General features: G+C 45.0%; 4 protein-coding genes and 3 long non-coding RNA genes across 16 annotated transcripts; 3 read left to right on the forward strand and 4 right to left on the reverse strand.

Annotated features, from left to right (window-relative positions):
* Positions 1-9,923: 9,923 nt before the first annotated feature.
* LOC128785654 (uncharacterized) lies at positions 9,924-18,265 on the reverse strand. Of its 2 annotated transcripts, none has more exons than XM_053938408.1 (8): positions 18,085-18,265; positions 16,314-16,425; positions 15,542-15,686; positions 14,746-14,859; positions 13,946-14,090; positions 13,387-13,535; positions 12,763-12,902; positions 9,924-11,432 (listed from the first exon to the last, which is right to left on the reverse strand). In XM_053938408.1, the coding sequence occupies exons 2-8, from the start codon at positions 16,417-16,419 to the stop codon at positions 11,311-11,313; spliced, it is 921 nt and encodes a 306-aa protein (XP_053794383.1). In that variant the 5' UTR covers positions 16,420-16,425; positions 18,085-18,265; the 3' UTR covers positions 9,924-11,310. The 2 variants fall into 2 exon arrangements, with proteins under 2 accessions (XP_053794383.1, XP_053794384.1); XM_053938409.1 differs by lacking the exon at positions 18,085-18,265 and adding an exon at positions 17,138-17,221.
* Positions 18,266-44,959: 26,694 nt separating this feature from the next.
* On the forward strand, positions 44,960-55,269 carry LGALSL (galectin like). The gene is made up of 5 exons (XM_053939061.1): positions 44,960-45,757; positions 45,895-45,966; positions 46,154-46,242; positions 46,698-46,875; positions 49,605-55,269. Exons 1-5 carry the CDS (start codon positions 45,725-45,727, stop codon positions 49,746-49,748), a joined length of 516 nt encoding a protein of 171 aa, XP_053795036.1. The 5' UTR covers positions 44,960-45,724; the 3' UTR covers positions 49,749-55,269.
* A 15,524-nt stretch (positions 55,270-70,793) lies between these two features.
* On the reverse strand, positions 70,794-76,220 carry LOC128785846 (uncharacterized). 2 transcript variants are annotated; one of them, XR_008430056.1, is made up of 5 exons: positions 76,087-76,220; positions 75,556-75,644; positions 73,914-73,992; positions 72,453-72,537; positions 70,794-71,094 (listed from the first exon to the last, which is right to left on the reverse strand). It is a non-coding gene; the product is annotated as an uncharacterized LOC128785846 (long non-coding RNA). The 2 variants fall into 2 exon arrangements; XR_008430055.1 differs by having other exon boundaries at positions 73,914-75,276.
* An 81-nt stretch (positions 76,221-76,301) lies between these two features.
* On the forward strand, positions 76,302-118,832 carry AFTPH (aftiphilin). Of its 3 annotated transcripts, XM_053938228.1 has the most exons (10): positions 76,302-76,496; positions 85,424-87,209; positions 96,817-96,968; positions 97,473-97,599; positions 97,912-97,968; positions 99,547-99,669; positions 106,087-106,147; positions 107,794-107,877; positions 111,755-111,878; positions 117,611-118,832. In XM_053938228.1, exons 2-10 carry the CDS (start codon positions 85,434-85,436, stop codon positions 117,753-117,755), a joined length of 2,649 nt encoding a protein of 882 aa, XP_053794203.1. In that variant the 5' UTR covers positions 76,302-76,496; positions 85,424-85,433; the 3' UTR covers positions 117,756-118,832. The 3 variants fall into 3 exon arrangements, with proteins under 3 accessions (XP_053794203.1, XP_053794204.1, XP_053794205.1); XM_053938229.1 differs by lacking the exon at positions 107,794-107,877; XM_053938230.1 differs by lacking the exons at positions 107,794-107,877; positions 111,755-111,878; positions 117,611-118,832 and adding an exon at positions 107,706-107,785.
* Positions 117,209-120,623, reverse strand: LOC128785541 (uncharacterized). 2 transcript variants are annotated; one of them, XR_008429908.1, is made up of 5 exons: positions 120,355-120,623; positions 120,164-120,223; positions 118,884-119,116; positions 117,495-117,615; positions 117,209-117,346 (listed from the first exon to the last, which is right to left on the reverse strand). It is a non-coding gene; the product is annotated as an uncharacterized LOC128785541 (long non-coding RNA). The 2 variants fall into 2 exon arrangements; XR_008429907.1 differs by lacking the exon at positions 120,164-120,223.
* A 150-nt stretch (positions 120,624-120,773) lies between these two features.
* Positions 120,774-122,824, forward strand: LOC128786401 (uncharacterized). Its single transcript, XR_008430273.1, has 2 exons — positions 120,774-121,086; positions 122,681-122,824. It is a non-coding gene; the product is annotated as an uncharacterized LOC128786401 (long non-coding RNA).
* Positions 122,825-140,693: 17,869 nt separating this feature from the next.
* On the reverse strand, positions 140,694-216,131 carry SERTAD2 (SERTA domain containing 2). Of its 5 annotated transcripts, XM_053938680.1 has the most exons (4): positions 215,779-216,131; positions 159,345-159,502; positions 142,089-142,452; positions 140,694-142,004 (listed from the first exon to the last, which is right to left on the reverse strand). In XM_053938680.1, the coding sequence occupies exons 3-4, from the start codon at positions 142,446-142,448 to the stop codon at positions 141,501-141,503; spliced, it is 864 nt and encodes a 287-aa protein (XP_053794655.1). In that variant the 5' UTR covers positions 142,449-142,452; positions 159,345-159,502; positions 215,779-216,131; the 3' UTR covers positions 140,694-141,500. The 5 variants fall into 5 exon arrangements, with proteins under 5 accessions (XP_053794655.1, XP_053794651.1, XP_053794652.1 ...); XM_053938676.1 differs by having other exon boundaries at positions 140,694-142,452; XM_053938677.1 differs by lacking the exon at positions 159,345-159,502 and having other exon boundaries at positions 140,694-142,452.
* Between the last annotated feature and the right edge of the window lie 33,217 nt (positions 216,132-249,348).

The raw sequence follows: 249,348 nt of genomic DNA on the forward strand, positions 1-249,348 counted from the left end.
AGAGCTTGCAGCAGGGGCTGCCACCAGCAGACACGTCCCACCAGGAAGATCCCAGACACCAGGATGAACTGCTCAGAGCAGAGCTGCTGTGAAGGAGCAGCCTTGGAGGAAGACCCAGCCAGCAACCCCTGGGGCAGCTCATCACGGGACAGGCTGCTCCTGGCTGGGGGTGTTGGCAGGGATTTGCTGTCACAGACTTGTCCTCGGACATCTGCGACTGCTCTGGCACCAAAAGGCGTTTTCACTTTCTAAAACACCTGCTTGACAGCCCTCTGAGATATTTTGTCATAAAGGGTGATTGTAAAGCTTGAAGTTTTCTTGATAATAACTTAATTACAGCCCAGACTGCCCAAAGCAATGAGGAACTTCAAACACAGCCAAAAAAAAAAAAAAAAAAAAAAAAAAAAAAAAAAAAAAAAAAAAAAGATGTTAGCCATGTTAGCTCATCCCTGAGGTTTTAATTAGAGCAGCTGCAGGGGCAGGCTGGCAGGTGGGCAGCATCTCACAGCCTTTGTGAGGGAGTCTTGGCTCTCCAGCTCTCAGGCCAAAGTCACAAACAGAAAGAGGTCACACAACAAAAAAGAGCATCAGGAAAGAGGTTTTGGGTGCTTTTAAGGTTTCCTAGCACAAAACAGGTCTAAACACATGGAGCTGTAGGGAACCTGAAATTCTCCCCAGGCTCTTTGACAAAGGGCTCTGCTCAGCTGTGGGAGCAGTGCCCAGCTCAGCTGTGCTCAGCTGCGAGCAAGGCTTCTGCTTTTACTCTGCATACAAATTCCAGCTGCCCTGTCCCCTCCAGAAGGGACAGGAGAAAGCTGGAAAAAGAAGCACCACAAGCAGTTGCACTCTCTTCTAATCTCCACTTTTTCTGCAGGTGAGACAAATATTCTCAGTGCAAACCCTGGGAGAAGACAAGCAGGATCCTGCTCAGTGCCTACCTAAGGGTGCAAGCACCTACATTTAAAGTCAGAAAGGGCTCTTGAAGGGAAAGCCATCTCTTACTAACTAAACATTCCCCACTGAAAGGGTGGTCAGACACCGGAACAGGCTGCTCAGGGATCTGGTAGAATCACTATCCTTGGAAGTGTTCAAAAAATGTGTTGCTGTGGCACTTGGGTGTCAGAACCCAGGACATCCCTCTGGCTGCCCTGGCTGTCTCCAGACCCTGGCAGGGGCTCAGAGACCTTGGCACGAAGTCAAAAACACCTGTGGCTTCGATTTTAGCCCGTGGGAAAAGCTGCCAACTCTGTATGAGGAATTACAAGCCACTAGGGTTTGAATAGTGTAATAGGTGAATTGACACAGGGTGAAAAAGTAGAACTTTGGGGCTTTTTAGAATGGGGTTCAAGGAGACAAGATGAAGGGATTTGGGCATATCCTGACCTTCTTCTCCTTCTTCTTGCCCTCCATATCTTGCTGCGATGGTGACACTTTTCTATTGGTTTGAGGTAGAGACACACTGCCCAACATAAATGACAGATATTGGCACGTTATTGTAAACACAGCACACGGAGTTTTTAGTATAAAATGTAAACACCACCCTAGAGAGCAGACAGAATGCCATGGACAGAGCTCAGCAGGTCAGAGAAAGAAAGTTATAGATAAGGGAAAATAAACAACCTTGATAAGCCCATCCTACACATTCAGACTTCTTTGGCTGCACAGGCTGGGAAGCAAAGACTTTTGCATTCTCGGGGTCACCTCATCACCTCGGACCCCGAGACCTGGGGACATGGTTTAGTGGTGGGCTTGGCACTGCTGGCTTGGCTGGACTCGGTGATCTCACAGATCTTTTCCCACTCAAACCATTCCGTGATTCGATGGTTCCAGGACGCAGCTGGTCCCAGCCCGGTCTCAGCTGGTCCCCAGGCTGGCTGATGGTCCCGCAGCTCGCCTTCACTAGATGGTGCTCTCCGCCCTCCCAAGAAATCCCTTTTACGGCCAGAGCTCGTTTCTCTCGTGCTGCATTTCCAGCTGCAGCCTCAGGTGGGAGGAGAAGGGATATTTTCCTGTCTGGGGGATGTTTTCCGCAGCGGCAAAGCAGGATGGGCAGTGGGCTTTGAAGAACCCCAGGCTGTGCTGAAATGCAGTGGGAAATGCATCGAGGAAGAGGAGGCTGAGCAGATGGAGCAAAAGGCACGATCACTCCCCCCCTGCCTGGAAGGTCCTTGTTTGCACTGATTTGCCCCCACAGAGGAATCACGTCCTGGCAGAGGATGTCCAAGCTTTCCCTGACCAGGACGTGGCTGAAGGAGGACACTTTTGCCCTCTCCAGCTTTGTGGGCACACACTTCCAAAAGCGTCCTGGGAGCTTCAGTGCCCGCGGCTCCTCCTTCACCCCTTGGAGAGCCAAGGGCCAGCCCGGCCAGCCCTGCCCTGCCACGGGCAAAGGCAGCCCGCGCTGCCAGATGAAATGCACCCTCTGTGGGGCTGCAGAGAGCTGCAGCTCTGCGTGGGCTGAGTGCCCCGGGAGCAGCAGACGCACTGCAGCACCCTCCTGGCATCCAGAGGGAGGGTGCCTCTTTAGGGCTCAGCAAACGAAGCTCTTAAGCGGCGCTTGTCAGCCAACAGATAAACACACTTGGAGTTCAAAGTGTGTTTATCAGCCTCTGATGGGGAATATGGCATGTGTTTATGTACAGCTTGGAAGTGGAGAGGCTTTCTAAGCCTGCAAGAGAGCCACCCAGGGACAGAGACGGGCTGCTTTGGCTGGAAAAAGGATTTTCAAGGTTTTCTTGCCTGAATACCCTGTATTTTCTTTGCAAAATGTGTGTGGGGGGGTCTCATCTTGAAGCCTCTGACCCATGAGTTAGCCAATGGGTTTTTGCATTTGTCGCTCTTTTTGAAGCTTGTTCAACCCCCCGTGGTGAAGACAGAAGCCACTGCCCAAGGACAAGCCTGTCCTGAAATCCAGTTTTTCGGGACAAAACCCCCAGAGAGGCTTGTACTCTGTGTCACGGACGCCTTCAGTGCACACAGCCTCTCCTTTGACAAGCTGTCAGGAGGTTTCAAGAGGATCTTCATTGCTTTACACGCCCTGGTTGGGAAAGCTTGAGTGAAGAGATTGGCTTTGCAGGAGTCAGAAGCCAGGCCTCTTCTCAGACGTGTTATTTTGTGCACTGCCACCCTCCCAAACTTCATTAGAATCATTTCAGTGCAACAAAATAATCAGGCCCAGCCTTAATGATGTCTCAAGCCAGACCACTGCTGCCCATGGGGGAATGAGGCTGTTTGCACAGGGTTTCAGGGAGATGTTTCTTCCAGAGCAGCAGGCCCCCAATATTTCCTGGGTTGGCCACATTCTCCATGTGCTCCCTTAAAGCTGTGGCACCGTCCAGGCCTCTTAAAAATTAATTTCCTGAAAAACAAACAAAGCTTGGGAACCACAATCAGGATTTCAGGCTGTGATGTCACTTAGCCTTGCCCAGCCACCAGGTTCAGCCCAGAGCAGGTCCTGGGATCTGTGCAGAGCATGGATAATATCTGCTGCTCACAACAGGAGATGACCCAGAAGGAGAAGACCCAGCACAGCTGTGATTTGTGATCCATCAGTGTTGAAAGACAGGAGATCATGGCTGAGGAAAAGAGCTGCCTTTCTATCAGAAGAGGGAAAAGGGACAAAAAGATTCTTGTTTCACCAGCTGAGTTGGAGTGATTTCCCTGACTATCTCCATCCCAACGCCGTGGAAGGCAGTGTGCTGGCAGCTGCTGCAGTCCTGCCTCACACCAAGTGCTTTTGCCTTTTGACAGACGTTTGGAGATCAAGGGGTTTCTAGAGGGGTGTGAGGAGATGAGTAATGAGGAAACAGCCTTTAGGAGGCTGCTGGGGCCTGTGAGGAAGCCCAACCCTTTGTGCCAAGCCTTGCAACTTTCAAGAGGCTCAAGCACTTCTGCATCTGGACAGCATCAGTGGAGGAGGGCGAGAAATGGAAGCTCCTTTTCCCCCATGGGCTTCTCTGAGTGACACATCAAAGGCAACGCCATGGGAAACCCCACAAGTGGGTCTCGTCCTACAGATGCTCTAGGGCCTTCCTAAAGTGGACTTTCCTTATGCCAGCCCCAAGTCCCAGCCTAGCTGTGAGCTGTTTTCCTGCCCCCAGGCACTGGATAGCCCCATGGGCTGGCTGAGGTGCTGAAGTTGTTGCCTGCCCATTCATAGCAGCACACCTGCAACCCCTGAGTGGGTGGGAGCAAAGCATTTTTAAACGTGCCACTGGAGCTTTTTGGTAGGGCTAAAGTTCATCTCTCAAGAGCTTGAGTTTCATGTAGCATGAGGGCTGGTGTAAGCCAGCCCCAGGACACCTCGTGCTGCTCACTTCCTCCCATTTAACAGAATGAAACATATAAGGGTTCATTAATATTGAAAAAAAACCCATCTCCCTGCACCCTCACGCCAGTGGAGATCATCTCAGCTGACTGCAGCAAGCTCTCTGCACCCACCAGTGGATGCCTACGTGCAGGCTGCCCTCAGTGTCCAGAGAGCACATTCAAACTTGGCCGGGTTTCAGCTCAGCCTTTGCGGAGTGGTGCTTCGGGCACGCACCCCAGGGCCTGGGCTGCAATTCCTGACTGCTTAAGGAGCACACATTTGTGACTCCTCGACATCTCTGCCTGCTTTATACCCTCGGGGGGAGCCCCAGGGACAGATTTTCAGGCAGAGAATGGGGTGGTGAGCAGGGCTGGCATCCCACACAGGGACATGGGCACAGCATCTGAGTGAGGTCACCAGGACAGCTCAGCAGCACAAGGGCAGTATCAAGGGCATTTTTGGGATGGCTTTTTGTTTTGTTTCAGCTTCTCCCTGCCCAGGCTGATAAGATGCAACTGATCCTGCACTCAAAAAACTGCTGCAGAGAGCAAAGAAATCCACAAGCAGCCGCGGCTGGCTCTGCAGGGTTTGGATTTGCTGCCTGACTTCAGCGTCCCCACTGCCACTGTAGCTCCAGCACTGGGGACACCTCAGTCTGGCAGCAGCTGTGTGACCAAATTTCCCAAAGGGCAGCAGGGATCCTCCCTGCCCTCAGCCTGGAATATGGGCAGGAGCCACACGTTCCCCTCCTCCACACGGTGCCAGTGCTGGAAGAAAAGGAAAAAGGATCAGATGCTGCAGAAGTCCTGACCCCATTCCTACCCTGCCTGCATATGTTTTGTGGTAATGCTGTGATAATTCTCAAATGCTTCCTTTACATTTTCCCAGCCATCACTGCCATCACCCCGTCTCCTTGTCTCCGCAGGAGTGTCCTCAAGGAGCACCTTTGCATTTGGCTGAACAAGATGTTCTTGTCTGAGGAACCACAACAGTGTTTTTCCTGGTTTTCCATCCATCCCATTAAACCAGCAGCTTTTCTTCCTACTGTTTTGAGTAGGATACATTCCTCTGGCCAGTCATTCCCTACCATCTTTTGGTCAGGTGAGCTCCAGGCAGATGGTGTTCCTGATGGAGGGATACATGAATGCAGTGTCCCAGAGCATCTCCTTGGGCGGTGTCTTCCCAAGGAGATGTCAGAAGCATCCAAACAGTGGTTTGCTGCGTCAGGGTAGGGATGTGCCTGGCATGACTGGTGTGTAGGGCCTGGCCTGGGTACCAAGGAGCCATCAGACAAAAATGCCTCAAGGAACACTTCCACCTGCTCCACGTGCAGCCCTAAGCCATGACTTTGCCCTTGCTGCTGGTGTCAGGCGCACAGTGGGTGTCTCCTCATGATTTCTGGTCTTCTCTAAGTGTATCTGTGATGAGCTTCTGTCTGATGGGACTTTTCTTACCAAATACATTGCCACTCCTGGAGGGAACTTTCTCATGCCAAGGGTAGTAGGATTGGGCAGAAACATATTTGCAGGGGGAAAGGCGCCCCATAAACAAGGGGAAACACAGTGGGTCTCCCAGGAGGCTGCATTTTTGGGCCAGACCACAGCCCAAAACAACAACAGCATGCAGGTGTTTTGTCCATGCCATTTTTAACGGGCTTAAGGTGAAGCATTAGGACAAGGAAACCCAGACTCTGGCTCCCTGGCTGGTCTGACACAGCTCTCAGATGTCTTTGCTCAATCCCTGTGCTCTTCTCTCAGCCCTGAGACCATTTCACAGCAAAATATTTCTCTATTCTGTTCCTGCAAAATAGGTGGCAAAATACCCATTGCCACCAGGGTAAGCAATGGCAACCACAGGCCCAAACACGATTTGTTTTTTTCCTCTCTTGGATAAAAATATGTCATGGACTACTTACTCAAGCTAAATACTTTTCAGTAATGCCCATTTTTTTAAGGTCATATTTTAACTAGAACAGTGTTGAGGCAACCCAAGCTACCAGCTAAAGTCACTGTCACTTCCAGCACTCCCTAATCGGTCCCACCATGAGCAGGCAGCAATCAATCTCTTCTTGATTGATTAAACATCACATTTTATCAGCTTCTTGGCCAAAGGCATTCAAGACCCTTGCTTCCCAAAGATTAGGGAGGAAAGAGCATCCTTGTGTGGCTATTCAAGGGCTTTGAGTCAACTTTTCCAGCAGGGAAGGCCCATGGTGCTATCCCACAGCCAATGCATGCTCTGAGCAGTGCCCCAGCTCTGCTGGGAGCAAGGGCAGGCTCTGGGGCTGCTCCAGCATTTTTTCCCACATGTTCAGCCCATGCATGAGTCCTGATCTCCCGACAGAGGCTGTCCCAGCAGATAAAATAAATATTTAGCTGGAGAACATCTAACAGTTTTCAAAGAGTCCGGGATGGCCCGGCGTGTTTAGACTGCGTGCATAGCAAAGGGCGCTGCTGTCTTTAATCATCCTCCTGTGTATTCCATGCTTTCATCTGGAGTTCTTCTCAGTCCTCCACAGAGAGGTTTGTCCTGTTCATCTCTGCATCACAGATAAGGAAATGGGGGTGCAGCCAGCGAGGGCTGGGCTTGGGGTGCTGGGGGTGCCACATTTGGAGCCACCCTTCCTTGTGTTCCCTCTCCGGGGCCAGAGCTCCTCCGACAAGATGACATGAGAAGTGTTTTCCTGTTTTCCTGTTGTTTTCCTGCTGCTGGTGCCACTTGTGCCCATGTCTCAGCAACAGTCCCTGTGTCCCATGTGCCCTGTGCCCCTGGATGCAGCCAGGAGATGGGTTACAAAGTGGCTCTGAATTGCAGGTGAAAAGCAATGCTGCTTTCTGTTCTGGTGCTTTGCATCGTGGAGTAACATCTCTTTTCTCTCAGCTTTATTTATTTATTACTCCATTTCACAGATGTTTTAATATAAAGTAATTAGGCCTGAGGGTAGCATTAAGCCAAGAACAAATTAGGCTGCAGCACAATGTCTCCCCTGCCTGGGTGCTCTGTTTTTTGGGAGCCCAGCAGGCGAGGCTCCTGCCTGGACTCTGCCTGAGCTCTGTGAGCAGGAGCATCACGAGGGGGTGCAGTGTTCTGGGATTTTGGGCAGGATGAGGTCCAGGGAGCCCTGCTTGGAGCAAGCTGCTGCTGCTGGGAGGTGTCAAAGGGAAACTGCCCCCGTCCCAGCCTCCCATCAGCTCTCACCATGGCTGAAGAAAAGCCAGCTGAGTCCTAAGGCAAGAAATGAAGCATGGTTTTCTCTGGAAGCTGTGTGGGCTTTAATGAGAGCCTGACTCAGGGTCTTATAACCTCTTTTTTTTAAAGGAATTCCTTTTGAATTAACACATTTGCTTTCTCAGTTCAAATACACATTTCCCTTGCCCCACAGCTTCTCCCATACAACATTCTTTTGAATCAGATTTTCACAGAAACTTTTACTGAAAACAACAGCCTAGCAGCCTCAGAAATATCCAGCCCAGCCAATACATCCCTATGGAAAAAACTGTGATAAACTGATGGGTCATTCCCAGATGGAGGCTGCCTGAGCAGGAGCTGGCCCCAGACTGGGGAAGGAGCATCCCCACACATCCCAAGACACAGTACTGAAGTTGTCTACCCAGTGGTGTTTTACAGATCACCCTGCTTTTCCCTTTTCCCCCATTTAGCTACAGAGGGAATCTCTGCAGAGGATGGGAAGTGTAAACCCAGATTTTGTATCAGAAAGCAAAGTAAACCTTCGTGTCCTGGGAACCTCATCACGCCTGGCTTTGCCAGCCCCATCCATCTTCCAGCCCTCGTGTCCAGGGGACTTGGGTCACATCCCAGGCTGGGCTACAAGGCACATGAACCTTTTCAGAACCACCTTTCCACAAACTAAACTAATTTTTCAGGCCTTGCCTTCTTAAGGCCACCAGCTTTCCAAGAAATTTTAAATCCTCTAAAATTCACCCAAATCCCATAATCCCTCATGGAAACAAAGGCTGGACTGATTATTTTTTGCTAAAAGGTTGGCAGGCTTCCAGCTTTCTGAAATGCAGCTCTGCCGAAAGCAAAATCTTCTGTGGGCAAAATCATGACTGGTGGTTTTGGAAAGACAAGTCAAAATAAGGCATTTCAGGAAAATCTAAAAAGCCTTTAAAAATAGTTTTGAAGCTATCTTTATCCCCAGGTTTGGAAGAGGAAGGGTCACACTTATTTTTTATCTGCTTTCCCCCCTGCCCACTGAAAGAGAAAGAGGCAGGTGGTTTATTTTTAGGCTCCTGTTCCTGCTGCAGATGCAAGAAAAGCCATTTTTCCCAAAGCTGGCTGGAGCTTTGTGTGCTGGGACAGCTGTGGGAACCTCTGTCTGCCCCAGCTATGAGAAAATAGGGCTTGGAGAGGGTTTTAAGGACCAGGAAATTATTTGTGGGTGGCCAAATGAGGGTTGGGGTAGCTCAGCATGATCATTGCAGGGCAGTCATCAGGGGCTTTCTCACAAGGAGGTCTGCAAAGATTAAATGGGTGCTGCTGCAGCACCTCACCAGAAAAGGGCCTTTGAGTCTCTCCTCACAGCTGGTTTTGGAGAGGTGAGAGCAGGAGGAAGAGCAGCACCCAGCCCTGTGCCACCACATCAAGGTGCCCATGGGGAAGGGGCTCACATTCCTGAGCTGCTCCTCAGCTCTGGGGAGCATGGGTGGGCAGGGAGGAATCTCACTCCCTGATGCCATTGCTCTTCCCAAACCCATAATAATCTCCTGGGAGTGCAAGGACCAGTGCTGCACAAAGCCCTCAAGATGTGGGTGCACAGTAGAGAGGCAGGAGGGTGTTGTAAGTTTTACTCCTTTCCTGCCATTTCCTGATCCATGATTTACCTCTGCTGCTGCCAGATGTGGAAATGTCTGGCTGCCAACACCCCAAGCTCTGTGCCCAAGGGCAGGGGCCAGGTAAGAGGGTGGCACTGGCAAGGTGAAGCACAGCATCATTGGGTACACCCCTGCAATGCCTTCTGTCCTCTCTCAGTTCCAGAACAGCTCTTTGCAATTCCCCAGGCTACCTTCTCCTTTACCACCCTAAACAACTTGTCCATCCCAAAGCAATCCCTTATTTTTTAGTGACCACCTTATCCAGCCCCTGACACATGGTGTCAGCAACCTCCCTTCCTGGAGAAACATTCCCTCTGCTTCCCAGCTTTAGTCTCCAGTGGGAGGACTTTGATTTTTGTGGCAGCTTTTGTGCCTCTGTAGAGGCCAGTGACAACAGGAGACCGTTCGCCCTCGCTTGTGCTTTCTGAGCCCTTCAGAGGTTTGTGAGACAGGGTTTTTTTCCCTTTGCAAAAGCCCTGTCAACTCTCCCCAGATAATTAATTGCATTCTTTGATATGGTTTCTGGTCATTTGGCCAGCACAGAAATGAGGTACAGACACCAAGAAACCTCCTGAAGGCATTTTTTAATGGCCTGTGGAAAAGCAGTGCAGCTGCCCTGGCTCAGGAGCTGTTTGCAGTGCTCTTGCTGGGGAGGCTGCAAAACCTTCCCATGCATGAACTGCTGCACAGCCTCACAGCAGCTTCTCACCTTGCCTGGACCCCTTAATCCCCATGCCAGTGGATTTAATACCCCTGTATTAAAGAAGGCAGCTTAGGGAGAGGCTGCTGGGAATTTATTAGCTGAGATCTTGGGAGGCAGAGCCTATAAAATAGAAACTTAATGAACAGTGTGCTGGTCAAAGGAGTTAAAATCATACCTAGCAATCTACATCCTCCAACTCTTCACCTCCAAGGCTGATCATCAGTGGAAGCAGCTACATCCATGAGATTCCAGCAAGGGACCAGAGTCACTCTGGAACCCTGGGCATGAGTGAGGCAGGACAGTTGCTTTAGATGATTTACAGAGTGAGTGGCAGAGTGGTAGAATTAGCTGATTTATTTGAAAATTAAAAAAAAAAAAAAACCACACCACACCAGAATGATGAGAGGGGTTGCATTACACTGCTTTTGGTTTTTGCTAAATGTAAACAACAGCACATGTTATTTTAGAATTTGGCTTTGTTAATAATACTGCAAGATGCACTGAAAGCACCTTCCTGGTGCAAAGACTTTCCAGATACCTGTGAGGCACCACCAGCTCTCGATTAGGCGCAGGAAGGAAAGGCAATGTTCCAAAAATTCAGTCAATCCAGTTTTAGGCTTCCTAATCCCAGCTCAGAAGTGGTGAAGCCACATGAGAAGGCACTGATCCAGGATGAACTCGCTCTACCGGTTCCATTTTTCTTTTTTTTTAACAGGCTTCCTTTGAAGCATCAGGCTTCAGCCCAGATCAGGGACCATCCAACCTCCTTCCAGAGTAGCCACAAACCCTCCCCCAGTGAGAGACAGCCCAAGCTGTGCACAGCTCAGGGAAAGGCAACACATTTGTGTCAGAAATCTTCAGTCACTCCCCCTGCCCCCTTGAATATCAAACAGCAGAGCTGACACTGCAAAGGCAGATATCAAATTGTAGTACCTGTTCTTGTCATGGTGAAGAGAAGCAGGAAAAGGAGCAGTGGCTGCCTGCAGGAGATCTGCTGACAGCACCAGGGCTTGAGGATGCTCAGCACCGATGGCCAAGGGAATGACAGCCCTCCCACTGCTCCCCTGGAACCCCAGGGACAGTTCACTTGGATCTGCACTTCAAAGAAAGGGAGCTACCAAGGAAAAGAACAGGAACAACTGTGTGTGCAAGCCTGCTGGGTGCCTGTTGGCAGCCCTCCTTGCACTGGCAGGAGAAGAGAGCCACAGCCCAGGCATCACAAAGGTGCACAGGGCTGCTCAGGACCTTTTCCTGAACTTTTCCAGGATAAAACCAAAGGAAGTCAAGACAGGGTTGTGAGTAGCTGATCTGAGAGAATGTGGGATTAAGACACATTTGCAGACACAAGACATCTGCATTTGGAATGAAGAATAAGAGAGGGAATGGATACAGGAAGGAAGGACCAGCACATGCCCAACTCTTTTTTCTCCTTTTCAGGTGTCAGCCACAAGGTGCCAGAGGTCTCAGGCCACTGTGCCTGATGGACCTCGGGGTTCTGATGCTTCCAGTGGTCTCTTCCAGTGTCTCCACGTGACCAGTCCCAGCCGAACAACAAAGATCAAGCACGTCAGTGCCAGCAGAACAACTGGGGAAAAAACACAGAGCCGTGTTAGAGCATAAAAAAAAGACAGTTCCTCTTGTCATACTTTAGCTCCCAGAACAGGGGTATTCAGGGAAAGAGAAAAAAACCACAGTCCACAGGATCTATTACCCCCAGAGTTGTATCTCTCAGAGTTTTACTGCTATACAATGAAACTTGCCCAATGCTTCCAGTTCAAGGAATGTCTAAAAAGGGGGAGGCTTCCTGGACACAGGAAGTTAAAACACATTACATTAACAAAATACTCCAAGAATAGTTGAACTATATAAAGAAACATGTACTAGTTTGGGAAAAGCACATTCTTGTCCTACCAGCCAAACAAGCTGAACCACTAAGAATGAAGTTTTGCTGGTAAGAAATTTGCTGGTAAGAAAGAAGTTTTGCTGGTACCTACTGCAGGAACAGAGCTGCCTGCCAGAGACCACACACACCTCCATGCTCCTGGTGGCCACAACCACCTGGAGATGAGCTTCCAGTGCCCCTGTGGCCGTGGCAGACAAGCTTTGCCAAGTCCTGCTGGCTGCTTTCAGACACGACCAGGCTCCAGCTGCACTTACAGCAAAGGGAATTGTACTGGAGCAGCTCCAGTGGTGATGCCAGTCCAGAATTTAGCTTGAGCCACTGGTTTGTGGCAGTGGGAAGGTTGAAGGGTGGGAACATGCTCCCTTCTGCTGACCCCGTGGTGGGAATAGGCATCTCAAACTGTTTCAGCAGGATTCAGAGTTCACACAGCTCAGTGCCTTTCATGCCAGCACAAAACTGCTCATAATGGTGCAGCTTCTGCCAGACTGTGATTGTACAGAATTTGGACAGCTTAAGCCCTTTTACCACGGATGACTACACTCAATTCTGCTACAGTGGCTGGCAGCAACCAGATAATCCCAGGAAAACTTGTTAAGGCTAGCCTGAGCTCTGCATAGGAGAGGAGCATCTGAAGCCCTCTCAGCAGTGCTCATGCACTGCTCCAATATGCCCAACAATACAGGGCAAATGGAAATCCACAGCCTTCATCCCAGCCCTGCTTCTCCTCTCCTGCCCTACATCAGATGGAGCTGCTGGAGGAGCCAAGTGGGTGCTGGAGGATTGCAGGACAAACACATTGCACTGGGAAGTGAACTTGAGACAACACAAGGTTTGGGTTCAGCCCCGAGGCTCACGGGCAATGATTTCTGCTCTGCTCTTTCCTTAGCAAAACAAATACCTTCAAATACGTCCCTAGTTCTGCTTTTCACAAATAGTGCTTTTCATGTGGCAAGTCAGAGGAAGGATGTGAAGTGTTTACAGGCCTTCTTCTACAGGAGCTGGAGAGATTCACCTATAAAAACGTCATTGGTCAGCGGGGATGAAAACGAGCCGTTCCCGCACGCGCTGCCTGTCAGAGCTGCTATGACCACTGGGTAGACTGTGAGGTTATAGCGGACATACTTGTCAAGATAGTAGTTTTCTAGATAAAACCTGTGAAGAAAAAGAGTGACCAAAGTAAGAATTTTCTCTGTATTTTGTTTTCCATTCCCTAAGAAAGGAATTAGACAGAGAATGGGGGGGTTTTGTGGGCTGGCTGGGACAAGAGACCAAAATGTTTCATTTACTAATATTCAAAACGTTCATAAATAATTTATTTAAGGTAACTTTAGGGAAGAATAAAGCCTTGTTTCATATGGTTTCTGTATCACACCTTCAGCTGTAAACCTAAGGCAGGTTGGGCTCATGCAAGTCACAAAAACATGTTCCTGGCCCATAATACTTATTGGCATTTCTGAGGTCAGGGGATAAAAGCTCTGCCCAGACTCCCAGCTCATCTGCCATGAATTATAACAGAGGCCTTTGTACTCGCTGTTGGGAGAGGCACAAGCGATGAGTGAATGGGAACAGCTGGCCACCACTGGTGACACGTGGAAGGAGCTTCTGAGGCTCAGTGGGGACCCTTGGGGTTGCTGACCATATCACCAGGCTGAGAGCCAGGATGCTCAGGGAAGCAGTGGTTGCTTTCTCATTGGGCACGTTCCACTTGTAGATCAGCACGACGGCGAAGTTGAGCAGCGTGGCGATGCTGGTCCACGTCACGTACAGTGCCAGCCCGTTCTGCACCTGCCCCGCAGCACAGCAAGAGGACAAGAGTGACACACTCTGCTTGTCTTTGGTGGCCCCTAGGCCCCGGTGCAGTTAAGCCAGACTTCTGGACCCAGCTGCAGGAAAAGTCCCTCAACACAGAGAAAAGGTGAAGCCTTGGAGCCCCGAGGGGCTCCAGAGATCCAGCCCAGCTTTGTGTTACACTGGTGTTCCAGGAAGGGCCAAGAACAGAGCCCACTCCCAGTTTGTGCCGAGAGACGTAGATGCCTTTCCAGAAGGGTTGCTAGGAACTTTTTTTGTGCAGGGCAGAAATCTTTCCTTAGCTGTGTTCTGCCACTGGATCTTTCACTCTTGATCCCTCCAGCACTGCCCAGAGGTTGTTTTTATTTACCATTTACCCACAGCCCAACTTCTCAAAAGCCACCTACCAGAATGCGGATGAGCCAGAGCTCGGCTTTGTGAGCCTTCACAAACCACGAGGAATGGATGCTCAAGGCTCGGTGGGAAACAAACAGGCAGGCACAGGTGGTAAGAGACAGGACTGCCAGGAACACCAGGGCTGGAAGGAGGTATCTAGGACAAAGAACATGTACACACACAATAGACATCACATTTTTCTCAGTGGTGTCACAATGCCCTAATTTGTAGCTTTAGCGTTTGGCCTTTACTGGCTCTACGTTGATCGGCCTTTAATAAAGGTAATCACTGCATAGCCCACATCTTGACATATTCCTGTTGCAGTTTTACTCTGTTAATCATGAAGTTGTTTTCCTGACTGCAAATGATTTCTTCACCTCTTGACAGTGGTGCTCTCATAAGCCCTTAATGTGACCATCATTATGGAAACAATCCAAGGCAAGGAGCTTAACTGCATTAATGAAGAGGGGCATGGCTCCTGGCTTACCTATGGAGGTAAAAATGTAGAACAACAGCTTTGAGGAGATCTTAAACTTCAAGGACCAATCTGTTTCATGGGCAAGATGACACCATAATGCAAAACCCCCAGATTTTTATGAAGGCTACATTTTGTCAAAGCCTGGCATAGAGTTTTACAGGTGTGGTTAAGTGTTCACACACAGAGGAAAAAAAAACATTAAAAAAACCAAACCAAACCAAACCAAACCAAAAAAAAAAAAAAAAAACAAAACCCAAAAAAACCCCAAAAACTAACTACTGGGGCAATCCCATCAAGAGTGTTAGAAAGTATTTGTAACAGAAGACAACTTACTCTCGGTCCCACAGAAAGAGCCATCCAACATTGAGGCCATTATTCAGACACCACGCCACATAAAAAGGTATTGGCAGCAAGTCTGGCTTTATGAAGACATATCCAAGTTCATTCCTGCCAGGAAAAAGTGGGTATGGAGAGAGGAGAACAATGCCTGCATTGACCAAACAAACCTTTCTGGCCTCATTTTCCTTGTATTAGGAGGGACTTTACATTGGAATTAAAGATTTTGGCTTAAATCAGACTATTTCTCCTCTGTGTCCTTCTCTGATACAATACAGAAAAACCTGTGGCCTTCCCTGTCAGGCAGTTATTGATCTCATAGCCCCAGGAAAATTTTCCAGTCCAGTTCAACAAACCAAGAGGCTCCCCAGTGCTGGTTGTTTGACCTCTAACAGAAAGTAAACTCAAAACATTAGCTCTGTAATCCATTAATTTTGCCCTTATTGATTCTCTGCCTCTAGCAGGGGGTAAGTGCAGGTACTGAGTAAATCTGTCCGATTCCCCGAATCTGGGAAACAAGGAACTGGAAATGAGGCCTCATAGAGAAGTTTACCCACTTTGATACCTGCCCACACTTCAGAGGAGTTAATTTACAGCTCCAAACTGCTTCCCAGATTTGGATGCTGGACATAAGAGATGCTCCAGCCACAGAGCTTCAACATGTCAGATCAAGACAGATGGCAATGGGCTTGCTAGAAACCCCTGAAAGGAAGGTAAGAGACTGAGCTGCTCCAAAAGGGAAGAGTCACTGTCCCTTCTCATTTATACTGTAAAGAATAAATAGGGGAAATACCTTCGACAGATCCCTGACAAGGCATAGAGAAGCCAGGCGAGCTGCCAGGCGTAGATGACATTCCAGATGAGGAAAGTCCAGCCAGCTGGTGTGAAATCCGTGCTGTACTTGGCTGAGATGTTTCCAGGGGTTGTCCTGAACAGACCTGTGGAATGTTGTTGCAGGCAGAAGTGTTATTGCATCCGGAGGATGGGGAAAGACTGCTGATTTTCCTCAACCTTCAACCTTCCTCCTTGCCTCAGTGGGTTCAAGGATGATGAGAGCACGCCCTTGTTGCAAACCAGCCACGTGCTGCAGTTGGTTTAGACATCCATTATGGGATCACTGTCCCTTATTTGGAGCACTGTGCACCTTCCCTCTTACACAGAACCAGGAAAAAGAGCTGTCTGTGTAATGCAGAGGATGGCATGATGGCAGCTCCTGGCAGATTCAGCCAGGCAGTGTTCAAATGCAGCACCACTGACGTCTGCAAACCCACAGCAGCATCCTCAAACTCTTCCAGCAGGGATACCAGGGTGTGCAAAGACTGCCTTCCAACAACCACTAGCTCCAGTGGGGACATTTACCTGGATTTCAAGGGACTGGGTAGGGTTCAGGCATTTGGCTGTAAACCTGGAGGATGCACCAGCTACTCCCACCTTTCACAGAACAAGGTGTGTTTGGAGAGTTGATGAGGCAGCAAACACATCTATCCCATCTAAGCCACCTTGTATCATTGCATGATGCCAAGCATGAAACCCACCTCTGAATGAAGAAAATCTGCTTGCATTACCTTTGAAAGTCCCAGTGGCATTTCCAGCATTCATTATCACCATGACTGTGAAAGTAGCCAGAGACAGAAACATCACCAAAATCTTCAACTTATGTAGAGCATCCATCTTGCTCTGAAACACATTAGAGATATTGTTGGCTTATCCTAAAGGAAGTCTGATTTCTTCCACATCCCAGAGACTGTTTTAGAAATAATGCTGTAAGTTGACAAATTTTAACTGCCAACTTTCATGTGTGGAGTTTTCATTAGAACTAAAAAGGCCTTTGCATGGGCTAGGAGCATCTTTCTTTGATGAGCTCCCATGAGGTTGCAGAATGGAAATGGGAAGCCTTGGGAGAGCCACCTGCTCTGCCACCCTCCATTGCAAGAGTCATAGCTTAGGTTTGCCTAAGGTTTTCACAAAGGCCTAAATAATTAGCCCACAAAATCAGCTTATCTGGCATCACTGTTGCAGTTTTACTGAAGCAAACAGGCTTATCAATTTTGCCCACTCTAGGAAGCAAATATGAAAATGTTGAAGCCTTCACTTTGCAGCCAAGTGCCTTTTAGTTCAACAAAACTTCTCAGAATTACCTCTCTAATCCTATAACTCTGACAAATTAACTTCCTTTCATGGTGGTATTACCTCTTCATCTACTGGCTGCAAATAAGCTTTAAATGCTTTAGCACGTCTCAAGAACTTTATAGACTATAAAATCCACATTCTACAATTTTTCAAAGTTAGTAAGTAGTGAATTGAGCTTTCCCAAGAGATTTCCACTAGTCCAGCATTTTTTCTATGCCAGAAATGTTCAGTGCCACCTCTAAGAGGAACACACACACACCCAGCTATAGGCAAGAGCTTTATTTCTCCTCACAGCTCAGCACTTGAGCTGCTCTCTCTCTACAGTGGCACTTCAATGCTTTCCAGGGCTGGCAGGAGTAACAACTGAGTTGTTTCACATTGCTCAGTCTTGAACAATAAATTCCAGTTCCCACTTCAGTGGATTGTTTCATAGTTCCAGCCTTTGTTCACAGAACGCGCTGCATCCAGACACGTCACAAGGAAGTGGGAAGGGAGGTTCTGTTTCCTGTGAATCTATACATGTTTTTTTCCTTTTCAGTTCTATCTTAACAGAAAAAAACCACCATTTTAAAAAATAAAAATTAAAATCCTATGTGGAAGAATGCAAGATATGAAATCCCAACTAGATTTATGTCAGTCAAATCGCAGAACAACGTGTTGTCTTCAACAGATACACTGGATTAGCAAATTCTGAGAAGAAAAATCCACTATTGTACTACTGTGTTGTACTGTTGCATGGTACTATTAGAGATATTATTTCTGGCTGAGGAAATAACTGACATGCAGATTTCTGAAGGCCATGAAAACATACAAGAAAAATATCACTGTACACTTGTCAATGATCAAGGAAATAATACAAGAACAGGACATTTGCCTGCTCCAAACCAGTACACGGGACTAGATGGTCCCGTGATCTCCCTGTCAGGCCAAAACTCTGACCTCCCCCAGTCCTGTAGTTGACTTCAGCATCACATTTCTTTTTCATTAGCATATTTGGAAGAGCCTTGATTGCACAGCTTCAGAGAAATCCATGTTTGCTTACAGAAGTCCAGGAGGAAAGCCTTATTAAACAGGTCAACAGTTGCACTAGTGTCTCTCACCTCCTGCCTCCCTCTAACTTACTGCTTGCAATAAACTTCGGCAACATTTCCTGCCTGCAGTCTCCAGTCACAAACACCCATGAGAAGAATCAGAAATATTACTCACAGGAATCCACACAGGCTTTATGGCAGCGTTTTACAGCTGTGGTTCAGCTATAAGCAGCGCTGGGGAGTCTCCGCCTCCTAACCTTAACTAAAGAGGTTTCACACAGCTCCCGGCAGATTAATAATCACTTATTATTATTAAAGGAAAAATAAAAACTCACAGAAGTCAGACATACTTTCTGTCTGTGTGCTGCTGCAGCCTCCAATTGGCTAAAGCCTCCCAAAAACAAGCACTTATGCAAGAGAAATGTGATTACTTAACCAAAGCCTTTTATAACAGCCAGACATTTCGTATAACATTGCATGTTCCCAACTTGTTGGCAGACAGAAGCTAATGAGTGCATGCTCTGGGCTCTTGCCTGCTTTGTCCTTCCCCATCCCTGCCAGGAGGAGGGAAACTGAGCAATTAATTCAAAATACTGCATCTCAAAATCTTAGAGCTCCTGAGCGGGAAATGCTGGCAGGGGATGCTGGAGAAACAGACTGGATTTGGGGTTTGGGCAAGAGGGAGATAAAAATGGTTTGAATTGGAAAGATCATGGGGCTCCAACAACCCTCCTGGTATGGGCAAGGACACCTCCCACTAGACCAGGTTACTCAAAGCCCCATCCGGTCTGGCCTTAAACATTTCCAGAGGTGAACACAGAGAACCACAGAAAAGTTTAGTTTGGAAAAGAACTCTAAGATCCAGTCTAACCATATACAACATAGATCCATAGTCTTGATCCTGTGAGCATCTTCAGATCTTCCTACAGCCCCAGATGGAGATTGGGTCACGAGTAAATTTTTGTCCTTTGATATAGAAAAGGTTCCTGCCCCCAGTGCAAGCCCACCCCACAGAAGCAGTGCAAGCCATGCAAGCTGATCAGTCTCCACCTGCACCTTCTGTCTGCTACAGAACCACAGTCTCATCACATCCAGTTCTTTCATTTTATATTTCTGCTTGTTTCCTCTTAAATTTTAATTTTACAGCCAATTTAAAATATTCTTCAGCATCAAAATGTTATTTACCTTGTGCAGCCACAGTGCTTACCAAGCAGACAGTCTGGCTGGGAACTGCCCCATGTCAAATATAAAGGCAGTGAATTAACTAGTACCTATCTTCACCCATTGGAAAGAACATCATGGGAGTGGGAATTAACCCAGCTGGAGATTCCTTGGCCACTGAGAGAGGGGAGGAAAGCCCATATGAACAGGGATTTGCCAGCTGTGGGAAGTGCAGGGCATCCAGCCAGCACTGTTGCTGTCTATTTATCAGTGTAGATGTGAGGTCCACCCTTTGAAGGCATTCTGAGGTCCACCCTTTGGAGGTATTCTGATGTGGAAACCAGTGGTTTAAGTATGATTATTTCTTATTAGCCAGATAACATGTTGTGCTCTACACATGGATCAAAAACAAGAGCTGCTTGTGCATAGTGTGTTCCTTGAAGAAGGAGCCATGAGCTCACAGCATGGTGGCATTGGCATTTTTCTCTCCCTTTTTCACTTTTTGAACCCCCCCAGATATGTACACGGTGATTCTGCCCATGTCCTAGAAACTGCCTTCAAGTCACAAGTTTGCAAGCCCTTGTTGCAGCAAGCACAGGCTGAAGTACAAGCAGAACCACTACAAACACTGTATGGCCTCTCCTCCTAGTAGATTAAAATCTACAATGCCCCTTTTCCCACTCTGGAGCATGTCTTATTTATGGCCCTCTTATACATATCTAGTGTGTATAGGCATGTCTGTGTCTTTACTCATCAGACAGCCCAAATGACCTCAGCATGACGTCAGACGTTACATTTTCTAACACCCAACAAATTCTTCACTGAATACAGGCCACTTTATCAAACATGTGCCCATTAGGCACAGCTGATCAGCCAGGTCCATGCTGACCTAAATCTAGGGAAAGTTCTGCATGCAGAAAACATTGGACAAGTGGAAGAACCAAAATACACTCACACACACACACACCTTGCTGTCCCATGTTCTTGCTGGTTTTTCCAGAATGCATCTTTTGTTGCAGTGAGACAAGTGGAAGCAATGCCACCACAGTGGTGGCCTTGTCTTCTGGCCACACCCTGTAGTCTAGGCAGAAATTTAAGGCCCACATTCTGGGTTTCAGAAGGTTTTGGGTTTTTTCAGAATAAATCACAACACAGGCCTTGGATAAAATATTCAAAATTATTTTATCATGCAGCTCTACAAAAATCCCCTCAGGTATGTTCATAAAATACAGAGCAATGTACTTAGTGCTTATAAAGTTATTAAAATTGAATGCCTCTTGCTTCACTAGGCCGCACAGATTCCCACTTTTGGGAATGCTCAGGACAGCTATAGCTTTAAGACATTAGAGTTAAACTCAAAGGAAGCTTTCATGGAAAGGCCTTACCTTTCTAAAGTGTATCTTCTCTGAGAGGACTTTTAGGCTTATTTCTTAGATGTGGGTTTGAATATCTTTGCTGGCCTGTTGAGGAAATAAAATTATATTGTCACAGGAGTGGCAAATGCAGTTATATTAATTTCAGACAAGAAATGGCTGCTAATGTTTGGATGCACAAAGAGAAGCATGATAAAATCCATATTTACAAGAGGATGTGTCTTGAAATCCAGATAATGCTGCTGAAAGAAATCACTGGAACCAATTCCCTGACACTCCATGACAGTGGTTGGCACATTTCAAGACAAGTTGCTTTGAATCAAATATAAGTTTGTATTCATCTGGCTCATGATAGAGAAAAACAGTTTCCAACTCACAGTTATTTTACCATCAGGGCAGTTTTCCATGGATAAACAGAGGAAAATACAGGCTCCTCCTGTATTACCAAAAATCTTTAAAGGATCTGTCTTTAGACTCTTTAGAGCCCTCATTTGTTTTAACAGAAGAATAAAATTAATAGGAAAAAAAGTTGCTTTTCAAGAAGGAGAGATCTACCGTGCCCCTCCCTCCCCATGGACACTCTCTGCAGCACCAGGAGGTGCTCCACCAGCAGCTCAGACACCAGCACACAGCAGAGCAGGACTGGGTGCACTGGGACCTCAGCTCCACTGTCACTCCCCCATGCACTGGAAAGCCATGTAAGCATTTACAAGGTGATGAGCTAGCATGAGCAGACTTTGTGCTGGAATTAATGCCCTGCTGACAAGGGGAAGATCCTATATTAAAAAAAAAAACCCTCGACATGAATCCTCCTGCTAGTAGCTGAAATAAAACATTATGAGCACAGACAGTTTGAGTCCCAGAACAGAAAGTGGAAGCCAATTGCTTTCTACCTAGAGATGCCCCTGTGGAGGCCCTGTCCTCAAAATAAACTCATTTTGCACTGTGCAGGAGCTGAGAAAAGTTCATCTGTGGGCAGCTCACCCACCTAATGGCACACACTGCCATCAGCAGGAAACTCCAGAAAGCAAAGCTCCAGAAACACCTCCCCAGCAAGGCAGGAGCTCAGATATAATGATCAGTCTGCCAGAGCCTTCTGTCCCCACCAGCAGCAACAATGGGTTTAAGTCCTAAAGACATTCTGCACGCTCAGTGCTCCAGTTTAATCCTTACAGCCACTTGCTTTAACTCCAGGGCTTTCCCAAAGTGCTGGGAAAACTGGCACCCACGAGGCAGTGGCCTCTTTGGAAAATCATTTTCAGGCCAAGTTCAGCAAGTGTTGACAACCAAATATACTAATCTTCTAACAACAGCTCAAGCATCCTAATCCTGCAGTGGGTTAATCTGGGTGCCCTCAATGCCAGGGATTTGCTTTTCCTTGCTGCTAGAAGGGATGGGATTTGGCTCTGCACATGAGGATGGGCACACAGAGAAGAGGATCTGTGTTAGCAATCCCCTTTGGGCATTTTAATAAGGAAAATCATCTGCTTTTTATTGTTGGAGAGCAGAACAGATCCACCCTTTGGCAGCAGGGAAATATCCCTACGTTTGAGGGAGCAAGACAAGTAAGGAACTCACTACCCTCATATTTTCAACTTGACTTTAAGCTGCCATGCTAAAAATCATTGACTGATCTCCAAATCTTTTCACTGAACTCTAGATTAAGGACATTATTGCAAACATTTAAGTAACTCAAACTAAGCCCTGCCAACTCTTGTGAGAGGAAGAGGGTAAAAAGACAATGTTTTTTCTCTAAACTGAACTTCTAAGAAGTAATAAAAAAAATTATCCCCAGATGTTCTCACTTACTGGTTAAGGACTGGTGAGTTTGCCTTCTTCAAAGGCAGCCCAAGAGTCTGCCTGCAGCAGTGTCCAATGTCTGGCAGACAGCATCCACAGCATCAGATCAGGAGCACAGCAGCAGGAAGGCACAAGGAACCAGAAACTCAGCTGCACCACCCACCCCTTCAAACAGGATGGCTGTGAAAAGATGAGGAAAACAGCAGAGCTGAGCAGCAATGAACGAAAACACAGTTACACGGCTGCATATCTTCAATTTATAAACTTCTTAATTGCATAAAGGTTATTTTATTGAATCCCATGGCATTACTGTTGCTCACAGGTCCTCCTCCACCACTGAAGGAATGACAAAACCAAGAGCACTCATTCAGCACCCTGTTTGCTCAGTGTCACTTCTCTAGCCTTACTGATTTTAAGAACACAGACATATTATTCTCCTGGATACCTCATCACTATCACCCAGGAATGCTTCACAAGCATTTAATTGCTTCTCTCCCCACAATTCCATGAGAAAAGCAAAAGCCAGCCCCTTGCTGTGACAGCAGTGGAGATGTCTCTAAGCCCTCACTGGGTACAGGTGGCTTTTTTGCAGAGCTCACACGGCCACCAGCATGGCCAGGAACAGAGACAGATAGGAAAGGAGGAAAGGCACCTGGGCCGTGGTCAGAGCACAAATTTTTCTTCTGTGGGAGCAGAGAGCTGCCTTCATTTATAGCTGCAGCATCCAGGTCAGCCAGAACCTCTCATGCAGAAAGCCTGCTTGAGAGGGAGCTCGGGTGGCCTGATTTTCTTAATGGTGCTTTTTTTTGTGGCACTTTATATGCTTCAGTGCAGTAGTGTCACCTATAATTGGCAGCATTCAATGCACCTCTCAAGCTGGGCATTTAGAAAATGAGAAACATTTGGATGGCAGCAGCTTTCCTACAAGAGGGCAGCATGAAGATTAAACAGACTTCCATTCACAGCAGCTGAGTGCCACACTTTAGTAGGAATACTCCTTTAACACAGAAACTTTGCAATCTTAATTATCTAGGTGTTTTTTAAAGGCAGTTGGGGTTTATTTAAAATGTATATGGATATATATCACCTCCTACATGAACTATTAGCAGAACTAGAACATTTAGTCTCCTTACTGTGGGAAATTTGTAGAACAAAACGCTTTGCAAGACCTTAGAGGTAGGGAAGGTGATTTTTGTATTAAAAAGATTCTAGTAAGTTGGTCCTACCCACTCCCACTCTCCCATCAACATACTCACATGCACAGGACTGTATGGATCAATCTGCCCAGGATCAGCCAAGTACAGCAGGAAGCACACTTAGGATAACACCACCACTCCACTGCATCTCTGGGATGGGCTCTTCATTTTTATATGCACCTTTTATACCCTTCAGCAGTGGATGTGATGATCCTGTGTCTCACCCTTCAAGAGTTTCAGGCAAAACTGAGTCTTTGGTTTCCCTTATCTGGGCATTTCACAGTTTCTCTGCTGTGGGTCATCATCTTGTCACCTTATCTCTAAGGCTCCAGTTTGGGTTTTGTCCTCTGGTTATTTATTTGCATGAAATAAAAATAAACCACATGGGGTTCTGCAGCAATTAATACACGCCACTCCTTTAACCCTTCATCTGCTGTTTTTCTGGTGTCTTCAGGCAGGCATTTCTTTTCACATCAGTATTGGTATTTCTGCTACGAAACCTCCACATCAAGCATGTCTTAACCGCGTGAGAACCTGGCACAATTTGGAAGCTGTTAACTTCCTGGGAACCAGGGCAGGGAACAACTTTGGCAACAAATTACATGGCTTCTGGCTGGCCATACAGAAATGCAGAGGTTGGAAATGTCTGTGTGTTGTGGCAAATTTTAGGCAGCAGTCCCTTTAAGTGATTCTCCTGTTTCTGTGTTACCACACAAGCTTCATTCACCCTCCTTCCCACATCCCTTATCCTTGCCTCTCCATCTGCTCATCTGTCTCATTCTCAGTATTCCATACATTTGCTCCCATCCCCTTTCTCTTAGAGGAAATGCCACTTCCAAAGGCTGGTTTCTGCCAATGTCTACCCTCTCCTCTCCCACAACGATGTGCAAAAGTATTTTCAGACCTATAACTGAACAGAATCATTTGGCTACTTCCTGAAGGCAAAAAAGCACACCCTTTACTCCATGTTCATCTTCCAGACAAATTTCCAGGCTGCCTTTCAGAACATGGAAGTGTTCAAATAATGAAAAAAATTATTTCAGACAGAAACTTAAGATAAAACATCAGTTCCCTTCTAAACTTAGTCAAAACCATTGAGACCTCTTGTACTGTAACTTTGCAGAAACAAACCAAGCCTGAGGCAAGAAAAAAAAACAATGGAAAATTGCAGCAACAAGGGAAAACTGCAGCCAAAGTGGGAATTCTGGTGAAGTCAGAAGAGAAAAAAGGGAGCTCTAGCAGCAAGAATAAGGAAGCCATAACTGCAAACAATGGTGTGATTTTTGTCTACAGTAAATGCACATGTTACTGAAGACATGCATGCACACCCATACATCCAGATCCTCACTTTGCAGCCTCCCCAAAGTCATGCAGTAGGTGCTTTTATTCCTTCAAGCAGGAGACCAGGTATTTCCATGGAAAGCCAGCTGAACACAAGGGCTTTACATCTCAAGAAGGTGACATGCAGTTTCTCACAGAAGCCTTTCTCAACACACAAAAGCTCCCAGGCCCTGCCACCCAGCACTGGAGGACTGCCTGCTCCTGCAGATGCAGGTGAGGACCTGCCCCCTGTGCAGCCCCAGTGCAGCTGGTGATTTGGGCTACCTGTGCTTTGGACCTGAGATTGCCTATCTTCTCTTTTGGCTTGTTCTTTGGAGGGACTGGAATCCTTTCCTCGGGCAATGTAGAATATTAGAATTGCTTAAGCTGGAAAAGACCTCTAAGATCATTGAGTCCAAATGTTAAGCCAGCACTAAACATGTTTCCAAGTGCCACATCTGTTAAATACATCTGGGCATGGTGACTCCACCACTTCTCTGGGCAGGCTATGCCAAGGCTGGGCAATGCTTTCAGTGAAGAAATGTTTCCTAATATCCAATCTAAACCTCAGAGCATCAGAAGCATCCAGAAAGGTCAGAGGCATGATCAGCCACCTCTTTAAAAAACGATTAGCAGCAGATTGATGAGGACTGAGCTCCCACAAGTGTCAGAAAAAGCCAGTAAGAGCCCAAACCCTGTGCACATTGGAGAGGTGCCTCTTAACATATTTTCCACATATTTCCAAACCTTATGTTGTCCTAGCCCAAACTCCCTTCAGAGTTACCATGGTGCTACTTTTTGCAATTCAATCATCAAAGCAGTGTCCGCCCTTCCTCCTTTTCCTCCTTCCCACTAATTAATTTTTAAGCAAAACTTATGGTGTTAGCAGTTTTGATCTGGTTATTCTGTTGAGGCTTGCCTACAGTCAGAATCCACAAAGCCTCAGTAGTGCCATCACTGTGAGCTTGCTGTCATGCCCGGGAAGCCAGCTGAACTATCAGCTCTCTGGATAATAGCACAACGGCCTTTTCTCCTGGATTACACCTTCCAAACGTGTGAAAGTGCCATCAGCAGAGGGCTTTGGCAGTCTCACAGACTAAGGCACCTCACTGGCACGTAGTAAAGTGGGCCATGCAAGACCCAGAAGACTGGCCAGTCAGTCCCTACCCTTCTCTCATCAGCTTTAGAAGCTCAGACAGAAGTTGAGGCATATCATGACTCATTTTGTTTGAAAGTTTGTAGAAGTGACGGAGTCCAGTCCTACAGATAAACAGAGGTTCGTTCTCATGAAGTGTATTTTTTTTTTTAAAGACACTGGTTATTACTGCAAAAGAGGTTATGTATAGGCTACATGATCTGGCTGTGTGCCATATGGCCCTGCAAAACTCCTGTGCTAAAACACCAGCAGACCTAAGACCCACTTAGAAAAACTTACCTGCTACAAACCAAGGAGAATCAGGGCTGGTGCCAGTTGCTTAAAGACTTGCTCTGACCACAGATACTTCCAGACAGAACTCACCAACAATGTGAGCAGCAGAACACAGGAATTTTGCTTTCAAAGATTAGGAGATACACACTGAAAAGAGCAAACCCAAACAACAAAGGTTTGGGGTTTTTCCTTTGGCTTCTTTCCACCAACATAAAACCCTCCACACCTTCCATGCAGGGTGGTTTTTCTTGAGTAGGTTTGAACCACAACAGCTCCAGTGTTACCCTTCCTAACATATCCATTCTTTGTGGCAAGTGTAGATCAAACCTACCTGTTACAGTAGTAAATCAGAGTATTAACAACAAGATCCATCATTCATTATGATGAAAGAACTATCGAGGCTGGATCCCATTTTATCAGTGGAGGCCATAAATCTCCTTATATTTAACTCCCATGAAAAGAGCACTTTCCCAGTCAGAGAAAGCTGCTGAGCCAGAGCTGTGCTCTCAAGGCACGTGAGTGTTCTGCAGGAGCACATCTGTCACTTGGCAGTGTTTACCCAAAAGGAGGGCCCTGGGTGATACGGCACAGAAGTGAAAGCTTTTTACTGCAACGTGCCTGTGGGAACCCAGGACATCCCTCTGGCTGCCCTGGCTGTCTCAGGACCCTGGCAGGGGGCTCGGAGTGATTTCAAAATCAAAAACACCTGTGACTTCGATTTTAGCCCATGGGAAAAGCTGCCAACTTTGTATGAGGAATTACAAGCCACTAGGGTTTGAGTAGTGTGGTAGTTGAATTAACACAGGGTGAAAAAGTAGAATTTTAGTGTTTTAAAATAAGGGGTTCAAGGGGACAAGATGGAAGGGTTTGGGCATGTCCTGACCTTCTTCTCCTTCTTCTTGCCCTCCATGTCTTGCTGTGACACTTTTCTATTGGTTTAAGGTAGAGACACACTGCCCAACATAAATGACAGATATTGGCACGTTATTGTAAACACAGCACACGGAGTTTTTAGTATAAAATGTAAACACCGCCCTAGAGAGCAGACAGAATGCCATGGCCGACCCGCTGGACAGAGCTCAGCAGGTCAGAGAAAGAAAGTTATAGATAAGGAAAAATAAACAACCTTGAGAAGCTGATCCTACACATTCAGACTTCTTTGGCTGCACAGGCTGGGAAGCAAAGACTTTTACAATCTTGGGGTCACCTCGATCACCAGACCCTGAGAGTACCATACAACAGAAAGTGAAAGTGTCTGAAAGAAGAGAATTTCAGCTTTACTGGGGGAAGAGGCATCATGATCACTTCATAGAACTCCAAATATTAAAAGCCATTATGCTGTACTCATACCCTAAGTAGACCATACTGAAGAAGCTCCACTTCCAAAGGCTGCTCCACATGCCAGATAAATCTTTAATACATCAACTTCTACATCCAACTTATAAGGAAATAAGTATGTAAAAACAAACAAAACCCCTCAAAGTCCCAGTAGGCTCCCCTACCTGACCATGAGCAGGAGGCTTTTCAGAGATGCCAGCAGGATCTCTGCAGGTATGGATGGTTTATTCAGACCATTGGATGCACAGCAGCAGAAGAGTCCTGTTCCATTACATTTCTGCCCTCCCAACCATCAGTGAGGATCAGATTTATGCCCAGAAGTTCACTGGTCTCTTAAAAAAAAAGCTGGGAAAAGAGCTCAGAGCATTCCAGAAGAATGAGTGCGAAGCCAAGGTCCCCCCAACTAGACTATCTAGGGATCTTTGAGTCTTGGATAAGGCTAGAGGTGGATTGTTCAAAACTACTCATTCATGGCAGTCACAGACAGCAGGATTTCACCATCATTCAACACAGGGATTTTCAGAGAAACCATTTTGCTCACAGCACTTACTAAAAGAAAACTTGTGAGACCACCCTGAGAACTATCTCTCTCTCTCTCTCTCTCTCTAGATATATATATATATATATATATATATATATATATATGTATATATGTATATCAGGGACCAGCATTGTCCCACAAAGGGGGACAAGGAGACCCAGCACAGGCTGTGCTCTCATACACAGCACAGTCCCTGAGCAGAGCTGGGTGCTGGTAGGAGCTTCCATCAACAGCCCCAGACACAGCAAAGGGGTGGCCCAAGTCCAGGGGTCACCTGGGGGTGCAGGCATTGAAAGGGGCTGGAGAGAAGCTACAAAACATCCCCTCAAGGGCTCATCCTGACAGCAAAAACAGAGACCAGCCCACCTAGGAGGCAGCCTAGGGCTGGGCTCAAATAAAGCTGCTGGGTAGAGGGTTGGGTGGAGGTCCCCACCGAGGCTGCTCAGAGCACTTGGGACCCTCTGGGTGCTTTGGGAGTGCATTGGGGCTTTTTCACTGGAACCTCAAAGCTGCAGCAGCTCAGAGCCAGGCAGCAGCAGGATGGTGTCTCCATGAGGAGAATGGCAGCTGGGAGGTTTATTCCCACTGCATGCAGCAGCAGCATGCAGAGCTCTGCCTGCTGTGTGAATGAGGGAGACTGACCACTACGGGCCTTTGTTCTTTGCTTTGGTCTGGCTGTCAGGACTGTCAGGGATTGTAAACATCAGCACTGCAGATTTTGGTGTTGGTGCCAAAAAGCAGAGCAGCCAGAAGCTGTGCCTCCTCTTCCTTTCCAATTTAAAGTGTTTCAGCTACAAACATGTTTTTTTGGTTTTTTTTAATCGCTTCCATATAAACTTCAATGGAAAAAGCAAAATCATGGACTTAAATGCTCCTTTTTAAGGGCCATCTAAACTGGTGCTTGATGGAAGACCTCATTTATCCCTCACTAGTCCTGAAGACTTTTTTCTCTCTTGTTTTACTTTTCTCCTTTTTTCTTTCCATTCTCATCCATTCTCACCCACATCCATTCTCATAGCTTCTTTTGGCATTGGCATCCCCTTTCCTGATCCCACATAATAAGTGCCCCCTGACATAATTGGACTTTTCACAGGGCCTAAGGGCAACCTCTCTCCAAGAAAACAAGAAGGACATTCACTGAAAAGGACTGAAAAGGTCAACTTTGTCTCTTTGCTTCCAGGCTTGGGATGTGACCACACAACTGTTCATCTCTAGGGTAGTTAACAGGAAAAATGCCAGCAGGTGGCATTCCACAATAGCTTCTGGAATCAGCAATGACAGCAAAACCTGAGCTGCACCCAGGGCTCCTCTTACAGCTGTTGACATCTGCAGGAGAGCTTCAGCAGCATCTCCTCCCACGGGCTGCTGCTCCTCTCTCCCTCTCTCCCTCCCTCCTCCTTGCCTTCAGTCTTCAGGTTGTTTCGCACAAATAAGCACTTGAATGACATCTGTTTTGAAATTTTTCCTTGGAAGAAAATATCTGGGTGATGGATCAGGCTGCCACCCAAACACTGACTCAGTCTCTACTTCTCTCTTCAAGCACTTGAGTACCTTTAAGTGCCATCTGACCTGAAAGCCCTGAATATGAAGTCACACTGGAGAACCTTCAATAGAAGATACATAAATGTACATGCATGCATTTGCATGTAGCATCCAGTGGTCACTTTGACTCAACCTAGTTAGGACAGCAAGTTTTCAAAGATTTCTTTGCTTGAGCTTAAGCTTTAGTGGGATAAAAATAACACTGTCCTGTAGGAAGCTGAGCAAATGCTAAATAGGTCTTCTGATTGTGGCTGGAAGTAAAAGCTATGATTCCCATTTACAGGTTTCCCTCTGCCATCAAAGTCACCCCTTGCCACAGTTGTAGCTACTTCGACTCTCAGCGAAAGCAGGTATTGCCCAGGCTGTGAGCAGCAAGACACCTGCTGGCTGTGCTAAAGCCTGTTATTTCAGCCTGGAGTAGAAATACCTTCTTGTCTTAAAAGCCTCACTGCTGGAACGTAATACGTAATGAGTAAAAGCCAGAAAAAACTTGTTCTGAGCATTTTAACTTGATTTGCCTCCTGGAGTTGGGTAAATGGCTGCAGACACACGGCAGTGTGCTCAGGAAGCCACAGGGAGTGGAACCTGAAAGCCCTAGCTTACATTTTGACCCAAACAGGAAAGTGATCTCAGTTGTGTAGCAATGAATTCTCCTCATTTGCTGAGACAACTTCTATCACAACCATAGAAAAAGAAAATCCTGACAACCCTAAGACAAGGTTTATCTGGTGGATAAACCTCCAGAGAGCCTGAGGAGATGCCATGAGCACCTTGACTTCCAGAGCTGTTACAACAGCTGGCAGTGCCTAAGGAAGACACAGCACCCAGGCTGTGCAGGCAGTGAGGAAAAACAGTTTGAATATTCCTGCCCCAGAGTCAGCAAGAGGGGTGAAAGAGAGATCCCTTCCTCTGCTTTGGCACTGTTTATTCAGAACAGAACACTTTAAAGCTATCCTTCTCCATCATCAGCCTTTTGGGAAAACAATGACTAAATGCTGGCTTTGAGGAATCAGTGCCTGGCTTATCTCATCTCTGCACCTCCTAGTACAGCCTCTTCTTCCAGGCATGTGGCTCAGTTTTCTGGAACAAGGAGCCTCCCAGGGCATGGCTCAGTGGCCACAGGTCCTGTCTGAGCCTGCATGAACATTCCTGCCACTGGAACAAAAGCGACAGAGGTTGGAAACCAAGAGCCCTCCGTGGATGGTGTAGGGTGTGTATCACTGTGGCTGCATCCCAAACCACTGACTTGGATAAAGCCAGGAGTCCCTGGGTAGCACAGCTGGAGTGGTGGAGCAGCAGAGAGCAGCCAGGTGGGCAATGCCTCAGCAGGTAACTCTTTCCCACAAGTAAACTTTGGGATTGTTGGGAGGACAACACTATGGCAATCAAACTGGTCTCAGACATACAACATGCAGGTCCCTCTCAGGCCAGGCTGTGTTCACCAAATGCCAGACCATAGGTGTATCCAGAGACACTTCAGCTGGGCTTGGGACTGTCTGTGGTCTTGGCTTTGACCCAGTGGTACTTTTCTCTTGCTTATCTCACTGTGGTGCCACCTGACAGAGGTGGCACTGGGATCCAGGTGCCAGAGGAAGTCAGGAAAACTGGTTTCTGTTCTCATCTCTGCTACTCATTTGCTGTATATCCAGGAGTAGTTAATTAAGCCTCATCTTTCCCCACTTTAGAACTGTGATAATTACATTTATCTCTCTTTGTGAAGAGCAAGGGCTTAGAGGCATTTGAATAAATGGCCTCAAAGAGCCAGGAGTTTTTATAGTTAGTTATAATAATCTGGGTCCTCCCTGATTTTTAAAAGCTCCCCTATTCCAGTGACTCTGCTTCATAGACAAGGCAGAAAAAACTGGAGTATAATTACAGAGTGACTTCATATTCTGCTGTGGGCTCCTTGTGTTTATTTGGCTGAACCCAGCTCACATCCAGCCTTCTTGTCACCTTGCACAGGTCCCAGGGGAGCTGTCAGTATTGCAATGATTTAACCATCACTGCAAAGTAAGTAGGACTTTTGTCATGCTGTGATGGTGATTAAAAAGCAGCATCATAGCTTTTAACTTCTGAAATAATAGTGGAAATTACTAAGCTACAGGAATTCTGGCATTGCATAAGTGACCTTTTTTCAGAACAAGGGAAAAAATAAGATCTTACTCTTCAAAGGTGTTTAGCAACTTGTTTTTTTCTTTAGGTGCCTAAATTTGAAATGAAATTGTGAGTTCTAATAAGCAAATAACTCAAGTATGGCTGATGTTTACAGTGAGGAGCCATTCCAGGTTTCATGAGAGACTTCATTTATGGTGCCAATGGGGAAATCCTACCCCTTATGCTCTGTATGATCTTGTTTTCCAGACTTGCAAGGTCCAGGCTTCATTTATTGCCTAAGAATACTCCTGAGGGCTTACGAAGTCTGAGGTAGAACTCACTCTTTTTGCTGCTAATAGATAGCAAAATGAGAGCAAGCTAAAACCTTTATATCAACTGCAATATTTAATGAATTAAACAACACTGAGGAACAATCCTGGGCACTGGGAGACAATCTGTGCTTTTTAATTCCTCAGAAAAATGCCTGGTTTGACCCAGGCCAAGCAGCAGCCTCCCAGATGGAGCCTGAAATTGCCACTCCTGCAGGAGTTAGCATGGGACACAGATCTTCCTTGCTGTTTGCATGTGCCTGCTCAGTGCAGGAAGCTCAGGAACTTTAAGGTGTGAACAAAAACCTATAGGATGAGCTCCACCAACCTCAAAAGCTCTGTCTTGCTTTTAGACATAAATAAAGGAGATACATAGCAGAAAGGGTTAATTGTGCAGGTCAGATGTGCTGCTCCAGAACTTGAAAGCTCCAGAAGAAGAGGGAAGTGTCTGCATTTGCAAATGTGTGTGAGTCTATGTGGGTGTGAGTGTAAACATGCACATTTAGAGGGAAAAATCTTTCAAGAAAATCACAGAATATCCACCACCTTTTTTTTACAAGGAAAGGAGATGCCAAGATCTTTGAATTAATTATTCTCTGTGAATCACTCTTGCAGTTAAAAGCCATACCAGCATTTCCAGAAAAACTTTCAGTTCGGTATATGTAAACAAATTTAAAGAAAACAAACAAACAGACAAGAAAATGTGAAGATAAAAGGCTTGAGATAATAAGATTAAAGATGTTAATTGGAGACTGTGGCTTCTACAGACTCTGACAGTGGTAGCTGAGTTCCTACAAAGGACTCCAGCTCTGCCCTGCCAGTCCCAGTCATTGTGAGCCTGTATCCCAGCAAAGCTCTCCCCAAACCCACCTCACTGCGTAGGCTTTGACTCAGAAGAGCACACAGGCACATGTTGAGGTGACAGGTTTAGAATTTTAGGTTTGTGCATGTATTTAAGATCTTCGGGTCTGTGTTTAAATTCATAATTACAGGCAGGTGTCTGCATAAGTGCTTTGAACTTGGGCAGGGATCCCCAAAGGACGCATGTCCCCCCAGCCTACTGCTCTCTGGCTCACTTCCTTCCTCACCAAGGATGCCAACATTTCTCACCCCTGCTTCAAACCAAGACCTCAGTGTCCTCTGCCTGCATATCATCCTTGCTCCCCACGTAGAGCCCATGATTTTAGAGTCTTGAACTAATAAGCTTTCCAAAAGAGATGAATAATCTAAAGAACAGGTGGGGGAAAAAAAACAGGGCAGAAATTTTATGATGTGTTTGTTTTACTTTACATGCTGGATTTACAGCTGATGAACTCACAGGGAGTCATCTATTGTTCTTACTTTGGCTGAATGGTTTTACTTGGAAAGGGAACCGATGAATTAAAGCATTTGACTTTAATTATCTCACAGTTTTAAGTGTTGTTAGAAAATGCCTATCAGCTTTAAGCCTCTATTTTCCAGGAAACCACTGGGTGAGTGTGTCTACAAGGAAAGCGCGCTCATGGGATAGGCAATGACCACATCAGGAGTTGGAAGGCATGTCAATATGATTCTTTCCCCTTCAAACACTGGTGTTTACATGCACCAAGCCATTGTAAGTGTATTGCTGCACTACTGCTGTTGTAATACTGTGTCTGCAAGAGATGGTGTCAGCCAGAACAACAGGCCAAGAAACACATGAAGTCTTTCCAATTAAGCTTTTTTACCTAACAAGTATTTATTCAGGTTTACTCCAAATGCTGAAAAAGGTAAAAGATTCCCTGAAAAAGGTTCACATCTCCTGATATGGCCAGAGCAGATGAGGGAGAAAGGAAAAGCCTGTGCAATAATAGAGATGGGCTAAATGCATTGTAACAAAAACATTTCAGCCTGAGAAGCTGCTACTGCAATCACGGGCTGCCAGCAGGGCAACGTGCCAAAACGCTTCTGAAATGCGACTGCGGTTGTAGAGAGCAACAAGAAAACGTCTCACATGCCAGTGCAAACCTCTGCTATCCCAACAGAAAGCACAGAGGAAATGGGAATGCAAGCAGAAGCCTGGTAGTCAGCTGCAAGACCAGCTCTCACTCTCTGACATACTTGTCACCCAGCGAGGTGCGAGACAGGAGGCGACAGAAGTGCGCTCACCCCCCTGCTCATAAGTAGCGACAAATCCTGTCTGTAGTTTCTGTAGTTCTTCTGAAACTGTTGCTCCAAAAGTGAAAATCTGGCCTGGTTATGTAAAGGCTTCTGCTGTGTCAGACCAGCTCTGCTACAGATGAAGCAGGACACGACTGTGCCTCCGGCCAGAATGCCAGGGGTTTAATTACTGCCTCTGCCGCCGACGTCCCCACCAACCTCACACCAGCCATGACGTCAGCTGCTGAAATCTGCTCCGAGTCTGTCAAATTCAGCTGGGTACGTGCTGTCTCCCACCCCTTCTCCTGCCTGGGTGGATGCTACATCTCCCTGGGCAGAGCTGCTCTCCCACGTGGTGTATATCTACAGTGCTAAGCAAAGAGGGAGAGCAACGGGCTGAAATAAAACCCCCACTGGAGAATACTAATTGCTTGGGTCTTCTTCCCTTGTTTGGTTTCATGTTTTTCCCTTGCAGGTTTTCCATGCTGCCTTAGCCTTGAAGAACTCCTCTGTAGCTGGCGCCCACACCAGCCAGCCATGCCTGAGAGGGAACCTTCTGAGGCAGAGCATTTCTGGCATATTTTCTGCTTGCCATCTGTCTGCAGGGAACCATCCTCAGGGCAGGAGCCTTCTGTGTCACAGGTGATATTCTGTTGGTCCCTATCAGATAATAAAGCTGTTATTAATTAAGACAGGCTGAGCAGGGACTGGTGCTGTATGTATACAGTGTGCACTGCACCCAGGTGAGTGGGAGGTAAGACTGGGAGTCTGGAGAGCTACTGAGAAACCTCAGGGGTCAAACACAGGATTTATCTAGGCTGATGCTGGATATTTACACTGCAAGTGGCAGTTCTGGGCTCCCTTAAAACCCTGTGGATAGAAATAGACAATTGTAGACCTCATGTTTCCACAGGAACCATGATGGCTCATTCCATCCTGAATTCCTGAGAGTCTCAGTTGAGAGTCAAGTTGATGGTGCTGAAGCTGGACACCTGAAGATGGTGAGATGAGTCTGACCCCAACACACTTGACTTCTCACAGTTGTCCTTGTTGATAAACTGAGAACATTTCTCAACTGGGTGGCCTGTGAGTGAAAAACAGTACCCAACTTATTTTTGCTTAGAGTTATAGTCAATGGCAGCACTGGTTTTCCAACATATGAACAAAACCCACGTTCTTGCTAATATAATTTTCACTGATTCCCAGAACCCAGCACACACATGCATTTTTATGCTAGAAAAAAACATATGTACCTTTGCTAAGAAAATACTCCAATATTTGAAGATCATAAAACTGTCATTAAAATTAACTTGTTTTTCCAAGTAAAGCTCTTCTGGAAAAAAAAAAAAGTTCTAAAGGAGATGTACTCTCAGCAAAAAGGAATAGATACATATCCCTGTCAGAACACATGGAGGAAACTAGAACTAATATCACACAGACACTTCCATGCTGTAAAAGTCTGCCAGGTTAGGGAGTGGATTTACAGAGCTGCTCTGGTGGAATGGAAGCTTCATACAGCACCACTGTTATTACATATTGATTCAGAGTGTCCTCAGGGTCTGTCCATTTAACTGGTGCATTACTTTCAGAACGGGTTTTGGTGTGTCCCATCATGCTGCATTCCTGCTTTTGGAAAGACATGATGGAATGACGGAATTGTTTTCCACAAGGACGCTGAAACCATGGCAGTTTCTGAAACAGGTGGCAGCAAACATGGGCACCTTAGGACCAGCCACCCTAACAGGACACCAACTTGATATATAGGTCACAGGTTCTGGGAAAATACGGCAACCTTGGCTTTGAAGGACAAATGGAAAGGTCAATTCTTCTGCAGATGGCTTGATCATTGAATGCCCTTGCCCTCCAGCTCCACTTGCTTAAAAGGCATAGCGCTTCTTTAGGGATAGGAGTGGCTGCTGACCTCGATATTTAATTAATAATTAAATGTGATCATTGTAAAAAGGCAAAACCATCACTTTTTGACACAGATTATTTTGGCAAGGGGGTTGTATGGGGACATTTGGGACATTCAGGCTGCCCTTGGAAAGCCCTCTGTAATCCTGGAAATCGCCCACCAAAGCTGAAACAGCAGAAGAAAGTCACAGAAAAGATGGGGAGATCGGGAAAAGGGAGTGATGTGGGGAAGTTGGAGGGTGCAGGGAGAGACTTAGAGTAGGAAACAGCTGGAAAATATGCTTTATTTATTCTGTGGACAAACAATGCAGCTCCTCCATCATTAACAATTAATCACCCTGGGTGCTCTGGCCCAAGACTGACAAAGGGTTTAGGTGTGGTGACAGAAACTCCTCCACCTCCCTCTGTGTGCTTGAATCCAGCAGGGAAATACCCAAACCCCAGCTACTCACCTACACATTCAATATGAGGTACCATAATTGCTGGGTAATTGCAATTAACACCTAAAGTGGCCTACACAAAACACTAAGAAAATGCACCTCCTGCCTCCTCCAGGTGGATTTTGAATCCCACTGGTACATGGGAACAAAGGAGGATTGTTCCTTGCTTTATCTCTCATGTTGTCATGCCCAGATTCGGTGCATCAACTAAGGGCACTGTGACACTCACCAAAGGCAAGGCAGACACAGAAATGTCACCTTCAGTCTGAGATCAATCCAGCACATCCTGTCAAAGCACCCACACTGGCTGGAGGGAAGGAAAGATGTCTTGGCTCGTCTTGGCATCAGACCACTGGGCAACCAATGAGGAATGTTGGGTTCATGACACAGAAGAGATGGAGGATCAAGACCACCTAGCCCAGTAAAAAGAATATTCTTCTGGTAAGGTGTGAAGAGGAGGGATCTTCAGGTATCCCTCCCTGACCACCATTTGTGTATGTTGTCCAAATAATTGTTTTTGAACAACAGCCAGTAAAGCCTAATTAGTCCAAGGAACATATTGATAATCAGCAAAAAGTCTTGATATTAAGGGAAGAAGATTACTAAAGCACCTGGGGATGTAAAACATCCAGTAGACAGCCAATGGACTAGAAGGTAATGGGTGAGGGCCTTACCCTCCAGATAAACCATCCTGCCAGGAGTAATCAGACACTCAGGGATCCCACCCAGTGCAGCACCCACTGGAAGTGTCACTCACAGCACCTGGAGGGAGAAAAAATTCTGTTCAGCAAACCAGCTTTCACTTGTAAACTCCCATTGATTTTGCTGCTTCCTACAATATGAGTAGAGTGGGACAATCTCCCAAATTGTGTCTATGTTTCAGAGGTAAATCCCTTTATGGAGAACACGCCAAGATCTTCAATTAACTTATGGCCATATCACAACGTGAAACTCACGCCACTCATCCAGCAGCTGTCATCTAGTCCTTACAGAGCACGATGCTCTCTTCTGAGCCATTAGAAGCATTTTAAAATACATGGGGGGTTCTTTAGAGCATGTGCCTTCAGTTTTTGGCCAGCAGACCTGTGGCACCCATGGCCTACCTTTAACAGGTCTGTTAAAGTTAAAAAAACCAACCTCTTATCAGCAGGCTTCAATTTACCATCAAGGAAGCTGAACAGCCCACCCAGTATTTCCAGAGTTTACAAATCAAGACAGCTTACAGCTCGCTTCGTTAGATCTTCCCATCAAAATTCCCATTGAACCTCTCCCTCTCTGGGTAACAAGATGAGAGAGGACCATGACCCAAGGGGGCATGGCTGCAGGCATGAAGAAGCCTTCTCACTCAAGTTATTCATCAAATGAATAACATGAATGAGTCTTACTGTGCTGTGAGCTTCTCAGCTCTCAAAGAAGTTGAAGCTACAGAGCTGAAAGTCCAATTTTGTCTCTCCCCTTGGGAAACATTCTCCCATAAGTGGTTACTGAACCAACATTGTGAACATCCTTACTGTGCCACTCTTTATCCAGTTCTAGAACTCTGTTACAGAATAGAAAATGTTGAATTTAAAATGTTAAAAGCCCCAGATCTGCAGCATTAAAGTACTGACTGACTGAGTAGTTCCATAGGATAAGGCAACCCCCAACTGCAATGCCAAGACAAACATGCTTGTGTGTACATGCAAGGATGAGTTCTTTGTGACTCCACTGCCTCAGTGATCACAGACAACAGGAAGGCTCAAAAATTCTCAAGTACCCCAAAGTTTTGGGAAAACAGACAACAAAGCTGAGAAGCCAGACTCCCCCAGTACCCTTGGTGAGAGAAAGACAAGTGGAGCCCCATTATTGTGACATCAAAGGCCAACAGCAGACAACCCTGAACTACTGGACTAGACACAAAACTGGAAGAAACCAGGCTTTGCTGGCTCTATGGCTTGTGGCATGATTTGGTGTTCTCCCTGCAGTGTCACTGTGCCTTCACTGCACTTGGGACTCAGCTGTCCTGATTAGGTGAAGACAGGTTTGTTCTCCTCTGCTCTCTCACCCCTGCCTGCAGTACAGGCTCAGGGGACTCTTGCCCTGCTTTGTCACTGACCTGCTAAGCCACTTTCTCTCTCAGCACCTCTGTTTCCTCATCTCTGAAATGAGGATTACGACCTCTATGAGACACTTTGATGTCCAGAGATGAAGTGTGCTGCGGCACATATGAGCATTCTCTCTATTTTAAATATACTGGGTAATATATTGCTGTGGGGCTTTTTTCTTTTGTTTATTCACTTTCATTATTAAAAATGGAAATCAATGAACCACCCTAAAATATGTATGTATATATATATATAAAGAGAAACATATTGGATCAGCTTTCTCTTTTGAAGATAATTATGGGAGAGAAAGCAATTTTGAAACAAAAGTGGCAAAGTGCAATGCTCAGAAACTGAGAGGCAGAATGTATTTGTCCACCCCACAGTTTACTGTTGCAATATTCCTCTTCTCTTCCATTTTCTCAGTCACGTAGAAAACATTCTTCCTAGATAAATTATTTAGCTCTGAACTGCTGCAATGCACAGCAGGATGCCTGTAAGAGCAAAGTGCTGCTCATGGAGGGTACCTCACATGACCCAGACAGGAAGAGGAATTCAGACTGCAACAAGTGCTGGGTGGGAATGCAGCACCTGAAACCCATGTGCACAGGCCTGGAAACCTGGCTGGATCAGCCACTCAGTGCAGGTCCCAGCTCTCCTCTTCCTCACAGGAATGGCCTTGTTCCCAGCCTGGGCAGATGTGCTGACTGAATGGGGTCTTCTGAAGGCATTGTTGGATGATAAAGAGAAGTTGTGAGTTTCAAACTGTACCTGCAGATGTTTGGGACTCAGTCAGATGCTGGCTCTGCTCCTACTGCACCAAAACCATCAAAGCACTTTGGACAAACCAGTGGTGTCCAGGAAATCCAGCAGGGACTGCACTGCTCACATATGATTAAGTGCAGAATTTGCTCTGCATATAACTAGGACTGCTGGGGCCACCAATTAAAACATAAAGATGAGATTCCCATGTTCCACATTTCATTTGCAGAAAGTACTTTAAAAGCAAGAATATTAAGGCAGGTTTTTTAAATTACAGGTGAAGAATATTCCCTGCAGAGGTTTTCATAATAGTGAACAGCTCCTACCCTGTCCTGCAGACAATGAAAAGCTACAGGAAGCCTCTTCTGGACTGAGCAGTGTTATGGTATGTTTGGATACCTCATCTTTGCAGTACAAGGTACTTCATAAATTCAACTATATTTTATGAGCTCATTAGGAAAGCAAACAGAAAGCCCTGGCAAATAAAGGCTCAATCCCCTTTAAACATAGGAATCTAACATGTCATTTCACTCATTCACCATTAATTCATTAGATTTCCAACACCCAGGCTCTCTAATCCACAACAACCCTTCCTGGCACAATGCCCTGTCTATGTCCCACCCCCACTCTGACCACGTGGCCCTGCTCTAAGGAGATCCCCTAAACTCACCAGGACATGGTCCTGGCCATCCTTCTCTAGGGAATACTCCTGGGGAAGATGTTGGACCAGAAGACCTCCACAGGTCCCTTAGCCTCTACACTTGGGTGGGATACGCTGCTTTGGTTTGTCTACTAAAGCACCTCAACCCAGACCAGCTGTTAGGAAGGATGCTGGGACAAGGAACAATCCCAAACTCAATCCTCCTTCAGGATTCATCCCCAGACAGCAGCTCTCCACTCCAGAAAATCCTGTGGCAACACATTCAGAAGAGGGAGAAGACCATTTTATTGTGGACATCAACTGGGGGGGGCAGGAGTCACAGTGCTTCAGCTGATGAACATAAATACGTACCTGGAGTAACAGAGTCACGTAACTCTGAGAAAACCAGAAGGCAGAAGGAGGCAGGATTTTGTTCCCTTTGGGAGAGCAGCCCCTCAGCAGAAAGAGCCACTGGTGAGTTGTCACCTGGCACCAGCAGACTGAGCACAGCAGAGCTGGGACTCTCTGTGCTCCCAGGCTCCCTGTCCTACATGACAGGTTTTCTCCCAGTACTGCCAGGGAGCACCCACCAGCGCTGCTGGTGGCCCCCCAGACCTCTCCATGTCCCTGACTGGCACCCTGGGACTCCCCTTCCCTCCCTCCCACACAAGCTCACTCCACTGGCTGCACATCCCTGTACCACAGCATAGCCAGAGGCAGCTGAAAGTTTCCCACTGTCATCTCTGCTGGCCTCCAGCAGTTTCTCCAGGCTCCCAGCACTGGCTGGACTCCACTGGGAAAGAGAGAAGTAGGAGAAGGTGTGCAGTGATGCCTCTGCTGCTTGGCTGGAGCACCAGCACTCAGTGACTGAGCCCAGAGCAGAGAGACTCTCAATGGCATGGAGGCAGCTCAGCTCCAGGTGGGTCACCCAGGCTCTTTTGGCTCCTTGTGGTGTCCTGTGCAGCAGGAATGGACGTGGAGTGAGCTGAGCTCCAAGCCATCTCTTCTCTCTTGTCAGGCAACTCCTGCTGCAGCCACAGGGACACCTCTCCCCAGCTGGGGAGCTGTGTTCCCCTACCCAGCTGTGCCTGGAGCATCCCCCAGCTTACCCCAATAGTGTGTCCACCCTCAGCCCTTTCTGCTGCAGAAACAGCCCCAGGCCCTGCTGACCCCAGAAGGAGAGCAGAGATGGGTCTTTGCACTCGTGGGGAAGGGCACAGTGGCAGAACAGAGGTGCTGTCCAAGCTCTGGCTCCCTCCTCTGCCCTCTGTGTGGCATGGGCACAGTTGGGAACCTCTCCTGCCTGCCTCTTAATGTGGGAACCGTGACTCACCTGAAATTGGCAATACAGGAGCCAGTGGGAAAGAAGCAGGTAACAAGTGTTGTGTCTTCATGGTGACCTCCCTGCTCTTCTTCCCCAGCCACAGCTGGTCCAGGGGACAGAGGGAGCTGTGGGTGCTGTTTGATATAAGGAGGGGCAAGCAAGTGAGCTGGAGGTGGCTTCCACTGTACCTGACATGTGTTTATGTACATGTCCTCAGATCCTGGGGCAAACTTCAGTAAACAGTCTTCAAGACTATCAGGTATTTCTGATACCAGATGTGCAGCAGTTCTGTGTGTGACCAACCAACTCAGCCACCAGGACCACCTCCTTAAACACCAGTTTACACAATCTATTACTGGGAGCCCCAGAAAACCAACTTCTCCAGGGGGTTCACACACAGCCAGAGCTCAAACCCTAAGGGCAAAACCCTTGACTGCAATAGTTCAGGGGGCAACAAGAAGCAGTGAAGCCACATGAAATAAACGTCAAGACAGGGGTTCTGCTCCTGGCCCTGGGTTTCCTCCTCCCTCCACAGGGATGTGACAGCACAAGGCTGTGAAAGTACACAGGCTGCTGAACACTCCCTCCACGCTGTCCCTACTGATAACTGTCACTTGTCTTTCCCACGGGTGAGCGTGGGAGGGCAGGCCCAGGGACATCTCCACCAGAACACAGCACCCCATGGTTTCACCCCGGTGCACAGTGCCAGAGGAACCTGTCCTCAGAACACTTTGAAGCCACGCAGCAAGAGGGAATGAACAACATCTCCTGCTCTGCTCTCCAGCCCCCTGCCCCTTCCAAACCCCTGTAATTGTCAGTACCAGCCTCTCCCAAGTCCTGCCTTGGACACCCCGCCCAGGGTAAATTTATGCCTGAAAAAAAACCTCTAACAGAGGATTTGCACTGGCAAAGCTACAAAGGTAAAAAAAAGCCCACTGTGCAATCAAAATAATTGTTTATCAGCACTGCCATTCAGGTGTAATCCTGAAAAGGAGCATTTCCTTTAACTGTTAAACACTTGGCTCCAACCACTGAATCACATTTATTCCCAGACATTCTCCTTTATTGTATTACTCAGCTTTTTCCGAGTCTTACAAAAACCAGGAGTGAGGTGCCTTGCCACCCAGAAACCAAAGGAAGCTTCCATGAAACCAGCAAACACCTCCCATCCTCTCAACATTGTCATTAAAAAAGCAAAACAAACCAGAGAGGTTCTACAAGTCAGCCTATAAAGCCAGGCATGAGGAGAGTAATGTCAGTGGAAATGGGGCAAGAAAGGCAGGGTAATTATACCACACCAAATTTGCAATCGTGCTGCATTCCTTGCCACTGAAGGCCAGCTAAGAATTAGATACACCTTTTTAAATCATCAAAGGGAGTGGCTGCAAGATACAAGGTGCTGGGATTAAGATGAAGTTCTGGGTTTGCCAGTTCTCAGCAATGGCTTTGGTGGCTGGGCTGGGCATGTCATTAACTGCTCCCAAATGGTGTTCACACCATGCCACTTCTTTTTAATCTTTATATGATTCTCTGCATTTCAAGAGTCCCAGGCTCCAACTGAGCAAAAGGCTGTACAAACCCAGAAATGGAAGACAATACCTGTCCACAAGGTTTTTTTGCACTTGATCAACCAGACAAGTTTGGTAGCTTGTACTTCAGCACCATTTCAGTGGTGCACAGATATTTATCATGTTGCTCCAGCTACTACCACAAGTTCTGCAAGCTCAGGCCCTCAAGTAGGATAACTCAAGAGCTTCCCTGTCAAGAAAGCTGTTAAAAATACTGAATGGGGGCTATTTTGTACACGATTTAACAAGCACTACATGGGTGACGGAACGGATTTGGCTCAGACCTCTCCTTTTTCAGAAGAACAAGTAGAGGAGCTTAGGTGCAGCACTCACCCTGCAGCTCTTTGCAGAGGGGGATCTCCTGGGAAGCTGGGTCCCAAGGAAGCCCCTCCATGGGTGAGAGGCATGGTGCTGCCCAGACATGGAATCCTGCTCCATGGACTGCTGGGCAGTGCAGGTAATCTTCTGCTGGAGAACACCTCCCTACAGGAGTGACCATCAAGCAGGCAGGACAGCGGCACACTGAGGCAGAGCTCCTCTCTGGCTGCCTCACACTGTTCATGGTACACAGAGGATTTCAGCATCCTCCTGGACTGTCACAGGCTAAGAGGATAACATGGCACAGAAACAGGCACAGGCCAGCAGAGCTTTAAAAACTTACGAATGTCCTTTTCCATCAAAATTTCATAGTGCGGGTTGTTCCAGTCAATCCATGGCCAACAAAACAAATGCTGCATTTGTGCTAGTTTTGGGAAAACAAGCCAAAAAGACAAGCACAAGGCAAAGCAGCTAGCCAAATGGACAAGTCTTGTTATTTAATTATTTTGAAATGAAAAAGTCCCTTTAAAACCAGCTACAAAATAGATACATAATGATGGCCTCTCCCTTCATAAAACATAGTGCTTTGGCACAAACAACTGGCTGGCCTGATTTTATGTCCAATGAATTTAATTTTATCCAACAAAGTGTCTCTCTGTACAGCAGAGAAGACAGGGTTCTGAAAAGAGCTCTTTGGACAATGTGTAACACCATACAACTAAATTAAAAATAAAGCTTAGGATGATTTCTGTTCTCTCTTAGGCCAACAGAAAAAGAAAACATAATGCAGTTGGCATCATGGTGAGGTGAGCAGCATACAGGAGATGAAACACATCAAGCTAATTCCAGTTCCACTTTGTGGTAAACTTGTGAATGCACTCACCTGACCACTGTAAAGCCAGCTGTTTCTGATGTGTGATGGGTTCATGTTACTGCACTATTTACAAATTCAGTTTCCAGGAAGATACTTTTCCATGTGGTGATGAGACATTCAGTATTTTGGCAAGAAGAAAACAGTCCAGTGGTTTTCCCATGCCAAGACCTGGGCCACAGGGATGCTCACTGCCTCTGTGCCCAGCTGTGCTGGTACACCCTGAAGAAGCCACGATTTCAGTACATGACTTCCAAATGTGAGCTTCTATGAGCCATCTCCAGTTGGGCATCCAGAGAGGAAAACATGCCCAAATTAGTGGGCACTACTGAAAAAATAGCCAGGCGTCTAAACACTTGCACAATCTGTTCTTACACTCAGTACCTCTTGATTTCTCAAATGGCATCACCTACTGATTGCAGGTGTTTCCCAACGGACACCATCATATTGAAACCCTAAATATTGCAGTGACTTTGCTTCCCCCACTCCACTTTACTCAATGTAATTAATCCTCACAGTGCCTCGGAGGAGGAAGGATGGGGACATTCACCAACCCAGCCCAGTGTGTAAGCAAGAGGCAGAAAAGCCAAGGCCCCTGTGTGAGCTCTTGCAGAGCACAGGCCAAATCCAGTTGCTGTGTCACGTTCCTAAAGGGATGCTCATGCCACCAAATCCCAGTGGAAGAAGCGACAAGAAAGCCTTCCTCAATTCCCAAGACCTTGAACTCATCAAAAAGACCATGACAGCACGTTCGGCGGGGTCGAGTCACCCCTGCTGTGGTACAGGCGAGGGATTCGTGGCGCGGCACGAGCAGGGCCGGTGGCCGCGGGCTGAGGTCGCCGAGCTCCCGCAGAGCGGGACACCCGCAGACACCGCCGCGTTGCATAACTACGGCCACTGCATGTCAATGGGAGCTCACGGGCACGGGCTTATGCAATTACCGCACCTCGCCGGAGGCTGCAGGCACGGCGGGCCCGGGGGAGCTGCGGCCGCGCTCGGCCCGGAGACTCCCCTCACGCTCGGAGCTCTGCCCACCGACCCCGCTCGGGGTCGCAGCCCCCCTGAGGGTCCTCGCCACGGGGCACGGAGGGGAGAGGGGGGGAGGTTCATTTCGGAGGGGCCGAGCAGTTTCCCCACCTCTGGAAGGAAGGGAGTCACCCAGGACGCCCGGCTCGGCACATTCGCTTCGCCGAGGCGTCCAAGCCCGGACATAAAGGTGATCCCTGACATGATGGGCGCGGGGCTGCTGCGGCCCCTCCCCAGGCACCCATCACCTGCAGGCGTCAGGTGAGGGGCCCGGCCCCGCCGCCGTCCCTCCAGCCCAGCGGGGCCGCGCTCTCCCCGCTCGCCGAGGGACGGCCCCGCCGCGGGGCTGCGGAGCGAGCGGCAGCAGCCCCCGCCCCGCCCTGCCCGGCTCCCCCTCGGGCCAAGGGCTGGGCTCCCCGCCGGGCGAGGCAGTGCCAGCCGGCCACCTCCCCTCTTCCTCTTCCTCCTCCTCCACCTCCTCGCCTTCATAGTTCTGCACCGGCTCCGCTCCGGCTCCGCCGCTACCCCTCCGCCGCCGGGGCTGCCACAGACCCCCCTCCCTCCCTCCATCCCTCCCTCCCTCCCTCTCCCCCGCCCTGTCCCCAGCGCCGCCGCCACCGCTTCCACAAGATGGCGGGGACCGTGGCCGAGCGGGACGCGCTGGTGAGTGCGGCTGTGGGCACCGGGACGGGCACCGGGACACCGGGACGGGCCTGGGGGCCGGGCAGGGCACCTGCGGAGCGGGGCGGGCTGGGGGGCTGCGCCTGGCCCTGCCTCAGCGCTCTCCTTTTCACCTGCAGAAAATAGAGGACGGGCATTTAAACAACTCGCTGGGATCTCCGGTGCAGGCTGATGTGTACTTCCCTCGCCTGGTAAATCACCTTTCTTTTTTTTTTTTTTTTCTTTTTTTTTTCTTTTTTTTTTTTTGGTGGGGGTGGTGGTGTATTTTATTTTGTTAACCCCTTTACTGTCCCCCGCCCCCGCTCAGCTCCGGCTGCACAAGGGCGGCCGCTGCTGATGCCGAGCTGACCCTCACCACCTTCCCCCTGTCCTTTCCAGATCGTCCCCTTCTGTGGGCACATCAAAGGAGGAATGAGGCCGGGAAAGAAGATCTTAGTTATGGGCATAGTGGACCTCAACCCCGAGAGGTAACACCTGGACAGGACTGCCCGTGCCGGGGGCGCCGGGCCCGGGGAGGGGGCGAAGTGGGGCGGCCACCCGCACGTACACACACACACATCCGCACGGATCCCTCCTTTCTGGAAAGGATTATTTTTATCATTTTAAATATAGCGTGCTGATTTCTCCTTTGACCCGTAGAGGGGGCATTTCTTCAAGGGATTCCGTTTTCACTTGGGAGTGAAGGAGCATATCAAGCATATGTATCTGCATATATGTACAGAAATATGCCCAACACCTTGCACACACACACATATGTATTCCATAACCATGTTGTTGTCCCTGTTGAGCTTTCAGAGAGCTCTGAACGAGCTGAGCTGTCTTCCAGCCTGTGCCACTATATGGCTTTAATAAGCTGAGAAATAAGACTGGCGGCGTTTGGGGCTTATTTGGCTGAATGAGAGCTCTTCTGTTTGTGTTGCAGCTTTGGCATCAGTCTGACTTGTGGGGAGTCAGAAGATCCTCCTGCGGATGTAGCCATAGAACTGAAAGCTGTGTTTACAGAGAGACAGTTTGTCAGAAACTCTTGTGTAGCTGGAGAATGGGGGGAAGAGCAGTCGTCTATTCCTTACTTTCCATTTATACCGGACCAGCCTTTTAGGGTGAGTACCAGGATGGCAGTGGCTTACACCATGTCTGATAAAGTGTCATTTGATACGAGTTGCAGCAGAACCTGACGTGCCTTTCGTGAAATCACAGTGCAGCCAGCACTGCTCCGGTGGAGACACCAGTTGCTGGTTTGTTTGTATCCATCGAGTTGCGTGGAGATCCCGCTGCTACGTGCAGCTGCAGGCAGTTCACTTGGGGCTGTGAACACCTCACCTGGGCGCTATGACAAGGTTGTAATATTGTGTGATGAAGCGCAACTTCCTGAGCTTAGTTTTATAACCATAAATTAAGAGTTACCTCTATGTTATTAGAGCATTACAAGTTATTACCGGAGAATGTTAATATTCAGTGGGGCTGCTGTATATATTGATGGTTTTTTTAATGGACATACTGTTTGCAATTTAGTGCAGCTAATAAGGATCACGTTCATCCTTTGTCCCCAGGGATGTTACGTTAAGGTTGACCGTAGCTCTTCGTGTTAGCAGATTAAACAGCTAAGCAATAGTGGTATTCTTTTCTGAACCCTGGGATTAAACCTTCCATCACATTTAAATCTGTAGTCACTTGAAAACAGTGTACATGGAAGTGCTGTGGTGCTGTGGATGGACTGGGTTGACCTAGAAGCAGAGTCCCATCTGTAGTGTTTATGGTTATGTGAAGATGTCTTTGCAAATCAGCACTAACAAAGTGTGCGGCTGCAGAGGGCTGCTTCCCTCTCACTACATTGAGGAAAAAAGGCTGCATGCCTTTTCCATGCAGCTGACCCAGAAAACCCCTCCTCCTCCCTGTCCCTCTTACAAAACCTCACTGGCCCCTCTGCTAAATGCCAGTGCTATGACCAGCTGCCAAACTCTCTTAATCCTTCTTGCCCCCAAGATAATCTTCCCCAACCCCAAAAGCTCACCATCTCCCCAGATGCTTGGTGTTAAGAGGGTGTTTATATGACTGGTTTTGCTGCAAATTGGTTGCGCTCTACTTGCTTCTACAAACTCACCCTCCCATCAGAACTGGCAACACCCTTTGGTGGTGTGGGAAATGCACTTGAAAAGGCTTGGAGGCTGGGTCCTGCTCCATCTGAAAGGGTTCCACTGCCTTCTGCACTGGGTGGTGACTGGGCCCTCAGACAAGCCAGACAAATTACCCAGAGCAAGTTTTGTGCATGTCCCACTAATGAGAGATGATGTTACAGGACAGCAATATTGCACATCTAGCATGGGAGACTGTAGAAGGGGAGTTACTTTGCCTTTTTTTTTCCTCCTTTTTTCCTAAATGCCCAAACAGAATTGAGGCTCCCAATCGACTTTGTACCTTTGATGGTCTCCATCTGAGTGAATAAATTAAGACTATTAAGTGTTCTTGCCAATTAGTTGTGATCCAGTCCAATTAGCACCACGGCGTGGCCGCGGGTGATGTGAAAAGCGGACCGGGAGCAGTGTTAACCATATCTTTTACATAACAAGGCCTCAGGCAGGCTCTGCTGCAGTGACACAGGAGCTCCATGGCAGCACAGCCGCTTCCTTGGTACCTGGTGCACTACCAGGGATCCAGGAGTTCCAGCTCTCCTGGACTGCCTGCTGCCACTTCTCCTGGTGCAACGTGCTCTAAGTCGCTTGGGCTTTGGCACAGTCAGTTTGTCACGGGCCCTGTTCCCATTTTTATACACTGTAATAGCAGCAGAGTGAAGTGTCTGGTAGCAGCACTTCACTCTGGACTTCCAGCTTCTGGAAATGACCCAGGATTTACATGTGGCTTCCCTGAAGATTTTCTCCTTAGTGTGTCTAGACCTGGAGGTCTCCAAGAGCCTGTATAAGTGCATGTTTTGTGCCCTCATGTCCCAACTTCTTGCTGGGGCAGTTCCAGCAAAGCTTAACAACAGGACACCCTCTCAAGCCACCCCAAACATCAGGAATCTCCCAACGTGTCCAAGCTTGTTCAGCTCCAGGCTTTGTTGCTTTTCCAGAGCATTTCTGCAGGTCTCTCAGGAAGAGGGATGAGCTGTGTCTTTCCCCAATTCTGTTTGTGCCTCCTGAGAACTGTCTAGCTGAACTCCCAGCAATACTGCACTGCATTTCCTTCACTGCAGCCCTAGGATGGAGTCTAGTCTGACAGGGACTGTCTGCAGCCACAGGAGTGAAGGGGTTTTAGTTCTGCAGCAGCTGTGTATGTGTGGGAGGGGAGAACAAACTTATATCCCCTTTCTGTGTTTACTCCCTTCCAGTAAATTTAAAGTAGTGTGGAAAGCATTGCAGAGGGAGCTGCCTCCTTATGCAGGAAAAGGAAAAAAAAACAAGAAACCACCACCAAAACCAACAACTTTGTAGTCTTTTCTGCCCGGTTCGAACTGAAACTGCCACACCAGGAACGCAAGGTTTGGGTTGGAGGTTAAATTTCCTCCCGCTGTGATTAGCAGTTTGAGTCTGTTTCTGGCATTATTCCAAGACACAAAACCTTCCAGTAGCCAGTGGACTGGGTTGCAACGTGCTTACTGCTAGGACAACGTGAGATTTGAGATTGGATTAATGTCCTCGTGCAGTAAGAGCAGATCCATCATAGTGTAACTGGTATCAAGGGGGCAAACTGGTCTCACCTTTGTCTCTTGCGTGGCACATAAGTAGCACAATGTGCAGCTGCACCAACGCTCTTTGAAGTGCTCTTTGTGTGCTGTGAAACAACTTCCCAGTTACACTGTGAACAACATGCTTCAACATTTTATCTTTTGCAGGTTGAGATACTTTGCGAGCATCCCCGTTTTAGAATATTTGTGGATGGACATCAGCTCTTTGATTTTTACCACCGTATTGAAACACTGTCAGCAATTGACACAATAAAGATAAATGGAGATCTTCAGCTTACAAAACTGGGCTGAGCTTGTTAGGACTGCAGATTCCAAACCAGCTCAGGTGCCATCGTCCGTTGGGAGCAGTGACAGCCGGCTCTGGATACAGCTATGGTAGGAAGGCTGCCCTGTTCCTTTTCCGCATGCAGTTCTTCACTCCTGTGCTGATGAACCGGGCTGTGTTTTATCCTAACGAAGAGCACTGTTGGTTTATAGACATTGAGCCGTTTTTCTTGGATCAAAATAGCCCACCTGTGCTGGATAATCAAATTGGAATGGATTCAGAAAGACTTGCAGTCCCGTTTCAAATCTCACAGAAAAGGCAATCTCTGAAATGCAGCGCTAAAACCGGTTACTGAACAGTAGTGACGACAAAAACAAGTTTTTCTTTTGCAAATATTGTTTCTGCACTGAAGTGGAGTAGTGTAGCACAACATAGGGCCATGTGCTGACGTCCTTACCCAGGGCCTGAGCCTGGTTCCATGGAAATCAATGGCAAAACTCCCACTCACTTTAATGGGGTACAATCAAACTGTCTAGTCCTTAGTCAAGCACAATTCCCACTGATTTCTATGGCATTTTTGCACAAACCTTGGGGCCTGCCCTTCTGCTGGTGTAAATCAGCATTACTTCCATAACTCATAATGGAATTTTGCTGATTGCCCTCAGCTGCTGGTTTGGCCCAAGGACTGTGCAAAAACTGACTGAGGGTGTGTGGACACAGCCTGTGTATTTTAGTCAGGGTATTTGCATAGAATGTAGATTGTTATGAGTTTTTGCACAACGTATTGTTAATACAATTTTTAAAACTTATCTGTAGTTTATTTATTTATACTCATTGTATGTATTATTAGTAAAAACGAACAATCTTAAGATTAAGAACAGCAAAGTGTAAACATTTTGAATGTACAAAATGTCTTAGGTTCTTCGGGTAAACTTTACATATCGTTCTTGAAAAACCGTGTTTCCTATCGCACATTTAGTTACATTTTAATGGAGCCCTCTAGGCCCTGGGAAAACGTGGGCATGGTAGTTGGTGGGGGGGAATTCTGCATATTCACTAGAATCTGTTTTTCAGGGCTTACTAACTTTGCTGCACAGGATGGGTTAGAGTTGAAGTCGATCCATTTAAAAACCTTAAACAGCAAATCTATGGGTTTTACTGTGCTTTCATAACCTGAGAAAAAGTTAAATTTGGCAATCTCTTCATTCAGAAAGAGAACCAGCCTCTTTCCAAGGGAGATGGGAGATTCTTTACACTTATTTGAGAACATATTTGGCCTTTGATATGACAATTAAAACTTGTCTAGACAGCCAAGTTATTAATGCTTGAAAATCAGCTACGGCACATGAATAATAACTTTTCAAGTAGCTTTTTAAATAGTAGGTATAGCTGTATAAACACAGTCATTGCGCTACAGTATAAATGAACACAGCCACTTTTCTTGACTTCTTTAGGACTAAATACACTTTTTTCCTTGGCTGCTCACAGTGGTCTTTCTGAGTAGTTGTAATCATGATATAAACATACATTTAGGCAATTTTGAGAACACATAATATAGGGACTAAAAAACAGACTACAAAAACATCCTCTGTAGCACAGTATTTAAGAAAAAAACAAAAAAAGTATCTCACACATGGAACTATGTTAAACCTGCAATAAAAGTGTGGTTTAAAGCAACCAGAACTGGAATATCCAAAGTTAAGGGTAGAATGCCAATGCAGAGCCTCATTTTGTGCTAATTTGGCCTGCAGTTAAGAAGCCTTAGACTTGCAAGCTGAAATTCCAACTGTGGCTCTAGTCCAAAGCCTGTTGAGGTCAATCAGAGTCCTCTGAGCATAGAAGCCTGATTCTTATTTCTTGCAAGTGCAAATCTGTTTGTAAAGAGAGGGGGTTGCTGCTGCTGCAGATGAATTAAGAATCAGGCTACCACCTGTAAAATACAAGTTAAAATTTTAATTTTTAGCCTTAACATTTTACGTTCCCTGACTTTTCTTTCTACTTCCAAAATAAAAGAGAACCTGTTGTTTTCCATATTAACTTTTTATCTGGTGTGTGGCTTTTAAGCTGTACATCAGATTCTATTTGTACTCCAGATTGAACTGAAATGTTCCTGTCTTGCTCTGTTTTTACTCTTTTACATGATACATAATGACTGTGTCATTTTCCATTGTATAAAGAATGCTGACAGTGTTTCGGTACAAAATATATTCTTAAAAATTATTATAATAAAAATCCAAGGGAAAGGTGCTTCTACATGAGGTATTTTGGATTTTTCTCCAGCTTGGAAATTCCCTATGGTTCCAAAGCTGATGCAGGCAGGGGATGAATTCTGTTTGGAGAGAAATTTAGCACCCTCTGTGCCTAGTGCTTTCTCCAGCTGGACATCCAAATCCAGGTTTGCTGGTGCAGGGCCAGTGGGAAGTGTAAGTAGCACCATGACCCTACAGTAGCACAAACCCAAAGGGAATCTCCCTGACAGCCCACCAGCAGAGATTCCCTCTCCATGCCTGTACTGTATCCTGGAAAAATCTTTTTGGCTGCCTTGGGTTTTCACAGCCCCCACGCGTTCTCTCTCCCGCGGGGGCCTGGCGCAGCACAGTGCCTACACCAGGGATGCCAAGGTGAGCTCAGTGCAGTGTCAGGGGCATCTCTGGTGGGATGTTCCTGCCTTGCTCCTGTTCCCACCCGCTGTGCTGGGCACTCCCATTTGTTCCTGCTCCAGGAGTTTCCTCTCTGGGGAAAATGCTCTTTTGACCGTGATTCTGGTTTTGCCTTTGCATAACTCCACCACATGGCCTGTTGTGGTTTCTGAGCCAAGCTTCAAGGCAAGAATGGCTGTGAATCCTCTTCTGATGGGTTATGGCTTGGCTGAGAACTCAAGAAGGGCAGAAAGTCACAGTTAAAGAAAGATTACACAACTGTCTGTTACCTGATTGGAAGCCTCTTTATTTTTCTTTTGCTCTTGGCACAACCAGGAGATAGCAGGCAAAAAAAGGATGATGTCTTTGTAACCAAGGGCTTTTCCACTCGTGCTTGACTTACACTGGCTGATCATGTTAAAATGCAACTGCAGAACACTTGCACATGCAGTGTAAGAGAAAACTGCGGCCTTAATTGTTCCTACTTAGTTGGACTTTGGGTCAAATCCAAATGTTTCAAATGAGAGACTGCACTGCAAAATTTATACCTGAATTTTTCACTCCTAACAATTTGGGGATTATTCATATCTTAGTTTTGGATGTAAGCCCTAATAGACATGAAATAAAGACTGTTTCCAAATTAGGCCAGGTTTATAAAATGCTTTTCAGTACAGAGAAATAGTCTGTGAGTCTCTTGGAAGCTGCAATTCTTCAGGACTTCAGGAGTGAATGAACCAGCCTTTGAAATCTTATGCTAAAATTTATTAACTGAATATGTCTGTGGTTTCCTCTGAATGAGGAAGTTGATTCCGCAATGAAAGAAGTCTTGAATGGGTAAAACCCATGTGGAGTGGAAACACTCAGCTTAGCATAGCTTTATTTTTCCAAAGAGGAAAAAGAAAAAAATCCAACTAACCAAAAAAAATCACAACCAAATTATTTAATTATGTTTGGGATTGGCTTTGATAAAGCTGATTTGATTTTTAAAAAAACAAAACTAGGTTATTGCCTGCTCAGAAAGAGCCTTGAAATACTTCAGTGTCATGTGAGGTAGTCTGTCTAAACATATTTCACACAAACGCTTTTTCACAGGCAACTTGTTAAAACTGTTACAAAATACCTTCTTTTTGTGTCACAATTAGAAATGTTTGCCCCACCTTGAAAGAACATTTTGTACTAAATATTCATATGTTGTCTATGAGAACTTGCACTAACATATTATATTGTCCCTCCCCTCCCTGGCTAGTTTGAGCAGAAACAGGCGTAATATTGCTGAACCGGTTGAATGTGACATGTGCTTGAGGCCTAGCATCTTTCTCAAGGGCTGTTTTTCTCAAACAGCCTGAAAAACAAAGGGAGAGCCTTAATCACCATTCTGCTGTGACAGCTTTCCACCCTTGTCACTCTCCTGTTGTGAGGCTGAGGGTGAAGCCCAGAGATTTCCCACTCAGGGAACAGCACTGAGATTTCTATCTTCGGCTTTGGAACTGTTCACTGTGGAGGAAACGAGGCCAGAGTGGCCACAGCGCTCATCAGCTTGGTAGTGAGGCTGGGGTAGCAGGATGTGCTGTAGTCCTAAGAGAGCAGGACTTCAGAGGGCATTAGTGGGCACTTCAGGGCCAGACAAGGGCACAGGCTATGGAGATGCAGGGCAGCTTCCCAGGGATGGGCTTTTCCCCACATTTTTAGCTGCCAACCTTCTGCAACTCCCTACCAGGACTTGTGGCAAAAAACCAACATTGCTTACAAGCTTGGACAGCGTGGACTGCTTCATGTTCCTACTCGCCTGATGTAAAAGAAGCTCCCAAATAAATAACAGGGGAATGTAGGAGTAGCCACACCACTAAGGTATTTTTTTCTCCACAGACATTCAAGCAAGATATCTGATGTGGGGCTCATTTGGCCTCCTATCCACAGGATAATGCTCCCCCCCAGAGAACTCCAGCACTGTTTTCTGCACTGAGGCTGCACAGAGACCTTTCCATGCAGAAAACTGCAGAACAACAATTCTGCTGAGCCAGTCAGCAACCTCCCAGCACCCCTGGAGTTGATGTGACAATGTAAGGAACAAGAGTCAGGGGCTGAAGGTGGCCTCAAATGCCTTCTGTGATAAGCTCAGAAGCAAGGAAGAAAAGCTTACACCAGTGCAGGAGCAGCAAGTGGCCTGGTGAGGGGTTTTGTAATCGTGGTATTGTTCTGGTTTTCTCACATGGATTAGAAAGCACATAGGTGAAAGTCACTTTGCAATGAATGGTGTGCAGGGTTAGAACCAAGGCCAACCCAAACAGGGAGAAAAAATAAATGAGCTGCAGACGCCCTATCTGGCTTTGATACACCCTCCCAGCTCCTCCCAGCAATCACTGCTGCAATGAACATAGACAATTACTACAACAAGGAGATTCAGCAGCATGTGCAACATCAAAATAATAAATTCCTATTTGCCACAGGTCCTCCCTAGCTCCTGTTGCTAGGCCTCTCCATCTGTCTGTCAACAAATAGCTAAGTCCTTCTGCTTTTAAAATCCATGTCAAAAATCCCTTTGACTTTCATGGAAATAGGTCCCCTAAGAAAAGAGTTATTTCTAGCTCTCACTCTCCAGTTATTTTCAGCTGGGGCATACTCTAAAACTGAGTTTATTTTTAAGCGTGAATAGAGGACTATTTCTGACTGCATTATACATTGGATAGAGTCAACAGGAAGCACAGCCTCTCTCTGCTGCAGGAACACTGGTTTCACAGTTTGCTGGTGAAATGTCTTGTATTCATTAGCTTCTGATTTTAAAAAGTGAGAGTGTGCACAAAACGCCCGGGCAATAACAGTAATATGTTTCATTCACCACAGATCTATTTTTATGTGTTGTGCTGGTTTCATAATGAACTTTTAATAACAATAAAACCTGAAATCTTCACTAGGTTGTTCTGTCTTTTATCTGAACTATCAATGCTCAGACAATGTTCTGGCTTTTTTATCTCCTGACTGTTTTTCTGACTCCTCCCCTTGTTAGACTGTAGTGTGGAACTTTAGAATGAGATGTGCAGCTTTGGTAGCAGCCTGTGCAAAACTGCTTTACAGTTTAAATGCCCCATGCAGAGCAATCAAATAACATCATTAGAGTGAAAAACAGCTTGCTGACTCTTGCAAGACTCCTGGTGAGATCACTGGGCAGTGTGAGCCTCAGAGCCAGAGGCACAGGTCACTGATCACTTCTGCACAGGGTGAAACAGCAGTGTAACTCACACGTGTGTTTCATCTCACTCTGGTGGGGCTGGATTCATGGGTGAGTGCTACAGGGTGAGTAAAACCACCAGATCAGCTCCAGAGGCACATTATTATGAGATCCAGTGTTTCACTTTTTGGCATCACCTTAAGTAATGTTCACATTGGCCCGACTGAGTGCAAGAGGAAACTTTTAGGTCTCAGCTTCTCTCAGTGAAAGTTATTGGAGAAACTCTGCGTGACCCAAGTGGGTAAAGGGTTATGCCCTACAGCCTCTTGTGGCTGTAAAACACAGGGGAGTTTTTCTGAGGGAAACCTCAAACTTCAAACAGTACTAAAGCAGCAGATGAACAGGATTTGAATACAGCTTGTTCTGTGGTTTTTCTCCCAATAAAATGACTGATTCGGATGCTGCACAGGAAGTTCATCCTAGCTCTAAGCCATAAGTATTAATCTGTGGCCATCCCTGCTCAAAGCCAGACAGAGGCTGGCCCTTTGCTTACTGCACACAAGCCTGAGAAGGAATATGTTGGCATCTGGAGATTCTGAGATAAAACACAGCATTTGGTAACCTCAATGCAAACAGAAATGGCTGTGAATAGTATAAAAGCATCATTTAGTCCCCACCAGACAGCAGAAGTGCAGCACCTGGAGAGGTGCCCGGAGGGATATACATTAAATTTCACCACTTGCACAGGCTAACTCCTTCAGAGGCTCTTGGAAGGCCCTGGTTTGACCTGTAATACTAAAGTGAACTACAGGCACGTTTTAGGGGAAGAGAGGACACCTGATGTGGCAAGAGCCATGTGTACTTCTGTTCAGATCAGTACTACAGACATCTCACAGCTGGGCCTTATTTTGGTGGAGTGTTGCTGAGCTTCAAGTGAAGCCAATTCATGTTGAGGGATTTACTCACAGGAATACCACCAATATGACTCTTTGCTAGCACTGCACTTGATTTTATTTTTAAATTATGACTTTCACCACTTTTCTAAGAATAGAGGCTGGCTCTGAAACATCACGTCGGCTCCAGCATTCTTCAGAAGTTACATATTTCTTATCCTGTTGAAGTTTTGAGGCTTCAGTTTCCTCACTGGTGCCTTGCTAGACCAGGGCTGTGATGCCAGGAGGGGTCATTCCGTGAAAGACCCCGAGAAGGAGGTGTCTTTTCAGCAGCTCTCTTCCCAGAAGGTAGGAGGAGATCTGCTGCTCTCTCTTAGGGGTAAGAAGCAACAGCAAACCAGAGCCATGCTGACTCCTGGTTGGCAGAGCAGGGCTTCCCTGTGACTCTGAAAGGCAGGAACAAAAGCCTGGTTAATCAGAAAAACTCCACTGAAGCTGAACAGTAGATCTAAGCAGCAGAGAAAAGCAGGATTTCAGGACTAAGCAATCTGATACTAACAGCAGAGCCACGGGCTGGAGCTGCTTCGATGGAGCAGAGAAGTAAAGCTCTGTTCTTGTGGAGCAGCCTCTTGCCAAGCATGGATGGAGATGCTGGAGGTTTCTGACAGTGCTCAGTGGCTCTGCCTTTGCCTGGCTCCAAAAACCCCTTTGATGGGCGAAAAGCCAGTGCTGACAGTGTTGTAATGTATGACCAGCTCCAGTAGCAGCTCCAGCACTGCATGCTCCAAGAGGCAGAGAGGATTCTTTCCTGGCTGCTCTCTAAGAAGTTTTCTGTTCAGTGGGAAAGATAAATTGCTGCCTAAGAGAGATCCAGACCACAGCTAAGGACAGACTATGGCTCTAGGTAGAAAAAAACACTCTCAGGGAAGTAACAGATCAACTACAACCTCTAGGGGAAAACCAAATATTTCAATTTAAAAGTAAAAAGCCTTCAGCAAGGATAGAGGGGTTCCTTTTACACCTCATTTTTTGAAGAAAGATACAATGAGCTACATTAAACAGGCTCTGGGGGGCAAAACTGGGAGCAGCTTTGGATTATTGTGTGAGTGCAGAACACAACTTCCACATGCATTCCCCTCTATTTCCATTGCCTTTTCTCAGGGATGGCCAGTCTGCTCCCTGTGGGAGAACCATGGCTGGAAGCCCCACTGCCAGAAGAACTCTTCTGTGGCTTCAGACCTTTATGTGTCTTCTAGCAGGCAGTAACCAAGGTGGATTTTATGTAGCACAGTTGTTCAGTGAGCTACACTTCATGTAGCTCACTGAACAACTTCAAAACACTGACAAAATCTAAAATCAGCATTAATTAATGAATGTCCCTTGCCATTTCTAGCATCATTGCTCTTATTCTATGGGCAGGGAGAGGGGAGAACGGAGATGCAGCAGCCATACTCAGCAGTCAGAGCTGCAATTTGGAATACACTGATTTCCACACAATGTCTCATCACTGTGACTTTTGGCTACAACACTGAAGTTCAGGCTCCCAAGCCCCCCCTCCTTTGCTCACCAGGCAGACATAATTTGGACAAAATATACAATGGTAAGGTTGAGTAAGGCTATACACTGAGTAGCTCCTCTGGAATCAGAGGCACTATTTGTAATGCAAAATCCTTCCAAAATACAGCTTTTTATAATAGTAAAATGAATGGCATCCTGTCAATTTTTTTCACAGCCTCCACTGACTCACAGTGCTTTCAACTGCCATTTAAATAATGCAGAAGAGAAGATAGAACAAGATCAGGGAGTTTGCTGCACCTTAAATTTAAAAGACGGTGTGCACACATGTTTCCCTAGACAAAATACAGCAATCACAACCTGAATGATGCAAAATCTCTCTCAGTTTTGGTGGAAGTACACTGATAGCAACAGAGTACCTGCTGGAGTAGGAGCTGGTTTAAGGTTCCCATAATAGACCTTATTACTTTGAGCTACTCCAAAGATGCTCTCAAACAAAATAACAGGATTTTATCTAGCAAAGGGAAACCCATGATTGTTTTAATGCATTTTAAAGATGAAGCTGTGATAATGCAGGCTAGAAGATGATGGTTTTAAGCGAAAGGGAAATTAGTTGTAATTATAAAGTCTTTCTGTATTGCCAGCTGTATTGATTTCCTTCTTCCTGTGTGTGACTGGCAACTGGGGAACATGATCCATTACCACATGCTTGTGTTGGAGAGCAGCAGAGATTGGTGTATTTTTAGAAACAAGATTCCCACAGTGTAATTGTAGCAACTGGATGATCATACACATGCATATTAAAATACAACAGATGAATTCCTGGACAGTAGCAACAAACATTTCACTGTTTGGGGTAGGAGGAAAGGGCGAGAATGCACAGCTCTGAAATTCAACAACTGCAAGCACAGGGGTTTTACCTCTGAGAGTGTCCTCTGAGGGAAGCTGTGAAAAGGCTGAATCTTTTCCCTTTCCTTCTAGGATGAAGAGATTTGAGATCAGAGGGCCTATATGTCTTCTGTGTTACCTGATCCCATCATACATGAAATTATCTCTGTACCAGTACAGAGAACTGATGGCCATCCCTAGGCATCTTTCAAGGGCTCAGTCCTGGGTCTCAGCTACCAATGGGCAGTGTTTGGGGTGCCCATGTTGCAGAGCCAAGCATGATGCAGAGGTCCCTGTCTCTCTAAACCTCATCAGGACTGCAGAAGTGCAAGGCTTTTTCCTGGGAAGAAAACTGTACAGATGTGGGCAGGCAGCTGGGAGGGCCAAGTTGACTGAGGAGGGCAAGGCTGGTTGAAAGGCAAGCAGGAGCTGCCTGTGCAGCTGCATCTGGCAGCAACTTCCAGATCTCATAAAGCATTTATATATCTCGTGTCAGAGAAGCTGTTCCAGACTCTCTGGGAATTGTATCAGCCAGGTTAACAGTCCTGCCATTGTGCTGGTTTAGACAGGACCTGTACAGGACCAGAAGAGGTCTGAAACTTTCCACTAAGAGCCAACACAAGCATCTGTAAGTAGAGCAGAATATGAGTTCACTTGTGGGAGAAATAACTGAAGCACACTTAAAGCATTCAGCAGTCACTCAGGCAGTGTCAGAATGCCAGAATCCCAGCAGATTGTTATTGTATCCAATATAAATAAACTGATGGTCACAGACCATCCCAGGAGCATGGTGACTACTACACTTGATAAAACTGGCACAGCAAATAGCTCCCGGGCTTTGGGTGTGTTAACTGGAATGTGTTTTGGAGGGCAGCACAAGGAATGCTGTGACAGACAGCTACAGCATAGCTGACCTCAGAAGCCCATTCAATAATCTTGAAATTTATATTTTTATCACTGCTGTTGCACCTCCAATTGGTGTTGGAGGCTATTTAATGCCTGACTCTTTGCAGGATCCTGTTACGTTTTGCAGGATCCTGTTACGTTCAGGAATGGCAACATACTACATGCAAAGAAAATCCCTGTCTGCCTTCAATGTACCACTCTTCTGTCTCATTATATGCCCTTTCATCCTCTAATAGGTGGATGAATAAAGAGAAGACCATAACCTAACTTAGTATCGCTTAGCTTTCTTTACACTTTCATCATGTTTATTATCACCTTTTTAAAAGTACACAGACCTTTTCAACTTAATGACCAAATAACAAACTGGAAACTTTTCTAGAAGAAGTCTTCAATCCACACTGTAAGAATTAACAGTCACCAGAGTCGAAGTAAATTGCAGGTGGTGGTGAATTGCCTAACATCCTGATGCAAAGGTAAGATAAAGGCCAAATCTGGGGGTGTGAGCAACACAAAATCCAAATGTACAGACTTTGCATATCCAGTTTTATCTTCATGTCAGAAAAGTCTCTAATTATGCTGAAATGTGTGCTTTCAAGCTTTCCTACGCCTGGCCTTAAGAAAACTCCCTCCACCCCAAACTGACTGCAGCCAATGACTCCTTCCATGTCTTTCTCTCCCCACAAGGGATTTTAGACAGTGAATCTACATGGCCATGTCACCAGACCAAACAGACCTCCACCTTCTCAGCCTGTTCCCACCTGCCTCTGGCCAGCCTCCAGATAATTTTTGTGTCTTCCTCTGTGTTAAAGCCATCTTCTTCTACCTGCAGTGCTGGGAGGGAGCAGCCAGACCTGGCCTTTCAGAGCATACTGCTCCAGAGAGAACACCTTGTTCTGGAGAGGGCATGGCAGGAAGAAATATCCTTCATAACATTCAGGGTGATGTGAGCCAGGTTTCAAACAGGAGGTCACAGCTTTCACTGCCAGAGACTGCCACCCATCTCGGGCATGGAGCAGCTCCATTTGCCATCTTCTAAGCTTCATTTAGACCTCTGAGAGATTCAGAGCAGGACAGAGCTGGTTACCTTCACAGGTGAAATGCCATATAGGGCCATGAAGCCACAGGCTGTGCTGGTTGGCTTGCAGGTCTAGATCAGCATGCCAACACCTCCACAGCAACGTGTAACCATAGACACAAATACAATTACAGACGCATTTCTTGGGAGAAGGTGGTAGAGTGACTCCAACATGTGTCAACAGCTTCCTGGGGAGAGGATTTAAAAGTGCTGTTTGGTGCAATAAAGACTGGTGCTTAATACACAATTTTCTGCAAAGATGCACTTTTAATTTTTTTTTTTTTTTTGCTTAGGTGAGCAGAGTGACTACATTAATGGGAAAACTGGAAGCCTTTTATGCCTTTCAAGCTTTTCAGTGGGTGAATAGTAGCTCAGACTGCAGGGGTATTTATGCCACCCTCTGCAGCATCTTATTTCAGCTATGGTAATTCAGTCTGATCTCTGTGGGTTCCCTATACAGGCAGTGGAAAGAGAGATGCTTCTCCAGAGGATGATTTAGCAGGGATGATTTTGATGTCCTGAATGGTTTTCCAGAGGCCATAGCTCTAGTGATTATAAAAGAACCTTGAAGACACTCACTTCCTACCAAACACCTAAATGTAGATGCCTGATCTCCTTTTCACACACATACACATCCTGTGTTTGAAGTTGAAAAAATAAATAAACCAGATATGGAAACAGTAGACCAGAGATAGGTGACTCCAGGTGTTTCCTTAAGTACCTATTAGGAAAGAAACTGCAACCCTAAGAAAGCAAAAATCAGCAAAAGCTTTCAGTGCTGAAGGCAGGGGGAAGGTTATGCATAAGCAACAAAATAAAGAAGACATTTGCAATTTTGCTTCCACAGAGGTTCACCTGTCCTGCCAGGCTTGGAAAAAGATCTGAATAAAAGGCTCTTGAAGAAGCCAAGGCACTTAGGGAGTGCCTGCACAACATTCCACAGGCAGTGCAAGCATCTTCTATACACAGGAGTAAGAAACAATCCACTCTATCAGCTAGAAATGCTTATGATGTGGGAAGGGCTCCGTAGACATGTGACCTTTATTTACTTTTAATTCTTTTCCATATTGCTGAGAGCAGAGTTTCTTGTTAGCAAGATGCAAAGGAATTATTGGTTACGGGAACTTTGGGTGGCTTAGAAGCATTGCCAGAAACAGGTGGCAATAGGAAAGCACTGTGTGTCTCCTCTTCCACTGAAAGTAAAGCTAGATAAAGCAGAACTGTGCTTCAAGAGAATAGATTTATCACTGTCCTTAGACTGAACAGGGTAATTTTTTTCATTGTCCTTTTTGAACTGTTCAGCACTGGCACATGTAGGAAGACACAGAACATTGCCTTCTTGGAATTCAAAACATGCAATAGCTCTAGGCTGAGGAGTTTATTTACAAACAGCACCAGAAATGACAAATGTCTCAGTATTGAGCCTTCATTCCTTGGTGGTCTCCTACACTTGAATGTAGAGAAAACAATGCTGGTATTCAACAGATATTGAGGAGGTTACAGCAGCAAACAAATCTGATCTGAGCTGCTCTGGGTTGCCAGTTTAGTGTGTAGCTAACCATTTTTTCATAGAACCATAGGATCGTAGATATGCTGAGTTGGAAGGGAGGCGTCAGGATCATTGAGTCCAGCTCCTGGCCCTGGACAGGTCACCCCAGGAGTCACATCCTGTGCTTGAGAGCATTGTACAAATACTTCCTGGACTCTGTCAGGCTTGGGGCTGTGAGCACTGCCCTGGGGAGCCTGTTCAGTGCCCAACCACTCTCTGGAACAAGAACCCTTTCCTGATATCCAACTTACACCTCTCCAAACCCAGCTTCATGCCATTTCCTCAAGTCCTGTCACTGGTCACAAGAGTGAAAAGACCAGTGCTTGCCCCTCCTCTACCCCTTGTGAAGATGTGGAAGACCCAGTGGGGTTTCCCCTCAGTCTCCTCCAGGCTGAACAGACCAAGTGACCTCAGCCATTCCTCATATGGCTTCAGGCCCTTCATCACCTTCATAGCCCTCCTTTGGACACACTGCAACAGATCAATGTCTCTTTTATATTGTGGTGCCCCAAACTGCTCACAGAGCTCGAGGTGAGGCCACACCAGTGCAGGGCAGAGCTGGACAATCCCCTCCCTTGGTTCCAAAAGGCTTGAATGCCAGGGATGGGTGAATGATCACTACCTGCACAAAGCCTGATTTCAGCCTGATGGGTGTTGCAGAGTGCTTTGCCAGAATATGCATATGTCAGAGATCAAGTGAGGAGCTCGGGGGGAGTGGGACAGAAAGCACTTGTTGGGCTCAGTCTCAGGTCACACCAATGTTGTGTGTGAGCGTGCTCACCCCCCCTGTAAGGCTGGAGCCTTTACAAAGGATGGGGAATGGGCAGAGTGCCTGCAAACAGAAAGGGACAGGCCTGTGGCTCTGCAGAGACAGCACCCTCCAGCTGTTTGTTTAGCTACAGTCAGAATGAATCCTATTTTGTGAACCTGCCAGCACACAGAAAAAAAACATGAGATTGAAACCCCTTGCTCAGCAGATGCAGGACACAGCCTTTTTACTTTCTAAGACAGTATTATTTTTATAGGCAGTCTTAGCTAGCCTCAGGAGTCCTGAGGTATTCTAACCCACTCTAAGCTCTTTGTCCACTTTGTCCACCTAAAGACTAAGCAAAGATTTGGGATGATGGACTCTCACCAGAGGGACAATGACATTTGTTAAACCTGAAGACTTCAAACATACAGCACTTTGGATTTTCAAACATTTTTTATTGCTATTCCCATTTACTGGGGTTCAGGATGGTGAGGTCTTTGCCGCATAGAGAATCAGTTTCTTGAATTTTTAAATTTTTTTAACCTATTTTATAGTCTCCATATCAGAATAATTTGTTTTAATACTCCCTAGTGAAATGAAGAGAAAACCCTCAGATTCCTAATCAGGTTAGGGCTATACTAAACCATGGGCAAAGATCTAGGCAAGGGTGATCCTACTCTGACAGAGTGATAGCCCTAAAGATGTAATTTAAAGATAAAGGAAGTCAAAGAATTGGAAGTCAAAGGACTTGGACACCGTCTTCTCTGTTTTAATTGCAGCTGGCTGCTCTGCAGTATCCTCTGGAAGAATCTTACAGGGGAGCAGCCCAGTAGTTGTAAAAGACCATGCATCAAAGCCTCAGAGAAAACAATCTTCATGCTGACAAACAATTTTAATCATCAAAAAAAACAGGCATCTCTTTTCTTTTTGTCCTTTGCAAGAAAATTGTAAATACATACAGGCAGTCACACACAGAGTTATTCCTGATCTTCAGAATTATTTTAGCACCAAAGAGTCCAAAGCCTATATGTGTGTTAGGTAGATACCAACACAGCTTGTTGCTCTCTATCAATAGAGCAACTTACCACCTACAAATCCCTTGGGAGAGCACTCTCATCTGGCAACCTATTTCTTGTTAAAAACAGTGATTCTGGTTTTTCAGCGCTGAGCAATACCAGTGCAATGGGAAGCACAATGAGCATCTTTGTGCACCAGTGAAAGTCCTGTGGTGGTCATGCTTGCTTCCTGGGAGGTGAGATGGTTAAATTCAGCATCAAGGCATTAGATCAGCCTAAAAGAATTCACAGGAATACAACTGGTACTCAATAGTGCACACAAATGCTGCATGTTTCCCACATGCTACTTGACACAACTGCAGAGATTATTTCCTGTTCTTCATGAAACTCACTCATTCACTATCATAATTTTTTGACTTCCAAGAGAAACTTGGAGACCCCTGCAGAGGCTCACCCAGGGCCAGCATTAGCCTGGGGTTCAATACAGCTCTGACCTACTCCTATCTGCTCCCTGTTCCCAGTTCTAGTGCAGAAAGAGAAGTGGCAAGATGCAGCTCGGGGTGTAACAGTCCACCCCATCCCACAGGGAACCTGTCACTTTTCACACATGAAGCTTTCCCATAGGCAAGAATGAGCTTTGAAAAGCTATAGAGAAGAGTTTACAATGCAGGGATGACTCCTTCCATACAACCAAGAGAGCAAAACACACCACAGACATTTAACTGCACCAGGCCCTGGGGCATGCTTGCAGCTGTGCGATGCAACCAGAACACTTTATAAGCAGAGCAATAACAAGGTAATAATTGTGAAAGGGGAAGAAACCTATCTGTTCCACTCTAAAAATGAATTACAGGCACCACAATAGTGTGCATATAACAGGATCTGACTCAGAAGAAACTGGTCTGGCTCTGTAAAAGCAAACCAGCTCCAAGGCAAAGCTGAGCATGCAGTGACTGTCAGGTTTTGTAGGGGTTATCACCCTGGTTTTCTTCTGTATAGATCAGGGTTGTAACTCTGTCTGCCTGCATCTGTCAGATCAAGAAAGGGGGACTCTCCAGAGAAGTGGCCTAGCTAGTGAGGCCACTCAAAACCAGAGATGTGTAACTAACTCAGGCCTCTCTGAAGGCATGGCCTGTAGGATAATTTAAGCATGTCTTGATAGCGTAGAACTACAGAGTGGAAAAATCTTCTGAGTGCAACCTGCTGTCGAGTTGCATCTGAAGACATTTATACAGAAAAAAGATCAAAGCCTCATGGCTCAGCAGCCACAAAGTGGATACACCAACCATCCCTGACGGGCTGGCCACAAGCAAGAGAAGAATAGGTTAGTTTGTGACAGCTACCCCAGCATGTCCAGTCTTCATCTTCCTCACCCCTGAAGCAACTCTGCAAAGGGCCATCTGATAGCAATTGGGTTCCATCAGCACAATTCAGACAAAATGTTCCTAGAAGGTACAAGAGGACATGTTGGGGGCAGTCATGTGCTAAAATGCTGACGTTGTTTTTGAACAAAAGCTGGTTCACATCCCACCACCTCTTTGAATAGGAGGAACAAGAATTTGACTGGTGGGAGATCTCTGCAGTGCTCCTGAAACTCCTTCCTGCTGCACATGAGGATATGCACCGGAGTCTTTGCTCCTCGAAAAACCCAGGCTTTGTACCAAGATTTAATTGCTGCTCAAAGATCTGTGAGTGATCATAAACAGCAGCATTACAGAGAGGCTGCCAAGGAGCCAGAGGCCTGATTCTGGGAGACAGCTGTGTGCCTAGAAAGGGTCGTGAGTCTTGGCCTCTCCACAGAGGAGAACTTGTCAGAAACTCCACCCAGTATGGAACAGTGGTACATAACCAGTATAAGAACAGTGAGTTACTAAGGATATGTTCTCTGCCCACGGGATGTCTTGCCAAAGAAGACAAGGCCATTTGCAGCAAAATATGGATAAATATGGATATAATATGGATTGTGGCCAAATTTGGAAATAATTATGTCTCCTTTGCTCCTGCAACATTCCACAACTGGGCAATTGGCCTAATGCCATTTCCATGCAAACCAATTGGAGGTTGCCATCAGTCATTCATTTGAATCCACTGAACTGCTGACCTACATCTGACCAAACAGACAGAAAAGACCCTGTGGCCTACATTATAAACAATTCGATAAATGCAGGGAAATTGAGACAAAATATTCTCCCTCAGAACATTGGCTTGGTGACCAGCTTGTGCTGGGAATCGAGGCTGCTTGCAAGAAGCACCAAATCCTATAAATTGATTTATTATGTGTATTACACTTTTTATCAGCTCAGTAGTTAAAAACTGAAAACTGTGAGCCCAATTCCCTGCTGATGCACATCCACTGAGTTCAGTAACTTTAGAGGTGGGCTGACTGCAGCTCACTGCTCCCTTGAAGTGCCACAGGCTGCCTTTAGATTGCATGTTTGGTGCAGAGTTGCAGAGAATGGTGAGGAGACACATCCTGGCAAGGGCTCCTGCAGACCACAGCAGTGACTCCACATAAGTGTGATGGGATCATATTTGCTTCCCAGGACCAAGAAGCTGACCCAAAGACGGCATCCTTTTCCCACTGCTGAAACCCAGTTAGCCATGGTTTAGAAAGAGGGGCCTCATGACCTTAAACAGATTGCTCAGGTACTTGGATTTACCTAATCTCATCTTTCCTAGCTCATTTCATGGAAACAGAGCTGGTTCAGCTGCTCTCCAGAGATCTCTGACTGATCCTGGATATAGAAGGGGTGGAGGTTGGACTTTTCATCTCCTCATCTGCCCCACTGTCTGTGCTTGTCTTTGCCACCCTGCTGTTTCCCTCCCTGTTCTCCACACTCCTCTCTGCCTGCTCCTTCCCCCACTCAGCCTGTTCTTGGTACAAATGTCAGGTGTTCACTCTCTCTTCTTTCTGCTTGTGAGACAACAATGGGATGACACAGAGACCGACAGATTCCTCCATCTGAAGGTCTCATCCTGACTGCTGGTGCAGACAAAGGTTGTTGCATGCAGGACTCTGGCAGCTGGGGCTGACATTCTGTTAGCATTCAAACACATTTTATCTACTTGGAGCATGGTATTTCCTCTCCTGACTCTGTCTTCTTGTTTATGACAACAGCCTCGTCAGGTAGTTTAGGGTCAGGTACAAGCAATCTCACACATTTCTCGTGTAAGAGCCTTCAAGGAATGTTCTTTTCTCTGAGATCTAGCCTTCTCATGTGCCTACATCCCAGATGCTTTGCATCTCAATGAATGCAGATCAAGAAAGCAAACCTATTACAGAAAAATATGACGGAGGATAAAATTGGAATGTATGGCTCTGAAACAAGGCATCAGATATGAGTCTGAAAGACAATGAGAAGGATTTTGACAAATACCTATGAAAGAAAGCACTTTCCTTGCATAGCAGTTGCATTTGAGACATAAGTTGTCATTAACCCAGAAAAACCTCTCCCATTTCCATTTTAAAACCTGGAACTGAATGATGCTATCACTTGTGTTTAATGGACATTTTGTCATTCACTGTAGAAATGAAAGAAATTACCTTTGCAAAAAAACCTCTCAAATTATTTTTATTTATAAGAATCACTGCCAGTCACACAACATTAGTTTATTAGGAAAACTTAATCAAAACATCTGAACCTGACACCTGAATATCAATGACTGTGTTGACAAACAGAAGTGAAATGAACTTGTGTGATTAAAACAGGATATTGCAGGTCTTCTTAAATATATGTAAAAAAACCCCAGTGGTAGAGGCAAGTTTCAGTGATCCTAAACCTCAAAAAACCCCAACTAAATAAAATATCCCCAAACTCCAAAATGCCTTAGAAATGAAAATGTCTTCAAATAGATGTTAATGGAGAATACAGGAATGTATACTACTACCCTGCACAGGTTGGTATGCAAGAGACTGCTGTCATAGTGCCTATTACACACATATTTATTACACACAAGAGTGAATAGTTTGTACTTTGGAATTTCCTATCAGCTGATCTTCAAGGGTGTTGGAGGCTCTTGAGTCCTGCCTCACAGAAAGGAACTGACGCACCAGGGAGGAGGATGACTTTGGCAATCAGCTCACCTTTGCCCAATAAATGAATGAGACCATTAAAACAGAATAATGGTCTTGACCACTTTTAAGCACTTTTCATCTTAAATGTAAAAAGCTCTCAAGCCATGCCTCTTAAAGGCAAGGGACTGTCATGAAATGAATAGTTTTGATTTCTTTTCTTATGGGCTTTCTGCATTTAGAGCCTGAACTAAAAAAAAAGAACCAAAAAAAACCAAAACAAAACCCAACAAGAGCCAAACCAAATCAATTAGTTGCACTGGAAAGCTTTGCTGTTGTGGGCACAAGAAATCTTGCTTTCCTGCTGACAGCTCAGGTACTCAATGCCATCTTCTAGGAGAAGGAAGTATTGTCAGACCTGGGTTTGGTTATGGACTCTGCTGACAAGCCTTGTCACCATTAATATGTATATACACTAAAATACACTTTGCACACCTTGCTGATGAGTTATGTATGCAAATATGTTGAGGCCAGCTACACACGTTGCATTACCACACTGAAGTCATTAACTTGTGCCACTTGGAGGATGTGGTCTAGGCCACAGCAGGAAAAATGGGGCTCTTTAGACATTCATGATCTGGTTAATCCACTGGGTAAGCCCTTACATGGCAAGAATGTGAGCCTTCATCTTCATTAGATGCTCCAAATCAGCTGCATATGTGGCCAAGACTCAGAAAGAACCTCTTTAAAAGAAACATACGACCAAACCAAATCAAACCAATGAGCCAATCCAAAACAAAGCGCACACACACACACACAAAAAAAAAAAGTACCACCCCACAAACTGCCCCACAAACAGCCCCCCCCAAAAACCCCAACTCTCCCCACAAACACTGTTGAGTGTCAACAACCGTATTCTTGCCCAATAAGCCTGAGCCAAACCCCAAAGAACTTACATTCAGATGTAGAAAACCTCTAAAATAACTGTTATTTCTGTTCTCTGTAACTACACTGGGCTCTTTGTAGTTAAGACATTCAGGTCTGTTTAAGGGCAATTCTGAAATTTTTAATGGTAATCACAAGAGAACAAGCTGCTGACATAGCAATGCCTTCTCACTTTTGTACTAGGACTCCAGCAAAGATATCCAGGGAGACTTGTGGAAAGTTACAACAAACTTGCACTCCACCAAACAGAATACTTATGTGCTGCATCTGAAACATATGTTACAGTGTTTTATGTTTTATGCCATTGCAACTAGAGCAGAATGGAGACAGACCCGTGCTTGGGGAGCTGGGAAAAGCTAAACCACCTTTGCTGGATCCCCAAAACCAGAGAAACCAGTGCCTGGTCATTCTGCACGCCCAGAGGTCAGTGCAAAAGGGAGCAGCAGTGAAGCAGAAGATGTGGAGAAGTTTGCAGACCCGGGTGGGCTCTTCACAAGGGGTCTCTGATGTGGCTGGGCGATGCCCTGGGGCCAAGAGAGGCACTCTTGGCTTCTTCAACTCTAACAGAGGAGAGAGCCCAGCACTGCCCTGGGGAGGAGCCAAGCAGTGCGCACTGATTCGGGGTGGAGCTGAAGGCACGAACCACACCCCAGAGAAACAAGTATCCACTGCTCTTTGATCTGTTTTACCACCTTTCCATGCCAAAGGACAGTGGGGTTCAGCGACAGGCTGCTTCAGCAACAGTTCATTCTCTGCTCAGCTGCAGCTTTGTTTAACTCAGCTAGCAGTGACTGCAGAATTTTTCTTTTATTGATTGATGCCCATTTAGAAGCCAGCAGAAAGCACATATTATTCATTCAACTAGCTTTCATAATGCTCAACTTATGAAACCACAGCCACAAAAAACTTTCATATAAAGCTTTTGAGGCTGATTGGTGAATTCAGTCAGAAAAGACCTTTGTGCTTGATAATGCAGTTGTAGGGGTTATTTCAGCTGTAAGGGCCTAAGATAAATGCAGTTTTACTGAATTGAAAACATTTCGGAGAAATGTGCCAATTCAGTTTCATGTCAGAAAGAGAAAAAGTCAAAACACTCTGTGAAGATGAATTACAATGATTTCACAGAATATTAGAAACATAGAATATGCTGAGTTGGAAGGGACACTTCAGGACCTTTGAGTTCCAGCTCCTGGTCCTGCACATGACATCCCAACAATCACACCATGTGCCTGAGAGTCTTGTTCAAATCTTTCTGCCAGGCTTGGTGCTGTGACCACTGCCCTGGGGAGCTGTTCCAGTGCCCAACCATCCTCTGGGTGAAGACCCTTTTCCTACTATCCAACCTAAACCTCCTCCAATTGAGCTTCAGGCCGTTTCCTCAACGCCTGTCACTGGTCCCCAGCAGAGATTTGTGCTGCCCCTCTGCTGCCCCCAGTGAGGATGTAGAAGACCCCACTGAGGTTTCCCCTCAGTTTCCTCTTGTCCAGGCTGAACAGAGCAAGTGCCCTCAGCCACTCCTCACACAGCTTCCCCTCCAGACCTTTCACCTCCTCGTGGCCTCCCTTGGACACTCTCTAATACCTTCATGGCTTTTTTATGTTGTGGTGTCCAAAGCTGCCCCCAGCACTGGAGGTGAGGCTGCCCCAGTGCAGAGCAGAGCAGGACAATCCCCTCCCTTGCCCAGCTGGGGATGCTGTCCCTGATGCCCCCCAGGACACGGGTGGCCCTCCTGGCTGCCAGGGCACTGCTGGCTCATGTTCAACTTGCCATGGACCAGGATCCCCAGGTCCCTTTCCATGGCACTGCTCTCCAGCCTCTCATTCCCCAGTCTCTACATCCAGGGCTGCACCATCCCAGGTGCAGAATTTGCCACTTGCCCTTGTTGAACTTCACATGGTTGGTGACTGCCCAGCTCTCTGATTCATCAAGGTCTCTCTGCAGGGCCTCTCTGGCCTCGAGGGAGTGAACAGCTCATCCCAATTTAGTGACATCAGCAAACTTGGTATTCCTTTGAGTCCTGCAACCAAGGTGTTAAAAAAGATGTTGAGGGGCACTTGGCCAAGGATGGAGACAATAGCAGAAATAAAAGCATAAGGCACTAATAAAATTAAACTACTTGGGAGGTTAAAAGACCATTTAAAATTAATTCTATGGATAATATAAAATCTTTAAATGTCTGATTTGATTGTGAATTTTAAATAAATAAATAAAAAGGAAAACCAAGGATGATAATTTCTCAGGACACTGACTATCTAGTTTCTGATCAGCAGCATTGCCAGACTCAGCAGAGAGGGAAACACACTGCCTGAATTTTGGAGACTTATCTAGCCTTTGATTATAGCAAATTTCTTCCTCACTCAGTGAAGAAGCCAAAAAAGTTTGCACTGGCAGGAGCCATGCTGCACTGTATGTATTTTTGAAATTAAAAAGAAGAAAAGAACCGCACTACCCACTACAACATCTTCCAGATTTTCTGCATCACACTACACAATATATGGTGCAGCTTATATAAAACTAAAATTTACACTCAGGAGCAAGGTTGTAGCCTTCAAAATGAGAAATAAAACCTAAATTTCTTCTCTATAAATACTACATACTCAATTTTTTTGACAATTATGAATGATTAATTTTATGAAGGACATGGATGTAGACTATAGCAGGTTCTTCCCACCATCCTCAATTCCCAAGCCAGGAGGAGAGTCTGAGCTTCTAGACCACGCAGGGTTTTGGGAGAACCCTTCTGAATCACCCTGACACACCAGAGTACCCTTTTCCATCTGAGACTTCTGGGAAGGCTGCGCCCTCTCCTGACAGTTCAGGACTCGGTAGCACTGACTGAAAAAGCCACTTTGCTGCAGCCAACAAGCCCAGGCTCAGCCTCAGACCCACCAAGACCACACCAGCTCGACTTAAAACCTCTATTGCACGGTGCAGAAGGGCTTCACGTTGAGATGGATATATCAAAATTATAAGTTTTTTCACCATGCTTTAAGAAAGCAAACGGCTTGAAAGTAGATGCTTTAAAAACACCTCACCATTTATTTGAAAATGGATAGAACACCGTGCTAGAATCATCTCCAAATAAGATACAGTGTTTACAATCCATGCAATTCTGTAAAGGAAACTTTCATATGTTAAAAATATAACCTTGAAATCACTGTTGTAACCCATTAATTCCATTTCACAGAGCTAATACATGATATGGCTAATGCTATTATAAAGAGTCAGTCTGCCTTCACAAGCAAATGTAATCTCCTTCAGCCAGCAAAGCTTATGCAGGAACAACTTGAAGAAATCCCACACATCTTGTCAATCACTCACACTATGCCTAAGTGAATATTAACTTCATTTTTTTTGTGTGTGTGACATGCTTACCTCTCATCTGATCTTGCATTCAAGTTAAGTGAATTTTATGGACTCACAACTGCATACTGATTAGTGCTTCTGGTCCTGGAAACTTCTGAATGCCACCAAGAAAGAGAAGGAAATTTTCACCACATCAGACTGGCAGGGACTATTTGGAGGAAATTTTTGCCTTTTTTTATAGCTTAGGATATGAGTCACTTCTTCAAAGCATCTGAGATTTTACTTAACAAATTTCCTTCTAATCTAGACCCTGATTACTGACACCATTTATCTCCCTGGATTTTCTTCTGAGATACATGCTTCTTCTGCAACTGTGGGCTTTTGCATAAGAAGGGCTTTACTATTTTGTTTTTCGTTAGGGTGCCAGTGTTGCAAAATGTGCAACATGTAAAATTTTCTTAAGAAAGGATGTTCTTTAATGTTTGGTCTTTATATATTTTCAAGCCAAATCAGCAAGAAGGGAGATTTAAACAGAGAGCAGCTAACAAGCTCTAAGTGACATAGTGGTGTTAGAAAAATAAATTAATTGTGGGTAGAATTGCCTTCTTAAGGCTTGGGGCTGGACTTGCTTCAATGATCTCAGACCCAGGGGGAGGTTAACCAGGCTTGGGGACAAGGATGTACCACTGAGAGGGGACACAAAGAATGCAGAATTTATGGGCCCCAAGGACATTTAGCAGAGCTCCCAAGATAAGGAAGAAACCAATAAAGACAGCTCAGCGACTGTGCTGAATCAGCTGTGCCTGGGTAGGAGGTAATTCCAGCAGGGACCGATCACAGCCACCAGCTGAGAGCCCACCTCAGAGCAGGAGAAAGCCTGAGCATGCGGACTAGTCAGCATGAGGAGAGAGAGAGTCATTAAACAGTAGAGGAGACAATACCAATTAGTAAGAGAACTGTGTAACTTGTAGCCAACGAACAATAATTCCTTTGTTTGCTAAAATGTATAAATAGCAAAAAGTTTTTATAGTTGGTGTGCTTGATTTGTGGAATACCACAGAGGACTCAGGCTTGTGCAACTCAAAGATAAATAACCAATGTCCCTCTGGAGTGTGTAATTATTGGCTTGTTGTACTGGGTAAAAAATCTGATTTTTTTTTTTTTTTTTTGGACAACACTGGGGCTTATGTCGCTGTCTGGAGAATTTACAGGCAGCACTGTTTATTTCATGTATCATTCAAATGATTGGTAAGGCAGACGTAAAAGAGAAGGTAATTATTATTTTACCTTCTCCAATTGTATTATTTACAACAGGACTGTTTACAGTCATAGCCCATGACCACCAATTAAACACATCTGGAATGGAAAATGACTCTTCACGAAGCAGCACCACACAGTAAGGGACACCTCGGGCCCCTGGAAGTTAAAGGCTACTGCCAGATATGGAGGGGGGGGGAGAAGATCTTTTAAAATTTTAATCACATTGTTGTACACTGGGTGAAGGTCAAAGAGCACTGAGCGCTAAATTACCCTATTTCCTGTTCCCTCCGGCTTCTCCTTCTGTCCTGCCGGGTCAGCACAAGCTTCACTCTGCGCTTCTGACACTAAGCTGAAAAAAGAGAACAGCCACCAGGAGGCGAAGTAATAGAGCCTCATTAAAAGTCACACAGACTCATTAATAGTCATCCACGATTATCTTCAGCTATTGTAGCAGGATTCAGAACGTCAGAGAAACGCTGCATTAACAATATAATTCCCCCCTGCTTCACAAAAGCCTTCTGTTGCTGATTAAATTAGCAGATTAATTATAATTACCCTTAAACGCGTTCGAGGTATTTTCATTCCACGAACCTCTCTGAAACGTGAAACGTTCTATGTTTTAAGCCTTTCCCAGCCAAACCACTGCGTGTTTAAACGCGGTGTGTGTTATATGTGTGTATGATAATTCGTGCAAAGAAAATTGTTGTATATTTTATAGTTATGTACTGTTAAGATATACTCTTGTAAAAAGTTTTAAACGCACAAGTCAGTGACGGGGATTGCAACACAGTGTCGAAACCACCTGGACAAGGGAGGGAGAGCCTCAGTTACAATCGAATGAACGTGGCCAGCCTGGAGAATGATCGCCATTCAAGGTGATCCGAGGAAATCCCAGACGATGAATACGCGATAAATATCTGAGACTGAGACAGCCGGAGCCATCGGGGAGATACATCTCAATGCCGGATTCCGGGAACGCGGTCATGGGTGCTCATCACTCTCCGGACATGTTTTGTTCAGCTTGCCACAGAGAAAGAACTTCACACGAATATGTGCAGTCCGAAAAGGAACAAAAGGGACTCTGCCTCGGGCAAGAAAAACCGCATAAAAATCGCTCGGACAGGACAGTCGGTGTGAAACACAGGGGACCCTGTGCTGTAGTGGTCAGCGCCGATACCCGGGCTCGGCACTGACCCTTTTTGATTGGATAGCGGCTTCTCGTTGTTATTCTCTAAATTTATATTTGGACCATTTAATAAATTTTCTTTAATTAACAAATTGGAGCATTCATTTATAACAGTGTTGTGTGTACCTAGAGCCTCTGGAGGAACACAGGCTCTGGGGTGACCTTAGCGCTCCTAGACGAGGCTGTGGCCAGGTGGGGTCGGCCTCTCCTCCCAGGCCACCAGCGACAGGACAAGAGGCCACAGTCCTAAGCAAGAGCAGGCTTAGGTTGGACATTGGGAAGAATTTCTTCACAGAAAAGGTGATTAAGGCTCGGAATGGGCCGCCCGGGGAGGTGGTGGAGTCACGGTCCCTGGAGGTGCTCAAGGGAAGGATGGAGGCCGCGGTCTGGCTGGCACCGCGGGGCTGGGCCCGGTGACCTCGGAGGTCTTTCCCAACCGAATCCTTTCTGTGAAAAATGCACATTTTATGATTGGCTTTTCGCAATAGTTACAATGAATATTGTATGTGTACTGTTGGAAAGTTATGCTGTATTAATTCTCTCAAGTAGTGTGTTGAATGTATTTTTAGGTTATAACACAATGTTAAAATAGAAACTATACTATGTAGGATACTTTTTAACTAGCTCAAGAAAGAGATGGGATAATCAATGAATTCTTCGCACAAAGATAACAATTACAGAACCCCCTAAATTTTCCAGAGGAGAGGAATTTATGGCTTTCCTTACCAACAGAAACGAACTTCTTCAAGCCTGACTGAGACTCGAAGGCGCCTGGGAATTAACAGAACCTTTTGGACAAGTACCAGACGAATTTCCTGTTTTAAATAAAATATATGCATAATCATGAAGTGTTTTGTATATGCAACAAGCTATTGCTTTTAAGGTTAGTTGTTCACAAGGCATGCTTGTCGTGGCTTAAGTGCCCGAGAGCATCCGGACGTCCGTAATTCTTTGCTTTTTATTGTCTTGTAATTGTCCTAACTCTAAATTTTTATTACTCTAATTGTACTACTATTTTTATAACCATTTTATTATTATTAAACTTTAAAAATTTTAAAAACCAGGTGACTGGCGTTTTTCACGCATTCCGAGATTCTGCAACAAAGCCCCAGCGCTACGCTTCGCCCGCTGTTTTATTAACGCAATCCTCCGCCGCGTTGCCACCGCTTGCACGGAGCTCACTTAAGCACGGCGCCAGGACGAATGGCAGGCTTTGCACGCTACTTAAATGCTACTCTTTTAAACGTTATTCTTTACAGTTTTAACACACAGTCGCTTGGGCTTAGAGCCCCTCCCAAGCCGCTCTAGGATTCTGCGTCCCGCCGGCACGGCAGGTCCCACACGAGCGCTGGGCGCCCTCCCTCAGCCCTTTATCCGCAGGGCTGCGCACGGCGGGGCCGGGCCGGGCCGGACGTGACGCGGGCGGCGGAGCGGTGCGTGCCGGGAGCGCGGTGGGCGGCGGCGGGCGGGAGGCGGCGGCCGGAGGGGGCCGGGCCGCAGCGACGCGGTTCCTGTCGCCCACAGGGGCTCCCCTCCATGGCGGTTGCCGCGGGAGGCCGCAGATAACCGGCCGCGGCCCCTCTCCCCCTTCCTCCCTCCTTCCCTTCCCCCTCCCCCGCCCGCCGCCATGCCCGCCCGGGCCCCGCCGCCCCCCGCGCAGCCCGCAGGTAAGAGACGGCGGCGGGCGGCTCGCTGCCGCCGGGCCTGGCCGCGGAAAGGCGCCGGGGACCCCTCGGCGCTGCCCCCGGGAGGGGGGCGGCGGCGGCCGGGGCCTGTCGGGGCAGCGCCGTCCTTCCCGTTGGCCCGCGGGGGAGGGCGGCGGGGCCCGGGCGGGGCAGGGCAGGGGGGAAGCCCCGCGGCTGCCCGGGCTCGTCCCGCCGCAGCCGGAGCGGGGGGGGTTCGGCTTTGTCCTGCGGCGGGGCCCGCGTTTTCCTGGGGTTCAGCGGCGCCGCAGCTGCGAGAGGGCTCAAGGATGTGTGGTGCAAGAAGTTAAGCTGTCCTGTGCGCTTGGCTTCTCCTGACAAGCTTTCTCTTTCGAGGGGCGTAAAGCGTGTCGGTGGGTTGCTAAATGCATGTGGACATGGCAGGCTGAGCAGAGTTACGGTAATTTAAGTGTGGTATTTTTCTTTTTGTAAAGGAGGTAATGCCATTCTAAAATGGGGCGGAATTGCTTAAATGTTATTGGGTCCTGACAGTTCAGTTTGCTATGAAAAGTGTCTGCTGGATGAACCAAAATATAATTTTTTCTTTAGAGAAGACAGTGCCTTAAAAAACAACGCTTAAACCTTGGGATTCCTTAAAAGTGTCAGTAAATTGGCCTCTTAATGGTGACAGTCCCTTCCTTCCATCTTCAGCACAGAAATGGAAACCGTCGGCAGCTTAATGCTCCTTAAGCAAACATCTGTTCATAAATGACTGGAGTGACAGAGAGAAACACTGTTGACAGGAGCTGTACTGGGTTGGTTTTACAAGTTTTGTTTCCATGCGTGGTTTAGAGCCCAACATGCTTCATTAGAACTCATTTTTCAGCTGTTGAGCCCATGGTAAAGTGTGTTTGATGGATGCTGCTTTTTAGCTGGATTGGTCCTTGGAGATTGAGCAAAATTAAAAGTATTTCCTCCTTGTTTTATTCTCTGAACACATGAACGAAACTTGGAAAGGCAATTAGCCTACTTTAGAAATAAAAATGGTCTGTTGTATTGTCAGCACAGACAGAGGTTTGCTCATGCAAGGCACAGGTAGCAGTTTCTCCTCCTGAAGTTGGAGTTATACCTGGAGGAATGGAACATTAATTGTGAGAGCCTGGGGAAGAGTTGGAGTACCTGTGACTACCGAGGGCTTGTTTTGTTTATTTTAAACAGTCATGTCAGTGAGAATAAATAGCATGAACTTAAGAATGAAAGTTAAAAATATGTAGAAAAGCTAATGGAGCTCTGGTGTTTTCATTCTGCATTGATAGTTGCATAAAGTACACACTGTATGACCTTTTAAGGTCATGTGAAAGTATGACCTCTTGTTTTTATTTCCTTAATTTGTTTATAAGTAAGCAGTCGAAGGATCACAGCCTCAATTGTTTGTTTTTTTTTTTTAATGTACTTTGTTTTTGTTCAGATCATGGTTTTGTTTAGTAAAGGATTTAAAGGACTATAAAATCTGGAGTTCACACAGTGAATCATATTTGTGTTACATATTGCTGGTGATGAGGGCTCTGTGTGATCTCTGCATTTCTACTTAAAAACTCCAGTAGCTCACTAAGCTAACACAAGCCTCTTAACACCTTAATTACCCAAAGTAATAGCCTGAACCTTTCAGTGCTTTGAAAAGACTTGTCTTTCACAGTGGAAATAATAGAGCAGCTTAGATGGACCTCAGTCAACTCTGCCTTTTCCTCTTGAAATATTCATCGAGCTGTCCTTGCAGATCTGTGGTGGTATCAGCTGGAAATCCAGCGGTAAAGAAACTGATGCTCGATCGAGTTGTTTTCACTACACTCAGCAGCATAATTTTCTTGCAGATACCATTATCTACCTCGACAGACATTATCTACCTCGACAGAATGTTCATTCCTCTCTGTGCTATTGTGCTGTTTGACAACTTAAACTGCTTCTTTGTGAACATTTCAGCACAATGACATGCTAACCCTTTCATGGGGATTCAAAATACTCATAATTTTTCTGGATAGTCAGAGAAGTGCCTTAGATCCTACTTATTCCTAGGTGTTAGAAATTTTGTCTGTTAGATTTTGTCCTTTGTGCAAAAAAAAACACACTGAGTAAGCTGCTGCTATTGCACACACACGCACAGGAAAAAAACCTTGAAATATGCCTTGTTTGAAAACTGACAGTCTCATTTTCAGTAGACTTTCTTTCCTGCTAATGTCTTTGGCAATTAAAGTTTTCAATTGCAAGGAATATTTCTGTATTGGTGCCACTTGCAAGGTGATCTAAGAAATCTGCTGTAAAGTAAATAATTTGGGTTTTTCAGATCAGAGAGTCCCGTGCTGGGAGAACCACAGGGAAGGGCAAATCCTCTCTTCACTTTAGTGTGTTTGGAAGTAGGGTGAAGGAAACGTGAAACCTCAAGTTCATTTGTCTATTGATAAGCGATGGAAAATCGATTTTATTCTTTGGAGTATTAGGTGTCCCTCCTGTACTATGTTTTTAATATGAGGTAATGTCTGTAGGTGGGATCAATGGTGAATAAGTAAGCTTGCTCACCAAAAAACAAGCAGTAAGTACATTTGCAGTAGTGGGAAGAAGACCCATGGTTGTTTTCCTTGTGCAGCTGTATTTCCTCTGCCAGGCTGTGAGAGAAGCTGTCACAGCAGAGTGCAGCCCTGGGCAGTTCTGATCTGCTCTGTGCTGCAGCCTGTGTGAAGTTTGAAGGGTTTCTGTGTGATGGAGATCATACTGCTCTGTGAGGAAGTCTCTGGGAACACTGACCCTAGGTAATCTAGTTCTAATACCTTTCTAATCTAGCACCTTTTCATCCTAATTTAGAACACATTCCCAGCTAGTATGCTTGAGGGTAACATCCAGAAATAGATTTCTCGCTGAGTTGAGCACTGTTTTAAAAGGAATTTAAGAAATCCTAAGAATGAAAACATCTGAGTTATGTGTTACTTACAACATCTGTCTTTACACATTGTGTGGCTGTGTGCTGTATGTTGGACACAAATACTGCATTCCACAGAGCCAGATTGTAACCTGATTGACTGTCCCAGCCAGTTGTGTTTGCCCATATGAATTTAAGATGTGCTTGTTCTTACAAGGTTTTCCCCACTTTCTGTTTACAGATCTATATACAGGCAGCATCTTCATCTGCACCTGTTAAAGCACATCAGTAGACTTTGAGTTGAAACATTTTTTTGCTTATAGTAACTTTGAGGATAACCTGGTCTTTTAGGTTTGGGGAGTAATGCTATTCTTGGTTAAAAAAGGAGTTTAATGAACCAACAGAACATTTAGATTCATATTTTCCAACAGCTCCTCTGATTCTACAGCTAAGCCAAAATGAAACAGGGAGAAGTGAAGCAGCACAAATTCTGAAAATACGTGTTTGCTTCTTTATATATAGTTTAACAACATTTAAAATGAAAATGCTTATACCCAAGATCTGTTTAAATTTCACTTTTGTGCCACCTAGCTTAGTCTTCCTGCATTGTCAGTGGTGAGAGGAAGAGCACCACTGTCAAAGAGGTTTGAATATGGAATAGGCTGGATTGTCCAGGGGTGCCTGGTGTTTAATGCCAGCCTGAGGAGCACAGGAGACCAGGAAAAATGAGCTGCCTGAGATTAGTGCCAGATTCTTGGTGAAGCTGTCCTGAGTTCTGTTACTTTAATGTTCATTATACATACAACACTTTGTAATAGAAAGTGTCCAGCAAATTCAGTGTTTGAAACCACAGTAATGTACGATGGAATTGATTAATTCCAAATGTTTGGTAGTGAGAAATAAGGCTTAGATATGTTTGCCTTACTGGAACTGGAGATCATTGTTTTCCTCAACTCATACATGTCCAAGAAAGGTGCTCTGAAACTCCTGCTTTGGGTAATGGACCTCCTGGCTGTAACAGCATTAAGTTCAAAATAGAAAACATTGATTTCTTGGAGGCTTTATGAAGTAAACATTTTCTTGCTGTATTTTGGTTGCTGCTAACTATTTCCAAAAATAAAAGTAAGCTTATTAAACCAATTTAAGAACATATTGACTTCAGCTTGGTCAGACACTCTCTCTCTAGAGTGAATTTGGGATACAGAAATGCTGTTCTAACAGACAGGCTCTCCTCATTTACAGCTGCCATTGTAAAAATAGGTTCTCAGGTGAAGAAAGACTGGGAATCTGGTTTCCATTGTTCATAAGCCAAAGAAAAGGCAAAGAGATAATGGAAGAGGACAGCTTTTCCTACTGGAAGCCAACACTGTGCTGTAATAAGAAGTCTAAATCTGGTCCTTACTGTGGTATTTTTGGCATTTGCTAGAGGAATTCCCTTGCAGTAAGAGTTAAATGTTCTTGGAAAGATCAGATGCCAGCTGCTAATGACTTGAATCCATCTCCTTGCCTTTGCAAGGCTTTTACTGTAGAGTATTTCAGTAACGTTGTAATTTCTGTCATGGAGATCTTGATTGTGCCATTTCTGATTATTGTGTTTGCTGTATGCTTTAAGGAGGTGCTTTGCTTAACTCAGCTTTTCTTCAGAATAACCCACAGCTGAGAGGTTATTCATTGCTTCCTCTCAAATTAAAGGAAACATTCTGCTCTGCAAGGGGTTTCTTTTGAATTTACATGCCTCAGGTATTTCTTTAGAGATACTCTTTGCGACCTCCTGATTTTTTAGGTCTTATGTAAGAGCCAAACATGCTGTTTCAGGTTTTGCCTTAGAAGATACACAGAGAAGGAACTATTTATACCTGCTTTTGTGTAGTGTAATTGCATTGTTGTCTATGCTGCCTAGTCTTTGTTAGGCTGTTGCTATTACTCTGCAAAAAGGTAGTGAGCAAGGATGTGATCTGTGAGTGAGGAAAGCACATATTGTTCCCTATTTACTGTAAACCAATAATGAGATAGCCTGGTTTTGTTGTAAATGTTTTGAAAACCTATTTTTCAGAAAAGAAGGGTATGCATTTTCTCTTTCCAGTTACTTGCCTATCAAAATTTTTCTACTGATTTCCGTTTTCTCACTTCTTTTAATGTTTCAAATTAACTTGAATTGCATTCTTAAATAAATGCATGTGACTTGAGAAAAAAGATTTGAACCTTGAATCATAATTAATTAATCAGCAGTTTTCTTCTCTAGAGTACAATGTCAATATGTACTTGTGAGTGCATTGGTGAATTGCATTTATAGTATGACTTCCACAGTGGTCTCCTGTTTGTGGTACTGAAACTTTTTGAGAAATTCCTTGATAATGAACGTTAGAGTGTGAATATAAAGAAACACATGGAAGTAAGAACTAGCATTCCCAGTTAATAAAAACCCAACAAGCAAACATGTAAAAGAAAGAAATGCAGAAAATGACATGTGAGAGAGAATACAATTTTTTTTTACCTAGAAAACGTTGGTACAACTGCATGCCATGAGCAATTGATAGAAATCTGTCTTCAGTCTAATCTTAAACCATTGAGATTTGCAGAAGTTACTGGCATTTGTCAACATAAATCTGTGTTTGTGACTAAAGCAATCCACTAAACATGAACACTTTAACTGTGTCAGATTCCTCACCTCGAGGTGTAAGGTCTGATGCCAGAAACCTGGGTTGTTACTTATTACAAAGCACAGAAGTTAGGCAAATTATGCTCTGTTACACAAGTAAAGACTGTTATAATTTCCTTCAAATCACAGTCCTTATTATTTAGTGTACTGAAAAATTGGAGGTTTCTTTTAAGAAATACATGTTTAAAGAATCTATAAGTGAACAGAGCATGGTCGCTTTATACTTGACTTATAAATTTGGTCACCAGTTGGCTCAAACATAAGATGATAAATAATCTGCATTATTGGTCATAGAACTTTTACAAATTCTACTTCGGGTTAAATCACATTATAAACATCACTTGAAATACCAGGTTTACAAAATAATGTAGCAGAATGTCTTGATCAAGGATATGTCTGAGTTGGGTAAAAGGACTACAAAAGATGAAGCCATGGTTCCAGCTGTATTTGAAATGCCAGACAAAGCAGGGATTAACTAAATGAAATAAGGAACAATGTAGTTGTTCTGTCAGACTTGTGGGTTTTCACCACAGGTTTCAATGGACAATAACTAATTTGGTTTCTAGCTGGCAGATAGAACACTTTTGGAAGTCATGAAAGAGGACCATATTGCAATTCTTTCTGAATAAAACTACATTAAGACTACAAAATACCTATGCTGCTTTATGTTGTGAGGAGAATTGGAATTATGCCCAGTTTAAAAATTTATCACTGATTAGTCAAGAGGAGGGGGAATACTATTACAACTTTTGTTCTTTTCTTACAGTTTGAGATCTGTCAACAACAATTAAATTGTGTTAGTTGTAACCTTACACTCATTTATAATGCAGATTAACACATTTTGGAGTTCTCAGTGTTTGGCTTTTAAAATGCAGCAGTAGCATAACTGGAAGTACCTGACATTTAAAAAATAATTACACAGAAACCCATACAGTTGGTTATACAGTGGGTTCTTGTGGGTTAAACTGAATAAACACACAGTAGACGATCAAACCTGTGATCAAATTTTTAAATGTACAGTTAATGTTCCTTGCAAATCCTGTTTTGGCAACTGTTATTGAAGTGTAGCTGGAGCATTGTGCTGCTGGACTGCTGCTTTGTAAATGATCCCTGTGATGTTTTAAAAGTGCTTTGAAATGAAAAATTGAAGGAAGTTTCTTCTGCTCTATGTCAGAAGTCGCAGGAGAGAAAATTTTTAAATGGTCAGGCATCTTCCTACATGTCCAATTGGGTTTTGGCTGTTTGTTTCAGCTCCCATGCAGTTATCTTTGTCCTGTGCTTATCCTTATTATTCTTGTTCCTTGTCTCCCCTTTTTTTATGTTAACTGGAAAGAAAAGGAGTCTTGTGGGTAAACTCCCTGTGATTGTGATGCTTGCTTCTCTCACGTTATTCAGTTTGTTTTGTGAAACTGCATATTTGGATTCTTTTAGATCATCCTTGCCTCCAAGGATGTTCTCAGCTCTATTGTGATTTATTTTTGTCTGAGGTTAAAATAGTCATACAGTAAATGGTCAACCAAAAAATGGGTAGAGTTGTTATGATGGATAGTATATGAATTTTTCTTGGCATGTCTTGCCAAAATGAGATCCACTAATGTAAGTTGGTGTAGTTACTAGTAGAGACCTGAATGTGATATTTCAAATGACTGAGATGAAAAGCGACCTATACAAGCATATAAATCTGAAAAGACTTAAAACACATGGTTTTTGATGAACCACACAGATACATTTTTCTTTTAATGGGAAAGTTCAGAAGTTTAGAGCAAGTGAAGCTCTTCTCTCAAATACCTTGTTAAGCAGCTGGTGCTGAGTAAGCCTATGTGGGAGCTTGTTGACAACTTAGGCTTTATTCTAAACAAAACCTTTACAGTTCTCTTCAGTTTGCATGTTATGTTACAAATTACTTCATGATTTCATCTGATAAGCATGATGTACTTTTGTAACTGCAAACTACTCTTTCAAAAAGAAATTTTAATTATGTTAGTCACCTCAAGGTTGCCAGTTTCCTGGCAGATATCAAGTGCTTGGTATGTTGTGCTTGAGAAGAACTGCAGAGCTTCATTTGTGGCTTTTTTACCCTTTGTGTGCTGCTCTTAAGGTGTTTTTACAAAGTTGTTTACTAAAGGCACTGGGATATAAGGATCACATTTTATCTGCGTTGCCTAACTAGTGTTGTAAAGTCTGCACTTATTCTAGTGGTTAGAAGTTCAAATATTTGCCAATATGTATAGGTTGTCTCCACTCTTTTTCTGTAGGTGAGGCTTAGTGTTATTACAGTTCATTCATGTGAAGTGTAGCTTGAAATGGAAAGAGCTCTTGGTGTGAGCTCTTCTTTGAAGGGTTTTAAGGTATGAACTAGTTCAGTGATGTGTACAACTACTAGTACAACTGTACTAGTAGTTATTGTTTCATTAATTGCACACAGCATTGAAAAAGTCAAGATGATTCTTTAGGAAAGACATTTTTCCATCCATACCTGGCTTGTTCCTGTAATGGTTTGAAATGTTAAGACAGAGAAAGTCCTTAATCTGTTTCTATCTAGGCCATGGGAATATTTTCTTCTTTTTCTTTCCCCCCTGTGGTTTAGTGATTTGTGGTTAAATATTTTATGAATAATTGTGTTCAGCTCTCTTTTTGAGAATTAGTTTTGATGAAGTGTGTTTGGCTCTTGACTTCACTGGTGGCATCATGATGGCATTTCTCAGCTGGTTCCTAAGACAGAAGCAGGCTGGTGGCAGCAGCTGTGGAGGCAGTGTGTTGGCTTGTGGGTAGAAATCCAGAGAACAGGGCAACCAAACTGAAACCCATGGACTGGTAGAAAGAGACTCAAACAGTAGTGCAGCAGGTCATAGCTCATGGTTCTAAGAGCAGTTCCTTCCTCCACTCCTTCACAATTTCAGAGTTTATGGAAACACTTTTCGAAGTCTTTGACAGTGATGAAGGTCCTTTTTGTGTATGGCACTCCATGTGGAGTGGCTTAACTCCTGTCACACACCTGAGCACACAAAGGAGTGTGGCAAAGCATGGACCAGGTCACTAGCACTTCTGTGAACTGCTGGTGATGGCAGGTAGAGAACTGATGAGTTAAAACTGAATTTTTAGTTGTGCCAGTGTGTTGCACAACAGCTCAAGATGATAATTTCAGTACTGTCTGCTGACAATTTGATCATGTAGTTGTTTAGAAGAGACTTGAAGTGTCCCAGTAGATTCTTTGTGACTTGTAGAACACATGGGTTTGGGGAGTGTTTCTTTCTGATATCTAATACAGATATTGACCTATATGCAGACTTAAAAAATGAGGCATGAAACTGTAAAAATGAAATACGTAAGAACACGAAAGCTAGCCAAGTTCTGACATAGCTCTGTTTTTCCCTCATGCAGAAATACATTAATGTTGAAGCAGAACCAAACAATGGAACCAGATATTATTCGAATGTACTCCTCATCCCCTCCACCACTTGACAATGGAGCTGATGATGATGATGAAGATGAGTTTGGAGGATTTTCTGGTGTGAGCACTGCTGGCGTAGCTTTTGCTGATTTTGATACAGCGGACTACAGTCATCCAAAGGAAGAGTTTATACCCACAAATCATTTCATCCCACTCCATGATTATTCTGACAATGTAGCTAGCATTGCAACTTTCACATCTGTTAAAAATGGTAAAGATAAAGACTGCATTGCTGAGTTTCCTACTCATACTAAGGAGCTTTCTGATATGTCAGCTACTAGTACTATCAAAGAAAAATCTAAGTTTAGAACTTCAGGTACTGCTTTAGAAGATGTAAACAGAAGGGAGGAACAAAGAGACAACACTGGAAAATCAGAGGGTTTTTCTTCTCGTGTGGTTAGAACTGGTGTAACAGTTGAGAGGCAGGATGAGCAAATAGATGCTTGTAATGGTGAGAAACTTCCATGTCTAGAGATTCTAACAAATGGATTTGCAGCATCAGACCCTGTAAATCCTCAGGGAACAGAAGATCTAGACAGTGTTGGTGACTCAAAGGGACTGAAAACTGTTAACACCCATAGTACTGAGCAAAGTTTGAACTCAATGCCTAGCTCAGGTGAAGATGTTGCAGATTTTGCTACCTTCTCAAACAAAACCCCAATCCATTTAGAGGGAACAGGGCCTACAATATGCAGTGTTCTTAATGAAAGAGACTCAGTGAGCATTCAGGAGAACAACAGAATAAACAGAGTAACTCATAGTGAAGAAGAGGTTTGCATTTCAGAAATTAGTTGTGAACAGGGTCCCTCAGCACTGGAATTTTCAATTTCTAGTACGTCTCAAGAAACTGGAAGTTCAGTATGCACTACAGAGAATGGAGAGCACAGTGGGAGGAGAAGACAACATCACACAGAGAATGGCAAAGATTTTACTAGGCCTGAGGATTCTTCAAAAGCAGCAGATATCAAGGCTGATAAGTTCCAAAGCCTAAGCTGTGATCCTGCAGGGGACAAACTGGGTGGTGATGAAGATCTCAAAAATGGTGGAAGTAGCACTGAAGTTTTAGCTTGCAGTGACAAACATGATGATGTGTTTGGTGACTTTGGTTCAGTCAGCAGTGCATCTCCCACCTTCAGGAATGCTCAAGACTCAATAAACGCTCTCGATTCAGAAAGAACTTCTGAACAGCCTGCACATATTAGCGAACCTAACGAGGAATTTGGTGAATTCAGGGACACGAGTACTGTTTGTCAGCAGCCAACAAGTTTGGACCAAGCTGAACTAAATCAAGCTGCTGACACTTTAGAATGTGATACTACCAGTAAAACTTCTGGGGTAGACTTCCAGCATACTACTGAGGTAGAAAATGGTGATGATACTGAATTTGGAGACTTTGATTCAGTGCCAAAACCTCAAGATGAGAGTGTTGCTTTTCAGGACTCGGATGACTTTGCGGACTTCAGTTCAGCAGGTTGTGAGCAGGCTACAGACTGGAATGCTTTTGAAGATGAACAAAAAGACAGCTGTTCTTGGGCTGCCTTTGGAGATGAGCAGGCTGGTGAATCTCATCACAGAAAAGAGACGTGGCAGTCACATAGGACAGATGTGTCTGCCAGGAGTGATGGCCCAGTGTTACACAAGACTGACAGTGCTGCTTTAGCATCTTTCCAGGGGACTATCAGTAAGCAATCCCAAGAGCTATCACCTTCAGTTCAGGTAAGGGTTTGCTTTGTTTTCCTCAGTCTTGTTCTGCTCTTATGCATACAGGTCTTCCTGGTTCCTGCTTCTGCGTACAGCAAATATTTGAATAGTCCTTGTTTGCCTTTTAGGAGAGATTTAATGTGCTCTGTGAGACGGGCTGATAAGAAACATTATGCTGTGTTTGGATATTGCAGATCTTTGCAGCACTGTTACTTCCCACAGACAAACGAGCAGGGTGTGCTGGAACTTGTAGGAATGTGTTTTGATGATTACATGTGATCCTTCACATAAATTGATCAAAGGAATAAGCCAACACGAACATTTCAGAGTGATAGTTTTTCCTTTTGCTTCATTGTTTACTGACTTTTGGGGAGGCACACTCTTGCCTTTTTGTAAAATAGTAGTGTGACCAGAAGCTGGGATTACTGGTTCCCAAAATTTTCCATCACCATTCTCTATCAATGTTTTCAAAACCTGATTAAAAATTATTATTTGATTTGTAAATAGCTGCACTAATTCACTTAGAGCAGACAGCATGATAAAACACAAGCTGTGGAATTCTGTCTCGAGTATTCAAACTCCTGGGAAGTTAACTCTTTAAAAGTTCTTTAAAAATAAGTCTCTGTTAGGTATTAATTGTGGGAAGCTGCACATTATAGCAACATCACGAACAGAGGACTGGTGATTTGTTAAAGCTGCTGCTATTTCTAATTAGAAGTTTCCAGGAGGGGGAAGTAAATAGGTTTATTTCTTACCATCTCTCCTATGTTTTATGCTTTCATTGCTAAGTATTCATTAATTCCTAATTTGTTACTTCCTAAGCCTTTTTAACAGTCATTTTGAGATCTGTGGCTATTCATACAAAGACATTTTTTGTTAAGCATTTAATAATACTTTTACAAAATTCAGAAAGACAATTTCAGTTTAGAATTTTCTTCAAAGCCTCTTTTTTATTCACATCATTCCATGTGAGTAGTTTAGAGTATGTTCTGTCTTTTTGAAGTGTGCAGCAGCACCAGCAGTAAAGGATGTTAGTGGTAATATGTGTCTGAAAGGTTTGGATCTTCCCTGGCAATAAAAGGAAATGAGGTAAGTCCTTTCTTTCAGGACCTTGCTCGGTGACAGCCCTGCCTCTTCCCACTTCCTACCAGTGACAGGTGAAATGGCTTTTCAGAAGGTTGTGCCAGCTGGAGCTCTGCCAGCATCAGCAAATGGAATGGAGCTTTTGGGACTTAGCACTGATTTCTTGTCACGTTAAAAGCTGTGAGCCTCAGGTCCTTACTCTTCCTGCTTGCTGTTCCGTGCAGTGACTAGCACTCCAAACCTCAAAGAGATTTCACAAGCCAAAAAAAAAGGCTCCTGAGTAAACCTGCAGGCAGAATTTTGTGTCTGTGCAAGACCTTGCTTATCACTTGAAGGTGTTGGTGCATTTCTTAAGTTGAAAGCACAAATCTGTTGTTACCTATTCACCCATAAAATTGGAGAGTACTAAGATTATTGCAATTAATCTCAATTGTTTCTCTTGCCACTTGAAAGACCGTCCAGAATCTTGAGAAAGAAATGGGGTGGGGAGATGATTCTAGTAAATCATCCTTTTTTTCTAGTAATTAATTAATATTAAGGGATAGCCTGAAGGTTTCAAATATTTATTTTCACTTAAAGTTTTCTGTAATTTTATGATAGGTTTTCTATAGAAAACACTTCTGAATGTAGATGTTTATAAAAACAGAACCCTCAGAGGCTCTGTAATTAAGTTTTCCCTCCCCAGGCCTGCCTTAACAAAAGATAAAAATCAAGTTAAATTGGAAGTTCCTTACTTAAAGTCTGCCATGAAGTTATATGGTAGTTTGATTAGATTGTAAAGCAAAATTTAAGACTTCAAATTTTTTCATTCCTTCTCTTTATGCTACAGTCACTTGTGACTGTTTGGATCTAAAGTGATGTTCTCCCTCCTCTGCCAGGGAGGAAATACAACTGAGAGAATGTTGTACACAAACAAACTGGAGAGGAAGTTGAGCTGGACATGCTTTCTCTGTTGCAATAGTTTCCTTAGCCTTGCAATGTCAATTGCTACATTTTTTTTTTCCAGTTAACTCTTAAAAACAGTAGTTATTTTGTAAAGTTTTTTTTATATTAAAAACTACTTATTTTAAGATTAAATAGAAATTCTGTTCATAATCATTGAGCCACAGTTTGCTAAATTGCTGTTAGAAACAGAAGTTAATGAGTCAGCATGAGCCAGAAGACAGTCCTGGTACTCTGAGTGCAAAATCTTAGTAAAATTAAACTCAGATTTTGATCAGCTTCCTTGCTGTCATTTAAGAGGTTGTCACTGAGGTCAAAACACGAAATATGGCATTTTAAAGCAGTTGCCAATCTTCTGTTTGCCGTGTATTAAACTTAGTTCTGCAGCTGTTTGATGCAAAAGCAGAAATACTGGCAGGCAAGATAAATCTGGTGAGAGGGAAGAGAACAAAGTTTTTTATTACCCAGCCTAAAGAAGGATAGGGAAGAGGGGATCACTTGCATCCTTGTGTTGCTGGCAGATCTAAAAAGCATTTGCTGTAGCAACCCAAAAGGGAGCAGGCTGTGTACAAATACTGCATGTGCTAGACACTTGAGATAGATGGGAAAATTGAGATCTCAGCTTACGCTAAAGGTGAGCTGGGATCGTTTACAAGACACTGAATACACTTGAGCAGTGATGGTGAGGCTGGGAGAGTCACTGCAATGTGGGAATGAAAGAATCCTGAATGGTTTGTAAACAGAATGATCCTAATGGAATTCTTTGCAAAAGCAGAAAATTGGAAAGGATACTTAGCCGGCAGCACTGCTGTTTAAATGTGGAAATAATGTATACAGCAATTTTCATCCATCAGAATGCAGCATGAAAGCAAAGTTATTTATTAGTAGCTCAAGTTTCCATTGAAAAGGTCTCTGTGTATTTTTCTTTGTTTCTTAGTTTGTAGATTCTGAACATGGAGATGGCAGTAAAATATTGTGCTTTCTGAATGCAGTCTTGATTGCATGATGTATGTGCAATGGACAAACTGTTTAAAGACTGTGGATTTGGTATAATCTTTAATTAAAAATAGGGTTTGCTTCAATTAAACTATTTAATCCAGTTTTTATTAGAAAATACACAATATAAAGGATGAAACTAAGAGGAGGGGCGTTCACAAAAATGACCTTATATGGTGACATGTAGTGGCAAAAAGATTATGGTCTTTTCTTCCTTGCCTTTGGTCTCAGGCTCTCTGAATCCTGCACACAATTTGCAGTGCAGGATTTGTAACATGCTGACCTCTTCTGTTCAGTAGTTCTGTGTAGAGGGGAGAGGAGGAAGGGCATGGTGTGCACACAGGCCACCATCTGAACCCATATTAATGCTACGTATACCTTAATCCATTTAGTTTGTGTCTGCAGCTGAAAAGATAGAATGCTTGCTTTCAGTGTGGCTGCTCTTTGCATTAGAGATGTGCCTTTGTGTTCAGTAACAGATTTAGGATATAGTTGTGGGTGAACTGGTTGATCCGACAAGTCTTGAGCAAACCTGCACACGCATTAGCCCCTTTGTGAAATCTCATTGCACACTACCAAGTTATGTTTATGATGAATATAAGGCTTGTAGTGCAGCTTTTTCCATGAGATAATGCTGAGCATTAGTCAGCTGAGGGGGTTACTCTGCTGCATTAAGAAAATATATATATATATATATATATATATATATATATATATATATAGGATTCAGCATTGAGGCACAAGAGCAGTAATAATCCATGGTAATGGTGTGGGTGGGGAATATGGCAGTGCCTGCCTGTGTGCAAGGAGCATGAGCATCTCCAGAGCAATAGGAGCTAATGAAGGGCTTGGTTGGAAGGCCAAATCTTTCCTGATTTACCTGAGAGTTAGCAAATCCTGGAAAGGGCTGAAGGAAAAGGTGAACAGTCCTCCAAGTGGGTTTTAAGATTCTCCACTTATTAGAGAGCCTGTGCTTGCAGGCTCTGCCTCTTCAGATTAATCAGTGTGGGCGAGGCACAGTTACTGAGCCACGAATAGGCACCAAGACAAAGAAATCCCTGGATCACTGTCATTTGGAGTGTACACTGTCTTGGGCAATGAGCATCCTTTTGGAAAAAAGTAATTGTGGCCATAAAGACTTCAGCCCCTCAGTTGAGTAAGGTAAATTAAAATAGTATTGGCTACTGATGTAAATATACCTTTCTGGAAAGGTTTGGGGGTTTTAAGTCCATAGCATAGTTCTGAAGTATTTGCAGCTGAACAACAGTAAAAATCAGGCTATTAAAAGTAGCCAATAATTGCTGTTCTTCAGAACAGACTGGCTGAGGGGAATCTTACAAAAGAAAATAGTTTGAGAGGGGGTTGTTTAAGCATTACTATTTATGGACAAAATGATTTTCCATTTTGTACACATAAATGTCATCTGCTATACTTCCTCTCAGAGTCTGACTGAAAAGTTAGTACAACTCCAGTAGGTAATAACAATGTGACAAACTGAAATGGTCAGTGAGTTTTATGTAGTCACAATAAATAACTGTTAAACTGTACTTTGCCTGCATGGAAGATGCAATATTTGATGCATTCTTCAGCTGAGGGAAAATAAATGGTGAATCTTCCAGCAGGAATGAGAGAGGAAGCTTCACATTTCTAGCCTGAACTTCCTTGCAGTTTCTAACTCTCAGATCAAGCAGTAAAAACAGCAGAGAAGTCTTAACATTTTTTTTTCCTAAGCCACTACATTTTCAGATTTGCTTTGCAGCTGAGCTCAAAACTTTTACAGTTACTCGGATATTTAGGACTAACATCGTCTTCTTTAATTCTTTAAATTATTGTAAAAAAAAAAAAATCTGATTCCTCATTTTATGTTAATGAAGGGGTTTTTTAGCTCTTGTGGCATCCTATTCCTGGCTTGCAGATCTCAGTTTTAGATGAGTGTTTTCATTATAAACTTCCTGTGTAAATAAAAACACATATCTCAATTCAGTTTTTTACATCTAAGAAATATATGGCACTACCTTATATTAACCTGCTTTTAAAGTGGGGATGGAGACAAGCCATCACATTTGAAACATGAGAAGTTAAACTAGTGTTCTTTATAAGCTTTGCTTGTCTTCTTTACTCAGGAGTTTTTCTGCCTGCAGCTGTTCTCCCGTTGCTTCTGAGGAGGTGTTGCCTGTGCTTCAGACAAAGAAACAAATTGTTTCTATGTGAAAAGGAAATGGATTCATAGTTTAAACAGTCCATAAGCTGTTTCAAAGAAAAAACTGTCCCCATTTATTTGAGAACTTAGGGATTTGCTTGTCTGCTTGTGTGGTTTTAGTTAACCATTTAGCTTTGTTTAATTCTTGAGTCCAGAAAATTTTGAGGAACTTGCTTGGTGTGCTCCCCATGGTGAGTTGCATCCATTGAAATTGGTTCTTCAGCTCTCTTGTGTTAGCTACATGGTCATGAAGTTTAGCTCTTAAAAAATCCCCAAACCTACCCCCCCAAAAATACTCCAAGAACATCAGTAAAACTAACCAAACAAAAACCCCAAATACACACCCATCCCATGCACACACATGCTGAAGGTAGAAGAGTAAATGGTGACTTAGCTCTTCACAGACAAATGTGTTGCTGGAAAATGTGGTTTGGTTGTTAAAAAACCCAGCAAAGGGAGTTTCTCATTTAACCTCTACTTTATTTTATTAAAATAGTCATAAAAAGTTGTGCTAGGCACTCTGCAGAACAGTGAGTTCATGATTTAAGTTAAATAAAGTCTCAGTGGTTAATCATTTTCTTTTCTTGGCCCCTGAGCTTTGGTCTATCATTTTTTGAGAGCTTTCATTCAGCTTCTGGGTTCCAACTAGAAGCCAGTCATGTCCATATGGACTTTATTCCTTTCCTACTTTATATGTTTAGCATCTTGGATCTTTCATAGGCTCATTTCCATCTCCTTTAATGTTTTTTCTTTTATTACTTTTCACATAAGCCTGAATATCTAAACATGCTCAACAATTTAACTATTACACTGGTTTTATTTAATCTTAGGTCTTCCAGTTTTGTGTTTGGTAGATGCAAACAGCCCAGAGTTTGTGTTGCTTCCTCCATGGCCTCTTTTCTTGGCAGAAGGATGCTCTGGTTTTGACTCTCCCCTTCTTAAAGCACCTCTGGAAGCTGCCAGAGCAGAGATGCTGTGGGATGTAAGAGATTTCCTAAGGGAAAATAGGGGGGGTGTGTTAAAAAAATGGGGCTGTGCCATGCAGTGGAAAGGCTAGGGGGTGGAGGGACAAAGTGTCACTCCACTCTTTGAGGGGGAGTTCAGCTGGATGAGTTCTTGTGTCTGCTCCACAGCTTATATGTGATCAGAACTGTGGAGAGAAGCAAGACTTGGTTTTTTTTTCAACTCTTGCACACAGAGTTCCCCAAAACTTCACCCACAGAAGCATTACAGCAGTTACATGATGCAAACATTTGTGTCCACTCTTTGTGTAGTGGGGCTCAAGTGTGTTGTTTTTATGGCAGATTTTATTATCTCCTCTTTTCATAGCTCTGAGGAAAGGCAGTGACCTGGCACTGTTGGGTTCATGTGGGGGCAGCTGGGGAGGATTTGGTGTGTTGGGTGATCAGTGAAGAATTGCTGTGTGGAAGGAGTTCATGGATTCTATGACCTGGTGGAGAAGAAGAAAAAACAAATTGTGTAAACCAAGTACTTTGGGCTTTCAGCTCTGAGGGAGGGATCTTGCCCCCTTTTTAATTGCCACAGAGATAAATTCTAGTCCTGTGGTTATGCTTATTTCAAAAAAGTATCTCTGATACTTTGTTTGGTTCTGGTGGTGATTACCACATATCTTAAGTGTGTATCAAAATCGTCTATGCATTTACAGAAACTATGGGGCTTGAAATTTATTCGTACATTTATTTATTTATCAACTGTTTGGAGAATCACAGCTAATGTTTAATGGCAGCTGTAGCCTTTTCACATCTTCTGCAAGTGTCTTCAAGAATTATTCTTCTCAAATGGCTGCGGAGAACAATAATGTGTCAAATACTTTTAGTGACATGAAAAGTGGATAAAAACTCTAGTTTTCTGTCTTTTTTTTCCCCAAAAAGACAGACATGGCATTACTTCTGGTCATATACAGTATTCTCCTGCAATCTAATTTATGCAACAATAGATTAAAGCTTGTAGGAGGTGGACATTTACACCAGCTTTAAAATATTGGTGATGGTCTTAATACCTGGAAGCTGTGACCCCAGGATTTCAGCACCAGTTAGAAAAACAAGTTCAGCTGCTTCCATTGCCACTGTGTGGAGATATGTGTTTGTGCACTCATCCCTTTGTCCATTTGCACATACAGAATTAATTATTCTGGTTTGCTATGGAAACCATTCTTTGTCATATAGAAATAAGGGCTAAGCATCACTGGGAATTTAGAAAAGATGACAGAAAGTATAAAGAATGCTATAGTTAAACTGTTCCTGAAATTTTGGCACAATTCTTAAACTCACATTTGAAATGTGACACTGACTGAGATTCTGCTTGGTTCTTAGAGATGTTCTGTTAATTCTTTCATTACCTAAGCAAGCATATTTTTAGTCACTAGCACGTTCTCAAATGTTGATCCTTTTCAAGAAATGTGATGCCTTGCTGTTTCCATGATCCAGTGCCATTCATCTGCCTCTTGCTTTTCCCTGGGGATTTGTACTCTTGCTGTATTACAGAAATGAAGTAAGCATCACCTGTTAATGTAAGATAAGGGGAAGTGATACATTGTAGGCAAAGTTAAGGTTTAAAACTGAAGCAGAATATGCTTTAATGTGTTGAAGCATTAGGCTGGAATCTGGAATACTGTTTAGTTTTACTTCCTAAAAATACCAGGTAGTGTCTTAGTTCTGGTCAGCAAACAGGAAACAACCTACAAATATTGCAACTGTATTGCAACTTAGTGTGTGGCCAGAATGAGTGAGCATTGAGAGATTATTAAAAGCAAAATTATTTATTGTAGAACGTGGCTCATTATGGTCAGAATTTATCAGAGAGGTAATGAAGAAGAAAAGTTAAAAAAAAAAAAAAAACAGTTGAGTCAGGTATGCTCTGAATTCAGATCTTTGCACATTTTTACATTATGGTTTGCAAGTGACTGTACCTTCTGGCTGTCCCTCTCAGGCATATCTTCCACAGGCAGTAAAACTGAAGAGCTGATGCTCTAAGCCAATTCATTTTCCTGTTTTTAGCAGTTAGTGGCTGAACAGAAAGAAGAGTCTGGACAGACTCGATCCCAGTTCCTGACTCATCATCCCAACTCCAATACAGAAACCAGATATTCTGGTCACATGTTTACCTCTTATGTTTGCTGATGTACATGGTCAATGATGTGCTTAGTTGAGATGAGACACAAGGCAAATTTGCAGCTAAAAGTTCAAATAATAAGTGTTGCAGATAATTCTTGGAATTGTGAAGCAGATATTTTGCTGCATGAAGGTTTGTCCCAGTTGTATTGATTTGCCTAACTAAAATAGGTAACTTCCTCCTACAGCCTTGCTTTTCTGAACTTTAAATCATCTAATTTGTAACAAAAAAGCCTCTGTTTTGAGGCTTATGTGTGTAAATTCAATATTGTTGCTGGAATATGCTGCATCTCCACAGGAGGGCTCTGCTGGCACAGCTAAAGCAGCACACGCTGTGGGATGCTCCTGGGATTTCCACCTACTCTGTTTCTTTTCCATTTCCCCAGTAGGAAAGCAGGTGCTGGAGCTGCCCTGTGTGTGTTGCAGCAGAGCACTGGGAAAGTGATTGTTGAGGAACACTAAACTAGAAAGATGGAAACGTTCCACTGAAAGCCAGGCTTGTGCCTCCTTTCCTTAGCAAGAAAAGAGATTTAGGTGTTTCTGGCAAAAAGGAGTACATTAAAAAAAGGCTTTAATTTAATTTTTACAAGCATGCCTTGTAAAAAATACCATTGAAATTGGTATTTTAATAAATAATAAAAGCTTGATGCTTAACTGTTCTTAATGGGTTGAAAAAAAATTCTGTATCATTAATACATCTGATGTCCAAGACCAGTTAACAGAGGTACAAGAAGTTGAAATCCTGTCTATATGGAAATACAAAAGAGAAAAGAGAAACATAAGGGAAGAACTTGAAAAGAAGAAAGCATACTATGCTTGTCAGAAAAAAAGGGGGGATTTTTATTCTTTTTGTGAGGGCAGGAGGCTGTTTGACTTTTGTTTTGTTTTTTTAGTTCCATCTGCCAAGGCCCAGTGCATGCTTTGGAATTAAAATGTCTGGAAACCATTATTTCCAAGAGATGCTGTTTATATTGCTGAGACATTATATAGCATAAATCTTGTTGCATACATTTTCTGCTAATTTCTAACAGAGTGACTTTGGACACTCCTGTAAGAACTCACTTTGCAGAGGGCAAGGTGTTTACTGTCTCTCAATAGCAATGTAGGCTGTATTTGGTGTTTAAAGAGTCTTTTGGTCCTCTGACAGTTAATATTTTGTGGTAAGTGAAATCTTGTGTTAGCTATAAGTTGTTTTCTCTCTTGCTATAATATTGGACTTATCTTTATAGCAGTTACCAAACTTGACATAAATATTTTCTCTTTGGTATAGACAACATTGCTAAGTCGTCTGGAACAAATATTTGAAGTCTGTTTTCCTTCCATTCCTGTTGCTGAAATTGAAGAAGAAATAAGTTCCTTGAATCATTTGCTGGAAGCAGGTGAAAAGCAGATAACAACTGAGGAGACCTTAGGAAGTACTGGGTAAGGAACCACAGTGCAACAAATATGAAATGAACTTGAAGCACATATGGCAGTAAGTTAAAATGAGGTGTTTGCTTCAAGTATTTTGAGAAGCCATCAAGTGAAAGTCAGCTATCTATCAGAATGCTTGTTTTCAGTGACTGCATACACCAGGAGTACTTCACTTAGCAACTCAGCAGCCTATCATCTTCTTTTCAGTTATGGTTCTGAATTAACCAAATATGTCTTGTTACTTACTTGCTATAAATTACTGTATTTATTCATGTGATGATGAGGTCTAAACAGGCTTTGTCCTGTCTGCTGTGGACATCATTTTCCAGTAAGAAGTCTGAACTATAATTGTTCTGAGAACACTGTGCAGTTTTAGTTCCCCTGGGTATTGTGCTTGGGCATAAATTTAATTGGAATGTATAAGAAGTCACTTGCATTAAAAAACAGAATAAATATTGGAGGCTGCTACGCTGTTTTTCCGAATGATGACTTGATTTATGATGGGTTGTGCAGGGAGCTGATGGACGTGTGGACAGAGCTGCAGGACATCCACGATGCATATGGACTGAGATACCAGTGGGGTGGCTCCCACAGCAACAAAAAGCTTTTGTGCTCCCTGGGAATTGACACAAGAAATATTGTGAGTCTGCCAGTAAAACTGCCTTTCTAAATCAGGAAGCTGCTTTGTATGTAGAATCAGGTGGAAGTGTTTTGTGTGAGTGCCTTCCCCTAATTGCATAGTTGCACAGAACATGGTTGTTCATGACAGACCACCTGGCAACCTTTTACAAGCCCTGTTAATATAAAAAGTGGCACTAGTTTTTAACCATTGTGTTATAATTAAGATAGTATTTATTCTGTGATACTAACCTTACTCAAGTTGTGTAGCATCGAAAAATATTTCCATGACTGACATTGAAACTCTTAAGTAAATTCTTTGTTGTTTTATCAGCTCTTTACAGGCAACAAGAAGCAGCCTGTTATAGTACCCATGTATGCAGCAGGACTGGTAAGCTTTTTTTAGTAATATTTTATGTTATAGTTCCAACAACATCACATAATGAAAGATATTAAATGACATTAAATACCAAGTGTGCTGAAAGATATTTTTGTGAGTACAGTTATGGCTTAGGCATCAGTAGAAATGCTAGAAAAGAATTACCAAATAAATAATTTTCATTATGTGTGCAAGCAGATACTTAATTTTAAGTGAAAGAAGTATTCATTAAAAACAGGGAGACGATAAGGTTTGTGATTTTTACTGGTCTGAGCAGAATAAATGTTCTTTTTTTCTCAAAAAACAGTGCATGTATATGTATACACACAGACAAACACACTTATGTTTTCATATAATCATCCACAAATGGAATAGTAAAAAAATAGTTTTCTTTAGTTTATATTAGGCTGATTTAATTACGTAGGTTAATTTTATAGAGTGACTTCTACAGTTTTGTGATGCATCAAGGTCAGCTTGTGTACTTCTGTGGATGTTAACATGGTATTCTGATACAGATAGCTAAAACAACTCTGAGATACTGCTGTTTTCTTCCTGTTTGTGAGCAGGACTGTGTTTGCAACACGTGCAGTTATTTTTTGTAACTGATTGTTGTTGCTGATTAATTGTCTCTTAAATTTTTATATACTTTTGCACACAATAAGCTGGAACGCAGCAATAGTAGGAGTAAAGTGACTTGTTGCTGTCTCTTGCCACATTGCTTTCTGTTTTTCTCTGGTGTCCAAAAGAAATTATTTAACTGGTGGGTAAATTCAAAGCTCCCCTAATATGATGTAGAAACATCTGTGGGACAGCTAATCTTGGCAAGTGACTTCCTGAGAATGGTTTAAAATGCTGTCATTGCAAATGCCCTGCTTTTATTTGGGGGTTTCTCATTGTTCTCAGGTGGTTGGCATGTCTCAGTGCAAACTTTGGGCTTTCTGTAGATCTTCTTGCCCTCAATTTTTTTCAAGATCAGATTTCAGACCTTTTTTCATAATACTATCTATATTTGAAATGTTTGCTTAAAATTAAAAATGTGAGTTTATTTTCTTAATGCTTCTTAATGCATTTATTGCCATCTCGGTAATTATTGTTCTTGGTATCATTCTGAAAACAGATAATTTGGTTTGTTTCTTTTGGATTGCTTAATTGTTGAAATGGAATGAATGCAGTTGTACTTTTGTGATGGGTCATTTGATATTTCTGGAATAGTCTGCACACAGTTGGGAGGAGAAGACATCACCTTATCAAGTAACTGTTTTCTCCAGCTTAAATTACATTACTGAAAGTTGAAAGCAAGCTCCAGCTCAACACTTGGGTTTTTGTTACTAGCTCTAAGATGTTCCTTAGGCCTAAGGACCCAGGATGATTTTCCCCTGCTCCATCTACTCCTGCCCCTCTCAATACAGTGAAAGTGTCCCAGAGATACATGGTTACCCCCAAGCCCTCAGTTGAGGGTAGTACTGCCCAGTAGTGTGTTCTAGTTTTTGGCATCTGCAGTTCTTGAAATGTCTGTAAATGTGTCTGTGTGTGCAAGTAATTTTTTAGAATTAGATTATTTATTTACTGGTTTATTGTTTGTTTATTCAGGGTATGTTAGAACCTACCAAGGAACCTTTGAAACCAATATCTGCAGCAGAAAAAATAGCTTCAATAGGACAGACACCTCCTGTATCACCAGAGATGAACACATGTGCATCTGATCAGTTCCAGGTAAAAAACAGGGAGAGAAGGGTGAGGAGAGGCAAAGAAAGAATGAGGGAAATAATGGGATGCTTTGTCTCTTTCTTTATGTTTAAAATAGACAAAGACACCTGTATGTAAAAGGCAGGTGTTGGTTGTGTCAGATTGAAGTCCTGCTCTTGGATCTGCTTTTCATGTGTGACTGGGAGTCCCTATGATGAGGCTGTAGCACTTGGTGGCCACCATTTCAGAGTCCTGATGGTCCTTACTGTTACACAGCAGTTTGCTCTCAAAGGCAGTGGGCAGGTAGACAGATTTTTTATGTAATGTTAGACTCATCTGACCTCTGGCTAAGTTTCTTCATCCTTGCTTATTCTGGAGCTTATTCTTAGAGGCTGTTCTACATGTTGGTTCGGACTCAATTTTCTGAATGATCCTATTTACATTTATACTGTTCATGTTCATTGCCTTTTGCCCTTTCTTCTTCAGAGTGTCATGAAAAGCAGCCCAGCTGCCTGGAGAGAGGTTTTGGGTGTGGTCCTTACAAGCATACCTGACTTTTTGATTGTATGAATTCTCTTGGCCCTTTGTAGCAGATTTTATTGAATTATCTGTTACACACAGTTGCTTTGCTGGCTTCCCTGTCTTTAAAGTCTGATACAAAATGAATTCAGAGGAGTTCAGGAGTGAGCTTTTGAATTTCACGAGTTCTTTGTTGCTGTTGTTTTGATGTAAGGATGTTAGAAGAGCACTTGAATACCATGCATGTTGCAATGTGTGTGGTTGTCAACAAGCTAATGGGATATGCAGAGATATTTCATTTTCAGTGTCATTATAGTGATGCTCAGTACCTATTCAGAGACTCAGCTGTGTCTCTACTTAGTGCAGGTCTTGTTTAATCCACCCAGCATCTTCAGTTACCTGCTATGCTCGTGACATCTGATTGAAGGCATTCCAGAAAGAATTATTCTTGGGCTACACCTAACCTTAACAGTAGGCACTTGTGACTATAGTGATGTTCTTGCAGAGCTCTAAGTGTGATGTGCTTGCGGCAGAGAATTCTGTTTCATTGTTGAGCAGCAGTTTGTCAGTGGGCTCAGAGCTCCCATTGCTTTATACAGCAATACACATTTGGTGCTTCCTGTGCTGCTCCTCATGTGTAGTGGAACTGAGCAGCTGAAATGGATATAAGAAAAGGTAACAACAGTGATTACTGCAAGTAGTCTGACCTGAAGAATCTACTGTGTGGTAAGAAAGTAGGAAAATTTCACAGCCTTTTTGCAGCATTCAAAGTACCCTTTTTTTCAGAAGAGGGAACATAAATTAAGCCATACACTAAACAGTGTAGAGAGCTGTGAGAGCCTGAAGTAACAACATCTCTGACAAGTGCCATTTTCTCAATTGCTTGACAGCCATAGTTCTGAAAATAAGAACCTCTACCAAAGCCTCTTTTTCTGTAATTATGAATTCCTGCTATAGAATTTCCTATTACTTGTCACAGTGTGATCATCTTGACCTAGTGCTTGTTCTGACAAGGCCATCTCTGTTCAATAGTTGTGGTCCATGAATACATCTGAGAAACTTCTGTGCTGTCTGTCTGCACTGTTTGCATTAGGTTAGCTTTTCCAAAAAGACAAACCCTAAAATAAGCTTTTGGGGAAGAGATGGGTTAGAAATTGTAACTATTCAGAACTCTAGGACGCTACAGGTAGATGACATCCTGAAAGTTTCATGGTGTGAACAATCAATTCTCCACCTCAGAGACCTCCTTTCTTTCTTGGTCTCATCTTCTGTCAATGATTCGTGGCTTCTGTTTGCTTTGGAGAAAATCCAGTTTCATGTCACATTGTGCAAATGGCTCTTTCAGAATATTCCAGATTGTCGTGGTAATAAGATGATGTGCCCAAACATTACGTTAGGAGCTATGCTACAAACATTGTTAAAATATTCAGTAGAAATACAGGCAGTTTTAGTGGACTCCGAAACTTCTTACTCTAAAATTATTCTTATTTTGAAACTTCTTATTCTAAGTGCAAGTTATTTAGGTGCAGCAATTCAAGTATCTCTTTAGTGTACCTGCTTAATGTGTAATTATTTAGTTAAACTTCTAAATTCTTCCATTTTCAGAAGGAAGATTTATCCATATTTTCAGAAACTTCAGAATATTGACATATTCTTTGGAAGGAGAGGCTCTGGTTGAGAGATTCAGGTTATTTGCTCAGGGAAAAGTTCTCCTCTGAGGGTTGGCATTTGTGCACTTGTATACAGATCAGTGTCTGTATGTGTATGACTTCCTGCTAAGGGAATAAGACTTTGGAAGACTGATGAGGTGAAAGTAATAGTGGAAAGAACATTTGTAGAAACACAGGAATGCCTCCTAAATGTTTTTGTTGTAGGCAAACAGACAAAAGCATGCAGAGATTTAAAATGGAGAACTTTAGAACTAATAGAATGAGGTAAAAAGCAGCCAATGAGCTGCAATGTTTCTTCCTAGTTATGATATAAACTCTGAATGTTTGCCTTCATTCCCTCCTGTGGGTCTCACTGAGTTAGGCTGTGGAAATAGAGTGGACAAATTCCATCTGAGCCATCTAAGCTATAAGGACAAGGGTTTTGAAGTTGAGTTCTCAAGCAAGTCACTGACTGGATTGTCACATTAGTTTATTGTATAAAGATGAGTTTTGTAGAGTCATTCTCTTTTATATTTGAAGGTAGAATCTAAATTCTTCTTTGATCTGTTGTTTATCGTGACAATTGAGGGGTTTATTTCTCTGTTCCTCTGTGCTCATAACTGTAAGGCAGTAAACAGAATATGAAATAATCCCCTGATTACTGTTGACTTGATCTAAGCATGGTTTCTCAAAGACTTCACAGGGCTGAAGTAAAAGGCTTTGTCAAGGCACATCAGGTGTAAGGAGTGGCTGGTGAAACAGGCACCCTTTGATTGTGAGACCCAGGACAGGTGCCTTTCTCTTCTGTTTTGTACTGCTCTAGTGGGCTTCGAAATCACAGCCAAGTCTTCAGGCAGTGCATGCAAAATATATTCCAGTGTTTGTCTGAAGGGTTGCTGTCTGGACTTAATGATGACTACTTTCTCTTGGTTTGATACTGTTTTCTGGTTAATGTTGTTTTAAAGTTTATTTATCTGTGTCTCTTTGGATTTTTTGAAGAAAGTTGCCCAGGTATTTCTGCTCTTCTGCTATTGCTTCAAAGCATTCTCTTCTTTCCGTTTGGAACTGTTTATTTTATAGGGTTACTTGCCAAGTTTTACTTAGTTTTATATTGGAATAAAAATCTGCAGTGACCCAGACCTTTCTAGAAGAAAATTACCAATGCTTCTTTTCTGCAGGTGCCCATTACAGCACATCTGCCTGCATGTAAGCCACTGAATTAGGGATCAGGTTGTAATAGAAATATACATCTTACACTTGCTGGCTATTAGGGACTGAACCTTAATTAAACCCTGTGGGGTGACAGTCTCTAAAAACACTTTTAATTACATAAGAGACCATCAGGACTTCTAACAATGACAGATGCAAACTACCATATTATTGGCCACCAGCCAAAGGCTCCGTCAGGAACTGCTCTCCAGTTATACGTGTGAGAAAGATCCAAGAGTGTGAGAGTGTGTGTAGCTTTGTTGACAGAGTAAGAAAGAAAAATTTGCAGGTAAGAGATGCTACAGAACTTGCTGTTCTCTCAGATGTGACAGCTGTGTAACGGGGTTGTCTGAAAAGAGCACTTTTCAGAACTGATAGAATTTTGCCAATGAATACACACAATGAAATGTATGAATTACTTGCATGTAAAGCTTTTTCTGGAATGCATATGATGCTCATTTTTGGGATCCATCTGAATATTGACATTATATTTGTATTACAAGTCCTTTTATTCTTTTTGCCCAGCTTTAAGACAGCAAAATGCTTCCTTTTTTTTTTTTTTAATTTTGTTTAATTTTCCTTGGGTAATTATTGGCACAGACACAAACATTTACATTTTACTCTTTTGGATTATGAGAGCTCTTACATAATGCATTCTAAAATTACTGTGTGAAAACATCTCTTGCTTGTATCAAAGTGAAATATGATGCAGTAAAACAGGCAGGCATTTTAATTTCCTCTTTCTTACTTCCTTAACATTCAGAGTAATACTCTGACAGCTGAGTATACTTTTTCATTTCTGTACTGTGTCCTGTAATCTAAGATGGAGGCCTGGAGGAGTGAAAGCAGTGTGCTCCATTTCTCAGTATTCTCCTAGATTGGGCACTTTTCCTTGAAGCATGTTCTTCATATAATACTTGCAGTAACCCAACAACCTCACAGTTTCAGAAAGGCTGAACATTGTATTCCCATTTGCTGGCTATGTTCCCACTGGCTGAGGTTTCAGTGCCTGTGTTCAGGTGTCCCAGTGTAGTTTTCTTAAGGCTGAGGTAACAAGAAGCAGAAAACTTTCTGTTTAATTTTGCTTTTTCCTCTGCCTTCTCCTTTCACTTGGTTTGCTACTGTATAGACTGGGACTTGTCAGCATCCTGTATAGGTGAGGGCTGCTTTACTTACCCTCTCTTTTGCAAAGGAGTTGAAGTTAGCAGAGTGGCCTCATCCCACAGAGCAGACTAATATACTTGGTATATTCTTATTGATTTGGAGTCACACTCGTTTTTTCCCATTTTAGGAAGAATTCATCACATCCTTTGTCCTTTCCTTGTCAAATCTGAGAGTCAGACCATCATTAAAGGCAAACACTTAGCAAGCCATTGCTAAGCACTTTTTCCATGCAGCTCTGTCACAGTCATCAGTCCTGACTCAGGCCTTTGCCACCAAATCTACTGGGTGTTTTCCTCAGTAAAAGTTGGTAGGAAGCCACTTTATTTCAATTTGAGTTCATCTTGCTCAGGGCAGAAAGCTACTAAATTCTCATACTCGCTACCCTTTTCTTTTCCTGCAAACTCCTTTTAATGTTAATATATTTAAATCTGACAAAGTTTAATCAAGCCATTGATGATAGTGATCATTACTTCATCAGGTGGAGCTTCCACACTGCTGACATTATATCTACATGCAAATCATTTCAATGCCATTAATATCATTCCCAAAGCAAAGTAAAAAGTGAAGAATCAGTTTATTAACCTCCATGGAGAGAATACTGTTCAAGCTGTGCTTAGTACTGAAAGTATTTTTAAGACATTAGGTAGTAAATGTCTTGCTTAGAAAAATCTTTCATATAAGTAAATACAGAAATCTCCAGCTCCCTTTGTTTTGCTACCTGCAAACATCTAGCACTGAGGAAATGCCTTTTACAGTGAGCTTATTTGTGCTACAAAGCTACCTCAGGTTGCTACAGTCTCAGTTAGTGAATCTGCATTTTTCTTCAGTATCAGATGGTTAGAAGTTTTAAAATTAAAAAATGAAGGCTGATTTTCTACAAAAACAAAGAGAAGGTATGGCTCAGCTTAACAAGTACTGATGCATTTTAAAAAATATTGCTGAGAACATCCATTGCTTTTCTTCCATACTGTGATTGCTTCTTTAGAAGTTGAGGGTACATCCTTTCCCAGTGCCTCACAACAGTTGACTTCACTGGGCAGAGAGCAGAGTGTAATGCACAGAAGTAGAAAGGTTCAGCTTCTTTCAGACATTTCTGCTACTGTCCCATCAGTTTGTGTCCTGAGAGTACAGGAAGACAGTGCTTGCAAGTCACACTGCACCTGAACACACCTTTCCTCTAGAGCATGGTCCCTGCTGCTTGCTTGTGGCCAAAAAGCTTAACAAGAGGAAATCAAAAGGCAAGGATGGGCTCCCAGGAGTCAGTGTTTCCATACTCCTCTTGTTCAAGCATTGCTGCCAATGGTTTGTATATAGATCAGGGTGAGTTAACTGTGAAAGGATAAGAAGTCACAGGACTTTTATTTTTAAAGGGGGTGGAGTGGAGAGGGTGTTGATAGTTCATCCCTCACTGTGGGGAATTGTGTTTCTTAAGAGCAAAACAAACCAAAAGAATGATTGGTTGTCTGATGATAAATAATATATATGATCAAGACAAAGAATGGATGCAGAGACAGCTTTCACTGTTCTGAATTTGCCCTGTAATTGTGTATACATAACTTTTTATGCTAAGTGCCTCATCTTCCATGAAAGTAATAGTTTAATTTTCAATGATGCCTTAAGGTTTGTTATTCAATTCATGTTCTAGTTAATTTGCAAATCCTGTTTGAGTTAGAAGTTACCTAATCTGTGCTGATCAGAATTTAATGGATTTCCTGTGACAGAACAAATCTACTTTGAATCTCTAGTGCATATTATAAAAAGACACACCTCCCAAAAGCTGGGGCTTGATCATTTAGTTGTCTTTTTTAGTGTTTAGATGCTAAAGAATCTGTTGTTTGAACTGCTTTGCATTGTTGTGACCTGAACTGACTATAAAATCTGATTTCTGACTTTTCAACTCTAGGAATCTCTACCACCTGTCCAGTTTGACTGGAGTAGCAGTGGCCTTACTAACCCTTTAGATGGTACGTCTCTCCGTAGAGCCTCTAGCACCAGAGCTAGAGATAAGAAAGCTACAAAGTTCAGACAAACATCTATCTGCTGATTATTTTTTTAAATATATACACATACACATATATATATATAAATATATATAATACTTATTTCTTACTCTTAACTTTGGAAATTCAGGCTTTCTTTCTGATTAACAGTTCCCCTATGAGGAGTATTACATAGTTTGAAAAATACTAAGTTAAGTATTATTTTAGATTCCTGCCATATGCTAGTGACACAGTGGCAATATTAACACTTCATTATGTATAACTGCAGATTATAATGAAACTCTGAACAAATGAGCATTTTAGGTGGATGAGTTTTACTTCCTAAAAGTATTTTTCACCAGTCAGCTATCTCTTCAGACATCCTCTGAATGACAAACTTCTGTAAAGTGGCTACTTCAAAGCACAATATTTTAACCACAAACTGTGAAATATACACTTCCTGAGCTGAAAGTTTTCAGATTTAAAGATAATTTTATATTTCAAAAATGTGACTTCATTCATTATAACTTTTGCTTACACTAAAGAGCTAATTATAGCTAATGTATTAAAGAGGTAGCTACGAACTTAATTGTATCTGAAAATGTATATAGTTATCACCTAAAAGACCCTTCACCTATGTCTATTTTAATAGCAAAGAGAGTAGTGCCACAGCCTCCGGTGTCAGAAATATAAGTGCATGCAAAGGAAATAAAACAAGTTCTGGAAATTTGTTTGCTGGACAGACTAGAAACCTACCAAGAAACTCCTTTACAAAGAGCCTGCTGACAGCAACTGATTGATGACACACAAGTTCAGAGGCAGGCTCAGATAAAGTGCATCTCTTACTGCACTGGTGTTGCCACACTGTGTTGTTGCAGAACGTGTGGGGTGTAAGAGTTTGGATAGCAATATTATGGTGCTGAAGGAAAGCCTGGATGGACCCTTTTGCTGTTGTCTGGTGTCTTACTACTTCAGTCAATCATCATGCTTTCTTTTTAACAAACAATTTTAAAATGTATCTTGGTTTGATTTGTTTTAGTACTAAAGGGGAACAGTATAATTTGCCAGTGAGGAACTGGACATAAGAGTGGCATTTGTTACCCAGTGGTCACACCGCTTTAAGATAATGATAATTAATAGCTTAAAGCTGCTAAATAAAATGATAGTTTTTTTTTTCTTTTTGTTCTTTGCTATTTGAGGATCTGCTAAGTTTTCCTGATGAAAGAATGGCTTTAAATTTCAATGAGGGTAGAAAAAAGCCCATTCTATTTTAACTATCAATTGACCTATATATTGTTTCCCTTTAACTGGTCACATCTCTCTCTCTGGGTCGTGCTGGTTCTCTCTTTCATTTTTAGATTGAAATAAATATTTCTATTTTAAAGTTACTAGTGTTGATTTCCTTGCTGCATTGTACATGAGGAAATGTGCACTGAATTAAGTTGTTAACATTTTAGAAGGTACAAACTAATACTGTAAGCATTGTTTTCATGTCGATTTTTAAATTGCGTACTGAGTACTAATTATAACTTGCATGTTCAAGTGTGTGTCTTACCCCTTTTTACACATAAACCCCTCCCTTGGCTTACCTTCTATATGGCTGCCTACCAACACGGTCACTGAATTTCAAGCTAGTGGAGGTTCCACTCTTCTGAACCTTGATTTCTTTGGGCCCGTGGATGACAGTAGCTCTAGCAGCACCACCACAATCCCAGGTCAGCAGAGTGTTCAAACCCAACTGTAAGATTATAACAACTTACTAAAAGCATGAGCACATCACTTGACTTTCCTACAAACAAGGAGAAGTTTTACATTGCCTTTCTCTAAAATGTCTCTCTACTGCGTTTTTCCTTTAATCTGTGTTCTGTTTTCTGATGTTTTGTATCGAGTACGAAGTATTTAAAAGGTACTGTCAGCTCTGTATTTGTCACCTGCTGAAGGAATGAATGGCTTCTATGCTCTTGCAAAAAAGATGTTAAAACACTTGTTTCAAATGAGACATGCCAGAAGTTAACTCTACTAAGCACTTAAAAAATTCTGAAAAATTATGTAGATGTGGCAATTCCTAAAAGATGAGGCTTGCTCTCTTCTCTGAGTCCAAATTACAGGATTGTGACGATGTTTGGAAGCCATGTGTGAATATAAATTTATCAACCTTGATACATGGCAGCCCAGGAGGTCATGGACTACTACTAATAATACAGTGAAAAAGGTGTTTTAACAGCCTTTATAATAGAAAAGAAGGATAGCTGCATGTTTGTGGGATATTAGAAGTTCATGAATGTTAATTTTGAAACCAAAGCACTATCTGCAACTTACTCCCTTAAAAAGGAGATGAATACCCCACTCTCTCATTGAATAATGTGTGAAAGAAATTGAATTCATTTTTCCCATGGTTTTTACATGCTCTGTATTTTGCATGAGCTTGTGAAAACCTACACTTTGAATAAATTCCTGCAGGAATTTCAGGGAACACTTTGGGGATTTGTTCAAGTGCATAGGTTAAATTGATAATGCAAGGACTCCTTCAGTACAATGCCTGGAGCCATGATAATCAATTTCTTCACAGGAAAGATATTTTTCCTCTCAGTGATTTTAATTTTTAAAACCCATTCATAAGATGTTTGGGGTCCTCCCACATTTCAAATAAATTATTAAAATTTTATGGTATTTTTTGTTTGTAGAAACACGCTTTTTTAGTTTTAAAATGTAATCACTGACAGCAATTTTATGGCATGGCAGTCTAAATGATTTTTTTATTCCACCCTTGAGAAATACCATTATCAGATGAAAGAGGGCAGATTTGTCATGGAAGTGACAGCTAGCAAAGTCAAGGTGCTTGAGTCCTACAGATTCTTTAGTTAAGTGTGTGCAAAGTCCACTGACACAAGTCACCAGTGCCCAGCACATGTATTATTGCTTGTGTAGTTGGGTATGTGCATTATTGCTTGTGCAGAAGGTGTGCACACGTAAAGGGATTACTGGAGGAATAGTCTGTTAGTCTTTTATTGCATTTTATTTTTTATGTTGTTTCATCAAGTTACAGGTATCACCTTCTATGGTATGCCCTATAGTGGTTCTTTTTTTTTTTTTTTTCTTTATTTCTTTTGGTTTGGCTTTGGTTTTTTTTTTTTTTTTTCCTTACTGACTTGTTTCTGGGAAAGTCATTTGTTTCATGGCTTGCAGCTCGTGTGTTTGTGTGTGTGTTTAGGAGCTTTGTGTGGGGTTTGGTTGGCTAACTTTCCTTCAATATCTCATTAAGGTTTTGCAGTTTCCTTAAATACTCTGTCATCATCTGAATAAAATGGACAATATGCAACTCTTAAAAAATACATAAAATAATTGAAAGACAAATTGCTAGATTTTTTTTGCTTAAAGAAGATACTTTTATCAGTAGAAGTTTATTCTTTCTTTGGAGACTTAGTTTTACTTACTATAGATTGACACTGAATTCTTCTCAGTCTGATTTCATCAGTACTCAAAATAACTTTTTAACAAAAATTTTCATTCCACATTATGAATAGGGAGTTACTAATTTCTAGTATTTTCCCACAGATTTAGTGTATTGTTTTATTTTTCATGTTAATAGTTTAACATAAATGCAGCTAAGAGGTGCCTAAAGAACAGTAAATTGAGCAGTGACATCCCAATACAGGACTGTAAATGGGAATATCTAAATGATGTAACTTACAACATTGCATTTAATGTTTGTTGCAGAGTTGCATGTCAAAGGGTTCCTTCCTTCAATTAGCTTTCCAATTTGTACCTTAATGGGATTTCGCAGGCTTCTGCAAGTCAAAGTGTATTTCTTCAAGGCTTCCTCTCCCTGATTGAAAGTGGATATTTTATGGAATATTTGGGCTTTTTCCTATTTCTAAGTTCTGTAAACATCTGACATTTCTAGAAGTCTTGGTATACCGGTCTCAGGACAGTACATATTTTGATATTTTGCATGGAACTGGATCAAATCAACTGTGAAAATCCAGACCTAAAAAAAATATATATGTTAAAAGGACAGCTGATTAATTTCTAATCAACTTGTATTATGTGGAACAAATCTTCCACATCCTGCAACTTAACCAGATGATTTTCTTTATTTCACATTTTGGTCAGCTTAGTTTCCCTCACAATAAAAGAAGAATTAACTTGTCCCAAAAGGATAAATGGTCAAGACACTGCTTGTGGAGAGCTCATGCAAAGCAGGTTTGAGGATGCTTAACATCATCTGTTAGCACACACAGTGCTGCAGTTCCTGGTGGTAAAGGCAGGACAACAGGCACTGGCATTTATTTTTAGTAATCTTTTGGTGTTTCAGGAATACTTCTAAAAGCATCTTGATCCTGGGAAGTAAGCTGGATACAGTCATCAGCAAACATTAATAAATGCTGGTTTTGTATCAGGGAGCTGCACAGGATCACCAGGTCCCAGTATTTGCAGTGTTTGTTCTGCAGTAGGATGAAATGCTTTTGTGTTGTCCACCCCAACTGGCACAAGTGTGGCACCTGTTTAGCACAGAGGTGTCTGTGGATAAACACAGTGCTTTATGAACAAAAATTCTGTGCTGTCTTTGAAAAACACCTTGTGAATGGCACATTGCACGCTTTGTGAAACCTGTGAAGCATAAAATATCTGAAACTGTAACTAGGGAAGTATCAGCTATTTCAAATGCAACAAAACTTGTTACAGTCTTTCCTTTTGATTTATTTTGGTAATTCTAATTCCTAGAAAATTTTTTAAGCAATAGTATGTAATATTTAAAAATCCTTGAGCTACTTCCTACTGAGATGTGACACTTGATACTAAACAGATAGAATTTAACTCATACATATATATTTTTTGCATACAGGTCTCCATTGTTTGCAGTGTTTTCAGAATGACCTCTGCTGCCAAAATTTGAAATCCATTTACAACAAAAGTGATGTCAAAATTCAGCATCTGACTTCAGATACCTGAAGCTAGGAAATCAAGGCTGAAACGTTCAGATTCTTAATGTGTTAGAAAGACTTGAAAAGGGAACAGACTGAAAGTTTTGGTGGTCCTGTGCATATTAGTATGTAACTTTTTTTTAATGCCATTCCACTTCTATGTTTCATAAAAGCTTCTTTTCCTTAAAATTTCAACTCAACCCCTAGTGAAAAGCCAGATACTAAATGCATTCTATTGCCTGCCAGTGTTGTTTGTAATCTCTAGGTGAAGAGTTGGTCCCTGTTAACATGCAGTGTTCTTTTAATACAGGCATTTGAGTTGAAGTAATTGAAACAATCCATTTTGACACAGCTGACATTTTTATAGAGGTTTCACTCTGAAAAGTCAATCAGACTGGTTTTGTTTACTCACAGGCTGAGACCTTGTATGCCAGACTTGATCCAAGGCGTGTGTTTTGTACTACAGCTAAAAAAGCTGCTGAAAAGGGATGGGGAGAGAGGATGATGCTTCAGAAACACAAACATGTTCTGTCATGTTCTTCTCATGTATCTTGAAATCATAGATGATTCAGATGTTTACAGAAAACAGTCTCTAGCAAGTTGGTCTGTGACTAATTATGACTCTACTTGCCTCCAACCATCACTGATTATTATTTTGTACTATAAGGTGTGGATCCTGAGTTGTATGAATTGACAACCTCAAAACTGGAAACTTCCAACGCAAGCAGCAGAGTGACTGATGCTTTTGCAAGGCTCATGTCCACAGTGGAGAAGGCAAGCACATCCACAAGGTAAATGCTCTTCATTGCACATTATTCTTCTGTTTCTAAGGGTGGTGTGAAATGTGAGGTGTGAATGTGTGTGCAGTTTAAGGGTGGAAGTTCCTGAATGATCAAAAGGCTTTACATTTTAAATCTGAAGTTCATTGTACTGTAGTTCTTATTTCAAATTATCTCAAAAGTCTAAAATGAGCTAGATAAGAGTTTATGAGCTGAAGGAAAAAGATCACCAGGACTTATGTTGAAAAGGTAGAGCCAAAGACTGAACTGCAGGAAGCAACTTTCTGAACAACCAGAGCAGATTCCTGAGAGTGGCAGGGTAAACTGAATCAGCTCAGTGACCTAGGGCTAAGAGAGAAGACTCTCCTTGGACTCTGTGTAATTTATAAATACAGAATGTTCCACAAGTAAGATGATAACAGACCAATAATTATGACTATATTTGTCCCTTCACAAATAAAATACAAATAAAATAAAAATTAAAATTAAAAAAAATAAAAACACCTGTCAAAACTTCAGTGAGCAAACATCAGTTTAATTTCACTGTTGCAGGTTAAGGATTGAGTGTGTGGTTGGTTAAGGGTGTCATTTCTACCTCAGTGGAGCACACATAAAGTAGTTTTGTGCTTTTTTTTATAGGTAGTATCTATAGAAAGGCTTTAGACATCAAATGGCTTTCTTGAAGTCTGGGCTTTGCTTGGGTCTGGAATCATCTCTCCATTTATAAGCTTGTATACTTTGGGTTTATTTTTTCATGTGTATCTTAGCAATAGGATCCTAGACTGTCTTAACATAGAATTAATGTCTGTGCCCTTTAAAAGAAATGCTGAGGAATCTTTACCAAGTAAAACATTGGTTTTTTGGAAGTGTGTGCCTCAATGTGCAACAAGTAGGTGATAACGTATCTTCACTCCCAAGTGAGCTTTAGGGTTTATTCAGCACTCTTGAACTAGATGTGTTTTCATGCAACAGCCCTTAGGAGGAGGCACAGTAATGGTGGGATGGAGCTGGCTTGCTTAAAATGACTCATTTGTAGTTTTCAAGAGTTCTTTTCAAACATGCTCTTTTGCTGAGAAAACTTATCTTCCCGGTTTTCCTGCCGTGATAATTTTGAAAGTGAACATGAAATCAACAAGCCATGAAATTTCAAGGGAGAACCAGTAGAGGGAACTCCCCACTTCGATGCGGGGTTTTGGGTCTTTTGGATTGCCTCTTTTTCTATCCATGGAGTGCACATACTCTCTCTGGAGATACTGTAGTAGAAGTTTGGCTTTCAGGAATTAGAAATCATAGTTGCAGTTAAAATACTTTTGTATTATATTCTAAGCTTAATTTAAAAATAACCACAGCAGGACATGCAAACTCTAAATGTATCTTTGTTGTATCTGCACTCTTAGATTTGTACCTTGCTTTAAGATGTCTTAGCTTTTTGTTTACAAAGGAACTTTGCTTAAATGAGTGTTGACCCTCATTTTTCTGTACTGTTTTTTTGATATGTGGAGTTTAGTTTTTTTCCCAGTGCTTCCACAATGCAATTGAAAGCTCTTACTTGTGCTCTTAAAGCTCTTTATCCAGATGTCAGAGCTCTTCCCCTGTTCTGGAGAGCATTGCTTACCAACAGGAATTGGTTCTAGATCTGTGATGTAGCAATATATCAGGCTGGGATCTCAGACTTGGAGACTTAAGTTCAGACACGCACAAGGATTAGCTGTTTTCATGGTTTAATACATTCTGTATGTTCTTGTCAACTCTGCATTTAAAAAAAAAAATCAAGTGCTTTTTCTTCTTGATTTCATGCTCCCTAGAAGAAAAGCAGTTTGTTTTTTCAGGCTAGAAGCCTTCTGAGAAATAAGAAGGTATAGCCTCAGCAGTATGCCAACTAGTGCGGCACAATGTTAGCTTTTTGTAATAAATTTGTTTTTCTTTTCAGTTTTTTAAATTCTTTTGTAATGAACTGGAGACTTTAAAATAGGAGTGGCTGGGTACAGCCAGGTCAATGAGAATGAGGTTCATGCACCAGCCTGGAAATGTTAACTATCCACAATAACTGACTGAGGAAGACAAAACCAGTGGATTAGGATCACTTTGATGGGAACATCAATTGTGCTCATCCCATGTCTGTAACTTGGCTGAACTCAGGATCTTTAGGGTAAAGTTTAGAGTGAAAATACCACTGCTCACCTGTGGGATGCCATGTGAAGAGTATTCTTTGTCTAAAGATGCCCTGACTAAAGCTACTTTGTCTAAAGTAGCCCTGTCTTCAGTTGCAAAGCCATCTCTTGAACCAGAAAGTCAGTTTCTCAGCAGGAAAGTATTGGGAGAGGAGGGAAACTTCCCTCTCAGCTTGAGCCTGAAACCTTGACAGCAGCAGTAAGTGTTGAAGGTCAGGGATCCAGTGCAGCATTCCACAGAGTCTCCAGCCTTGCCTAGTTCCATAGAATTGGCAGAGATCAAAAGTTTATCTGCTGTCTTTTTGAAGGAAAGCAGAGCATTGATACCTTTCCAAGAAATGGCCAAAACCCTCATTTAAACTGGAAATACTCCTTGGGGATGGTGTTGGATGGAGCAGGCTAACTCTTAATTACAGAGTGTTTTTAAAGTACATTTCTCTAATCAGCTCATTTTTGCTGATAAAACCCGGCCTTGCTGGTGCCATCCTAAAAACCCTTTGCAAATGTGAGAGGTGACTGAAGCCCTGAAAGACTTGAATGCTGCAGGAAGGGGTTGGAATGCAAAACAGAGCAGTGACATGCAAGTGATGGATGGACAAGGCATTCCCTCTTTCTTGCCAGATGCTCTTCCAACAGCTTTCCTGCCTCTAAGTCTGGTTCATTTCTTGTGGCTTAGTGTTAGCATGCCTTTGAAAAGGAAATTTAGTGCCTACAGATAGAGGGGCTGGTACAAATGCTTGGTTAGGGGTAGCCCTCATGTCCTTCTTGGGAGGGAATGTAACCTAGTGTAAGAGAAGAGATGGATGGGGACTAAGTGTGCTGCAGAGGATTGAATGAGGCAGAGACCTTGTTTTGATCCAGGGATGGGTCCTTTCATGGTTTTGTAATCAAAATTACAAAATTCTGATTCCAAAGCAGACAGAAATAGGACACCTGCCACTGACAGTCCACTCACTCAGGTGTCTGTTCTTTAAGTCATGGCACCTAGAAATGAGGAGTGCATGAGCAGGAGAAGCTCTGCAAGACTCCTCTCCACTGATCAGGGCTGAGCAAAAGAAGCTCTTGGCAATAGGAACATCTTCAGCAAAAGTGGTGTCTGAAGTTAATGCACAGTTACTTCTCTTGCCTCTGTTAAAGGACATCACAGTTAGTAGGCAGTTTGCTAAGTTTTAAAGGTAAAACCTGTCTGCAGTAATGATGCTACTTTGTCTTTTAAAATTAGAGAGTTAATGAGTAGCTCTTAAGGGTTGCTCTGGTGATATTTGCTACCAGAAGTGTTGATTGTTACCCAGAAAGGGTACTTGCAGTGTCCAGTTTCATTGTATTGCAGAGGAACTTGCCTCTCCGTTTTGGCCACCTCACCCCTTTCTGCACTGAGATGATTTCAAAAAAGGGTTGGAGACTCATGACCAAGTGATTCTATCTATAGCTCTGTCTTGGTCACAGTTAAGCAGTGGTTGCTGTATTAGTGTGTTAGCTTCTCCTGCTTTAGCGATACCTTTTACATTGCAGTGGAGTAGATAAATTATTGCAAAGGGGAATATCCCAGCCAGAAGGGGAGCAGTCGGTAACCGGGTGAGGTTGGCACCTCACTGGTGTGCCTGTTCTGCAGAGAGAGCAGCTGGCACAGCAGGAGTGATGGCACTGTCCTGTGACAAAGGTGCTGCACGTGACCACGGAGTGAAAGGCAGCACTGCCTCTGGGACCCAGCAGTGCCATTTCTTAGCATGCTGTACTTGAGCAGAGGAGGAAGAGGCATATAAATAGCAAGGAGTGTGTGAGCTCCATCTAGCCTGATGAACAATTACAGGAACATCTCCAAGGCAGCCCTCTTCCCTTGGCTTCCTCTGCCAAACACTTCTTTGTTAGCTCTAAGTCCTTGATCATCGGGAGTTGGTACCTTTAAGAGGCTTATGGTAAATGATTATTAATAGTGGCACCAGATACTGATAGCACAGTGGTGGGTGAGAACCACATTTCAACAGCTCAGAGATAGTCCTTTGAGTGCAAACAGAGCTGACTGTGAAGTTGTTAGAGGAGGCACATATTGGCTCTCTGCTTCTTCCTTCAGTAAAACCAGCACACAGCTTTGTTTATCCTCCAGAATTTGGTAATCTGCCTAGTCAGTAGCTCGTGAAATTCCACTGCAGCAAAGAAAAAAAATATTGCTGTTCTGTGAAGGTAAGTCAGATTTAGTGTTTAGGCTGCCTCATCTAGAGAACTTTCACTGAGTGGGGATTTCAAGTAGCAAACAAAAGTGAGAGTTCAGCGTCAGCACAATGATCAGTGGTGATGGTCACCACAATCATCAGATGTCAAGGATGCATTTGAGTCCAGCTCTTTTTTTCTTCTAGCTAAGGAATTCTGAGGCTTCTGTGGAAGCAAGCATGTTTTCCACTGGTCTCTGCTCAGCTAAGGGAACAATCCTCATGGAGGCTGACAAAAAGTGCCTGCTGCTTCGTGATTGGAACAGACATTGCCCTCTCATGGGCTTGGTTTAAAGTTTATAAATAAGACCAGCTACAGAAAGGAGATTTCTGAAGTGTTCTAGGGAAAGCAGTTTCTTTGGTTCAAGCATTTTGTCTCAATTTTTTTTTTTTTCCTCCAAAGGTGAGGGGGCTTATTCAGTTGCAATTTCTTACATCATTACAGGATTTAGCAGGTGCCTTTTTGAAACTGGAATAATGTTTGATGGAAAACTGAGTATTTCTAGTAGTAGGTAGTGTTCTTCAAAGATAAGCCAGATGTGTGTAAAGTATGGATGTTTTGGCAAAGGAGGGGGGGGGGTCTGTAGCAGTCTGAGCCAGGCTTCATTTTACTTGGGAAGTGTGAATTTTTTTGCGTAATCATGAGAACCAAGCGACATGGGATTCAGACTTCTTTATTCATTTGTGCTCAGTAATTCTTGTGAATAATGCAAAAGGCAGAGTAAACCCTAGTGATTCCCAAACTGCTGTGTGCATCATGGCCACTCATACTCCTGCACTTCAAAGCAAGTAGATACACTTATTTGTGAGGCATATTCTGCTGCTGAATCCTGAGGGGGAAAAAAGGTTTTAGGATCACAATGTAGAGTGGCATGATGGGCAGTCTGAGAACAGTTGTGTTGAAAACACAGCATAAGTGCTTTTTTATTTTAAAATTATTGAGAAGTAACTTAGGAGATTCTTAATGTCCTTTTAAGATCTTTTCCATTTTATTTTTGAAGAATTGTACCAGATTTAGGTAGTTTAGAACTGATGCTCCAACTGTTTTATCTCTAGAATATGGGCATGGTTGTCTCTTCTAGTGTCTTCAGTCTTGAAGCTGCTAAAAAAAAAGGAAAAAAAAATCTGTAAAAATTATCATTTGAATAGGACTTTTCCCTTTATTGCAACAATATACACAGGAACATTTTGCTGACTCTCTCTGTTAACACATTCTTGGTAGGCAGGTAGGTATTATAACATTAGACTACCTTCAAGTAGCTTACAGAAGTGCCTGTCAGAACATTGCTTCAATCAGTGATTGTTTCAGTGATCCCAGGACTATCAGGTACTGGATTAATGCACTTTGTTCTCTTCTTCCCAACAGGAAGCCTAAAAAGGAAGAACATCTTAGTGAAGAGGCTGCCAAGGTGATTTCTAGCCTTCCTGACTTAACTTTCATGCATGCCAAGGTGTTGATGTTCCCAGCCACATTAACACCTTCAACAAGCTGCCAAGAAAAGGTAGACTAAGGTGATGTGAATTGGACGTTTTCTATTGATTTTTTTTTTTCTTCCCTCTGCGGGTCGTAAAAAGCAATCTTGCTTTAATTAAAAAAATATCAAGTTCAGATGATTTGTTGGTAAGCAGCACTAGAAAGGTATACATAGTAATGTATATTTATTTACATACTGGAGTCCTAAATTTATATTAGAGAAAAATGTAAATAATTGGGGGTAAATCTTTTTGAAGATCTATTCTTTTTGTTGTGCTGGGCTGTATACATTTATGTCTTTGTGAAATACACTGGTGGTGTCCTTCTTAAAAAACTTTTAAAAGTTAAAAAAAATCCTATAAACTCATAATGAAAACTCCAATCTTCACAATCTGTGAAGTTCCCCCTTAAGACTTTCAGATTGCATTGAGCAACTTTTTCTTTCCTGCATATACTAAAATACTTCTTGCTGGAAAAAAAATCAAAAGGTAATGTTGTCCCTTTTGTGGGTTTTTCAGTTATTGTTTCTTTAAAACCCAGTAATTTCTTTTGTGTTTTAAGAAGCTTAAGATGTGTTTTTCCTTTTCTTTTCCCCCATCCCCTCCCCCTGTTTGATTGGTTGGCTGATCAGTTTTTATGTTCTTGAACTTCAATAGTATGGCTTTGTCACTGTATGGCCTTTTGAAAGGTGTGCTGTCAGTAATTTCTTGTTCCAGTTATGGATTACTGTCTAAACACTTGATTTTTTTTTTTTTTTTTTTGGTCATTAGAAGGTTGTCTGCTCTTAATCAGTTTGATTTGGAAAAGAAGGACCAAAACAATATGAATGTCTTACAATGAAATTTACCTGTTAAAAATTTTTATGTTCTGTTGTACCACTATTCCTGTTTGATTTTGCACAGTGTAAAATGACATAATCATAGATTGCTATGGTTTTAGGCTGTATATACAGTAAAAAACTATGGGTTGTAAATGTCTGGGGAAATTCCTATGGAAAAAAGAGAGCTATGTCGAAGAACCTCTAAAAAGGTCAATATGCATGCCCAAGGTCTTTTGAGATTTAAGTGTGTAAATTTCCTTTTAGCTTACACAAAATAAAATAATTTAAAAGATACATATGTATACAGGCTGTTATCTTTTCTTACAGAATGTGTGCATTACTCACTGCTGTGTTAGTGGTAAAATGGATGCGCTCCAGGACCTTCTGATTTGTGTTGCTCAGTCCCACAGACCACACCTGGCAGGGTCCTGCAGATTTTCCTTCAATTCTCCTGTCTCTTTATCATGCTGGGAGTCAGTCTTTTACTTCTGTCTCCAATTTCTCTTCTGGCTTGTAGGGCAATGTGGCTCATGATATTTAGGGTTAGAGACTTCTTCAAAGCAATTGGCAATACTCAACTGTAAGAAACACCAGCTACAGTGAGGCAAGAAAGGACAACTGGGTTTGCTGATTTCTTAGCTGCAGAAAACCAGAAACACAGCAGTCACTGAATTCTCCTCTCATGTTAGCTTGCACTGGAGCTCTGTGAGCAACATCTCATCAGAGGGTCTCAGTGAACTGGCTGCAGGTAAGGCATGTTCTGGGTGCTGCTGCTTCTTGATGGTGCATGGACATAGACTCTTCCATGTCTTTATTATGTGCACAGCTCTGTAAGTGCTCAGTAGTCACCACCAGTTCATCACCTAACATCTTGTTCTGAGAAATCTCTAGTGTGTTTTTTTATCTGCTATTTCAATTCTTTATTGTCTAACAGCACTTGGGTCAGAAAAGCCTGAGTTTTGATGTCATCAGCTGGGTAAGCTGAAAGGTTGTCCTTGCAAAAGGAAGCTTTTCACTCTCCTTGAGGGACCAGTGCTGGGGTTCCATCTTTGTGAGTGCAGGAGTTTCAGTGAGTGGTGGATGCTCAGAGTTGAGAGAGCAGCTCCTATGGCTATGGTAAAGTTAATTTGTAAAGGCTAAATTGCCTCCTTTGCCCTCTAATTAGTACTGCAGTGTACACTGATGTGGTATCAAACTGCACCCTGTTGTAGCAGAAAAGGTTGAAGCAAAAGCCATCTGCTTTACCACGTAGCCCCAAACCCACTTCTGTTTGCTGTTTCTGCAGATTTTCATTACAGCACTGACTTCATGCCCGTTACATGTCAGAATTAGCTTTGCTAATCTCCCAGGTTTAGCAGGGTGTTCTTTAGTGCATGCTTATTGTACCCTTCAGTTCTGGTGTTGGCTGCTGTAGGTTAAAATTGGTGCCTTTGTTTCTGTGACTGTGGCGTGTCCCTTGGAGCTGGAGCAGTGGGATAGCTGCAGCACAGAGCTATAGCTATTGTTTCAAGGAGAATATGTTTAGGAGCTGACTCATGATCCTTGTCTGGCAGCGAGTGGACTGAAGTATTAAGGAGAGGTGGGGGTGGAAGTGCCAGCTGCAAGTTGATCTTTAGTCTCCTCACAATTGCCTCCAGAGGCAGCTGCCCATTTGTCTTCCAGTCTCTGAGTGCAGTTCTGGTGGCCTGCCGTGGATGGGGGAGGGGAAAAAGGAGATTTCTATTGTGACTGATGTACTAATCTGAAACTTTGTGAAACCTGGTACTATCCAGAATGTGTTTATGGGGGTTTTATGTTCTTTCTGCATCCCACAGACCTTCACACTGCTGAAAGATGTAAAGCTTATCTCCAGGTTCAGCCTTTTGGGGTAGATGCTGCCTGCCTTAAAATGTAGGACTGCTTTTTGTCTCCTAGCTTAAGCCTCCTTTTTTTGTTGTTGATGGTGGGATGGACAGACAGAATCCTCTTGCCTCTCTCCTCTGTCTTGTACAGGCAGCTCTGTTCACAGGCAGGAAGTTTTGGCTAAGAGATTCAGCTGCAGCGGGGTTGTCCTTCCATGCTGTTGCCATTGACACAACATGCAGTGTCTAGTTTAATCTTGCCAGTGGCCTCATGGGCAGGATGGCATTTGATGCTTTGTGCACGTTTGTGATGCTGTGCATTGTCACCAGACACGTCAGGGTGCATCACTTTCACCCCAGCACTGGTGTCACTGAGGAGAGAGTGCCTGTGTGCCCGTCCAGCCCAAGCAGCAGAGGACACCTGGCTCAGATGCAATTCCCTGAGTTGGCACATGGCCATGAAGCAAAGTCCAAAGATCCCACTGTGAAGTGAGCTGCAGGCTCCTGAACGACTGCTAAGAAGGGCTGGGCTCTGCTTGTGTTATCTGAAAGATTGTGCTGTGAGCCTTGGGGGTTCAGCTCTGCCTTACCCAGAGCACCACCACCTGCTGCAGGTGCTGGCAGTGCTGGACTGCCCACAGCACCTGCAACGTTGACACCTTCTCAGAATATCATTAGCTCAGCAAATTCATTTTGAGATGCCAGAAGTAAGCTTGCAAATAAGTGTGTGTACATGTCCTCAAATGCAGTCAGTGCGTACTGAAGTTAACTCTTCATCACATTGAGTTGTTGTACAGAATTTTGCCTGGTAATTGAAATCATCATGTGGAAAGTTTGGTTGTTGGACTGCTGCACTTGAGCTGAATATCTGGTGGGAATATATGTGAGAGAGATGTACCTCAGTGCATGTAAGATGAATCACCCTTGATCCAACCATTTACATTTTGTGCCAGTTCTGCAACTCTGCATATTTATCTTCTAAATTTCAGAGCATTTTGAAAATACAGGATAGTTGCAAAATACACTTGAATATAATTTATAAAAGCATAGGTCATCTAATAATTGCACATACTACCTGCTAGGAGTGTCTGCTACAAAAACAGAGAAGTTTTTTTTCTTCTGGCCTCTGCCAAAGAGCACAGCCACTAAAGGCAGCAAGCAGCCTGGTCTGCTCCCTCCAGAGAGCATGGAATGTCAAAAGAGATGGGAAGAAATACATTTAAATTCAGAGGGCTAAAAACAATTGGAGGAGGAGCTGGAAGAAAACACAAAGCAAGAGCTCAGCAGAAGCTCTGAGTAGGGGGAATAGGAAGGTGAAGCAGTACTCAGAGTATAGGCAGCTGAGAGAGCTGTAGGAAGAGCAGATGGTGGAGAAAGTGGGATACAAGCATGAGGAGCAGGAGCATTTGGAGAGAAGGGAAAGCCTGGGCTGGATTACAGGTGCACACACTGTGCCCACTGGCTGCTTTCCTCCAAAATCTGGAACTGAGCCTTGGAGCTGCAAGGGTCTGAGTTCCTGTTCTGCAGAGGAAATGTGTCACAGCCGTGGGGTGCGTGGGAGCTGCATCACCACAGCCCCTCTATTGCTGTCAGTTATTGCTGGTAGAGAGCTGGACTGCAGACTGAGGCTTTAAATGCAGCTGCTGGTGCCTGTCCTAGCACTGATACAAGTCCAGATGTTAGAAGACCTTTTTCAAAAATTATTTTTAGATAAGGAGGTACATTATAGTTCCTCACAGTAGGTATAAAATCAAATCCTCCAAAGCAAAGCTCTGCCATGGATTTGGAGCTGCAGCTTCCATCCTGTCATGTGTCTGCAATGTGACAGTTGTTGCTTACATATCCCCCTGTCTTCACCTGATCCTTGCCTCGTGCCCTGTGCAGATTTATTCTCTGAATCAGTGCAATGCAGTAAAACTCTTCTCTGAAGGGCCCCTGCTTCCTGTGGCTGAAGGGAAGGGGTGGCCCTGTGTGGAAATTGCAGAGAAGGCACAGTGGAGTGTGATGCTCTCCTGGCTGGAAGCAGCTGGCCATGCCAGCTTTTTTTTGCAGGAGGTCACTTGTGCACTTCTGTCTTTTGGTACCCAGCATGAGTTGCCTGATTGGGATGTGCAGAAATGCTAATTTCTCTGGGATGTAGCTTAAGCAGTTAGGAGCTTTGCTTGTTTGATACAGTCATGGGCTCTGTGGCACTGGGGATCAGGTGCACATGTGATGCATCCAAAACTGATGGAGCTCTTGTTTTCACCATGTCAACCTGTACTTAAAAATGTAATCTATGTTGTTAACCCTGTGTTACAGATGGGTTGCAAAGATCAACTCTTTGTCAGCAATATCTGAGGAGGAGTCAGCAGGTCTCACACCCATCTCAAAGGCAGAGGGGAATTCTGACTGTCTCATGTCTGGATTCACTATATGCTCACCAAAGAAAAGTATTTCTCCTAGTCTGGGGTCTCTGAGTCTTCCTCTGCATGTCCACTGATTCTGTCAGGATGCTGCTGACCTGGCACATGTCTGCAGAGGTTCCTAGTGCTGTACACCATACAGTAATTGGATTGTGTGCCTCAAGTAAGGCTTGGGACTACTTCTAGAATATGAAGGGACAAAAAAATATTTCTCCTTGAACTAAAAGACACTGGGGTCCTGTGGAAAACAAAATAATTCAAAGGAGGGTCAAACTAGGGTGTTGTACATATTTTTAATGTTTGCCTAAACATCCTTAATGAGTCTTCTGGCAGGGTTTTCCATATGCTTAATGATCCTTTTTGGCATAGTTATGTATGTCTAGAATATGTACCCCATGTGTGCAATATACTGATCTGAGGCATCACATTGGGCTGTATTCCCCGAGGGATTCTGCTGGGCTGTCACCTGTGCCCTCACTGGTTGTGTGCCCAGGTGGCATTTGCTACACCTACTGTCAGTGGAGCTGTTGTGAGTGATCCTTGCTCATCAGGGTTTTTTAGTGCTGGTGCATGGGCAGCTCCTGGTGTTTGCATGGTTGACACCAGGTCCAGCAAGCAAACCCCAAAATCTGAGTAGGTTCCCTGCTGGGGTTGCTGCCATGGTGTGAGCCTCACCTTCCATATTTAAAGCAGTGGAGTTACATGGAGAGGGAGGGGAAGCCAAGGGGCAGGTTCAGCTCAGCAGCCATGTGTGTGCTTTTGGCTTTGTTTTTCCAATGAAATGTGTCTCAGTTGTTTTTAGACTCTTTAAGTGATTAAACACTGGCTGTTCAATTCCCTCAGCACAGAATTTACCGAGGCCAGGTGTAGTTTTCAAGACTCTCTTCATCTTACAAACAGCAGAAAGTGTTGCTTTGCCTGAGCTGGTCTTCAGGAGGCATTGCACAAGGGGAGAAAAGAAGATTCTTGGATCAGGCCAGTGTTGCCTGGCCTCCAGCTGCTCAGCAGGAAGCCTCGTAGGAAAAGCAGCTGTCAGGGGTAGCTCAGGGAGCTGTGGTCTCTCACATGATGCTGTGGGCACCCCAAACCTTGCTGCAGTGCAAACCCCAGAGACCTCAGTGGTGTTCAGCTCGTGAACCACGCTGAGCTGGCCTGGCTCTGCACAGGGGTGAACCCTTGGACTTGTACCCTGGGGGGGAAAGCCCATCCCACCCCAAGCACTTCTGGATGCAGCAGCTTGTGCCACACTGGGGAGTTTGTCTGTTACATTCTCCAGCTCCAGTAATAAAAGGAGCAGACAAATTGGCCTCTCCCACCCTAGATCCACATTGCTGATTGTCAGCTGCAGCTGCAGTTGGTATAAGTAGCCCAAAGAACCCCTAGTTAGGGTCTCCCCTATTGCTTGAGGGAGCAACTAGTCTTGGCCACAGAGACACAGAGGAAAGGAGGGCAGCCCTGCTGCTCATGCCACACAACTTTATCCCAACATGTCTTTCCAAAGCCAGTGGACAGCTGATGATCAGAGGAGCAGCTTGAGGTACAGTGGGACACACAGAAGACACGTGTGTGGTCGTGGCAGAACTGTCTCTGTCTAATGTCTGTGTTCTGGTGTCCTCTTGGGCTGTCACTCAGGTCTGCTAAGCTGTGATATTGTCTGAATTGTAAGTTTTGCTGTGGTTAGAGCTGGTTTTTCAGGTCTTCTTTGGCTGAGGAAAAGAAGTGTGTGAGGAGACTGCCTGTAAAGAACACGTGAATGCTGGCAGCTGTGTGCAGACACTCCATGAGTAGCTGGACCACTGGTTTGGGGTTTTTTTATCTCCTTTATGCTCACTAGTCCAAGGAGTTTAGAGAAGAAGGCAACGAGATTTGCTGAATCTCTTCCTAAAGCACTTCAGTTGCTCACAAGAGTCTTGGATAAGGATGTGGGAACACCTTCCACAGGAATTCAGAGCAGAAAGTACCTAACAGGCACTTTCAAAAATGCAAAGGCTGGGTCAGGACCCATAAGCCATTTTTGGATCACATTTTGGCTTTTAAACTACAGGGAGCATTAGCACAAATAGAAAACATGGATATTTTGGAAACAAATCAAAAACAGTCATGAAGTGTCCCCCTAACACCTTCAAATCCTCCCTTTCCTCTCTGTCTCCAGCCCCAAATATCATCAAACATTTTGTCCCAATCTCAGCAACTTGGACCTGAAACCTGTTTGCACGTGAATTCTACTACCAAAAAGGGCTTTTTTTCAAGGCTGTGTTACTTGACTGGTGCAGGGACTGTGTTTTCATTAGGAGCACTGAAGCCCTTTGTCACTGAGTTGATGGTGAAGGGAGTTAAGAATCAAAGTGCAGCTGGTGGGGTGTTCTGCAGCTGTTCAGACTCTTGCAGGTTACTCCACTCTCCCTTGGAGTGAGCTGCCTCCCTCTGACAATGGCAAAAGGAGCAGTTGTGTGGCTGCTTTGTGCTCCTACGGGAGCTTTTTCTCCCCTTTTCCATTTTGAAGGGGTGTCCTATCCCTTTCTCTCTATCCTTGGCCACCTAGATGAAGTCTCTTCTGGCAACTTTCCCCCTCCTTTGGCTGGGGAGGAGGAAGCAGGGTGGAAAGGGAGGAACAAACAGCTGTCCTTTAGGTTTCCAATCAATGCAGCTCCTTAGCAAGCTGGCAGTGTGAACTCAGTCCTTAGGAAAGCTGTTCTTTCATTCAAGAGGCAGCCTGAGCCAATTCTCCCCAGTCCAGGGCTGAAGAGGTAGGGAGTTTGGTCCTTTCCAGCTTGCAGGACCATTGCAGCTGGCACAGGCTCCTGTCCATTCCCTGTGTTTGGTTTGTGCAGTGCACTGGAGGACCTTGTGGGGGTGAAGCTGTCTCAGGACACTGCTGAAATGTTGCAATGTGTGCATTTCAATTTTCATCTCTTCCTGAAAGCCACTTTCCCCTGAGGCTGGGAGTGGGTGTAGGGAGATACCCGGTGAGGTGCAGCACTGCCCAGGCCAGCCTGGCACCACAGCATGAGGGGAGAGAGTCCAGGACTTGCTGACAACAAATTCCTGAGTGTACTGATCCCTGGAGTTTGTTTTGAGTCGGGAGGATCACAGCTGAAATCTCATTAGCAAATAACAGGCCTGGTGTGCAGAAATGTGCCCCATCTTGGTCTCACTCTGCCACTTCTGGTCAGCAGGGTTGAAAATTCACCCTCGTGCTTGCAGGTGTGAACACAATGTGGCTGCCCTGGTTTGCAAGTGGTGGTGAGAAGAGCTGTGGTGTGCAGTGGCAAGGGGGATTTTAGTGTGTTTGCAGTTCTGCTGCTGTGGCTAGAGAAATTCTCTTTTTGATGAATACAGGGAATGCTGTCTGCAACTGGGATTCCAAGGGTAGATGTGCCTGTAGTAAGGCATCAGGCCTCATTTAGCTGCAGAAAGGTTGATCAGTGAAAAAAATACTTTTTTCTGGTGCTCTCTGGTTTTCCCCATGAATTTGGGTATCTGAATACCATCTGTCACACTGCTGAGTGGTCCCTAAATCAGAAATGGTCCTCAAATCTAAGAGCTCGCAGGGGCAGAACATCGCCACTAGCAACAGATAAAAAATGAAAAAATGAGGTAATGCAGTGGTGTGCTATACTGCCCCAAATTAAATGTTTCCACCTTCAAAAGCAGAGCCCTACTCTCCAAATTTTAAAGAAACCTTGCAAAGTGCAGCTGAGCTGCAGGCAGGGACAGATTTGCAGGAAGGGAAGCTGCATTGCTTCAACTTAGATGTGGGCATGGGATTTTCTGGCCTGGCAGGCCTCCTGCTCCTCTACCCTTGCAAAAGGTCTCCAGCTCTCTACAAATTTTTGAAAAAAAGAAAAAAAAGGAGAAAAGAAAGGGGTGGGTGGGGGAAGCCTGTTTTTTTCCCCTGTAAGGGCTGAGTTGGTTCTGCAGTGATGACTGTGACAGGCAGAATCCAGCAAAGGTGCACTAAGGGTTTCTGTCAGCCAGCTGCCCTGCAGCAAGTGGAACAGGAGCATTTGGGCAAAGCTGAAGTATCAAGAGGTGGGGAAAGCCTTTGATTTATGCATTAGGAGGGTCTAGTCAATCCTTGGTCTGCCTTGTTTTCCTATTTTCTGTCTGCATTGCTTATTTTTGCCTCCCTGGGTGCTTCTCCCAAGACTTCTCAGCTCGTTCAGGTTTAATCTCTGTGATTTGTCCACAGCTCTGATCTCTGCAGGGCACCGTGCAGGGCAGTTGGGTTCTCTTTGGCTGTTTGCTGCCATCAGCACATCTGATCGGGGCTGAATTTACATCAAAGGAGCACCTGACAAAGCAGCCGGCCTGATAATGGGCTCTGGTTTCTTCTCAGCAGCCCAAACAGGTGGAGGCGGCCGAGGGAACGCTGGCAGGACCACAAGGGAGATCCTGCTCCACTTCCAACAGGACTTGCTTTCCCTCCTGCCTGACAGAGCACTGCAGACCCCACTGCTGCTCTGAGCTCCCCAGAAACAGAGCTGCCCCTGGAAAAGAGGAAAGCGAGACAGAGGTAGGCCTTGCTCTTCTCCTGCAGAACAAACTCGCATGTGGGAAACTAAGTAACTCACAAAAGTTAATTTTAAGGCTTTTCTGCTGTTGCTGTTGTAGCTGCAGAAGTGCAGCCCCAGAGTCAGAGGTGTCTTTTCCCTGCAGTGGGAGATGCCAGGGTCAGGAAAGATGCTACAGTCTCAGTGTGATGTTTGCTGCCTGTTTGGAGCTGGTCACAGAAGGGGCTGATGAACTCAAGGCTGCACTCTCTAGCCAAACACTTCAACTTAAGTGTCAAATAATAGGGATTTACTTTTGCTTTTTTGTGTAACTTATGCTGCCCGGACCATTTTCCCTGTCAAGAGTTTGCTGTGAGGAGCAGATTTTGGATAATTATCATACACAGTTATATATGATCATACACACACACACACACAGAGACATGATTGATACAGGGAGACCTTCCCTGCAGCTGGAACTATCCTGAGAGGCACTGGATGCTGTTTGGGCTGATAAATCTGTGTCTAATGAGCACAGTGCACATGGGAGCTGCTCATCTTCAGTGCTGCAGCAGTGATCAGGGTGCTGACAGAACCCCAGCTCCTTGTTCTCTGCTGGAAGTGGCAGCACATCCCATCTCCTGTAGGTTTCACCTGGTGCTATTGGGTCCCTGGTACTCTGAGGGCCTGCGGTTTTCCAAGGAATGAGTGATTCTCTGGGCTCTGCTCTATCCTTGGGCTGAAGACCTCTGACAAGGGAAAAGCTCTGCTCCCAAAAGGCTGTGAGGGGAGATTTGGAGCAAGTCTGGTTCATCCCTCTGTTCATCTGGCACACCACAGGAGGTGTGAAACCAGGAGCAAGTGCAAGGGACAGGAATGTGTGTGCCAGGAGCTCCCTGCAGCTTGTCTCTTCCAGAGGTGCCGCCAAGGACTGCAGAGGTCCTGGCTGCAGGAAATCCAGCTCTCCATGCTCTTCTGCACAGAGCCAACCTTGCTTATTCTTTAAGTCAGGCTGGGAAGCCCCTCTGCAAAGCCTGCATGTTTTCTGTGGTGCTGTAACCTGGAGGGGGAAGGGATGAGAAGCTGCTGTCCTTGGCTGAAGGACAGAAGTGACTGGAGCTGTGCAGTCGCTGCTGGAACTCCCTGGGCTCCCACTCCCAGCGTGCAGGGCTAAAAGCCACATCCACCTGGGAGGGTTTTCAGCTCCTTTTGGCTCTGAGCAGGGTTGGAGGTGTTCCCCTCTGGTGTGAGTGCTGTTTCATGGGAGAGCTGAGGCTGCAGAAGCAGGGCAGCCTTTCCCACCTCAGCTGCTGGAAGCCCTGTGGCCTGAGGGACCAGAGGTGCTGTGCTGCCCAGCTGCTCACCCCTGGCCCTGCTGTGCTGATAGCCAGCTGTTTGGGGATTAAAGGAGCTGTTTAAATAAAACAACAATAATAACACTGCAGGCAGGTTTGATTTATTATGTAGGGACTCTGGTATTCAAATGAGCTCATGATAAATGGAAGTATTGGCTCATTAAATATTGCTTTGGAGTTTGCCCTTAGGAAGGCTGCAGTTTCATAGTGTAGCGGTGATTTGAGATGGTCCAAATTCTTCTTCGGATGGGTTTTTTTTTTTACCTTCCAAGGATTTCTGTGGGTTTAAAGCCACTTTCAGTTGTGATCTGTTAAAACAATTTCCAGCAAACTGCCACTGCCTGTCTTTGTCTCTTTATGACATATGAAAACCAGTTTGGGTTTTTTTTTCCTACTGTTTAAAACCCAGTCTTGGGTGAGGCATTTGGAATATCTGCTCTTTGCTTTCCTTCTACTGAGGAGTGTGGTGGGATGTCTGGAAGCTGTGAATTACGAAGGAGAGCTGTGCTATAGCCTGGCTTAATTTAAAAGTACAGCAGTTAGAAAAACAAAGTGCCTTGCTCCCACTTCTTCCCTGGCATGTGAAGCAACTGAATCCTGAATGAAGGCATGAATAAATCTGGATAAATCCCATCTCTGTCTCTGGTCCCACAGTGTAGGGCAGTGTTCCTGTCCCAGCTGGCCAGCCTCTGTCCCCCAAGCCATCAGCAGCCAGCAAACTCCAATATTAAATTCCCAGTGAAAAAGGCCAAACAGGAGGGGGTGAGGCCATCCCACTTGTACACTCTGGAAGTCCTTATGGATGGGTGCCTTTCCTCTCTATCCCAAGGGTTTAACTCTGCTTTCCCTGGATCTTAAACATTCTCAGCCATAGGGTGAGATGCACCTACAGAGCACAGGCAAGCAGAGGCTTCAAATGAAACAAGGCAGGGAGTGAAATGGGAATCTCACTGTGGCGTGGCATCAAATCCTGGATTTGCTTTAGGCTGAGGGGAGAGTCAGGAACCTGCATCCCGAGATGAAAAACACCACGGAGCAGCGCGGGCGCCGCTAATTGTGGGTTTACAGGAGAAAGGCAGGGACACGCTGAAAAGTTGGCTCACAATGCCACTTGCTGCATCCTAATCTCCTGGTTCCTTTCTTGCCTTGCTAATAATAAGTAAGACTAATTTAATTTTCACAACATCCCAAATCTGTGGCTCTGTGATTCAGAGTCTTAATAAGATTCTCTAGCCGAGCCAAGAAAAGCTTAGTGGTTTTGAGCTTACTTTCTGTTGGGTTTCAGTTTCAGGACATTTGTGCAGTGTTGTTGTTTGTTTTGTTTTTTAAAAAACAAGACAAAACAAACTTGTATTCCATCGGGATCACTAGTGTCTCTCTTTAAATTATTGCATGTGTAAATTGGTTGTGATGGAGCTGGGTAAAATCTTGAGCAAAAAAAGGCAAATTTTGGCAAAATGAAAACGAGTTGTTTTGATTTGCCACTTTTTTTTTTCCTAGCTAGAAGAGAAACAAACCTATTTTGTTTCAGCCTTTTCTGAATAAAAGGCTTTGAAATTTTCCTCTTTGAAGCAACTTTTCATTTGGAATGATCTTCAGAGCTAACTTTTGTTAAAGGGGATGAAAAGTCAAAGCGAAACATTTGTTTCAGTCGACCCCAAATGATTTTTTTTTTTTTTTCTTTTGAAACTTTCTTCAGGGTTGCCAGTGAACCGAAAAATCAGTTATTCACCCAGCTTTATATCCCATATCCTGACAGAAACTTCGGAGCCCCACCGTGACTGTTTATGTGGTGCAGCTGCCCCTAAGCCCTCCGTTTATATGTTGGTAAATTATTCTGCTGCTCGGGGTGCTGTGAGACACTAAACCAGGAGTGAGTGCCTGGGTTTTCTCCCTTGGGTTAACAAGGAGGCAGTGTTTTACAAAGTGTTTTTAACTCTCCTTCTCCGTGGCAGGTGTTGCCTTTGCTGGCCCAAAGGTACAGTGGCAGGACCTGTTTGATGCTAAAGGCTGTGTGGGGAGCAGGGGTTAGGAGCTGGGTTTAAAGCAGCAGAGTTGAGCTCGGCTTTGGGGGTAGCTGTGCTTCAAAAAGAGGAGTGCAGTAATCAAGAAAAGAAAGTTCCTAATTTCAGGGTTAACCACAGTCAAACCCCACATTTAAAATGTGCTTTTCTTATGGTTACTCTGGGTGATAAATTATATATTACATGAAGCTATTGGGTTGTTTAACTCTTTTTGTCAGGGCACATTCTCTCCGTGTAAAGAATCATCTACAGATGGCACAGGGTGTTCTGGAACAACAGAGCCAGATTTGCCTGCTTCACTGAAGTTTAGATCAGTTGCTTTAGAACAGACACCATAACCAGAAATGGTTGGGCCCTGCTCACCTGGTACAGATTGCAAGTCTGCTGGAGAGGAAGGAGCTGGGCCAAATGGGTTTGTTCCTACTGTTTATCTTAAATCTTAATTTAGGCTTAAATCTTGATGCCTCTCCCTTGAAGCAGAGAGGCATTTAGAGCAGCACAAGAGAACAGGCTCGGTGTGTGTGTTCCTGAGGCTGCAGTTTTCCCTTGGTGCCACTGTCCCAGGGAGCCCTTCCCAGCCAGCTGGGCACGTTCTGGCACCCAGAGCTGGTGCCAAAACTGGTTTTGCCTGGGCAGGGGTGCTGGGCAGGCTGGAGCCACCGTGCCTGCTCTGAGCCTGGCGAGCACCAGCCAGGCTAGGATGTCTTGGACTACTCTTTATTTTTAAATTACATCTTTTTCATCCACAACTTGGGAGAGCACTTACCCTGCCCCAGGTCCAGGTGTGAAATGAAGTTAGTCAGAGCCACGTGGATTTGCTATCCCCCAGGAGCAGCCTGTGGGAAGGTTGGTTTTCCTCCCATCCCTTCTAAGGGATGCTTTTGTTTGGCAGGTCCCAAGCCCTTGGAGCCCTTCTCCTTCCCCAGCATTGTTCACCTCATCCCCTCTGCTCCCCACGGGGACCTGCCTGGGAGCGGCTGCGTGGTGGCTGAGCTGGGAGGAAGGTCACCTCAGGAGCACAGGGCGTGGGAGGGGAGGCAGGAATAGGAGTTTCTGGCAGGAGGGAGCAAGCTGGGACTTGCCACCTTTCCAGGCTCATCCCCAGGGCCACATCGAAGAGTCGTCCCTCCTGCCCAGCGTGTTTCTCTCCCTTTTTCCCCCACTCCTTTGCCTGGGATGACACAGTCCTGGGTTGTCCTTGCTTTGGTGTGTGGGACTCCAGACTGGTTGAACCAATTCGTAGTGGATGATTCACTGGGCACGTTTTTGGCCCTTGCTTTGCTCCTGCAGTGTCTGGTTTTGGGGCTGTGCTGTGGCTCCTGTCCCCAGAGCCCCTGTGACACAGCACGGGTGTACAAATCATTGTGCTCCTCTCTGCTTAGATTCTGGGTGTGCTGGTGATCCCTAACCCACTAAGTCAAGGCTTTTTAATAACCCAAATTGGGTGGCAGAGGTGATGAGGTGATTTAATGTTGTTGTTGTTGTTGCATCAGAGTTCTTCACTTGGGCTGGATAAAGGAAACCATCCAGAATTCAGCTTGTAGGAAGTAATAAGCCATGAGACCAGTGAGGCCACACCGTGTTTGGGGAGTCATCTGTAGCAGGAGAGGGATGGAGGGGGTGTTTTGAACTCTGCTTAGAAATTCTGCTCTGTTTGTTTCTGTTTCTGTGTGTCTTCGGGGTGTCATCCAAACAGGGCTGGCCTTGCTGCCACCATCATGTCTGCCAGAGCTGCATCTGAGAGGGCAAAAAGAACAAACTGCAAGCTCAGCTCTTCCCTGCCCTATTGTTGCCCTGAATCCTTTTCCTTTCCAAGGTGGGAGCAGGCTGGCTCCCAGGGCAGCACAGTCCAGTTCTCCCTCCCTGGCTGTGAGTCTGAGTGCTCCGAGGTTCCTCAGCAGGAGGGGCTGCTCCAAGGAATGTGAGGTGACACTGCTGGAGCACAGCCAGCTCAGCCAGCCCAGGGCTGTGCCCGTGATGTCCCTGTGTCACAGCATCCAAAGGTTGGAGACAGAGCAGCTGCTGTGTGCAGAGACCACGTGGATCCACAGGTAACCCCGAAAAGCTTTTCCCATCCTGGAGCTGAGCTGCTCCTCTCCTGACCCCCAAGCCTTTCCCTGGATGGAAGCTGCACAGCTGGGACCAAGTCTTGCTGCTGGAGCTGGATTGCCTCTGGGCTGCACTGGCCAGCCCCTGTGTGGTTTTTGAGCATCACTGCTGCTTCCTATTGTACACATTTCCTCCTGGGAATATGATCTGGGCCCAGACTCTGCTCTTGCTTTCATCCAGTGAAAGCCAAAGTCTGGCAGCTCAGCTCACCAGACCTTCCTCAGACCCTGGTGTGGCCTGAAGCTGTGTCCCCACAGCCACCAAAGGGAGGTAGGATGCTCCAGTGCTTTAAAAACTGAGTTACATTCAGGAGAGATGTTCTCCAAATTGAGAACAGGTGCTCCTCATCCCTGGAAATGGAGCATTAACTTGAGCCTAGAGAAGACAGTGGCTGAAGTGATCCTCAGTCCCACTCAGGGTGGCAGAAGCAGCTTCTTTGCACTTCTGGCTGGAGAAAGAGGTGCAGGAGCAGAGGGCTGGGCTTTAAACTGGCTGGAAATGGAGCCCCCCTTCTGCTTGTGTCCTGAGCCAGCCTCACATGAAAATGCTGCTGCCAAACCAGTCAGCACTCAAAGCCCCCCTCATCCACAGCCCCTGGGTTTGTGGCCCCTCTGGATTTTCCCAGTGGGGTCTCCTACTTTCCCCCTCACATCCCTTAATTAAGGTTATACTGGGCAGATCTGCTTCACCAAGTTTTCCCACCAAGCAGCAGGGAGGGCAAGAAATGCAGACCACTTTGTGTGACACTTTTGAAGAATTTAGGTGGAAACCTTTGTTTGAAGTAAGGTGCCACTTTGGCTGCCACGATATTAACCCCAGGCAGGCAGGGAAAGAGTGGTGGTAGCTGCCTTTTCTGCTATCAGGGCAGGGGGAAAGGGGTTTTATCCCTCTCTGCCTCCCACCCCAGCAGACCCCCCCCCCCCCCCCCCATGAAGGAGCAGGCTGTCCAAATTAGCTCTGCCAAAGGGTTGCAAGCCAGGCAGTAAAGTCCCTTTGGAGCAGCCCAAATAATCCTTCCTCCATGCAGACAATGCAAGAGCAATGTTACCCTACCTGAGTATTGTCTTCTAGCAAGCTTCCAGGTGTTGAGGCTTTTTGTTTCTCTTTTTCCTCCCCCTCTCTAATAAATGCAGAGCTTGGCACAAGCTCACAATCCATGACATCCCTGCTCATACCAGGAAAGTACTGAAGGCCAAACTGCATGAAGGAGAGAAAGCAAGGGGAGGAACAGGGCGAGGGGAAGGAAGCCCAGTGAACAGGGGGAAAAGGACAGGAAACAGGAGAGGAAATAGTCCAGGCAGAGTAGAATGAGGTGGGGAAGGCAGGGCCAAAAGAATGGAAGGAAGTCCTTGCAGAAATGGGCTATTTGGAAGCTGTTCCTTCTGTGCCTTCCCCTGACAGGTCTCTAGATCTGGAGATGGTTGGGGAGGAATCAGCTGGTTTTTGGGGACATGTTGGCTGAAAAAGAAAGAGAGGCTGAGGACTAAAAGAAACCCTCCTTGCTCCTGACCCCAGAGCACCTGGCACACCTGGAGTGCTGGAGGATGAGATGTGGAAGTCAGTAGGTGTGCCCAGCCCACTGGCACATGCAGAACCCCTGGGGCTGCTGCACATGAGGCCTTACAGCTCCTTCCCCCTCCCTGGCCACCTCATTCTTTGGAGGAGAAGGAAAGGTGGGAGGGAAAACCCATGATCTTGCTGGCCTGCTGCCAGTTGCTAAGGCAGTTTCTTCAAAAGGGAGGGGAGCTGTGGAAGGAGGGAGCTGCCAGGAGAGGAGGCAGATGATGTATGCAAGGACCAGGCGGGGAGAGGAGCCTGCAGCCACCAGTGATGGAGACAAATGGGACCCGGGGCTGACTGGGAGCAGGGGGCAAGGAGCCCAGAGGAGAGGGGTGGGGTGGAAAGGGGCAGGGGGAGCCAGGAGAAGCAGCTCCTTGCACAGCTCAGCCGTGGAGCCAGCATCCCAGCAGACCTGTCTCAGCTGATGGGTTTGCTGCGGTTCACAGCAGCTCTACGAAGCACTGCCTGTGGCAGGAGGGGATTTCTTTCTCCAATGATTTTTCCCTGCTGTGTTTCCTCTGGTGAGTACGAGATGTGTGTGGTCCAGGGAAGCTGCTGTGCTGCGTGAGCGGGACTGGCTCCTAATGCCAGTGCTGGAGGAACACGTGTCCCACATGGATGTGCAGGTTGGAGGCAGGGAGTGTTACCCCTCCTGGGTGAGGCCACCAGCAGCATGGTGCACAAGGGCACTTTTGCTGTCCCCTCCTTGCCTCAGTGCCGTGTTTGTCTTTCTGCCCACACAGCATATACTTGAGCAATGTCCCTGAAAGCTGGTGGCCTCAGCTCCCTGATCCTCCACTTACTCGGGCCCAGAGAGGAGCTTGGTGTGGCTCTTGCTAGCCATGGAGTCGCTGCCCTGACTCGTGCTACCCAGCATCTGCAGAGCTGAATGCAGACTTGGGCCGATGCTGCTGAAACGAGCCACTGCCCTGGGCTGTGGTGCCTGCTCTGCCTGGAAACGCCGCTCCTGGGGCACACTGGCACCACCCGAGGGAGGGAGGGAGTGTCCTTCGGTCCCCAGGGCACCCCAGAGCCCTGTCACCTCGAGAAACAGGGTAAGTGCCTCGCTCCGCTGTGGTGGTGGTGTGAGGTACCTCGGACCTGAGCCTCATCCAGCCCGCGCCGAGCTCCAGCCCGCTTCTCCCTTCCTGCTGCTCCCCGCACGGCGGGCTCGGAGCAAGGGCTGCCTGCGGGCAAATGCCCGGAGCTGCCCGCGGGTCGGGGCAGACCCTGAGGGGAGATGCAGCTCCCCGCACATGTACCCCGCCTTAAACGCCCAGAGCAATGGTTTGCCCTCGCTGAGGTGGGAACTTGGGGGGCTGGAGCGGGTGGGAAGCTGCTCACCTCAGGAGGGGGAAGAAGGGCTCTGTGCGGAGCCTGGGTGTTGTGCGCTGGAGGCAGCTCTCACTGACAAGTCACAAGTGAGCAAATAAACTCTTAAAAGGTAGGCGGCAACAAAACCGGGGCAGCTTTGGGAGTGCAACAGCGGCATCTCCGCCGGCCCTGCCTCGGATGAGCGCACAGCACCTGGCCGTGTCCGCACGGGAGCTGATCCCGCGGAGCGCGGGTGGCAGCCGAGCCTCCGGGGAAGGGTTCGCGCTCAGCCCCGGCTGCGCTTCCACCCCTGCGCTTGCTGAGCAGACAGAAATCCAATCCCGGGGCCGCCTTTCATTCTCCCACTTCTCCTTTCTTTGCTTTTCTGGCGCCCCGTGTCCCCGCAGCCATTTGTCCCCGGGCTGCAGCTGCTGCGCCGGAACACGAGCCAGCTGCCCGCAGCCGGGGTGCTGCGTGCGGCACGTCGGGACGGGGACAGCTCGCTGCTTTCCCCGCCGGCTCCTGGCTCTCTGGAAATCCAAAATGGAGCAGGCGTGCTCCCGTGGGTGTGGGAGGCCGGGCGAGGCGTGCGCAGGGGGTGACTCATGAGCTGAGCGCCGCAGCCGGGCCAGCCCAGGGCGCTCCGGGGCTGCGCAGCCACGGCCACAAAAGGCTGGAGGGAGCCAAAGGCAGCGGCGAGATCTCCCTCCTGGCTGGCCCTGCAAGCAAACAGCAGGCACCTGGAGGAGTGGGGAGGGGAGGAGGGCACTGATAAACCAAGCGCTGCATGAAGGTATCGGATGTTTCCCGCTGGGATTTGATGGCCTGAAGGACGCGCGTTAGCAGCGGGGCAGGTCCCGCTCCGGGCTGGCCTGGCCGCTCCCTGGGAAGCCGCTGACAGCCCCGAGCATCCCTCGGCACACGTCGTCCAGGAACGGCCACCACGGGCACCTCTCTGTGCTGCGGAGGACAAAAGCCTCACAGCAGGAAGAGGCCTCGCACACGGCGATGTTTCTCTTGTTGTGTCAGGTGGAGCGGGCTCAGACCGGGCTGTCCCTCCCCTGTCCCTTGCCACCTCCCGCGGGTGAACACCTCCCACCCCCTCTTCCTGCAGCCCTCATGGGGTCTTGTCTTCCCCTGACCGTCCTCTTTCGTGGAGAGAAAGAACAGAGCCGGAATTTATTTTAATTGTTTATTGTATAATATAAAACTACAAAAGTAAGACTGCTCATTTCCATGTACATTTGTCCAATTGTTTTTTTTTTGATTACAGCCCATACCTACATGTGAATACAGTAATCTGGTTTCAGATGTCTGTAATATTGCATAGAAAAGGCACAGCTCTAAGGTCTGTGGGAGGGGAAGGGGAAATACAGCCTTTTTTTCTTTTTTTTTCTTTTTTTTTTTTTTTTTTTTTTTTTTTTTTTTTTTTTTTTTTTTTTGACAATAACAAGCCCTGTTCAAACAACCATGCACTGAACATGTCACACTATTTACACCTTTTCCAGAATCTTGGCCTTTGCAGGCACTAGTATGGAATACGCTCAGAACTAGATAGGAGTTGAGGCTGGGATTTTATCTGCAATTTGTGTTTTCAAAGAGGTTCCAGAACTTGCATTAGGCTTATTTTCAGAAAAAGAAAAAAGTGCTTAAAAATAACTAATTTATTTTTAAATGTTCAGTCTCATTAATTAATAGAATATTGAAAGCAACTTGCACAGAAGCAGGATACTGAAGCCTGATTGGGGGTTGGGGGAGAAAAAAAAAAAAAAAAAGAACAAAACCAAACCAAAAGAAACCCTGTAACAAGAATAAAATGTTCAAAACATGCCAGAATGAATTAAACCATTTGTCAGACAGGACCCATTGCTATATACTCAATTTAACAAAGTGTAAACTTTGGATTCAGAATTATCAGTTTTTAAATAACCCAGGCTCTTACCAGACGGCGTTGAGGAAAAACCGAATTACCTTGCCCAAGGTCCGAGTTGCTGCTGACGGTGATTGCTGCAGGCGGTGCCTTGGCGGCGTTGCTCTCTCTCCCAGCCGGCTGCGGGCGGTGCCGGAGGGATGCCCGGACAGACGGCGCTGCGAAGCCGCTCTCTCCCACAGGGAAGCTCCACTTCCTTTGCTCCCAGGGCGCTGGGGACCCGCCGGGCTCCGGAGGGACTGCGGAGCCCCGGCCCCGGCTGGGCGGGCACAGAGCCGGGGCTTTGGGCTCTACGGGACGTCCCGGCCGCACCTCCGGGCAAGGACGTGGCTCTGGCACAACTCCTGGGGCCGGAGGGAACATCCAGCCCCCTTCTACGGGTGTCCGGCCCCAGGGAATTCTGCTGGGCCTCCCATGCGTGTTTAAAAAAATATAAGGGGAAAAAAAAAAAAGTATTTTCTAAACCTTTCCCAGGCCAGCAGGATGGAGAGGACTGCTTTTGCTCCTGCCTTCAGTGGCAGATTCCAGGAGCGTGCCAAGGGAGGCCCCTCTCAAGCAGCCAGTGGGGGGTAGGAGCCTGATTAGGACTAATTTTGAACATAACCCTGTCCCTCCTCCATACCTTTTTTTGCATATTTCAAACAACCAGACCCATATTAGAAAAAGAGTATAGGGAAAATATAATCCTGTGATCCATGCATATCCTGACTGGAACTCAATTAATTCTTTCTGAATCTGGCTCCCATACCCTTTTTCATACAGATTTACATTCCTACAAGAGGATACATTCCTACCATACATTCTGTACATGTTACAATCCAGATGTTGTTAGCTTCACAATAAAATAAATATATTTACAGAAGAAAAAAAAAAAGAATAAATAATTTAAGAAAAAAAAAATCACTTCAAATCCAAAGCCCTCTTATTCTGCTCCCATCTTGTCACTTCATTGCACGTTAATGTCAATCTCCATCCCTGGTGTAGGTCTCAGAGAAATTCCATGCTTGGCTGCTGTTGGGACCACAGCACAGGCCCAGCTAGAGAGTCAGTGACTGTGCAGGGGGAAAGCCACAGCTCAGCCCTTCCAACCAGGCCTGCACCAGCCTTCCCAACCTTCTGCTGAGTCCCACAAATCAAGTAGGTTTTTGTCCTGTGGGATTCCTGGAGGGATTCTGCCCCAGGACATGTGCTTCAGCACCAAGGAGCCACAGACACTGCCTGAGTGGCAAACTGGATTTAGAGCTTGGCTCCTGCTCTCTGGGTACAAAAACTTCAGCTGACTCCCCTTAACAGCACAGGTCTCTGAGAAGGGCACTGATGGGAGCTTTTGCCTAGCAGGTGGTATTTCTGCAGGTGTAAATACTTAAGTAATCCCAAAAGACAGGCGGCTCCAGCATCCTGAAAATCAGTTTTTAGCCATGGTAAGGCAAGCACCTAGCAAGCTGCTGTGTGAGCCTGGTGCTGTTCCAGGTTTGTTCAGGACTGTGTTCCCAGGTACTCGAGGTGCAGGGACAGAAAGGCTCTGGGATCTCCTGCAAGGGCCGAGGACTGCTGTGGAACAAGGAGCTGTCCCCTCCCTCCCCGCCCTCCCTTCCCCTGGTCCCTAAAGCTACACTTGGTCAATGGTTCTCCGTTTGAAGCAATAACTTCCTTTGTCTTTAGTCTGTGTAATGACTGCAAATCCATCAGCACCCCAGTGCTTCACAGAGTTCAGCCTGGGAAAAAGAAGAAAGCAAACCCGCCCCCCTGGGCCAGTGCCCCCCTCCTCCCCCAGCCCCGTCTCTCCCTGACAGATGAACTGGGAGCCAGAAGCGCCTTTCGCAGCTGTACATGATGCATTTCATTTCCATTAGGAGTTCCTTCATTGCAAAAATGTATTTGCTCTCATCGTGTGTCTGTGTGCATATCTATGTTACATCTATCTATACACTAATAAATATATATGGCCTGTTTTAAAGTGCCAATTTATAAAAAGCCGCCTCCTCAAAAGGCAGGCAAGACCCAATTTCATCCATGACAAGAAGGGAGCAGAATTGACTGAATATTGCCAAATGACGTAAAACATAATTTAAAATTTCTTAAATAAATATAAAAGTTATTCCTAAAGAAGCCATAGGCATGTCAACAATATAGGTTGTAACCGGCACTCGACAACTAAAGTACCATTGGAAAACTAAAATGCCATAGCAACTTCAGCAATAGGCATGATACATTGCAAACGTTTTTTTTCTTTTTAAATTAAATGTACACCACAACGAACTTAGGGAAGAAAAATAAAAATAGCTATTGGTGCAGTAAGAAGACTCCTCGGGTGTTACGGGGGAAGGGGACCATGCATAGAAAGCTGTGTCTGTATATTCCTTGTAAAACGGGTCTATAAAGTGTAAAGCAGGTAACACAGTTGATACAAGAACCCAACTCTGTACGAGATGCCAAGTGATGTCGCACGACTGGCTCCAGTTTCGACAGCAACGGATAGCAAAGCGAGTCCATCCAGTGCAGGTACGAGATGAGCTTCACTGCAGTAATACTGAAGCTGCCTTTTTCAGCACTTAGCACAGTGAGGTGGGAGAGGGGAGGAGAAATGCTCCAAGAAAGGGCGAGCGGACACTCCCAGCCCTGCTCTCTGCCCGTGCCCGTCAGTCAGGGAGATGCCCCGGGCGGCTGGAGGGTGATGCCCCGGGCTCTCGGTGGGCTCTGTCGGGGAGATGCCCCGGGCTCTCGGCGGGCTCCGGGCACGGCGCTCCCCTGCACACCATTCCCAGGAGCTCCGGGCGAGGAGGTGCCGATCTCCGCCGGGTTAAGGCTCCACGTCAGGCGGGATGGGGGCCTGGCAGGGCAGGGCAGGCTCGGGGGCAGCGCCCGGCCGCGGGGCGGGAGCTGCGGGCACGGCAGCGCTCAGGACCTCCGGGGGTGAAGTTCCACAACTGTTTCCTGCCAACTGCTTCACATACGTGTTGGAAAAGGACATGGCTCTAAGTTTCAGGAATCACAGTAGTGCGCAGTGGGTACAGCAGGGAGCAAACACTTGTGAAACTCCGGCAGAAGCAGCTCCCAGCCCTTTCTTAAAGCACTTTTTTTTTGTTTGTTTGTTTGTTTGCATTCAGGGAAACCGACTGCAGGCTTATTTGATCCAATTTTCTCTTTGCACCATACACATATAAAACATTACAACTCTGTATAAAAGTACAAGTGGTTCTTGTACATCTGAATTATGCAGGAACTATGTGAGCAAATCCTATCAAAATAGCTATTTTTTTTTGTGTGTATAAACAGCATTTGTTTTTAGAAAAAACAATACCATAAACTGCAGAATCTGTACAAAAATATAAAATAAATTTGGGCAGCAGTTTCTAAACAGCCATGTAAATGCAACACTTAAAGAGGAGCAGGTTAATGCCTCCAAAAGGCTGAATTGCTAAAGTCAACCTATACAGGGCTAAAATGGTATTGAGATTATCTAAATAATAAAATTTTTTACCTCTTGCAATAAAACTTATAGAAAAAATAGACAAGTATGCACATGCAATTTACAGCTTTCCCCAACATAATCCTTGTGCTTAGCTTTTACCTTTTTTTTTTTCCTTTTTTCTTTTTTTTTTTTATAACATAACATTGTCTACAATACATATTCTTTCCTATACCAGGATATTCGGTCTTCCTTGAGGAACCACTTAAAAAAAATACATTAGAAGTGGTCATACATGGATGAAGGCACTCCAACTCTGCTCGAAGCAAAAACTAGTGTGATCCTTTTCTTTTCAAAAAAGGCAAGCAAGGATGCATGCACAGTGCTGTGAATCGGGGCTGGGAGGGACTATGGAAATACTACCAAGTGTATATACTGGTACTTAAAATTAAAATTAAAAAAAAAAAAAAAAAAAGAAAAAGAAAAAAAGACAAAACAAAAGTTGCTATATTTCTAATATTTTTAAGACCCAACAAGCACCTCCATGATGTGATCCAGTTCTGTGAGATCCATTTTGAAAGGCTGATTTGGAGTTACTGGTTGACTGCTGTACGGAGCGAGAGTTTTTAGGAGCTCATCTGCTGAGACAGGAGCCATTTTTGAGGCAGCCCCCGTGGCAGACGTGCAGGGGTCAAAATCATACATGGACGTATCAATGTCAGCGAACAGAATGTCATCCAGGGTCAAGTCTGTGAGGAAACCTGTGGAAGCTGTTATCTCAAAGTTGCCAGGCAGGGGGTCCATGAGTTTGGATTCAGCCGTTCTGCTCTCCGGGAGGCCCTCGGGCTTGTGGATGATGTTGGACTCGCTGGGCTGGGCTTTAGAGTCGCCGGCGGCTGGTTCAGCTGCTACTGCCTCTGCGGAGGTAGGTGCTGGACAAAGCTCCTCGATTTCGTCCAAGGCTGAGGAGAAGCTGTCCTTTACTGGCTGGAGAGCAGGAGGTGGCGGCTTCGTCGGACCGTCGTGCTGGACAGCCGGGGAAGTGCAAAAAGTGTCGTCCTCGAGCAAAGAGGCCGGGGTGAGGCAGGACTCCAGGGGCATAGTGCTTACCAAGTCGGCGGGGAGCAGGGGCGGCGAGGCCAGGTGGCTGAACGCCGGCTGCGCCTCGCGGAAGTTGTCGCTGAGAGGGTCGGCAGGCTGCGAAGCGGCCACAAACATGGGCCTCAAGCTGCCTTCTTGTTTGAGTTCTTCCTGGATTCGCCTCAACATGTTGTTAATTAAAACTGTCTTTTGCAAGCTTGGCTCGGTTAATGGCCTGTGGTTATAAAGTTTCATAAGGGAAATGTTGAAGATAGTCTGACGCTGTAAGGTGTAAGACACCTTAGAGGGACCGTCAGTGGGAGACACCACTTTGCCTTCCAACCCATCTTCATGCTCGTCAAACTTCCGCTTTCCTCCTTTCCCCAACATATATCTGCAAGGGAAGAGAGCAGACTGATGAAGGCAGCAAGGCAGGTGCACATCTCTCCCCATCAGTAACTCGGCCTTGGCCCAGAGCAGCGTGATGAGCACGCAGCAGCCACCCTAACGGGTGCAGGGCTCTGGTCCATCCATGTTTAGGCATGGCCGTGCTGGTAAATTCCAAGCAGGAATTCAGACAGCATCTATAATACTCAAGATCTGGCATGCTTGGCAGCAAATTTCCCCTTCCTTTCATTAAAGCAAATACCTGTCCATAGCAGCACAAAGCCACAGGCACTGTACTGAACGTTTCCTTACATTCCCTGGCTGAGGCAGTGCCATGCCTGGGAATACAAATGTAAAGCACCGAAGTTCTCACAATGAATTTCCTCTTTTAATTCAAAACTGTGTTCACGGGGGAAGGGAAGTGAGGCTCAAGCAATTGTGTGTTGAGAGAAACTTCCCCAGTGAGGTTGGCAGATCCAGCCCTTTGGTACAGCAGGATATACACATATGGGTTTATTTAGCTGATCGCCTAAGGACTAAACTACTAGAGCAGGAAATGCAGTTATTATACTCAGAATTAGATAAATTACAGATGAAGAAGACGATCTGTCAAGTCTTTTAGTCTAATCCCCAAGACCACTCTCTGCACTATGCTCTGCTGCTGGTCGGACGGCAGATTTTGAAGGATACAAAGGGGATTTCACCAAACTTGCCCTGCATTATAAATTATTTCTGAGCTAAGATTAAGTAGGGCAGTTCAGTCCCCAGTGCCATCTCTTCCAGGATGTTTCAGAGCGCCTGGAAATGCTCCTCTACACAGCACAGTCCCAACCTCATTTTGTCACCATTATTTTTGTGACACCAAGATCCCCCCAAACGCAGAGGAATGAAGGAGTTGCTGTGCTGTGACAGTAGCATGACCTAACGTACTGCTCTCTCATTTTCCCAGGTAGAGTGGCGAGGTGCTGGAGCTTTAACCCACTCACTCCTTTAATATGACCACAAGGAGCTCCCTGTTCATTCCTGTATCCCTCCCTCTGTTTGACAGATTCTTCTGGCATGAAGAAGTTTGCCTTGTTTAAAGAGGGGAAAAAAAGGGAAAAAAAAAGAAGGAGAAGGAGAAGGAGAAGGAGAAGGAGAAGGAGAAGGAGAAGGAGAAGGAGAAGGAGAAGGAGAAGGAGAAGGAGAAGGAGAAGGAGAAGGAGAAGGAGAAGGAGAAGGAGAAGGAGAAGGAGAAGGAGAAGGAGTGGAAGAGGCTTTCTAGCCACAAGTATCCAGAAAGAAGTTGCAACAGCCATATAGATTTTTACCCCAGACCTGACCTGTCTCACATTATGCAGCTATCATCTGGGAGACAAAATTTGCCTTCCTTATTTGCGTACAATTCCCAATCCACCCAGTGGGATTCGTGCCTGCAAAACAACTGCACTAGGCAGGTCTAGCACAGTTTGATGGTTGCACACCAGCTCAGCAGACAGACAACGTAGTTAAACATCACCAAAAATGACTGACAAACACTGAAGAGCAAAGAGACCCTTGGAAAGCAGAAGAGGGGGCTAAAGGAGTCAGGGTTTCAGTGCTACAAGAGTTTCAAAAAGCATTTGCTGGGTGGTAAATCCAAAACCAGATGGGGTGAAGCGAGCCTCTTCTGGTTAAAAATAAGCCCCAAATCCAGATAAATTTCTAGCATATTATGCAATTAAAACAAGAAAGGCAGGGGGAGGGAGCAGGCTGAGCAGAGCTGAGGAACAGGTAGGCTGCCATCCAAGCTCCTTGGCCAGCTACCAGCAATTCCTGCGCCTGGAATCTCGGGTGAACAAAACCTCTGAAATTCAGCGCTACTGCCGAAGTCTGGCTTTTCTCTGCTCCCTGGTGTCACTCCCATGGATACTCTGGAGCTGTTCACATGGGTTTGGGGTGCGAGCGGGGGGCTTTGCTATTGCAGTGTTCACAGCAGACACGTTTCCTTTCACTTCAGACAGAAATGAGCAAGAAAGGGAGGACCGAGCTAGCAAGAATTGAAAACCCTGCCCAATTCCAGCACGTTTTTAAAGCAGCAAGGGGTTAGGAGGAGATGAGCAGCTTTCCATCCCTTCCTACGATCTCCTCCCCCTGAAAAAAGACAGACTCTGACCTAAAGACATACCAGGGCTCCTTCCACAATGCTCTATTTAAAGAAGACATTTTTAAATGGCTTGGGGACTGGAAGAGTTTGAAGTTTGTCAGCCTCTGCCAGGAATGTATAAAAACATTCCCTGCACAAAGCAAACCTTTTCCCCCATGATAAAGAAAACAGCCCAGGCTCCGTTCCCTGTGCTCAGTTATTCGTCACTGCCAGGTGACGCTGCCAAGCGATTCCAACAAACCCAACCGAGCCCAATTCCACCCAAGACTGAGGTGCTGCTAGAGAACACATTTTCAAGGCTGATCAGTAAGAACTGTGGGATCATCACTAAGTAAATACTACGATAACCTCCCTACGTCATTTTCCAGGAAGCTCAGAGATAATTCAAGATTTCCTGTATGTGTGACTGTCAAGCTTTCGCATCTCACTCGATCTTCACGCAGCTTGATTCAGAGCTTGCCCTTTTAAAAGATAAAATAGATCAGGCAACTCCCAGTCTCACCTACTAGCTTTTCAGCACAGCTTTCAGTTTCCTTTTTCCCCAGTAATACTCTCTGAAGAGGGTTTAACCCCTAAAGCACCAAAGCAGGACATCAGCCTAAGCATGGAGGTTTTATTCCACCAAGGGGAGGGCTCAAATAAGCACTGCTAGACTCTCGGCTATATAAAGTTTTATTTTATCCCCTTCTCCTCTGGCGTGCCAATGGGAATTGTAAAGAATATCTTCCTCCAGCTTCCATAAATCACTTCACTCATGCCAAGCAAAGCAAGGAGGTGATATCTTCTTAGACCAACTGATAGAGTTGGTAAAATCAGACATGCTTTTGGGGGCTTGCAATCTTTCTCTGGCTCTTCATAAAGGAATTTCATAGTTTCTAACCATCGAAGCTTAAGACAATGTTGCTTGCTTGTTCTTTACAGTTCAAACCATCTCTTCCCTCCTTCAACCAACCTGTTTCATGCCTGCATTAAGGGGATCAGTGTCGTATGTCTTAAGATAGAGAATAACATTAAAAAAAAAAAAAAAAGGATGCTGTACAATACCAGCATTTGATCTGGTTTGATTTGTTCCATTCACCTCAAAACTTTGCTCCTAACCTTTCCAGCCAAACCTCCTGCTGGGAAAACTAAAATGCCAACCTTAAAAGATCAGCTTGACCAAAGATCAGCACAAAATGAGACAAACCCACACCATCCCAGAGTTGTCCAGCCAAGTCATACAGCTGTGACAAGGGCAGCCAGGCAACACCAACCCATCCAAATGTGGCACTGCGCAGGCAGAGATAAAGGCTAACATTCATGGAAGGTCTTCCATGCATCTATTTTGGCTGAGCAGCAACCTCAGCCAGATGTATTTCTGCTGCACTTTCACCCGTTTGCTAAACACAATTTTGAGGCCGGGTGCTGAGAGTTGAGACTGGACTGGACTTTGTTGTTGTTGCTGCTGATGTAATAAAGGGTGCTGCAGGGTTTTGGTCTGCAAGTGAGTTTTCAATTTTTCTTAGGTATGTGGAACCATAAAGCTGAAGAAAGACAATGTAAAAGCTGCATCTTTCTAGGGATTGAGGCGGGGGAAGTTACTTGGAGATCTTCCCCAATATTATCTACCAGTTGGCTCCAGCTCTGGAAGACCCAGAACCAAAAGCTAAACCATTGTTGCTGAGAAAGAATCTACTTGCTTTTTTTGCCCATTTAGGGTGATTGCACGCGCCTCAGCGCCAGAGAAACCCTAGCATTGTTTGGGAGTTGTCTTTTCTTAATTGAAAAACAAAAGTAGTATATATTTTTTTCCTCATTTGTGTGTCATTTAGCTTCCTTTTATTGGCTCTACATGCTCTTCAGACAGAGCTGGGAAAAAAAGTGTAGTTGGGGCTCAGTAGAAGAGATAATCAGCCTGGAGTGGATGGTTCTCTGGAGTCAACCCGCAGGGATTAAACCCAGAAGAGCTTGTGCAATGCCTGCATCTCTGAGCCCACTCAGTGATGTGAATCCTTTGCTCTCCCGAGGACAGAGGTACGTGTAGATTGTGAGAGGAGCCCTGTGTTTATTGATAGTGCTTCGGACACTTCGACACCACCAGACTCTTTCTGAAGTCTTTAATAATCAGCACTTTGGCATAGAAAAGCACCAGATATGTAAAAACTGAGAGGCAAAGTGATTTTGCTCACTCAATAACAAAAAATAACCCTTAATTTTAATTCCCAAATACTTTTAACAATTAAAATAACTCTCAAGACTGAAAGCTCATCTTGGAAATCAATTTTACAATCCACTAGGCCCTCCCTGCTCATCAAGACAGACAGGAAGGAAAAAAAAGGAGGAACTGAACCCCAAGAGGAACAGCGGAAAAGGGTTTTTAAGAAGTCACATTTCCACTCACAGATTTATGCCACTCTCTCAGTCAGTCTAGGGCATGAACAGCTTATTAGAGTTGAGGTTACTTTCAGAACGAACACCACGTTGCCCAAAAAGGTAAAAGCATCAAAGTCCTCGAGTCCACAGGCAGCCATTCCTCTCCAGGCAGCTGAACACCGAAACACAGGTGTGAACCACAGGGCTTGTGTGAGGAGTTTAAAGCAGGACCAGTTACTTTCTGAAATTTAAGGTAATTAAAACCACAGGGGGGGGTAAAAAAGGAGAGAGAAAGAAAAAGGCAACTCGGGGGAATTAAAATGCTACTTCACATGTGTGCATGGAAAAACCCAACAAAACCCCACAACACAAAAGCTCCCCATAGAAGCCCCCCAAAGTGCAATGACAGCACTGAATTTGTACACTTCATTCCCTTAAGTTTCACAAACTTCAGATGTAAGTGACCCTCACCAGGCTTTCTTGGAGAACCTATCCAGTGAATTATGGAACTGCTTTCTGTGTCACTTCTGGCACATGAAACACAATTTTCCTCTCCTCCATCCTTCACTCCACATCCTTGAGGGGTGCATTGGTTGTATCCTGGCTCAAATGGTAGTCAATGGGTGTTTTGTTACTGACTTCAGCAGAATGAGGATTTGGCACAGATAGCTGCAGGATCAAAATAAAAAGGCCTTTTATGCCAACTGGGTTCAACTCTTCAAGGGCCAGAGATCAGAACCTAACAGAGGCAGGTTGGGCTGCTGCAAGGTATTTCAGTGCTGCTGGACCCAGCCTGAGGGACCACCTGAACTTGTAACCAGTCGCCACAACTTCAAAGTGTCTGTCCCCTAGAGCTAGGGAGGCAAAGCAGCAAACCTCTCTCTCCCTGTCCTGTTTCCACATCCCCAAGGCCACAGCAGAGAGAGAGAAAGGACACATCTGTAGAAACCTTGGGGCAGGATCATGGGCTCACCCGCTACAGAAGGATGCTCCTTGGCCTGCAGGATCCTGGCAAAGCACAGCAAACCTGCCCCAGCAGGTGGAAGCGCAGACATCTGAGAGCACTGGCACCCTCCTCCCATTCAAAGTTACAAAGGAAAAGCAGAGGGCAAGGCCAGTACAAACCTGGCAGGTTCTCCCAGCCTCGCTCAAAACAAGGGGGAAAGCTGAGCAGCCCAGGTGTCGAGGTTTAACTCCAGGGCTGGAGCAATAACCAACATGGACTTTCAGAGGCAAGAGCCAGAGCTCGGTGGAAATGGCCCCTCCTTGGGGATTTCATCTGCTGACAGCGGAGTGTTTAAAGCCTGGCACGGCAGCATCCCCGGAGCCGGGACAGGCTGTTCCATGCAGAGCTGCACGGCCGCGCTGCCTGTGCTGTGCTGCAGCTGGCCTGCAGGGTGTGAACCGACCAGTCCGGATGGGGGGGGGTGGAGCAGCAGGGGGGGGTGAGGGGAGTGTTCTTTAATTTTAATTTTTTTTTTTTTTTTCCCCTCACAAGGTTGCTTTCTCGGGATCTGATGCACTTTTTACATGTTGGAGTGTGCTGCATCCATGTGGCCTGGCTAAAGAGGACTCCTGCCAACGCTGTGTCTCGTGTCACATGTGGGTTAGGAAACAAATCCCACAACCCCCCAAGAGAGGTAGAGGGAATGGAGCTGTGCAGGGGTTTCTGTCTTCTCCAGAGCCAGTGCTCAGACATTTCATATTTACAAGGTTTGTTTTCCCTGACACATTTTACATTAATTCTGCCTGCCCTTTTTATTTTTTTTTTTTTTAAACTGAGTGAGGTTTAATAAGCACTTACAAAACTCTCCTTTAGAGTATATAAAAAAATTGGCCTCCTGGGCAGCTCTCTGCTTCCAGAGAGTACAGGGGATTGTTTTTATGTTTGCAAGCCTTCACTGCAAGGCTGTCAGTGCCAGCAGTAACTCTAAGTGGCAGGTATTTCTCACACGTATTTTACAGGGACCTAACTCTTCCCCATCTCCTGTGGTGGATGGGTAAACCTCAGCTCTTCCAGAAGAAACAGAGAAGCAAGTAAAGCTCCTCAGCACCCCAGTCCTGCATTTAGCAAGAAAGGCAGCTTCTCTCTCCCTTCAGAAACACAGCTTTAGCCCCCTGCTTTAGGCACTTCACCCAGAGTGAAGACTGAGCGAAGAGCAGCTAGCAAGCTGAGTGACAGGGGTCTTTTCTCCTCCCCAGTTAAAAACAAAATAAGAAGGAAAACCATAGTGGGTGACTGTTAGAGGATATTCTAAGTAGAACTTCAACAGGGGCTGTGTAAGGAAACCTCTGGCAAACAGGAGACAGCAGAGGAAGCTCAGACTCTCATTTGAGAAGCATCTGAAGTCGTGCAGGTCTCACGGGGTTTGCCTTTGGTACTCAGAGCCTGGAGTCCCCAGGTCCCCGAAGGAGTGCCCATGTTAATCAGACAGTAAGGTGAAGCCTTCCCTAGCAAATAAGCAATGCAATTATAAAGCCAGTCAATAGTGTAACGCCAGCCAACGTGTTCCAGCGATATTTTGAAACTGTAATCTGATCCTACTGTTTCCATCCTCGTGCCTTGCCTGCTCTCCCTTGTTGCATACTGTACTATTTGAGGCCCAGAGGGCAAAGCAAGCTCTTGCTGTTTGCTCATGATCAGAAACTGCGTTTGGAGGAGAGGTCTGTGTGCACCGCCCACACCACTTTCTTGAGAGTTTCTTAAACGTGCAGCCCTCCGAAGAAGCCCTGCTAGAAGGATCTCTGCAAAACAGCCAAAAACACAAACTCCACTTCTGCCTTCAGTTTGCAGCTCCTTTTCACCACGCTAAAAAAAGGCAAAGCCGCAGTCCAAGGCAATCTCTGACTCTGCAGCGTGTTAAGCCTTGCAGGAAACATATGCTTCTATTAAATTGGAACCAGTTTCTAATGCTGTCAGTTTGCTAAATGTAACATGTTCCCCTGGAAGAAGCCGAGCAGTTTTAATGTTTTTGACTAACTGCACACATCCAAACAGAGTTCGTTTGATAAAGCTGGAATGGGCTCCAATAAATATAGCTTAGAATAAATTACTGCCTCATTAAGTAATTGTTTGGAAAAAGGACAGCAGGTTTTCTAGATTATAGCCGTGTTATTAAGGGTGTTTATAATATTAGGAATTCTATCAGGGTAGCATAAGTTAATGCAAGTTTAAATCAGAGGAGCACTTGTTAGCTTGTTAAAGCATTAAAGACTGCCCTGGCAGAACCAGAAGGTGGACAAGACCACACAGGTTCTGAGCATGGAAAGCCAGCAAGGCACACTGCAAACCACTGTGAGGCTGAAGGCAAGAGCAAAAGCACTGAGCAACTCTGACAACTCCTTTTCAGTGCAAAGCAAGAGGGAGAATATACCTGGGTAACACACCAGGGTTGAAAAACATTTATTTGATATTCATATACAGGCAGGCAGTTGTCTTTACTGGAAAAAAAACAGAACAGGTTTGGATTGCCCAGCAGAAACTAATTTCTGTCTCAAAGATCTCAAAACCAAAATGTCAATCCACATCCTTCTGCTTCAGACAGGCCTTCCCATGTGCTTCCTTATAAAACAGTGCCCAGAAGATGCAAACAAGCCCCCAGCCTGCCCTTTTTTGGTCTCGTCCTTAACTGGTAGCTTTAGGAAGTCCACGACTGCCAACCCTGCCACAGCCCTTCACAGGCCTGGTGCAGACATGGCCCTGCTGACCACCAACCACCTGCTCTGAGCCAGATCAGGGTGGAGCTGTCCCCTCTTCCCACTACCAGGAGATGCTTTGTTAGGGCTCCCTACTGAGGGGACAGAGATTTTCCAGAAGATGGCAAAGCTGCCCTTATCTCAGGTCACCTCTGTGCCAAATCTCCTTTACATCCTTTCCCAGGATGGCTGCACACACGGTCTACTCACAACAGTAGCCACCACCAGGAGCCTTCTCCCTGGGGTTCAGTTTAGCTGGGCTCTGTGCTTCAAAGAGCCACCAAAAAGAGCCAGGCTGAGGCTGTTTTGAAATTTGGATCTGCGTGTGGCAGTGTTAAGGAAGCAGTCAGGCCTGCCAAGTGTGAAATGTGCTGTGAACACACGGGCTCAGCACTCTGCTGAAGGACCAGGAGCTGCTTTACACACCTGGGCATCGGCAGCAGGAAATCAGAGCTGCAGTAAAGCAAACCGGGCATAGCACTGGGCCAGATCCCCTGACTTCACTACGTGATCAGCTGATTATTCAGCAGACTCTGCTTGCTGGCACCCAAAAAATATGTGATGGCTTCTACACACAAGCCTCCCTGGGATCGGCCCAGAAGCTCGTCCTGCTCCACAGCACTGTTTCTTCCCACAAGTGCAGCACTCTGGGCCTCCCTGCATGGAAGCAGGAGGTGCTGGCCCCACAGGCAGGACCAGGACACCATGAATTCCCATGTCAGTGGGCAAGGAGCCACGCTGCACACAGCTCCATGCTGGGAGAACCAGAGCCATCTCCTCAAGAGGTGGAGCAGCAGCAATTAAGATGGCTGTGTACTGCTCCAGGGCCCAGTTCAGCCAAGACTGCCTTCCATTCCTTCCCGCTGCAGAGCCAGCAGGCACCAGCACAGCTCAAGGGCTGTCTAAAAAGAGACACCTCGCTTGTACATGAAATTCAAAACAACCCGAAACACCTAGAACAGCCACCAGAAAGTGAGACAGGCCGGGAAACACACACACACACACTCCCTTTTCACTGCTAAAATTACAAGCCTGCAATGACAAGATGCTACTGGTCAGGCTCTAAGGGAGAGTGATGAAATAGCCAGCCCTGCTGTGCATCCCTCCTCCCCTGCACTGGCGCACAGAACAATGGATTACGGCGCCGTGGTGTTCCACGGCACGAGACGCCTCCGCTGGCACGCACGTGTCACGGGCTGCCTGGTGTTTTTAGGGACTGAGCACTGCACACCCATCTCTGCTGGACCCGTGCAATTCCTGCAAAGGTTAATGAGAATTGTGTGTGCCCCCACGAGAGACGAGACCCCTTCGTGTATAATGAGGGAGTTTTTCTCACCTATGTATAATGACTTTGTTTGAATCCTACCGTAGCATCTTTTCCCCAAAGATACCTTGTTTTTCCCCTTTGTCATAGACCCTTAATAAACACACGGTGAGGGGGGGAGCCCCCACACTACTGAAAGAACTGAATGGTTTGCCAAAAAGTAGGTTATTGCTCTGAAAACGGTGTTGAATAAATTATCACAGTCAAACTGAAAAGCAGCAAATGGCAGGAGGGAAGAAGAGGAGAAAGGAAAAAAATAAAAAGCTCTGAAGAAATATACACTGCAAATGCACCAAACAAATCCCAGCAATGACAAGTCATTTTAGTCAATCTGGCCTGCAGATTTCATTTGCTAACCAGTTTTTCACTACTGAGAGTTAGGAGAAAAGAAAGGTGTTTCCCTGGCATTTTTTAAAGTAGCTCAAAGAGCACATGAGTTGTTTTCAACATTTTTGCTTAAATGAAATGAACATGACCCTGCAAACAAATACATTCTGTGAAAATGAATCCGCTCACCCTGCAAGCTTCTGTTAAAGAGGTGAAAAAGTTGTTGGACATTTCTCCACCACCAGTGAAAACAAAACAAATTTTTAAAACATAGTTAAAATTTGACATGAAAGTTTGCTCAGATGATGTTAAATCATGATGGCCAAGATGACAACTGCTGGCCTTTCAGTCCAGTGCACTAAAGCTCTTGCATTTGTTGAAATACAGCATGTGTTTCCATGTCCTACAAAGGAGCCTTCTGAAAAATGACTAAAGGGAACTTTGGCCAACCTTGAACTATTCCCAACCTGTAATAGGTATGAGTTAGAGACAAAAGAGATTCCAATTCTCGTGGCACCTGCTTGATTTCACAATAAAAAGTACTACACCACATTGATGTTCTTTAAAACAGCCACCATGGGACCCATGTCTCTTCTATGTGGAGTAATTTAAACATTTTCAAGTAAATCATTTAAACTTAGATGGAGGCACCATTTTAAGAGCATATTTTTGACAACACATATATTAAGTCTGTATTTTGAAGCATGTTTAGGACCGATTAATTAACACAGAACAAAAAACTTAACCAAAAACTTAGATTTTGGAAATTGGGAGCGGAAAATACAGGAGGAGAACAGCTCAGGAAACGAAATGTCTGAAACTTTATTTCATATTCAGTCAGGCACAACCCACTCACCTCACCCATGATAGTATTATACTGATTTTCCCCACAATTGAAGTCGTCATCCAAGCATACGTACATCACATGTGTGCCCCTGCCACCAAGGGGAAGCAGAGCAGGGACAGGAAGCTTGCCACTGTGTGTCACACAGAGAGAATATTCTCCCTCTTGTATTCATTCACAAGCTATTTGTGGAACACTTTAGTTAGGGAAGGAAAGTGGAAGGGTTGTTCAGAAGAGCCGATTTTGCCAAGCAGATGGAACAGGAGGGGGTAAGGGGGAGCCAGGTCCCAGCAGGGTAACCCAAGCAGGTTCTTGGACCCCTGGGACAGCCAGCATGGAAGTACCCTGGCCAAAATCCCTGTGACCACCTAAGGCACTGCTCAGACACAGGGCCAGGAGCAGGCACGAGACCCGGCCCGCAGCAAATCAGGCCATGCCAAAAGTGCTCAAGTAGAGTGGCTTGTCTCACACAAGGCCCACAGAGCAGTGAGAAAGCAAAATGTAACCACCACTGTTCAAAAAAAAAAACAAAAACAAAAACACTGTGGTTTGCACACAAACGCTAGTCTCCTATCTTGATGAAATGTATATTTGAAAAATATGCAAATGATATGCATGCACGTGGACGTGTACCTGCTAAAGGCTTTTTTCCAAGGGAGAAAGAGTGCCTGTAAAAACACATGAAAAGTAAAGTTTGCGGAGGCACCGGAAGATGATGATGATGTATTTCTGAATTAGGATTTAAAACTTCATTTTGCAGCTACCTGAAGTTAAGACAAAGCTGCCTTTAGGCATCTCAAACTAGTCAGACCTGCTATAGCAGTTGCACAGTCTGCTTCAAATATGCCCTCCACGCTCCTTTCAACCTCCACCCCAACATATATCCGCATAGTTTACTTCCAATCATGGGTGGTTCTTGCTATAGCACAGTTCACTCAACCTTATTGCCTGCCTGGCACAACAGGAGGGTTTTTTAAGACTAATGTTACAGGCTACTATAAGAAACTGTACGAAAACAGCCAATAGTTGTCACATTTCTATGAAAGGTGAGTGTGGTTCAAACAGCACAAGGGTTTCTGGGGTGGGGTGGAAAATCTGGGATTAAGAAAAACAGTTTTAATTGTTACATCTGAGGAAGTATTAGGGCAAGTTTAGATCTTTCCACCACTTCAGGACTCCTTGAAAAAGGGAACTTCTTTTTTCTGCTACTTCCATATACCACCCAGTTGTCAAAATAACATTAAAAGAAAACAACCCACGTTTGAACTCTTCTCTCTGTATTCTACTATATCAAGAATTCAATTTTTATTCTAACTTCACTAGAAACAAATTGTCAGATGAAATCCAACACACCTTACTGGTGTGAAACAAAGTAAATAGGTTTTGGCTCCTAATAATTACACAGACCGAGACTCATGCTATTCAACGCCACTTAAAACTCAATTCCAGGCGATATTAAGGAGAAATTTGTCTTTAAAACCACTGGTACTCAAAAAAATGATCATGTTATACAGGTTGGGAACTTCAGACATTCTGTGGCAACATGTCTGATTTTATAATTATTTTTAACACCTCCAAGCTGAGGAGGGTACCAAACCTGGCCCCTCATTTGAAGACCAGTGGTCTGACCTTGCCTAACACAGGGCCCTGAGCATGGTTTTCATTTCACTGCAGCAGCCTGAATCCAGTGGCACTCTGATGTGGTGCTGGCTGCTATCTCACCTGAGCTAGATGAGCCTCCACCCTCAAAGAAGGGACACATGAAAACCAAAAACTTGCTCTCTGGTGACTTGACAGTTTCCTCAGCCCTTTCAAGCTTTCCCACCCCTAGTCACAGCTTAAAGCCCTTTCTGAAGGCCCCTGAGGCTGCACCCAATGCCCCTGGAGACTGCCCCAACCCTCCCTTGGAAATGCCCGTCGAATCAGGTCTTCCCCACCCCGAAAATCCCCTCTGTGCCAGAGGAATGTCCCAGCCAGCACATCTTCACAGCTCCTCCTGGCCACTTGGCAATGACAGCCAGCCTCTGACACGCTCACCAGGAGCCATCGGGGAGGCCAAGGTGGTGGCAGTGCAGTTTCTACTCTGCCCAGTGACAGTGTAATACCCACACAGCCAAGAGACAGGGCAGGGACACATGCAAGCCTGTTTCTCCCACTAAACCTCTGCTGTCTCCCAGCCACACATTTGCTTTGGTCCTCAGCTTGGGCTACACTTCAGCACACCCAAGAGCAACGTTAGCACAGCATTTACCTGGCCTTGCCTTCCCCACTCGTGTTGAACAGCCGAGCATTGTTATCTTATTTTTGTTATAGTGTTTGCATTGGTAATGCTGAACAAACCTGAAGCCTCCACTACAGCAAACACAAAAATTGACTCTGTTTATAAAAGAATTAAAGAACTAACGCATGTTGAGAGTCTCTCTCCATTTATAGAAAACAGGCACCTCTTCATGACAGCAGTTTCTCTGACTGATGAAAGTTTAGAAATCAAAAGAAGTGGCAGAAAACATGCAATTATACACCCCTGAAGAAAATGAGCACTGTGCTCAGATTGGCAAATTTCATCTTCCACAAACCATTAATTAGCAAAAGATTCATCAAGACTAAAGATCTCTGCTTAGTGCCAACTTGCTTACATTGAAGCTGGACCTTGCTCTCTCCTTTGAAACACTCCTGATCTTTGGACTTGGTAACTGAAAGCTGCTATTTCTGGCACTGATTCGTGTGCCTGTTAAGGAGCCACTGCAACTGGAGCTGCCTCCTTGTGAGCCACTTCCACTACAGAGCTGAGTTAAAAGAAGATGTCTCTCTTGCTACCTGGCCCTTACAAGAAGTAGATCACCAGAAGACTACTCGCACTTTCAAAGGACTGCATTCTCCTTGTTTGACAGATTACACTTTAAGATGTTACATAAAAGCAAAAATAGTCACAAATACTTTGGATCACCTGTCTAGTGTTAGCACTGCCAGAGATTAACTGTGCCAGGAGTGCTTTACATCAGTGTGAAAAAAGTCAGAGTTCCTAAAAAAAAAAATGTTTTCCCAATGAAATATTTATTGAAAAACTAAAAGCAGCTTGTGTGAATGATGGCAAAATCCTTCAAACTAGATATTGCATAAAATCTGCTGTACTTCATGGAAGATAAAAAAATAAATTTTGAATATGAAGTTTGAGTGTTTCCTTACTATTAGGTCATTATCTCAAAGTCCTTGATGCCTCTCAGGCAGACAATTTGAGCACTTGGTATATTTCTGTCATTATTTCCTCTGTGAAACTCTTTATTTCATCTTTCCCATTAAAAAGAGCAGGTGTATAAAGGAACACAATCACAACTGTTAATAAATCAGCACCTACAGCTGTATTTAATGCTCTTTAAGACAAAACCTGAAGGACCTATGGCTATCAAGCTTCTTTTTGTTTGTTTCCAATCAGCTTCAGAGAAATCAGCTTGACACAAAAAAAATCAAAGCAGTGTTTTTAATGTGCACAAAGTCTAGCTTCGTTCGTTCAGCAGTCCAATCCAGTTCCTGCAGAAAAGGAGTGGGTGGTTGCTGCTACCAACTTAAATGGAAGCAGGATCAGTCACGAGAGGAGGAATATCTAGAGCTGTTACATTGGATGCTGCAATACTTGCCTGAACAATGGAAGTACTCCGAAGGACACGCTCTTGGATACCTGTCCAGCAGCACAAACTCCTAATCCTCCCATCTGTACCACCACCACAGGTTCATTATGTTAAATCAGAGCCCAAAGACACCATCTTATTATGTAAAATGCATGCATTTTAACTTCAGCCAGAAAGGGCTACTTTCAATTTACCCTGCTAAATGCACTGGCTAATTTCTATAGCAATCATTTGAAAACACAATTCATTTTTACAGCTTGTTGTGCCATGTGAAAGTTTCCTGTGCCCTCAGATGCAAACTGAGGTGCCTCTGTCAATTTTGTACCCTGTAAGAAGTCCGTAAGACACAGGAACCTTCACTTGTGCAGATGCATGCCTAATATTATCAGAATTTAAAAAGGTAGAAAGCGTTTGAACTCACACACACTGCAAGTGTTCACTCATTTGAGAGACACAATTATAAAACTGGTGTTTGGGGCAGCCAAGCCCTCTCCCACCGTTGTTTGAGCAATAGTGCATTCTAGAGTAGCAAAATCCAGCGCTCACTGACGGCAGCGAGAGTCACCCTGATGACTGCACCAGGCACCAGATGAAAAAGCCTGGATTTCCCTGCTCCCGAGAGCCTTGGATGTGTCTGAGCACACGCTGCCACACGCAACAGCTCTGGCGTGCTGCACTGAAGTTCGGCTGAAGAAGCTGACAGCCCTCCCCCGGATGGAGATAAAATGGGCAGATTCGCTTTATTTTACACCAGCAGCTGACCCACAGCTGTAAATCAGCCACCAAGGGGCCCACTGGACAGCACACAAGCCTCTCCATAGATTTCCAACTAAAGTGGCCCTGGGTTCTCCAGGGTTCTCTTCACAAAATGCAAGAAATGACAGCAGGTAACTGTACTCCTATTTTCATGCTTAGGAAGTACTTATTTTTCCAGATCCTGATGTGAGTTAAAGCAGCCAACGCTCTAAATCGAAGTGGCACCGCAAAACGATTTTTTCTTCAAGTGTTCATCCACCCCGAAGAAAATCCAAATAAATATACATTTTTGCCGTCGCTTCCAAAAGATGGACAACCTTACTCACAAAATCCACCCCCGCCCCCAGACGCCTCTGTCTCTCCGTGGTGACGGTGCTCCCAAGGAAGACCCATGCGCGCTATTGCTCCGGGAAAAGACAGGCTAATCCCCAGCCCTACCACCAACCCCTGAAAAGGGCCGGGCAGCGGGGCCAGCCGGCTCCTGCCCAGCCATATGTCAGCTTTGCTACAGCGGAGTGAAAGTCTCCCCCAAGCCCTTTTAGCTCCCCCGGCTCGACAGCACGCACTTTTCGGGGTTCCCTGAATCCCCCGCTCTTGGTGGGAGAACGGAACCAGGCTGCTGCCCCCCGGCTCCAGGGGCTCCTCGGCGCACACGCGAACTTACCGGGGTGGCGCGGCTTTCCTGGCGGCGGAGGGAGCCCGGCTCCGGAGAGCACAACCGGCCGCACTACCGGGGCCGGCACAGCCACCTCGATTAAAAAAGTATATTCCAGCTACCCGCACCTGCTTCGCCTCGGGATCCCCCCGCATCGGCGGGGGAGGGGGCGTATTTTAAGGTCAACTTCGCCGCTCTCCCTCCTCTGCTCATCTCAGCACGAACCCCCTCCCCACCCCGGAGGAGAGGGGGAGGATCCCCGCCCCGGGCTCCTCTGCCCGGGCACCGATTTAAAGGTAGAGATAAAACAAGCCCCGATGACTCGCAAAGCCAGAGGGGGTGGAGGAGTGTCGCCGTCCCCTGCCCTCCCCTCCCACGATGCCCCGCAGCCCCCCAGCCCCACTCACCACATGCAGCTCCACCTGAGAACTAAAGCATGGAGAGGGGGAGGTCGGAAACTCTCGCCCTAGAGCAGCTCCATATGTCGCTCCTCGCCGCGCCGCTCCGGGGAGGGGCCGGGTGGGATGCGGAGGAGGAGGAAAAGAGGAGGAGGAGGAGGAAAAGAGGAGGAGGAGGCAGGAGCAGGCGGCGTGAGGATTTAAGCCTCCGCTCTGCCCCGGCGGCTGCGATCACGCAGCATTATACAATGGAGGAGGAGGAGAGGAAGGAGGAGAAGGAGGAGGCACCACCAGCCCCGGCTCCCAGCACTTGCCGCCAGCACTGACGACAGGGGCGGCTCCGGCGAGCTCCTCACCCTCCGGCCCGCGTCAAAGCTCCGCCTCGGCCCCGGCCTTCCTCCCCCGCCCCCCCCAACCCCCGCGGCTGCTCCTGCTCCTCCTCCTCCTCCTCCTCCCCCGCTCCGGCTCCCCGCGCTGCCCACGCGTGCCCCGGCCCCCGCAGCCGCCGCGGCTTCCCCGGGGAGCGCCGGGCCGGCACAAAGGCGGGTGCCAGCGCGCCCCGACCGCAAATATGACAAGTATCCCTGCTATCCGGTGGCGGGGACCCGGCCGGGGCACGGGGCTCTGCCAGCCCTGCTCCCCGCGCGGGGCTGCCCCCGGATTGTCCCGGTACAAGGCAAAATTCTCCCCCCGCACCTCCGGTCAGCCCCCGGCGCGGCCAAGCGCAGCCGGGGAGAGGGGGGGATGTGGAGAAAGCCCGGAGCGCTGCCGGCCGCCCCCCGCCCCGGGACCTCACCTGGGAGCCGAGGGAGGCGGCGGCCCCCGTCCGTGGAATCCTCGCTGCTAATTTGGGCTGTGCAGGTACCAGCGAAGCACAAAAATGAGGCCAAACGGAGATGTTCGAGCGCGCGAAGACTTGGGGGAAGGAGGGAAGCGCTCGGCACCAGGCGCTATCTGGAAAGAAGATGATTATTTTAAGTCACCTCAATGATTGAGTTTTGAAAGGGGCTGTAATCCCAGCCGGCGCTGTTAAAGGCGATTCAAACACCTTATAGTTTTGGCTGTAGCCCCAGCAGGCATCTCGGATCGTTCCGGCCTTTCATGTTCCACTAAACCGGTTGTACTTCGGGACAATAAAGCTTTAAGACCTAATATAAAGGCGATTATTAGTCATTAATACCACAACTCGTTTAGGTATTATGCTCAAAACGGTCTGTAATGATTTGTGATCAATCAACATGATGGTCTTGCTAGAAACTAAGTTCCATTTTCAGTTAGAAAACCGAAAAGAAGGATACCTTTAGAAGAAAGGTTTCCTTACCCTGGAAACTGTATCTGACAAAAATCCACAAAGGAAAAACACCACCAAACAATTAAAATAGTGAATCTGCCAAAATAAAACGTGACTAAGTGCTGATTTTATGCATTCTTAAAATCAGAATTGAAAAGGCCCCATCAAATTCATGTTAAAACACCAGGACTGGCACTTGAGCACTTTGCTGAACTCACTGAAAAGGACGGAAAGGGCATCAGATCTAAAAACCGACGTTTTATTTTGCCGGTTTGGAGGCCTCAGCACACCTTTCCCCTTCCATCCCTACTATCAGCCATTCCTTTGAGGAGATCCAAGCTCTCTCATCCCGTATCTGTGGCACAGAGTTAGCTAAACCAATCTGCAAAGCAATTCACGAGCCATTTACTGGATTTTGACGAGTGATTTGCGAATTGCCCAGAAGCTGGCAAACATTAAAACCAGAATCTCCCTGGCTGGATACTTTCCAGCAGCAAGGCACTGAAATTTGGTCCTTCTGCCTGGGGAAACGAGTCTCTCCCTGAAATTACCAGCGTCACAACAAAATCACTAAATAAAAGGAAAAGGTTCATCTTCTTTAGAGCCTGAGTGATACCTGTTCAGTGGGCTTCTACTCAAAGCCACACAGAATATTTGTAATACTTGCACATTGTTTGGGGCTGGGTTGTTTGGGGTTTTATTATTGCGTGCCAGATTTACTGAATTTCGGGGCCCCATTCCACCCTCCTTTAGAGCAGATTTGTCACCCGGCGGGATCTGGCCTTGCGCAATTGCGCCGTGGATGCGCCCAGCCGAGCAGCGCCTGCCTTCCGGAGCTCAAAGTCCGCAGCAGGTTTACAGTCCCCGTGCCTGGGTGTGTGCACGCTATCACCGGCACCAGAGGCACAACCACAAACATGTGCTAAATAAGCAGCTGGGCTCCAGTCCGATATGCGCAGCCCCGATCTTGCCATGTTACAGTCGGCAGTAAAAAGCCTGAGCCTGTGTCATTCGAGTTTTAAACGCTTCTGACTTCGCTCGCTTGCTCCAATTTTACACCAGCATAAGAAAAAGCTCGCCGCCCCTTCTGTTTCCTACTGTAACTCTCCCGAGTCTTTCTTGGCAGGAGTTTACAGTCACGCTGCAACTCAGACTGTGCCTCTCAACACAACTAGTACAACCTGCATCCACACTCAGAAGCACTCCCAGCTGAGCATAGGTCACGATACGGATCGATATGAATAGAGCTCCTTCCTGTGCTTCGTGCCCAGCACAGGCTCCAGCGCGGCGGGACCAGCTCGGGCTACGCAAGGGGAATAATCCCGCTGCCGACTGCTCCTCACATGGCCCCACACCCGACTGAGAGAGACCTTTCTGGCCAAGCAACTCTGCTCTGCAGCTCCGGAGAAGCCTGACCAGAAGGTGTCTGCAAGACCCAAATGCAGTTTGCCCAAACACTTCAGTTAAGCACGGAGAAGCAGCCTGCAATGGAGCCACAACGTGCTGTGCTAGGAAGTGTGTCGGCAGAGGTTTCCAGAGCCTGCGGGAGGGTGGGAAAGTCTCAGCATCTGCAAGGAGGAGCCACCCAAAATGCATCCCATTTCAGAGCCATGCATGCATGGGCTTCCTAGGGAGTAGTAGCACAGGTTTAGTTGTGCAGTCATAGCCTTGACAGAGGCCCTTGAGCTGCTCACACGTGAAGATGACACAGTAAAAGAGAAGGAGCTGAGCTGTGTCTTTCTGCAGCAGTACCGACCTGACGTGGGCTACAGGCATGGCCTGAGTGCAGCCCTGGTATTGAGCAAGGATGGTCAAAGCCTGTCTGATTGAGGCCAGCTCTCATGAAGATCATTCAAAAACCACATCTGCATTGAAGATAAATAAATGAACAAGGTAATAAATGAACAAACAGAAATCAAGGATTGGGAAGGGGGAAACAGGCACTGGACTTCATAAATCAATTAATTAGAAACACTACAGACTGCCAGGTAATCTGCCCATCAACACGCATGCTGATTAGGAAAGAGTGGCAAAGTTTGTGCTGGAATGTTGGCATCCCTTGCACTTTTCAAAAATAGAGGGAGTGAACTGCTTCCTGTGCTTCTAATTGCATCCTTGGCCTTTTCCTTTCTGATTGCAGTACGTATGAATACTGTGAGATTTCATCAGGTAATTGTTCAACACAACTTCATTTTCTCCCTGGATGTTTTTGCTTTGGTGCATGCAGAAGCTGGCAGGCAAACACCTAAAGCTGCCCACCAGAGCAGACAACTTTTTGCAAATCAAGACCCCCTCAGCACTGGTACCTTGGGAGAAGCTAGACAAAGGGCCTGCCTACAGCCAGAGCTGCTCGTTCCACTCGAGCAGCGAGGCTCTCCTGGGTAAGGAGAAAGCACACTGCAAGCAAAGGCACGGTTAAACACTGCTCACACCTCCTGCAGTCTCTCTTCAGGCTCAACACTGACCTCCAGGAGTAGGGCCCTTCTCGTGTGAGGCTCAGCCACAAATAAAAACAAGTTCCTCAGTAAAAAAACTGGGGTGCTGCATCACTGCAGTCTGCACCTGTACACAAGCAGGGATGGAGCTGCACCTGGGAGCTGGGCTGCTTTCCTTGGGATTTCAATGGCTTTGTCTTCTTTTTTTTGCTGGTGCAACTCTTCCACTTTAACAAGGCTGTCCCATGTGTCCCAAGGCACAGGAGTCAGTAAAAACCAAATGAAGGAATGCTCTACCCCTTCTCACTCCAGTTTTAGCTCTTTCCCCCCTCTTCATTTTCTGCTTTAGTTCATATTTTTCTCCTTTAATGTTTTTTTTTCTCCTTTAATGTTTTTTGTGGCAGTAGGAGAAACACTGTTCCCTAGAATGCATAATATGCTTAATTATCATTCTTGGTTAGTTCTCTAGGAAAAAAAAAAAACCCTACAGGAGAAATCAGTTTAATTAATGAGTATGACCAAATGCAGCCTTAGTTCTAATGCAGTATCATATATTATATGTCCAGTTGGGCAGTTGATCTTCTTTGGGTAAAATGAACAGCAATGCAAAAAACGAGGGAGCTCATGAATCAATATTCTGAGTGCAACTAACCCCTTTTGTATAGTTATTCTAAGCTTCCTACAGATTTTGATGACAATGTCAGTTCCCAAATACTGCTTTTGGCTTTGGTAATGCAGGATCAGGCCTGTACAGTCTAGTAATAGGAAGCTATTGCTTGGCAGTACCCAGGATTGTGCCACATGGTAAATTCATTAAGTAATTAAGGGAAAAAACCCAACTCTTAACTCCAGGATAGCTCTCAAACAGCCATACCAAATAAAAATCCCCAGTGTGTGAGACCGACAGGGGTGGCAAGGTTTCACCTAAATGTAAGATTTGGTGATTTAGATGTTTTTCAGAAGGGCTACTCTTCACATACTAAATTATTAAGGAAATATTATGGAACAGGATTATCAGGAAAGAAAAAAAAAAAAAAAGCAGTGTGCATTAGCTGGCTTAGTCAGAGGAGGTTTTGCTGCATTCCTCATGCACGGAGATGACTCCCTCCCTCTGTAATTCCCTGTGCACTCCCAGTCCTCTGGAGACTGTTGGTGTGCATCATCCTTGCTCCAGCTGAAAGACTGTCCTCTGACAGAGGTTCAGGCTGCCTACCATTGCTGTGTATCTCCTCACATCTTTCTGCCTTTTAATAAAAATCTGTGCTCCTTCCCAAATCCCTTTCAGGCTGCATCCCCTGCAAGATGTGCTTCATTCCTGGCCCAGGCCAGACTGTTCACACTGGCACTGCCTGTATGGCACACAGGCTCCTAAAACAGTCTCCCCCTTCCAATCCTGCTTCTTGTGACACAGTGAATTGTACTCGGCACTGAGCTGAGTTTTAAACAATTTCAGGCAGCTTTTCTTTCCCTTTCAATGCTCACTCTGCAGTCTCTATCAAAAGCACAAGTCATGCTTTTCTGGAACACTTGGTTACTTTTTTGAAGAGAGGCTATGCTGATGTCCTGATATTCATCTCATACCAGGGCCAGTGGATCAAGGGGAAAAAAAATTCTGCAGATAAAACCAAAGCTCCTGTTTTAGAGCTGGGGAGGGAATACTTCTAATCAAGGAAAAAAAAAACCACAGAAACAGTGGGGAAAAAAAAAATAGAGAGATGGCCAGTCTTCAGGCCTAATTAACCACTGGTGTAAACAGATGTCGCTGCAATCAAGCCAGAAGACTTCGGGCCACCCACCAGCCTTGAGCACAAACCCAACACGAGCCTGAAAATCTTAACAACGTGCAAGCCACACACACTTCAGCACAAAGGTCACCACCACATCCCCAGTGCTGAGGGACCACCTGCTCCTTGCTCACCAGGGGAGAACAGCTCTACTGCTCTGCCTTACCCTGCACAGACTACAGCCCTCTCCTGAAGCAAAGCTACCCCTACAAAGCTCTCCATGGAGCCATACATTTCTGGAGTACAGATGCTCTCCACACTTTTCCTAAACGCTCTTGAAACCTGAAAGAGGCCTGGGTGCATAGGCAGGCTGGAATATGTTTAGCACTGCTCAACCTTGCTCAGATGCCATAGGCTTGATGGACCAAATGGGGCTACCAGTGGGGTGACCAGAGGCTTCCAGAAGTGGATGTTCCTGCTCAGATTTGTTGCATTGAAGCATTGTACAACAATTACAAGGAGTTTGAGGCTGGGAGGGCACAACTGAAATGGTGTTGTGGCTGCAGTGCTGATGCAGGATGTCACACAGCATTTCAATAGGTTAAGCAGGACTTAAACCATGTCACTGGAGTTAAACGTGTTTGTGCTCGGATGCATTACCAGAAAAAAAAGCAAAACAAAACAAAACCCAAACCAGCAACAAGCCATCTCAATCCTTATTTATATGAAAACATGAGTTAATACATGGACATCCAAATGAATGCACTCACCTATAGCTGCTTTTGCTGGCTGTAATACAACCTGTAAAGCACATCAATGCTGCTATGCAGATTTGGGGGCTTGGGCCTATTGTTTAAAACTAGCTTCTGCACCTTCTTAGAGCCTCTAGATTCAAAGAATACTTACCAAGACAGATGATTTTTCAAAGTAATTCAAATTTGCAATGATAAATCCTTTCTCTGACTGTCCCAGGTGCAAAATTCTTTACAGACGATGTTTATCTGTACTCCTTTCAGACAGAGGTTTCTGAGGGTCTAATTTTAAGTAAACAGTGAGTGACCTACACCACTCCTTTAAAAAAAAAGAGCAAAAAGCCAAAACCAACAAACCCCAATAAAACAGAAGTTGAATCTGTAGGGCCAAATTCAGAAGAGGAAGAAAAAAAAAGGGAGCTGGCAGAAAACCTAGCACAAGAACATCAAATGTAGCAGCATTAACTCCCACTGCCATTCTGTTCCTCTACAAATAATTGGAGTTCATACAGAACTGAACTCATTGAGTCAATGCAGTGAATGCACAAGTCTTTCTGTTTTAACCCTTCACAAAATGGGTAACTCCTTAGATTATGTCCAAAGAGATTAAAAAAAAAAAAAAAAAAAGACTGAATGAGTACATCAGATGCTTTTAGTGACTATGCCTGTGGTAGTGATTCATTTTGTCTTTCTACATTCCCTAGTGCTAGCACGGCTAAGAGTCAGCAGAAGCTCATACTGCATATGCAGGTAAACACACTGTGGGTGATGTCTGCATTTCTTAACTCTACCTAAAACCACCCCTTAACCGTCAGAAATGCATTTTATCTTTCTGAAGAAAAAGGGAACTGCACAAATTAATTTAGGTTCTCCTCTAACCTTTTTTTTTTTTTTATGTTTCACTTTAAAGGAAGCTGTTCATTTATAGTGACCATTAGCCAAAGGCTAAAAGAGGTTTACACCTAATTAGTATTCCCAAGCAAGGATGAAACACTAAATCACTGCAAACCCACCCAGCATTTAGGTCCTACCAACAGGACAAAGGAAAAAAGCTGAAATTCCACCATTTATCATCAGAGTCCCCTTCCTTTCACACCTCTTAATGGTCTCTTTCTTCCTCCCACAGTGACTCTGGGGTGCTAATGTCCTTGAAATGTGGCAAGGGTGTGGAAGAGGAGAGGGGCAGCTCTCCTGTCTGGTCACACCCATGAGACATAGCATGTGCGGGCATTTACAGGGCTGCAAAAGAAAAGAGTAGGGAAAAAAAAAAAGAAAGAAAAGAGAGATGTCCTGAGCAGGGATGGCATGGAGGTAAGGAAGAAGGTGCTGCATGTGGCATAAACTGTGGTGGTTTTCTGTGACCGCCATAAGCAGGTTGCTCAAACAGTAGTAATTGTCCCCTTTTATTTTTATTTTAGCCTTGGTGAGGGGGCAAAACAGGGACATAATTGGAGTACAGAAGGAAACAAGTCAAGGGAAAGGAGCGGACCCAGGAAACAAGGAGGATGAGCTGCATTCCCATTGATGGTGCTGCTACCGAGTCCAGGGTCTTCCCTTGTTTGACCACTGGACAGCAGCAGGAGAAGAAAGTAACACGAGGCGTATCACTGAGGCTTTCCCTGCTTCTCCCAGCCATAAACTTCCCCAGCACACGTGGGATGGGCAGAAGGCCCCCAAACCCCTCTCTCTTTCACAGAGATCCACTTTCCTGCTGAGGTTCAACTTTGCAAACCAGTTTCTATTGGATTCATTTGTAGAAGGGAAGGTGCCAACGCCTGAGCTGTAACTCCTGCCCACCCAGAGCAGCCACAGGTACTGCAGAGAGAGGCACCACCAGAGCTTTTGCAAGAGCTGGGCAGAAAGAGGCACCCTCTGCCCAGAGGCTCACAGCAAGGGGCCAGCCAAGCCAAGGAGGGATGATTGTCCATCTGCTATCACTCATGCCCCAGTGTGTTTTCTAATCATCCACACCCAGGGGACATTCCTAGTGTGTTTCCTGCAAAGCAAAAAAAAGTCATAATAAACCCCAGCTACTTTGCCTGCTTACCTATTACCTATAGTAGAGATAACCTTCATGTTAAATGTTTTTCTTTTTTCTTTTTCCCTCTGAATCTGCTCTTCTGCTAACTTTACTGTACTCTTGCTGGATGTTCAGACCCTGCCATAAGAGCAATAGAAGTTAGGCAGCTGTCAAAGTGCTGATAATTTGACTCCACACACATACCCAAATACTACTGCCAAGCAGGTCAGCATACAGAAACTTCTTTTTGCTGGCAGTGCTCTTCAAAGAAACTCTTCCTTCTCTGAGCAGCTGGGAAAGTTCAAGTGCCCGCTCCTTACTCGACCTGTGGGGTTCATAGAAAGAGCTGCCCCCAAGAACATCAGTGCATTACTCCTGCCAGCAAAAAGGGAGGCCTGGCATTTGATGGGTTTGTTTCTCTTTTAAAACCAGAACAACCTAAACCAAATCACCTCTGTTAGACAAACATTGTCTTCCATGAGATGTTCAGGTGAAAGACCTCAGCCTCCCAAGATCTTTTTGCTAGCTGCCACAGCCGATGTGGGCACAATAATGAGAAGGAAATGCATTGGTTGTCTTGAACTTCACTTTCTTTCATTTAGCGAAGATTCCCCTTAAATAAATGGAAGTAGGGAGATCTTGGAATAAGCCTTAGCAAGTTTTAATCACACTTTTTCTTCTTGCAAGCGAGCCGTCATTCAGTAGCTAGGTGGTTCTAAATAAAGAACTCTAGTCAACAACAGGAAATAACTCCCACAGAAAAAAAGGGCAGAATACAAACTCGCAGCAACTCTCGTACATAGCTCACAACGGCCTTTTGTTCCATGCACATTAGGTCCAAAATCTTTACTTTTCAGAACATGTTCTTACTCCAAGTAATTCAAAATTATTTTTAACTTGTTGCAAGTATGGATCTCATTGCCTTCCTCCCAAAAAAGTCACATTAAGAGACAGAAAATCACAAGCTAGCCCCATTTTCCCTCTTTCATTTAGTAAATATGGACATTCTAGGAATGCCACATGATGGCCAGGATTTAAGAAAGCTACTGATGATGGGGGTTTTATCTTTTTTCCCTTGTGTTTTTTTTTTTGGCAGGGGGAGATGCACTGTTGTGTTCTCAGCTGCAGTTTACATCCTTCACAACGTTCAAAAACCACTGCATGTTCAGAAAGTACAAAGCACCTGGTCTGTGGGAGGGGGATACAGGAGAAACCACACATCTCTAGCCACTTATTAAAAACTCAGGCTACTGCCTAGATTAATCAGCTTTTAAATTATACAACACATTACACACACATAACAGGCCAATGACTGAGCACAGGCACCAAGCACAACATCCAAAAGTGCACAACCAAAACCCCTTAAAGAATACACTGGTTGATTCCATCTGGCTTTGAAAAAGTGTGGTTTTAGTGTGCCAAGGGGGGAATTTTAAGATGGCTGCTGCTTGTTGGCTGCTATGGATAGGTCTCTGCAGGAGGTGGGAGAGCCTCTTTAGGAACGTTGCTATCACTTGTGGCAAGTATCTTCTGGAACACAAGCACAGATATAGCAGGTTTCAGTGGCCAGCTGATTCCAGCATCTCCCCATCAAATCACCTGACGTGGCTCTGTCACACTGCAACTGAACTGCAAAACCAATTTCCATTCTAGAAATAGAATGTTTGAGTTATACAGCTGCAAGAACCAGGGTTACAGTTCCAGGCTGGATTTTTGTCTCTGGAATATGCAAACTGGCTCCATGTGCATGTGTGTGTACTGTGTGTTTGTGTGCACATGCAACCACCAAAAGTTTGCACAAAGAGCAAATCACATTTGCTTCCTAATGCACAATGAACACACGGGCTGAAGCAAATCTAGCCCCAAATGGATGGTTGTATTTTAAAGTCCTCAACAGTGGGTTCAATCCTGAGCTTGCAATTATAGCCTTTTCGTGTTTAGAAAATAGATGTCACTGCTGACAAATCCAGACTCCTTCTGAACCTTCGGAAAGGAATAAAAACTGACAAGGTAAAGTATCCTCGAGCAACTGTCCCACTGTTCCCCAGTTCTCACCCATGAGGTTAAATACTACAGCGATTTCAGTGGGACCAGCACACTTTAAAAGATGTAGTCACTCTGTCTTTTTCTCTCTCTCGCTGAATGATATTTCTGCCCACATGCACTGACACATACCGTGTCTAACAAGGCTGTGATTCATTTTCAGTTCTAGTCATGCTCACAAGTGATGCAGTGCACTAGCTGTGCCTTCAGGATCTGCGTAATTTAGCTTCATTTTCTCTGCCCCCACCCTGCATTAAGTGAAGTTCCAACAAAGCCAAGTCATCACCCACCAACTCCCCCTCCCACCTGCTTGGGGGATGTATACAGCAGGAATCTGAATAATAATAATAATAAAATTAAATTAGTTTTTTTAGAAAGAGAGAGGAGGGGATGAAAGCTTGAGAAATATCATGAATTGTTAGAAAGCTTTCTAACAGTGAATAATGTGAGTGAATAATGATAATGGGATGTATACTACCAGATCACTGAAGCAGCTGTATCAGCCCTGAATCATCTCCCCATCCACGTTAAAAGCAGCACTGTGTCTTGCATCTTGAACATCCCGCAAGTTCATGCTAAGGAGTGATTGACATTAAACCTGAATCCCTGATTTACGAAGGCAAACACCTCCTCAGCCCCTCCCACAGTAGCCTCGTGGTGACCATTCGCTGGTCCCCTGGCCCTGCAGCCACTCTGACCAGGCACAAATGTCAGTGGGAGCCGTCAGCACGTCCCGCACCCAGCGGCCACCATCCATCACGCATCGCACACGGTGGTTTTGTGATACAAATTACAAGCTGCTTCTGAGCTAAACTCCATGTATTTGAGGCATGAGGCCAAGCTTGAACAAAGTGAAAGACAGGCTTTTTATTTGATAAATCTCATTATCTTGCTGGCATTCAAAATTCATCTCAGACACAGAAATGCATCACAAAGTAGTTCTCTAGTTACTTGGAAGAGCCAAGATGCTTTAACATATAAGTTAAAAGGTGTTTACACACCCACCACACTAACATTTCTAGCTCTCCTCCACCTTCAACCTGGAACTATGTTTTGATGGAACAGAAAACTTGATTTTCTACAGAAAAACAAGTAAATCACATTTCTTCAGCAAAGATCCCTAGACAAAAGCGAGTCACTGGAGACTCCTTCAAGCAGATCTTAGTGATCTGCATGATTTCCTTAATCCCTAACCAATGACACAGGATAAAAGGAACCAAAAGCTAGAAGGTACTTCAACACTACAGGTGTAATACTGAGAGGGTCACTGTCACCTCAGAATTACAGTGATGAAATGAACACATATCACCTCTCTTCCTTTACATGAAACATCTATGTGGTGGGAGCTTTGCATAAGTCAGGTACAGCCTCCCAAGCTAAGCAGCCTCTCCTGTTGCTGACCCCCATTCATGACCAACATGAGCAAGCCAGAGAAGGGATTAAATTCCCTACTTGCTGTCAAGGTCCATCTCCTTTTCTTCCTCACTCCCCAAGTGCTGACTCAGCATGACCGTGCAGCTCACCAGCCCGCTTGCTGGCACGTCCCCACTTCAGATCCTGTTAAAGAAAGAACCCAAGAGGACACCAGAATTTTGAGCTACCCAAAGCTTGTCCAAGCTAGTGGTTGGGGGAGGTCTCTCTGCCTTCCCATCAACATCCTCTTTTCTGCCAGGACAAGCCTGGGCTGATCAGGAGCTGAAGAAACACATTTCCTCATGGTCATTTATTCCCGATCCATTCTCCTCCTCAGAAGCTCCCAGCTACAGCAAAGGAATGAAGGAGTGACCACAGCCAGGGAAGGGCTGATGTACATTTCTGATGTGTAACACACATGACCGTGAAGGGACCAGATCATCCCATGAGGCTGGTATCACGAAGGGCTCTGGGAACTCCGAAACATTTGGAGGAGGATCATTCCCGGGGCTGGATGCTCGCTGGGAGTAACGGGTCAGGCAAGGAAAGCAGCGGACTGTCATTTCAGCAGATGGGCTACTGCCTCATTTTGCAAATTGAAGAAATGAAGCACAGGGAAACGACGGGTTGGCTTATTGTGGAAATGAAAGTCAAGGCCGTGTGTTTTGATTTCCTGAGCTCTCCACACACGTCCAGCCTTCCTCATCCACGGAGTCATGCTGTAAACATCCTCAGGGCAGGGCCTACACCTCTCATTTGCTTTATGTCTGTGGCTTCCAATCTTCCACAGTTTGCGGATCCCTTCACGCTTTCCAATAGGGCTGTGCATTTAAACCTGCTGACAACAGGCTTGCTTTCCCTGGCTTTCCTGCACATCTTGCACGTAGCTCGTGGATCCTCGTGAGTCTGTTCTCTGTGGCCCTCTGCAGATTCCTATGTGCCCCTCTCTTCCTATCAATCCCTACACACCACCAGAGCCAGCAGCAGGCATTTTCAAAGTGGCCCTAACTCTGTCTAGCTGCCCTAATTCGAGACAAAAGCACAGAGCTTCCCTGTCATTTCAGCATTTCCCATCTCAAGGTATGGGAGCTGTTGATCTCCCACATGAAAATGCATTATGCTGTCAGCCCAGCCTAAGGGCTGTTATTTAATTTACTTGAGGAGGTAAGTGAAAGCCCCTTCATGCAAATGCTTACAATGTGATCTGGAAAACAGCAGGCGTAATTAGATAAAATGGCAGCAAAGCCCACCAGGGAAATAATGTTAATTCATGAGGATTTTCCTCTCCACCTCCCTCTCAGCAAGGTTTGAACACAAGGAGGGGAGGAAAAAAAATAAAAGAAAAAAACCAGAATGCACCTCCATGATCTATCAAGTAGGAAAACAGGACAGCAACCAGTGGGGTCATCTAGAAGATGCCTCTGCACATCACCCCTAGCAGGACTGGCAGCTCATGCTCCTAAGTGATGCAGCACTGAAAGCAAAAATTGCTCTGTCACTGTCATAATTCGATTTGAGTAGAGACATAATGAACCATCACCCCTAAACTTCACATCATCTCCTGACCAAGGCCTAGCCAGGCCATGGAGATTTGTCACATCACTGCAGACCCCTGCCCCCACTAACAATAACAACACCAGAACTCTTTTGCAAGTCTTGTAAGAAGATCTGGCATTTCCAGCCCACTCATGAATTCTTTCCCTCAAAAATATCCAGGAAAGGGTTCTGACCAAACTGTCACAGCATTGGTGGTAAAGGGGATCACGAGGACACCCCAATGCCAACACGTGACACTGATCCGACATGGAGAGAAGCTCTCCCAGTGACCTGAGGAAACCACAGCTCTGTGTTTCTGCTGCTGCTGCCTTCTCCCTCCCACCTAGAAGCCAGCCAGGAAAGCCACCTCCTGATTGCTGACCTGCCACTACCAAAATGGATTCCAATTAGCCAACTCACTCACAGCTATTAGGAAAGAGAGACATTTTTTGTTGTTGAGTAATTACTCCTCATGAAATGGCTTACATCCCTAGTTGATTAGGTCACAACACACTGTGAACAAATTGATGTAACAGAGATATCTTTAACCTGATAAATTAAGGCATACTTTCTCAATATAGAAAGCTTAATTGAAGCCATGCAAGGGGTATTTACCAAAGGCATCTAGAAACAGAATTGTAACTGCACAAACAAACAACGGTTGAGATCCAAAGGCAGCAGCCCATACACATCCAACTCGCATATTTATTGGAGGGGAAAAAAAAAAAAGCTAGTTTGTCTGTTTACTGTGAGGATATAAATGACTCAAAGTGAACAGAGTAGTTTGACATCAGCAGTTAAATATGTAAAGGCAAAATTCAGTGGCACACGTGAAGGAAAAGAGATTTTGCTTGTTTGCTTCCCTACATATTTTCCCCATCTATCAGAGGAGAAAACCTTTTTTTTTTCCCTAGTCAGGGATTTTCTTGCTGAAGCAATTAAGAGATACACAAAATATACAGAAAGCTGAATAACTGCACAGTTAATGCACCACAGCAAGGGTTCCCAAAATACAGCCCATGAAGTCCCCCTGGAAAAATCTTGAAGTCAGCCTGGGTTGTATTGCAAATAAGTTTGATTCCATTTACTCTCCCTTCACCAAGTCCTAATATTTAGTGTTTCTCCACAAATAAAACTTCATCTGCCTGGAGAACAGCAGCTCCTCCACCATTTCTATCAAGTCATCCATTGTAGTACACTGGTTTATTTAAAACCAAACCCAATTGCCCAAGCCCGTAAATACCGACTGTTTCCTGATTTTGGGACTTGCCCATCTATTAAAAAGGAAGCCGTTCACTTTACAGACCGTGGCCCTAATCTTTCAAACAGTTTCGCCTGCGCTTAGCAGGAGCACGCGAGTACTTCGGTCCAATGTAAGCATTTGCTGAAGTGAGGCCAATGTTTCCTGTTGTAGTTAAAAGCACATTATACAGTGAGGATGGAAAAATATGTCTGCAACACAAAATCAACCCTTCTCTTCCCATTTCAGGACGAGGGGCTCGGGAAAGCACTCTCAATGTAAATCTATGTGACAAGGGCCCGGGTAGAGTGAGTGCCACGAACAGCTTTATACCGTGTTGGCTTTCTAAGTCGGGAAACCAACTGGGTGTCATTTAATCTCCCAGATTAAAATCACTTAGCGAATATTGTATTGTTTCAGCGCTCGCGCTGTCAGCGCAGCGCTGGGGGCCTCGCCGGCGCTCTGCTGCTCGCTAACTCACCGCTAATGAAACCTCGCGCAGGAGCAGCTGCCGGAATCTGTGTCAAACTGCATCTGGCACCCATCTATCTTCCAGCCATCTAAATTCACCTCTGAAATCATACAAAAGCAGCCGCAGAGCTCCCTGCAGCCACTCCAACACACCAGGCTTTGTCTCATCAAGCCTGTTAAGCAATTTAAAGCAATTTATTTTTTTAATTTGCCTTGTGTTTTACAGCGGCAGCTTTCACAAAAGCAGCGAAGAAGTTAAGAAAAAGAATTGAGGGGGGGAGGGAAAAAAGTGCCCACTTTTCTTTTTATTTTTTTAAAGGAAAAAAAAAAAAGCCTGTCAAGCTCTCAGTAGACTATCATTAAGCCAGTTTTGGCTGAAACTGTATGTTTAGGGGTTTTCCAATGGAGACACTCTGGTGCCTGCAACACTCAGACAGGGAGGGGAGGCTTCTATACAATTGTTGAATTGTTGTCATGGCTATTAAATATGCTGTAGCACAAATACCCAACAGGGCTGAAAGTTTGTCATGTATTGGCTCTGGAGAGGTATCAAAAATACTGGTATTAACTAGCAGATAACTGAGTTATACAAACACTGAATAAAAGATTCAGTCAAAAGTTTTAAAAGGTTTATTAACTTCACTCCAAACCCTTCCCCCCCCCACCTCCCAGTTGGGGCCTAAAGTATTCTGTAAATTAAAAATATTTTACATTTACTGTAGCATTGATTTGACCGAGTCTCCTCTAACGTTTGGGGTAAAACTGTCTCTTCTCTCTTTGCATTTTCTGCAGAGGACAGGAGTTTTGCTCCACCGTCTCGTTAGGCTCATGAGTGGCAGTTTGAGAGAGCGGCACAGTAAAGCCATGACTTGCTGACTAAAACAGGTCAATGAAAAACAGGCTAGTGACTGAAATTGAAACTTCTCATTTCTCTCAAGAAAAGGGTGTATTGTCAAGACAGAGTCAAGCATTGTCTGTTAAGCAACTTTCAGAGCGGCAGTGCTCGGCACGGCAGCACCGCAAGCTCCGAGAGGAGAGAGAGGAGGGGATGGGGCCCCTGGCACAGCCCCAGCGCCCGGCCAGGCCCCGCTGGCACAGACGCCGTCCTCTCCACGCCAGAGCCCAGCCAGCTGCTGGCAAGGAGCTTTAAAGAACTCAGCGTGCAGAGGGCAGGGGATGTGCTGGGCTCCCCTCCCAGGCTGAAGTTGTCCATCCAGCCAAACAGGTCACGATCCAGGTCTGAGTGACGTCCAGCCCTACGGCATGGAGGACTCCAGGTGAGTGTGCCCGGCCTTCCGTAAGGGCAGTGGTGGGCGAGCTCGGGAGGCGTTTCCTAGACTGAACGCTGCAAACCGCGAAGGAGCAGGAGAAACAGGATCTGTCAACCCATCTAATTAAGGAACATTTTCCCGATGCAGATTCATACACATCTCTCCAGGCTATAGGGCCCTCATTTCTTGCCTCAGCCCAGAACAGACTGACTGTATTTTGCATTTCTATGACAATTTGTTCCCAGCATTTCTCAGGAAGAAGCACAACGTACGTGTCGTACGAAAATGGTCACATGCTCGTAGGTACCCCTGCCTCTGCTGCTAATTCCATTGTGCCCATCCACTGTGCAGCTAACCTTTTGCAGCAACTGAAATAATCTGAAAAAAAATGGAAATGTGCTTCTTTCCTGTGAGCTTCCCAAAGTAACCACTGCGACAAGAAATCACATTTTTGAGCAAAGGCTACCAACCAGTCCAGCTGCTGGCATTGCTGCTCCTCTACCCACTAACAAAAAAGGAGATTTGGATATGCCCTGCATAGGGTCACTTTATAGGGACGTCCAGAATGAAATCACCATTGCTAAGAGGCTGAGCGAGTATCCTGGGCAGTCCCCTTCAGCCCCCAGTTGAGCTCAACAGCAGGACTGACAACAGCCCCAGGACTGTGGCCACCAGGAAAAGCCACAGAGATCGACAATTCATTTTTTACAGGCCAACGGGCTGACCTCTGGCCAGCAGTGGAGCAAGTCAGCTTAAAGGCGACAAAGCTCTGTATGCCACTATAAATCACCCAAACCAACCAGCAGAAAATCCGTGCGCTGATCATGTTAGCTTATACCTCCTCTTTATTTTTTCCCTGTGTAAACAGCGTCCTCTCCCCCATCACCTCCCAAGGCCCATCTGGAGGAATCACGAGGGGTGTTCTCACATCCTGCTCCCTGAAGAAGCCGGTCCTGCTCGCCGAGCGCTCGCCAACGTCACGCCAAGCGATGACGCAAGCCGTGACTGTTGTCCAGGTGGTGGGGCGTGACCTATTTCTGGGCTACAGGGGTTTGGTTTGGGAGGGATGTGCACTGTCTAGTGGTGGAGGTGGGAGGAAGAGAAAATTGTTGTAAGAAAGTCAGGAATTGGTCATATTTTATGTATTGGCTCTGTGTTTTTAGAGGGAAGTCACAGGCCAAAACAAAAGCAGTGCCACAGCCCCAGATGATCTTAACATCAATCTGGAGTGGAAGGAAGAAGGAGAAAGGATCCCCACTGTAGGAAGCAGAAACTTTTGCTGCTTACAGAACTAACGTGTCCCCAAAATCTGGTTTCCTTAACAGTATATGTCATCAAAAGGAGAAATACTTTGAACACACAAAGGCATTTCACTCCTCCCTTGCCTTCCAACAAGCACATTCATTCAAAAACAATCTGTCCAGCACCACTACCAGGTGTCTCAGGTTTTATGCATGAATAAGCTGCCCTGTAACTGGCACAAATATTCATTTACCAAGTGGACTATTTCTTCAATCATTCAACTCTGACATGATATATGCAACCAAATGAGCTCCGTAGCAACAGGGTAAATTTTCACAGCTAATTCCCCCTCTTGCAGGATTTTCTTTGGCATTAGGCTGAAGCATCATCGCTTTGCTTGTCACTTGATGATTTTGCCATATTTTAGAGCAGCTATGCTGACCCAAAAGGACACCAGCACCATCCTACACAAACCAACAGTATTTCAAAATTTACAGCATTGACCCCAAGTTGAAGTCCAGAGGGCATCCCACCGAGGTTGTGGAGAAAAGGGAAGCAAATGCACTTGATTTGCACAATGCACAGCACTCCTTTAATGAAAGGAGACTCTCAGCTGGTCTGTACCTACTTTCCTGAAATCTTTGGGGCTTTCCAACCCTCCCAGCCCCTTCATCCACAGGGAATTCTCTGCAGATACCTCTGCTAGTATTTTGTCTGGTATACACAAGCCCAATAGAACTGTGGTGGGTTTGTATTATGTGGCATGTGCACAATTCCTATCCAGAAAACAAACAAAACCTCTCCAAAATACCCCATTCCCTTTACTGATTACGAAAAGCTCCCCAGTTCCAATTTCCAGGAACTCCTAGAAGAGCAGGCAAGCCTAGGTGCCTACATCCCTTAAATGTAATTTGAGGGTAATTATTGTTTCAATAATAAAGGGAAGCTTTTTTTTTTTTTATGGGAGAAACCAGAAAACCAAACAGAGCTTCTTTATATCAGGTGCTGTGTTCATGTAATGAGTTTTTCTGTGGTGTAATAGTTTTCAAAATAGGGCAGCCAAGAATTGCTTTTTCCAGTTATCTATAAATCAGGGTTGGAGAGAAAAGAAACAGCTCCAGAGTGTGGTATGCATCAGTCTGAGCAATCACTCCAGCATCATTCAGGTAAACAGCTACACAGCATCAATTAGCAACACACAAAAAAAGGGCCATCTACAAACCAGAGTACAGGGAAAAAAAGCTTACAACTTTGCCAGCCGACCACTTATCTGTTTGAAGACAGGGGAAAGGGAGCCACCTCAAATTGTAGGGGTCACCAGAAGAAGGCACAGAGATCAGAGCATGGAGCAGTTTGGACAGAGCAAGGGGGGAAGCCTCCTGATTGGAGAGGAAAATAAGAGCTAGAAGCTGGGCAGGGGGCTTGCAGGCTTCTATGAGATAAAACAGTTGTATATCTACAACTGCAAACTGGCACAGAAAGAGGTCCAAAGCAAGGAGGTGGGGAGGGAAAGGCAATGGCAAGAGGGGGATCTAGACCTAATTATGGCAGAAAACAGTATGGGCACCTTTTTTTTTTTTTTTTTCTTTCTCCACATTCATCTGGATAAAAATAATAAGGACTGAAGTGTGAGTCCAAGAGGCCAAGGATGGAAAATGTATCATACTAGAAGCAAAAGATGACCCAGTTTGGACAAGAGGTTTAAGCAGAAGAAAATCAAGAGGAGAGAAGGAAGCCTGGAAACTTGTGTAGAGAAGATAGCAGCAGGATTTAGCAACCATAAGGAATAGGAAGGGGGGATGGGTTAGGAGAAGGGAGTTAAAAACAACAGAGTTGCAGCTATGTTTCATGGCACTAATTCAGCAAAGAAACAGCCTCAAATGGATGTAAACAATGGATTATTCATTAGGGGTTTCATTCCCTGCAACCCAGCAAACTATTGTCTGCAAGTTTTAAATACTCCCTTCACACACACACAAACTAAATTACAGAAAATGTGAAACATCAGATAATCTCAACAACGCGTCTCAAAATCACTGCCCTCAAGCATGCACTATGCTTGGCAGACTCTTCTTCCAACCATCTGCCAGCACGTGGAACAAAATAAATAATTAACACACATCTGGGGTCAGACTGTGAGCTACAGCACCCAGCCTGAAACTCATGCCTGAGTAAAGGACAGGCAGTGACTAACAGCACATGTGGAGCTCTGGGGAGCCTTTCCAAGCTGTCCCACCCTAAGCATCCTGTCCACCTTGGTATGGGAGCCTCCCACACTGACAGAAGATGATGTGTGCTTCTATCCCACACCATCTATCTGACACAGCAGCTGAACAAGCAATTCAAAGTTTGGGGCTACATTTTCACTTGCAGAAGGTTTAAAATGCCACTATTACAGTAAGGGACAGCTTGGATATGTAGAAAACATGTTTGACATCTGGTTTTGCTCATCTGTGCTTCATCTGTTAGAGCTCCCCAGTAATACCCTTTCCTGAGCACCATGGTACACAGCAGGGCATGCAGGTGTGATCCAAATATCCTTGTCTTATTCTCAAAGGTGATTTGGCTCTTTGGACTGCCCCAGAGCAAGCCTCCAGTCCACAGCCCATCAGGGGGAAGGGGGTTGTGATTCCCAGGAAAGGGCTAGCAACCATGGGTGGCATTTGCAAGGATGGAAGAAGAGGCAGATATCTTGGGCTGCCTTTTTCCTCATCTTTTGAAAGCATCCATAGTGTGTCCTTCCTCTATTCATAGGCAAAGTCTCTAAGGACCCATCCAGTCTGCAGACCTGCAGAGCACAGGCTGTACATCCTCACTCAGCATCTCTCATGCTATGAGAGGATGGTAGGATGTGACCTGTCTTTTGGGAATCTGGAGGATTGCAGGGAGAAGCTCCTGACAAGAGGCTGTCTCACAGCTTTTCTTCCCCTCGCCCAGGTCCAAAGGTACATTAGCACAGTGACTCTGCTCGGTGTTACATCACACTGCTCCCACCAGGAATTACACAAATGTAAGGAGACCTTGGACTCTCTCCAGGTTTTCACCCAGCTTCTTCAAACTCCTGCTTGCACTGGAGGTCGGTGATGAGGGACAGAATCACAGAATCTCTTGAGCTGGAAGGGACCCACAAGGATTGTCCAACTCCTGGCCCTACACAGAACCATCCCCAAGAGGAGTCACACCATCAGAAGGGACGAGTCTTTTCTTATCCTTAGTTTTGTGCATATGGGCAACAACAAAGCACCTAGTTTTGTTTTGTCTGTTCTCCAGAAGTGCTGTGTGTTTCACTGAGCAGCAGCGGAAGCACGCAAACAACACACAGCCCACACAGGGAAAAACTGCCCTGGAAAAGTGGCAGGAGGGGAAGAACTCAACAGTTTTAATTCAATTTGTATCCTTCATGTTGCATGGACTCTGTTTGTTCATGCTACACAGCAGACAAGCAGCACGCACAACAAATCACTGTCCACCAAACTGGGAAAAGTAAAGACAGCAAAGCTGAAAATACAGATTCATTTATGGTTCCCCTCTGATCTCAGCATGCTTCACGTTTAGGGTTCATGGAGTATCTCAGTACAGCAAACACACACTGCCAACTACTACAGTTTAGGGACACTTTCACAACTGCCACATGGGCAGCAAGAAGCAAAACCCTTGTGTACAACACTGAAATTCCCCTTTCCAGCTCTCTGAAAAGCCCCCAAAGCTACCCCCAAAGGCAGCCTTTGGGTTATAGAAGATGAGTCCCAGAACTTCTGCAGCTCTGTACATTTTAATCTCACCCTAAACTTTCAGTGGGAAGGAAGACAATTTCTACTTCTTTTCACTGCAAGGGTAGCCAACAAAATGTGAACTGAAGGTTGGGCAGAAAAACTGAGGAAGCGCAGAGAGCGGGTGCTGTAAGTCACATGTGGTCTCCAGCATATGGATAACAGCCACACTTAAAAAAGGAAATCAAATGTCAGTCCACTACTACCCTGCCCAAAATTAATCTCTCTACTGATTCCCAAGAATATGCAGCTTCAAAATCTGAGTGCCTGCTTGCAGGGACAGGCAGACAGTACAAAACACACACAGGGAAATAACTGGAGCTTGTTCTGCTCCTCTTTTACCCGAAGTCCTTTTCATTAAGCGCTTTTCACTTAGCTGTACAAGCAAAGGAAGCAGGAGGGGAAGAGGGCAGAGGGAGGAGGGAAGGGGGAAATACAGCATTTCCCATCAGCTCTACCAAAGGAAAGGCATGATGGGGAAACAGAAGAGCTGGCTGCAGATCATTCCCAGACAGATAAGTGCAAATGAGCAACAAAAAGGACCAACACATGGAGATCAGCAAAAGGAAAACTAGCACACAGGGGAAAGACCAAGAGAATACATAGGAAAGGAAAAGAGGATGTGAGAAGGCTCTTCTGGTGGGACAAACTACTGAGGAAACAGCCAAACATACACCACCACTCTAAGAATCAAACAGAAGCAGGTGAAGGTTTGAAGAGAGCATCCTAACACAGAGAAGAAGTTCTCTCTGAGGAAAAAAAAAAACATGGTCTTGAAAACCCCAACAAGAAAAGAAATGCTAGATAGGAGGTGATAATGAGAAGGATAAAAAAAAAAAAAGAATACAGGGGTTTGACTTTCTTTTACACACTGCAATCTTCACTCAAGTTCATGTCTAACTTGGAGAGTATCAAATCTCAATTTCAGCAAAAAAGATCCAAGCTTGAATTAGTCAGACCATAAAGGATATTTAGCCACCACCTCTAATCAGCCTCCTATCACAACCAAGGACATGCCAAATATCTGAAGTAGACTAGGTTTAAAAACTAAAACAGTTCCAGAAATAGTAACAATTCCTGGCTGAGTCACATTTTAAGCTACACACATTACCATTCAAAGGATTTAATTTGAACATTGTTATTGTTGAAACTTGTTGGTTTGCCTTATTTTGGTAGCTCAGATGAGTAGGAAGAACATTTCCTGTACTATGGACGAGATGCTTTTTGATCATTACAGGGTTTTTCCTTCCTCCTGTTTCCAGCCTTCAAACACCTCTATTGAAGGGAACTTTCCTTGCAGACAGTGTCCTTCCCAAGGACAGACCTAGAGAAAAGATGACTTTCCTTAGAGTTTTAACAGAGACATGGGGGCTGATGAAAATGTTTGCTTGGGTGTATGCACTGTGTGAGCCAATGAAGCTGCAACCAAATGTCTTCACTCTTTCTCCTGTAACTTGATACCTGGCTTTAGCAATCCCTCCAGCTCTTGAATTAGGAATGGAAAATATGAGAGCTCTGTTTCACAGCAAAGGTTTAGAGACAGGGGAAGAAAAAAAAAAAAAAAAAAAAAGACATATTAGGGCTACTTGCAAATGGTATTTGCTTTACACTGGACTTAAACACCTGACAACACCACGTGCAGGCTTTGTGTACCCAGAGGTACCTATGGGCACCCACGCTGCAAAGCACTGCCCAGCCATGTCAGAGCTGGTGGTTTGAAGACTGACCCCAAATCAAGCCTAAAGCCTGATTTCTAAAGCAGTTCCCTTTACTTTGTACCTCTGTGCTCCAACAGCTCTGGGTGCAAATGGCATTTGAAAGCAAACAGCTACTGCTGAGGGAGCAAGATATTAAAAACTCCAGTAGCTGTTTTTGTGCATAACTGCAGTTTGTCGTGAGAGTAAAACAGGATGCTGGGCTGAAAGCTTTATGAAAATGGTGTCTGTAATCGTCACACTCATTTCCAAGTCCTTTGAAAAATATTTTTAAAGCATCTGTCTAGTTATATCTCTTGTTACTTGCTCTCTGCCACAAATTGGCAAATTTCAAATCCCGAAACAGAGCCCAGGAACCCTTCCCCAAGCACGAGCTCTGTCAGCACTCTGTGGCATCCCTGGCCTTCCCAGACTGCTCTCGTGCACCGGGGAAGGGTACAGTGAGCTCGCAGGCTCACCAGGAAAACCCTTTCCCTGAGCATTGTGGCTCAGCCATTTCAGTGACACAATTACAGCACTTGCCAAGGAGCTTGCATCATGTAACACGCTGCGAGGCTTTTCACGGCAACGCGGCTCACAAGCTTCCCTTCGGGGGCCCATCCCCGAACGCCCTGCTGCAAAACGCTGCAGCTCCCAGCCCCCTCCAGCTTCTCCCACCTCCACAGGAACAGCAGCAGGGATCCTGCACCTCTTTTTGCTCCTGCAGCCCTGCGGAGCTCGGTTTAACGCTGCCTTCCAGTGTTTACAGGGAAGGATGACTGTCAACTTTCAGAATATCACCAGTCATCTTTGCAAGAAGATTTTGATGTAAATCAGGTGGGTAAGTGACAGAGAACCAGCAAAAAACACTTTTGTTGTGTTCTCAGGACTATGGATTTGTGGTACTGCTGCTTGTTTGACAGAGGTCAAATTTTACTAACACAGGATTAAATACTGTCCGTGGAACCATTTGATGCTAATGGCAGGTAGTGCTGAAGATCCAGGTGGAAACAAAGCTTAACTTTGCCTTCTTCTTCTGATTTACAGACTGGTGACAAGATTTCTAAAACAACAGGCTATAGCCATGCCGTGACATGTATCAATAAACCTGGAGCTTTGCTGGGGTCGTGAGGAACGAGCGGCGTGCGCTGCGAACTAAAAGAGTACAAAAACCCAGCAAATTAAGCAGTTTGTTCCTGAGCTGAGGTTTGTAGAGATCTGATGAGCTGCAGGATATTGGCTCTCCATCTTGCTTCCAGCTGCTTCTACAGATGTCCAGGCTCCTCACTGCCAAGAAGAGCTAGGAGGCTAGTGAAAGCAGCTGGAAGAGAAGGAGGTGGAGGAGGAGTCAGGCTAGCACCCTCTGGGGAGGGCCCAAAGAGGAGGAGGAGGGAAGCAGGCACTGCCCACACATGCTCTACAACTCCGACTGAAGGTGCTGACCACTGGGAAAAGGCGTAATGTCCATGGAGAAGGGAATGAGGAACTTCGAAGTATTTTGTCTTTCTTTTTTTTTTCCCCTTTTTCTTTTTCTTTTTTTTTTTTTTTAAGTAAGCTAGGAAGAAAATTAGGTCATTGAGTAGCAACTCTGCAAGAATGTGGGAGCAAGGAGGGCAGAGATTCAAGAAAGAACCAACAAGGAGAGGGAGGGAGTCAGAGAATCAGAGAGAAATAAAAGTGATCAAGTATTAGTGGTGTATGCAAGAGCAAGAGAATCACTGAGCAGATGGGAGGAGGGAAGAAGAAATGATTAATAGGGAGTGTGAGGCCCTTCCCCCTCCCTGAAGCAGGACTAATCACATGGAAGACAGCTAAAATCTTACTTCCTAATATCGCTTTGCTGCGGTAGCTGCTACATGATGGAGGAGAGCAAGCCCATCTCCAAGACAAAAATCTCCCTAAAACATGAGAACAAACCCCTCAGGACAACACAGCCACAATGTTTTGGCTGCTGGTGCTAAAGGGACATCTGTCAGGATGGATCTGTCATATCCTGAGAGCTGATACCTGGTGCTCCTCCTGCAGGAGCACCAAGTCCTGCAGTGAGCCTAAAGCCACATTCCTGCTTTCACCCTGATCACCTCTCCTGCCTCCAGCCTCAGAGAGGAAAATGACTGGCCTTTCCATGCAAGCCAAATGCATATGTTCAACTTCCCTACACCAGCAGCCAAAAAATCTCACTGCCTGACATCAGAGCACACCTCTGACCAAGCTCTTGTGGGGCCCCACCTGGGTACGAAGGCGCTGCCTCCTCAGCACAAAAGCACAGGGTGAGCTTTGCCAGCCAGCATCGATCGGATCGGAGGCGCAGGTCAGCTCTGCAGCTGCCCTGCTCTCCTCGACTCACTGGGCCAGAGCCAGCTCTCCTGCAATGGGAAGCACAGGCTCCCTTGCCACCATGTGTTCCTCAGGCTTGGCCATCACAAAGCAGGAGAGAAGGAAGGGCCATTGCCACAGGAACAGTTCCAGATAAATACATTTGCTAAAAAGAGGCTCCCGTGGATTTCTGGTGACAGCCTGTCACCGGGATTGCTCTGCACAAAGCTCCCACAAGACTCAAGTACACAGTCCTCTTCCTGAAATATATGCTAAACAGCTTATTCCTTCCCACATTTCACAGGTGCTAACATGTTCATCCCCTCACTTTTTTCTTCCATGGACTGAGCAACCCCAATACTTACACTTTCTCTGTATAGGTCATGTCTGCTAAATCATCCATTCATGCTATTTTCCTCCTTTTCTTTTTTTTTCTGACCCACTTTTGAGTTGTTTTGCTGTTTTTAAAGGCTGTGAGCAGAAAACTGGTTCAAGACTCCAGCTGAGACCTCACCAAGCTGAGCTGAGTGGAAGGATCACTGTACCCTTTTGGTTATAAACCTCAGCTTGCCTTTTTCACAACTGTATGAGGCTGGTGACTCACAGTCAGCCTGGAATCCACCATCAACTCCATCCCCCCTCTGCAGAGCTGCTGCTCAGCCAGCCATCTCCCATTCTGGGTCTGGGCAGCCCACTATTCCCACCTAAGTTAACAACTTTGTGCTTGTCCTTTTCTGAATAACTTCTTATTTTTTCCAAGTATTTCTCCACTTGGTCAAGATTTTAAATTCTAACCCTGTTCTCAAGAAAACTCAGAGCTCCTCCCACGTCAGTATCATTTGCAAGTGTAATCAGCACCCACAGCAGAAAAATCCCCACTGCGTGTCACCTCTGGGGAGGACACACAGGAATTGACCACTGCAGACACAAATGTCCTGGAGCGTTTGTGACATTGCACCCCATAATGTCCAGGCCCTGGAATTTCCCCAGGAGTAACCTGAGAGTCACAATAAAGCATGGAAGACAAAGTTGTCAGGGATATCATGCAAATATGCTCTGCTCATGATGGACCACTGTGCTCTGCCACAGGACATAATAAAAATCATTCAGATCAAGTGCCATGCTGCTATTTAACCCAGTCTAAAGGAGAGGACTGCAGCTGATTTAAAAAAAAAAAATTGGTGCAAAAGTCTCAGCAAGGCAAAAGTGAAAAGGAGCATTTGCCTGATCATGATGGTAGAGCATCCAGCAGAACTAACTGTGATGTCTCCTGCATGAAACAGGCAGGTTCCCCTAAAAACTTTCACCAGCAAACATCACTCTTTCTACAGTATTCATCAAAGCAATTTCAATCCACACAAGACATCATTTCCACCAGACATTGTTTCTCTCCAGGGCTTTGACACTACGCTATGATGGCAAATATCTTTAGACTGATACAAAGTGAGCAAAAATTCAACTGTGGCTGAAGGCGAGGAGGCAGAGATAGGCAGAAGGGGTGGCTGTCAGTGCCTCAGACAACTGACCTGGAAAAAAGAACCTGAAGACATTTCACACCCAAGTTCTGGTCACCATATATAGCTCATGGGCAATATGGCAGAAGTACACTTTGATCCCAAGCAGTGTTTTAGGGCAGCAAATTGCAGCTGTCCTACAGGACACTGCTTATTAATCCTGCAGCAAAACATACTGGGCTATAAATTCCATCAATTGCCCACTGTTTAAAGAAATTAGTTTTCTTTAGAAGAGGAGCATGCTGTTATAAACACACCTGACTCAAGTCCATCTGATGCCTCCCCCATTTATGCAGGTGGAAAGACTTTTGACTTTACACTGGGAAAAGCAATGCTCAAAATCTGACATGTCCCTTTACTCCCAGTGCTGACACAAAAGACAAAAAAAGTACAAAACCTAGTCTGTGTTTGCTATTTGAGATTTGGATCAGTAGCAAATGGGACAAGCCCAGATGCCAGGAAGGTGAGGAAACCCTGGATTCTAGGGACCTCCAGCATATCTAAAAATATTTAATCATAATGCCAGTGAGGACTCCAACACTTTTTAACAAAAAGCTTTTTTTAGTAGGATATATGGCAGCGAGATTGCCAAGAGGTTATTCAAAATCACAGCACTGCAAACCTTTGCTTTGGTCAGTGTTAGCCCCAGAATGACCAAATCTAACCTCCGAGGGCAGATAGTGTAAGCACTGGTAAACTGAACAGTACCCATGGTGTTCTGAAAGATGATGATAGTGGTAGTTTAGAAAGGCACCCCAAAGAGACCACTGAAAGAAATAAGAATATATTTTATTTATTCCTTTACACCAGATAATTTCAAAATTGCTGCAGAAGACTGCAGTAGACACAAATTTAAAGTTTTTGTTTGTTTACTTCTTTCTATTTAGGGTAGAGCAAACTCACCAAATGAAGGCAACACAGTATGGGTGGGAGAGAAGAGAGAGAAAAAAAAAAAAAAAAGAAGCAGTTCAATACTTTCCCTCATTTTTTGAGGATTTCTTTCCTAAGCTTGACAAAGCTTTGTAGCTTTTCACGCTCCACACACTGTACGATTCTCCCGGCCAGAAAGATTTACTGCATTCGGAAGTGCAGGGTGGAGTGCTCCAGCAGAACCGGACCAGTGCTACGGCCGGATCTGAAGTGATGTCAGGAAATGGGTGGGGGCAGGGAAGGGGAGCACAGCGAATGACACAGCCCACAATCAGGAAACTCACTTGGCAAGATCCGTGGAAAGCCGGAGGTATACAGGAGTAAAGCCCCATAAAGCAGTGCTCCGGCTGCTCCCACCGCTAATCTGCTCCCGCTATCTATCGGAGCTCAAAGAAAAGAGGACAGTTGCCAGCTCCCGGGAGCGGTGCCAGCTGCGCTGTGATCGGCAGCCGCCCGGCTCTGGGCGAGCTCTGCTGTCATGTGATGAGCGCTGGGCAGCGAGGGAACGGCAGGAAAGCACAGAGAGCACAACACCTACGTCCCGCTAGCCAGGAAAGGTAAGGAGGATGCAGGAGGAAGGGAAGGAGACCCAGCATCCTGTAGCTGTAAGCTATAATAGCTACAGCAGACAGCTGTGACAGAGGTAGCTCGCCCAGAGATGGAGAGACTTCCCAGCAGCACCCAGGCAACACCAGCCCAGGCCAGAGGCACCTGCGGCGCTACACCACTTTCAGGGGAAAAATGTAGCAAGACAGAGGTGAAATAGTGAAGCCTTTAACACCTGCAGACAGGCCAGCAAATCCCCCTAAACCCCAGCAGAGAAGGAGAGACAGAGGAATCACCCGAGTGGGTCTGGCTCACGCAGTTTGGGGCGCTCAGGTGACCAGCACTACTCCCTCAGACGGCGTGTGGGGAACGGGCTGAAGGGATCAGGGAGCCCGGGAAGGAGAGGCATGGATGTGGCACAATGCTCCTAGGATGTGCTGCAGCAACTTGCAGAGGAGTGGGATTTTCTTGTTTCTACACTGAGGAGTTACCTAGAGACAAGCAGCCTCAAGTACAGGAGCTCCCAGGATGGGAATACAACCACTGCAGCTCCAGGATGGCAACGCTGTCGCTGCTGTCCTCCTCTTGAACCCGGAGATTCATGGGGGTCCAGCTCTGCACACACATCCATGTCTGGACACACAGCCCTGTGCCAGGCATCTTACAAGCTGAACAGATATGTCAGAGGGATGGGAAAAGGAAATAGAATTCTCAGGAATTAAACAGCAAAGGCAAGAGAGCAAAGGGAGCGTTTAAAGGCTGGGCACTGATTTGTCTTCCCATCCCACACACCCCCTGCTCTCCTCTACTGTATTCAAGTCCACTGGAAGATACCTGTTTTGGGGGGATTTATAAAAAATTATTCTGCAAAGACCTATGCTATTGAGTAGGTAAAGTACTAACCAAAAAGTTTTTCCCTCTGAAGAAACCAGTAACCCAAAAGCTTCAGAAGCCAAAAAAAGTAACAGTAACACAAGGCAGCTTCAGAAGCCAAAAAAAAGGTGTTAGCATAGCATGATAATGACAAATTTGGAGCAGTAGAGATAAGATGGACATTCATATAACATAGGCAAAGAATTAAAGCAAACACAATGAAACCCAAGCTAATTCAAAGTAATGGAAGTCTCAGAAGTTATCAATATTCTCACAATGGTTTGTGGTCATAAAACATTAGGTACCAAACAATCAAAATCAGGTCTTCTATTTAATAGTACCTTGGCCTGGAAAGGTACCTCTGTGGGCTTTTGGTGAGCAAACAGGAGTGTGAGATGCATAAACAGCTCTGCACCACACACAGAGATTCAAAGGCACAGGTTAGTACATCTAAGAGCTCAACGAGGTTAGAAGCAAGAGGATTACAAATGGAAATTTTACCTATAGCAAGTCTGACTTTTCACCAAGGCCCATATGTAAAAGGAACAAAAAAAGCCTCAAAGACTACACATGCCTTGGAGCATCCTACTCAGTATGCAAAAATGTTCTATTTCACATGCACAGTATCCCCAAAAACTGGATGTTTTTTTCATTACTTTGTTTCACTACCAAGTAGTTATTCACTGAAAACACAGGGCTGAACCTCCTTATATTATTCTACTAAGCAAAATAAATTTAAAAAATAAAATAATAATAAAAAAAGCTTCCTTCCTCCATTATACCCACACAGAGAACCATAAGATTATTTTCCAAAGCTGGTTTTTATCATACACTTACACAGATATGCACATCTAAGAAGTGAAGGCCCAATTAACATTTAAGTGCAGGTGCTTTTTGACAGAAATTTCCCCTTCCAAACCAGCCATCCAGCATGCTCCCAGGACAACCCAGTCCTGCACATACATGACAGATATCACTGATGGTTTGGCAATCTAATGTCAGGCAGGCAGATGATTTAAAACCACATATCTGACTCTCCAAGAGATAGAAAATACTTGGATATGCTTAGTAAAAACACAAGTAATGCTGAGATTGTATTCTTTTTGAGGCTGTTTCATTAGGCTACGAGTCACACATGCTACAACAATGAAGTTTGGAAGATGGTGGGGTATGGTCCCCTTGGCTTAGAGGAATCTGTTTTTCCCGCTGAGCAAAGAAGTCAAAATTAGAGGCACAAAATCAATCAGTTGTGGCTGTCTGAGTGGTTTTTGGAAAGCTACTGCGGGCACTACAACCCTTATGCAACACTCCCTGTGTACACTGTCTCTGCCATGCAAAACCAGTACAGTCACTACCTGAAACTAGAATCACCAGTTTGGTTTAATTTTCTATGTCTAGCTATTGGAAATTCTCACCCTCTTTTAGGTGTCTGTGCTCCTGCTTAATTACCCCAAGTCTCTGCCTCTGGGCAGTGGCAACTCCTGTAGTCACACACCCATATCTTCTGTTATGGGAAGGAAAACATCTTCTACCCCCTTTACACACCATGCCTAAACTCTTTTAAAAAAAGGGTCAGCAGGTGACACTGACTCCATCACAGTCAGTAGCAGCTGACTTTCCAGGGCCCAGGTTTCATGCCAACTGTTCAGCTGACATCCCAAAAACATTATCATCTCCATGGAGTAATTAGCATGTTTTAGTAGCTGGTGACTTCAAAAACTGCATGAACTTCAGCAGCATTAGAAGTACCAGACTTTCTTTTTGCCTTGCTTTGCAAGGTCTTTAAAGGTCTTGCTTTAATTTGTCTTTAAATCTGAAAGCAAATCTCAGTTTTTCATGGTTTAGAATTGAAATCATGCACAAATACTGAATTTTGTGACATTTATGCCTAACTTCTATGTCAGGCTCATTTCAAATCACTGCTGAAATCTGTCCATTAAAAATTTTATTAAAAAGAAAATCTGAAATCAAACAGATCTTTGACCAGTTTCTGGAACAGAAAGAGGAAAACAAAAGAGAAAGTGGTTTTGGTACACATACAACCAACCAAGCCCAAAGCTTTGAGAAAGGCATTTGCTTCTAGAAGGAACACAAGTCACTAAAAATATTTCTGTGCTCATGTATACCTAAACACAGAGAGTCACTTTACACTTGGAGTTTTACTCCAAAATCAGCCCTCCTAAACCCATCAGCACTGTCTGATCATAAGTAAGTAAAAATGTTGATCTGTTAGGCAAAATCAAATCAGGTGAAAAAAAAGCTGAAATGTGAATTCACTGTCAGAGAGTGGCAGCTCAAAGGACCAGACAAACTGCACACCAAAGCTCACAGTGAAATAACAAAAATCCAAAGACATCCTCTTCTCCTTGGGACCTCCACGCACACAGCTTTCCTTCACTGAATTCATCAGCAATTTTTGCCACGGCAGGCTTTTTGGTATATCACCCACAAGAAGTCTTGCTAACAGTATAAAAATCATCAGCAACCATGGCAAGAAAAAAATTCAAGGCTTGAGCTCCTTGGATCCCCCCAGAATGAGGTCACTTCAATTTAAGAATGAATGACCCAGTCAGAAACCTGTAAGAGTATTCTGCCCATATTTATGTCCACACAGATTAAGAAGAATGCTTTGTTAATGGTTTTGTAAAGAGGTTTTGGCCTTTCTTTTTCATCACACAGTTTTCAAAAAACTATTAAACATGCTGTATTGGTAACTGATGAAAAAAGAAATGCATGAATATTTTGCCTTCAGCATTCATTAAGAACACATAAAGCAGTGTAAGGCTCCCTGCTCATTGATACCATCAGTGTCAGACCTTACACTTCCATGCCTACAGCCATACCCCGTTAGCTGTGATCCAGGCAGCCCCTGCAAGGCAAGCAGGGTCATGTTGGAGAGGCCCCCGGGGAAAGATCCAAGTGCTGCAGATACTAGAGCTAGTAGTGCTGTAGCAGCACTGCTCTGCTCTCTCACAGACCGCCTGCCTACCCCCAGGGAAGCTGCTGTGCAGATCTGCAGCACGGTACCTCACAGCCTCACAGCTCTGAGCAGATCCTGGAGGAGACATGCGACGCCCTTATGCAACACACACACGCTCTCAGAGCTGATACCACATTATCCATAGAGGAGAGGATAAAGCAGAGCAGCCTGTACCTCACCCTGCACACCCCATGCCTTGGCTCACTGGCTGCCCTATGACCAAACCTGGAGTAAGGAAAGTTGAAGCAAAGAACGAGCAAGTTTTTGTAACTCAGGAGAGAAAAAACCAGCCAACAACCAACAGTCTGCACTCTACAGAGAAGTGAAACTTCCCAGCCAGCCAACTGCTAAACTCTCATGTCTTTATCAGCTCCTGTTTTGGGTGAAGCTCTTCACCGTTTCTACAGGACATAGTGAAATTGTCCCACTTGTCATCCCAGTGCCTGGTGTGCTGCCGTGCTGACACACAGCTGCCATGGCCCACCCCACACCAGGCCGTGGCAGAGGAGAGAGGAACAGCTCCCGTCTGCAAGTATCCATAGTGCAAAGTGTGTTAGGGTCTCTGTCGTTAAGTCTATTTGAAGTATGCACTCTTGAGTCATTTTTGTTAATGTTATTAATGTCACTTGGGGGGCAAGGTGCCTGGAAAGCACCAAAACTCTTCCTCAGCGTTTGTTTGGTTTTCCTTTGGGAAAAGTTTACAGCCTTAGTCTCAGTTAATAGCATGATTTGGTTTATACACCTAGTGTACACAGTGTAATTCCTGCCACCCCTGTCAATTTGACTCAACTGGAGATGATACAAACTATGAGAGGGACATGTTTCACAAAAAACCTTTTTAATCCTTGCAACAAAAGGGAACTCTGAGAGTCAGATGAGGAAAATCCCCAGAACTCTCAAATATCGCCCCCGCAGAGTCAAGGTGATTTCAGAGTCACGCAGCTTTAATAATGGGACTTCCTCAGGGACACAGTATTAAACATTTAGAGAAAGCATTTGAAAAGAAACTGTATCATCAACCTGATTTCTAATCTTTTCACTTTCAGCTACTTAGAAGTACTACAAAGTTACTTCTAAATGATGCCAGAGTGATGATGCTTGGCATTCTACAGAGGGCAGGGCTGAGGGGGAGACATACTCAGCTTCTCTCTCATTAATATTTCCTACAGATAAAGTTCAGATTTTAATTTTTATTGACTGACATCCTTAATTTATCCATCCACTGGGTTGTTTTTAATATTAAAGAACAGTGCCTTTGCTAGAACACTATATGAAAACCAAAAGAACTAACAAAACAAGCCCCAAAATACAGTTTCACTTTCCCCTGGTCTTGCAGAAGGTGGTCTATTAGAAACTCAGCCTTCTCAAAAACATATATGAAAATGGAGGGGACAGGAAGAGAAAGCAAAAGCAAACCACGGAAGTCCTTTTCTGCTGCAGCTGCCTTCAGGCTCCAGGATCATTGCCACACACACTCTTTGTGTACTCAGAAGGAAGAAACAACTGGATTATTCTATAAGGCTGATTGGAGTGGAGTATAGGATAGCATAACTTCAGGCTGCCTTTTGATGTTGTTATAAGAAAATATCCAGATAAATCATTACATGAGTCTTTAAAAATTCTCACATTAGGAAATGGCATGTAAAATACTCTCAGGAACTCCCCATCCATCCCCCAAAAAACACAGCATCACATTATCACCAACCTAAGAGCAAGTAGCAAGATCACTACTTGTTAGGAGCTGACAAGTGTAAGATAAATTTTACTCTTAGATGCACATAATTTTTTCCCATTGACCTCACATGTGACATGAAATAGACCAAATTTACACATATTCCTTTAATTTTTTTTTAATTTGATGAAAAAAAATTAAAATTATTCAACCAACCAGTCTAAGGAAGAGAAGCCCTATGCCTTCCTTTAAAAAAGCAAAACCAAAATACTTTTTGTCAATTTCGTCCAAAGGGAAAGCTAGCCCACTCTGAAGCAAACAATTACAAAATAAAGCAGGGTCTGCATCTGTCTTCACGGATTCTATGACCCTATGAAATGATATACATATATACTTTCCCTTCAGATTGCTCTGGAAAATACTGCCACCACCAATGAAATCTGACACAGTAAAGGGAAAAAAACCCACTAAAAACCCCAGTGCCTAGTGAACCACAAGACATTGTGGAAAGGCAGAAACAAGTTAAAGAATAAATTGTAAAAGTGTTCTCTGTAACGTCTAATTTATAGTAACTTTCTAAGTCAAAGCTCATAGAAGATATTTTCACATTCACATGTTGATCTGTTTATCCCCCTTGGCTATTTGACTTAAAATAACATTCATTATCCACAGGGAGAAAAAGCCAACAAGCCTTCCGCTTGTGAGAGCTGGGGCCGGAGAAGGCAGGAGCAGCCGGGCAGAGCCTGCCAGGCGCACGGAGCCCGTGCCCGGCCACCGCAGGCGCGGCTCCGCCGAGTTCAGCGCTGGCTCGGCAAAGCCACGCTCCGTGCTTGGCACAGCGTCCTGCCTCCTCTGCACGGCCCTGCCAGAGCCCGGCACAGCAGGAGGAAGCGAGCTCGGGCCAGCAGATGTTACTAACACTTAACGCCTGTCACGAACAGAAAGGACAAGAAAAGTCTTGAAGAGGCAGCGACTTGTTTTCTTTGTCGGGAGTTGGGAGATGGGGCTGGGGGAGGGAGCAGGACGGCACCTTTCAGGGTTGCTGCTCGTTCAAAGCTGTCTTTGTCGGCATGCCATTGCTTGACTATTATTGCTACCAAAAAGGAAAATAAAATCAGTATTATAATTAAAGCCACTCAGCCATTTCAAATCAACACATTATTGTAGTAATGAGAAAACTGAGCTTTTAGTGGTAGAAACAAACATTTCAGTTGCAAGAACTTTTTTTTTTTGTGTGTGTGTGTTAGAGTGTGGGTTTTTTTTGTTGTTTTTTAAATGGATTTTTGGTGGGTTTTTTTTCCCAAATCATGCTATTTTATTTCAGGTGGAAAAAAAAAATCCACAAGGGACTTGCACAGGTAAAACTGGGGGGGCAACAGGGAACAGCAGTACCATGGAGCAGAACAGAGGGCTGTGCATTTTACCCAACTGTCCAAATAGCACACAAATCCCTGCTCTGCTCAGTCTAGATCCATAAAAGTCCAATTTCTCCTGCTCATCAGTCTACCCCACCCTCTGCTCTGGTTTTCTTGATTTCTTCCTCCATGATGGGCTTTCATGGCATTGCCAACAAAAAGAAATCAGTAAATTTCCTGTGCTTGACACCACCCTTAAAATGACCAAACAAGAAGGAGAACCTTTCCAGTGCAATGAAATGTCTGTGGGGATCCCTCTGCGTGGGATGGGTCTCCCATTCAATGAGACAGGAGAATGAAAAGGCATCACCTGCTCCACAGGACTCGCCGCCCACTAGGGAGAAATAATTAAAGAGACTAAAAAAAGGAAGGAACAAGCTATGGTGGCTATCTCTAAGCTGTGAAACAAGATCACTGTGCCTTTCTCCTTTTTGCTCTTGCTGGTCTCTTCAGCTGGAAACCCATGTTTTATACCAGTACGATGTGAGGGCCTGGCCAAGGAAAATGTTCTTGGTTTTTCTGAGTTTAGATAAAGTTATTCTGCTCCTTTGCAATAACTTTGCAAAGTTATTTTGCTCCTTCGCTTTGTAGAAGTGTCTTAAACAAGAAAACCCCAAATCCCCAAATTTTACTGGAGACTGCCCTCTGCCTCGTTAAACTCACTGATGTGTGTGCTGTAGCAGACACAGAACAGGTTTGGAAGCAGCTCCTGCAAGGCTCCAGTGGCAGAGGCTGGTAAGAATCCTCCCTCCCTTAGTCTTGCCCAGAGCTATTTGTGCATTGCATCTCACATTGTGATCAAGCACTGGGAGAAGCCATCCTTATGAGGCTTCCTTACTATTCAGAAAAGCTGTAACATTTCAGGAGCACAGAAGGAGCAAGGGTAGGAGCATGTAACATTTCCAAGTAGAGAAGCCATTTAAAAAGAACTTCAGCTTTACTACTTTTCTTTTGGTTTTTTTAGCCCTTTATGTTAAACAAAAATATTAAAAATATCAACCTGCAAGGGTCCAAACTCATCTAAGAGCATAAGGATGCCCTCAGCATTATTTCTTTAGAAGCCTTGCAATGTTACTTTGAAGGGGCTGACAACAAGATGTTTCTGAATCTTTGGGGAAGGATAATTCCTTTCAAGATGCCTAACAAAGCTGTTCTAAAATTACACCTTGATAGCAAACCAGCCTATTTGGGACACTTTTTACAGCTTTTTCCATAAAACCAAAAGCAAATTCAATATATTTTTCAAGTGATTAAAAAATCTGTATTATTGGATACCTAGCCACTCTAAAGCCAAATGTAACTTCTGTTGATAAAGAGTGAACCATAACCTCAACAACCATCCAGAGACTTTGTTACAAGCAGAGACAAGCAGGGCTGAGCATCCCAAAGGCCATTCTGCAGGTTTCCAGCAAGAGGAAACATGCTACAACTTGTCTCTGGCTTCTGGGTTAGGTCAAGGCTAGTGTGAGCAGTTCTGGCTAACTCCTACCACCAGCAGCAAATGCAAGTGTACCCACTTGGAGGCAGAAAGAAGTGTACAGCCCTTTCCCACCACTTCATCTCCCTATTTAGAGCAGGAGCAGGTTGGTTAAATGAGATGAGACATAGTAAAGGATGGCAAGGGGAAAAAAAACCTAAACAACAACATAAAGGACCTTTCCTACTGCATGTCTCCTCTCAGTTATGGCCTAACATCATCTTGAGAGAGACTGCAGCTGAGAGATTAACTACCCCTGTGAGCTGCTGGTTTGGTTTTTGGAAGGGGAAGTTCTGCTCAGGGTTGTGACAAGTACTCAGTACTGCTGAAGTGACCAGGGATGGAGACCCCTGCACAGCTACAGCCACTGTAAAAAATTCACAGGGCTCCAAGGCTCAGTTTCCCCTCTGCAGGCACAAGCCCAGAAAAGGAGGCAGGCTGCAGGGAAGGCATTGTCTCAGAGCCTACCACCACAGAGAAGGAAAGAGGTCATAAACAGACCTAAGGCAACCTGTTCCAAAGTTTGTACACGGGTCATGCTGCCCAGCCTGCATCACACCTGCCTAGGAAGGACAGCTGAAGAGGTCTGCCCTTCTCCTACATGCTGGCAAGTTCACATTTCCACAGGGCCAAAGCTGTGATACTGGAGTTGCACATGGGCCCTCAAGTGTAGGAAGTCTGAGAGTTTTGCTCCAGCCAACTTCTCTTGAACAAATTCCTTACCTGAGCTGTCAACTATTCTGCTACTGCAAGCTCTCAAGCACAAGCTTTCTGACAGCTTGGCTTTTGGTCTAAAACTGTCCTGGGCTTTTCTCATAAATCAAACACAATCAAGCCCTGCCACATGCCAGCCCCTCTGGGGAGCAGGATGTCAAGCAGCCACACGAGTCTCCAAGGACAGTCAGACTCACAGAAATCCAGGACTTCCCTGGTTTTTAAAGACCCATTGCTCACCCTCTGCAAGATCAGCAATCCCAGCTGTATTGTTATGATATATACAGTGACTATGAATTCACCAAGAAGTATAGGCTCAGACAGGTCCTCGCTTTCTTGCCCACTTTCACAGAAGCTGTGAACTTTTGAGACTTGTGCATCCCCATCAGATTTGATCAAAAGGCTCAGAAACTGCTAATAGGACAGACACAGTCCTAGAAAGAGTCCAATTTTTCTTTCCCTCTTGCATTCCTGTCCCTCCCTGCTAAGACAGATTTTATGATTAACCTAGTCTGAATGTACCCTAAAAGCAGATGTAAAAATGTGTACATTAGAAAATGTTAATATTGGCAGATATTCGCATTCCTTTCCAGGGTTTCACAAAACTCTTAAATCCCTGGTGACAGGACCTAAATGGAACATGAATTTTTTGCTATCTTTGCAGCCATACAAGAAACAAAGCAGAAATTGATGCACTATTATTTATGTCCTTGAAATACTTGCTTGGAAGTGTCTTTGATTCAAGAACAGCCCATCAGATACTTATTCGTGTAGGTTTATCAACTTCTTTTACTTTAACATTCTGATTTTCTGTCACACAACACAATGATTTTCATGTTTGTTTTTCCTGTTACCAGAGCAAACCATTCATTTTTAACTGTTGATTTTGGCATAGGAGGACTCTAAGTTCATAATGGAAATGTGTTTTCAGCGGTAGTACTGAACAATAGAAAAGTCTCTTTCAACTGTCGGGTTATGAGGAGAACCAGCTGTAATTAAATTTAAGTCATAGTGGCTCTGATTCAGAAATGCAACAGCCTTCACTATAACTCTGCAGTCAAGGAGTTTGTACCATTTCAGGAAAACAGGTACTTTTCTGAAGGCCTTATCTTGAAACCAGTACCACAAAATGGACCCTTTATTCTAGCTTAATTTGATAATGATGAATAACCAAGTATCTTTAAATAAACCTTTTCTGGGTGTTGTGGCCACAATGTGGAGCCTCAATGACAAGTATCCTACTAATAGAAATGAAATATACAGAAACCAGCAAAAATTTTAGCATTGCCAGGCTCAGGTTCTTTGAACCACATCTACAACTGAATAAAGCAAACATCAGGAATTGAAATAATAATAAAAGTGCTTAATTCAACACATTAGAAAAGTCAAATTTCATCATCTGCTTGATTGACTGTTCTACACCACTTTAATTGTTCTCCAACTTCCAACAGGGCATGAATGTGAATTCTACAGAGCAGCCAGGATTTCAGAACCTGCAGCTGACGAGCTGGGAATCAAAATACCCTTTGGTGTAAGACTTAAAAATCACCTCTCCACCTCGAATGAAGTTATCAGGAATTGCTCTATTACTTCTGTCATTAACCAACCATTCCTCCCCCCACCTTTGCACCAAATCCTCTCAAGTGCAGCCAGAGATTATCAAACCCAGCGATAGCCTTTCAACAGCTCGGCCAGTTGAAAAATCTCTCAAGTTCTGCTGCTATCACCGCTGCGTGAGCTGACGTCAGGCTGTTGTTTACTGGAGATGGGATGGTGCCAATTTCCACTGAGCTGAAGACAGCCAGGTCCAGCCTCTTTTGGCTGTGCACAAGCAAGAATTCCTTGTGTGTGTTTGCGTGCATGCGAAGAGTGTGCACGCGTGTCTGCTTGTGGGCACACACAAATGTGGGGGGAAAGAGACTGGCTTTTATTTTCCACTGAGATAGCAGAAATAAAAACAATGACAGAAAAAAAAATACAGCACTTCATCTTCTCTGAGAAATAGAGAAGCACAGAGAGGAAAACACTGCCAGTTTTCTTGTAAGAACTATCACAGTATGGATGAAAACATAATTAAAAGCTTAGGATACCCCTAAAATCCCCACAAATAAGTTTACACAGTCAAATAATTTTTAAAACCCCTAATGCCTGTCCATCCATAAAAAGATTGAGGTGAAAATTTAAATACTTGACAGAACAGAAGAAATAGCCAGGTTTTACAAGGACTATATAAGCTTTCAGAGTAACTTCATTGACTTTCTCTTCTAAGACTGGTGAAAGCCCTGGCTCAGGTATAAGTACAATTACTTAATTGAATTTTTTGTATCAAAACATTCTAAATCATTAATAGTCCAGAGGAAAAAAAAAAAAAAGAAATCCAACCATGTGTGACTTTTTTATAACTTTTTATTCATTTATATTATTCTCTGTAAAGTAACACATTACATAAAGGCATCAAATCCTGTTTTCAAGCACTACTTTTATATAGCACAAATAAAATTATCTCAATGGCTGCAAGGTTCTGTTTCAAGTATTGCACTGTCATTTTTGCCTGGGAAAACACTCCAGCATATTTGAATTTGAGGAATACAAAAAGCAATTATTGGCACCTCAGGTGAAGTTTCCAGTATTTGTCTCGAAGCGTGGACTGCCACTGTCATCTGAGTGAAAGAATTAACTGTACTGAAGATTTTTGGTTCCATTTAATGGCTTCTTCCCCTTAGCACTTAAATACACACTCCTCTGCCTTCTTATTCCCATGAATGTGTTACAGAAGGATCTTCACCTACACACCAACTCACCCTCCTGATGATTTTAACTCCCTTTTGTCCTCTCTTTCCATGGAACTTTTCTTTCAAGTTTAAATAATTTTTCAAAAGTTTCTATTGAGTCAATTATCTGAAGAGGTTTTACAGACCATTAATACTGCTCTGTAGGTTAACCACAAATAACATAAATAATTATTTTCCTCTTCGTTTAGGGAAGTACTGAGTTTGAGATCTTCCCTCTCAACATCAGAAGTACAGTGCATATAGAAAATATGCAAAAATGGAAACTTAATTTGAACTTAATTTGAACTATCAGAAACAGTGAACTTTATAAGTCCAGTGTTCTATATTTTACTTACATTTATCAAGTTAACGATAAAAACACCAAGCTGAGAATCGGCATAACCATTCCAAACCCCAAGACAGCTAAAATATGAAAGAAACCAAAATATTTAACCTTTAACATAAAAATTTATGATGAAGGCACACTGACTACAGCATGCAAGTTAGTCAAGACCTTTCAGACAGCCTTTACAAGAACACTTTCCATCACTGCTGGCCAGTGGCATTAAATTGATACCCTATCAGATAATGAAATACATGCTGCCTTCCTAGTGTGACACGCTTTCAGGGTTGGTGGCAATTTTCAATATAAAAGTTTAGGAACTTTTACTCTGAAATGATACATACCTCCTCCTTACATGTCACTGACGGTTTCCTCTCAATTATTTCTCCTCAAAGATACCAGACAGGATATCACCACCTAAAACAAAACTGAGAACTGGCATTTTGAAGTCTAGACACGATTTCCTCTTTTGGAAGCCTTCTCATCTCTGTACCTTCCCCATGTAACCACACTCTCAAGGTGGCCTCATCTAGACCTTCTGTATACAGACAACAGTTCAAAATAACATTTATTTCTGTACACCAGAACCATATGCTAATAACTCAGTTGATAATTACATTGAATTGTCAACCCTTACTTTTAACACCTTCACCTTTTCCTTCATATCTCAGGGAAAAGCAGGAGGCAGCATGGATCATACACACTGCTGGAATGCCAGGACCTGTATCAGTATCTCACACAACTTCTTCAATCCACGATTCCTTGATATGCTTCTTGTGTTCTTGAAAAAAAAAAAAATGCTCTGTTTCTGTGGTGACCTTGGTATTATGTTCTGCAGCTACATCTTTTTGAACTCCTGTGTGCATTCCCTGCTTTGCAATCTGTTCTGATGACATGCTTTCATAAAATAATGTTTGCATGTATTATCTACACATACAGGTAATATCTATGCATGGTAATATTCCTTGGGCTGGTTACCTACATTTCATCCTGCACTCTGTATGTATTGCAAATTGGTTTAGCCTCTGTCTCCATTCAGACTGCAGTTTGACCTTTGTTTAGCTGTGCTCTTCAGCAATTTTACTGCTTTTTCATTAGGGAATAATTTTCACTTGCCTTCTACATGCATACTGCTCTTTGGAAAAAAAAAAAGAAAAGCTCTGTTTCTCACTGCGACAGACTTTCAGTTTTGTCTGTCTGTAATCATTGCTGGGAAGCTTTTTGGTCTGGAGGACTATCACAGAGATTTGTGCAGCACTGCTTTGAAAAAGGGAGCTGAACAGTTGTGATTTCATTCTCATGATACAGAAGAGACTCTGGGGGAACTGCAGCTCCATTTCCCTCTCCCAGGTTATATCCAGTAAAACGTGGATTCAAGAAGACTGAAATAAATTTTAATTCAGTGAATAACCATAAAGATTCTTTTTTCCCTGAAACTAGAAAACTGTTTTCAGTGACTCTTTAACCTAAAGGACTTTAGATAATCCAAAATATTTGGGTTTAGGATTAGCCAAAATCTTAATTTTTCATGTTAGCAAAAGAAACTTTTCATGTTTCAGGTCAAACCAATCCACATTTTTGATTCAGCCACAAGATCAAAAGCAACACAGTTAATCATGGCTCTAATAACTTCTATTGCTACTCCTCAACTTGATAACTAGTCAAAAACAAAAGTCTCATGAATTGTTTTTACGCTGCTACACAAGGCTAGAGAAAATGGTCTCAGCTGATCTCTTGTTCTCTCTAAAGAAACAAGAATACCCCTTTGTCAGGTGGTATTCCTCAGACAACATTCAAACAACTTTCTGGGAGTTTGCAATCTGCTTCATTTCTCCCACTAGAGCCTAGAGTAAATCTTGGGGTTTGGGATTCACAGGTTTCATTTTATTTTGTCTGGCAAAACATATTTGAGAATGGCTTCTAGCAATATCAAGGGAAAAAAGGAAACGCTTTTGGTAGGCAAGCATTCCATCTGTATCCACTGATACACAGGCAGCTTAGCAAAGCATAGAGTGATATGTGAGAATACAGAACACCAAAATCTCTACTACTGCCCCATGCAGAGCCACATAAAAATTCATGGTGAAGTGAGCCTGACCAGAAGGCAGCCCTTAGATCTCAGCTACAGACCTCTGAATTCAACCAGATCCCATGAAAGGTTAAGGTCTACTTTAACACAAATAAAATCTCTTTCCAAAGATGCAAGGCACCAGGGAAAGACCACTGGCTGCATTCTCCAGCCTGCACACAGCCTTGGTGTCACTGCAGATCAAGAAAGCTGACTTTTTTTTTGTCACAGTCAGCAACAAAAGCCAGAAAATTACTTCTACTGCCAACTATTCCTTCCACAGGCATCAAAACACCAAAGGGACTCTGTGGACTTGTTGACTGCTTAGCCAGAAGCTTGTCTGGACTTCCTGGAATAGAGAGGACACTGAGGGGCTTTGCACCTTCAGTGGTTCTTGGTGAAGTCAGAAACACACGTCACGAGCATGCTGCACTGGAGTTACACAATCCAATTAAATGCTGTACTGAGGACCCAGTCTCCTTCTCCTTCCCATTCCCCCTCACACACACAGTGGGAAAACCAACTGGTCCCAGAGATCCCCCAGTGACCCAAGTTTTGGTTCCCCATTAAAAAGGAAAGACTTCTTCATGGTATTCCCTTCTTCAGGGATAAAAGGCTCAAGGTCATCACAGGCCTGAAGGCCTCAAGTCAGAAAAATGGCACAACTTGTCTTCCCAGAGGCCAGCCTGCTTTGTGTGGCCGTGCTGGAAGGAGGCACAGGCAGAGCAGTGTGCTTGGCACAGATGTGACACTGGCCCCACACACAGCTTCTGCTGCCTGTGCCTATCAAAGTGCCAGGGCTGGACACAGTTAAATACCCCAGGGTGAGGGGAAAGCCTCAGGGACATTCAAGCCACAGCTGCTGCACCATTTGTACAGTGGAGAAAGGCTTTAGCAGGTAGAAAGATGCAGAAGGAGCTGGCAAAGGATTGAAAGGTTTTCCTTGCTGTCCTTTTCCAGGCAGTGGCAGATGATCTTGCTGTCTCAGGTGTCCTGAACAATAGCTGTGGAGCCAGGCCCCATTTTGGTGGTAGAAAAGGAACTGGCTTTCTGGGGAGAGCCAGAGACAAGCTAAGCCAGTTTCAGACTGTCATTTTTCCTACTGGCTCATTCTGCTCAAATCACCAGCTAGAAAAACTGGAAAGGTAAGCAGTCCAAATTAATGGGAACATCAAGTGAACTGGTTTGTTTACACATTGGTTTAACTGGAATAGGGAGCACAATTCCAGCTTTGGGCACATTGCTTTGCAGACATTCCCTTACCCTACCGAGTTAAGGTAGAAACCAGAGAAAGCCATATGCAGGCCTGAATTATTCCTGATCTGTCCCCCAAAACACATCATAGTCTCTTGAAGCTTCATGCTTGCATGGCATCTATGACCACAACTCTTATTATTGGATGGCAACATTCATATCCTACCAGCTCACTCTTCCAACTCCATGTAATTAGGGAAAAAAAAATCAGGAACACCACAGAGCAGGAAATTGTCTTTTTCCTCACACTGCTCTTCATGCATTATTGTTGCCACATCTTACCTGTACTGTTGCATTTGCCCACCAAACCTTGAGGCCTTCAGGATATTTTTCTTACGGAAGAAAAAGCAGTTCTTTGGAGTCCTACAACTGCTAGGAAATAATCAATTTAAGACTAAGGATTAAAAAAATCCCCAGGTATATATTTATTATTAATTTCTACCATAGAGCAGACTTCACCAGATGCTCAATTGCATTTCATCCTTAAGAGCAAACAAGGGCTCCTGCAGATGAGACCTTTCCAGCAGAGCTGCTGCAGATGGGCAGATTGTGGTGTCCTCCTTAACTATGCCTGAGACCACTGTGGTACAATGATTCTATTTGCTAAAAGCAATAACTTAAAGTAAGCACCACAAAGGGAAGAAAAGTGACATAGATCTTGCACATCATTCCTCTTAAAGCTTTTTATTTAAAATATTTCATAAACTGCAGGGTGGAGCCACATTCTGCAGACAAGGAAATTCGAGCATAGAGGCTTTGCTGCAAAACTCAGTGAAAGAGGGAGTGCTTGATATCCCTGTACACACCAAGGGCTGGCCATCCTCAGCATATTCCATATTATCAGCAATGCCAGAAAGCAGCTGCTTCTGTGTGCACATTAGAAACCTGAATGAGAACATAAATGAGCCAAAGTGCCTTGCACACTTTAAAACTGCGGCATGACATAACTGCAAGTCATTGCCATTAAAAGTTTAGGGGAAAAAAAAGTCCCCACCTGCCAAATTCAGCTCCGTGGTCTACTGTTGAGTTTTAATGACAACTGCTGCATCTTTGAAAGCTGCTCAATAATAAGAGAATACATTTTCCCTCCAGGACCAAAAATCAGGTACTGTCACTTACATACACAAAAGGCATACTTAGGAAAATATCCCAAAGCCATGTGTCTCATGCAGCAATCAAAATCTTGGACACTCTCTGCACACATAAATTTGCTCTTATTACAATACATTTCAGTTGGTCAGCATGCTAAAAATCTCCACTCAAGATTTCTGGATTTTCCAATTAAGCTTATAGACAGAAAGTCTTTTTTTTTCTTTTAATGACATTGCCATTTATTTCAAAGCTATGATGAGTTCTTATCTCATTGTGGTGCCCCGTGGTAACTCATTATTCACTGAACTTCACTTTTTGATGTATGATGAACAGCAACATGTACTTCAATAGTTCTATTTAAACTGGCCCTATAGTTGAAACAAATCATTCCAAGAACAGCACTGCATTACACTCAGAAGGGCTCAAAAGCTTAGAATATGATATTCTACAGTATTCACAGAGCTTAGTATCTTCAAGTAGAAGTTACTCAAGCTGATATATCTCTCATTAAGTCAAAGTTCCTCCAAATGAGAAGAGGATGGCTGATAGTCAGAGATTACTGTGGCCAACACAGTGAGAGATCACACTCTTTGTGGCCACTAGCAAGCCTGACAGGGCTCAGTCCCCCACAGCCCAGCACACTGGGAAGGCTGCAAAGCAACCTCAGCTTCCCTGTCAGAGAGCCCAAAATTCCCCCTCATTCATCACCAGGTCTGTCTGGTGCTGATGGGTAGCAGAGCATTGCCTACTCCTTCCAGGCCACAGCTGCAACACAAGCCTTCAGATTTTGTGTAAGATGGAAAAACAAGAGAATGCACAACAACAAAACTCCCCAGAGGCAGCAAACAACACATGTACTAACGCAGCTCCAGGCCTCTCCCCCACCCCTCCAGTTACTCTCCAGAGGGTAAAGCGAGATGTCAGGACCTTTCCAGCACTGCTTGGATCAGGTTCTTTGCTCTGCCTAACATTGAAGGGATTGGCTTGAGAATTCAAATTGCTTAAAGGTGCGAAGTCTAGTTTGGGATCTTTAGAAATACTTTGGAAAGTGAAATACAGTCACTGGCCTGGCCTGTTCCTACATCAGATGCTTCTGGCACACTGGTATTTCAGGAGAGGAGGAGCCAGATTCACATGTCCTAAATGGCACCTAAGTCACTTTATCTTTTATTTCCTTCCATCTGACTCCTGGCCTTCAAGCACAGAAACCTTAGGCACAATTTAGGTCATGGGAACCTGGTCTTCAGCCTCTCAACAAGTGGAAATACCCACGGCTGACTCGGGCTAGAAAACACCGAACACTTTACAGGACAAACTACACCTGCTGAGTGTACTCATACACACATGGCAGAGCAATTCTTCTGCCTCAGGGGTCCCCAGACTGTAAACTCTGACCCATGACACAGAGAAAAGCAAAACCAAATTTATACACATGGAGCATATCCCAACTGGACACTGCAGGTGAAGTGTGCAGTGTGAACATCCTCCACCTGCTGACCGTGCTCTGCAGGATCCAGAAGCCAGCTTTCAATGCAAGAGACTGAACGTAACACCCCTCATCCCTGATACCAATGTACTGCACATTGAAGTCAAGCTAACTGAAGTGTTTCTGAAAGTATAGGGAGTGTTACTTCCTTTCCAAAACTGTTATGTATCAGGAAAGATCATAATCAGATTATATCTCAGGCACAGGTAAGAAAGATGGCAGAGTTAACATACCCATTCCTTTTCACATGCAAGCACACACCCTGAAATAAGCCAAAAATGCTAATAGTGTTTATTGCACTACACTATAAACAGCAATTATGAAGCTAAAGAAAGTAACAAAGCATCCCTGCCTGAAGGGTCTTCTCCGGGCTAGCATGTATCAGAAAAAAGATAAACCCAGAAGCTTGAAACATAGTCAAAGAAAAGCTCTCCCCAGATACAAAGTCCAACACTGTGCCCTAATGTGCAACAGGATTTCACTCTCCAGGGCAGAGTGGCTTTCTAGGACATTTTACATCTCAGATCCAGAGCAGCCCCCTAAAAGTAGACTGATACACAGTGTTCAGCTTCAGTGGCATGGGAGGGTTTCACCATCCCTGCCTGCAGCCACAACAGCTCCAAAGGAAAGGGGCACGGCTGTTCTCACCTCACAAGAGGAGCCCTGCAGCAGAAAGCCTACAGACCCACCAGCCATCTCCCTCTACCCCAAACCCAAAGTATACCAAGGAACAGGAGAGTACTTTGAACTCCTGAGGTCAGCATGTCACTGTGTAGAGTCAGCTCATAAGAGATGCCAAGAACAGGGCTGCATCTTGAACCCACCCTCTGCAAAGAAGCAGAAAGGAAGTTTCTGCATCCATATACTAAGACAGGAACCTGTCCTGCAAAAAGCTGAAGTGCTTCATGAGCAAGGCATTAGCCACCTGCATTCTCCATGCAGCAGAGCAGGACTTGGTGCTCTCCAGTAAGACAGGCTGGTGATTTCCTCCCTGCCATTCCCACTGCAATCCAAGCCAGCTGAAGTCTTGCAGGAGCAGTGCCCTAAACCTCCAGACTATCCTGCGTGAGGTGGAGAGATCCTCTCAGCTCTTGCAGCAGAAATGAGCCTGCCTTGCTGAACAGACACTGGTTAAAAAGCAGAGCAGGGATGGGGGGCAGAGAGGCTTTTCCTGTCTGCAGAAGCACTCTCCAGGGAGGAAAAGCCACTGGTCCCAGCTCTGAGAACAACTGGTCCAAAACACAAGCTCATTACTGCACCAAAGACCCTGAGGGCAGGCAATGAATCCCGGATTCTCCTACCTCCTCTCCAACCACCCTCCAAAAGAAGGAAGCAGTCCCATGGACATGCATTTGGTGAGTTTCAAGAGTGCCCCAAGGAGCTTCAGCAGAAGAACACCCAGTTTCTACATTTTAGGTTTCAACTACATACAGAGCAGGCCACTGCTTGTAAGGCAAGGACATTCCCAGTCATGGTCAGCAAAAGAGAACAACAATCGAGTTGTTAAAGCAGAGCTCTGAGATTTAGGGGCCCTTCTTTCTGCTGCCTGTTCTGACACCACATTAAACACTCCTCAACCAAAAAAAGTGCAATAAAAAACCTTTCCTGACATCACAGGAACACTTAGGACTAAATTGATTCAGGGTCTTAGCCTTCTTGCAAATCAAGTGAAAGACAAAATACACACAAGATAAAACTATCTTGTATGTAAACACATGAACAACAGATGACATTTTTTTAAATCAGACCTTTTTCCTTGTGCTCTCAATACTGCTATATTTTTCCTTGTTCTGTGCAAAGCATACAAGCTTAGAAGAAAACAAAGTCTTCTCCCATGCTTGATGTCACACTAGCAGTGCCAGATGCCTTGCTGCCCATCTTCCCACACCTGGGGATATTCCATGAGTACCCCACTGTTCCCATCCACTCCACATCATGCTTAAATCAAGGAAAACAGTTTATCAGTGTTATTTCCTCTTCCCAGTTTTTGGGCTGCTGAGGAGGTGCACAAACAAAAGCAAACAACGTGCAACTTTTCTGTTTGCATGTCCCAAGGACTGGCTCTGCACACTGGTGCCTGAAGAACAAGCACATTGCAAAAGCATTATGTTTCCAGTGGCAAGATGGATGGGAAAAGTGCCAGCCACTTGCTATAACCCTTTTGTCATGCCAATTGCTGGCTGCTATGAGGATGTACTTTAGATACCTCCTTAGAAAAGAGCTCTGCATCTCATCCTTCCAGATGGAGGAGGAATGATTCATACACACATAAGCATGCTAGAATGATGGCTGAAGAGAAAACATTTTCTTTATGTTTTCTGTTTTGCATTACAGGCATGCTCAGGGCCTTAATCACAGGAAAAAAAAAAAAAAAGAAAAAAAAAAAAAAACACCAAACAAATAAACAAACAAAAAAACCCCACTGAAGATGATTCTCCCCGGCCATGTCAAGCCTCATATTGCATGCACACACCTCATGTGCCTCATTCTCCTGCTCTCCCATTTTCACAGCATTTCTCTGCACAGAACATGACAGAATAACTGCACTTACAAAGCCACCACATCACACAATCACAAATACAGGGGAGAGGAGCCAAGAGAGTGATCAGGAGCTCTAAACTGACCACAGACTGACTTGCAATGCAGAAGAAAAGCAAACAGATCTTTTTTTTTTTTTTTTTTCCAGACACACCAGGTGCCCTTTTCTTTCCTGGAGGCCACTGCAGGCATCCTCCTCCCCATCTTACCTGCACAGCACCTCTGCCACACACTTGCACTGCTCTCAAGGGCTCTGCAACCTGTGAATCTAGTTCTGCTTCTCAGCACTCAAGTCCCACCCATTTACTTTCCTCTGGCCTCTCTGATTTGTGAAGTCCTTGGAGCAGAAATTATCTGTAAGCACCTGGAAAGTACCTGAAATATCCCCAGTCCTACTGCAAATAAATAAACAGCAGTACACAGTATGTGTATTAAAACAACTATGTAACAGTCATCTCTGACATCAAAAAATAGGGCTGTAGCTTCTTCCTACAGACAGTGGCAGTAAATGACACTTCGGGGTACATCTATGGACCAGGAAAACCTTCAGATTTGCTTTCTCTGCTACTCACTTCCCTCTTTCCCCCATCACATTATCCACTTCTGGAATCCATGCCTCACTTTTTATTATAAATTATTCTAATCAGGATTTGTGGCCTGGCAGAAATCCAGCATAACCTTCAGAAATATACATACACAGTGGCTATATAGTTCTTTATTTCATAGGAGCCTTTCAAAGAGCCTGGGAGGATTTGGCATCCTTTTTCAGCAGCATCCCTGTGGTGGTGACCCTTTCCTAAAGGGTGCTGGATGCATTCACCTACACTATATCTTCTCTTTGTAAAAATCTCTCATTAAAGCCAGGAAAAAGTGTTCAAGCAGGAATTTTTCCTCTGCTGTTTTTCAGGTTGAAGTAGTGTGGCTTAGGGGTGGCAGAGGGGCTAGAGAGAATATCTGAAGTCCAATGCAGACCTTCTTTCCCACTCCATCCTCTTCTGAATGGGAAGATGTAAGATAGGCTGGGTAATTGCTCCAGCTCCCTCAGAATCAGGGTTCAAGTGGGAAAGAAAGGCAAATGAAAAATAAAAAGTAAAACAAAAACCACATGAAAGCCCCAGCGATTATAAGGACTCTTAACTTTCCTTGGGCAAGGAGCACAGGCTACTTCAGTAGCTCTTGAAAAAATCCCTACACTTTGTTCCCTCACGTTGCAATAGTTCCAGAAGGATTCTGGATCTGTGGCTTTTCCATAAAACTAATAAGGAGGTTCTGAACCCCACACTGGGGAGGGGCAATAAAAAAACCCCACAACAACAAGCAATTTAAACACAGAGCACTACCATCTTGTTAAATAATACGTTAAGAACTCATCTGCAAGTCTGTCTTGGCCAATGAGGGACATCAATCAGGAAGATACAGTAATACTCTCTAGCATGCAATTAGTCTCTGCTGTAAGCACTTTAACTCTGGATTTCTTGGATTATTTTGTTGTTTGTAACAACTATTACTGTTGCTTTGTAGGAGTGATATGATAGCTGTCCAAGCACCACAATCAAATTATGCTACCAGGGCATTTGGGCAAGGGATTATCACAGCAAAGGAAATGGATTATCACAGCTTTTATTCTGAACAAGGATAAGAACAAGATGAGATATCATTTTGAACATGGCAGGAGGGACAGAAGAAAACTGTATCTAAGATTTACTTTTTTACCTCCTCCCTCTTTCGGATTTTTCAAGATAGGCATGCTACAAAAATCTGCCAATCTGAAAAGAGAGAAACTGCCTTTTCTAGAATTTGCACTGAAATATCTGAACTAAAAATATTCCAAATCAGAGGACAGTTAAAACAGCCTCCTTGGATTGGCTGAATGTCTGTTCCTGGGCATTTTCCCACTGCATATCTGCCACTATTTCCTTCACTTAACATCGGGCAACAACCATCACCACCACCAGGCCTAAAGACCTCAGCCCTGTTTTGAAAGCTCACTATCAGAATTGTTCCCTCACACAGGAAGGAGGATGGCTCACCTTCCTTCAGTTGAGTAGGTCCAGCAAAGAGCTGATGTGTTCCTTTAAAAAGATTTAATAGTTTAAAGGTTCATGAAATAGGCTGCATCCTTGCCTTTATTCACTGTATCATTTTATACCTCAGTTCTCACACCGCACCTCAAAACAAGTATTAGCTTTTTTAACTTTACAAATCTTGTTTGATTTTTTTAACAGTATTTTGGTATCTTCAACACATGAGCATACACTTTTGGTGCATGGTACTCAAAGAGACCCTGATTCTGACCTCAATTTCTTTGGCAACAGCCAAATATTCCAGACAGGATGAGGGAAAACACACTAGCCTTAACACTCCTGTGATGCAGTTTGAGAGGTCATTAGTAGCTATTACATATTACAGAGGAAAAATAGACAAAACTAGAAAAGACAGCCAAATAAAGAGAAGCAGAAAAACAAACTAAAAAAAGAAAAAGTGAGCTCTGCAAAAGATAGAAGAAGCAAAAATCCTGCTTTGCTACAGGACAGGGCACGTGTCTGGAAGCTGATGACACCTGGGTATAATTTCTGGCTGTGGCTCTGACTCCTTCTAGATGACTGCACTGATCCAAGTCACACCTCCAGCAGGCTCTCCCTTCACGTTTTCCATCGCACTACAGGGCAGCAGTGGCAAACCTTTTCCTTGCTGAGGACAGAGGACACTAAATATTATTGACATGACACACCTCAACATGGACCTTGTGATTCTACAGGCAAGCAGCAACAACATTGGTAGTTGATTAAGGTTAGAAGGAACAATAAGAAATTGAAAAAAAAAAATTATCTGGAAAGAAGTGGAAGGAATCAAAACAACAACGAAAAAGGAATTCAGTAGGACAGAAAGTAGGAAAGCAGATGATGAAAAGGTTCTTAGAAGGAAACAAACAAACAAACAAAAAAAGATAAAAAAGAAAAAGGCTTTCACAGGAACAGCTAATTTAAATTGACAGGTGGAAAAGAGGGTGCATTTTTTAAAATAACAATATTGAAATTGGGTAATCCAACAAGCAGTATTTTATTTTGGCCCACAGAAAATACTTGAATAGAGATTTGTACATTTTTAAGGAAAAGACTTCAAGCTCTCAATGCACTTGTTTTCAGAACTAATGCTTTAACCACATTAGCAGGGTTATGACAAGACCACAGAGTAACTACAATTCCTTCTCTATCTAGAACCTGCTTTTTCAGAGTCACAATCGCTACAGTAATCTTGCAGTTGTGAGAGACTTTACCCTTGTTATTTCTTGAGATTACTCCCTATTTCAAATGGTAGGAGCTAAAGAGGTTTTGTTCTGGTTCAGCTAAGATCTCTTTATCCTTTTTTCTTTTTTTTTTCCCTGTATTTCTGTGCTTTTAAACTGTCCTTAACTAGACACACATGGCCAATGCCAGATATGAAGTACTGTGGATCACTACAGCTATGGGTAAATATTTTACAGAATCAGGAATTTAACTGCAGATCATATTACTCCAACATCTCTGCCCTTCCTGTCACTTCACCTGCTTGTAATCATTAGAAAGCAGAGTGTCACTTCTAAGCTGCAGTTGAGCACTAAAAGCACCATGCTGGCCTTCCCTGGATCTACTTAATTAGAGATTAGCAGAAACAAAGCATAGGGAGACTATAAACATAATTTTGCCAGTTTATCAGCAAACAGCTTTGGGTTACCAAAGAGATAAGAGTAAGGCTGCTATTTCACCTGTGCTGCTAGACCCGTGAGTTTACCTTTGCTGGGACCACGCCTCCAGCAGAATTCCCTCTGAAACATCAACATGCACCACAGTATTAATTTTCCAAGCTGCTGATCTTTAGTGTTGTCTGCATCGTACACCCAGCATTTTGGACTGTTTCTCTTCATACAAGAACGTGCTCCACAAGCCTCATGATATCCCACCACTGTTACATAGGCTGCTCACATGTCACACTACAGATGTTCACCACAGCGTCCTCGAAGAAGCCGCAGGGTTGGACCTTCTTAGCTCCAGAAAGTCCACCAAATTAGCACCCGCCACAAAGGCAGAGAGGGGTCCCCCAAACTGTACTTTAGCATGAATCAACCATTTCATCAGGAGTCATAGCATACAGCCACATTAAAACAGAATAATTTGATGGTGAACTGAAGTTTCATTTCAGTCGGGAAGAAGAGAAGAAAAAGCGAAGCCCTTGGATGAGAAGACAGCCGTTCCCATTCACAGCTCCTCCCAATTAAAATGTTTTATATAGATCATCAGAACCTAATGCATCGTACATGTTCCACAGCGTGCAGCATAAGGCTGTTGGTCTGTCATGTCTCAGTGTGATGAATGATCTGGGTACTTGTCTCTCTGGTATAAAAGCAGGAGAAGCTTTGAGACAAAGAAATAAAGGCCAATGCATATTACACATCTTACAGTGCTTAATATCATTCTCCCTGATGCACATCTCTGAAGACAGTTAAGGTCACTATTTCTCTTTTATTTTGAATGTGGATTTCAGCATGAGTATCCTCCAAATCCATGGGAGAACTTAATTTCAAGCAGAAGCAGGAACATCAGGAACATGGAGCATTTGGGCTACAACAAACAATGCCACACTAGCATGTCATAAGAAAAATAAGTGACCTTCCCTTTTGCCTCTGCTGACAAACACACGCATGAAGCCACTTGCAGACCAGGATGTTAGTGTGATTTCTGGAAGACAATCTAATAAATAAAGATTTAAAAGAGTTTTAAAAAAGCAAAACAAAACAAACCTGACTACTGATCGCCAGAACTGAAAAACCTGCCTTTCCAAATCAAGCCTACATGGAAGGCAGACAAACAAACAGCATCTTTTCCTTTTAACAAGGAATCTGCAATAAGGAAAAGAAATCAGCATTTTATTGATTTCCATAATGCCATCTCTACAAGTTAACAAACTCACTCAGCTGCTAATGCTAATTCACTGATGCTATGGAACCTTCCCATATAATTATACACCCTCCACTCTGCTGAGCCCCAGGGCGCTGTTTCTAACTTTCCAGAGGACCACTGCACCAAAAGTAGAAACAAAAAAAAAAAACCAAACCAAACCAAAACAAAACAACAACAAAAAAAATCTCTTTTATTACCCAAAGCAAACTGCAAACCAAATCTTGCTTATTTAAATGGGAAGTTAGAGAGACTTGATTTTTAAGACAGGGAATAATCTGCCAGTCTGCATATATTTTCAGATGTGATATCATGACAACCAAATCCTATTTAAACTCTCCCCGCCTCTATTATTTTTCTTCCTAAGAGTACACAGGAATACAACATACAAATATTGCAACAATTTTGACTTCTAGGGAGAAATTCCAAAATCCTTCTCAGCTCAGAAGGGTTTCAAGAGGGTGATTCAGAATCAGACATGGAGACTTTTGTGGATGTCACTACAATTAACATTGTAAAAAAAATATGAAATGTTACCACTGCTACAAGGATGTATATTTCAAAGATATTTTTATTAAGCTTTAACCCTGGAACACCTTCTAAACCAAATTTAAGGAAACTTTCTTCTCCAAGTCTAAAATCAAAAATGTCCTAAATATTTAATGAAGTAAACTCTGCTATTTTTCTCCATTTCTCAAAAAAAATTCAAGCAGGCAGCTCCAGTATATTTTAGTGAGAGTTTTATTCAAATGGGGATGGCAGAATTTGGCCCAACTGATCCCAGTACTGTCTATCTGGAAAAAAATGTAATGGAACTCTGCAGTGTAAACACCCTCCCCGAATGACTGTACCTAGAGTCCCCTTTCCTGCTCCCCCTGTTTGCCCTGCCTTGATATTTCAGATCCAGCCATACTCGGTTCACCACATCCATCAAGATTCAATGTGCCATTTGAGCTAATATAACTTGATTTTGCTATGGTTTCCCATGCCTATATTAACTTAGAATCGGTTAATCTATTTCCTCCGAGAACGGTGAAATGCGTGGATTTTTGTTCAACAAACAAACAAGTTGACAGTACCAATACAGAGTCGGAGAGCCTCTAAAAACAATCTAGTTTGCATAATTAATGTTAATTACAATAACATCTCAATCAGTGACACAAAGGCTTAGCAATGAACACAGTCATACGAGGAAGTGAAAACATGAAACAAACATGCAGGGATCTTGTCTTGTTCTGAAAGAGTATCAAACAAACTTTCAAGAGATTTATAAATAAGCACAGAAAGGCAGAAGACAACTCTGCTTTGTTAGACATTTTCTTTACAGGCTGCTCAGCACAGAGCTTTCTTCCGAGACTGTAGTAAGACAGTGGATCTGAGCTATGGACACACCAGATAATATCATCTTTCTACAGCGCCACATCCAAGTCATTATCAACCAGCCGAGGGCCTGATCCTTCTGCCACTGATTTCAATAGCGAACACTTTAACAATGCAATGTGAACGTCTGGGGGGTGGGGGCGGTTCTAGAGACAGAGGGGAATTAGGAAAACAACTCCAACCTGAACACCGCACATAGGTGTGGAATCCCACAGGCGCAGAGGAACTTCAGGACAAGAGAATTAATTTATTCAACAATCTTTTTCCTACTTTCTGTAGCAACAAGGGAAAGCTAAACGCACGGAAAACTTACCTGCCTGTTTCACTCGGCAGCACAGAAGTCTTAAACAGGAGTGGTTTTTGGTACGGTCACTTAACAAAGCAGATTTACATTTAATCCTCAGAAGTTTTCTTCGTGGCCCAAGGAAAAAATAGTCATCCAACGCGTTGTCATTTCAAGCAAAGGGAATAAAATAGTTATGAGAAACACAAGCGCCACTCCACCTCACCCAGATTGGCACTGTAGTACACAAGCAGCCACAGAAGCATCGCAGGGAGCACTTGCGCAGTGAAGTGCCACTCAGAGTGAGTAAGGGCGGTGTAATTGGGGCTGATGAGGGGAGGAATCACGACTTGTCACGTCATTACTACAGGGGCCTTCCTCAAAACGTGAGTTTCTTGATTACTCCTCTCATTAATGCAAATCTGCTCTGTTAATGAAGTTACAGTGGTGCCAAGCCAGTTGCAGAGGAGAAACAGGCCCACTTTGTACTGATTCAACAGACCGCAGCTGAAGGACCCCTCCCCATAAAGGCGAAATTTAGGAAGTTTTCAGGTTATGTTGGGCAAGTTTCCCCCTAGGAAAAGGACTGATTTTCTATTTGATGTCAATCTCACAGCTGATTTATTTTTGTTTCCCTCCCTCTATTTATAGATAAAAGCAAGACAAGATTTAGTAAAGATTTCATTTTCTCTAGAAACTCACTGACCTTCTGCATACACTTGAGCACCCACTGAGTAAAGCCATGCTTTACTAGGACTTATTTACAAGAGTGCTTGCCTTTAAAAAGAGAAACTTCATGTGGAGGATTCCCAGAATGATGCTGGCCTTTCCTCTTAACAAAAATTCAGTAGATTAATTTTTCAGATGCCTGAGATAGATGATTTTGGAGCCCTGTGAGGTTTGGTAAACCTTCAATTCAGCAATTAGTTTCCATATGATATAAATTACAAAGATACCGCAATTAATATTAATAAATGAACCCAGCAGGGCACTGAGGCTTTGGATGCCCTGTGCATGGAAGCACTGCTGTATTTGCTGGGGTTTTCCATGCCTCTGTTTTATTTTAGCTGCTCTGTACGTACAGCACACGAGAACATATACCACATTCACGTTCTAAAAATACATTGATGGGGGGGTGAAAAAAAAAAAAAATCAATAGCAGGGAAACAGAGACACAACCATTTCACATCAAGCACTCCCAATACCAAGCCAAGACACCAAAACTCCCTCTGCGGACCACGGCTCCCCCCTTCCAAACACGCACGTTCCTGCCACGGCAAGAGAAGCCCAGGTAACAGCGAAACATCCAGGAGTGACAGCGTGCGGAGGAGGATGGAACACCTGGAAATACAAGAGGTGCCTTTCCCCGCTCTTCCAGCGCGGACAGTGGCCAGAGCCCGGCACGGTGGGGTTGTTCGATTTCGGGATACCCTCACGTCAACCATCACCACAGCCTCAACCAGGGCGGGGGAAAAAAAATAACCACAATAAAACCAAAATTACAATCGCCGGCAGCACGAAGTTGGCAACGACGCCGGGGGTTAATTGCTATTTTTTTTTTTTTTTCCCCCCCTTTCTCTGGCAGTCCGAGCGGGCAGCGCCAGGCTGCGCCGGGAGGGGAATGCCCCAACTTTGGAACAGTTGTCGGTGGCCGCCCCGCACGGCCCGGGGCTGCCCCGGCCCGCGCCCCCCGCACCCCCAGCCCCCTCAGCGAGCCCGGGAGGGCCGAGCCCGGCACTCACCCGCTCCGGGGGCTCCGCGGCGAGGACCGGCGAGGGAGGCGCCCGGGGGAGCGGGGGCTCGGCGGAGAGAGGGGGCGTGGGGGGGGGGGGGGGGAACACGCGGGGAGGGATTTAAACCGCGGGGAGGTCAATGTAAAACGAGCGGCGTGCCCGGCTCTATCCCATGCCGCCGCGGCGGCCCCGGGCGGCGGCCGAGCTGGGGAGGGTGAGCCGGGTCGGCAGGCGGCGGGGAGGATGTGACACGGTGACAAGTGCGGCCCGCCAGCCCTGTGCCGGGGGAAGGGGGGCCGGGGCAGCCCAGGCAGCGCCGCCCGCCCGCACACGGCATTGACGGCGCTGCCGTGACTCACACACGGGAGTTGGTCACAGGGCGGCACCGCGCGGGCGGGGGGGAGCGCCCCGCCCCCCGCCCGCCCGGCAGCCAACGGCGCGCCGCGGCCCGGCGGATTGGCAGGGCGGGCGGCCAATGGGAGCGCGGGCCGGCCGCCGGCGGCGGAGCGGCCCCTCCGGCCCCGCGAGTCTTCTGAGGACACTCCGCCGGGGAGGGCCGGGGGGGAGCCCCGCGGGGCGGGACCCGCGCGCCGGCCCGGCCGGCGGCCAATCGGCGGCGAGGGCCGCGTTGATGGACGGCGCGGGCGGCCAATGGGGAGCGCGCGGGGGCGCGGCGGGGAGATGGTCGCGCAGGGAGCGGGGGCGGCGGCCGCGGGCGGCGGAACCTCGGCGGGGCAGGCGGGGCCGGCGGGGCCGGCGGGGCCGGCGCCTCCGAGACCCCGGGGAGGGGAAGGGCTCGCCCCGGAGCCGCCTGCCGAGCGGGAGGTGGCCGGGGCGGATCCGGGCTGGCCCCGGCGCCGCCAAGGTCGTTCCCCGCGGGAGGAAGGAGAGCGGAGCCGGGGCCTGGTCCGGGGGAAGCCGGGGAGGCCCCGCTGGCGGCGGTGAAAAGCCTGGGGAGGGGGCTGGGAGAGCCTCGGCTTCCCTCGGGACACCGGGGTGTGGAAGTGGGAAGGTGCGGCTTGCCTCTGTAGATTTTTTTTTTTCTTCTTTATTTTTCTTCTTTTATCTTTTCTTCTGACACCGTTTGACAGGTGTCACAGGTTGAGGTCTTGGTTTTTTGGGTTTGTTTTTTTTTTATTTTTTTTATTTTTTTTTTTAATTCTGACAGATTTAAAGAGAACAAAGCACATCCCAGGATCGGGAAGGTGTCAGAATTTGTCCAGGTGAATGAAAAAAAAAAAAAAAAAAAAAAAAAAAAGCAATAGCACCGGCAGCGCAGTTCCTGTCTCCTGCTGCTACAGGTAGGAGCAGCGTCAGTGGTGTAAAAAAGCAACGCTGTTATCACAAATGATTAATATTGGAGGAATTTCTGCCGGGCACGAGGAGGAAGTAATGCCCAGTAGGAGTTTCCAGCAAATCCTGGAACCTTACCAGCATTTTAATCCCCGTGAAGGAAATGAGATACTCAAATTGTGTTTCACCTCTTCATCTCCACGTACAAACTCTTACGCTAAGACCTGCTTTTTTTGCAGTAAAAGCACAGAACAGCTGATAGACTTCTGTAAGATAATGAGGTAACAGAAGAAGGGACTAGCATTTTCACAGGCTGAAAAAATGCAATTTTGTTTGCTTTAAAAACTTGTTCCGTCAACAGACTACTATAAATAAAGTGTTTTTTTTTTTTCTTATTTTGACATCCACGGTAATCGAAGAGCTGAAAAATGGTAACCTACAATAATTTGTTCATGTTGTTCACTTCAGAAATGGTGGGACTAAATACAGTATTTTCCTGCTTGCCTTTATTGAAATCCAAGGGAGCTGCAGAGGAGAATTCACAGTTCCTCATTTGAAGCAGGAACTGTTAAATCATACACCAAAAAAGGCTCTCTGATTTGTGTCTTAGCATCTAAGGCCCCATTCTGCCATCCTTGCCATAGTGTCTCACAATAAATCTAGGATGGACAGTACACAAATTGCTCTAATATGAAAGGGGAAGAAAATAAAAAAAAAAGAAAAAAAAAGGCGGTGGGGGTAAGATTTTCTTTTCAACCAATCATTGGGAATAATGAAGGATGTTTGTAAGTTACTCCCATCTTTGAATTGGTAGCAAAAGCAGAGAATTTAGGATCTGTCATCTTTTTTCCCCCCTCCTTGCCATTAGCAAGATGTTAAAATACTTGAAGGGTTCTGCAGCCTTCAGCAGTGCTCGCACTGACTCACTGACACTGCACTAAAGAGGGCTTTGCATCAGGTCCTGTGCAATTTGGCAAACAGAATGAACAGAGCATTCACCATTCAATGACAGATGAAAAAAAAAAAATAAACACATACACACACACACACATCCCTCTTCAAAGAACTGAAAAGAGTGGGAATCTCAGGGCAGACAATTGTCTTTTTGTAGCTGTACCTTCTTTAGCAGCAATAGTCTGACAGAATTGAGACAGAAATTGAGCTCGTGAGTTTGGGGACGGTTGCTTGTGGCTGGTGCAAGTCTATAAGCAATCATCCCGTGCTGCTGTACAGCCTTCCACGGGGGCTTTGCACACACTTCCAGAGACAGCAGCCCAGGGAATATTTCATATCATCACGGCACTGCAGCTTTCCCAATATGCAGCAGGGTTTTTTCAGGGCCAGCGCTGGCAGGGAAGCATTTGTATGAAGGCTTTTACTTTTAAAGTCTCAATTTCACAGCTACAGAGGAAAGTTGGAAAACGCAGCCTGCCAAAGGTGATTTCTCTCTGAGGTGCTTTGGTTTGGGTTTTGCACGTTTGGTTGTTTAGGATTTTGCTTGCTTCAGCTGAACGGAGCTAAGATGCCCCTCAGTTAGACTGGGCTTAGAAGTTACAGCACTTCTACCAGACTGCTTCAGGAGTGCTCCCAGGTAAGGATCAGCTCTGCAGGGATACTTGGTGTCCTGGCTGGGAGATCCAGCAGCTCTGCCCCTGTAATTTGTGTGTGGGGTAAAACTGCAGGAAGTGTCTCATGGGTTTGGCTCTGGCTTCACCTGAGAGAACCAAACCACGAAACGCAGAGCAAAAGGAGCTCGGGCAAGCAGGTCTGCTCGAGGTGTGCAGTAGCTGGGGTAGGTCCCAGGGGCTTGATGCACCCTTGTGAGCAGGGAGTAATTCCCCTGAAGCTCACGGGTTTGAAGCTTCAAAGCCTGAATCAATTCAGGGTCTGGCAAGGCGGCCTGATCCCTCCTTGCTCACATCCAGGCACATCCCAAGCAGTCAGAAATCTTTGATTCCATGCAGGTGCCCTGCTGACATAAACTTCACTTTCAACTTCATCTTCTTGGGAGCATCAGAAAGTATCATGTTGAGGGGAACAATTGCTAAAAATATTTGTTCTTCTGAGCATAATTGAGATTATTTTGTTGATAGTTTCACACAAAGACCTTTGGAGCCTGGCTTTTTTACTGCACCACAGCTGTTTACAAAATAAGATTGTTTAGTTAGTTATTGACCTTAGGGAATACCTTTAAAAACCTGCAAATACTCATTTTTAAGTGAATAGAAGCAGTGAATTTCCTTCATCTATGTTTACTTTTTGAACGCATTCCCATCAATTAGATTAGTGGCTAGAAATATTTATGGAAAGATTTTTTAAACCCATTTCAGAGAGTATTCATGGAAAGCAAAATTTTATCTCAAAAACACAGTCATCTTACCAGGTGTTAATTTATATTCTAGGAATGCAAACCAGTATTACGTGTCTGATTTGTTCAGGATTTGTAGCTCTGCTGTTTATCCAGTCTTGTCTCCTTTTCTGCCATGCTGATTCCTAGTCCTCTGCTGTGCTGGGCATGGAGAACTGAACATTTTATTTGTTCACTTCACACCTTCTGCATTTCCCTCTTGAACAGAGGGCTTCTTTCTTGAGCAACTGTGAAACTAAACCGCTATCACAAAGCAAACTTGGGGCCCTGGAATATAAAACCACTCCCTGCAATATTTAAATTCCTTTGGAAACCATCCTCTGCCACAGGCCTATAAACATTGTCCAGCTGCAATGAGTTTATAGATTCTTGGAAACCATCTGTATTTAGCAAAGAAATAACAATACTGTGTGCTGAAACAGAGATAATTGCCATTTTATACATTTCATTTAGATATTGGGTGCTTCTGATCCTTTCTCTGTGAAGTAGAACTGGGAACAAAGGTATACCAGTGTTAATATGCTTGCTTTTTTAAAATTGCATTAATCTTTCTAAATAGTTATATGAAAATTTGGTTTATTACAGGACAAACAGTTTGTGTTGTTTGACAGATTGAGATTCAAGTTTAATGTCATTACTACCATCACATAATCATGCTCATGTCCATTCTCCAGAAGTTTAGCATCACATTCCCAATCCCTTTGCTTTGCAAATGACCAGGAGAGAAGATCCAGAGCTCTTGTTACAAGAAAACAGACCCTCCTTTATCTAAAGGCAAAAAAAATCTGTAATGTTTTATCCCTAAATCATGCCATTTATACACATTTGTAAGCTGCTCTTCACCTTGAACTGTGTTCTTCTATTGGTTATAATGTTTTCAGCTGTCCAGTGTCTGTCTCCCCACACAGCACAGCCAAACACCAACCTCTCCCATAATTTTAGAACTCAAATTACTTCACTATTATCTTGTAAATGCTTCTGCTCATACAGCTTTATTGCCTGGTTTACAAACATTTACAACCTAATCCATGAATGCATAACACACTGAGTTGCTTGTATTATTCCACTACCAGAAGCTACATGACATTTACTATATTAAAATACAATAGTCCAAAGTTTGAACTGCAATTTAAATATGGAGTTTGTCCCCCGCACATTTACTGTAGAAATCAGCAAAACTTTTATGCAGAGCTCTGAAATGCCTGATGGGTGCTTGTGTGCAAACTTCCCCAGCCATGTGTGCCACCTGCAGCATCTCAGCATGACCAGTTTTCATCTGACTGCAGCCCATCCAAGGCAGAGCCTGTGTGGTTTTTTCCTGCTTAGGAATGGAGTGGCACAACTGCAGCACTGGCAAAAATACCATGAATGATAGCAGTGAATCAAGCACATTCCTCTGTCCAATGCCAAGGGTCAGGTGCTTGTAGCAGGGTTGCTTTTCTGTGGTCCATGAGAACAAGATTTACTTCTAGGAAACCCCCGGTGAGAAAATGTCACACACAAAAATCAGAGGAAACAAAGCTGCATGTGGACCACGATGCTGAATTCAAGAGTGAGTTACATCTCATGAGGTTTTTGTCCAGCTCAAGTTGGAAGTCCCTCAAAGTCAGGATTTTATTGTAGGAGAACTACCAGACATTTATTGTGAGTCATGACCACCTTACACATTTGTGCTGGCAGAAAATGAGGTGTAAATGAAAGGAACAATTCTGGTCATATGGCAAAAATGCTTTTACATTTTAATTGAGCTGCAGAAAGGTCAAGGTTGGATCCCTGTCAGTGAAGGGATAATTTGCTTTTATGGTTTATGAATGTGCCTCTCCAAAACTGAAGAAGAAGGAACTAAGGAATAAATCAAAATTTTCCTGTGCAGGCTGTTGCTTCTGATCTGCTTTTAAAACAGCCTTCCAGAGGCATCCTGAAATTTTACTGGCTTGTCCCACATATCCAGGGTGACCATGCAGTTCTCAGGGCTAGAGCATCTCCAAGTTGAGAAGGATGCAACAACGAAGTGTCGCGGCTGTCGTTTGTGGCAAGGGGAGTCCCTATGTACTGATTTGCCCCTGGAAAAGGTTCTGTAGGCTTTCAGCTCTGCAGAGAAGTAGTGTGAAGAAAGGGGTCAACGGTGTACATGGCTCTTCAGGACCACACCATGCACCTTCCAGCATGGTCGGATGAGAAGGGCTGCTTTCCCTTTGCCAGGACACTTCCCATCCCCTTCCCATCCCCTTCTTTTTGACCATTGGCAGCCTGCTCACCTTGGCAGACACAGCAAACACAGTTCTGTGAAGCCTCTAAAGGAGCTGCATAGAAGGAATAAGAATTTCCTTTCTCTTACCCAGTTTTCAGTCCCACACATCCCACATGACCTGGTCATGACACAGCTGTGAGTAAGACACCTATAGCAAGAGTCTTGTTCACATCGAGGTTTAGAAATGGGATCAGAAAGTTACAAAGGGACAAACTTGTCAAGAAAAAGTAGAATGCTCTTGGTTCTGTTGGCCAAATGTTTAGCAACATCCCCAGGTTCAAGTGAATTTCCTGTATCTTCATTTTGATGAGCTACAGAATCACAGAATGGGTCAGATTGGAGAGGACCACAGAGATCAGATCCAAACTCCCTGCTCAGGCAGGATTGTCCCAGAGCACACAGCACGGATGCTTCTGGAATATCACCAATGAGGGAGACTCCACAGCCTCTGTGGGCAATCTGTCCCAGTGCTGGGGCCCTGCACAGGGAAGTTCTTCCTCATGTTCAGCTGGAGCTTCCTGAGCCTCAGCTCCTGCCCCTTGCCTCTTGTCCCATTGCCCGGCGCCCCGAGCAGAGCCTGGGCCATGCTCTGGCCCCTCCCTGCAGACCCTGACAGACACTGATGAGGTTCCTCTCAGTGTCTCTTCTCCAGGCTGAACAGGCCCAGCTCCCCCAGCCTCTCCTCACAACTGAGGTGCTCCAGTCCCTTCATCATCTTTGTTTCTGCTGGACCAGAGGCTGGACTAAGCTCAATGTCTCTTACAGGAGAGGAACCCAGAACTGGACATGGTGAATACAACAAATAATAATAAATTTGAAAATCATAATGTGTTATCTTTGGGACCAGCTGTTTGCAGCTGGGTGTGCCATTCCTCTCTGAAGAGAAAGACCCCGGCCCTGCTATTTGTCTGCCAGCGTTTCTGCGAGACTCAGCCCTCTGGGGACGTGCCTGGAGTTGGTGCTGGACATCCTGCCCTGCAGTGAGAGAGAGCCCTGGAGCCTGCAAGTCCACAGAGATAAGTGTGGAGCAGGGTGCCATACAAAAACTGAGAGATAAAGTGATTTACTTAAGGATAAGACTGAGAAGACACCCCACCCCTGATTGCTTTAGCCCTGAAGTGCTGATGGAGCTGCAAGGAGCAGAGCCTCTCAGGTGGGGCAGTGGTTAATTCACTGAGAAAGCAGAAGACTAGCTTGCTCCAGATTTAATTCCCACAGTCGTCCTCTCTTACCTGTGTTGTAAACCTGAGGGCCTGCATGCAGACGGGAGTGTTTCTGTTGGAAATGCTTCTGACAATAAATATTGTGAAAATCAGTTTTGTTAAAAAAAGAATAGATGTGCACCTCCAGTGACCTCTATTTTTCACTTCACTGAAGTGGTTATAGATGGCTCTGCTTCTCCATCAGCGCCTTTGCTGTGGACACGAGGCATTGTTTTTACCTCACTGCCTGTATCCAGGTGTACTGGACTTTTTACTCACATTTCCAAATGCTGCCTCTGCCCCAAACTGGAGCAGACTGTGCTTTTGCAACAACAGCACTTTAAAACTTATTTATTGCTGTGGTTATCCATGCTGAAGGAAGCACCCAGGGTCAATGTGTAGGTACAATTTCCACCCACAGCTCTGTTTAGTCCTCACTGACTCACCCACCAGCACGGGAACAGGGCAGGGGCTGGAGAGACGTGGGTGACAAGGGTGGGGACCGTGGGTTTGTCCTTCAGAGGTGAACGTGGGAGCTGAAGCCTGGCCCTGCAGTCAGGAGAGCATCAGATGTCGCGGTCCAAAATAAGGGTCAGGGCTCAGCCTGGGTGTTTGAGAGAGACACACAGGGAAGCTCCTGGCAGAACGGGGGAAATCTGCCGAGCTCAATGGAGAGGTCTCCCCGTCTCTGGTGTGTATCCAGCCCTGCTGAGGAACAGCCAAGCCAATGCCAGGAACTGGAAAGTGAAACTGCGCAGAGAAGAAGGGGGGGGGGGGGGGGGGGGGGGGGGGGGGGGGGGGGAAGAAAAAGAAAAAAAAAGAAAAAAAAAATCGAAACGGGAAAGAAATCCAGGCTGAAAAGGAGGAAAGAACACCAGAGTGAAAGGCCGGCATGCTGGAAATAATTTGTTCAGACTGAATCCTCTAGCGGAGGGGCAGAAATTTTGCTGTGCTTGGGAATGTCGCGCTTGGACTCGCTGGTTTACTGACAGCTTTTCTTTTGCTTCCCCTCCTGTGCTGAGCTAAAGCCAGTGAGCGAGATGGAGGGAGGGAGGGAAGGAGGGAGAAAAAGCGAGGCCAAGAGCTTTCTGCGGTCGGTGGGGGGCTATAAATAGCCGGTGAAGTCTTCTAATACCAATCGGGTGCGTCACTAGGGCCCTCCCCGGCCCCGCTCCGCTGCGGCCGTGCCAGCGGGAGCGGGAGCTGCGGCGGCACCCGAGCCGAGCAGCTGGGCTTGGCGGGGATGGAGCCGGGACAGGGAGGCCGGGAGGTGCAGAGGGGGTTGAGCGCTGTCTGCCGCAGTCAGGCTCGGGGAGTAAAGGGGGGAAATGATCCACGGGTCCCTGCGAGCCGCCCTGCCTCGGCCGAGTGTTGCAAAGCGCGTTCTGCTTCCTGCTCTTGCGGGTGCCCGGGTGGCGCTGATAAATGCTCCTTACTGGAATACATGGCTCTTCCCTTCAAGGTGTGCGTCTCCTCCTGACCTGCACGCTGGGAGGATTTCTGGAGTCCTGCTGTGCTGTTTGCTCCCCCACCTCACTCCTCATCTCCCTCTAGGAAAAGGTCAGAGGAGGAAGACGAGGAGCTAAAGGTGGGCAAGGTGCACAGGCTGGTTCAGTGATCCCTCCTCTGCAGGTTTGAATGCTGCTCTCAAAGCTGACCAAAGGCAAAAGTCTCAGGGATGCTAGTGAGCATTTCTAGCCCAAATTTCCCATCGCTGTTGCCTCACTCCACACCACTGGAGATAACCCTCTCATAAATAAAGCTGTTATGGTCCTTTCAAACCATTGCTGTCTAACCCAGATTTCAGGCCTAGAATGATAGAGGACCTGGCCTTTGCTTTCCCCAGCTCCTGCTCTCATCCCCGTAGTAGCAAGCTATGGTAAAGCAGTTTTTCCACAGAACTTGTATCTAAGACAGTATAAAATGCTTACATAATCGTGGGGATGAATTTTTATACCGATTAAAATGAGACTCCAGTTATTTCCCCTCCTTTTTTTTTTTTGTTTGTTTTGGGTTTTTCTTTTTGTTTGTTTCTTTGTTTGTTTTTTGTTTTTTTGCAACAATGCTGTATTTTCTGAGCATCTGACCTGCTTCATATCAGTAATTTCTCCATCTCTTTTGTATTCCTTAATTCCTCCTTGGAAGGTTTGGCAAACTTGGAGGCAATTTGATGTATATTTGAAGGAGCCCAGTTAATGGAGCTCTCCTTATCTTTTCTAAAATTCCTAAATTTCAGAGACCCACAATGCCAATGGTAAAAGGATGAGGATGGACTAGCCAAATCTCACTGCTTTCCACCCTCTTCCAAAATAAATTTTTAATCATGGGACATTGTTGAAGTTGCTCACGATAATCTAATGGAAAGAAGCAGAGTAACCTGCTGACAAATTCTTCTTATATGGGTCTATTTGCTAAAAATCATCTTGTTTAAGCAGAAGATGCCAGGTCACAGGCAGGCAGACACAGGTCTTTCTGATCAGCCAGTGCCTTGAGATGTGCTCCTTTCCAAGGAAGATGGTAATTTCTCCCAGATTTGGGGCTTTCCATGGGGCCCACAAATGCCACATCAATGTCAAGTGGAGGAGCCATCCCTCCATGACATCATACTGCACCCAGCAACTTGAGACTCCTTCAGGCATCCTAATTTCCTAAATTCCCTGAAGATGGTTAAGCTCTGGAGCACTGTGGAGTTGGCAAAGAGAAGCCTCTTCAGGAGAAAGTGCAGTTTTCTGTGGCTATTTCAATAGCCAGCAGGTTTACCAGTGTGACCTTATGATGTTTGTATCCCCATTTGTCTGTTTAGCCCAGAAATAAGTTTTGCACCTTTAAGATTGGTTCTGAGAGTGGAGAGAGGGAGAAGAAGCGTGCAGTTTGTTATCAGGAGCTGCACTTGCTCCCCCGCATCCTCTCCTGGACTGTGTTGTCTGCGGACGGACAGAGAGCGGGACAGAGCTCTCCTTTGCTTTTAGTTAGCTTTTCCTAACTGAGGTGAAGAAGTTCCCTGGACTGTGGTTTTGCTTTTTCTTGAAGCTGTTCAAACCTGCTCTGGCCTGAACACCAGAAGAGCACCGGCATTCACACCTGTGGCCGCGGCATTTCCAGCGCCGGAGGGACTGATCAGAGACTGAGAGAGCCGAGCTGCAGCCCATGGAAAGGACTTTCTGAGTTTGTCATCTCTTCAGAGCAGCAAGAGGTTTTATTGTTTAATATTGTTCAATTTTTCTGGTGAATGCTTTGCCTGTTAAATAAACAGGTTTTTTCCACTTTTCTCCAAGGAAATCTTTTCCCGAACCAGTTGAGGGTGGGGCCACTTGAATCTGCTTTCTAAAAGAACCCCTTTGGAAGTTTTCTCCCAAATTTGCCCTAAACCAGGACAAATACATTTTTTGGCACCCAGTGTGTGTCTTGAGAAAGTGGAAAAAAACTGTTCTGATTGCATTTTGGCTGTACTTACTCTGTATTGGGATAAAGCAGTCAGTAGCCATGTTGCTTGAATTCATAATGTCTCTTGGGGTGGAGGCCTTCTTGTGGTTCTGGTCCCTAGGCTTTTTTGAGGTTTTAATACCTTTCTGGTCCTTAGGTTTATTTTCTTATCCAGAAATAGCTCCAGTGTTGTCCCTCATATGTAGCTTTTACAGCAGAGGGACATGGATTAGAATAGCTATTGTGCTGGGCTCGGTGATAATGATTTATAGGGACTTTACAAAGGTACTGGAGTCTGTTCAAGATATGTATGGTTCATGGTTTCTTCATCCTACCCCGTGTCCCAGTTCCAGTAACATGTTTTGGAGGTTTATTAGTAATTGCATCCAGCTTGTTAGAGGAGGAGCAGGGGATGAGGCTTTTCAGCCTTTCCTTTCCTTCTTCTACTTTGAATCTGTTACCTCACTTTTTGAGAGTGTTCAGTTTCCCCTTACTGTTAGAGAGACCACCTTCCTGGTATTTATTCTGGTAAACTTCCTTTATACAGTCTGCAGCTTCTCTAGAGTGAGGGCTGAGAGTTCTAGAGGGGCTGATGAGACCTCTGACCCAGAAGCAGGCCCAGGTGTGGAAAATCCTGAGTGGTGTGGAGAATGGGAGGCTATGGGCCAAACCCTGAAGGAATTTTCTGACCCTATAGTCTGGGACTTTCCATGTGAACAAATTCAGAACCCAGCTGAGGTGGGGAAATACCTGAAAGAGAAGTGCCATGATGACTCTAAGGAGAAAAAGCTCATTGCAATAAGCTGGGCCCTGGCCTGTGTTTATCGCACCCTGCTAGATACTGTAAGGCGGCAGACAGAGGAAGGGGGGAAGGGAGATAAACCAGCAGCTACCCCGGTCACTCAGGCTGCAGCCAGCACCCCAGCTACTCAGGCTGGAGCTAAACCAGACAGTGAGCCTAAGCCACCAGCTAAACCACACAGTGAGCCTAAGCCACCGGCAGTCACCGTGGGAAAGAAGCACCCAGGCAAAACCAATCGGCCAGTGACCGACGATGGTGGTCCGCAGGAAGGACCCTCAAAGCGAGCTCCTGACACAAAGTCGGAAGTCAGAGCAACTGGCACGAGATCAGAAGACAATATTGAGTCCTATTCCCTGAAGGACCTTTGTGGCCTAAGGAAGGATTACACTCGACGACCTGGTGAGTCTATAATTAGTTGGTTACTCCGTCTTTGGGATGCTGCAGGTGAAGCCACAATTCTGGATGGCACCGAAGCGAGGCATTTGGGATCCCTGTCACATGATCCTGTCATCGACCAAGGAATGATGAGGGGGGCTAACCCTCACAGCCTCTGGGCACGGGTCCTGCGAAGTGTAGCACAAAGATACCTGTGTGCAGATGATCTCTATATGCAGCAAACCCAGTGGAAGACTATAGAACAAGGGATCCAACGCCTGAGAGAAATGGCAGTGGCAGAGATTATCTTCTCAGATGACATAACAATTAGGAATCCAGACTTGGTACCATGTACATCTGTGATGTGGCGAAAACTTGTACGGCTTGGGCCACACGAGTACGCTTCTGCTTTAGCAATAATGAAGCGGGATGACAGGGATGAGACCGTGCTCAATATGGCAAAGAAGCTCCGAGCATACGCGGATGTTGTGCATGGCCTGACACAAGCCAGAATCACAGCAGTGGAAAAACGTCTGCAGAAATTAGAATATAAGGCAGAGGAGAATCACAAGAAACTCAGGGAGGAGATGAAAGAGGAGATGAAAGAGAACCTTCTCCAAATCTCAGCAGTACAGATCAGAGGTTCTGGTATCCAACGCAGACGTTCCCCAGATGGGGAGAGAAGGTACACCCCACGAGCTGAGCTGTGTTTCTCTGTTGAAACCCAGGGCACAGGGAGTATTTCTCTGCCTGTCCTGAGGGATCCTGACTCCCAGGGAAGCACTGCCTTTAACCTTCGCCCATGGAGAAGGCTTCCAAGACTTCGGGATTGATTGGAGTCTACAAGTGTGTGAAAGAGATAATAGAGAATAGTGTAGTTTGTCACAGGGTGAGAAATTTAGAGTTTGGGGATTTTAGTATAGAGGTAGATAGGAGACAAGATGGAAGATCTTGGGTGCTGTCTGAGCTTCTTCATCTACTCCATTTTCTGCAGTGTTGGTGGCACAGGGTGATTGGCTGTGGGAAGCCACAGTGCAGAGGTTACGTGGACAGGCAAAGGATTAGTTATTGGTAGAAAGGTAGAAATAAAGTACGTTTTAAGAGTTAATTGGATAAAACAGCTTTAAAAGACCTTGAAACTGTACATCTTGGGACATTTTTGCTGCACTTTCTTGTGCGCTAATCTGCTGCAAACGGCGTGCCGAACTTCTGATAAGACAAAAATAAACAGCAACTTGAAGACCAAAAAAAAAGTCCTGTGCATCTCTCAATCCTGGCACAGAACTGTTAAAAAAGAAGTTTTCCCCATCAGGGGAGCCTTGGGGGCCCTGAGAGGCCGCACAGTTCTTCCCATGTGATTGTGGAGAAAACATGAGGAGATGGGATGGAAAATTTACTGCTGCTCTGGCACAATGGGTACTTGAATTGGAAGACACCAAGACTCAGAGAGGATGTTCCTCCAAAAAGGAAACAGCTCCAGTTGCCAGTAGCCAAACTGCCATGTATGATGATGACGACAACATGTCCAATCCCCTTGAAGGAACCTCCAAGATATATGCCCAGGGAAAGAAGGATAACCAGGCTTAGAGGGGCCCTGCCTCTGGCCAGGTAGAGGCTAGAGAAAACCGTGTTTTTTGACTGTGTGGATTCGTTGGCCTGGCACATGAGAACAATAAAAATATGAGGCCTTGGTCAACACTGGTGCGAAGTGCACATTAATCCCGTCGAGACATGTGGGGGCAGAATCTGTTTCTATTGCTGGCGTGACAGGGGGATCACAGGATTTGACTTTGGTGGGAGCTGAGGTGAGCCTGACTGGAAATGAGTGGAAGAAACACCCTATTGTGACTGACCCAGAGGCCCCATGCATTTTGGACATAGATTACCTCTGAAGTGGGCATTTCAAAGATCCAAAGGGACTCAGGTGGGCATTTGGGATGGCAACTGTAGTGACAGAGGGCATCAAGCAATTGAACAGCTTGCCTGGACTATCAGAGAACCCATCTGCAGTAGGACTCCTGAAAGTAGAAAAGCAACAAGTGCCAATTGCCACCTCAACGGTGCACCGCCGGCAGTATCGGACGAATCAAGATGCCGTGATCCCCATCCACAAAATGATCCGTGAACTAGAGAGCCAAGGGGTGGTCAGCAAAACCCACTCGCCCTTCAACAGCCCCATCTGGCCTGTGCATAAATCTGAAGGAGAATGGAGATTGACTGTGGACTACCGTGCCTTGAATGAAGTGACTCCACCGCTGAGCGCTGCTGTGCCGGACATGCTGGAACTCCAGTACAAGCTGGAGTCCAAGGCAGCACAGTGGCACTCCACTATTGACATGGCTAATGTGTTTTTCTCCATTCCTCTGGCAGCAGAATGCAGGCCTCAGTTTGCTTTCACCTGGAGGGGCCTGCAGTACACCTGGAACCGACTGCCCCAGGGTGGAGGCACAGCCCCACCATCCGCCATGGACTGATCCAGGCTGCACTGGAAAAGGGCAAAGCTCCAGAGCACCTACAGTACATCTATGACATCATTGTGTGGGGGAACATGGCAGCAGAAGGGTTTGAGAAAGGAGAGAAAATCATTCAGATTCTCCTGAAAGCCGGTTTCACTGTCAAGAAGAGCAAAGTTAAAGGACCTGCTCAAGAGATCCAGTTCCTGGGGGTAAAGTGGCAAGATGGACGGCATCAGATTCCCACCGATGTCATAAACAAGATCACAGCGATGTCTCCACCAACCATCAAGAGGGAAATACAAGCTTTCCTAGGCGCCATAGGTTTTTGGAGAATGCACATTCTCAAGTACAGCCAGATTGTGGGCCCTCTCTACCTGGTCACCCGCAAGAAGAACACTTTCCAATGGGGCCCTGAGCAGCAACAAGGCTTTGCCCAGATCAAGCAGGAGATCGCTCATGCAGTAGCCCTTGGCCCAGTCAGGGCAGGACTGGAGGTGAAGAACGTGCTCTACTCTGCAGCCAGGAGCCATGGTCTGTCCTGGAGCCTTTGGCAGAAGGTGCCTGGGGAGACACGGGGTTGACCACTGGGACTCTGGAGCCAGAGCTACAAAGGCTCTGAAGCAAACTACACTCCCATGGAGAAAGAAATCTTGGCTGCCTACGAAGGAGTCCAAGCTGCCTCAGAGGTGATTGGTGCAGAAGCACAGCTCCTCCTGGCACCCCGACTGCCGGCGCTGGGGTGGATGTTCAAAGGACAGGTTCCCTGGACCCACCATGCCACCAGTGCTACATGGAGCAAGTGGATTGCTCTTATCACACAGCGCGCCCGTATTGGAAACTTGAATCACCCTGGGATTTTGGAGATAATTACAAACTGGCTGGAAGGTGAAAAGCTACGCTCTTTTCACGGATGGTTCCTGTCGCATCGTAGGGATGAACCCGAAGTGGAAAGCAGCCGTATGGAGCCCCACACGACAGGTTGCACAAGCTACTGAAGGAGAGGGTGGATCAAGCCAACTTGCTGAACTCAAGGCCGTTCAGCTGGCCCTGGGCATTGCTGAAAGAGAGAAGTCGCCAAAGCTCTACCTCTGCACTGATTCGTGGATGGTAGCCAATGCTCTGTGGGACTGGCTGGAAAGGTGGGAAAAGGCCAACTGGCAGTGTAGAGGAAAACCAATCTGGGCTGCTGATCAGTGGAAAGACATCACTACGAGGGTAGGGAAACTACCTGTGAAAGTTCACCATGTAGATGCCCATGTCCCCAAGAGCAGAGCCAGTGAGGAGCACTGAAACAGTGAGCAGGTAGATCAGGCTGCAAAGATAGGGGTGTCAGATAGACTTGGATTGGCAACACAAGGGGGAGTTGTTCCTAGCACGATGGGCCCATGATGCCTCAGGCCATCAGGGCAGAGATGCCACCTACAAGTGGGAACGAGACCGAGGGGTGGATTTAACCATGGACAGTATCTCTCAGGTTATCCATGACTGTGAGATGTGTGCTGCCATCAAGCAAGCCAAGCGGGTGAAGCCCCTGTGGTATGGTGGGTGGTGGTCCAAGTACAGGTATGGGGAGGCCTGGCAGACTGACTACATCACACTGCCCCAGACACGCCACGGCACGCGCTACGTGGTAGAAGCCACCAGGGGATGGTTGGAAACCTACCCTGTGCCTCATGCTGTGGCCCATAACACCATCTTGGTCTTGGAAAAGCAAGTCCTGTGGAGACATGGCACCCCTGAGAGGATTGAGTCAGACAATGGACTAATTTCAAGAACAGCATTATCAACACCTGGGCTAGGGAACATGGCATTGAGTGGGTGTACCATATTCCCTACCATGCACCAGCTGCAGGCAAGGTGGAGAGGTAAAATGGACTGTTAAAAACCACCTTGAAAGCATTGGGTGGGGGATCTTTCAAAAATTGGGAGCAGCATCTAGCAAAGGCCACCTGGTTAGTTAACACCTGAGGTTCCACCAACTGAGCAGGCCCTGCCCAATCTGAGCCCCTGCATAGAGCAGACAAAGTCCCAGTGGTACATGTCAGAGGTTTGTTAGGGAAAACTGGATCAATTCTGCCTCGAGTACAGACAAACCCATTTGTGGGGTTGTCTTTGCTCAGGGACCAGGTTGCACATGGTGGAAAATGCAGAGAAATGGAAGGACACGTTGTGTACCTCAGGGGGATCTGATTGTTGGGTGAGAACTACGTGTAAATATCACTGTTTGCTGAATGTTACTGCCATTGTCTGTGCATAGCTGTATAATGTATGTGTGTGTAGAGTTAGAATATACGTATTAGTTTTAGCAGTAAGTTGAAGATATGGGGATAAGGGGTGGAATGTCCTGGGGTGTCTTTATGATCTATGTATCCCCATTTGTCTGTTTAGCCCAGAAATAAGTTTTGCACCTTTAAGATTGGTTCTGAGAGTGGAGAGAGGGAGAAGAAGCGTGCAGTTTGTTATCAGGAGCTGCACTTGCTCCCCCGCATCCTCTCCTGGACTGTGTTGTCTGCGGATGGACAGACAGCAGGACAGAGCTCTCCTTTGCTTTTAGTTAGCTTTTTCTAACTGAGGCAGAGAAGTTCCCTGGACTGTGGTTTTGCTTTTTCTTGGAACTGTTCAAACCTGCTCTGGCCTGAACACCAGAAGAGCACCGGCATTCACACCTGTGGCCGCGGCATTTCCAGCGCCGGAGGGACTGATCAGAGACTGAGAGAGCCGAGCTGCAGCCCATGGAAAAGACTTTCTGAGTTTGTCATCTCTTCAGAGCAGCAAGAGGTTTTATTGTTTAATATTGTTGCTTTTTTTGAGCTGGTGAATGCTTTGCCTGTTAAATAAACAGTTTTTTTCCACTTTTCTCCAAGGAAATCTTTTCCTGAACCACCTGGGGGAGGGGCCACTTGAATCTGCTTTCTAGAGAAACCCCTTTTGAAGTTTTCTCCCAGATTTGCCCTAAACCAGGACAACCAGTACAAACCCAGCACAAAAAGGGGATGATGAGGTTGTGGTTAATCTTTTTGGTATCAGTGGAGATCAGTGGCACATAAGGAACAGCCTGTGGTCGGCTTGGCTTTGTCAGGGGACACTGCAGTGCTTGCAGTAAGTGATAAAATGTCACTGAGAGAGAGCAGGACCATCTCTACATAGGAACAGGTTGCTTGAAGTTGGGTCACTCCAAGAATCATTGTTTTCTCAGTGTCAGAAAGCTTTAAAACACTTATTGTTGAGAGCATTTTAAAAGGTTGGAAGCAGAAAGAACTAGCAATCCTTCCTCCCCCTCGAAAAAAAAAACACCCTAAAATCCAGTGATCCAGTGAATAAAATACTTTACATCAAGCTTCTGTCTAGTCTGACTTTTAAGAGGAGACAGTGGAGTACAATCAATAAATAACTATAACAATATTATCTCATCTAAAATGTAAATATAATAAATTGTGCACTGAATGTTTGAGCCAGGCTCACCCTTGGATGTGCTCTTCTGTTTCCCTTTCCACCCAAGCCATGTTCTGTACAGGTTGCAAGAGCCTGGGGTGGACACAGTTGTCACCTGCTCTGTTTTCTCCACACCAGACAAGTCTCACTCCTGAGGATGTGATGTCTTGGGTGTCCATGTCCTGCTGCTCACTCCATCATGCCACAAGTGACTCCATCATTCTGCTTTTCCGGCTCTGCCTGCTTTTAGCAAAACACAACCGGAGCAGGAGCAGCCTCCCCAGGCAGACCTGTCTCAGCCCACAGGAAACCTCAAACCCTGTTTCCCCACCTCACAACAGCCACCTCCACATCTTTATTAATCTGAATAAATTTGGGTATGTATATTTTTTTTCACAGGGAAAAATAAAATGTGACTTAAAAGAGGTTTAAAATATTTTTCCCCCTAACAGTGAGGTCCCTGTTGACAACAGGATGATACTAGCTGGGATCTACCTTTCTGATCTGAAATCATGAGGATTACTCACATGTCTAAAAATAAGGCCATGCTGAAATTCCCTTGTTGGATTAAGATCTAAGCCCTGCAATTGTCACTTTTCCCACCAGTGTCAGTGGCTTAACTAAATATACTGTCCACATTGCTGCCTGACATTCCCAGATTGTTTCTCTTTCCTCTTTCAGTGGAACTTCTCCATGTTTCTGGAAGTTTATTTTACTTTTTGGTTGCTTGCTTTATCTTTTCACCAATTCATCACCTTTCCTGCTACATTGCTTTCCCCAGCCATATACGATCTCCCATTCTGGCCTTTCCATTTCTTCTCCAAGGTTTGCCACCCACTGTTTCAAACCTGGGAGAAGATATCCAAACTACAAATTTCTGCACGAAAGGGTAGAAGTATTCCCAGGGTTGGGCCAATTTCCTGGTAGGGACACTCTGATGTCTAATAAGAGTTGTGCTGACACAAAGCCATTTCCAGGTGGCATGCAGCCTTTTGCATCACTCTGATGAAAAAAGTGGACTCGTAGTTTAGTCACATGTAGAGAAGCAACTAGGAGCAGACATGGGGGAAAGGCAAGGAGTTCGTGTGAATCCAGCATTTTATTCTGTGCTTTGAAATAAAAAAGTTCACAAACAAGTTTTTAAGCTCTTAAAGTTGTGTGGAGCTTAACAGCACCCATGTGTGAGGAGAACATTAAACACTCCTGAAGAACAATTACCTCTATACCTGCTTTACCTGGGTGCAAACCTTCTCACGTAGGAGAAGTGAAGTCACAAACATCATTTCTCATAATGCAGTGTAATATGCTTACAAGAAATAGCCCTCTCTGTCCAGAAGGAAGTCATTTTCCCTCTCTGAGCTGCTTTTTTTTCCTCTTGGCCTTCCTCACCACTGCATTGATCAGTCTCTCAAAGAGGTCTTAATTTGAGAATTTTCCTAATGCACAATGTGTGCAAGATTAAGCTTTTTTCAAGGATTTGCTGGTACAAAAGAAATATATTTCACAATAAGAACAATTGCCATTCTAAATATCAAAGCACAATGATACACACTTTATAGTTCTGCTCCAAAGAACACTTTTGTTTCAAATTCCCTCTTTTCAGGAGCTGCTTCTTCTGAAATTTCTCACTGCTGTTAAGTAGCCCAAAGGGGGATTTTGTGCATGTGCCTGTGTGCATGGGAAGTTTGGCATAATTCATTCAGGATATCGAGGTAATGGGGTTATTCTAAGCATGAAACAAGCTAATTTTCATGCCTTTTGGAAGCTGTTCTCCTCTTTGCTTAATTTCAAACTGTTTCCCTTTCGAAGGGTTACTCCTGTACGTTGCAGCTGATGTGGCTGGTCTGAAAAAAGCTGACCAGCTGGGACTGGTCCTGACGTGGGCACCTGGCTCTTGTCCATCACCTGGGGTAAATCCTTCCAGTGTGAGCACAAGCCATGGGTAGGGCCAAGGGAAACCACAGCCTGCAGTGCCCTCACTGATCACTCCATCACCTGCAAGTCTCATGGTAACCCCCAAAACAGATAGGAGTGTCCTTCAAATTTGGGAGGTGCTGGAAGCAATCTTTCCAGGCTCATTGCCTTGCTGGGCTGAGTGAACTGTGATTTTTACCTTGCTTCACTCAGACCCTCATCTCCTCACCAAAAAGAGGAGACAAGCAGCAGCACCTGCTCTTGCAAGGGACTGTCCATCCTCCAGTCCATCCCACCTCCCTCATGTTAGTCCCATTAACCACAAGTTAGATGCTTTGAGTGTATTTAGAGGTCTGGAAGTGAATGATGCCTAAAATCCCACAGAGGGCACAGGAGGCTGGGTGCTGAATTGGTTTAGATGCTTTCAGACCTTCCCATCCCACAGCAAACTTCTGCCAAGCTCCTACTTGTATCTTTAGGGATGAAACTGGGAGCTTGACCTGTGAGCATGCACACTGTGCTTATCTGTCTTTGCTGAAGGCCTTTGAAATCCTTTCCCTCCATTTGATAAGACAACAATTTACAACTGATTTATGCCATGTCCCAGTACTTCTCATTGTTATCCTGAAAGTACAAGTGCAGCGTGCATGATTCTGATGATGATTTATAACACCCATAAACACGGCTACTACCTCAGCCAAGCCCTGCATTTGCCCCACAGCCCATATTGATGCTGTTATTATGGATATGTAAAACACAAATGACAAGGGACACTCAGGGATGTGGGGAGGCCAGACCCCCAAATTCCAGCGTGACGGGAGCTGCGTGTTGTGCCAGGCAGAGGAGGGACAAAGGTTTGCCAAGGGAGGTTTCATCTCACCTCAGAGCTGTCCCCATGCTGCAGCTGGCAGGGGACCAGTGCAGCTCCTGGCATCCTTTCTCACCATCTCAGGGTGGCTCTGATTTGTGCCTGGCTCCAGTGTCCCATCCAGTGACATCCCCTATCTTCTGGCCATCTCCCACGATTTCCACCCAAGCCCGGTTTTGGGCAGAGAAGTAAGGATTACTTTGCTTATACTTGGCATATCTCGAGATCCCAGTTATACAGGAGGCTGTAAGCTTTATGGCAGACAAAATATTTGTGTGATATGTGAATTAATCAATAAAACAGCTATTGGTAGTGAAACTAAGCATGTCTGTCCCTGGCAGCTGAGAAGGTGCATTCCCAACCTCCGAAGCTTACGAAACAAAAGAGATTACCACTGAAAATTTAATTCCAAACTGTGAAATGACAACCAAAAGAAAGGCTTTTGTTTTCCATCTCCTTTTTTTTCTTGAACTGAACAGTACCTAACTGTTTAACATGCAGGGAAGGATTATTTATGTAGGGCTCTTGTGTAGGTAAAGCGCCACGTCCTTGGCCCTCTGCCCATGTAGCTCAGCGCGGGATCTCTTGTTACAAATTGCAGCTGTGTAACATAACAGGAAACGTGAGGCTTTAAGTTATTCCACTGGAAAGATTAATTATTTGGAAAATAGTTATGCAGCAGCTTTGTGTATTTTTGGAGCAAAGGTGACCAGCACCATCTTAAATTTAAAGAAAGAAACCTGCTGGGAAAAGAAAAAGAGGAGCTTTGGGGAGTGAGAGAGTTTTGGGACAATTTTTAATTTTTTTAAAATAGTGTTTGAAATGTCTGTCATGAAAGGAGCAAAGCTGAGCTCCACAAAGGACGGTCCTGGCAGGGTGAGGGTGAAGGAGGAAGGGGAGCTGTTGGATTCAGCTGGACCTTGACCCTTCCCATCCAAAATCTCATCCATCTACTTGAGAGGAAGGTATGAGAATCCTGCAGACAGGGGAGACAGATGAGAGGTGAGTTTGGAGGCACAGGCCCAGCATGGCAGGTCATGGTATCCCCAAAATATGCTGGAACAGCTCACAGTAAGACACCATACTCTGGGGAGCCTCTTCCCTCCAGGCAGACACTCTTGAAAAGGCAAACACGATGTCTGAGGGGGAATTTTTTTCCATGGGGCAGGTGATGGGATGACAAGTGATACCTCCTGCTCACCAAAGCAGTGTGGCCAGCAGCACCAGAGCAGTGATTGTCCCCCTTATGCAGCACAAGTGAGGCTGCACCTCAAACTAGGTCTGTCTTCAGTTTTGGAGCCCTTGCTACAAGAAAGACATTGAGGTGCTGGAGCATGTCCAGAGAAGGTCAATGAAGCTGGGAAAGGGTCTGGAGAAGCTTCTAGGGAAGCACTGGAATAGGCTGCCTTGGGAAGTGGTGGGGTCACTATCCCTGGAGGTATTTAAAAGACGTGTGGATGAGGCACCTGGGGACACGGTTTAGTGGTGGCCTTGGCTGTGCTGCGTTAATGATTGGATGACCTTAAAGTCCTGTTCCAACCTAAAGGAGCCCACAGCTCTGTGTCAGCCCCTCAGCCTTCCCTGGGCAGCTGTGAGCTTCTCTACAGAGCCAAGCTCCCAGGATTTTAACTGGCTCCTCTGCACGTGAGCGATTAAAGGAAAGCTTCTCCAGGAGCCAGCTCGCTGCTGCAGTGCCTGGGCGTGGGTGACAGCCAAGTCCTCCCAGCGCCTCTGCAGATGCTTCCCAGTGGCTTCAGAGAGCTCTGCGGCCAGAGCAAAATTTCTCCCTGATTAGGATTCCTCTTTGATCCAAACGTGCTTGAATACTGGAGCCCTCTGGAGGCATGTGGTTTGGACAAAGACGTGGTGGTTATTTTTAGGCAGCACAATGCACCTTTTAGTAAAGTTTTTCCACTCAGACACTTTAATGCATGGGCATTTTGCAAGAGCAGCTTTTCCAGAGCTAACCTGGTCTCCTGGGGTGACAGGGACTCTCACTTCAGTGACAGGGACCTGGTGGTCCCTCTCTGTTTGCTCAGCTGGAGCTGCTGCAATTAAAGCCCTGAGGGAGAAGCCCTTCTGCATGAACATCTCAGTGGGTTTGGGGATGAAACTTGTGATTTTTGGCCTGGCAGTTGTGCCCTTGGACCCCTCTCCTCTCTTGCAGGCAGAAGGAGCAGGCAAGAGGTGCCCCAGGAGCGACAAGATGTAGAATCCAAACCATGTCCATCATCCCTCCTTCCATCAGCAGGCTGGGGAAGACTGTTTTCAAAGCAGCCCATTTTTTTCACAATCCCTTCTGGCAAAAGGACAATTAATAAGAGAAAGAAGATGCATTCAAGGTGTAAATGTCTCATAATTGATGCTGGACCGTCCATTATTTTTAATTTTAATGTTTCAGGTCCTGGCAAAGTAGAGCATCAGTTTAAGAAGGGGAGTAAAGAAAGTTTCCTATAAAATCAAGAATGTTTCCTACATAAGTAGCAAACCAAACAGAGAGAGCAGTCTCTTAACTTTCCAAGTTTTTTATTTCTGCCTCATTAGCTGCTACCTCAGACTAACCAAAATCTCCATGTTTGTCTAATATAAAACCCCATATTTTTGCAAAACTCTTCAAGCCACAGTAGTTTAGCTCTACCACAATAATTTGACATTCTACTATAGCAAATATTACTATATGAAACAAAACACTGTATATTTAAGGAAAAAAAAAAAAGAGGAGGAAATTATTTAATTTAATGTAGCAATTTCAATGCATTTGATAGAAGACAGGAGGCATATTTTTCACCAGGCAAAAAATAACACCAGTCAAAGGCTACTTTCTTCACTGCATTTGCACCTCAATGCACTCCCAAAGCAGACTCCACAAAATTCTTCTGGCCTGGGACCTGAAGAATCCCACCCTGCCCCGTAGCCCACATGCCCTGAGTGATGCCTGGACAAATCTGGTATCACCATAGCACACGTGAATTACAAGTCAGCTCTACCTTGCTTATCATTGCATGCCACTAAGCTGTCCAAGATAGGACCATGGGCTGGTCTTTTCACCTTAGCCATCAGTAAACCCAGCGAATCCAACCACAAACAAAATGTATTTCATTCAAATGGAAAGGTCTGGAGAACACCATAGTGCTGAGCTATAATTCCTGCTGGGGGAAATTTCTGTCTTCAGGGGCACCGACTACAGGGACAAGCCCAGGATGACAAAACTCCTTATTTGGGTTTTTCAGAGAACTGCTTGAAGCTGGGTGAGACAAACAGAAGGCAAAAGTGAGGTGTGTGGGGAAAAGGTCAGTGCATAAACCTTTTCTGAGGAAAAAAGAAGCCACTGTGCCTAGCAGAAATGTGGTTAAGTCTGAGGCTAGCAGAGGGTTCAGCTGAGAAACAAAGGCAGCATAGATAAGCTGAGAAGCTTTCAAAAAAAGAGATCTTCTGGGCAAAGCAACCAATCTTCTACAGTCAAAAGTCACCTGAAGACAGAAGGTGCCTGGAAGAGCGAGCTTTTGGTGCCAGCTCACAACCAGACTGCACAACCAGAATTGACACCAGAGAGGCTGGTTGACATAATGGTCTTTGGGGTTTGCCAAAGAACCAGATGTTCCTTGCCATGGAGGAATAGTCTTCCTCATCCTGGCATCTGGTTCTTGTAGCTGCCCATAAAAGAAGGGGACAGGCACATTGTGCAGAGGGGCAGGTGGCACATTGCAATGGCTTTCCCAAATAATTACCAAGAAGAAGTATTACAACAATTTTTGGCTGAAACAGGTACAGATAAACACTGTGAACAAGTTCTGTGAGCGTGGCTTAGGGAATCACTGAAATTAGTGTTTATCTCTTGACGTTTCAGAGTGCTGGGGTTGATGAAGGATTATTTGGCAATAAAGCCCTGTTTCTGGTGCTGTGCAAAGAGCAGATCCTTAAGTGAGCAGACAGGCAGGCTGTGAGTTATCCTGTGTCCACTCACACTGATTCATGCCCTAGGGGTAGAACACCAAGCTCTTGCTAACCTTCCTGCAGGGCTGGGCATTTCAGAAACTACAAAAGAACAAGCAAAGGGCTTCAAAAATAAGACAGAAAAATAGCGATTCTCTTCACACCCCATTCGAGCAATAAACAAAATGTTTATGTTAGAGGCTGTTGCAAATCTGGCATCTCAGTTACGTGCTGGGGTCAGACTACTGCCTTCATAAAGCTCTGTGGGGTCCTTCCCTCGAGCAGGGCCTTTTCCAGGTGAGAAAAGCAGTGTGAGCACAGGAACCGAGGCTGCAAATCCCTTCCTGATGGGGGAGGGTTATCCATCGCAGGGCCCCACAGGGCAGGAGTTACCCCAGCCTCAGTGCTCCCCACCCTCGGTCCGAGGGTTTCCAGCCAGTCCTCCTGCCTTTCCTTGGCTGCTGCTCCCCCCCCATCCCATTCTGGCCCTTGCTGTTCTCCCTGGAGCTCAGAAGAGGCAGTGGGAATGTCTTAAGGAGAGAAGTCTGAAAAAAACAGGAATGCTTCCTAAAACCCTGGCTTGTGTGACATCCATCTGCTCAGAGCACACATTAGAGGGTTGTTTCTTCTAAACTGAAAGCTGTGATAAACTCAGCTGCTGTTGGCTCCATCTCCATCTTCATCCTTCGGAGTTAACTGGCTGGGATGAAAGGGGCGACTCCCACTTCACAGATAACTCCTGGCCTGCATGCTGGGGCAGACCTCTGCATCCTACTGTAACAAACCCCGAGCCTTTTTTATCTTCCCAGAGCTGCCGAGGGAGCAGGGAGGGGGTGCGAGTGGCACTGGGCATCCTGGGGATGCAGCTTGGACCACACGTGGTGGCCCTGCTCGGCTCCCCAGCGCTGCTGCGGAGTCATGGTGGAGCCTGGGAGATGTCTGAGCCACCAACACCAGCAATTAAGTGTAATTATCCAAGGGGAGTGTGTGTTACGTGGAAACACAGTCCTGCCATGAGTGCTGATGTTCAGAGGTAAACACAGAGCTGAGTGGGGATAGAAAAGTCAATTCTGTTTGGAAAAAAAATTATTTTTTTCATTTTCATGCTCACTGTTACAGAGCTGAGCCTTAGGGGGTTGATTTCTTTACAGAGACAGCGTTCAGGTGTTTGAGGTTCACCCCACTGCCCACCACGTGCACTAGTGATGACAACCTGGCCTTGTCCTCTGTGCTGAATGACCTCAGCGAATCCCTCCCATGGGGGGATTGGTGAGACACTGCCATGAGGAAATGAGAAATCTCAGGAGCTCCCAGTGGGGTGGAAATGAGGGTGGAGAAGGTGAGGTGAGCATCCAAACAATGGGTGAAGATGGGCCCTGAAAACTGGGAGTTCCCCATTTTGTGGTTTCTATGTGGTTTCAGTCACCTTGAGTGGGACTGAGCAGGAAAGGTAAAACAATGACCTAGATAACATTGCCGGGCAAAACAAAGGACAAGATGTTTATTGGGGAGTAGCTCCTGGCTGGCTCCACTCAGGCTGCAAAGCATTTACTCTTCTCAAGACTAAATCTGAGATTAAAAGGAAGAACTCAAACATTAAAGGGCCCCAGGGCCCAGCCAGGGCTTGGGAAGGAGGGGAGTGGAGAGGCTGTGGAGCCATGCCCACTGAGGAGAGCACATTTTTGGAATAAGTAAAAATGCCTTTACTTGGATGGGGCTGGTTTGATGTTAATCTATCAACTGGCAAGGCTCACATGCCTTCAGACTGGGGGCACAAAATCCCAGACAGATGTGCCAGAGCCACCTGGGGGAACTGCTCCTCTGCTTGGAGGGACCACTGTGCCACCTCCTGTTGGATCTCATGTGTTGGACAGCATCAAAAGAGATGCCAACATCTTCTCACCCTGAAAAAGGAGCCCCTGGGGAAAAAAAAAAAGCATTGCAAGGAAAAAATTTTGAAAAAAAACCTCACTTTGGGTTGAGGAAATTTTGGTGGTATCAGGCAATATTTTCAAAAGTGGCTTGTAATTATATATATTAAAAAAAAAGACATGGGTTTGTGCCAGTCTCCTGAAATTACCAGGGAAATGACCTTGGATCTGTCCTGATCAGGATTGAAGGGGATGGTTCATTATATAACCTCAACTTTATATTACAAATGCCTCGGGACACTGGGGTTTTTACATATCAGGCAGAGTACTTGGTGAGAGGCTTTGAGGTGGGAATTGCAGCCCTCTATTTTTCTGAGCATCACAGAAATGTATCAAGGCCATAGGGAACATTAATATATTTTATTGGACAAGCCACTAGAGCTGGAAACAGCTTGTCAGCTGTTGGGCACACAAAAGCTTCCAGAATAAAAGCAAAAAAACTTAAAAGCTTTTATAAAGTTCCCAGAAATCTCCCACTTGTGCCAACAACACCTTAAATAAACCATCAAAAGTAGCCAGACAAAAACTAAAAATATTCACAGAAGCCAAAGAAGTTCTGTAAGTGTGGATCAACTTTGGACAAATTATAGCTGCTTTGCTTGAAAGGCAAATTTTTTTCCTACACAATAACAAATCCTTTTTTTTTTTCCCTAATTTTCTATCAAGACATGAAAATTTAATGAAGAGATTGATGGAAAACCAGCCAGGCTCGACAGAGATGGAACTCTGACCTAAGCAGTTTTTATTGATTCGAAACTCTGAATTTTTTCTAAAAATAGCCCTGTAGAAAATCCCTGTGGATTGGCAGGGTATTCTTGTGGTTGGTGGGAGGGCCTGAGCTATACAGGTATCTTGAATGAACAAGACCTGATGGCAAGAGAAATATTAATATTATGAATGAGCCTGAACTGGAGCATTCCATCTCTAGAGCCTCATCCCATTTTGTGTTTGATCCTCTTCAGTGCCTAGGACCAGACAGCTCATAAGGCTGAAGCTCCTCCAGTCACTGGACTTGGATTTCTGAGAAATTCAGTTGAAAAGACAAGTTAAGTCAAGGCAAAAAGAGAATATTTCTCATTTTCTGTGTCCTGCTTCCCTTGTTTTGTGAGTTGTAAGGAAGATTAGACAATTTCCTGTGAACCTGTACAGCTGAAGAGTTACTTGATCACTTACTGCCCAGGCACTTGCTGCCTGCTTTGTCTATCTTTAACAAAATACAAGTTTTTGCTCAAGTAAGAGGCTGGAAATTACTTTGGCATTTCTTATTCAGATTCAAAATCTGCCACGTTGGCTCAAGCCATAGGGTTTATCCCTGCACTTCCTCTCATTCCAGACACTTCTCCATCAGAAGAAAAGGAGAATATTCAAAGCAAAATCCACAGGTTGTGCTTCTTGTTTGCTCTGCAAAAGGAATTTCAAGTGAGGCTGACATCACAGAACGACCACAGGCACCAAGGAAGGACTCCATGATCCATAGGCCAGGATTGAAGTGAGGATGCAGAGCAGCATCTCCTTCTCTTTGGGCTCCTCATTGAGCTGAGGTTTTTGTCAAAGGCACAAACCCTCAGCCCCTTGCAGCATCAGACATTTGTTTAAGTCATGGTGGCTGCCAGAAGAGAATAGCTGTCAGTGTGAAATTACAAATCATTCTGCATAAAGCCAGGCTGATTACCATGAAAGCAATGGCAGGATTGGAATTTTACTCTTTTTTTTTTTTTTTTTTTTTTTTTTTTTTTTTTTGCCTTTGCTGCTCAAGGCAGCAGCCTCACCAAGGCAGCATTTTGTGCTCAGGTCAGTGGCTGGCCCGATGTCACTCCTTTCACAGTTCTACAGAAAGGTTCAGCAGGCACCTTGGGGCAGGTGGATGATCCTACAACAAAGCATCCTTATGGAAAGGGTTCCTGCTCGGATTTCCTCCAGCAACAGCAATTTTCACCTTCCTTTTCATGGAAAGCACAAAGAAGGGAAGCACAAAAGCCCAAAGTCACTTGCCCTTGCCCGCATTCACAACACAAGTGGCAAAAAAGGACTTTGCACTTGGATGTCTGGAGCCACTCACCCGGGGATCCCTCAAGTGCCTGTAGCATGATGCTGCCATCCAACAGGGCTCAGCTAACATCCACCACCTCAGGTGTTTACCCTCAGTACTGCTCTGTAGTTGTGGCTACCCTTCCCACAAAGCCTGATTTAGATTGTTTAAGATGAGCTCAGGTTAAAACATGACATCAGTGTCATCATGCTTTTGCAGTAAGAAGGTCCTGGAAATTTTGACCAGGTGGATAATTAATGAGGGAAGGTGCTGTTTTGGGATGAGCATTTATCCAAGGAGAATCCTCGGCCCAGCGAGAATATTTTGTAGTCATGACAAAAGCTGGACATCACTTAATTCTACTTGATGTGAAGCAAAAAAGATCATTGTCAACATTTATTTCTCTCTGATAGAGAATAGGAGACTGCTTGACTCGGGACTTTGCTGTGGGGAGTCATCTGGATTAAAAAATAATTAAGAGAGATGTAGCAATGAGGTATGACAAGGGGCATAGCTATGAAACAAGAAGCAGAAGATGGGCTGGTCTTTTCACCTTAGCCATCAGTAAACCCAGCTAATCCAACCACAAACAAAATGTGTTTCATTGCCTCTCTGTGCCTGGACAGCTGGGGCTCCTGCAAAAAGCAAGAGTCCCTGGGGCATCAGCATAGTGCTTGTCCCTGGGGCATCAGCCAGATGTGCCTGTTGTTGGCTCCACACTGTGCCCTGCCTTGGGCAGAAAGGTTCTCCCAGAACGTTGCAGAGCTGGAGGCGTTGTGCTTGCCCCATTTCACGCTGGACTCTAACCCAAATTCGTTATATATGTGCTCCACTCAGTAAACATACACCTATCTTATAGATGTCTCCTTCCTTCTGTCCTGTAGCAAATTAGGTGCTGAAAGTGCAGTTCGTGTGGTGTGTTGGTAAAATTCTGCACACAGTGCCGCTGATGCGAGGCTGTGTCTGAGGGGGAAGTGTAGGTGGGGTGTAGGGTGGAGCTCAAGTGCTTTGCTGATCCTCATTCCCAAAGATTCTTCTCAAAGAAGTCTGAAGGGTGTTTATGAAGAGCCTGAAGATGGGATTTTTTTGGATTCTGAGAGGGGCTATGGGTCACGAGAGCATATGGAAAATGTGCCAAAAATGGGGTCCTGCAACAAATAATAATAATAAAAAAAAAAGGTATCAGGCCTTCAGAAGAGCTGACATGTCACCCTCCCCTGCAGGATCCTGTAAGGTGGAATCCACCACTGGTTCACCATCAGGCTTCCCAAAGACTTAGAATACACTGTAAATGAAGCTTTCTGCCTTTTAACCCACCCTGGAAATGCTGTATTCCCTCTTCCTGGCACCACGGAGTTGCAGCAGCGCCATTTCAGAGAGCAGAGAAGAGACGTTCATCTTCTTCTGTAACACCCTCAGTTTTTGCTTAAGTAAGATGTGCTCATCTACCATTTTCTGGTGAATCACAAGCCAGAAAAAGATTCTGGATGCTTCAGAGAAGGGCTGCACGAAACCCTCAGTCACCATGAGTCACTCCTCTGCCAAATGCTAATTTTGCATCAGAAGCGTGTTTTACTTTTGAGAGGACTTTTTTCTTTCTTTCTTTTTTTTTTTTTTTTTTTTCCTTCTCAGTTCAGTCATTTGAGGACACATCCTGCCTGGGAGGTGGTGAGCACCCAAAAATCCTGTGAAATTTGTGGGTGCCAGAGCTTCTTATGTGGGATTTGGGACTAGAGCTTCTTTGGCAGTTACTTAGTGTAGACATCCTGATTTCAGAGGAGCAACTTAATTTTGTAATCAGTACAGTGGTCTAAGCAGGATGTTAAAAACTAATCAGAAAAAGTGAAGCTTCACATAGCAAGGAGGAGGATTTCTTATGGGGGTCCTTGAAATCACATCTTTGAACTATTTGCTGCCATTGTACTTGAAAAAAAATCTTATTTCCAATGGCAGCAGTAAGGATGCCTGGCAGGTTTTATGGCATTTTCAGGATTTTTCCTCTCTCCCAGTCTGTGTGCTTGTGTCCTTCTCCCTTTCTCTTCCTTCATTTCATCAAGCTAAACCACGTGAGTATTAACTGCTAAATACATGTCAATGAGTTCAGAGGAAATAGAGCAGTGGTACCATCATCACAAACTTCCCTTTTCCTTGTGGATTACACTTGGTGGGTCTTGTTGGATGCACATGAGCTGTTTAAATGCTTAACCATCAGCCCTCAGTGGGCAAAAGCAGAATCCAGAAAATTCTTTGACCCCCCTCTCCCACCATGAGCATAATCATTGTGCACTCACATGAACAGTTAAGTACCTGCTAAAAAGCCTGAAACACCAAAGAAAATGCAGGCTGTAGCCCCAGAGGCAGTAGGAAGAATGAAGAGAGATATCCACCCTCCTCCAGGAGGTGTGGGACATAACCTGGCACAGGGAAACAAGCTCTGCTTCTTGCTTGAAACATGCCCAAATAATGTCTTCAGTGCTGAGACCCTGAGTGAGGGCTTCTAATGATTTATTTACATCTGGGGTTGTCTCCCCTTGGTGCTCACATATCTCTGTGCAGGGCTGGAGCTCGCTAGTGAGAGGTGGCAAAGCTCTATTAAATCATTAAGCCTCTCCCCCAAAGCGTGGGGCCTGTGCTCTCCATCTGATAGAGACTGATACTGCAGTTTATCTCTGTCAGAAGTCTTTGAACACTTAGCATCTGTCTCTTAATCTCGTTGTTTTCTTAAAATACCACATCCTTGGGCTCTGCTGGTATTTCAGCAGAAAAAGGGAAAAGCCAGGGGGAAATTGTGCTTAACCAACCCAAAGGAGGTGATGGGGTGGATGTTCTTTACCTCGACTTCAGCAGGGCTTTGACACTGTCTCCTGTGACATCCCCCTGGACAAAGTGCAGGTTAGAGGAAGGGATGGCAGAGGGTTGTGGTTGGTGGCACAAAGCCCACTCGGGGGAAAATGGATGCAGGGATTGATAGTGGAGCCCCCCAGTGCTGCCCCACATCTCTGTTAAGGACCTCAAGGAGAGAATAGGGATGCATCCACAGGGAATTCACAGATGAAACAGGACCACGTGACCTCCAGAGGTCTCTTCCCACCTCAACCCTCAATTTCCTTTCTGACTTTTTTCCCAATGAGGAAGCCTTTTCTGCCTCAGGTTGCCTATATTCTTCTAGGAATCATCCAAGATATGTGGCATCATCAGCCAAAGATTTCCAGCATGGGGAAACTGAGTCCTATTCCCAAGGTTTCAAAGGCAGATATTTAGCAACCAGTACTAGCTTTGATCAGGTATTTCACTGCTCTTTCCCAAAGAGATGATATATTAATCATAATCTTTGGAGGGTTTCAGCAACTATGGGATTTTTTAATCCAGTGAACCAGAGCTGTGTTACAGCTCCGTGATATTAACAGAGTCTTCCTGCATTACACCTTGCCTGGAAGTTTTATTTCAGTAGGGGAAACCATTTGTTCCCTGCCACCTCCTGAGTTGGCCGGGCATTCACAACTCTATTGCTAACCTGCTTTCTCTAATGAAAGCATCAATTCCCAGCAGCAATAGTTGTCATTAAATCAATAAGACGCGTAACCCATTCTTCTGGTGCCTCACAAAAATGCTCAAGCAAATTGTTAACAAGATTTGCTAATGCTGGGGTCCCACAGTCCGGAAGTCTCTGCAAAAAAATAATGGTATTTGGCTCACAGAAGAAGTTTCCTGGTTTGCTTTGTTCTCTGAAATATTTTAACCCTGTTTTCCCTACACATTTTCAGTGCTTGAAACCTGTGGAACAACTTTGCTTGGGTGGAGGCAGTTCAGGCTGGAGCAAAGCACTGACAGCAAATATCAAGGATAGTTTTCTGCAGGTAGTCAAACACTGCCTCAGAGACTGTCAGTTCTTGGTTTGCCCAGCAATTTATTTTTCCACCAGGAAAGCACTAAACTGGCTCCTAGTAATCCCTAAGGGGTTTCCTTCTCTCCCTGGGATCTATTCCTGATATTTTTCCTAAATCACTTGAATGTAAAAGTATGGCCTCTTATCATCTCCCAACACTCTTCTGGGTGGTTAAAAACCCATTCCTGGAAATCTGGAGGCTAGCTAATGTTTTAAGGGTGAAGAGATGACCCAAAGGTTGGCAGGTTGGCAGGTTTGCCTCCTGAATATTTCTGACATTAAAGTGCAGCTGACATGGCTTTTTTCTCGAGCACTGGGTGCAGCATATGCTGACAAGAAAGTGCTTCTATGATAAGAACCAGTCTTTTTTACTGGTTTTATGGGGTTTTGGTGCCTGGGCCTGACCATCTCCCCGAAAGACCTTCGTCCATGTTTGTGTGTGCATTGACATAGTGGGATTGAGGGCTGCAAAAATAAGGATCCTACTGCTGACCTTCTGGCTTGCAGACCATAATTAGTTTATGTCTGAAAAGCATGGCAACAGCAAAACAGATCATGTGTGTCTGTTTGGAGAGGCAAGCAGGGAAGCTAGGATGGTGATGATGCTCGAGGAAGAAGAGAAATATGAAAGGAGTGAACAAGCTGGCAAAGGGGCCAGGAGTGCTGAAGAAGGAAGACACAGGGAATCAAGCTGATTGTGAGGAAGCAGAGGCTGTGCTTCAGAGCATAAAGGGGAGCAGCACAGGGAGGGAGGCACGAAGGAGCAGGACTGCCAGGGAGATGGATCGGATGGGCAGGCTGTGGATTGAAGGCGAAGGCACAAAAGGGTAAGGATGGATACACACAGCTTTGCAATTAGCAGCTGTGATTTATGGTGGCTTCTTTGTCTTATCATCCTCCCCTGGCAGATGTCCTGCCAGCAGGGGCAGTCGAGGGGTGTCTAGGGAGGGACGGAGGGGGTTTAAAATAGTCAGACCAACGGAGAGGTATGGAAGGGACTTTCTAGTAATCTGTACAGCCTACCCAGGCAATTCTCATTAGCAATATCTAAATCAAATAGTAGCTGAACTTTTTTGCAATAATTTTAGGAAATTCTCCGTTTATCCCAACATCTTGGCTTCTCTCAGCAGGTTTCTGTTCTCTCAGACAGAGCCTGAACACTCAAAGCTGGTTTGGGTTTCAGCTGGTGGCTGGTGAGGGGCTGGAGGGAGTTAAACAGGAATGGAGGTGACACAGAGGAAAAATGTCCTTTGTTGGCAAAAATCTGCTGCACTGCTCCCTGATACTTTCTTCTCATCCTGATCATCCCCTTTTTTCTGTAGACACAGACACAAATTTCTGTCCTATCCCTGTGCCAAAGCTCGAAGCATTGTGATTGCATGGCCATCATGAAAAGTAAGACTGTGAGGCTGATGG

The sequence above is a fragment of the Vidua chalybeata genome, chromosome 3, assembly GCF_026979565.1.
Source record: "Vidua chalybeata isolate OUT-0048 chromosome 3, bVidCha1 merged haplotype, whole genome shotgun sequence".
Classification (NCBI taxonomy): domain Eukaryota; kingdom Metazoa; phylum Chordata; class Aves; order Passeriformes; family Viduidae; genus Vidua; species Vidua chalybeata.

Bases quoted from the DNA above. Each gene is read 5' to 3' on its own strand.
- SERTAD2 (XM_053938677.1), bottom strand. From the start codon at position 142,448: ATGTTGGGGAAAGGAGGAAAGCGGAAGTTTGACGAGCATGAAGATGGG.
- LGALSL (XM_053939061.1), top strand. From the start codon at position 45,725: ATGGCGGGGACCGTGGCCGAGCGGGACGCGCTG. The intron at 45,758-45,894 runs GTGAGTGCGGCT...TTTCACCTGCAG, and splicing joins TGGCCGAGCGGGACGCGCTG to AAAATAGAGGACGGGCATTT. The intron at 46,876-49,604 runs GTGAGTACCAGG...TATCTTTTGCAG, and splicing joins TACCGGACCAGCCTTTTAGG to GTTGAGATACTTTGCGAGCA.
- AFTPH (XM_053938228.1), top strand. From the start codon at position 85,434: ATGTTGAAGCAGAACCAAACAATGGAACCAGATATTATTCGAATGTAC. The intron at 99,670-106,086 runs GTAAAAAACAGG...TTTCAACTCTAG, and splicing joins GTGCATCTGATCAGTTCCAG to GAATCTCTACCACCTGTCCA. The intron at 106,148-107,793 runs GTACGTCTCTCC...CTGAATTTCAAG, and splicing joins CCTTACTAACCCTTTAGATG to CTAGTGGAGGTTCCACTCTT.
- LOC128785654 (XM_053938408.1), bottom strand. From the start codon at position 16,419: ATGGATGCTCTACATAAGTTGAAGATTTTGGTGATGTTTCTGTCTCTG. The intron at 14,091-14,745 runs GTAAGTTGTCTT...TCTTTGTCCTAG, and splicing joins CTCTTTCTGTGGGACCGAGA to ATACCTCCTTCCAGCCCTGG. The intron at 13,536-13,945 runs GTAGGTGGCTTT...GCTGCGGGGCAG, and splicing joins TCTGGCTCATCCGCATTCTG to GTGCAGAACGGGCTGGCACT.